Raw genomic sequence first — 263,135 nt, 5'->3', positions numbered from 1 at the left:
TGTTCACTTTTGCCGGAGGTGGAGCCTGTACTTTCTGCTCCGTTCTCTGATGGGAAAGAAGCTCGTTTGTGAGAAGCCGCTTTGTGCCAGGAAGCAACTGATCACTCATTTATTTTAATTTTGCGTGCTTTGTGCCTGAGGAAGACCGTAGCTGGTCGAAACACGCGACTGCACGCTTGGGAGAACTTTTTTGGGGGTGTCTTATTTTATTTCATTTGTTTTATTTCAGTTTATTGTTTTTCATACCTGTCTTTGCATATCCTCCACCGGACGGGTGTGAGAGATGTGGGAGGAAGAGGGGGATTGGACGGTAGTCCACCGTGGTTGGCGCAGCGGCCGTGTGCGCGACCAGGAAGCCCGGCAGGGGAGCAAACAAAACTTCCCGGGGCGCCGGGGAGATTTTGAGGGGGATCGCTGGAGGAGGCTGCATTAGGCTTATAATTAGGTTTGACATAATGACTGGCAAAATCCATGGAGCTGTCCATGGTGCTGAAACCTTAGTTGAATCCTTCTGACCGCGTGCACCTGCTTGCTGTGGTTGTGTCAGAGGGGTTGATCTGCGGCATTTTTTTTTAAGCGAATATGATTTAATGGGGATGTTTTGGCCACAAGGGCCCATGGAGAAATGCTTCGCCGCCCCCCGGGCTGGGACCCCTGCTCCGCCCCTGGTTCTCAGTCATTATGAGTTTGACCATTACTTTTTATTTACAATTGCTTAAACACGATTTTGAAAACAGGGCTCGGAATTTCAAAACACTACACACAATTAGCCACACACACAATATGGAAAACACTTAAGATCCTGTGCAAAAGGAAACACTATTGTAAAAACTATATACACATTGATACTGTAAAAGCCATACTATGTTACCATATGAAACACATACATTTCATAAGGATTAGCTCTGTTTGAACCAGTTACACACTGCTGTGTTTAACTTAAAACACCTTTGGCAATTGTGTCTCTGGACTTCTCAGTGAATTGATTACTGTAAGTGAAGTACACAGAGAAAGTGCAAATATACAACACAGTAAATTCAAACACATCACAAGATCAATGCTGCAGAATTTTGAAAATGTGATTTAATTTTTTTCATGTAACCACGTTTAGTCAACATAGACAATCACAAGAAAACATATCCCGACACTGTAAACCCACAAAATAGACAAATAGAAATACTGTGCTACCAGTACAGGTTAAAAATATGGAAAGAAAATTAAGAAAACAAAAAGAAATCTGAGTAAAATAAATCAAATACTAAACATCTCTTTGCCTAGTTGGATCTGACCAGAGAATTTCACCTACATCACAGACAATATCTTCGTTGGCAAGACAACGTGGGAAGAACCGTCTTGAATGACGGATCCATCCTCGCACAGCTGCAGTGTCAATTTGGTGACAAGCCTCTTCCGTGGCCTGAATGAGTTGCATCTGAGTCTGGGGCCGGAGATCATAAACTCTCCACCGCCATGCCGAGAAAAATTCTTGGATGGGGTTTAGAAATGGAGAGTCTGGCGGAAGGTACAGGACTGTAAACAGTGGAAGGTGCTGAAACCAGTTCTGGACCAGAGCAGAGAGGTGGAATGACACATTGTCCCAGATGAATATGCAGTGGATCTGGTGCATTTGGTTATTTCCTGGGAGGAGGCTGTGCTGTCTGTCCAAACATCTGATCATTTGATCTGGGCTGTTCGGGCCCATATTGGCTTGACGGTGGAGGACCCCATTCAGGGAAATGGCTGTGCAAAGTGTGATGTTACCCCCACGCTGCCCTGGGACATTAATTATAGCCCTGTGGCCAATGATGTTTCTCACCTGCTGCATTTTTATAGTGCTGTATGTGTGTTGAGTGTAAGGCATTGATAGATATGGGATTCTTTTGTTTTTAGTGTTTTTGAGAGACTGAAAGTGGAACCAATGCTTTTCTCTGTCAGGGGCTTACTGGCAAGTCTGCTTATTTTTTTCCCCCTGGTGGCTGGATGGTGAAGTTCTATTGTGCAAATCCAGCTGGGACAGAACTGGAGTCCAGGGCCTGTTGGAGAGATTAGATCTCTTCATTGATCTGGAGCGGTTCCTAAAGGGCCTATCTGACTGACCTGGTTGCAGGGACGTCTCCGAGACGTCTCCTGGAGATTAGCCAGGTCTCCAGAGAGTCACGGAAAATTTAGATTTTCTTGGAGACCTTTTTCCAGCCTCCAGTTGGTCTTGGAATCATCTCCTCCACGTCTCCATCAGTTACAGTAACATCATGAAGACTAATTTGATCCACAACTGGGGAGCCTAGGAGACATTTCCGGCAATCTCCAGGACCTGCTGGAGAACAAACACGTTGGGCCAATGTTAGGATGCTGCGATGTCTCCACGACGCTGACTGACACTGCTTGACCCACTCAGTGAGCGCTCAAGACATTTTTTGTCTTCTGAGTCTCAGCGATGTCTCCACCAGAGAGGAGCCTCATTTCTCTTCCTCAGGCTGATTCTCTCGATTAATTTCACTCAAGACACACGGAGCGTCTTCCAAGACAACAGACCAATTCCAGTTGACCTGATTCAACTCGTGTTTACAAAACTTCAAAACCTCCTACAAAACCTCCTGTGTTCCTGACTGAACCATTAAAGACCTCCTGATGGTGGATCGGGTATCGAATGACTCCTCTGACAGATCGACCTGAGTAGGAACCTTCGGGCTCTGAGAGACTCGTCGAAACTCGTCCAGACATTTGTTTCCTGGACTGCTGAAATCTGACGCTCACCTGTCACTTCATGAGGTAAACGTGTAAGCTTCAGTCTGATCCACTACTGATAACGAGGTCAAAATATAGCAAAGATATATATCTACTCAACATCCTGTGAAAGACATGCTGAGCAGCCTTTGACAAACACTCGTGTTCATGCCATTATTTTACATTGAAGCTTGGCTTCGCTATGAGAGCAGTATTTTACATTTTACATTTGGTCACATTCAAGGTAAAAATAATGAACTATTTCAAAAAAATCTGTCAAATTGTTAGAAACCTGGACACAGAGGAGCCTCGCGGAGGTCTGGGTTTCTTTATTCTGTGCAATAATAAAAAGCTACAGATGAATCCGGGAGGTTTGAGGTGATTAATGGGATTTGAAAAAGAAAGAAGAGTCACGCTGTCTCCACCTCCGACAGCTTTGACGGCAGCAGGCTGCTCCGGCACACATGATTCACCGTTAATAACCTCATCAGGAATCATTTATAATTATAGATCAGTCATAACTGAATTACTTTCAGCAGAGCTTTGACTGTTTTCACTTCACTGCACAGGATTTTCATACTTTCTGATTTTCAAAGAATTACAAATGTAATATTGTAAAACTTTTTTTTCTTATGTCTAAAAAATTATGTAAAACAGAAGAGACTCTTTCAGGGTATTAGCTTAAAAACTTTAAAGCTTAAAACTGCACCTGTACCTGTCTTTTAGCCCCGCCCCCACCCCCAACCCCAACCCCCACCCCCGCCCATATGGCCTAGTCACTGTAAATTAGTATTAATTCTTTATGATTTACCTGTTTTAAAGAAAGGTTTGGGGGAAAAAATACCTTTTCAGTCAAGAAATCTGATTGAAGGAAATGGCCTGATTGATCACTGTATTATGACTTGTTTATTAAGATATAAGATATATTCAGGTGTTAATAAGCCAAACTTCAGACATATAAGTGTGGATTAAGTGTGATTATGTTCATATGCAACTGTCTTTTTTTAATTTGTTTGTGGAAGTTTAAATAAAAAAAAAAAAACAGCATTCTATTTCATTCTCTCCTCATATACAGAGACAAGTCTGCTTTAAAAAATAAAGCCTACCATTCATCCTCTGATGTTTTTTTCCCAATAAGGCTAGATGACTCTGAGTTGTATTTTTCCACTCTGGAACTGGATTCTCCTCTTGGAACGTGTGAATTGAGCCTTCCGTTGCATTTTTTGTTTTGTAGTTTATTTACACTAGATGGCAGCTTCACACAGTTCATGGCCTGTGATGAGGCTTCATTAGGCATCCAGCCTCTTTTCTTCTGCTTTTGTCTTTTTCCAGCGAAGGTGGCTGATGTTAGATTTCTATGATGTTTAATTATTTGAAATGTCGTTTTATGGCAGAAAAGGGGGAAAAAAATAGAAAAAATTAAATTCTAACATGTCATGCTGTTCCTAATGACTGTATAATAAATGAAAAGAGTCGTATTTTATTGGATTATTGTTCTAATTGAAAATAATTGAAATGGCTTCCACAGCAGGGGGCTTTTCGAGTTCAGTGAGGAGGATTAATCAGATGTCAAATTCCACTGATGAAAAGCCAAAAGCTTCAGTTGGGGATCAGCTCGGAGCACAGCAGCCGCTCTGTGTCTGTACGGAGGGCCGGGGGAGCGTCAGCAACTCTCTCCGCTCACGGTGTCGACCTTCGAGGAGCCTTCCTCCTCCAGCCGCCTTCATCAGTCACATCTCTGGGATTTTGACCGATGGTCTTCGGAGTCCGTCATGGGGAACGTTTCAGCAGTGTCGACGCTGCAGAGAGGACAGCAGCACGGCTTCCACAGGCTCAGGAACTCACACAAAGGTCAGTGACAGAGGAGAGCCTCAGGAGGAGGCTGCACACTGCCTTCATTCCTCCTTTTCCTTTTCATTTCCCTCCTCCCTCCCCTCTTTCCTTCCTCCTCCTCCTCTCCTTCCTCTTCATTTCCTCCTCTCCCTCCTCCTCCTTCTGTGCCGCTGCCGGTGGTGCTGAAGAACAGCTCCCGACCTGCTTCACTCTGAGCTGGAAGTTGTTCACGCTGCGCTGCTCGTCCATATCAGGAGAATTCAACAGGATGCCAGTTGACCGATTTTTAACAGACACGTCCAAATGCAAACATGACTCCTGTGCTGTCGTCACTGGCTTCCAGTTTGCTTTAGAATTGATGTTAAACTCCTGTTGTTTGTGTTTAATGCCATTAACAGCCTGACTAAGAGTTTTACTGCCCATGAGCAAGGCAGGGCCCTGTGTTCTTCAGGTCAGCTTCTGTTGGAAGTCCTTAGGTCGGGACTCAAACAGCGGGGTGACCAGTCTGTAGCTGCTTCCAGATTGTGGAACAAACAGCCTCCCAACGTTTTTAGATCGAAACTGAAGACTCACCTTTATAGATTGGCTTTTAATTCCTACCTGCTCTGTTTTATGGCTCTGTTTTAAAGCACTTTAGGTTTTTGTAAAGGCCTCTTTGAATAAATTGATTTAATTTGATGTCTTGAATGAATCTGCACAAGTTGTAAAGACCTATGATCCAAAAGGAGGCATCAGCGGCGTTACTGGAAAGCATCATTTGATTACAGTTACCTCTTGAAAATGTTTCATGGTAACTTCACTAGATCCTGAAAATAAAAAGTAACTAGTTACCTGATGAAGCTAGTTAGTTAGATAGTGGGAGGAAAATGCTCTATAATCATCAGTTACAATACAATAGTGCTAAAAGTTACAGTAATGAGTTACTTTTCAACTTACTCTGACAGAACTCTGAGTTTTTACCTTTGAACTGAACTCTTTATCATAAAAGAGCAAACTTCTTCTCCGGGCTACTCTATATTTAAAACTTCCTTTACTGCCTTTAAAGTGTCGAACTTTTTGTTGAAAGGTCCCTGCAGGTATTCTTCCTTCACTACATCATTATTCTCTGGTTATAGTCGGTTGAACTGAAGCTTCTGCATATTTCATGTTGAATATATTTTTCAGGGACCGCTTAGCGTTAAAAATAAAATGGACTCTTTTTTTTCCCATTTCTCTTTTCATTTACAACAGAGCTGGACAGCTTTTTGATGTCATGTTCAGTGTGAAGCAGGTCAGAGGGTTTGGAGACAGTTTGATCTGTGGTTTAAGACGATGGTCCAGATGGTCTTTGCTTCAAAACGCCACATATGTTAAGATCCACTGCATGAAGTCACAGTCAGAGGAGAGGTGAAAATGTTGTGGTGCTCAGGTAATCTTACTGTAACTGTTTATCTTCCCGTTACTGAAAACATTAATAAAACTGCCTCTGTGTTGATTTCAGTGTTTCACAGTGATTCGTGAAACGTGTGTGTCTTGAGATGATACCAAGGGAACAATCAGGGACTTTCCACTGTTGAGAGACAAATTACAGAGAAGCTGGGCTGCGACCAAACACTGAGAAAGGGGGAAAAAAAAAATTTCCAGGCTTTTCTGGAGCTTTCCAACACATGCAGTGGTCCTTGGCAGAAGCTCATTGCTCATGTTTCAGACCGCTTCAAGGCCTTTCAGTACATGTGGAGCTCTGAGCTCTCTGACTGGGAAACAGCTGACATTTACCTGAAGTGCAGAACATCTCTGTCTTTGAACTTAATGTCTCTGTGCATTGTCCCTTCAAATAAAGACTAAACTAAACTAAACTAAGTTCCATCGAATCCTGAAGAGCCGGAAACAGTGAGGATACCAGAATCTGAGAGAAACAAATGTGTGTGTGAGGTGAAGCTGAGCTGCTCCATCTGCCAGAAAAAATACACCGTTCATCTCTGATTTGACTCTGATTTGATGATGCTGAGAGACGGATTCCTGAGTTTATGCTTAACAAAACACATTAAAAGGTGGGTCAAACTTTTAGTTGTTTGTACAGCAATTAAATGAGTTTTTCATTGGTTTTTCTTCGAAATTGTGGACCAAATATTGACCAGACAAATAATCATAATAGTATAGTACAGATATTAGTCATCATCTCTACAATAAACTTATTGGTAACACTTCACTGGAAGCACCCCTGTATAACACATTATAAGTACATTATAGCACTATAGTTAGAAACACTCATAAATGATCACAATGCTTTTTAATATTAGGACCTAACCCTAACCCTAATCCTATGCTGTATAGTGGGTTATAAAGCATTTTGATCATTTTTGAGTGTTTATAACTACTTATAATGTGTTATACTGGGTACTTCAATTAAAGTGTTACCAAATTATTCATTTATATCAAATTGTAGACATTGATTGGGAATAAATGAATAGAAAATAAAAAGATTTGATGCTTGCACACTGTTTACATTGAGTTTTTAATTTAGGTTTTACTTAAACTTTTATTTTGTCTTATGTTTTCCTATTGACTATTTTAAATTTTACTTCTATTCATTTCATTCTATTTCATTTAAAGGTGCATTAAGGAGTTTGCACGTTTTATGCGAAACAGCGCCCCCTGCAGGCCTTGGGCGTAATGCAGCTTAGTGAAAAACTCGTGCCTGTGGCTCGTGTGCATGGAAGAGGGGAACTCCTTCCTCGCTCTTTTAGTAGCGCTTGAGTAAGATTTACATTTCTTTTCCCTGGTGGAGTCTGTGCTGGAGCTGTGGCAGTGCTAGAAGCCAGTCTTTTCTTACTTTCTGGAAGATCCTGCTCAGTTGTTGCTCACTAAGCATCTGGCGGAGTAATGGCGGACAAAACGAAACCTAACTAATCAGGCCAGCCGGAGCGCGCATTACGTCATTCCTTTCAAATTCTCCCAAAAAAAATTCTGGTGCCTGACCGGCACTGCAACTTTCAAGTGACAATTTAGCGCTGTTAGAGGTACTTGCAATGATGTCAGGGCACATTGTACACATCATTAAAAATGTCTAACATATTTATGGTGGAAAATAAATATTTTTAAAGTTGAAAAACTCCTTAATGCACCTTTAAGTTCTTTTTAAATTCTGCTAATTTTAAATATTTTATTTTTTAAAGAAATACTGAACACAAAGATGAAATCATCTAATGTGCTTTTTTGTTTATTTATGTACTTGTTTAATTGTGCAAGATGAGGAAATGTGTGTTCATGAAGCTCAGCTGAGATTATTTTCAATTCTTAAAAAAATCTGCACTAAAAATTCAATAATCCAAACTTCCAGCTCTTATTTATTTATTTGCTTTTTTCCCCCCCTCTTCACTTCACTGATTGCCTCCTTTGAACTCTCTGCTGCATGCTGTTGCTGTTTCCTGTGCAGATGTTGATTGTGGGCACCGTGCATGTTTTCTACACAGAGGAGGGACGGTAATGGAGAGCGACAGGTATTTAAAAGTACAAAGCCTCGGCGCAGAAACAAAATCCATCAGAGTGCTTTCATCAGATGTGGTTGAAAATGTGTTCTCTGCAGCCGGACTTATTAAAGCCACTCAGAAGCTCTCTGGGTTCAGCGCAATGAGAAATGTAATCATGTAAAGTACAGAAAAAAAAAAAGAAAAACCCCCCAGTCCACCTCCACTTTCCTCCATCCTGATCCCACTGTTACATCTGGATTACAGAGGGCGGGGTACAACGGAGCTGTCATGGGGATAATCAGCATAAGCACACAATTTGGCCTCCCTCTCTCTCTCTCTCTCTCCCTCTCTCTCTCTCTCTCTCTCTCTCAGCACACATGGCTATTTTCACATCGCAGGAACACGGCGCGAAAACAAGTGAGTCAGAGAGGCGAGAGAGGGAAAGAGGGAGCGTTATTCAGCCAGGTTGCCGTGACGACCACTCATAACGCGGGCGCCGGTTCCCATGGCAATTGTCTCCAGAGCCCCTTATCGGCCGGGACGAGGGCCCGACCGCGTCGCCACTGAAAGGACGGCGGCGTGTCTGTGTGCCGACCGGCGGCGTCCTCCATCAGGCCGCCGCTCTGATGCTGGGGAGCGATATCTGGAGGTCAGCGCTCAGTCACACAAGCAGCACCGCGTCAGCATCAGCGCCGCTCATCAAGCCAACTGTAGTTTGATTTTTTTCTTTTTTTTTTTTTAGGCACTGACATATTTCAGATGCTTTTCCATACTGATCAGAAATATTTCATGTTATTAGTTCATAAATCTGTTTATTTAAAAATAACCAAACATCCAGATTATTCAGAAAATCTTCCTCCCACTATGCTGTCACTATGAAAGTAGCACATTTTCAATAACTTCTACAACAATCCAGTGAGACAGAAAGAGGTGGAACGTGTTGAATGGCACCTGCTCCCCGGAAAGGTCACAGTCGTCACGTTGTTCCGTCTACAGGAGACGTGGCGTGTTTTAGCAGAAAGCGTTTCTGGGTTCACTGCAGCGAGGAGCCTGTCTGCGACCGACGTCGTCGCTTTCTCATTAGGAACGTTGACTCAGCAGATCCTGCTACATGATATTATGCACACACACACACACACACACACACACACACACACATACACACAAGATGACGGGTTTTCATGCTGTACAGAGGCTAATATCTGAGTGAAAAGATCCAGACAGTATAAGCCCTAACACAGCGTCAACATATTCAAACAGACAGGACACACATTTTAAACACTGACAACTCCAAACTGGGTGACATTGTTAAAGCAAAAATATTCATGTAGATGCTGAGAATGCTCATATTTCACACACTTGTCACAAAATTTCGAACGGGAAGGACAGTTTTCATCATGCTTTCTCAAACTCAGTCTCACACTGTGGTTCAGACGTTAACGCCGCCGTGCTGATCGGACTTCACGGCCTTGTGTTGCCGGCAGGATGAAGCAGTGGAGCGAGGGAGGGGCAGCTTTCCCGATGCGACCCCGAGAGGACAGATCAGCATCAACAGTTACTTTCCTGAAAAAAAAAAAAAAAAAACTGCAATAAAGAGTATTTTTGTGATTTTGACTCAGATCGATTGGGACTCTTTTTGAGGCAGCGTTTTGGTCCACATGCCTTATATTTGACAAACTGTGTAAAACAGTAGCTATGTGCATCTCATGTTTGTTTGTTTAAAATTTTTATGTAAAAGTAGAAGAAACGTCAAGACAAATCTCACATTTCAGACCAGAAATCACAGTTACAGAGAATCCATCACTCAGTTTGTGCTCAGTTCCATCATTAAAGTGGTGTAAACAGTAACGTTGAGCTCGCCTGGATCAAATAACACTTCTATCCACAACAAGAAGTTTGTGTGTGTGAGTCTTTCAGAACTCCCGATACATTTTAATTTGCCTCTGAGGTTCTTTTAAATCTGATAAACGGTCCACGCCGCCTGTCGTCAGATCCTCAGTCTGCACACACAGCCTCTGATCAGTCAGACTGGAGACAGATTTAAACTCCCCCGTCTGTAGAATGTGAGCGACAAACTGTCACATGTGCCGCCTACAGACGGCTTCAACTCAGAACACCACTTTCCACATATAGTCCGGTCACCATAGTAACAGAGCAAAGAGGGGATTGTGACTGAATATTTAAACTGGTGATTTGAAGACTTTATCATGTGTTCATATGTTGTTGTTTTTTTTTTTCATTTTGGCTCTTTTTAGCTGCTTTTTTTGTCACATTTTCTCCAGCAAAGATGATTTTACTGACTTTGATTTATATTTGGGTTTTTTTAAACTATTCCTTCAAATGCATCTTCATATTTACAATACAAAATAGAATTACTTTCAACATGATGTACTGTATAAGATTTTTTTTTGTATAAGAAGACTGTATAAGAAGATTTTTTTGGCTACTTATTTAAAGGTACTTTTTTTTTTTTAATTGCAAATTATTTTCAAGTTTCCTTCTAACAACCAATACTGTGATAAAATATTCCTGCAGGCAGGTGTAATCAGGTGAATAGTTAAAATACATGCAACCGCACACTCAAACAAATGGAATTTGAGCAAAAAAATCCAATATGGGCGTCAGGATATGTGAGTGTAAATGTGGCCAGAGAGACAGCGACTGTGAAAATGACTCACTGCACCCTCTTGTGGTGCAAAGTGATATTGCAGGACTAGTCAAGCGCATCACTAGATTTTGTTTTTGCAACATCTGAGCGATTATATTCATGAGTGTTTATCACTGAAAATATCACAGACTGCACTTGTAAATCAGATTTGTGCTCTAATATACCATTCCTCTGCCTCTTTCTGAATCCATGAATTTGCAAAAACAAAAACAAAATTTCATGACAAAATGATCCAAATCGCCGCAGCCATCCGCTTGCATAACGCAGCAGGAGCACCTGCCTAAACACGAAGCACGGAAACAGAAGCGATGCAGGCACACTGTCGCTCCTCGGGCGCTGTGATACAAGCATTCACGCTTTGTAAACATAAAGTAAAAAAACAAGACGAAGACAGCCCGGGACGTTGGCTGAGCACAATGAGCTCATCAGGTTAGACGATGTGTCACACTTACATAAGACAAGGCGAAGGCAGGCAGCTATCGCAGGATTGTTATTAATGCGTTCGGTATCGCTTTAAGAGCGTCTCCTATAATGATGATGCATCGTTCTGCTCTTGAAAATACACCAACCTGTTATATTGCACCACGTGCGCGTTGTGTATTGTCAGATATACCAGATAAAATGATGCATTCATACACCTCGGGCGCTGAACAGTGATAAATGTATTCACTTAATAGCTTTATGGCAGCTTTAGCTTCGGTAATATTTGTCTCCTTCCTCTCGTGCGATTGTAAGCAGCGCTGAATGGGGAGCCTTTGTTAATCACGGCCGTTGTAACTGTCACACGAGCATGCAAATGCATTGACTTCCTCCTCCATAAAGACGGGAGCGCGCACGCTGACAGATGTATGCTTTAATGGCACTCCTCGGTGAGAGCCGGCAGCTTGGCTCAGCGGCTCCACAGATTGGAGACGCAATAATTACGTCTGCTCCGATCGTTTTCATGTGCTTTTTATGTTCACTGTAAAAAGACGCGGTGAATCATGGGGACCTCAGAATGGAGTGTTTGGGAAACAGTGTGTTACATTTAGGTCAGTGATTCATTCCTTCAGGGCCGTGTGTGTATTAAGCATGCTTTATTGATGTCCTTGGGGAAGTTATTTCACTTTTCTCTCATTTAACCTCACGAAACATGTTAACGGCAGTGGGTGGGGGGTCCCGTTCTGCTTATGAATGGAGGTCAGTGCAACGGTAAGAGAACACTATCTGAGTGTGGATGCCTCTGCCACAGTTTTGTGCCCTGAAATCGGATCGCTATGGGTGAGATTGTTCCAATATTTGGTGAAAGATAAGCTGAAGGCCTTAAGGAGCTTTACATCTGTAGAAAATGTGAGAACGATGAAGATTTATGATGGGAAAGCATTTTGTTCAAGGTACAATTGAGCAAGTAGCTTTAATTGATTGAGTTTAGAGTCAATTTGTGGAAAAAAAATATGTTAAATTAAAACATTTTACAACTCATGCTTATTTAAAAGCAGAGAAAAGGATTTCAGTTTGGGCATGTCTCGGGTGATGTTGCTGTAAATCTACAGGAAATGAATGAGAGTTGATGTAATTTAATATGAGTGAGCGAGTGAGTCCAAGGACACGTTTCTATATCGCTGCTTTCAGGTGCAGCGGGCAGGTTTTGTGGGAACGGAGCCATAAATATCTGACTCACACAGCTGGATAATTTATGACCTCTATTGAGCCGTGGAGTACTTTCATTAATGAGCTGGAGTTTGGTGCTGCCAGCTTTTGTTCAGGCACGTTGCAACCAGAAACCTGCTCAGTGGGCCAATGGGAGACACCCCGGAGGCCAAAGAGGCTTATGGGATATCATATAGCCTGGATGTGCTTCTGTTTGATATACAGCGTTTATTCTTTCACTGTTGGTTCGTGTCTGTGTACTGGTTTTCTCTTTAATGTTCTAGTGCATTTTTGATGACACAAATCTAATTTAGCTGTTTTACTGGGGGAAAGTCTGGTTACTGGTTTAAAGTGATTGTTTTTAAATTCATCAGTGTCATTCTTGACTTGTCTTGGAATGTGAGAATGTAGCAGTATACATCAAAACAAAGTGCCAAAACAAAGTCAACAAAGTCAAAAGTGCCTTTAAGAAAGTAGAAATGTGTAAACTTGAAATACCACAGTTTTTATAACACATCATTATCAACGCAGACTGTTGTTGTGTGGTTGAATTTCGTTCCTCTACCTCATTGGTGAAGTCCCCTTCCTAGAGCCATGAACCAGAGCAGCCACATTTTCAAAGTATTAGTCTTGACTGGGTCTCAGCTCCGTAAAGTCTTGATCTTGTCTTGTTCTTGGGAAGCCCTGGTTTTGTTCTTGTCTAAGTCTTGGGATGCTCTGGTCTTGGTCTTGACTTGATCTTGGCATTTCCTGGTCTTGATCTTGACTTGGTCTTGTGATGCTCTAGTTTTAGTCTTGACTTGGTCTTGGCCCGTTCAAGTCTTGATCTTGTCTTGTTCTTGTGATGCTCTGGTCTTGGTCTGGACTCGGTTTTGGGACAGACTGGTCTTGGTCTTGATTGAGCGTCAGGTTAGGTGGTCTGGACTACAACACTTCCATTTACACACCAGCGATTAACTGAAAACAGCATTGCATTTGTGTTTAAGAGTTTGAAACTGATGTGTGCTTATTGGACCACTTGCGTAACAGACTACTGGGTGTAATACAGCTACATATGTAAGTCTTCCTTCCTCATGTAGGCCCCTTCAAGATCCGCTCGACATCAAGAATGAGTCTTTCGTTTTTCCTTCATTAAAGTATATTCAGTTCATTTGTCCTCTTTGTATTATTTTGCAGTTTTCCTTCATATCATTCTGAAAGATTTCATCCACACGCCTTTCAGTGGAGGACGTATCTTTGTGTTTCCTTCTGCCTCCTGTTACACTCTGATGAGCGCACGAAGCAGTTGGATCCACACATGGACAGACTGAACCAAAGACCAGACAGCAACATGTTGAACTGCACTCTCAAGTTTGTTTCTGTCAGAGTGAGAGGCAAAGAAACAAAGCGAAATGTTGGCATAAATTCAATAAAATAATATCCCGACGGTCCGGTCAATTTTAAAATTCCTCTGTGTTCTCGAAAAGAGCAAAAAATTATTGTTTTTCATCAACATTGGCATTTAATGTGGAGATACTTGATGACTGTGGCTCAATTCTTAGAGCAGGTTAACTTCTGATTGCATGTTGATGCTGCTGAATATGTAAAATGTACGATATATGTCTATTTATGGCTTGTTTTTTGTTGCTAATAGAACAGCTTCTTCCTGAAGTGTATCTACATCTCTGTTTAGTCTCGTTCATCTTTAATTAAAAACATCTATGACTGAGTCATCGACAAACATCATCACCAATTTCCGTGATTCTTTCAGGCCTCTTTCTTTATTTCCTGCAGTGGTGAAATGTAACTTGTGTCCCCATCTATAGGTCACAGTCACACTGCACGTTACTGAGAGAAACCCTTTGACCCACGGAGCCACATTATAACAACCCTAATGAAAACCACAATTAACCTTTACATTTAATTACAGGAAGTGCGATTTAAAAATACTCCCAGACTTTCGGCTTTAAACTAAATTGCTCCTGTATCTTTAACCAAACCACACACAGACTGTACGTTCATTCTACACGTCTGACCTCAAACCCAGAGATTACCTTCTGTGTATCCAGAAAACCAGGAAAATAACACATAAATCAAGGGAATGAGGGTTAAAAGCTTTCAGTCGTTCCTCCTGGGCTTCCCTGTTATCCTCCGTATTTCACATTTACACTTGTGATATTTCTTCTTTCTGTGTATTCTAGGCAGTTGTAGATGGCGCTTCGTTCAGGAGTAACCATACTAACACACTTCTAATGCCAGCGCGACAGTAATAATGCAGCAGCTGCGATCATCCCGTCTGATGGAGTCCCGTGATTCAGGTTGGATTAGCGAAAAACAGAACACAAAGGAATGTGGCGGCGTGGGGCAGGACGAAGCCGCCGCGGTCGGAAAACGAAGGCCGACCCCGTCCCGTCGTGACCTGATGTGAGGAGTCAAAGGGAGGGGTCGGGGGGAGGAACAGATGTGCTGCTTCTGCCCGCGACCACCGAGCAAAACGGCTTCACATGGAGGCAGCGGATCAAAGGAGGAATTCTCCTGATTACAGTTTATAACACAGGCTGCAGTTCAGGCTGTAAACTCGGGAATAAACGAGTCCGACACAAACTCTGCGAGGGAGGTGATTACTTTGACATTAAAAAAGGGTGAAAACTCTTCATTTAAACCTCATTAAGTGCGTAAGAATATTGTGATTATTGTAACGAGGAAAGCATGAGTCCAAGAGAGAAAAACCAAAGTTTGAAGCTTTTATTCACGTTGTGCTATTTTTTAAAATGGAACTTCTTAAGTTGTTTTTTTTTTATGTTTTGCAGTGGTAAACACTGATCCACTGTGGCGCTTTTCTGACTCATTTGCTTGTTTTTTTTTATAATGCTTCTTTAGTCATTCCCTTGTCATTTTTTAGGTCCTGTTTACATGATGTTTTCAAGTTAAAAAATGCAACAATGATGTTTTTTCACTTCATGGAAAAGGAAGAAAAGCTAATTTCTTTTCTTGTTGTTGTAGTTAATGCATTTTTGTCATTGTTTCTTTCCTCATGAGGCAGCCAACTCTCCACCTCCTCTGCTTCACATTCAAACATGTTCATTTGACTTCTGTGAGGGACAAAGAGGTAAAAACTCTTTATAACCAGCTGGACGGTTTCATGCTTAAAATGACAAGAAATTGCAAACAGCTGCCTTACATACAAACAAATATTGTATCCATTCATTTCTATTTATTAATAATTTTTAGAATGATTTCTTGATAAAGTGAAAGAAAAGAAGGCTTCCAGGAAATACAGACTCTCTTTGATTTCTTCACCTATGTGTATATGGAAATTGTGCATATTTTTTATCCATGTGGTTTCATCAGTTGAGGAATCACACGAATGGATGAAAACTCAGAATTTCCTCCATGAGGTTTGTCCGGTGTTATTATGAACGGTGGAGCTGCGCAGTTCAGCAACATCTTGTTAGTTTCTGCTGTCAAACTGCATCTGCCACTGTGTGTAAAATCGGGTAATTTTCATTTTTATGGCAGGAGAGTCAAGAAGTTTCTGAGCCCGGACGGACAATAAAACTGATTGTGTCCCGAGCGCAGAAAATCCCCTGAAAAGCAGAGAGGAGAGCGGTGATGTGTATGGAGCACTTGGTTGGAGCTCACTCTCTCTGCTGATTGGAAATCAGGGCTGGTGTGGCATGTGAACGAGCCTCAATCACATGTGAAGTGCAGCACATGACCTGATGGGTCTGAAACACACACACACACACACACACACACACACACACACACACACACACACACACACACAAACAAATACACTTTCAGATCAGTGGATGAGAAGCGCCGCAGAGAGGGATCTCCCCTCGGCCGGGCATCCGAGCGGATAATCTGCGCACTGTGCTGCGGCCGTCCATGTGAGGAGGGGATTACATATTTATTTGGGGAGTTTTCATCCCGCCTCCGCCATCTGTCGCCGGCGGTGTGGCCGTGGGACGTTTACAGTGGCCTGATGAGGGTGGGAAACACAGGAGAGAGGAACAGAGCAGTAGAGTGTGTGTGAGAAACAGTCCCAGAGTCCAGCTGTAAAACTCAGAAGCAGAAAAAGTTTCACAAACTGGGGAAAATAAAATAAATCTCTGTACCTACTGAGGATGAGACTGGGGAAAGATCAGGAGGGAGAGACATGCATATGATTATTAGTTATAGCTGTTTTAAACTAAATCAAATCTCAACAAGTTGCATGAGAAAATAATCCACGCATCAATCGAAAAGTTGCGTTTTCAGTTCCTCCGAGTACCGTTGTCCCGTTAACAGGGCCTAATGAACCTCTCCTTAGCCAGTCACTGGTCTTCCAGTCTGCCTTTCCAGAGTTGGAGCTTGCATTGACCCTCCCTCCATCACTTCCTCCACGTGTCCCTGCTGCTGTTTGTTCCCACGCTCTCCACCTGTCCTCCCCTGAGCTCAGGTGGCTGTAAACCTGGATTCACTGCGCAATAAAACTTTCATTTTTAAAGAGTTTGAGTAAATAACTTTTACTTCATCTCTTTAATTAGAGTGCTTGTTGTGAATCGGGCTGGCGAGCTCAGCCCTCCCTCTGGACTCTCTCTGCCAAACTTTCATCCAATTTAGCTCCTGTAACACCCGGCCACGCTCTGGGATTATCTCACATTTCTGCAGATTGTTTTAACCGCTGCCAGTTACTTCACTCTGAGAGGTGCGACGGCTTGGCCCGTCCTGTGCAGTGGTTGGTGCCGCGGCGTTGCCCGCAGGCACAGTTAATTTTAACAGGGACTCTATTCACGGCCCCCTCTGCTCTCCTTCCATTTGGATGTCAGTTCAGTTGTCGGCTCTTCAAACAGGAGCTCTCTCACCGCACGTCTCCAGGTACCGACCGATCAGTTCTGCCACAATAACAGAACAACCAGACAGAGAAGACGGAGAACTTTAGGAAGATATCTTCAGCTTCAGACAGCTTACCCAGAAGCCCGCCAATATCGGAAATAAATTTGCCTTGTGCTCCTTTACTTAAAGCATCTCAGAAACTTTCTCTTGGGAGCAAAGTATACTTGGGAAGACAACCACGGGACGCTTTTTGCTTGTGTCCATGGTTCCATCATGACGTTTGGTGAACTGACGTCACAGACATACACACAAAGCTCCAGCTATAGGAAATAACCCCTCCGGTCCATCGAAATTTCAATCACATGGTGTAAATATGATCAGATTGAAGTGTTTATAAGGTGTAAATTTAATCGGTGTTGTTTTGGTCCATATAACCACAGCTAATAGCAAAAAAAAAAAATGACCGATATGACCAATCTCTTTCCTTACTTTTCTTATTTATTATTTTTTTATGCAATTTTTTATTATTTGTTAAAGCGATACTTCAACATTTTGGCAAATTGGCCCATGTAGGGCAATTCCCTAGTCATTTAGAACAGCCTACTTACTTTTTTTGTGAGGGCGAGCTGTTGTTTATTCAGCGGTGGGTCTGAGAAGAGCTTCACGGCGGACATAATGGAAGTGGATGGTACATTTGCTTCCCTCATCAAACTCATCAAATACACAATCCAACAATCCCAAAACACTCGGGTGGACACGTTATAATCCGCACATTCACTACGCTGTGAAACACCTACAAATAATATTGTAGCGTTACGACATTGAAGCAAATACTGGGAACTACTTTTTCTTTTGAAATCACTACGCCCAGACGCCATGTTTAGTAAGTAGTTCCGTCTTAGCAATCTTCACATAAACAACTCAATCTGGTAATTTTGCATTAATATTTCACAGCGTAGTGAATGTGCGGATTATAACGTGTCCACCAAACTGTTTTGGGGTTGTTGGACTGTGTATTTGATGAGTTTGACGAGGGAAGCAACTGTACCATCCACTTCCATTGTGTCCGCCGGGAAACTCTCCTCAGACCCACCGCTAAATAAACAACAGCTCGCCCTCACAAAAAAAGTAAGTAGGCGGTTCTAAATGACTAGGGTATTGCCCTAAATGGGCCAATTTGCCAAAATGTTGAAGTATCGCTTTAAGTGTTTTTACTCTTTTTCATCCTTTTTAATTGGCTTTCCACAAAAATAAATCCATTTTATTTTTCCAAGGGCTTTCAAACCATTGTGCGGTAATAACCCCTGTCACCAAGCAACTGTTACTTCAATAAGCCAATTTCCTCCTTATTTCAATGAGGCTGTTCCCTCTGTAATGAACTGAACTGTCTTTGGTTCTGAGCAGAGTTAATAGCTCCTCATGACTCCTCGCGCTGCTTCAACACTTCCAGCTCAGTGTCTTCAGAGGAAGAGCAGTGTGGAGACATCTGGAGGGACAATTCGAAGAGCAGACCGTCCCTCAGATAACTCCAGGGTGTGATTGCACGTCGCGTCACACTCTGCATTTGAATGTACTATTCTTCCATGCTTCCAGACTCCCTTGGTGGGTGCCTCGTTCAAACTAGTTTTGAATCTTAGCTGTATTTGTCACTAGGCAAGGCATTGATGCGTTTGTTGGTGGTTTTCAAAATATCTGACAAATGATAGTGGGAACTGGGAAACTTACAACCTCAAATTGTGAAATCATACATCTAAACATCCTTCAAACTGTAAGTGCTTCCATGCTTCTTCTTCTTCTTTTAGAGGCGTGAAATGATTGACTGCAGCTCATGGAGTCGCCCAATCACATCTGGATTGAATTTCCAGCAGCAGACCGACAGCGAGAGGCGATTTAGTGCTGTTTGTGGTGTTTTAAATCAGGTCAGACGTGCATCAGACTGTATGTTCTGGTCTCAGAAACACAGCAGCACTGACGGTCCTGTGGATGGGTCAGATCACAGCCAACATTCAAACACATTGTTAAAATGTCCCAGTGTTTGTTTACAAAGGAAACGTCTGACTTCTTCACGCCTCGTGAAGAAACCAACCATGACAATGACTATTTTAGCTCGTAAACATGCTCTATAATCAAGATGTTAGCTGAAGTGACATAAATGAGTCAGAGGAAGATGCTCTATAGTCCAAAGTGACTTCAGTTAGAGAGAGGAAGATATCGGTGCATTACAAACTAGACTGATAGATGAAGGCTCTCAGAATTTCCAGCCATTAGTTAATGATCTCATGGATTTCGGGCCTCCATGTTTCAGGTCATGAAGTTTTGGCTGATCGGTTTTTCTTTGCGTCCGGTCATTGTTTACCCTCTCTAATGGAGCTGATGCTCATGATCTCTGTGCTCCAGTGTTTGTTTGGAAAACGTGGAGCATTCTGACGCTGCAGCACATGGAGTACCGAGCGCCTCATGACTCTGATTCCTCTGTACCCTGAAAGCGCAGATCTCAGCTGACTCCTGTGACTCCTCGTCCCTCCCGGTGCCTCCGATCGAAGTGTGAGATGCCTTCATGTCTTTTTTTGTCTCTCCCTGTGAAGAAACTCAGGTCTGAGCTGTGGGGAACAATGAGGAATCACGTCTCAATCTGCTCCTCTCCTCTGTTATGCTCCCAGAAGACAAGAGGAAGAGATTAGCCGCGGGTAATGTCTTTGGTGGCCTCTCCTGTGTCTAATTAAAAGGCGATCGCTTTAGTGAGTACATAGAAAGTGGTGTTTCCTTCGGTGTCGTGCCAGCTCTGTGGGACAGTCGCAACACCTTCAACGACTCCACTTTCTTTTTGATCACATTTCAGCTCCTGGAGGACGAAAACACAAGCACGAAAAAAAAAAAAACCAGAGAGAAGCAAGGTTGTAGATTTGGTGAAGGATAAAGTGAGAGCCTGTAAACTGATTTTTTTTTTTTAAAATGGCGGTCATGGCAATCGAGAAGTCACCTTTCTGCCAAATGTGACATGAGCAGCGCCGATTCACAGAGGCCACGCTTTGGAAACCACCAAACCAGCAGGGACTGCTGATTGATGGGGCTAAAAACCCAAGCAAACAGATTCATATGTCAACCCCCCCTTCACACACCCCCACCCCGCAGCAGCTGTCCCTTATTAATCTGATGTAATGAACAATAAACACCCCATCATGATCGGAATCGCAATTTAAAAGTCTGGCCGATCTGTTGTGGGAGGAATTACAACCACATGCGGTCTTGCCCGTAAGAGAGGGGAGAGCTACAGGAAACAATGAGTTTCCTCATAAAGTCTTCTCTCTCACATGTTTTCAACCACTGTGTCTGTCTGCTGAGGAGCAACACGTTCTTGCATTTCAGACATTTGTGTTACAGTAAAGACCAAATCTAACTCACTCGCCTCCACCCTTCAGAGTGGACCCCCACCTCAGAGTCCAACAATTCATCAGCCACCAACCACAATATTAAAGGGCTATTTCAACATTTTGGCAAATTGGCCCATTTAGCGCAATTCCTTAGTCATTACAAACAGCATACTTACTTTTTTGTGAGGGCGAGCTCTTGTTTATCCAGAGGTGAGTCGGGGAAGGTTTTCGGAACGGACAGAATGGAAGTGAATGGTATTTTTGTTCCCCCTCGTCAAACTCATCAAATACAAAATCCAACAACCCCAAAACACTTTGGTGGGCACATTATAATCCGCACATTCACTACGCTGTGAAATATTAATGCAAAATTACCAGATTGAGTTGTTTATACGAAGATTGCTAAGACGGAACTGCTTACTAAACATGGCGTCTGGGCGTAGTGATTTCAAAAGAAAAAGTAGTTCCCAGTATTTGCTTCAGTGTCGTAACGCTACAATATTATTTGTTGGTGTTCCACAGCGTAGTGAATGTGCAGATTATAACGTGTCCACCCGAGTGTTTTGGGGTTGTTGGATTGTGTATTTGATGAGTTTAATGAGGGGAACCAAAAATACCATTCACTTCCATTGTGTCCGTCCCGAAAACCTTCCCCGACTCACTTCTGAATAAACAACAGCTCGCCCTCACAAAAAAGTAAGTATGCTGTTCGAAATGACTAAGGAATTGCGCTAAATGGGCCAATTTGCCAAAATGTTGAAGTATCCCTTTAAGAACATTCAGGATGCAACATATACCTTCCTCTAGTCGATAGCCTCTCTTTTGTTAAAGCACTTCTGTTCTTCCTGGGAGAACATGAGTCTTCCTCTGAGAAAACAGATTTACTTCATCAGAAAATTGAACCAATCAGTTCATTTAATTTAAAATTTCATAACTGAAAGTTGAACTTCTTGTATTTTCAGAAGAAATGGGAGTTGGCTGAAGTTGTTGGGAGGAAGATGCTCTATAATCTGGATGCTAACTCTTTTAGAAAGAAACCGATTTATGAACTAATGACAAGAAGAAGAAGCAGCTGAGATAAACTACCAACAACTCGGGGAGCTAGCTGCTCTTCAACCATGCTAATCCCAGCTGGTACACACTGTTGAGTTTATCAATAGTTGACACTGTTCATATTGCTGTCAGGCAGACTGAGATAGTCAGGGTTCATAAGAACATCTCTCCTGATAAACACAACATTGGTTTTAGTTCAGTTTTGAACATCTCCACAAGACAATTTTAAAGGAGAGTATTATTATCTCTTAGCATGCTAATGCCCTAAAAGAAAATCACTGACTGAATTCATACACACATACACCAATGATTTGATACATTTACTTTTATGACTATGAAACATTGAGAATATCGTCCAGTTTTCTATTCATTGTGTTATTCCTAGTTGATGATCCTCAAATTAGCAGCTTTAGTCCCAATAAATCAGGCCTGTAGTCTGTTGTCACAGCAAAATGAGAATCCGGCATCCATCAAGTCAGCCTGCAGATGTTATCCTTTAGCTTACTGTGCCTTGTGTTGCTGTAATAATGCCAATGCCTTGAAAGCACCATATAAACGCTGAGATGACTCAAATTCTTTAATAGCACCAGCGAAGCCCCTCCGAAATCCATCACTCCTCACCAGCACATTTTGGAGCAGCGTATCAGGATGAAACAGTATTTTCAGCTGCTCGGCAGCGGAGACAATAAGGCGTTTCTTCGCAGCGTTCCAGCTCGAGGCCGAGCAGCTCTGAGACATATTAAAGCAGAGTGACAGATCTAATTATCACCTCCCCACTTCTTCAGCTTCAAACTCTGATGAAAAGTACTACATTACACCAGACATCCCATGCCCTCAAACTAACTTTCACCTCAGCTAATAACTAAGAGTGTGGTTATCTGGAATACCTGCTGAGGGCATGTCTCAGAATAGACAGAAAGAGATTTGCAATAAGGCTGGATTTATTAAAGGAGGAGGCCATTATTATTGCAATGCTCGCTACAGTGACAGTGTGAATGCCCCCTACCTGCTATCGCTCACCTTTCCTCCTCTTATAGCGCAAACTTCATTTCCTCTCACATAGCCATTTAAAGTGACTTTACATGGACATGCAGTGTGTGACAGTTTCCAAAAGTTCGCTTCTCTACTCCCTTGTTCTCAGAGCGACCTTGTGATGGGCTCCAGCAGCTTTGGCTGAATGGGAGGTTTTGTTTGCATACACATGTTGAGCAGTTTTGCCCACCTCCTGCTTGAAGGTCCCCAACTCTGACCACCTCCTGCCTGGAGGACTTTAGCTCTGCCCACCTTCTGTCTGAAGGACCCTTCTGCCCACCTTCTAAGTAAGTAAGAAAACTTTACTTGCATAGTACTTTTTACAGAACAGCCGTCACAAAGTGTTTGATAGTAGTAAACAATCATATACAGATCAGAAATACAAAGATACATTCAGAGATCATATAAACGGTACATGATACATAATATATGAGATCAGAGATGGGGCCTGGGGTGGGTAGCTGCCCGTGTGGGCCGGTTCTCGTGGGTATGGCCGCTGGTACTCTAGGCCAGAAGCAGGCCTCTCTGGCCTGCTTCTGGCCTTCTCAGGGGGCTGAGGTCATATATGCATGATCACTGTCAAATTTGCATGATCACAGTGAGCCTTAATCACTCTTCATATTCTGCATGTGGACTCGGTCACCTTGTTTTCTTGTGGTGGGTTAGACTAATGGTTATCTTTAATAGGTCTCTCCTGATGCTTATGTGTATTTTCATACCTGGATCCTCAGTTTGCACACCGCAGTTCACTACCAGCTGTGTTCTCCAACAAAAGTCCGTAAGATGCCCTCTGTCGTATCTTTATGCAGGTGCAGCAGCCAGTCGTCTGGAGTGTTGATATTAATTAAAGATCGTCATATCTTTGCACTTTCTTCCTTCTCTTCACTCTTCAGTCAGTTGGGTCAGTTTGGACCAGAATGCTTTTTGAAACAAATTTGTTTTTAAAAGCTTTTTGAAAGCATCCACTGAGTCCAGAGAGTGCTGGCTGAAAGGAAGTTTGTTTCAAAACAGCAGCAAAGTGGATTTGAATGAGCTGTCACCCCCAGTTTTAAAACGAGCTCGAGGAACTATCAGCAGGCTCTGCTCAGATGATTTCAGGCTTCAAGTCAAGCTGTATAGCTTAATTAAGTCAACCTGGCCATGTAGAACTCAAAAGGTCAGCACCAAGATTTTAAACAGGACATGGTACAAAAGGGGGAGGCAGTGGAGAGATTTTAAAACAGGTGTAATGTGGGACCTCCTTTTGGTGCTGGTCAGCAGCCTTGCAGTTGAGTTTTGGACATACTGGAGATGAGCCACATCTTTCTTTTTGAGGCTGTTGCAGTAGTCTAGCCGCAAGGATACAAATACATCGATGATCATTTCAAGATTGTTCTTAGACACCATGGGTCTGAGCTTAGCGATAAGCACAGCTGGGAGATATAGCTTTAAATCAGCTGCCTTGAATGGTGGTCTGGTGACATGGTGCTACGACCAGCTCATTGGGGAAAAGGAATGACATAAAGACCACGGTGTTTAATGGCAAATGAAGGTATTTATTGGTAAAAGTCAAAACAGTAAGTAACAGACTCTAACCTAGAGCTGTCACAACACAGAACAAAAAAGCCAAAAGGAACCTGAGACTGAGGGGAATGCAACAAAGGTTCCTGACATCAAAACTAAACAACAAAGAACTGAGAGCCTCACTACCTAAAGGGCTTTTCCTAACTACGACAGGCATATGAGCATCACTAGTTGCAGCTCGCTGCTGGTTGGTGATCTGCCAGCTGCTTTTATTCCCTCAGGTGGTTTCATGGAATTGGCTGAGCTTGGACTGTTGAGCTGCTTTCCAGTCGGGCTCCACAGGTGCAGGGGATGAAGCAATGCTCAGCTCCTGCTGTAGCACTAACCTGAGAACTGCACTCAGACAGACACTAGGGGTGAGGATCTCCATTACTGTGGCGATTAGATATGCATCTCGATGCCCTGCCAACAATACGATATAATTTGCGATACACTGAATCCCTGCCGATATGATACTTATGATTAATCCCTGTTTTCGATACAAAATGATATGATTCACCCTCCATCCCAATTCGATACGATACGATTCTCCCCTCATCCGGATACGATGCGATAGGATTCACCCCTCATCCTGATACGATGCGATACGATTCACCCCTCATCCTGATACGATGTATGATTCACCCTGTTCCTGATACGATGCGATACACCTGTTTGCGATGCGATTTAATAAATTAGTTCAATCAAATGCAGTTCAATGTGAAGCAAAAAAAAAATATATCACATGTTATCTATTAAGCAAACAAAAAAATAAGAAGATGGCAATTCATTCAGTATGTTAAAATAGGCTGGGTTTATTCCTTAGAAGTAGAAAATGGAACAAAAAAGTGCTTATTGTCTGAACAAATATTCCTTGTAATCTCTCTACCAGTACTAAGTATTACTTACTATGTATTACTGCCCTGTAACAATAAAAGAGTAAAACAAAAACAAATAAAAGATTTCTATAAGATGCTGTAAGTGTAAACGGTACAGTAACAGTCATACCACGTAACTCTCAATGAGTGACTTCAAGTGACGCTTTGCAATGTCCATATCCCTGTCTCCCAGACAGTTTAGAAGTACGGCATTCTTTACAAATAACGTTCATCTTGTCAAGTTTGCCATCTTTCTTGTAAAATCCATCGTACTTCCAAACGATGGATTTGAACTTTGAGGGTGCGTTAAAGGACAAAGGATTCTCCACCGCATGCGCGGCTCCCTCTGCATGAGGACTGTCGGTAGCGCGCACGTCAGCCGCATGTCAGTTTGTTTACATCCGCGCAGCTGGAGCATCGTCTTTTCGCATAGGATTAAAACACATTTGTCATCATGTCGGACTCTTCATCAGTAAGTAATAACCCTTTGGGAATTACGTATGAGCGTAAGAGCGCGCACAGAGGCGGCGACTCGACATGATATGTCATCACGCAAACGCATTCCCAGATCGATTGGCATTGTGACTGCCCAATTACGAGTTGGGAACCATACAACGCCGATTGGTTCGCAGGATCCTCCAGTATGTCTTTAAAAATCTGATTCTCTTGTAACTTAGCGCTGCCGCTGCTGCACTCCGCCATGTTGTTGTAACTTGTATCACAGTGTGTGTGTGCGCATGCGCATACAGCTTCCGTCCGTCTTTGGGAGTGATGGTGCATTCAAGACGCCTCGGAAACACAAGACAGAATGCAGTACAACGTGTAAAAACGGATGCAACTTTGAAGATTACCGATTAGGCACACAGCGAACAATGCATCATGATTATAAGCCGTCATTGCATCGATACTCACAGAATGAATCGATACACTTGTATCTCGCACGTATGTATCTCGATCACGATCGATATCGATTAATCTCCACATCCCTAACAGACACACACGAATCAAAACACTCTCACACACTTAATATGGCAACGGCTTTAAAACATGGCGTCATCAAAGATCACCCCAAGATGATCTTGGGAAAATTAAGTTTGATTTTAGCCTTCTGCCTGAAGAACCCTTTGCTTTGCCCACCTTCTACCTAAAGAACCCTAGATCTGTCAATCTTCGGCCTGAAGAACCCTGGCTCTGCTCACCTTGCACCTCATCTCACAACCCAGTTTTGTCCTGGTCTGTTTTTGAAGGAGTCTTTGGCACGACAAGACTCCTTCAGACACCCAGGAACTACAGTTTTTCCTTAAGGTGTACATATGGATGAGTCCCCAGTGGATGGACTGAGTGCCTTGAATGGCTGGTGCCTCCATTGGTGTGTGTGTGTATGTTTGCAACAAAAGGTTAAATGTGACTGGAATTATAAAACACCTTTGGGGAATGTTAAATCAGTGTGTAAAAGCACTATATGAGTGTACTCCATTTACCATTAAGCTCAGCTGTACAAAAACAATGGAAAAGGTATCATTGAACTACCCTCCAACTAACCACAAACACAGGTTTTTATATTGTTTCTGACACATCAACAGAAACAAATATATTGATGGTACATTTTCTGTCAGGGTGTGTAATAAATCCTTCTCTGTGTGTCATAACTTTGAATAGCGGTGATTCAAAATGCCATGATTAAGAGCAGAGCGCAATAAATATAACATGCCATTCTCTGTTTTGCTCCTGTTGCTAAGAAGATAATAATAGATCATAATGTCATACATTTCAGGTACGTGGTGCCAGACAGTCTGCTTCATCCTGATTCCTAGTCTCAGTTTCTTCCGGTTTTTTTTTTCTAAATTGATCTCATCTAAATTCTAAATTTTACTGTGTATTTTTAGCAAGAATCATAATAGGAGTCTCTCCTGTCACACACAACACGCAAATGAGACTATCACAGTTACTTCACAGAGCGGTGAGGTCGCTTCACAGAAAGACAGATGGACAGGACGGATGGGCGGGTGGATGGATGGACGAATGGACGGAGGGATGGCTGATGAATGGGTGGACAGATAAACGAATGGACAGACGGACAGACGGCTGGTTGAAGGATTAATGGATCGATGGATGGATGCACGGGTGGATGGACGGACTGGTGAATGGATGGGCGGGCGGATGGACGAATGGGTGGACAGATAGATTTTCTTTTAGAATTAAGTACAAAAAAATTAAAAGCGCTCTTTAGCCAGCACATCATCCAAACAGTAAATTTAATATTTTTTAAGTCAAAACTTAAAAACTGCCAAAAGTTAAAGATTGGGTCAAGAGCAGGACGACGAGACAGCAGCTCAGCAACAGTCGGGTCGCTGAAATGTTTTTAACCACACCACTAATCTCTTTAAAATGATCAGTTACTGTGTTCCTTCTATCTTATGAGACTTTATAAAATCCAGTTCCAAACACAGTTTACAAACCAGACCTGAAAACACCAGTAGTGATGATGATGGGTGAGGATTTATCCAAAGCAAACACGTCTGCAGTTAGCAGCACATACAAAGCATGAAAAGCATGTGAGTCGACAGAAGAAAGGATCGTATATCTGAAGCTGCGAGTCCTTCTAAGAATACCAGCTGAACCGTGAGCTGCCACCGGTTACTCAACCGAGTTATGTAACGCAGTTTTATGTACAGACGGGGAGATGTTCACGGAGAGGCCTGCAGGCCACGCTCCGGTTCAGAGGTTAAGGCTGACGGAGCCGCGGCTGCTTTTTTAAAACAGGAAGCCGAAGGTAGCGTACAGAGGAAGGATGTCTTCCCGGTGCCTTGGCCGGCAGCTCCCGAGGTTTCCTCCGCTGCAGAGCTGCAGACTTACAGGAGGTGGAAGTTGTGATGTTTCTTCCTGTTCGTCCTTGGCTCTTGTGTCCATCGCGTGACTAACTACAGTAATACCTGATTTCATCCCTGGGGAGACACTTTAAATAGCCAGCTGATTTGTTGGTGTTATTTTTATTGCTAGTTTCTCCTAATATCAGATAACCGGAGGCTAGATGTTATCTGCTGACCTGAAGAGATGAAACGGAAAAGATTTCTGTGCCAGTAATACATCTTTCATTGTGAAAAATGAATTATTTATTTAAATAAATACAGCTCTGTAAAAATGGAATATTTCCAAGAAAACCAAACTCACTTTGACTATATGAAATACTGCCCAAATGAGTTTGTTTCCTTGTAACATCAGTAGACATTCAAACAAGGTAAAGCTACTAAAACCTCATTACAAACTGTTCAGCCATGTAAAGGAAAGATCGTTTGTTTTATATACAGTATGCTTATACTTTTACTTACAGAAACAACTAACAGCAGCCACTAGTGGCCTGGAAGGCTAACCACAATAATTTCAGCATTTCTGTGTTTTCAAAATATTGTGTAAACTTGGTCTTATTTCAGACCTTTTATTTTTCAGAGTGACTGAAGATCTCAAGCAGGCGTTTACTGACCTCTGCTCCAACAGCACGCTTCCTTTGAACTGTTGTCACTGATATTCTACAGTTTTCGGACCACAGTTATCTGTTTTTCAACTTGTTTTTGCATATTCGCTTCAGAAAAGTCTCACATTGAGACTGGTCACGGCAGTCTGCTTCACTTTGAGCCAAGATCGCACAAAGCAGTGTGTGCGCTCTCTTTCTGTGGCTTCCTTCACACTTCAGCCGTGCGCCACAAAACCACTGAGCATCCTGGAGATCTGAAGTTTCTCTGAATCAGGAAGGGATTCTCTCTGCCTTGAAAGACGTCCTGTTTGTGAAATATTAAACAAAGCGTGGTCAGCCTCTGTCTCCAGCCACTGCCTGTGCATGTGTGTGGGTGTGTGTGTTCAGATCTGCTGTGGTTACATGGTGGTAATCACTGAAACCGATGGGAAATGAGGACATGTAAATATCATTACCTACAAGCTTTGGTGTATAATCCGTTAAAAATGAGCACAAGCGTTCTGCATCATGCAGACGGTGGTTTCACAGCGACTCAGCAGGAAGACAAGCGTGTCCGCTCTTTTTCAAATCGAAAAGCATGTTTTAGTTCACTGATGTTTCTGTAAACACTTGAATGGCGTTCAGGGCGTGTGTGTGTGTTGTAGAGGCCACAAGAAAAAATGTCAAGGTTTTTTTTTCCACAGTTAAGCATTAGAAGTGAAACTTTGGAACTTTTCACTGAAATGACTGTGCAGCTTTGAAATGAATCAAATATTCCATCAATTTAGATCCTTTTTTTTTTTTTATCTCACCTTCAGAACAGTCATAGCAGTGACCTGAGAACCTTCCAGCACTTCATTAGGATCTTTTGTTTCTTTCTATATCAGGATTTCATTCCAAAAGTTAAAAGGATTAAAAAAAAAAAATGCTCAGAAACTGTGTCCCTAATATTTCATCATTTCATCCATCTTATTGTCCTCCCTGATTTCCTCGCGGTGGTTTTATCTGAGCGCAGAGCAAACAGGTCACCCTGGAGATGTGATGACAGCTCCAGTCAGGGGCCTGACTCCTGAGAGGGGCCCCCGGGGGGGGGGTGGGGGGGTGGTGGACCCGCTCCGTCCGTCTGCCAGGGACCTGAGGCGCGTAAGGAAGCATGAGAGGAAGGTGAAGCAGTGAGTGCTGAGAGTGAAGAATGTGGCCACTTGCTCCCTGCAGCTCTGGATCCATACTTAGCCTGCGACTCACACACAGAGATGGGAGAGAGACTCACTCCATCCATCATGGCAGCAGGATACAGTAGAAACAGAAAATGATAAGGTGGATTTTTTTTTTTTTTTTTATCGTGAGAGGACGTGTTTTAAATTTACAGAAGCAGTGGATCTGAACCACATGCCTGCCGTTTGTAATAAACCAAACCATGAGGAACATATGTTGAGAATAGTTGGCTATGTAGTGCTGCGGTCAAGACCACCTAGCAGGACTGAGTCCAGATCAAGACATTACATGACCCAGGTCAACACAAGACCAGAACCAGAGCATCCCAACACAAGACCACTTTAAAGGCCCGTCCATGCTTCACATGTCCGCGTGGGTGCGCGTTGCGCATTGGTCCGCGTGACGTAAAAATCGTCATGAATTCCTGTCCGCTAGGGTCCGCGCGGACCGATCCGCGGACGTCCGCGCAGCAGCCAGAATTTGAGACCGCGTTGCGCATTGCGCGCAGGTCGCGGAAGAGTGCGCCTGTGCCAGAGCGCCATAGCAAACAAAACATGACGGTAAACGTGAAAGTAGACGGAGCTCCAGCCTGATGGCTCCACTTAAAGACACCGAAAGAGTGAAAAACTCGTGGAAAGAGAGAGAGACTGTCTGGAGGGAGGAGAAGGTTTGCAGACGGAAGTGAAAAAGTAACTAATCGCTCCGGCGCCGCTCCGCGATTCAGAAACAGAAAAAAAAAAGGCTAAATAAACTTTAATACTTAATGATAATGTACTGACAATGTATGTGCTTAATTTTCTCTAAATAATCCGTAATAAGGAGCAGATGAACAGTCTGTAGAGCCGGAAAAGCTTCTCGAGGCTGCGTGGATCACCGCGCCTGCATGAGACGCGCACAGCTGAGCTCAAAATGTAGCATGGGAGAAAGCGCGTCCGCATCGGTGGTGCGCGCACCTTCCAAAGCGGACGCGGAAACGCGTACATGTGAAGCATGGACGGGCCTTAAGAAGCCCATATGCATATTAGACTAGTCTCGAATACTAGAACAGTGGAGGTCTGTTTATTTTAGATGTGCAAAACGGAGACTGGAGAATCAGCAGGATCTCATCCAAGATGGCAGCCAGTCAGTTATTAGATACATCAAGTCTCACTGCCGTGAACGTGAGGAAACTTTCAGGTGGCTCTGCAGGTTTGGGCCCCTCTGTTCCCCCTTCCCGGAGATTCCCTGGATCCGCCCCTTCACGGTCTCCGCACGGTGCGGCGCTGGGGGCGTGAAACGCGCTCCTGCCCGCACGCAGTCCCGCCCCCTATGTAAATACAGGTCCGGGGGCGGGGAGAGCGGCTCGTGAATGAGGCGGCCTGTGGGGGGAGTTTCCTTCACGGATGTGTGTGTGTGTGAGAGAGAGCGAGATAGAGAGAGAGAGTGTGTGTGTATGTGCGTCTTTCCAGTGTTTGCATGTATGTGGAGGAGAGCGGCGATAGGCTGCGGTCATGTCACGAGCGCCGGGCTGTGGCACGAGCGCATCCGAGTAATCCCACTGAGGCGATAACAGAGCGGACACGGAGACAGGGGGCTGAAACACAGCGATGGGAGGGCAAATCACGCGGAATGCATTTTACGGTAAGAAAGACGCGTTTCTCTGTGTCCGCGCGCTTGCTCGCGTGTCACCTGCATCACTTTCCGTTGTGCATTGTGTTGAAGCTCGTGCTTCAGGTGCCCTCGTCGCCTCTGTTTATCCTCTGGCTGTGACGTCACTCCGCTCATTAGAATAAAGCCTCTCCCGGCGCGCGGCTTTTTATTCCCTTAATATTAAACGCACGAGCAGGATGTGGCCGCCTCCGCGCGCACGAACCAGGACCTGTTCCTTGCGCGCGTGCGGTAAAGTTGAAACGCGCACGGCGCGTGCGGCTTGGCTTTGGGGGAAATCAATAAATTGATCGTCCATTGTGTTGGGCCGAGGCACTCAGAGGAGCCTGTGCTGTGGGCCGAGGGTTCGAGTCCCGAACGAGTGAAAATTACTGGACTCAGATGGAACGAAATGAAATTTACAGCGAGCGTGCAAGGAATGAGAAGTAAATTTGTCGTTTTCTCGAAGAAAATCATTAAACAATCACCCTCTTGAAAACTACTCCAAGTATTAATCCCTTTGTGTGTGATGGAGGTTTTATTGGCTCGTTAAAAGCGTCCAAAATAAAGGAAGGTAGTTTACTGGCAGTATGTGAGGATTGAAAGTAAAAGTAAAAGTACTGTTCTTTCAAGGGAATCTGACAAAATGACTGAGCCTGTTGATTTCTTTTCCAAAGTTGTTTTGTTTTTATTGCAGGTTTTGATAATCAGGTGGATAAAGTGCAGTAAAGTTGCATCCCAGTACAGCTACAGTTACACTACTTAACTTGGACACAGACAACACAAAATCATTTTATTGAGAAAGGAAAGAATTACAAGTAAAACACTATTTAAAAAATACTCAATATAAGTTACTGGGTGTTACAGTAAATATTTTTCCATGAACAACTACTGTTAAAGTGCTTTAGGTATACTCACATATCTATCTGGTTTATTGTATAAATGTGTTTAAAACACATTTATACAATAAACCAGATAGATATGTGAGTTGTTACAATTGTTACAATGCTTTAATCGCTGTCACAATGAAGCAATGTACTTAATTGTAAGTCAGGATGAAAAAGTAAAAGTACTGTTTTTACAAAGGGATCTGAAAGACTATTGATAATTAGTTACTGTTTATCCATATGGATGGCTGTTGTTTGGCTTGTCAACATTGTTGCTTATTCAATGGAAAAAATTCCGTTAATTATGAATAAATAACTATGAATAAAGAGTACTATTTTTTAAGTATAGGGGACTCTTCAAAAATACTCAGACTATTAGTTACTATTAATTATTACTGTTACAATGCTGAAATCACTCCAATATAATAAAGGAGCGTATTTCCTGTGAGTAATTGAGTAAGTTAGTACTGTCTTTACAAAAGGAGAAGAAGAAAACGCCTCCAAATATTCTGTACATTTCAGGTGTTGGGTGTCAGAACTCAAACTATTTGTATTTAGTTGCCTTCAGCTTTTATGATTATACAAACAGCAAAAGCAGATTAAATGACATAGATTAATTTGGTTGTGGACAATAAAAAAGGTGTTAAAGTGCACATGCTCAATAGAACTTTATTACAGTAATGTATGTGTTTGTAATGGCTTCCTTGCTTCCTCTGTTGTGTTTACCGTCACACCCAGACAGTTTCCCCTCGAGCCCATTTCTTATCAAACAGCTCAAAGTAAGTAAGCTCAAGTAGCCAAGGTAGCTACTTCCTGTGTGAGGCGGCGTCTCAGCTCCTGATGGTCCCAAAAGGTTCTAATTAAAGAACCCGCATTGATCCTCCCGGCTTACGCAGGGACAGACTGAGACAGCAGGAGAGCTTCTTTTCTCTGGGATCAAGGTCAAACACCTCGGTCTGACGGTCCCTGAACGCCTCGCAGAGCAATATCCGCTCTGGTTTATCACAACAGAGTGAAATTAGTCATTTATTCACACACCACATCAAACTCAGTGATACAATAAATCAGTTTTTATATTAAAAACACTTCAAAAATAACCTGTTGAATCCAGAACATTTAGCATTGTCTTCAAATTATTTGCATTACTACAATTTTTAACTGCAGATCATTTCATATATTTGCATATTGCATTGCATATTATAATCCTACAATTAGAATTGTTACTTAAACATAAATCAGAATACTTCAATACTGAATTATTTGGTTCTGAATAATTAATTCCAAATTGAAGAACATCATATAAGTGTGTCCAGTAACTTGCAAAGTGAGAAAATGAGGATCAATTTACCAAATATCTGGATATTTGTTCATACTACTAACAGATAGTAACTAGAAAACTCACTATCCTTTAAAAAGTAAGAAGTAACTGTACTCGGTCACACATTTCCAGTCATATCAACAATGGTTCAACAAAGACCAAAGACAATTAGTTTGCTCTCTAGGAATCAATATTCTAAACCTTTGTCTGAAACAAACATGCACGAGGTGGTGAACACGTGTTGATTTTTTGCCCTTTTTCTTCTTTGCGTTTACATTCTGTTGGCTTTTACTGGCTTTTCTCCTTTTAATTTTTGCTCAGTTTTTATCAGTCTTTTTGCCTTGTTCAGTTCCTCACTCTGTTTAGCTTGTGTTTATGCGTTGCACGTTGTTTTCTCATCATGACTGTTTCTGCATTGAGTTTCTCTTGATTCCATCGTGCACTCATGCTGACAATAAAGAGCCTCATTCTTGGATCTAATCAAGCTCAAAGGAGATAAATGCCGCCTTATTCTTGTTAGATTTAGATATCTGAAGTGTTTCTCCCACATGATGAAGAGGAGGAGGAGGAGGAGGAGGAGGTTGAACTAGATTCAATATAAAAGTCTACTGTTGCTTTGACGACCTGCATCCATTGATATAAAGTCTCTGATTTTCTCTGGATTTGAAAAGCTACTCCTGTAATCTCACGTGAACCCTCTCCAGTGATGTTTTCTTCTATAGCTGCTCTTTTCAGTGCAGCTTTCAGTGGAAATGAGCCGTACCAAACTGAAAACTGTCACCCAGAACTCTGTGACTGCTCTCCGTGCGTTCTCCGTGTTTTCACGCTGGCATGAGGACAGCGCGCGCTGCGAGGGAAAACGGGGATTATGCTTTCTAAAAGTGCTGTTGTTCTCAGGTGTTGGAGCACCACAGCTCATCCCAACGCTCCTCGCTCGGGCGGTTGCATAATTGAGTGTGTGGAGTGTGTGGGAGCTCCACTTCTCTGCTCCCGATTGACTGAAAGTGGGCCAGAGTCTGCTGTGTCTGATTCCACCCAGTGTCTGGCTCCTTTCTCTCTCAATTGGATTCAGCTTCCCGATGCAGAGTTAATGCCGAGCGAGGCTGGCGCCATAAAGCAAAGTAAAGATTCCTCAAGTTCTCAGAATCAGATTGGGTCGGGTAACGTCATGGGATCTGCCTCAGGTTATTTATTGCTAAATAGAGGCTGTGGGTGGTTTAATATAGCATGTGAGGAGGCAGCAGCCAACACTGGAAATACTTCTTCCTTCTTCCTCACCAGTTGTTTGCCTCTCTGGAACTGTTGCTGGTCTGTCTCAGTCTCAGAGTGGGTTTTAGCTCTTCTTTACTGGTCTGTGTTGACCATACTGGCGATCACTTGTGCTCATCTAAAACCCGTTGAAGCTTGAACATATTATTGTAATGCTGATCTATTGTCGCCATGTGACTACGTCTCACTGGTCGATGACGGTCTCTTCTTCCCTACAGTGGTCTAATCCTGTTCATTGCTGGTCTGATGCTGCAGTGGTTGATGGTCGATGGTGATCCAGTGCTGATCTATGAGAAATCTTTGCTGGCTTACGCCAGCCGATTGTGGTCTGTGTTGGAGGGATGCAAGTCTACGCTCGTCTACGGTGGGCTGATGTTCTAAAAGTAGTTTATTCTGATCCATACTGGTCTGATGCTGGTGTATGCTGAATAATGATAATCATTCTATGATACTCTTTGGTGGTCAACTCTGATCCATGATGATCTGTCTTGGTCTCGTGCTGCTCTGTCAGCTGTTTCCTCGTCTTTGTTGCACTATTATGGCTGGTCAAATGCAAGTTTATGTCGGGTCATGCCAGACTAATCCTGGTCTCTGCAGGATTAATGTTGTCCACTGACAGTGTTTGTTGTTTTGATGCCGGGCTGTGATGGTCTGTATTGGTCCATGCTGGTCAAATGTTCGTAGCAGCTCGCAGTACAATGCAAGTCACCATTAACTTATATAACTAAAACAAAACCTGTGCTGTTTTTCCCAGCATGCATTAGTCTAGTTCTTCTAGAAATACCAGTATATTCATCCAACACTGAAAACTTCCTTTTTCTTCTTCCTCTAGACGTTGGAGTTTACTTCTGTGTTTCTAGGAGCGAGAGCCTGTCGGGCTGTTGCTCCGAGGTGACAGGAACATGTGTCAGGGTCAGGTGGCTGTTAAGACTGTCTGTCATCCAACTGATACCTCTTCTGTCTGGAGGCAGCCTGCAGCGGTCTGTAACCTGCAGTGATGTCCAATGTGACGCTCCTTCGGTCAGCGGGAGGAAGATGCTCTATTGCTGCGTGGTAATGGTGAATTCCCATAAGTGGTTGTGTGTGAATCCATTGCCTCACCCTCCTGGCAGTTGACCTTTAAGGCTCCACCCCCATAATGGCTTCCAGTCGTGGTGAATAGCATCTCTCCAGATTTCAGTCTATATCTTCTGCACATCATTCTGGCTCTCCATCCATCTCTCCTCTCATTGTGCTCCTCGCTCATGTGTTATTATCAGTTCTTGATGAACGTTGTGCAATCCGTTCGTGAAGAGAGTGAGGTAACAGCGGGGAGAGAGGCGGGCCGGACGTCATCACATCATGCATCCCACCTTTTTCCGCTTGGTCGTCACAGCGTGAATTATTGAATTATTGATAGATAAGTGTGTGTGCGGTTCTTCTGTGATACCCTGAAACCTCCAGATAAACAAAGTGGAATCACTCACAGGCAGCCGACAGACTTCCTTTTACAGATGTCAAATCCCCCCCCCTCCCCTCCCCTCCCCCCACCCACCCTGTTTTCTGCTTTGTGTTTGAACCTCCCACTTCTCCAATTTCCCAGTATGACAATGTTTTCATGCTTTTTTTCTAATGATAAGTGGGACCTTTACCACCTCCCAGTCTCTCATCAACTCAACATGATAATTCTGTTTATAGACCTGTTCGCCTCTCTGAGACACTCTGGTGAATCATTTGGATTACAGGATTGACCGATAGCACCATGACCTCTATTAGCACCATTATCACCATTACCACTATTTGCACGATTTCACCATAATTAGCATCATTGGCACGATAACAATATTTACCACCATACAATTTCATCACTATTAGAACAGAATAGAATAGAATACAATAGAATAGAATGTGTTTTATTGTCATCATACATGAACGACGAAATTAAAAAACAACTCTTTGGTGCAAATAGAAAGATAAAATAGGAAAAGAAATAAAGAATACCAATAAATAATATAACTGTACACACAAAAACCAGCAAGAATACAGGGGTGTAGGAATATAAAAAGTTCAAATGTACAGATGTAACATCATAAGCACTGTTAACACCGTTACCACCATTTCACCACTATTAGTACCATTAGAACCATTGGCACCATTAGCACCTTTCCCACCAATACTATCATCACCATATCCCCACTGATTGCTGCACTAAGCTGAATCTACACATCACTCATGCACATCTTTTGTTGCCTCCAACATGATGAGTGGTGCCTATATTACCTGTCCTCAGGTGGAACAGGTGATCCAGTGACATTTACTTTAGTTACTTGGGTTTCACGCTGTCTGCCCATGCTTTCCAGCAGCTGTCACACATGTGCAGGCCTCCAGCGATGAGTAAGACGAAGAAACGTAACACCCTGTGAACTGTGTGGATGCTCAGTGACATGTGGCGAAGCTCTCCAGCTCGAGCTGGAGTTCAGGAGCCGAGATGATAACGCGTGCGTGATTAATCGAGGCTATTATCGCGTGATTCATTCCACAGTCACTGTTACATGAGTCAGCGGGACTGAATACATCATTCAGACACTGCTATGTAAACATCATTAGGACGTTGTCGTTGCCTTCCAGGCTGGTTGGCGGCATTGTAAACGAGACTGTCAATGGATCGACCGAAGAAAAGCACAAGAAGTGGAGCTGCAGCATTGTACACATTTTCTAAAAGATCAGATGACTAATGTATTTGTCTTTTTTGTCGGGGAACTGTTCTAAAGATACAAAATGATTGTTTATGTCAGCAGGTGCTCATTTTTCTCCTCCCTGGAATTCCCCCGGATTCACTCTTTAAATAATAAATAAAAAACTGAGGACCCTCCTTTTTTTTTTTCATTTTCCTAAACACTGGAGTGAAGACAAACTCATGAAGAAAAGCGTTTTCTTTCTAACATACAGAAGCAAGAGCCTCCTAAATGAAAGCACTGGTCAGCTTCACACTAAAATAATCTGACAAACTGCAACCAGGCAAGGAGTCAGACAGCCGTGTAATCTATGCCCCCATAGGGAGGTCCTGAACCCCGGGTTAGGAATATTCAAAATAAGCAATTATTTTTAGTAATAAACTGCAGAATGCAAAAGCAACCCAGTCGCTGAGATAAACTAAAATGCAGACCGATGCAGAAAGAAAGAGAAGCTAATTGCTACTCAAGTACGCTAATGCTCGTCACAGCTGCTGTGGTGACAGGCTAATGTTCTTTTACACTGCTGTCAGGAGGAGCGAGTTAGTTGAGGATTAATGAGGTGCTGCTCTTCCAGGGAACAGGCTCGCACTGGAAAAATCACCATCAAGACAACAGAGTTTGATTTATCCCCGCATGTTGCAAGGAGCAGCTCAATGAGGCCGCAGTTTGTGTATTTTCATGATTTTGTTCTTTTTGTATGTTTTCTCACAAACTTTAGCCATTTTTCATTCTTGAATTGTCTGCTGGTTGTTGAGGTCATATAATTAGGAATGTTTTTTAGTTTTTATTTGGCGAAATCTTATGTCCAGCCTAGCATATGCTTTTATTTGTGGAGATATAGCTTAAAAGCTCATTAAAGAAAGCTATTAAAATAAGCTCGCAGAACCAAATGTTTACGTAGCATGAACCACTGAGAATGATGCCGACTTTGGGGCTATTCCACAAAAACATCCTTGTGTCTCTCTCGGCAGGTGCGGCCATGAACACACACAGCTAGTGTCTGCGGGCATGTGTTTGTGTTTTGTCTTAAGTCTCCCAGGATGAGTGCTAAGCCGGGCTTTACTTAGCAACCGGTGCAGGGAGAGGGTTAGCATGTGGGCTACCTGTGTTTTCCTGAGCGCAGCTGAAGCTCAGCTTTGCTGTGGATTTAATGTGATTCCACGGTGTTAAAGTTAGGCGTCGCGATGGAGAAGTGGGTCAACCGTGTCTGCAAACACCAATCAGGGAGGGTTTGTTTGATGGTACCTGGGAGACACGTGGGTGAGGTCTGCCGCTGGGAGCAACAGACGGGCAACAAAAGCTGATAGATGGAACGTGATATGCTGCAGATATGTTGTACACGGTCTGATTCCATATGGTGGAGTACATCTTTACTGTTACCTTGTGTGGACATTTAATTAGAAGTGTGGCTTTTTGAGCTGCTCGCTGCACCCAGGAAGTGATTTACCTCCTGAGCAAATATTTGAATAGTTTTCTGCTACCCATAAAATCCTATTTGCACAGGAAACCACTTAGTTGATGCTTGAAGAGGAGTAACGACCACACAAGATAATAAAAAAAAAAGAAGAAGAAGAAAAGAAAAAAAAAAACATTAGTGGACACATTCAAACACACATTCATAGCTTTGTAGTGCTATCTTTGTGCGGCATTCCCCTTGACGTAATGCATTCCTGCCCCCTAACCATAGACATTAGTCACGGGAGGGACAAAAGGGTCTGGAGACCCTCTCCCTTTAAAAACAGATGAGTGTCCCCCTCAACGTATTCTTGTGGACCTCCTTGCACTTGAGATATTGACAAGGGGCTTATCCCTAATGTTACAACCATAAGTTACAACCTAGACAGTAATTTTTATCTTTAAAATAGCCTACATGTAATCTGGAGTGAGCCCCTGTACTGAGGGGTACCATATGATTGACTTAAGCAGTATGCATTTTGGTCAGACTAGATACACAAGTATCGTATTCTCCCCGTTTTTTGACTTTTTTAATTTACTTTGTTCATTTGGTCATACTGTTATCAATAAAACTAACCTTAACCTTAGCTCTAAAACTAAAAGAAAGATTGACCAGGCCCCACAGTGTCCTTTCAGTCTTTGGGCCCCACAACAAGATGCTGGTGCTATCTTTATGAGTACATTCCAAGTCACGTGGTGCATTTGCTGAAGTCTGACCTTGACTTAATTGTAAAGTTCGCTCCAAACCCACACCTTAACCTTGAAGTGTTCTGCCTTTTGGACCTCACAGGAAAAGCCATGTCCCGCAAGTTCTTTCAGTTTTTGTGCATTACAGTAACGAAAAACATGATTGTGGAGACTTTTCCTTGACATAGTCTCATTCCTTGTGTCTATCGGCCACTAAGACTTTGCTGAAAACTAAACCTACTGCCTTTAAGCTTACTGTACCCCAAACCCAAGAAATCACAGACTTTTTTTGTTGTTGTTGTTGTTGTTGTTTTTTATGTTTTTAGCATAATCCATTTATACAGTCCTTAACCATTGAAACTTGCACCCTGACCCAAACGTTTACCTTAGTTCAGTTGAAACCTTTTGCATCTAACCCTCATATACAGGTCAGTTTGAGTGGGCTCCTGTAATGTGGGCCTCAAAGGCTTACATGGACTCTTAAAAGATTATTTATTTCCAGTTTATAAACCATAGAAAGAGAGAAATGAAGAACATTGTTTGACCTTGTCATATTACATTTAACACAAACCTTAACCCTCTTAACTCAATGCCTAACTCTCAACCCCCAAACCTTACTACAGTGTAGTCCTGCATTTTTTACCCCCAATAGGTATATCTGTTTGACGAATGAGACCCAGAAGTGGCAAATAAACACAAACTACTGTAGATCTTAGTGGTTCCCTCCCATTGATGTAATGCAAACCTTCACCAGTCTACGGTTCTCCATTTTGGTCCCACAAGTATACTATGTTCTCAGTTTATTGACCTCACAACAAAATAAATTCAAGGTGTCAAACAAACCTACCCCTTCCCCACCAAGCTGGTTCCAGTGGTAGTTTGCAGGAAGAGCCTGACTGAGCACCAGTTCTTTGTGTTGCTTTTGTGTTTGGCTCCTTGGCAATGAAAAAGCAACCAGTCCTGAGGAAGTGCGGGATTGGAACCAAATAGGCACTGGCACGAACAGCTGCACCAAACTGGCAGCACCTTGTTTGTGGGGCTTTCCTGTAGGCCTGGGATGATCATCGATAAATCAATTAATTTCATGAGGGATGAAAATGAACTTGATAATTTTGATAGAATTCCATATTCATCTTCACTTAAAGCATCACCACCAGACCCAGTTTTCTCAGCTGAGGAAAAAATATAAATACAAAAATAGAACAGAACAATACAAACGCTCCCAGAAAGTGTAGTTAGCTCCATCACCGGCATTTCGAGACATGCTGCAAACATTTGGCACAGTATGAAGGTCCTGGGAGAAAATACATGTTTCAAACAGTAATACCAGAACTTTACAACAAAGTGAAAAATGGCATATTAAAGGAAATCAAATACATTGTATTTTACTCCTCTGTTGTTTTTTTGTTTGTTTTATTAAAGTTATTTAAAGTTTGCTATCGTCAGAGGTCTTCCTTCCTGTTGTGATGATGTACTGGTCCTCACATTGACCTCAGCCATCACAACTGAGTGACTAACCCTCACTTTGAATTTAGGGTAACCTGATCTCCTCCTAAACCACAACTCAACCCTTCAATTCATGTCATTGTGAATGGCCCCTGCATTCTTTGCCCCACCGCGGAGGTCGGCCCTCATAAGTGCAGTATCCTACCAGTCTCCAGACCCTACAAAGATAGAGTTTGGAGTCCTCACACACACACACTGCCCCACGCGCAGGCCGCCTCTTGCTCGGCACCATCAGCCAGATGAGACGGTGTGAGATTAGCTTACTGCTCCACAGAGATGTTCACTGGGGTATGACAGGTATTAGCCGCACACAAGCCGGCGTATTGTGATGAGGGATCGGGCGCTGCCGTGCGTGTGCGGGTTATTAGCGGGATAAAGACCTCTGTAGACGTTTCGCCCTGTTTGCTCATAATAAAACATCCCTGACCTTTGGCTTAGTGGATCCTGCAAGACTGTTAAAGCTTCCTTCACCCAGATAACGCATGCATAAACAGTGTGTGCTAAATGCAGACTTTACTGGAGGTTAACAGGAGCCGTGTACGTTGAGGGGTCACATCCAGGGACACGAGGATACTCCAGGATTTGTGTTTCTGGGGGGACCGAGACAAGTTAAGAGGCTCGAGGCAGCTTCAGTGTTTTTGATAACTTCGAACTGTAGGCCTGCGGGGGACGCGTCGAATCTTAAACAAGAACTGCTCAGAGACAATTTTCAGCCTAAATTTGTAGAAAGCCGGCGTTTTGCTGACACGGACTCAGAGGGCCATGTTCAGACAGACTTTAGCCGGGAGGCAAAACAACATATGGAGCCGTGTCGGTGCTGATGAGACGCTAAAGTGTATCTGAGCAAGGAAAGAGAAGAAACCAGGAGGTCTGCTTCGGAGGTGTCAGCGGCAGGAAGTTATCCCACAGCATTCTTTTTCTCACATTAGGAAGAGAACCAGCACGAGATGGTCTACCTGCTTCATGGGCCTGCAGGGCATCTCCGGCTTTTAGAGGAATTAACGGTGATGGAAACACGTTTAAACGTCCATCAACTCAAGAGGGAAATCGTTCACTGTTTTGTTGCTGGAAGCTAAATTTGCTGCCTGTCTGTGTGATGTGAAGGCAGGTAGTGAGCCTTTCTGCTGAAAACACCTTCCTGCTGCGACTGGAAATGAGTTTTAAAGTGCTGAAAGATGACAAATACAGGAAGTCCAGGACTGTATTTATTCCGTGTGGATGTAACATGTTATTTTCTTCTCATTTATATGAGGACAATTACAGTTTTCTCACTTGCTGACAAAATGACATCAGAAACTCTTCACCCTGAGCATATTTTGCAATAATGCAGTAACTATTTAAAAACTATTAATGATCAAAGTGTCCGAGGGATTATTACTTGTAGCCAAAAACATCTTTTTCACCGCCAACTGTTGGTTTCAGCATTAGCTGAAGCTTTTCCTCCAATGTGATTAGATTTATTATGTTTAAGAGCATGTCTGCATTTTTGTGCATGTTGGTATTTTATCTCACTTCTTTTTGTCAAAGAAGTGCTACCATCCAGATTATAGAGCCTTTTCCTCTTCTTCATCAAACTGCACACACAGCAGCATCTGTTCTGTGACTGTCACTAACTTCTCAGGGCGAGACGCGCATTTTACCAGAAATAGCCACGGTGCCAATAAAGGGTTAAATGTCAGCGAATCTCAGTAACTGAGCCGAATGAGTCACAGACCTGCAGACCTCATTAAAGATGTGGTGTTCGTGGATGGAGATGGTAAAATGAGCTATTTTCACCACAGCGGAGGGAAAGAATTGATTTTCTCTGCATAGTGATTAAAGCTCTGGATGAAATGAAACCACTGCAGTGTTTTTAGTGTAAAAACCAGATTACTGACAGCGACGCTCATTTTCACCTCCATCTTTCTGCCCCAACATCCCCCACCTTTCAAAAACAACCCCCTCCTCACAAAACCCACCCTGTGTAAATGGATCCTTCACATTTGCTTTGAATGGACTGAGTGAAATGCGCATGCACGCACGCACACACACACACACACACACACACACACACACGCACACACAAGTGGTCAAAAAGGTCCAATCTGAGGCTATAAATATCATTTTGTTGTGTCTGAATAAACAAAAGGCATCTGCTGTGTCCTCGCTGACGGCTGCACGCTGGAGCCGATCGGGACCTTTAGACACGACCAGGTTGCTAAGGAACGTGAATTCACACATAGTCCGTTTGCCTCCGCAGCAGCTGCGCCTCTTCAGCTCGATCTGCCCTCTGGACCACGTGCGCCACATTCAGCAACAGCCCTGCTAAGACAAAAGGCCCCTTCGAATGGGGCCCAGATTGAAGAGTAGACACGCGTACAGGGTGTGATACTGGAAACGCTTGGTTATTTGATCAACGCAGAGGGACACAAAGAGCGAGCCAACATAAAGCTTTGTATTTTCCAGGTCTTATCAGGTCTCCACAGGACATCTGCTGCCGCTCGCCTCCACCTCTTCAGGCTGTCTGTACGACAGCTGGCTCCAAACGAGTCCAAACCTCCTGAAACTGAATTTTAAACGTCGTCTCACTTTGTCATTTTCAACTACAGACATTTATTCTTTTCTTTTCTAAAAAACACCTGCCATAGAAATGAATGAAACTTTTCCCCTTCTGCTGGCAGATTTTACTTCACGTCTGTTGTGATTGTCCAGGTTTTATTGCTTCTGTTGATAAAAGGCAAAATATTTCCACCATAATGTCACTGTTACTAGCATTTGACACCATTAAGTCTAACTGCAAGATGCTCTTAACCTCTCACTCACCCTGATGGAATCGTTCTCTGACTGCTAGCATTAGCATTAGCCCGAGCTGTATTCCTAATGATTACTATTATTATTAATGATTACTGGACTCGTCCCCTAAGCCTATTATAAGCTTTAGCATTGGCAGTATTTGTAACTGTTGTGGGACTGGTCACTATCTCACCAAGCTCCGTTTTACTGGAGATATGTCTATCTCGGGAATCCAGTCCTCCAGAATGCAACACTCACTGTGTAACGTCAACTGAGATCCAAATCCAGAACTATTCCTAGTTTGTTTTTTGGTAGAAAAGCACCCGACAAAGAAAGAAATAAAACTATTTAGCTTCGTAAAGGAGGCAGGAACGTATCTCACTTTAATTCTCACTGATTGTTTTCGAGTGGCAGAGAAGCAAACATCTGGTGTTGAACCGTTTGTAACAGATATTTGAGCTACACATCGAAGTTTTGCTGATGTTTATGCTGGATTTGTTCAAGTTTTTTTTTATTGTTGCACTTTGAGATATTCATATGTAAAGTGCATTACAAATTAAAGGTATTATTATTATTATTATTATTAAGTGAAACACACAAGATCTCTCTCCAGCCATCAAGTCATTTGGGGTTTGAAAACCAACCGACCAGTGAGATGCACTAATTTCTTCTTTGACAGTAGCCCGAAGAGCACATAATCCACCACAGCTGTGACATATGCAGAAGTTTGAGTCAGGAAGTGTCAAGATTTCCAGGCATGTCTCATCCAGCAGTGACTGGTGATGTTACTTCTTTGAATCATTTTGTTCAGATTGAACAAGCCTGCCTCCACTGAATGTGATGTCAGGTGGCAAACTTCAGCAAAAATGCTAATAGCTAAATGATGTATGAGAAGAAATCAGACAGAGATTAAACTCCCATCACCGCAAAACGCTGGAATGCTCAAACACTTCTGGAAATCATTGAACATCCTGGAGCAGCAACACACTGAGTGTCAGATTGAGGAGTTTGTGGGGTTGGCTCATGAAGCCAAGGCTCTTCTCTCTCATTTTAATCTGGCTCTCTGCAACTGTTGGAAATCTGTGAAAATCTCTCCAGCGCACGTTGTTTTTAGTAGCAGCTGGAGTACCGCAGTGGTCCCCCACTCAGCAGCTCTCGGCCAGACCCCTTTCAGACTCTTCATCTTCAATTATATGGACAGTCAAGCCTTTTCAGACTTGGTGAACAGCCATGGATCACATCACAGAGAGAGAGAGAGAGAGAGCTATACAGCCACAACATTATGACCACTGATCCCCCTCATGGCCATGGAAGTGCTATGTTTTTGAGAAGAAAGCACATCACAGAGTCCAATTCATAAACACCCATCAGCCACAATATTATGACAACTGTTTATCCCCATGTGATGCTCCCTGCTAGTCTTTGGTATTCATCAGGCAGCAAGTGAACATTTTGTCCTAAAAGTTGATATTAGAAGCAGCGAAATGGAAAAGTGTCCAAACATACAGCTCTTGGGTGGTATTCCGAATCTGCACTGGTCTGGATCTGTCAGACGGGACCTGGTGAAAGGGTGCTGGATGGCCTCATTGAGGGAGGTGGGGAGATAAGTGTGGTCCATGTGATCTGGATGAGCTCCTGCAGCAGTCTGAGCTTCGGGAGCTCATCTGTTCTGAAAGGAAGCTGTCACAGTTCATAACACTGCAGCATACTGTCCACTACAAGGTGCACCAACAGTGGTCAGTGGGCATCAGAACTGGACTATGGATCAGTGACAGAATGTGGTCTGGTGTGATGGATCAGGTTTTCTTGGGCTTCCTTGGGGCAATCTAGGTTGGATTATGGGACAGTGTTCTGCTGGCAAACCCTTGGTCTTCCATCGCTTTGGATGCTACTGTGAAACGTTACAGAGAATGTAAACACTTTAATGGAAAAAATACTCTCGCTGGAGAAGTGACTGAGAATACTCTTGGAATTATTAGGGACTTCTTGTAAAAATGAGTTCAGGTTGGTTCGGGGTGTGTTTCTGACACAAAAAAAAGACTTCAGGTTTGGTTTGATGTTTTGAGTCTCCAAATATTAATGGAGTGACGGCAGGATGTTCAGGACAAACCAGTCCAATCAGCAGCGACTCTGCCTCCAGTGTCCAGGCTCAAAAGACTGTGCTGCTACCTTCTCAGTGCAGGTACCACAGCACATCAAGGTCCAGATGAGTCAGAAAGGAGGACATGCGTAATGTAATGCAGGTGGATCTAATGTCATGGCTGATCATTGTTTTGTTTAGCCATGTTAATAAGTTGCAATGGAATATCCTGGGTAGCCAGTATTCACAGGGATAGGAGGATGTCCATGTGGTATGTTGAGTTTACTGCCAGCCAACAGAAAGATGTCTCCGGAGAACTTGTGGTCACAGATGTCCAACAGAACAACTCACAGTAAACACAGCCCATCAAATTAAATCTGTTGGATCTCAAACTGTCTGGTTTGTCTGAGAACAGTTGATTTTGTGAGAGGCACAATTTCTGTCTTGGACATACGGTTTGTTGCAGTATTGCCCTGCACAGAGATTTAATTTTCACCCCTGGCGCCTCACATGATTATCTCTGATTAGTTTATTACTCTGGCATTCGCAAATAATCAACAAAGATCCACATGTGAGAGCTCAGTAATCCTCAACAGCACAGCCATATCTGATGTTATTTTCTGCCTGATATCTATTACATTGACGAAATCAACTCCTGCTCCTAATTATCAGTCTTATACCCATCCATCTTTCTTTTCCTCTGTCTTTTTTCCACACAGACTCTCTCGGTGGCCCGTTCCCGTCTACATCCCACCGATGTCACCACAAGCCCAAGAGGTGCCTGCCCATCCAGTGTGGCAGCCTGGGCGGGCCCCTCCCTGTCAGCCCCCTGCTTTTCCACCCCAACGCCAAGGGCTCGCAGATCGTCATGGACCAGGCCCAGAAGACCGTGAAGAGGCAGGCAAGCTTCTGCAACGCCATCACCTTCAGCAACAGGCCCATCGTGCTGTACGAGCAAGTCCGCCTCAAGGTATCACAGCTCCTGGAAATCTTTTAGCCTCAGTGGTAAAAACTGTGAGTCCATAGGTGTGAAAACTGCCTCAGCAGAACTTCCAGTCCAGCTTGTGTGATGGAAAAGTGTAAACATAAAGAAAAAATGACCTACTTTTCCAAACTGCCCACCAGATCTCTGATTTGTTGAACCATTGCAGTGAAGCCAAACACTGGTGGACACACTCTCTCTCACTACCATGCAAAAGCTGGAGGCGTCATTTAGGTGGAGTTTCCTTCTATAGATGTAAACGTGTCAAAGCTTTCAGAAAGATCATTTTCATCATGAGTCTCAAGGCAATTACACACTTCAAACAACACTCATCAACAAACGGAGAAAGAGCCTTAAAAAAAAAAAGCTCTGTAAAGTTTCTCAGGCCTGTTTTAGAATCTGTCCCATTCTGGTTTTCTTTGACATGTGCTAATCTTAGTTTTAACAACCTCAAGGCAGCTAAGAGGCTGAGACACCCTGTGATCACTGTAAGCAAGTATTTGCACAACAATGCTTTCAAGTAAAAATGGCAAACTTTCGATTTGTTTCAGCTGTTAGTTCACATGGCAAGTATACTGGAAAACGCTGAAATGAAACAGAGATAACCTTTCTGAAATGTGCATCCCCGCATATAAGCTACTACAGCCATATATCATAGTTTTTCTGCAAAGGTGTGAGTAGTGAACAATAATAGTGGAAGATTCATGCTGTCTGTGCAGCTCACTTTTCATTTCCTACCATTTATTACACAATCATCTGCATATATGGAGACATTACAGACACTGAGTGTATCTATACTCCGAAGAACAACAGAGCTGGCATTTTCACAACAGACTCTTCTCTGTGTGTCTGTGTGGTTGCATTTGAAAAAACAGTCCCAGGTATTGGCCTGATTTGCAAACTACCCAGTACACAGTGATGTGTTTCATAATGTTTCCATCAAAATGTGAAAATGTGCACTTTCCATTAGAGCGTTTTCATATTAACATGGCCTCTGATACAACTTTTTGTCAAATTCGTTTGTGAGCTCTGCCAATGGTGCTTTCTTACCTGACTGTTTCAGATGTGAAGAGTATTCAGCAGATATCTAAAACAGCTGAAATTGTAACTGAAAAATCAGTGGCTGGACAATAAAACTGTAAGCTATTTGGTGGGAGGAGAAAAAAAGTAGCTAGTTTTTTTTTCCAATGGCTGATGGTAAATATTGTCTGAGATCATCCTAATCAAACAACATTTTGCCTTCAATATCTGCAGATCACTAAGAAGCAGTGCTGCTGGAGCGGGGCTCTGCGTCTGGGCTTCACGTCCAAAGACCCCTCCAGGATAAACCCAGACAACCTGCCTAAGTACGCCTGCCCCGACCTGGTGTCCCAGAGCGGCTTCTGGGCCAAGGCGCTGCCCGAGGAGTTCGCCAACGAGGGCAACGTCATTGCCTTCTGGGTGGACAAGAAAGGCAGAGTCTTCTACCGCATCAACGAGTCCAGCCCCATGCTGTTCTTCAGCGGCGTGCGCACAGCTGAGCCCCTCTGGGCTCTCATTGATGTTTACGGTCTGACCCGCGGAGTGCAGCTGTTAGGTAAGAAAGCTGCAGAAGCACACGGGGCCAAGCAGAATTATCAACCGCCCTGGAGGGGTGGGTGGGGGGGGTGTCACAGAGACCATACAGATTAATAGGAAGCATTCATAGAAGTGGTGTATATCAGGATTATGTGCATCTCTTAAACGGACACTTGAAGTCTTTATCCAAAAATCATCACAAGTTGCGACGGAGGTTGGCTGTTGATGTACTTGTCCACTCGTTTTTTGTGAGCTCCATTAATTTCATGCAAATTGCCAGTGTTGCATGCACAGAAATGAGTTTTACCCAAGGACATGTTTTTAATGTGCTTTTGGAACAAGTTCTTCTTTGCAGCTGCTGGTTGTAAACCAAAACATGAATTATTTCTTTGTCCATCCTGAGGCCTTGCTGGTTATCGAGACAATTTGGTGTCCTGAACTCGTCATACTCGGTAAACATGGCGCATGAACCTGAATCAGCTGTCATGCCCTTTAGTAAACAGTGTATTTAAGTCGATGAAAGGTTGACATGAGGTCAGGAGCAGACTCCAGCTCCCCGTTTAGCAGGTTTGTCCACTTTCTTTAGCCAAGCTTGGCACTGTACTCGTCACTGAGCCACATTAGAAGTTGGTGTGCAAGCGACAACAAAAACTCAAAGAGAGATTTAGAAACACACATACACCCACACACACACACACACACACACACACACACACACACACAGCCAGGAACCTGTGAGAACATGCAAACTCCTTTTAAAAAAGACACCCGAGCCTGGAATCAAACCCAGTATTCCTCACCATGAGGCGGCCACCCATGGTCTTACATTTAAATGTCTGGTACCATTTTTACTAGAGTGGTTGAAAACATTAATTATTTATCCTCTTTCCTCTCTTTTGTCTTTAATGGGTCTTTTTAAAGTCATGAGGTCTTCAGGTGTTTTTAGATGACCTCTCTCTTTTTCTTTCACTTTCCACATTCCTGCTCGACAATGCATTTTTTTTTCCTCCCTTCTATGTAGTGAACAGATCCATTCCCAGTCTGCACAGTAAAGCCTTCCACGAAGCGGCAGTGGAACAATAAGTAGAGAAGCTCTATCTTTATCTGACCATTATTCGGCCTGCCGTGTTTACACGAAAGCAGCGGGAGGGGAAAAAACGTGGCGCATTACAGGAGGAATGCTCAGCTAGCTTAGCGTACATACCGCGCGGACATACTGCAGGATAGCGTAGCCGCGGCTTTCATGTGAGAGAATGCGTCCACATTCTTCTTTTCCCTGGAGATTCAGTGCTGTCATCTCCCTCGGCTGCTGTAAAAATAGAGTGGGAGGAAGGGTCACATGTCTGAAAGATCGCACATTTGATTGTAATCGTGCACCGTGTTGATTGACACTGGTATCTCTGGCTGCAGGGGGTGGATAGTTCGTGTCTTGGGCATGAGGAAATCCACACTCTTTGTAGTCTGTGTTTTAGTGCGTCTCAGCTGATGACGAGCGACATGCCGGGTTCATAACTCAAAAGTACTACTGCCTTCCTCAACGTCTGTCACTGTAAATCACGTTAGCAGATAAAGAAAAACTTTTTTTTCTGCAGAAAGTCACTCAAACATCCAGCAACAAAGCTGTACAGTGGTAGTAAAAAAACATACAACTCTATAAAAGAATCTTCATCTCAGTTTTTGAACCTTGAAAACATGTCATTTCAATTTATGTCATCTAAAAGTTTGATAACTCTTTTCTTCATAATACTCGTGTTCTTACGTCATAGCGAGAATGTAGCGAACTCAAATCTGAGATAGAATGTTTTTTGTGGGGGGTCTTGCATGTTTCCACAGGTACTTTGCTTTTTTTTTTTTTCCTAGAAATGAGAAAGTATGAGAAACGAGTCTTTGTGTCTCATGAATCTCGAGTGTTGCACTAAAATCTCCCACAAATGTGGCGTGATCCTGAGACGAATCTTAATCTTAAGATTCATGCAATCGTGACGCATCTTGAGTGACTGTTCTGAATACGGTGTCAATGAAGTGAGAGTCACTGAAAATATTTGGAAATTGTATAATAGAACATTCAAAAATGGATTTCTTGAATTTTTTGCATTGAGTTTTTATTCAAAAAGATCCAATAGACTACAAATAACTCAAATCGTTAGATGCAAATTCTTGAATTGTTTTCACCCAGTGTTTTTTTTTCCTTCTTTGATACAAGAAAATCATTTTACAAAACTCCTTCTTCTGCCGCGTGAGCTGAAGTGCCCCGAAGCTTCGAGTTGATAGAAGCGTCTCATGTTTTCTGACCTCTCTGAAACTGCCGCGAGCGTCGTTCTCGTCGAAGATGTGAGCTCCTCTTCGGTACAGTTTTGGTCGTTTTCACTCTTCTCCTCTCGGTCATGCTAAAAGCCGGGCTGTCTGTAGAAGGAGGGGGGGTGGGGGGCATCGAGTGACATCTGCCCCCCACAAACAGGGCCCTGTTCACAGGGGTGGAACGCGACCGAAGGTCTGCGTGGAAACGCATCGCTGGGCTCTTTTGTGTCACGTTTCTGCTTTGCCTCTCCTCAGATGCGCCCCTCGGCTTCCCCATCTGAGACCTCTCTCCTGGCTTTCACTTCCTATTTCATGTGGCATTTGAGGAGCACTTGATTTTCCTCCTCCTCTATCTCCTTTCCTCAACGCGGCCGATCTGCACGGAGGCAACACATCTAAGCAATAAAAGCTGCAAAAAGCACCATTTCATCCCTTCTAAATCTCCCACTGCTTGAATTCCTGCCTCAGAAGAAATTGTTAGAATTGCAGTCATTTTATCTTGAGGCCTCCTTTTTTTTTTTCTCGTCCCTCTAATTTAGATGCTTGATCACATTGTGACTGCTCCTCTGTTCCCCTCCAGGATCAATAACATTTATGCTCCCTCCATTCAAGTGTTTTCCAGCAGCCACTGACATTACTCATTGTGCCGCCGTGGAAATACTATAATCCTCGCTACATAAAGATTGAATTAAAATTCTATGGTGGATTAGCTTCGTGGCTCCGAGACATTTGCTGCTGTAGTCTTTTCATATTGTGAATTAGCATGGGGCCTCCGGTGGAGACTCCATTGAGCGGAGGACAGTGATTTCCGTCACCCGTTTAATTTAATAGCTCTGCCGTCTGTCACTGTGGATGAGTGTATTCATCCAACGCCACCGCCGCGCCGGATCAGGACGGATGCTGAGACAAGTGCGAGGCAGGTCTGTTCACAGGAGCTGACAGTCTTTCCACCTCAGAAACCTCATTTAATCCCTTTGTCTTTGTTAGCAGAATTAGAAATTAACGTGGAACTTGATTTATATTAAAAAATGTAAAGCCTGAAAGATGAACAGCGAATGGAGAAAAGTTGTTAAGAGAAAAAACTCAATTTGCTGATGTTTCTGACTCATATTTAAACATTTTTAACCTGTGAACCATGCAAACTGTGATTTATGATGAAAGCATCTAAGTATATAGTATCTGGCATTAAATTTTAATTTTAGCGTGGGTTATGGTTACAGGGTTGTCGGTGTGTAAATCAACTTAAGCTAAAAAATTCATCTGGTAGCGACAGCGCAGTCAGCACGCTAATACCAGTTTGTACCACCAGATGGTGCATTGAGCCACAACACATTTTCCTGTATTGAGTCCAGGAAAAGAAGAAGAGGCAGATCCAGAAACCAATTATCAATCAATTGTCTGATTTTCCTTGAGTCAGATGAAGTAAGGATTGTTTCACATTCACATCCTGCCGGTTGCAGTTCCTCTGAGCTGAACAGTCCCGTGCCGTCTTCTGATTCTGACGTGTAACCGGAGAACAGCTTTAAACAACGCTTAAGTCGGCACACATCATTGAGCCTTGGAGAAGCCCCACGTGTTCCGCTTTATCGCCCAGCAGATGTAGACTCAGATGACATATTGCTCCTGTAGCGACGGCACTGGATCACCAGAGAAAATCCTCCTTCGGCTCCCGACCACCCGAGCACAGCCGAGTAAATCTGCCGTCTCCCATCATGCATAGCTTGCTAGGAATGAGCTGCCAGGCATGCTGTACTTGTAATCTTTAGCCTTTCTTGACATGTTTAAAGATGTGTTGAAATCACTTTGTACAGAATAATGTCGGCGCTCCAGGCCTGTGCTCTTACCTCCAGAGTCACTTAAGTCTGATTCATGCCTGTGTTTGTCATATTTTGTTACATTTTTTTTTCGTGTTTTTACTATTTTGTTGACAACACATGCGTTTGAGGTAAAATATATCGCAAGGACCTTATGACGATTGAATCAGGGCTTCATGAGGACACAAGTAGCAGAATCTTTTTGTGCTCACTTACATAAAATCAAGATAACTCTTTTGTTTTGGTCACTGATCGCTGGCAGCTGATGGTTATTGTTGCACAAAGCCTTTTGACAAATTTCTCAGATGAAAACAGTTTTTTTGCAGTTTATTTTTGTCGGGTACCATCATCATTGAGAACTTAAACTATGTTGAGCATTCATGTTGGAGGAAAGTAGCAATACTTGTTTTTTTTACAAGACTCAGTGTAATTCTTCATATTTTTTGTTGTTATTCTTTGCTAGCTTAAATCTGATGTTTCACAAAGCCTTTCGACCAATTCCTCCTATAGATTATTGTCAGTTACAGTTTAATCTGTCAGATTGTAATGTTTTTTGTTTTTGACGTCAAAGTGTCATTGTTGTTTTCATCCACTGGTAATCCAAACTTATTGATCATGGCCTCTGGATTTTGCTCCTCCTGGTCACATGTCCTGCTCAGTCAATCGCATGTGCTGCAGCTTGTGATTGATCGCCTGTTCAGCGTCTTCGGGCTGTTCTGGGGTCAGGGGCGGCACGGTGGAGGGCTGCCTCGGGCCACATTTGAAGCTCCTTTGATGTCGAAAGTCAGAAACAGGAGTCGGAGCATCGCGCGACTGAAACCTCTCTGGGAGGAAACATCATCAGTGGCAGGAAAACGAGGGGGGCGGGGCTGATTTATTACTTTCACACATCTGTCAGTGCAATGGACGGTAATTCAGGGTTTTATCTCCTCCCTCCATCCCGCCCACCTGTCAAGCTGAGAGAACTCAACACTGATTCTTTGTATTCTATGAATAAATACATGAATAAAAGTTCTTATAGCGCTGGTGTCTACATTAAAATGTTATATCCCTCTTAGTGCGGCCAAAAAAATGAGACAGCTGTGGTGATTTATGTTGTAAATGATCAAAAATACGAGTTATCTCGTGAACCATAAAAAGGTATCACTTTTTTAAAATAACAGTCAATCTTAAATCTACATCTCTGTCCCACTTGTGCTTCACTCTTGCTGTATTTATGACCAAAACATCATCTGTTGTCGCTGTATCCTTATCTCTGTCCTGCCTGTTGACAGGAGCCAGCGGAGGCGGCTCAGGCGTCTGATCAGGACGCCTCCTCGTCTGGAGGTGCACCAGGTGTGAACCACAAGGTCGCAAAATCAATGGAGTGATTTTTATCTGTGAGCGTGGCCTGTAAACAGCTTCAGGTCACTCAATATGGGCTGGAAGACAGTTGAGAAGCACAGAAATCCCTTTGTAATCCTAACATGTGGCAGCTTTCAGGGAACGTCGAAAACTTCACAAGATAAGATCAGTCAGTGGAAAACAAGACCGCAAACACAAACTCCTTCAATAATAAGAGTCATTAAAGCTGCTGGTCAGCATTATTGATACACTTTGATTCGAAAAAAACAGACACACAAATCTCAGTTTCACTTCCTCCTCTCACAGCATGACCAAACCTTCCGTAAGCTTCACTTCCTCCCTGTTTTCACTGAACTGAACTAAAACTGACTTACACAACAAACCTTTACGAGGTTCATGCTAACTTTGGCTAGCATAGATTAGCTTTCAGCATGACTTCCTTCACTCTTCATTATGAATAAATTGTTCCACTAACCTTTAAAGTGGAACGTAGCGTCCGTCATTTGTGTCACATTGAGTACAGTGTACACACTGAAAGCTTAAAGCTTTCCATTTTGAAGTGAAACACAATGAAGCACGTAAGCTACCATCAACAGATTGTGTTTTTGAAGGTTGTGCTGCAGTCGAAGGTGTCAGATTGGGCAATTCCAGCTGCCTCAGACTGTAGGTGATTGACCGATAATACAGTGGAGGTTTACCAGAATGTTCTGTTCCCTACAGGCCCAAACCCGGCCTGCTCCAGAGGGTGTTTGATTTATTTGCACTCATGTCCTGGCCTCGGTGTGGTCCTGTCAGCCTCGTATGAACGCATGCATGCGGCAGGACTTCCTCTGCAGTAACTGTGACTGCTGTGAAGCTCAAACTGTACCAGTCAGTCACGGAGGCGCTTTAATGAAGAGGGGCCCTGCAGTGGAGGAATCGTCCCCAGGCGATGGATCGAGTTCCTCTGCAGGTCTCGACCGGAGGACGTGTCATTGAGCCGTCAGGAGAAAATGTCTGCTGTCAGTCTGAGGACAATTAAAGTGATGAAAAAAAACAGAAGTGACGACGTGATGGAGCTGGAGCTCCTACCTCCTGCCTCTGAAAATTAACCCTCCATTAGAGCTAGGAATGACCTTTTTAAAGAAACAGTGGATTGACATACACACACCACTCTTATCTGTCTCTCTGTCAGCATTTCTAGATTAATGGCGATAGTAACGTGGAAAAAAGTTATTGGAGAAAAGAACTTGTGCTTCTTCTCAAGTAAACAGAGGTGTATTGAAATAGTAACTGTTTAAACCCCTCTGGTTAAATGCTAACGTTCAGCTCAGAGAGACTGAAAGAGTGTGACAGCACTTTTGAGTCATCGTAGCTGGTTTCTGCCAAAAGCAGTGTGATTACGCTGACTCGGCGCCCCCTGTGCTTTGTTTATGTGTCAGAAACAATCAGCAGGTCTGAGAGGAGTGTGTGTTTTCTCTCTAAAGATGATAGGTGTAAGCGAGGTGAGAGGAAACCTGGTCCTGGAAACCGGAGAGCCTCACCGAGACTGAAACGATGTGTGATGGTTTGATGGATGAAGGTGTGACTCTTTGTTTACGTCTTGCCAGAGCAGCCGGTTTGTCTCCTGACAGCTCGCCGAGCGGGGTCGTCCTGTCTGAACCCTCCGCTACGTGTCGGCCACGCCGCGGCTGACGTGGAGGATGCCGGAAAGCTCAGGAGCTGGGCGGCCGGTTCCGAGCGAGTAGCTCCTGCAGCCCGGACGTTTCCCTCTGCTGGTTCTGCAGCTGCCGGAAGCAGGGATGTAATGCCATTTTTCAAGGTGTCAAAACAAAATGCGGGGTTCGTCTGGCAGCATAAAGCTGATTTCTGGAACTCGCTGTCACTTAAACAACGCTCCGTCCTAAGAGGAGGTGTAGGTAGAGAAGGACAGACACTTTAATGTTTTATACATACGCCCTCCAACAAGCACATTAAGCATTCCCTTTCCAAAACACTGGGACTGAAGCAGAAGCAGCTGTAGATTAACATACTAATGACCAAACCGCTGCGGTGCTGCTTGGCATGTCAATGTGGCATTAGCTGTTCCTGGAAAGCAAAGTTTTTTTCCAAAAAAAAACAACAACAAAAAACACGGTCTTGTTGAAGTGCTCAAATTTCTGTCCTGCGCTGCTGTGGTGTCTTTTTTTATTTGCAGACAGCCATTTACAACATAGTCATCTCATGGCAATGCAAACAATCCCCAAGAGGAAGAAGAGTCAACGGTTGAGAGGGAAGAAAAGAGAGCGGGAGAGGAGAGAGAGAGGGAGAGAGAGTAGCAAACGAGCATCAGATGGAAAGCTTCCAGCGAGCTAATCTGCTCACTACTGATGGAGGGAGGAAGTAAAGGTCAGGAACTTCCAGAGAACGAGACGGAAGGAGGGGGAGAGCACAGACTACAGGAGAGAAACAAAATGTTTGTGACACTTCATCATGAAACATCAGTGTATTAAAAGAGCACGGAAAGTGTTTGTAATTGTGGATTTGTTCCTTCCACTCTACAGAGTGAGGGGTGTCCTTCACCTCTGGTTCAAACCCTTTTCTTTCAAGTGATCATCATCGTTTCAACTGGATTCCTTCGACTTCCTGGCTCCGTTGTGTTTATTGGCAGAATTCAGCCTCTCAGTTATTAACAACACATAGATCCAGAAGCTTCACTCAGGCCGTCCAGTAACAACACAGGCAGCAGGACAGAGGCTGTAAAGACGCTTTTTCTACACTTCTCATCAGATTTAACCGGCTGCGTATGTCAAGCACAGCGGATTTGTCTGTGTTGTGTTCCTTGGCTGCTTCTCATTTGTGATGGCTGCTGCTGAGAGAGCTCAATGAACAAACCTCACTTGACTTATAGGATCGGTTTCAACTGTACCCTGCATGAGTTCACTCAAACTTAGAGGAATTCCACTGATAACCTTCACCGATGGGGAGCTAAAAGCTAACGTTAACACTACGCAGATTTATGGGCCGTTTCCTGTTTGTGCCTCGACTCGGGCTGTCTTTCCTGAGCTCAGATGACGAATCGTCACCCGCAGTGATGTACAACAAAACATCCGAACACAGACTGCTGCTCACAGTAGGATATACCATGAAGAAGGATGCAACTATTTACACCGACATGGAACACAGCATCCCTGAGTAAATGATGTCAAACTAACCTCAGAGACAAACTGCTCTGCCCTTTACCCACAAAGGCTTATTGTTCAGGCCTTCCACAGGCACTGTTTCATTTACTGTAGAATTTTGCGATTATCTAATTTAAAAGTTCTGGCTGATTGACTGACAGACTGAGTTTTTATTTAACAGTTCTTCTAGAATTGGGGCCATACATAGAGCGTTGCATGCTGGGAGACTGTGCGTGTTGTGAAGGTGTCAGTGAGCTCTCGGTAATAAATGATTAGTCTGCCTCCACGCTGGAGCGCAGACATAAAACAAGGGGGCTTTAATATAAGAACCTTATGATGGAGGTTATTAACGCCGAGGTCCCGGCGTGCTGATTGGCAGAGAGCGGGCGGCACATGCTGATTCCCGCCGATGACCTCAGGGACGGGGCTTTTTGTGACTTACCGGGCGTTGTGCCTGGCTCTTTGTTCAGGCCATGTGTCGCCCTGGGAGCATGCTGCTCTTTCCAAAAGCCCCGGGTTCAAAGCCGCCCCGCCCGGTCAGAGACGCAGGGATTGGGCCGGTGCCAGGAAATAAAGAACATCCCAAACATCTCACACAAAGACCCCCCTCTCGGAGTCCATCCCTCACCCCCACCGCCCCTCTCTGGCTCGCCGCCTCCTTCAGTTTGTTGTGTATCTGCTGGCTCGCTCGGCCGGCGGTTCTTAATCCCGGGTCAGTCACCGCTGAGCTACACACTGCTTCCATTTCTCCCTGAAAGACCCCGTGTAGTCCCCCCGACTTGCTGTTCTTATCTGTGCACAGCAAAAGCGAAAACCCTCGGATATCCATCTGCCTTTTCAGCTGATCCCAATTCCCACCACACAGGCAGACGCTCCTCTCTCCTCCTCTCTCCTCTTCCCCTCTTTCTAAGATCACCTCCGCTTCACTTTCTCCTTCCAGTTCTGGCTCTCTTCACCTTCGCTGACATCAGATGAAACCCTCCACAGACTTGTGGATAAAGATAAGCCCAGTGAGATAGATTGTGTGCGTGAGGGAGAGCAAATCCGCCACCTCCTCCCCTCCTCTCCCTCTCCCTCTCCAGCACCGGTTCAAACTCCTGGCACGTTTCTTCTGCTCGGGATAGCAAAGCCACTAAGCCAGCCTCCCCCCCACCCATGCATGGCATTAGCTAACCTGCTTTGCGGCTATTCCCCAATCAAAAACATTTACAGCGCGAGCCAAAGCCTGTGTGGGCCAAAATAGAGACACTGCTGTTCCTCCCCCGTCCTCACCCGTCTCTCTTGTCCATGTATTTGCGATGGATTAGCCCAACAGGTGCCTAATTATGTTAATCAAAAAACGCTCTGAGGAGGAACTGAAAGAAGGTGAGCCAAATGGGTTTGAGTTATAAAAAAAAAAAAAGATTGAAAAAGCCAAAAGAAAAGGTCCAACGGACAGATCTGACCCATAGAAATACTTAACGGTTCATCCGACAGGTGCTGCGTTTGGTTAGCAAATCAGTCCAAAGTGAAGAATCAGGTGATGCAGCCATTTTTCTGCAGTCAATGTCAGCAGCTGCCTCTTCCAATGGCCCATTAAAACACACACACACACACACACACACACACACACACACACACACACACACACACACAGTTTTCAAAGTGCTGAGTCCTGGCCTTGGCCAATGGGAAAGAACATCTGCCAGTAGAGGGTTTGAAAAAGACCTGAAGCGAGGTTCAGCCAAAAAAAAAAAAAAAGAAAAAATGACTTGACTCAGGATATCAGTCCACTGGAGAGGTGACAGGTGTGTTGGACCTTTATGGCGACATGTTGCTAATGTCAAGCTTTACATTTTTTCCTTCAGGGCAAGACGTGCGCAATATGAGTGACATTAATAATGCGATTGGCAATTAAACAAGTTTAACTTCCTTACCTGTTTATACTGTCTTAATCTAATATCTAATATCTAATATCTAATAATGTCTACTTAATCTTAAAGCACAGTGTCCTCATTTTCCAGATGACCACTGGATTTACAAGGGTAGAAATTGAAAATCGGCATGCTTTTTATCATCAGGAAAAGATGGAAAAAAACATGGAATGTGATCGTTATTTATTCTTCCTGTCAAAGATGTGATAATAAAGCTGTTTTTAAATACTAGAACCTTACTTTAATCCGATAACATTAAAACACACACAGACATGTTGAATTCTGGCCTTGGCCAATGGGAAAGAGCATCTGGCAGCGTTGGATTTGAAAAGGAACCAATAGGACAAAAGGCGGGCTAAAAAATCGCAGGTGCACCAAGATTAGCGAGCAGCAGCTGGCGAGGTCACAAACAGACGCTCGCTTTTTACGAACGCTCAGTAAACCTTTCCCTCCTCTTTCTGTTCTCACAAGCCAACGACGGGCGAACGCGCCGAGGTAAAACCTCCTTCTCAGCCGGCTTTGATGAACAAAAAGGAGACGAAGAAGAAAAAGTGGCACACGAGCCAGTTCGGGTTTGAAACGACAGCTCTTTGATAGGCGAGCGAGAGAAAGGAGGAACACAAACCGTCAGAGCAGAATTAAAGCTGATAAAAGACTTTTTTTTTTTTTCTTTTCAAGGAATCAGTTCAGAGTGTATTTGAGTAGCTGACACACAGAAAGACGGCGAGATGATTTACGGCTTCTCCGCCAGCTCCTTTCAACATGAATGGAAGCGTTGTCAGAGGAACAGACCCCGGGTCCCTCCCTCCCCTCGGAGGCTTCACCTCACCTCTCTCTTCTCCCTCGCTCTCCGCCGCGATCGTCCCGCGAGACGTGTCTTCATCCTGCGTCCCCGTCGGTCCGACCAGGACGTCTGGCTTGTGTCATAATCAAACTTGATGATGGAAGTGACAGGTGGGACAGGAACATCATTTCACTGTGGTGACGGTGTTTCGTGGCACGGTTGAGTAGTGTTTACTACAGTGTCCTGGCTGGGCCTTCCTGTTTGCATGTTCTCCCTGAGCATCAGTGAGTTTTCAAGTTTCCCGGAGAACTCCACTCGATTCGATTCGTAGTGTTTGTTAGCCACCCAAACTATTCAAGTCAGCAGCCAACTTTCAGGGCTGCCTTTTCGTTTTTTTAAGACGGAACATACTTGACCACAGGACTTACTGAAATCATATCATTATCATCATATTATTTAAATTACATTATCTGATTATAGTGTTCATGATACATAAAATTGCCACGTGATGCTTTAAAAAGAAACCAAAAGTGATTCAAACTGAAATAAATGATGCAAACTAAATTTAAAAAAAGACCCAATCAAACCTGCCAATGCCGCTGATGGTACGCTTTGTCAGCTAAACAGGAATACCTGTACCGCACACTTCACAGTGGAGAGTTGTCTAATGGTTGATCTGAAGGAGCTGAAGCTCGCCCTCCCGCCTCTCTCCTGCTCTGTCCGCTTCATTTAAAGCCTCTATGAGTAATCAATTAGCACAATTACAGGGCTTCGTTCCCCCGATGCATGAACCACCACTCTCCGGGTTAGCTGCTAACGCTAAGTGACGGCTTACAGAACCACCCATCGCGGCTGCGTGGTGAACAAGAACTCGTCAGACGGCGTTTCGATGATGATGATGCGGGAAATCAGACCCGTCACTCTCGGGAGAATCAGACAGATCGGAGCTGCTGTCGTCTTCGTTTCAGTCCTACGCGCCTGATATGTGATGACATCTGCTGTTCTTTGAAGGTGTTTGATGTGGACCCTCAGCTCCTAGACTCCAAAGTCAGTGTGTCCAGGGCTGTAGAGGTGTAGTGGTACTTTCTTCATCTTCATCTTATCAACGTCAGAAAACCCAGCTTGCTTTCTGGGCCCAGGGACTTTCTCTGTGCAGTTTGAATGTTCTCCCTGAGTTTTTCTCCTGGAATCCTAAATCATAAGGAGTTACCAAAGGGGGGAAGGAGCTGCTGTATCTGTTATAGAAAAGCTGAGTCTGTTCCTCTACCTACAGAATATCACCAGATTGGTCCATGGATCTCCTATTTGAAAGTCTATAAATCTCAAAAGTCATTACCGATAGTGTCTTGTAAGTTGAAATGAAGCTTGTTCTCATTTTTCTAACACTTCTTTTGGGTCATTGGGTTGGAACCTTCTTTCATCTTTGTGTAGTTGGTCCCATGACGCCTCGAGCAGGATATACACTGATCTGAGGCCCTTGCTGCTCCTGCACAGCTCAGCCGACACCGATCGCTTCAACAAGTCCAATCTCTGTTCATGTTAGCTTGAGCTAACCTTTCCTAGGCCCTAAGGCATAGACGATAGCTCCAGTTCATCTGTGAGGCCAAAAAGGGCCAAGAACAGGCCCTGTTGATAAGAACTTTACAAGTGAAAAACAAAATATATATTGTCTTTTGAATGTTTGTACACACAGCAGTGACTGGAGTCATTGAGAATGCATTTTTTTTTTGAAAATGGCTTCTCAGGTGGAACTTTTTTTAAATACTTAAACTCTGTTGTCACGTAAATGGGGAAAGCAACTTTTAGGAAATGCTGCTGTAGCATGAGCACCACAGTCGCAGTAAACTCTTCTTCTGTACATGTGGGAGGAGATGGACAAACGCGCCCTCCAGAGTGTCATGACTCTCAGTCCGTGTTTTCCTGGGACCTGGTTGATTTTCAGTTGATTGTTACCCGTAATAGCAATCCAATCTCATCGTCTGTCTATACAAATGTCCATGTTCTCATCATTGTCATTGAGTATAGTTTATTGTTATCTGTGCATGGTCAGTGTGGACTCATTACAGAAACATTTTCAAAATGTTGCCATGTAAACGCGAAACTTTTCTGAAATGAAAACGCAAAAACGGTGCGTCTTCACTTGAAATGGTATGTAAAGAATGTCACCTCATTCGTCTGATGCACTCAAGTCTCCTTGTAGTGTAACTTGAATCATCCATGAATGAAAGCAACAAGATGCTAATCTGTCTGTAGATGTCCTCAAACCACTGGGTGCGGCAATTCATCTTGCACAAAATCAACTTACGCCTCCATTAGGAGGTTCCTGTTGCAAGCCTGTCACCAATCTGCCTCCTCTCGAGTGCCTTTCAGCTGTGGGAGGGGTGGGGTGAGGGCGGGGTGGGCGTCGTAAGAGGCTTGGCTGCTGTGCTTTCACTGCCATAGTGTCCAGTTAGCAGGGCCTGTCCCGCAGCCCTGCTAATTGAGGCTAAGAGGTTTATCTGGAGCCGGGCCTCTCAGGTCCTGCTCCGATAGAGCAGCCTGCAGCTCACCGGGGCCGGAGAGACTCTCCAGAGCCAGAGACCGGCTGGTTTTTATCCTCCCCCACCTTCACCGCTCCATTCCCGAGCCCCTGTTCTCCTCTCTTACAGTACAGGGTCTCTCGGTGTCCTCATGACCTCGGTTGTACGGGAAACAAGGAGGACATTTTCATTTAGCTCTGTCGTGCGTCTGCTCTGTTTTTCATTCACTCAAACTGAAACTAATTATACCCCGGCCACCAGGCCAGGAGAGCGAAGAGAGGGCGAAGAGAGGCGGAGGGAGTTAGGACACATCACAGGGTGTTATTTTAAGCCTCTGTGTGGAGGCGTAGGACGAGACGTCAAGCAACCTGAGGATCTGTTTATCGCTAATCCTGATATTAGAAACACGCTGTGTGTAAACTAACACACAATACAGATTATTCTGTGAATGTTATTCACACAGTTACAGTTTTTGAAACACAGCGTTAGCTGAATTTTGCAGGATTAGTGCCTCACATGTCCTGAATTGACTGTGTTCTCTGACAAGATCGTCCAGCTGTTAGACATCTTTGGCTAATGCTAATGCTGTTGCTACAGTAACATGAAATATGTCCCACTAAAGCTAGCTTTCGCATTTGCCTGTGTCTTTATTAGATGTTAGCTTTAAGAGTGGCTGGCTTCTCTTTCTAAAACCGTCCAGATGTTGGTCATTATCTCAACTGTTTGGTTGCTGGTATAGAGCATCTTCCTCCCCTAGCAGATGTAACTTCAACTAATATTCAGAATACAGAGCATCTCGAGTGCCTCACTGGTTAGATTGGACTCATTGTGATCAATTGCTGAATTTCAGTTACTTGCACAGCACTTGGACTGTGATATTTCCAGATATTGGTTTTTTGCTGAGTGGTGGGATATTTCACAGTAAAGCAATCACCAAAACGAACTCAAACATGAGTTACGTGTAATTTTAGGGGATCATTTTCTTCTTGTTAACTGACACCAAACAGCATGATTCAGCTTGAAATCTGCTCTGATTGGTCTCAGCAGGAAGTCATTAGAGGAGTTGTATTTCTGTCTGAGCTCCTCTTAGATTTCATGTTTTTTTTTTGGTTATGTTTTGGGTTTTTTTTCCGGTGTTCCCTCTGCGTCTCACTCCCTCTGTGTTTCTGTCCTCAGACAGTGAGATCGTCCCTCCGGACTGCCTCCGCCCTCGCTCCTTCACCACGGTGCGCTCCTCCTCGCTGCGCCGAGAGGCCGACGACTCCCGCCTCTCCGTCAGCCTCTGCGACCTCAACCTGCAGCAGGAAGACGGCGGGCGCGGCCACGCCCACCGCCACACGCTGCACCTGGCCTCCGCCTCCTCGTCCTCCGCCTGCCCCATCCCGCAGAACTCCCTCAACTCGCAGCAGTCGTCCCTGCTCCCGTCGGCGCTGGAGAGCGACCTGCACTTCCACCAGCTGCGCGGCGCCCACATCAAGACGCTGGACGAGCACACGGTGGCGCGGTCCGAGCACGCGCGCGAGGAGCGCACGCTGGTCTTCACCAACCGGCCGCTGCGCACCGGAGAAACCGTCTTCATCAAAGTCACCAAGTCCAGCCCGGCGCGCTCGGGGTCTCTGTCGTACGGCGTGACCTCCTGTGACCCGGCAGTGCTGCGCCCCAGCGACTTGCCCTACAACCCCGAGGCGCTGGTGGACCGCAAAGAGTTCTGGGCGGTGTGCCGCGTGCCGACGCCCCTGCAGAGCAGCGACATCCTGGGCTTCCTGGTCAACCACGAGGGCGAGGTCATCCTGAGCCACAACGGCACCAACGTGGGCATGCAGGTGTGCGTGGACAACTCCCGTCCACTGTGGATGTTCTTCGGCCTGCACGGCGCCGTCACACAGCTGAAGATCCTGGGTAAGAGGGCAGCTTCTCATCCAAACATCCATGCAGCAAGTTCAAACTGCTAAAATTCACTATTTATGTCGTAACATTTCAAATTTGGTCTCAGAGATCATCCGTTGGCTTTTGTTTTGATGTTATCCGAATGTCATTTTGTACTGTTTTCATCCACACACATACGTATTTAGTCTTTTTGTGAATATTTCTGTCTTCTATGTTTCTTGTTTCTTTCTCTGGTCACACATGAGCTCAACACTCCCCCACTGGACATCAGCTGTGTAATAACGAATGCAGAAGATGGACACAGCATTTAGTGAAAAGCACATCATGGCCTTTCAGGGTAGAAATATTCAGTGGTCTACCATCTCTATAATTTTTCTGTTAAAGCTTGTTATTGGAACTCTGACCTCACAGATCTGCATCACAGATTTCCTGAGTCATTCACACTTTGCAGGATGTTTCTGCTTCAATGTGTGACTGAGATGTAGGACGCGGTCTCTTTGACACTACTTCCAGATCACACTGATTGGAGGTTTTTTGTGCTAATTTTGTAAGAATCATGAATTGCAGAGTAGAGATCTGCAAACATTGATTCAATAAACCAAAGATTTTTCATCATTTTGAGCTTTTTTTGATGATATTTAAGAAAACGCTGTAAGTCACTCTTGCAGTTCCCAAATAATTTTATATATATATATATATATATATATATATATATACATACATATATATATATATATATATATATATATATATATATATATATATATATATATATATATATATATATATATACAATGGGGGAAATAAGTATTGAACGCATTAACTGTTTTGTCATTACATTTATTTCCAAAGATGCAATTCATGTGACATTTCTTCCAGACACTGGTATTAACTCAAATAATCCACACATGAAAAGAAATCACAACATTCAAATCCATAAATAGTGATTATGTGGAATTAAGTGCAATAACACAGGAAAAAAGTATTGAACACACCATGGGAAAGCTGTATAGTTTGTCAAGGAAAGGCACCATACCATCTCACACCTGAAAGTAATTAGTCTTTGTACTTCCTATAAGTGCAAACCAACATCAGCTGGGTTAGTGCTAATTGATGGCCCTATAAACAGGTTGTTTTTTCACCAAGTAGTCAAACAAGACACATCTCATGATGGGTAAAAGCAAGAAGCTCTCTCAAGACCTTCGGAGCCTGATTGTTGCTCAGCATCAGAATGGAACTGGTTACAGACTTATCTCAAAGAATCTGAGTATTCCAGTAAGCACCGTTGGGGCCATTATCCGCAAGTGGAAGAAGCATCACCTTATCATCAACAGGCCGCGCACAGGAGCTCCTCGCAAGATTTCTGACCAGGGAGTCAGAAAGATGGTCAGAAGAGTTCTCAAAGAGCCAAGGACCACCCGGAAAGCACTCCAGCAAGACATGGAGGCAGCAGGTACAAGTGTTACAGAGAAAACGATAGGCAATGCACTCCACCGCCATGGCCTCTATGGACGCTCAGCCCGCAAGACTCCGTTCCTCAAAAAAAGGCATGTTGAAGCTCGTCTAAAGTTTGCTAAACAGCATCTGGATAAGCCTGTGGAATACTGGGAGAATGTTGTCTGGTCAGATGAGACCAAAATTGAACTTTTTGGCTGTCATACTACACACCATGTTTGGAGGAGAAATGGCACTGCACATCACCCAAATAACACTATACCAACAGTGAAGTTTGGTGGTGGAAACATCATGGCATGGGGTTGTTTCTCATCTCGTGGTACTGGCAGACTTCATATAATTGAAGGAGCAATGAATGGAAACATCTATCGGCAAATTCTTGAGATGAACCTCCTGCCATCCACCAGGATGATGAAGATGAGACGGGGCTGGACCTTTCAACAGGACAACGATCCGAAGCACACGGCAAAGTTGACTCTCGAATGGTTTAAAAAAAAGAAAATCAATGTGTTAGAATGGCCCAGTCAATCACCTGACTTAAATCCGATCAAACATTTGTGGAAAGAACTAAAGATAAGGGTTCACCAGAGGGCACCAAAGAATATTCAGGATTTGAAGACAATCTGTGCGGAGGAATGGGCAAAAATCACACCTGAGCAGTGTGGGCGATTCGTTCATACATACAACAAGTGTCTGGAAGCAGTCATTGCAAACAAAGGCTTCTCCACAAAGTATTAAACGAGTCTCAGATAGTGTGTTGAATACTTTTTTCCTGTGTTATTGCACTTAATTCCACATATTCACTATTTATGGATTTGAATGTTGTGATTTCTTTTCATGTGTGGATTATTTGAGTTAATACCAGTGTCTGGAAGAAATGTCACATGAATTGCATCTTTGGAAATAAATGTAATGACAAAACAGTTAATGCGTTCAATACTTATTTCCCCCATTGTATATATATATATATATATATATATTTTTTTTTTTTTTTTTTTTTCAGATTTATGCAAAGTTCATGCAAAGTTCACAACAAATGTCAAAAAAAAGTTACTGTAGTCACCTGTAAAAGACCCATCCCATCAATTTCATTTGACCTGTGTTTGGTTGCTGTTTCGTCAGTCACTCTTGTGCGTAGTTTGCATGTTCCATCTAGATTTGTGTTGGATAACGACGGCTTCTTTCTCCTCCACTCTGTGATTAACTCATCAGTCTGGAAAAAGTCACAAATATTTGCGCTACGAGATGTGGTCACCTCTGTCGGCAGGTGTCGATCGGCTCCTCACTGATTGTCCAGCTGCTGCTGTTAAATAGAAGCTTCGTTCCTCTCTGACCTGCTTCCCTTTTCCGCTGCTGTCTCTGTAAGAAAAAAAAAAAGAAACGGATGTATTTCTAGAAGTTTTTTTTCCTTCGCACGCAAACACTGGCAGCAAATCTGAGAGGCCGACACTGTTCGGGCCCGCGGTGCCTCGTAAACATGGCGTTAATGAAAGCCACTTTTACCGCCACTCGTGTCGACCCGCATTATGCAGCTGACAAAGACACCGTCAGCTCGTCTGTGCGGAGCCGTGAACGTGTGCAGAATCATCCTCCTGTGGTGAAGACCGCGGCGTCGGAGGCCCATGTGTCAATGCAGCACCGCTGTTGTTGTTGTCGATCTGAGCTGTCTCCTGCATTTCGTTCAGCCTGGATGGAACGTTTCCGCTCCGCCTGTCGTCCCGCAGCCTTAAAAAAAAAAAAAAGAGGGTAAACAGACCTGAGGGGTCTCAGCTCACCACCAGCAGGCCGAGTGTCATCCCTGTTGTGTGCCGCTTGCAGCCCCTTTCCACCTCTTCCTGTTTTTCATCTTCCCGGGTCGTGACTCTGCATCTACTTACTCCCGCGAATGTGTGGAGACGCTTCCTGCCTCAGGACATCGGCTGTAAATATTCCAACAAACAAGCTCGAGTGTTTCCCTGCCGACTGTCTGGCTTGATGCCGAAACTTCTCTCAGTGTGTTTTCTGTCACCGGCTTTAGCGTTGCTATTTCACTAAACTCCTGTTTCCACTTACTGAGGCTCCAGTAGGCTCATCACGTTGGAGGAGGATCTTGTTATTGATCCTGAACCTAATCGATCCTCCTGACAGTAGCATGAAAGATGTCCAGCTGTTAGTAGCATTAGCATTCAGTCGCTGTGTTTAGCACCTTGAGCTTCGAAGCACATCGAGGCAAACATGAGTCCACTTTTTACGGCAGATGTACCAAAAGAGCTGAAATCTTTTCTCCCACAGTATTTTGCCATTTAATATTGTTCACAAATACCCCCTCAAAGCAAGGCTTTTATTCTTATTTTTCTGTTAGAAAATAACGTTGTTGTTTTTTTTTGCTTTTTCCACTCTTGGTTGATTCCATGGGTGGGACTGTTTTGGCCCCCGGGCCATATGTTTGACACTCCTGATTCAGATAGCCATTGCAGGGAGATGTTTGCCCGGTAAACTCTGGGGTCTCTATGTTCACTCTGGAATTCATGCTGCCCTCTGTTCGCCTGACCCACTTTTAGCATCAGCTGACAACAAATTAACCACGACAGCTGGTGCAGATACGGAATCACAGCTAGCTGCAACAAAGCTCCAGATATCAGCTATCGACGCAACGGATGAGAAATAAACAGAAACTCTGACTTCATGGACTTTACGTGACTCTGCATAAACAGATCAAAATGTCTCACTGGCTCAGTTTTTGATGATAATTATAATAGATCATTTATTTGTGAGCTCCTCTCAGATTACACCACGAAAACAAACATGGAGAAATGAATAGCAACATGAAAGAAAACAGAATTTCTCCGGATGAGCATGCATGAGTGTGAAAGTTCTAAACTGTGACGGCAGGTTTTTTTGTTTCAGATATTCCTCGTTTCTCAACACATGTTTTTTGTTCCCTTTCGTTATTTTGTAACAGCTGTGATCTGATCTTGATGTAACTTCCTGTTTTGTTTAGATTGGCTGTTAGCAGCTGTGGTTCGTGTTAGCAGCATTCGCACTGCCATGGTGGTGGGATGGTGGCCATAAAATTTCTGACAGAGGATGTTTTCTGAGGCTTTTCTGTTGTATTGTAGCATCATTCTGTTGTCAGACAGAGACATCTAGTGGTCCCAGATGATATGAGCAAGTATATTTTGATATATAAGTGGCATGAAAAAATAAAAGCAAAAGAAACTGTCACTCTTTATGAAATTACAATTTAAATATCTAAAAGCTGCCACTTTTTATTTGGATTTTATGTCTGTATGATTGTGAAAAATGTCTGGCTTGTTTTATCAAGATAAACTCTCAGTGTCTCAAAGTCACCGTGACGACTGAACACAGCACTCCGTTCCTCTGCTGTGAGCCCGTTCTTGAACTTTCTCGGTATCCTAAACACTGTAGATCAGAAGCGGAGATTGGACGGGACTATGAGGGTCAGATCGTGGCGAGGGAACGTGTCCAACACGCCAACTGGCTCCCTCGTGTTCTGCCTCTCTAATAATCATTTACTGAAAGCTGAAGAATTGGCAGCACATCAGAACAGGAACCGCAGAACAATGAGAACCGGTCCGACACACGTCTTGCAGTCTTGGGATTTCCACCGAGGTGCGGGTCGTCTTCAGGAAGCCGCCCGTACAGCGGGAGCTGTTGTGTGGTGACTGGGGAGAGAGGCCGAATTCAGAGCTCCTGCTCGGAGTGACGGATGAGTCCCGGAGGACTCCTCCTGCTCCTCACGATGGAGAGATAAAGCTCTCATCAGTCCGCACAAAGCAGGAAGTAATGGACCTGTTCTGCCTTCGGTAACCACAGTGGAACAGATGCAGGGTTTATCTGAGGTCAGCGCTCTCGAGGGGTAACGACCCCGTGGATGAAATCCATACTGCATCACTTCTATTAGTAGTCTCGGTCCGGTACGCCGCGCCGTTTCAAATGTGTTCCGAACACCGCTCGATATATGTTAGAATATTTACACCTATCAGTCCGATCTTTACGATCGCTGCAGCTGCCTGCAGGAATTTCCTCATAAACAATGAGATGTTTACATTTAGTGCGGCGCTGATGCACATCCTTCAGGCAATGAATGCTTTTCCTTCCACGTGAACGAGATGTTTCAAATACAGTAAGCCATAATATTATGACCACCGCATCAGGATTGCTGTACGTAGGACATATCAAACAGTAAGTAAACATTTGATTTTGGAAGCGCACAAATGGACAGTCTTCAGCAGGTGGTTATAATGTTTTGGCTGGTCTCTGTCAGAGTGTGCTCTGGGGGCCTTGTTCCATTGTTAGACTGAATGATCGGTTGACCTCGCTTCATGTAGATGGTTCAGTCTGACAAACAGAAAGTAGATAGAATCAGTGTTTTCTCATACGAAGAAATGTCACTTTGGGTTTCATCTCCTGTGACTCGCTGGACTGCTCCAGGAGAGCTTCTACACAAACCTCTCCTATTAGTGAGATTGTGTCAGAGAAGCTGAACTCTGCTTCCTCTGACCCACTTCACATGTAATATAGATTCCATTAAAATGTCAGCGCGCTCACGCTGGAGCGTGCGTCGCGCCGCCCACATCCAGCTGCCTCCTCGTCGCTCCTCGTCTCCTCTTCTGTCGTCTCAGCTGCTCCTCTGTGGGATTTTCTTTTGGTTTCACTCTCCTTATTTATCCATTTTCATTTGGTGGAATATTACAGATATATAAACAACTTATAAGACTTCAATTTGAGATGATAATCAATGCGATTGAAAGCTTACTTCGCATTCAGACAATCAGACAGTGTGAGAATAGTGCTTTACCATGTGGCTCTGCTTTGGCAGCCAGTTAGTTGTTTTGAGGTTTGAGGGGATTCTTTCTGCTGGAGTTCGTCGTAGAGCTTCCGTCTCAGTCCTGATAAGTGAAATGCTTTTAGTTTAAGCACTGTAGCAGGGGATGTTGTTTTCCTGTACTACTCACCACACTGACAGTGAGCATTAGCATTAGCAAAGGGCCGAGTCTCTTTTGCCCAGTTCACTGACTTAGCATTAGCGTTAGCATAGCTGCTACTTCTATTTGTTTTGGTCAGTAATGTTTTAGCAGCAGCATCAGTGCTGGACGATATTTAAACCGGTTGATATTACCAGTAAAAATCAAACTCTGTCACCATTTCACCAAACTCCTGCTTACCTGAGACTTCATTCATTCACGCCACTAAGTTATTTCATTAGCGAATTAAAATAATTTGGGTTTTTTTTTTAGAAAAAAAATTTTTTTTAATTAGTTTTACCAAATGTGCGTAGCATATTAAAGGATTTCTTTTAAGTACAACCTCTTCATTTGTATCTGGAGAGACCATAAAAATCCCTGATGATCCTTTGAAACAGCACAGACGAACATTTCAGCTCATCTCTGGATTTTGACACCTGGACAGAACTACTAGATTCCAGTGAGGAGCTGGAAGCTTCAAAGTGAGAAAGATATGATTCATTTCACCGTCTTTCACACCTGAGCTGTTGATGATGACGCTGCTTTTATTTCATGTTGGTGTGAGAAGTCTGCAGAAACTCAGTCAAGTTCTGATGCATCCTTCTTTTTCATTTTAAAGCTACTTTGTGAATGCTCCTGGTCCTTATATACAATGGGGGAAATAAGTATTGAACGCATTAACTGTTTTGTCATTACATTTATTTCCAAAGATGCAATTCATGTGACATTTCTTCCAGACACTGGTATTAACTCAAATAATCCACACATGAAAAGAAATCACAACATTCAAATCCATAAATAGTGATTATGTGGAATTAGGTGCAATAACACAGGAAAAAAGTATTGAACACACCATGGGAAAGCTGTATAGTTTGTCAAGGAAAGGCACCATACCATCTCACACCTGAAAGTAACTAGTCTTTGTACTTCCTATAAGTGCAAACCAACATCAGCTGGGTTAGTGCTAATTGATGGCCCTATAAACAGGTTGTTTTTTCACCAAGTAGTCAAACAAGACACATCTCATGATGGGTAAAAGCAAGGAGCTCTCTCAAGACCTTCGCAGCCTGATTGTTGCTCAGCATCAGAATGGAACTGGTTACAGACTTATCTCAAAGAATCTGAGTATTCCAGTAAGCACCGTTGGGGCCATTATCCGCAAGTGGAAGAAGCATCACCTTATCATCAACAGGCTGCGCACAGGAGCTCCTCGCAAGATTTCTGACCAGGGAGTCAGAAAGATGGTCAGAAGAGTTCTCAAAGAGCCAAGGACCACCCGGAAAGCACTCCAGCAAGACATGGAGGCAGCAGGTACAAGTGTTACAGAGAAAACGATAGGCAATGCACTCCACCGCCATGGCCTCTATGGACGCTCAGCCCGCAAGACTCCGTTCCTCAAAAAAAGGCATGTTGAAGCTCGTCTAAAGTTTGCTAAACAGCATCTGGATAAGCCTGTGGAATACTGGGAGAATGTTGTCTGGTCAGATGAGACCAAAATTGAACTTTTTGCCTGTCATACTACACACCATGTTTGGAGGAGAAATGGCACTGCACATCACCCAAATAACACTATACCAACAGTGAAGTTTGGTGGTGGAAACATCATGGCATGGGGTTGTTTCTCATCTCGTGGTACTGGCAGACTTCATATAATTGAAGGAGCAATGAATGGAAACATCTATTGGCAAATTCTTGAGATGAACCTCCTGCCTTCCACCAGGATGATGAAGATGAGACGGGGCTGGACCTTTTAACAGGACAACGATCCGAAGCACACGGCAAAGTTGACTCTCGAATGGTTTAAAAAAAAGAAAATCAATGTGTTAGAATGGCCCAGTCAATCACCTGACTTAAATCCGATCGAACATTTGTGGAAAGAACTAAAGATAAGGGTTCACCAGAGGGCACCAAAGAATATTCAGGATTTGAAGACAATCTGTGAGGAGGAATGGGCAAAAATCACACCTGAGCAGTGTGGGCGATTAGTTCATACATACAACAAGCGTCTGGAAGCAGTCATTGCAAACAAAGGCTTCTCCACAAAGTATTAAACGAGTCTCAGATAGTGTGTTCAATACTTTTTTCCTGTGTTATTGCACTTAATTCCACATAATCACTATTTATGGATTTGAATGTTGTGATTTCTTTTTATGTGTGGATTATTTGAGTTAATACCAGTGTCTGGAAGAAATGTCACATGAATTGCATCTTTGGAAATAAATGTAATGACAAAACAGTTAATGCGTTCAATACTTATTTCCCCCATTGTATATGCATGCTGGCTCTCGGCTCCACACCTGATACTGAGATAAACAACTGTGGGATGTACGAGTGTGTCCTCCCTCCAAAACAGCTCCTTTGTCTCTTCAGATAATATCTCCAGCGCAGACAAAAAGAGACTATTAACATTTGATGCAGCGATGTAAGCCATGACCTTAAACTGCTATCTGCTGAGCTGCTTTCCTCTCATCCCATCCAAACACAGACAGTCTAAAAAAACCCAACAAAAACAGTGAAGCTTAAGTGCACATTTGTCCTGGTAGAACCTCAGAACAAGAGCTGCTCTGCAATTACACCGAGGGCCGTCCAGTTGAAGTGCCTCGTGTTTGAGGAAAGTGTTTCATCCAGGAAATGTTAATGGAAACTATATGCAGGGGCCTTCGTTTGTTTCTTCAAGTACAAGCAGACAGATTTTTCTTTTCATCTGACGACACAGGCGGACATTCGATACACTGTGACCGGCTTGGTTCACAGTCACACCTACTTTCTCTGCTGTGGTACACACACAGGAAGAAGTGCTTGAGCATCAGATTTTCATGGCGAAATGGGAAACGTCATGTTTCCATGACAGCATGAGGAGCGCTATGCCTTCCTGACCATACAGAGAGAGTCATGTTTCTATGACAACTGAGCATAACAAGGCCAGCGTCATGCTTCCATGATGTGGGGGATTTCATGTTTCCATGACGACATGATGACGTAGGAAGCATGATGTTTCTATGACAACATGAGGAGGGCTAAGTTTCCATGGTGACCTGACTACCGTCATGTTTCCACGACAACTGAGGCTAATGTGGGAAGCGTCATGTTTTAATGACAGCATGAGTAGCGTCATGTTTCCATGACGACATGAAGAGCACTATGTTTCCATGACAGCACAAGGACCATCATGCTTCTGTGTAGAGCGTCATGTTTCCATGACGATGCGAGGACTGCCGCGTTTCTGTGTGGAACATCATGTTTCCATGACGACACAAGGAGCATAATTTTTGTATGACGACCTGGACAGCAGCATCTTCACATGACAGCAAAGTGATGAGAATAAATGTATGACACTGTTTTGTTTAGGAATAAGACAGCTTTAGAACTGCATATTCAAATCACCGGTGCCTGTTTTCTTCATATAACACTTGCTGGAGGCTTGGGTGTGTGTTCGGTGTTCACGTCACTGGTTCCTCCGACTCCAGCCCCACCCAGCGCCCCGTCACATACCCCACATAGCTGGGAGTGTTTGGGGAAGGCGATCTCTGCGGAGCTGTGCAGGGACGGCAGCAGCGATGTGGCCACAAAGAGACACAGCTGTTCATAGTGGCTTTAATCCAGAGGAGCGTGGATCAGGACCGGGCACCACGAATCCTGCCCCAGCTGCCCCGCTGCCCCGAGGATTAACCGAGGGGGCCAGTGGCTCCACCGAGCGCTGTGTGATGGGATGAAGGATGAAACGTGACGAGGGTGGTGGCATCGATCAACCTTCAGGAGTATTCATGTCGGGAAACACAAAGTTCATGGAACTTTTAATGCAAAGACCTTTTTTTTTATCATTATTACTATTATTCATCAGCTGAAAATTGTCTTAAAAATTTTCCATTCCATTCCATGCACTTTTTACTTTAAATGTACTGTAAATGTAACTTCTTGCGTTGTGCAGCAAGCTTTTTGTAACAATCACGCCACTGTATGTTTTGCTGTGTCCATAAATATCCAGGAGCAGCCTTTCTACACCCCCCACCCACAATGCCTCCACCCTCCTGTTACATCACACTGCACATACAGTACAATATATGCTTGCATGCATTTGCACTTGTGGTGATCCCCCCCGGTATGTAAACAACAGAGATTCCTTCCCCCTCCGGAGTCACACTGAACAGATCCCGATATAGAGCCGCCAGGTCAGCATCTTTGAGGGAGTCTGTGGCTCAAGCCCCTCCCCTTTTTTGCCACATCAGCCAATGATGAGCACAACTGGTAACATTTCAGGTGCAGATCGATGGACAGGTTGTGAAGCGACATTACTGCACTGTCAACCATGCAGGATTAGAACAACCATCATCATCATCGTCTCTTCTGAAACTAAGAGCTTATGTGGGCTCCCATGTTCTCCATAATCTCCATATTCTCCTGGGATTTAGAAGTTTTATCGCTGAAAGTCGATGAGAGTTGAAACCTTTTGACCGGCATGTATTCAGCTGATATTTTGGCTACTCTTTCTGCCGGTCCTGTAACCTCCCGCGCTCTCCTGCAGGCTCCACCCATCTCGGGGACCCTCGGGCCACCTCCAGCCCCGGCTCGCCCTCCTCCTCCCCTCGCACCCCCAGCGCTCTGGGCAGCGGCAGCTCTGACCCGGTTCTGAATGGCGGCCTGTGCTCGGCGGCGTACTGCGGCTCGGCGGGAGGTGAGTGATGGGGGTGGGGTGGGGGGGGGCACTAACAGAGCACCTCCTGCAGCACTCAGGGACAATGGTGGCACTCTGCGGACCGTCGCCGCAGCTGCTCCAGACGTTATGTCACAACGAGGAGTTACGTAAAACCGTCCGTGGAGAAAATTGGACGACACAAAGAAACCGTCTCCAGACTGCGTGGTGGAGTTACAATGTCACTACTTCCTACCATTAGCAGCCTGGTCACTGTTACTTTGATGAAAGGGTTGAAGGGCTGCAGAGCTGCTGTCTCTCGCTTTCCACTTTACAGAACCCATGTTGAACATAGTCACAGAGCTGCCGTCTCTCACTGAGCCCACCGTCTTTAGCATTAGCCTAAGCTATTGCTAATATCCAGATTATACAGCATCTTCCTCCCTCTAGCATCCAGACGATGGAGCATCTTCCTTCACTAACTGATGTAACTTCAGCTAACATTTAGAAGTTTGCACTTTACAGAGAACTTGTTACTTGAGCCCCACTGTTTCCTGTTTCTTTTGTTCTGTCTTGATCTTCAGAAGACAACATCACCTGTCCATGAAACTGGAATTACTCTTTGAAGTCAGCTGATCCTGACCTTCAGGTACTTCATTTTATTTCCTCCCCATCAACACTTTCTTTTCTTGTTTGACTGCAGGAACGACTCCGAACTCCCCGATCAGCCTCCCAAAGTCGCCCACCTTTCCGTCGGGCCGCGGGCCGTGGTCGGACGAGTGCTCCATCTGCTACGAGAACGCGGTGGACACGGTGATCTACGCCTGCGGACACATGTGTCTGTGCTACACCTGCGGCGTCAAGCTCAAGAAGATGTCCAACGCCTGCTGTCCCATCTGCAGGAGGCAGATCAAAGACATTATCAAGACGTACCGCAGTACGTAAGGACGGAGACGGCGAAGCAGCTCTTTGACGGGTTGGAGCCGTGTCTTCGGATGGCGGACGCACCGTGAGTCCTGAATGTCTCAGATCATTTGCTCTCTTCAAAGAGGAGCCCGACGTCGACCTGAAGAAAGAGAAGCGCAGCGGGAAGTCAACTCAGAACGCCACAACTTGTGTCTGTGTGTTACTGAGAGCTGGAGACAGACACGCCAGGTTCTCCGTTATTGTCGTGGTGATTATCAGTGAGTGACGTGTTTAGAGACGCGAGGCGGTAGGATTGTAACACCTCTTGTACTCATGTAATCTTCTAATGTTCCTTTTCTGGTAGTTCTCTTGCGAAACGTTGGTGGTAGCTATGTTTTCGTGCTAGCTAGCTAGCTGCTTCGCCCTGCAGTGTGGTGTGTTGCACTGGAATCAGTAATCGTATTCTGAGAGACGCCCCTTCGCTGGAGAGCGAGACAGAGAGGAGCAAACCGTCCCTGTAACGCTTTTCTGTCCAGCTTAAAGCAGGTCAGAGACTTCAAAAGGAACATTTCAACAAAGCTTCGACACCAATAAAGGAAGTGGAGTGCGGACGGTGTATATGAACTTTGAGAAAACTTTAGAGGTTTATGGTATCACAGATTTTTTGTTTCCTTTGGTAATTTTTTTAGCAAGAACACATTAAAGATGCAGTATGTCAATTATAAGTAATGGAACTTCCGTGCAGTAGGTGGCAGTAGTGAGTCAGTGCAGTTTGTTTTCAGTAAAGTTGTGTTTTTTTCAGTCAGTATATGAGATTATTTTTCCCTTTCAAACTACAGGTCAGATGCAAATCTGGACCACTTGATGCTAGCTGTTAGCACGCTAACCTACAACAGGTTTTTTTTTTTCTTCATCTTTTCATTTGTGCTCTTTCTTTATTTTTTTTCTTCTTTATTTTAAATTCAAAATATTATGAACTGTAAATTTAAGATCTTGCATATTTAAACTGAAAAGTGTTACACAAACCAAAAAAATAAATAAATCAACACTCTTCGATGAAACAATCTCCAAAGCAGGTTCAGCAGCTCCGAAAGGAAACAGAAAGTCACAAATTCTTTAAAAAAAAAAAAAAAGAAAAAGAAAGAAAGTAATGTGGATACTCCTCAGGGCCGATTCTGTCTTTTTTTAGGAACTACACCCAAACTGGACCCACTGTGAGCCCTGAAAAACAGCTCCCAAACACACGGATTGTTGCCATTGTACCAGCCTTCTGCCTTAACACACACACGCACACACACACACACACACACACACACACACACACACACACACACACACGGATGTATCACTTCCTGTATTTTCTGATAAACCCATCACAAAATCACTCAGAGGAGAATAAAAAAAAAACAAGCACAAAAAGCTATTTTTGTACCAGAAAATCCAAATTTCGGGAATTTTTTCTCAGTGAAATTGTACAACAGTGTTTTTGTGGAAGGACTTTCACCAGCAGCGTCTTTTACACTGATCCGTTCAGGGGCAGAAGGTATTAAAAAAAAAAAAATCTATATAAAGGCTGACATTTCCAATCAGTTGTGTTCCTCCCACACCGTCATGAGTTCGAGATTTCAGTCCCTTCTCCATCCTGGACACAGAAGACGCCATAGCTGTGTCCTGAAGATGAACTGTCCTCCTCCTTTTTGTAGATAATCAACAAACGGGGCTCCACAACCTCTGCTGCTACGTCCACTCCTCCCACTCCGCTACTGCTTGAAGTGTTCGATCACATTTTGAATGTTAACTTATGTATTTAGAGAGAACAACAACAACAGTGAAAAAAAAAATCTTTATTTGTGTGCTTCACTGAGAAAAAAAAAAGTTTTTGTGTTTTTGAATTGATAATCATGCTTTTTTTTTCCTTTTTCTTTTTTTTGTGAAAAAAAATCCCTGAAAATACAAGTTTATGTTGTAGTTTTTGAATATTTGCAGTACACAATCAAATCAGGTGCAACTTTGAAAGTTTTTATTTACAATCCCTGAATGTCTTTTGTTTCTTTTGTAACTTGTGGTGTTAGGGAAACGTATTTATAGCTCTTCTCCTGATGTGGTCTGACAGCCGTCGCTGTACGGTGGAGAGAAATGTCACTTTATGAAGCTACTGATTGTAATCTAGTCAAAAATGTTCAGGCTGACGTTGCTCTCCGAGATCCACCAACGCCGTCTTTATATTGAGTTGACCAAATTCAAAAAATGTCATTTCTTTGTGTAAATGTTTAATTTTTATTATTATTATTTTTCCCAGAAATCACCTTTTTTTTTTTTTTTTTTTTGGACCACATCAGAAAACCTCCAGATTGTCTGAAGAGTTCGACTGTAAAATTGTTATATTTGTACATTTAAATGTTTTAAGTTTTTTTACATCTAGAATTCTCCTCAAATGTTACTGATCCTTCATCGTGGTGGTTTTCAAAGTGTGGGGCGAGACACCCTCTGTAAGTCAGAAAGCAACATGGCCGCTGCTCGCAAAGTTCAGACATTTCTTCATATTTTACATCATATTTAGAAAATACTGAGGCAGACCTGTTTGTAAAAGTTAATAATATAACACATTATTATATCATTAGTCTAGCATTATGATGCTATATGATGAGAACAACATGAAAACTGCTGTTTATACTAGCATGCTAACCTTCAGCAGCCATATTGAAAAACAAAAGTCACATTTCCCAACGTGAAGTAGGGCAGATTTTTAGTTTTTATCTCCAAAATTTGAAAAAAACTACTCAGAATCCTGAGTTCCCTGAACAACCAAGCTCAACATATTCCTTAGCTGGTTAGCTAACATAGCATTCCAGCTAGCACTCAAATATTAAAGGTACAACAAGTAAGAATTTTACTATAAAATTAGTTAAAATCATTCCCATTTTTTACCCGTCATTGAAGAAACATTCCCTTTAAACAATCTGGCGTCTCCATCAATAGAAGTCCTTTTAAAGTTTATTCTTTCAAAATGAGAGTTCCCAAATGGAACGTCTTCGGTGGGCGGGGCTAAACGTCCCTCTTCTGGGTTCCGGACCAATCAGATGTCAGTTCCCGAGGTTGTCAAAGAAGCAGCGCAGCAATCCGTATTTTCTGTCGGCCACCTGAACTGTCTGAACTGACTTAAAGTCTCCCAAAACTGGCGACCTGCTCGACGCTCTCCAGAGAGGAGGAGGGGAAGAACGTTATGTGACGTAATGTTAGTTATTGAAAGTTTAACGTATCATGACGTCATTATCTTCAACGCACCAAGTTGCGGTGTTCCCATTTGCTTGTTCAGAGTGTGAAGAAAAACATTCTCAAACTTCCAAAGCATTAAAAATGGAACCTCAAGTGACTATTCATGCTGCAACGTATGCTGGAAAATGTTGGCTTCCTCGAAGCTGTCCCAAGTTTGACACTGAAATTATGACCTCCTTTAAAACATTCAATCAACTATTCCAGAATCTATCTGTAATGCTCTACAACCATCATCGGTTAGCTAACACCAGACGTTTGAAAGCTCAGAATACTTCATATGGAACGACAACGCTGTGTTGGAAAATACAGGTTGGACTGTTCCAGCTACCACAGACTGGCTAATTCAGTAAGTTGTTCCTGCACTACAGAGTACAGACACAAAAGCTTTAAGCTTCAGTGTGTAATTCTAATCTTAAAGGAACAAGGCTTTGAGCTTTTCAGAATGTTCAAAAAAAAAAAAAAAAACCCTCAGAAATTCTGAGTAAAAGTTTCATGTTGAATCATAAAATTATCAAATGTTAATCTGATCTTGCGGAGCAGTCGTATCATAGCTCGGCATTCTGAGCATAGAATGACACAACATGGAAGCTAAAAGCTAACCACAATGGTCGCCTCCAGTAAAACCGTTCATGTTCCATGACAACAGTTCTGTCGTACGTCAGTGAAGTAGTCGAATAAATAAATAATTAAATCAACACGTTAATCACGTTGAAAAGTTACCCTCCCCAAGGATTTCCTGATCTGGGAATTCTTACTCAGCTTGGTGTTTTTGCTTACAAGCTAAAGCTCAGAGAAGCTAATTGCTCAGGCTTCCTGGGGTGTGTGTGGGTTGATAAAGTCTCCACGACGTCCTCCGACTCTTTGAAAACCTCCCAGCTAACAGCGCATCTGTCTGTCCTGATGTCTTTGCTCTGTTGGACCAGAAGCTCCTTCACACATCTCTCTTGTTTCTTTTATTTTCCTGGTTGTTCTTCAGTTGTCTGCTCGTGTCGGGACCAGCCTCGATAGGAGGCCGCAGGCTGTAGGAAAGACATTTAGACGAGTTCCGTTCCCCTAACTTCTTTCTCTTTCCTCTTTCTGTTTGTGAGTCGGATGATTGTGATTAATAAACTTTCCAGACGTGTTTGAACTGCTGTTGTCTGTTATATCCATAGTTTTAACAACAGATATCAACACTGAGTAGAAATTACAAACTCATCACATTGAAGCTGGAAATGTATTAGTGGAAATTTACACTAATATTCAGCAGTTTTATCTACCCACTCACGCTGAGCCTCAAAAATAAATTACTTTGATCTTATTCCTCATGTTTTATCAGTTCATAAATTGATATATAGACTTGTAATTCAATTGAATTGATGATTTTATCCATTTATTCATCAATTATATATTCTATACAATTATATTTCACTAGTATCTTTTAATTTGCTTACTTTTCACTAGTATAAAAATATGTATTTTGAATATGATGACTATATCACATAAAAATATAATTTTTCCAAAAAGATTTGATTAAATAATCATTTTCTTAGAAATATTTCTGATATTGAAGCAGATGAAAATGGATGGATGGATGGAAATATCACTTATTTATTTTATTACCACACTAAATCATCAAATCTTCATCATTGAAACTCTTTTATAAACTTTAAATTAAATAATAGTTTTACCATAATTTTTTTCCTTCTTTTGTTTTAAATACACACCTGCATTTCACATTCACACATCATTACAATTAGCATGTTGATACTATCTTCATTTATTATGGGCATTAGAAAAATTATGAAGACAATAATGATAATACATCATATATATATTCTCCATCAGGTCGTTTTAGTGGACGACTTCTTTTCTGAGCCCTCTCAGACAGATTCTGCTGCAGCAGTTCCATCTAGTGGAGACCTGTTGGTATTACAACTGCTTCACCATCAGGTGACACTGAGCAAGTTCAAATACATTGTGTTTCACCTTTAGGAGGATTTCACTCTCACACATATAATCACATCTACTCAAATTACTAATTAAATATGTATTTAATCTAGATCAGGGATGGGCAGCTGCCTCCGTTACAGCCCTCAAATTAATTTTTGAAAATGATTTAAAAAAAAAGATAGTGTCTTTTGCTGCACTGATTCAGTTGTAATGACATACTGTGGCCACGAGATGGCACCATGAAGGGAGACGCCCTTTTTTCCAGCAGCGTTCTCCACCAGTGAGGGAGAGAAAGACAGAGCCATGGAGAAGAACGAGGGAAATAAAAAGAAACTGACCGGGAAAACCGTCTTTCAGGTTAAATGGGAAGCAGAATATCTTTTTACAGAATTTAAAGGCAAACCTGTGTGCCTGGTCTGTTTAGAGACCGAATCTGCATTGAAAGATTTTAATTTCTGGAGAAAACAAAGCCTCCCTGCCATTCGCCTTTGAGATGGGTTGATTTGTATTGTAATATTGTATTGTATTGCAAAAGTGTAGTTTAAAAATTCACAGAATAAGTTCTGTAATTGCAATTAATATTATGTTTTTCTGTGCATTTCTCACCAAGTCATCTTAAAGACCCTCCAAAAAAAATTTCATTACTAAAAGCAATATCTTTGTGTTTTTTGTGTTATATGTGTATTTTTCTCAGATTGGTCATTCAATTCAAATTAGAATAGCTGGAGATAGAAATACAAATATATTTTAAATAAGTAACTATTTTAGGGTTTGTGAATGTACTCATAAATCTAACATCGTGGAATCTATTTTTGTTAATGGCATCTACTCCATTACTTTTACAGCCCTCAGGAATGAATGTGATTAAAAATAAATACTGAGATTTTAATTAAGTAGTAATTAACATGTAATGAGGAGGAAGAAGCGGTGGAGGAGGAAGATGAGGATGAGGAGTGTGTTGGTTCTGCATCTTCAACAAATGGAAGGAGAATCGGTTGTAAAACAACAAAGAGACATTTAATTTGTTTCTCTTGTGGGCAAAGTGAGATACAATGTAAACATGTACAAGATACAAAGAAAAGGCCTGAAAAGAAAAGAACTCAAGAGTTTTCAAGGGGAATGATGCACAAAACCCTCTTTCTCCACCGACCGGCTGACCGGCGGAGCAGCTTTCACCTCGAGGCCTGGTTCTGGTTCTGGTTCTGGTTCTATGGTTGATGTGCTGGTAACAGGTCGATCTGATCAGGTTCTACAGATCAAAAGCTCCATGGACTTGCTGCTTCTTGGAGGGGTGGGGGTGGGGGCAAACTCCACCTTTCCCCACCCAGCTGTCACTCCTGACCGCTTCATAAAGTCATTAAACAGAGAAACATGAGCGTGGAGGATGGAGGGCGGTGTTACCAAGAGTTCTGCATCACTGCGCAATAGACTGGAAAACATCACATTTTAATTATCATTACCGATCATTTACACCAATTTCCATTGATTTGGAAGTGTTTTGGGGAGCATTTCCGAAAAAAAAAAAAAAAAAATCTTTAATTATGTTGCACAAATGTTATTCAGCAAATTGTTGATTTCATTTCATCAAAGCAATGTTCATGCATGAACCAGAGGTGCACTATTTGGCAGTCTGCACCTTGTAAAAGATAAGAGATTTCACCGTGAACAAAGACGATTAAGACAGAATTTACTTCTGATGTGTGTCTTCAAGTTTAAAATATGTCAAAGAGAAAAGCACCTCATCTTTTAAAGTAGCTACGGAAACGTCACCATCTAATTATGCTGAACAAACTTTATTTCAATCATCTTCGTGAGCTGTTTAAAGAACATTTCAAGACAATTTTGCATAATCTTAAGCAAGGTTGAACACCTGCCAAATAATGCACCTCATCACTTTTAAAAAGCAAACAGCCTGAATGAACCTTAAAACTGGAAAAACATGAAATGTACACAGATTCCTTCCAGTGAAGCATGTGAGCAACATCATTTGACCCAAATGTGTCGAAAAGGGCATAAAATGAGAGGGTCCGTGATTTGACAGGAGTCTCAAAGATTTGCAAAACCTGCTCTTCGACCACCCGCCAGGAAACGCGTCCCTCTTTTAACTCACTGCAGAACATTAAAGAATTCACGCTTTTCATCCCAACGCAGTGAGGCTCATGAGGGTGCACTTTTTGGCAGCTGAGCAGAACTCTGCGTAACACCGGAGTCATGGTCGCAGCAGCAGCAGCTTCCTGATGCAGTCAGACTCAGCTGGGTCCATGAGGGGTCGCCAATCAAAGGGAGACTGAAAAGCGGCGCGGTGGTGCGGCGGGGCGCCCCGTTCCTCGACACAGCCGAGAGGTTCGACTCCCACCGGATCCTCAGACACTGACGAGGTTCCTCACTCTCCTCTCGCTCACATACAGATCCCTGAATCTCCTCTCTGAACGAGGCCTTCTCCAGTCAGGGGACAGCTCAGCTTTTTATTTATTTTAGAGAAAATACAGAATACAGCTGTAAAAACGTGTATTTTAGTTTAATAAATCCACCGGACCGGAGCTGTCTGGTGTCCCTCTGAGGGGCCTCGCCCCGCACTCTGAACCCCAAAGCTCTGAAAACATCCCGTCTGCTCTCACACACTTACACACTCAACCTTCTGATAGAAATTCTTCACCAAAACCAAACCTTTCCAATCCTTCCACAACTTCTCCAATCTCAAAGCACTAAAACACAAAACAAACTTTCTCATCTCATCGCTCTGCTTGTGGAGAATAAAGATCTCCTCCACTCACACAACCCAGTAGGCAGTTACTCTGAGTAACTAGGAATTAATAAACTCCTCCTCCAGGCCCCGCCCCCTCTGATAGGCCCCTCCCCCTCATCTGATCTCTCAGAATCCTTCAGTTGTTCAGTCTCCTCCCTGCATCCAGCTGTCACCTTCCTCCACCTGCAATAGCTCATCTCATGAACACACACACACACACACACACACACACACGCCATGTCGTCTGTATCGAGGAAGAGACGTTTCTTCACCCCGCCGCCACAGAAAGTTTATCTAATCTCCGCATAAAGATGTTTGTAACATTTTGCTTGTATTTTCAATCCGGATGAATTCTGAGGGGACATTTTGCATCCTGTCAAACTTCTCTTTTGCAGAATTGTTAGGAATCGGGCTCAAGTACTGAAGAGGGGAGTGAACGGTGAATCTTTAAACCTCCATGAGCGACTGCTGACAGCTGAGCTCAGACCGAACACAGGAAGCCAAAGGCCTCCACTCAATCTCCGGCCAAGTGGTCTCAGAGAGGAGAAAAGCAGCAAAAAATGAAGAAAAAAACACAAGAAATGATGAAAAACTTCCAATCAGGCACAAATGTGACAGCTCAGAGCGAGGACCCCCCCCCCCCTCCCCTCCTCCATGCCGCCCCCTGCGGGGGTCTCGGGTGGTCACATGGCTGCTTTGGTCCTCTGATTCCTGTTTCGTGGTGCATTCAGGGTCCATTTGAAACGTTGGCAGTTTTGTTTTTGACTGGTTACACCCCTCCTCCCCTCCCCCACCCCGCAGGCGTCAGGGCTTCTTCCTCTCGCTGATAAAAACCCATGAGTTGTTTTATTTTTTTTTTATTTTTCTCCGTATCTATTGCACAATTCCTCATAATCTGACAGGAAATAGAAAAGAAAGCATGAATAAAAAGATGCTACACAGATAAATGTTTCTGCTCTGAAGGTTCCCTTCAAACAACAAGCGATATGCAGCCATACAAATAATAATAATATTCATAATAATATGTGCTGGAGTCAAATGATAAAGTGATTCAACACATTTACATAATGCCATCGTCTTAAAAAAAAAATCAGGAATTATAGAAAAGTAAGTAAGATTTTTTTTTGGAGACATATTTTCAGGTATTAAAAAAAGAAGAAAATTAAAGAAGAATGCAAAAAAAGACTGCATTTGTAAAAGAAAAAAAAATCTCATTTGAATTTCATTCTCTAATTCATTTTTTTGCATAAATAAAATAGCTCAAAATTCTAATGTGGGGGGGATGGGGTCAATTTCTGTGATGTGATATGGCTTGAAAAAATGTTTAGAAATTACAAAATTAAAATGATTTAAATTAAAAAACATTTTTTTTATATTTTTCTTTCCGAGACAAGCCTTTAAAAAGCTTGAATCCTAAAAAAAAAAAAAGGAAGAGGAGCCTAATCAGTATATTGTCTTGAACTTCATGGAACATAGTTCCCCCCCATTGGAACTTTTTTTCTTGATAAATAAATTATGTTTTTTAACATTTCTGGAAGCTCTTTTGGATTCAGTTCAATTTATGCAGAAAACCTGTTGATTGTCAATTATATAAATAGTGACCTTCAATAAATAGGTGTTAATCAGGCATTATGTAAAGCACAATAAAGATGAAGGAAGTGTTGTGATTTGTTCAAGTTGCAGCACCCAGCATGGAGGAAAAATGTTTTGTTATTGCAAAAAAAATTGCCCAAAATTGTGCTACGGAAACAATTTTAGCTGCACTAAGATTGAGGAAAAAAAAAAGAAGAAGAAATGGAATCTGTACAGTTTGTAGAGCCTCACTGACCAGCAGTGCTTTTCCTATTGCACTGAGGTAAGAAGGAAGGTGGTGTAGTACCTCGAAGCCTCCACAAGAGGTCTCTGTTCGTCCAATTTTAACTACATAGAGTTTCTAAAAAGTAAAAAAATCCACTTCTCGTTTAAATTATTTAGAAATAAATAATGTGTGCTGAGTATTTACTGCATCTTTACATTAATGCACCATAAAAAAGACCATTTCAAAGTGCATTAATTCACAAAACAGAACCACTTCGTTCCTCATTATTGTCCATGTGTGATCACAAAGTAACAAAAACAAACCAAAAATAACACAAAATATGTCAGTTAAAATAGATAACTGCAATCAAGCAGGTACTGTACTTTGTTTAATACTATGATACTGTCCAGCAGAAACATAATGAACGCAGCTCATTAGAAAATGTATTTCAGCAGTCTTGAACATCAGCCGTTTGAATGTGAACAGTTTCAGCTCAGAGTTTCACATCTTGAAATTGAGAAAATCCCTTTTCTATTTCATTATTTATGGCTTAAATTCAGGTGGTTGCATTTGGATCGTTTTATCTAAACATTTTTGAAGAGGCTAAAGAAACTAAATTTTCTATTAACGCCCAAAACTGCATTGAAAAATCTAATATTATCATTCAACATAGATAAATTTGAGAAAAAGTGTCAAGTGCTTCCAGGACATGATAGAAAAAAATAATTTTAGGCATTTTGGTGAGAAAAAAAAAAGCACAACTGTCATAAATAAATTACAAAAAATGCCAATGATTTTTTTTCTCTCTTTGGTTTGATCACATTTTGGGCAAAAACTATACTATTCACCACATTTCCAGTAATCGCTGACGATGCAGCCGCTGTAGCGGTGTCATTATACGCATACAAAACAAAATATATACAAAATCAATTGTTCCTGGAGCTAAAAACACAGTAAACCTTTGTAAACTAATTCTTCTGAGGTGGTTTGGTGTTTGAGGAACTGGAATTGCTCCTCAGATTTTCCAAGAAACTAAAAATTTCTCTTCAATTCAAGTTTTACAGGTTGTTGTTTTTTTTTTAAATCGATTATAAAAATTCAAGCTCAGACAGTTACATCTGAGACTGAAGATGTGAACACTAACATATTGTTGGATCTAAGACAAAAGTGATGCGGGAGCTTCAACCTTCGCAATTTCTTGGCTGTTGGTGGAACTCAGACGTCACAAGAAAGCAGAAATAATTCTCTAAGAAGACTTGAACCAACACAAGAAGACGCTGCGACATGAACGATAAAGCGGTGAGACGGATTCAAACGTCCTCGGTCGGCTCGATCACTTGAAACTAAATGAACCTTGTGGTGACGAGAATCGGGGTTTCTTTGAGGGCGCTCGGCGGAGGAGCCCCCGGTGGTGGAGATGCTCTCGGTGGTGTTCGTAGGACTATGGCACTCTGAAGAGATTTGGTTGCTTTGATGTTTTTGCCATTCGCCGCTTCAGACCTCTGTTCAGGCGGTCGGATTCTAAAGGCACTTTGTCGGCCATCGTAGTCAGTGATGGGCAGGAATGAGCATCGCCGTTACCCTGCTCTGCTTCTGGATCACATAACGGAAACCTCTCTAAGAGGTCATATCGCTCCCATTCATATCGTCTCGTACCTAAAATACTCCGCAGAGTTTCTCGTGACCGATTCCACATTTCGGTCGCTCTTTCTCAGGCAAAATATTTCCAAATCTTTACACTGCTTTTTTTTTTTTTCGTATACATTTTAGTAAACCAGCACTAAAAGTGTCCCTCCTCCTCTGATTAAAACCTCTTTCTTTTTTACACACAGCCTTCTCATAATTGTACATTTTTCAAGGACATATTGCTTTCAGGAGATTGCAGGTAACATTCGTGAGGCGCGATGCCACTTAGGTCTTTGGACAAGTCGCCAAGAAAACGGGAGAAAAGGAAGGAGGAGGGAGCAGAGTTGGTTTCATTTTTTCCGCTCTAGGTAGTTGGATGGGACCCAGCCTTTGCGGGGTATCAGACTGTCCTGTACCTGGCAGTACCACCATCCGTTGGGGTTTCTCTCCAGCACCTCCAGACAGGTTCCCTCAGTGAAGCCCATCGTCTCCTCGTCGCCCCGGTAGTCGGCGATGGACACGTACACCTCCCGACCCAGGTTGTTGTGGATCAGTTGGTTCTTCTCGATGGGTTTGGGCCGGACCGTGGACACGGGGATGCCGTTGCGCTGGCCGACTCTGCTCAGGGCATCCTGGACGTTGCCCGTGCTGAAGGCGCTCCCCGAGGACCCCAGGCTGGAGCGCTCGGCGGGCCTCGTCTGACTCTCCACCACCACGTGAGGCCGCACGGTGCTGAAGGAGGCATTCCGGCGGACGCCCAGCGTAGCTGAACCAGAGCCGTAGTGGTCGCTCCTGCCAAGGGATTCGTTTCTCCTCAGGGATCCCGTCATGTAGTGCGTGTCCTTCGCTGGCTGTGTCGTGGTCACAAACACGGACTGAGGCCTCACTGCCACCTGGCGCACCCCGTTCCTCATCCGGACCCCTCCGTTAACTATCCCGGACGGTTTGGTGAAGCCACCGGGAGGCTTGGAGGGAATGGGTGGCGAGTTCCTCCTCAGACTCTGGTGCTGCTGGGACAGGCCCTGGATGTTGATGTTGTTCAGGGTCAACACGTGCTGCTCGTTCTTCTCCAGGCTGTTGGATTTACTCCCACCACTTCCATGTCCATCTGATTCCAACCCACCTATGTCAGCCACCTGCCGAACGGGTTCCAGATAGTATGACGGTGCCCAGCCTTCCTCTGAGCCGTATCGGATGTACCACCAACCACTTTCCTGTTTCTCAAGAACCTCCACCTCCACTCCAACTGGGAAACTGATCTCTGAGTCCTGGACCTTCTTATAGGTGTCCAGAGCACGGTAAAAAATTGGACCTTCCACGTCAGAGTCACCACGGCTTCCTTTCGAGTAGACAGAAGACAGATCTGAGGTACTGCGCGAGCACATGGAGTCTTCTGAGGAGATAATGGAGCCTGTTTCAGAGTCGTCACCACGAGACGGTTTCAAGCTGTGACGGTACTGACTAGTAGGCCTCAGCTGCCTTCTCAGAGAGGTGATGTCTGTCCTCTCTGGACTCTGTGGCTCTGATTTGGTCAGAAGTGGCTTGGGTCTGACAGAAGGCTTCGGCCTGGTGGAGGGACTCTGCCCAATTCTTTGCTCTACATCACGGTTGAAGGCATTGACTTTTTTGGGGCCCCTGGTCAGCTCGTCGGACGAGGAGTGGGGGCTGTTCTCCTGTGATCGGAGGCTGATATCTATATGGCGGCCCAGTGTCTGGCTTCTCCTGGTCATCTCCGGGGTCATGGTTTTCATGGGTCTACCAGGGAATGGTGAGGAACCGGAGGGTTTTCGTGGGACTGTAGAAGAGTGGTAACTCCTTGGAGAGTTGGGTTCACTGGAACCTTTAGCAAGGGCCGTTTCAAGGCCGCCGCTGGGCCTGAAACCGTCATTCTCGTAGATGCACTCCTCTTTGGTGATCTCCTCCACAGACCTGTAGGATGTCCGTCGATGTGCAAACACAGGAGAGGCCTTGCAGACTGGGGGGGACACCTTGCAGACCGGGGGGGACACCTTGCAGACCGGGGGGGACACTTTGCAGACCGGAGGGGACACCTTGCAGACCGGAGGAGGGGCCTTACAGACTGGAGGGGAGCCTTTGCTGGAAGGAGGAGAGCTGCGATACTTGTCCGCCACCACGCTGCTGTGCTTCACCTCCAGGGATCGCTCCTCCTTCAGGGAGTCAGTGTCAGACTCACCTTCGCACCCCACTGCCGGGACGTCATATTCGGGCTCCTCGTACACGGGCCTGCTGGGCGGCTCTGTAGGTTTGGAGGCAGAGTTGGCTTGAGGGGGGGCCTCCTCCGAGTCTTGCTTCTTGACAGGCGGTGCTGGGGGCGGAACTTTAGGGCGGGTCAGCGTGCTGCTCCGACGGCTGAGGTTGGGCTTTTTACGCTTGTCGATGTAAGAACAGGGGGCCCAGCCCTCCATCTCCCCGATCTGCACATACCACCACCCTCCAGGGTTCTTCTCGATCACCTACACAACAGGGAGAACATGTTTATCTTTTTTAGTTTTTTTTTTTTTTAACCATTCTTTACAGATATATTTTATTTCTGCCGTTAAACTTTGGCGCAAACTCTAAATTTCACTCTGAAATCAGCATCAGACATGCTGCATCAGGCACCAGTCTCATTTTACTATTTGGATGCTGCTTTGGTAGAATCAGATTTAAAGAAGTCAATGAGAACAAAGACATAAGGTTATGCAGTCTGAGCATTCGATTTAACATTATTGTACAACCAAGGTAACCCAAAACATACTGCAAAAACAAGCAACATACGGGAAAAAAAGATGAAAAAAACAGTCATTGATTTATTTTATATGTTTATTTTTTTATTTAAATTTAAAGCAACACTAAGGAACTTTCAGTTTTCGTTGATTTTGGCGGTGCCAGTGGACAAAAGCGGTAGTGTTTTGTCTGAAGGAATACTACAGTTCCCATGAGGCCTAGCGCGTGGCGTGGTAAAATGCTGCTCCCGGTGGGCATGCTGTCGGACTGAACTCGCCTACATTTGTTTCCAGTGGCTGTGTGAAGGATGGATAGCGACGAGGTAATGAATCTAATGGTGGCTAAACAATGTTATATCATGATGTGACGCATGCCATAAAGCAGTCCGCACATTTGGAGTTTTTTAGCGTGCAGGGTTCCTACCACCCTCCTCACAGCTGCTTAGTCCAAGTGAAAGCAATACTGACGCCCTCAGCCCGTGACAGAGGGGTCATTCAACTAGCTGTAAGTCGATGTGTCATCACAAAATATATTAAAATGTTTTATTAAGGTTGAAAAGTTCCTTAGTGTCGGTTTAAGGTTCAGAAAATATTTACAATGTCATTTAATCAGGTATTAGCATGGAGTATATTTTAAAATAATATGATAGATGATGAGATAATTTATATAATTATTTAGATGATTGAGAAATATTTAATGAAATGAAATATATGTATCTTTAATACGTTTTCTGTCTAGTTTTTATTTGTCTCATTTTCATATTTTGTCTCATTAAATATTCTTATTCCCTCTGATAACTACAATTTAATTCAGATTCCTGCTCCACTTTACTTTGATCAGTTCATTATTTCATCCTTTTTATTTTGTCGTTAATTTTTTTCTTTAAGTTTTTAATAGTCTCATCCTGTATTTCAAGATTTGTCTTTGTTTTATCTTTTAACTGAATCAAGCCTTCTGTAAGATTTTTGAATCTAGAAATAAAGTTTGAACATCTGAATATCTTACATTATATTAACCAGTTTTTGGGAGTTTGTTGTGAGAGAGCAGGACTGCACAGTCAACTATTATAGTGTAATATGCGACATGTGAGACAGAAAGAGGAATAACAAGGAGATAAAGTAAGAAATGGAGACAAAATATCTAGAAATCAGGTATAAAGCCGAAAGAAAGAGATTTTTAAAGGTGGTGTTGCATCTTTCAGCGGAGAAGAGAATGAACATTGTTTCCATTTGCAAACTCAGCAGAACCTGCGGTTATCTCCATCTCGTCACAGAGCCGCTGAAATCTGCCTACATCATCACATCGAGACACAAATCTCAAGGTCGCATCTACAACGCCTCACACTTCCCAGCGCGGCTCGCTCTCTTACATCAGCCTTTTGTCCTCCGCGAAAACTGATGCCGTCAGAGATGGAGGACTGGAAGTCTGCGATGGTGTAGTACTCTGCTTCCACAGCAGGGGGCTCCGGTGGTTTAGGTAACTGGAAACCCTGCAAACGGGGGAAAAAAAAGAGAGAGGAAGGAGGGGAGATGTGAGAGGCTGACACATCAGGAGCAGTCACACTGTCTGAATCATCAGAGAGGGAGGAGACGTTTCAGATGTGATGCATGTTAAATCACGCCGCTGGATAATTCATGTCATCATCTATAACACATTCTCTGAGTAAAAAAAACTGAATGAATGTTTACGCTGTTATCACATTTTGACAGTTTTATCTGTCTGAGCTTCAATCCTCCATCAGTCCGGTCACATCATTCAGAAACTCTTAGAGTTCCTCTGCTTTCTTCGAAACTGGTTTCACGAAAAAGAGAATTCAGGAGCAAAGGAATCCTGCCCTGGTTCTAGAATGTCTCAGAATTCCAGCATCTATCTGAACGTTACAATCTGCCATGGTGCTGGAATATGACAGAGTTTTGATTCTCATAACGTGTCCGAGTTCTAGAAGATATATCTAGAAGAGTTTGACAATGTTACCAACTGTTTAAACTTTGTCAAGTTCAACAACACATTAGATTCTGTCAGAATCACACAAACTTGTTAGAATGTGAGAGTCCTAGAATAGGTGAGTTCCAGAATGTGTGAGTTTTAGAATGTGTGAGAGTACTAGAATGTTTGAGTACTACAATGTGTGTGTGTGTGTTCTACAATCCATTATAGTTGCAAAATATTGAAGAGTTTTATAAGAAGTCAGAGTTGAAGAAAGTTCCAAAGCTGTAAAATGTGTCAGTTTTAGATTCGGTCATAATCACACAGCCTCTGACTCCTTCACGTCACATCTCAGCTCTGGAACATGCCAGTTTTCTAGAATGTGTCAGATTTTTAGAATGTCCCAGGACATGTTGTCCAACACGGAACAGCTTTAGAATGAATCATAGAATGAGAGGATTTCAGCTTACCAGGTTGGTGTCTCTTCTCGGAGGAGGTTTCTGCCGCAGGTTCGGAGATCCTGGCAAACAAAACAAAAGTTTCACTGACTGCAGGATTGACGTGGAAACAATAACAGCTTAAATTCATGATTAGTTTTTCAGAAAAAAAGCTTATGATGAATTAGAGTCAGAATACAAAGCTCCAAATGAAATATGATGCAGGTTTCAAGACAATCGAACAAATTAAATTTCATGATAGTCAACAAAAGCGATGAGAATCAAACACTGTGAGTGTCTGATTACAGTTAATTCTTTCAAACATAGTGGTTGGCTTCTTTACCAGTTAGTGTAGATAAAAAGTTATGAGTCACTCGGTGTATTATTGCGTTGTTAGCGTTAGCATTAGCTGGGTTGCCGACACTGTGATGGATATACTCATTTGGTCTGACGTTACATCAGATGATCTATAATCTGAATGTCAGCACATCTTGAAAGAAACTCATTTATGAACTAATGCTGCAACAACTAATGTTACTATATTGTAGATTACTTCAGGATGGAGAGGATTACTTATTTCAGTAAGCAGTAGGTTAGTGACAGATTAACTATTGAAACAACAGTTTTGGTTTATCTTAAAGCTCGCAGTCTAACTACTGACTGTGGATACATGCTAATGCTAATGCTAACCATAGTGACACATCTCATGCTGCTGTCAGATCATGCTAACGCTAAAGCTAACAGCAGAAGGTGGGGGGGGGGAATTAGATGTTTAGGATGACTTTTGTTCACTCAATCATTTTGAGGCACAACATGAGCAAAGCACCACCCGTGGGGTTAGTGCGACGTAGAATTAGCTAACAGATTCCAGTTACTCCGGGTGAAAGCTTACCGATCACATCAAAGCCTGAACAGAGGAAAGAAGAGAGCTGAGTGTGCCATCCAAACTGTCTGACTCTTTGAATCTTGGGAGGAGCGGACGCACTCACCCATCTCCACCCTGTGAGGAGCCACTCGGGCCACGGCGGGCGACCCCGGCTCGCCCCGGGCCTTGCTCTCGCTCAGCGCCGCGCTGGCCGCCGCGATGCCCGGACACGGGCTGTTGGTGTCCCGGCCCGCGCTGAGCCGCCGGCCCGTCTCGGCGTTGATCTCGGAGTTGTAGGGCATGGGCAGGCTGATCTCGCTCTTGGAGATGTGGCGCTCGGGCGTGCTGCCGCCGCCGCCGCTACCCCCGCCCTCGCCGTCCGTCTGGATGTCCTTTTCGCTCACGGACTTCTTCTGCAGCAGGTTGCTGATCTCCATGATGTTGCCGATGATCTCCACTGGGCCGGTCTTCTTCCGGGGGGAGAAGTCATCTTTGACCTTCTTCAGGTACGAGGCCGGAGCCCAGCCCTCTTTCCCCAGATACCTGAGGGTGCAACACACCGGCGACACGTCACCACGGTTTGTTACTGACCTAAACCTAGGGTTTGTTGAAGACTTAAACATTTTAACTGTGTTAATCTCAGCAGCCAAACGCAGGTAAACACATTACATAACAGAAGAGAAGCTGCTCCAACACGTGACGAGCTAAATGAGTCTTTTTTGTCCGACTCATCGCCCTCCAGATGTGGATTTTTGTGCCGGGAGGAGGAGCGACGGCTCCGTTTCATCTCCTCTCATGACTCCGACTGCGACCACAAGGAGTCCCAGTGACTGAGGAGCTCTTTGTGAGGCAGCGTGAATGAACAAAGACCCGCCTGCTGAGAGCAGTGTGACTCACACCGACATCTGGAGGATTATTTTCTGCTCCGAAATGACTCGCAGTGACTGTCAAGCAGGGAAGGAGAGAGATCTGGACTGATATCTGAGTGTGTGAGGCCCACCTGATGAACCACCAGCCCTCCAGGTTCTTCTGGATGACCTCCACGGTGACCCCCTTCTCGAAGCTCACCTCGTCTTTCCCCTGGCTGCTGTACGGCTGGATGGTCACGTACTTCTCCTCTGCAAAGAGCACAAACTCACAGAGTGAGCCAGACCTGAGCGGCGGACGGCCTCTCCGCCGCCGTGCGCTCTCCGTCTTCCCACCGGGGGTTTTCTGAGGGGAAAAAATGTCCAGCGTGACCTACTTAAAATGTGAACGCTCTATCCGAACCAACACAAACAAAGGGCTCCCTCTACCGGAGCGGCTCGGTCTCGTCCCTACAGGACCCCCAGTGGCCTCGTCGGGACCGCCGCCGCTCTCTCACGCTCTGCGAGCCTCACAGGACCCTGCGGGGAGGGAAGACGAGGACTGACTGAGGTCAGAGCAGGATTCAAACTGCGGCGGCGGACTGGAGGGAAACCCGGAGATTCAAGCGAACAAAGACAGATGCTCACTTTGATTCGTGTTCACACACATACACACATTATAATTTATAGTTTTTTTTTTTTTTTACTTTCATATGTAACTGGCAGGCTCACGTTAAAGGGATACTTCAACATTTTGAGAAATTGGCCCATTTAGCGCAATTCCTTAGTCGTTTCGAACAGCATACTTACTTTTTTTTGTGAGGGCGAGCTATTGTTTATTCAGAGGTGAGTCGGGGAAGGTTTTCGGGATGGACACAATGGAAGTGAATGGTATTTTTGTTCCCCCTCGTCAAACTCATCAAATGCACAATCCAACAACCCCAAAACACTTTGGTGGACACGTTATAATCTGCACATTCACGACGCTGTGGAACACCAACAAATAATATTGTAGCGTTACGACACTGAAGCAAATACTGGGAACTACTTTTTCTTTTGAAATCACTCCGTCCAGACGCCATGTTTAGTAAGTAGTTCCGTCTTAGCAATCTTCGCATAAACAACTCAATCTTGTAATTTTGCATTAATATTTCACAGCGTAGTGAATGTGTCGATTATAACGTGTCCACCAAAGTGTTTTGGGGTTGTTGGATTTTGTATTTGATGAGTTTGACGAGGGGGAACAAAAATACCGTTCACCTCCACTGTGTCCGTCCCGAAAACCTTCCCCGACTCACCTCTGAATAAACAACAGCTCGCCCTCACAAAAAAAGTAAGTATGCTGTTCGAAACGACTAAGGAATTGCGCTAAATGGGCCAATTTGCCAAAATGTTGAAGTATCCCTTTAATCATCCTGACAGTGATCTGTGGTTGTTTATTCCATATATACATCCATTTGTGTATCCATGCATCCACCTATCCATCTGTCCACCCATAATTAATCATTCATTATTATCCATCCATCCATCCAATATCCACCCATTCATCCATCTACCAAAAATCTAAACTGAATACTGAATGTTCCACAGTTTCACTCCCTGTAAGAGAATCTGTCCTCAGAAGACTAAAGGAAACCAGATTATTAAAGTAAATACCAGTGTGTGTGTGTGTGTGTGTGTGTGTGTGTGTGTGTGTGTGTGTGTGTGTGTGTGTGTGTGTGTGTGTGTGTGTGTGTGTGTGTGTGTGTGTGAGAGAGAGAGAGAGCTCATTTGCTTGCATGCCTTCAGTAGGTGTGGTTTTGCCCCCTCCAGCCCACACAGAGGAATGTGAGGAGCCTGCTGGGCGTGGAGATGTTTCTCGGAGCTTCAGGTGGACCAAAAGCAAACAGCTGACTGAAGGAGCCGAAACCTTTCACCCAAATCTCCTGACCTGTATTTCCATCCCAGTGTGGCTCAGCGTCGAGGAATCACAGGAAAATATCAACCATTCCAACTTTGATTCTTGACACCTGTGGTTTTCAGGGGCACAACAACGAAGCTCCTGGCAGCTCCTCTGCTGACAGGAACATGAAAGATATAAACCTTTAAGTAGCATTACCATTAGCCACAGTAGTTGTGATTAGCATTAGCATGCTTAAAGGGGTAAATATCTACTGTAATCAAGCTGTAATTTCTTTTTAAAAAAAAAATGAAGACTGAGTTAAAGCTCAGAATAAGACTCCAGCTACACCATCTGCAGCCAATCAGGAGCCTCAACAGGTCAGAGCATGCTGAGCGGGCGCTGTGTTGGAGCCCGGCTGAGTCACCCAGAAGAGACGAGTTATAATTGAATCTGAGTCCAGCTCTCTGACGCCATGTGTCACACAGAAGGAGGAGAAATGAGTGTCAGCTAATGGAGCCGGAGAGAACGCAGCGGCTTCATTCCATTAATCTGACATGATCGCTCTTTGTTCTCATCCTCTGCTGAATCAAGCTGCGTCTGCAGAGACGCAAAAACCCTCCCGAAACCAAGTCTGCACAGCTTTTATCAGGCAGGACACAGCAGGGGGGATGGATGGGTGGATGGATGATAGGTAGATGGATGGATGGGTGGATGGATGGATGGATGATGGCTAGGTAGATGGATGGAGGGATGGATGGATGGATGGATGGATGGATGGGTGGATGGATGGATAGGTAGATGGATGGATGGGTGGATGGATGGATAGGTAGATGGATGGATGAATAAAATTGATGATAGATGTATGTATGTATGTATGTATGTATGGATGGATGATGGATGAAGTGGTGGATGGATGGATGGATGAAGGGGTGGGTGGATGGATGGATGGATGGATGGAGGGGTGGATGGATGGATGGGTAGATGGATGGATGGGTAGATGGATGATGGATGGATACCTGGCTGGATGGATGGATGAATAACATTGATAGATGTATGTATGTATGGATGGATGATGGATGAAGTGGTGGATGGATGGATGGATGAAGTGGTGGGTGGATGGATGGATGGATGGATGGAGGGGTGGATGGATGGATGGGTAGATGGATGGATGGGTAGATGGATGATGGATGGATACCTGGCTGGATGGATGGATGAATAACATTGATAGATGTATGTATGTATGGATGGATGATGGATGAAGTGGTGGATGGATGGATGGATGAAGTGGTGGGTGGATGGATGGATGGATGGATGGAGGGGTGGATGGATGGATGGGTAGATGGATGGATGGGTAGATGGATGATGGATGGATACCTGGCTGGATGGATGGATGAATAACATTGATAGATGTATGTATGTATGGATGGATGATGGATGAAGTGGTGGATGGATGGATGGATGAAGTGGTGGGTGGATGGATGGATGGATGGATGAAGGGATGGATGGATGGATGGATGGATGAATAAAATTGATGATAGATGGATGGATGTATGTATGTACGGATGGATGGATGATGGATGAAGTGGTGGATGGATGGATGGATGGATGGATGGAGGGGTGGATGGATGGATGGGTAGATGGATGGATGGGTGGATGGATGATGGATGGATGGATGGATGGATGAATAAAATTGATGATAGATGGATGGATGTATGTATGTATGGATGGATGGATGATGGATGAAGTGGTGGATGGCTGGATGGATGAAGGAGTGGGTGGATGAATGGATGGATGGATGGTAAATGGATGGATGGATGGATGGATGATGGATGAAGTGGTGGATGGATGGATGGATGCGTTACTGCTTCCTGGACTGAGTCATTCATTCCATTAGTGCGGTACCATAGATTCGATCGTCCGCAGAAGGTCTGACATTATTTTCTGACAACCACTGGAGATGAAGCAGGAAGTGAAACCTCAATCGAAGACAAACTAAAGAAAATTTCCAAGAAAGTAAAGTGTTAACCAAACTCTGTCATTTCTAAACAGAAATTAATTTCTGCAGTGTGTTTGATTCACGTGTCAATCATCTAAAATGTACAAAGAAAAAAGTGATCTTGAAAAGAAAACAGAGGCCTTAAAACAGAGATGCTAAAGCTCTGTCTTTTCACGTGGAGGCTTCATTTGTCGTTCTCGGGCGGCGATGGCGAGCCGGTGACTCATCCGAGCTCTCCAGAGGTCTGTGTGATGAAAAGCAGGCAGCAGGTCGGACCGCCGCCTTACTTTCACACTTTCCATCGGCTCACTGGAGCCCTGCCCGGATCTTCTGGGAGAGGGAGCTCGTTAGCTAGTGCGCCTGCGAATCCGCTCCCCTGGCAGACGGACCGCCGCTGTAACACTCCGCGCACGCCACCAGCAAGGCCGTGATCCTCGTAACTCACACTGGAGCCACAAGGACCCACGACAGCACAGGTCTGCGGTTTGAATCCTTAATTCGAGGGAGAAAGTGAAGTGTGCCTCACTGCTGCCCGCAACAACAGACAGGATTAACAATGTGGGCATAACTTACTGTGAATCATCCGCCTGAGGCTGTTTACATGGAGCAATGTTTGTCTGTATGTCTGAGTGTGTTTTCGGAAGCTGCAGACATCTGTGTGTGTGTGTGTGTGTGTGTGTGTGTGTGTGTGTGTGTGCGCGCGTATTTGTATTCCTTCGCAGAACCTCAGATTCCCCCACAATCAGTTTCCTCTGATTAATCATACACTCATGCAAGGGAAAATTACAAAATAATGAATGAAGAATCGAGAAACGGTATCGTTCCTGTGTTTGTTCGCATTCTCTTCGCGTTCTCCAAGGAGTGTTTGAAGCTCTAAACCTCCTGGAACTACAGAGCTGAAGGTGTTTGTTTCGGAGGTTACCAAACATTATCAGAATGTGGCCAAAAATAAAAACCAACATCAACAAAACGGCAACATAACCACAGAAAACATGCTCTGCTGTCCGTGATCACATACATATTATTACAGGAACTTATCCAGGCTCAAACAAATCAAGCCTGCAAGTCCTCACAGAGGGCCACCAAAACTCACACTCACAGGCAGCTGGAAGTTTTACTCACACACCAATTTCTATACATAAAATAACCTTTTTCATGCACAAATTTACAAAATAACCTTTCCAAACAGACTTTTCATACATGTGGTTGGTGTATATATATGTACTTACTGATTATAAAATAATATGCATGTTAATGGCATTACGATATGATACGCAGTGCAATCAATTACAAAGGAAATAAATTAGTCAACTAAAAACTGAAGTAGTTAACTACTAAAAATAGAAACATATGCTGCTACTGAGAATATTACTGATATATTGTGAAAAGTTTTACATAAGACTCAGCTATCTGTCTAATACAGCAGCGAAATGACGTCTGCACTCCTGTGTGTGCGTGCTATCTGTATGTATACAGTTGAATTTGTTGGTGTGTACTTATTTAGCTAAATGTGCGTTTCATTAGTTTTCATTGTGTGTGTGTGTGTGTGTGTGTGTGTGTGTGTGTGTGTGTGTGTGTGTCTTCACCTCTGCTCTGCTGGCGGTTGACTATCCCGCCGAGGGTCCAGCGGCGGTCCAGCCTCTTCAGGTGGGCTTTACGCCTTTTAGTGACTGATGAGGATGGTAATGAGGAGAAGGATGAAAATGAAGATGAAGATGGAGAAAACAAAGAAAAAAAAAGGGAGTTAGCACAAAAAGCAAGAGTTATCTGTGGTTAGCAGCAACAAAAACTTAAATTTAACTTCGAGGTCAGTAAAAAGATGTGAAGTCGTGAAGTATCTTAATGTGTCACCCTTCAATGACAGTTAAATTATGAGACTTTCCTTTGATTTTTGTCCTTTCTTTTCTATGACCCTCTAAAATTGGGCCAGTAACCCATGTTTGGGCCACAAGCCACTAGTTGAGAACCAGTGGTGGGTCACTGCAGATGAGAAACTTTAAAAATGCAACATAAGATGGAGCTTTAGTTTATATTTGGAAACTACTGTGTATTTAGGAGCAGACTTCAAAGGTGAAACATGTTTTGTGGCTCCAGTCAAACCATATTTGTTGGAAAATGACAGAATCGTCTGCAGATTTCTGGATCAGCGGACTGATGGATGGAAACAACCGATTCATTTTTTTCTTTCCTTCCACGCCATCATCTCCACATTTGACCTTTCCTCCTTTCCTCTGTATTCCACCTCTCGCTCAGTATTCCACCTCTCCCTGCTCCATCCATCCGCGCCCGCCGCCGCTCTCTGGCTGCCGTTGACCTCCTAATTGAAATATCAGCTCGGCTCGGCTCAAAGGGAAATGTTATTCTGAGGTAATTTCAGCGGAGGCCTGTCAGTTCCTCTCCAGTGAGCTGAGATGTGGGATCAGATTACAGAGCATGAAGAGATAGTGAGACGTAGCAGACGAGGAGAGGGGGAATAGGAGGAGGAGGAAGAGGAGGAGGAAGCTCCAAATCACACCAAGCACTGGGAGGAGTTATCGCTCTTTGATTTATGCTCACCGAGCAATGGGATTTACCTGCTATTTACTTGACTGTTATTGTTTTCTTCAAATTTTGTCACAAATCGTACCAGGTTCTGGTCGTAGCCACGCTCAGGCTCACTGACTCCATGACGCAATATTACCAGAGATCTGTTTCCTCTTTCTCTCATTTACTGGAATATCAATCACTTCAGGGAGCGATCGGCTCAATCAACAACCTGTTTTCTGATTGTTTTAGCGTGTTAGCCCCGCTATCTGGTCTTAGTTGAAATTTTTTTGATGCCATGCTAATGTTAACACAAGACTAATGCTAGTTCCTTCTTTCCTCTGGAGAGTCTGAGCTGTTTTCTGAGTTCTGACTTGCCGGAGAATCACAGTGAAGACAAGCAGAGTGCACACATCCGGGCTGCCCTGAAAGGGGCCGCAGACCTCAGGTTGACCAGCAGCGCATTAGGCTGTTATTCCATCAGCAAGAATGCAGCTTGACAGGAGATTCGGCTGGTACTGCTGCTGCTGCTGCCCACGTCTATTAAAAGTGTGAGTGTGAGAAACTTCAGTAAACCAACCAGAGCAGTAAAAAGGAAAAAAAAAAAGAAAACAGCGACTGTGGCAGCTGTGCAGGAGCTGTCAACGTGTGTGTGTGTGTGTGTGTGTGTGTGTGTGTGTGTGTGCGTGTGTGTGTGTGTGTGTGTGTGTGTGTGTGTGTGTTTGTGTTCTGAAGCAGGATTTGCACGACAGACTGAAGATGTTTGATAATCCCGTTTTCCTCTTGCAGAAAGTCTTGCACAATCTCCACAGAGCAGTTTTTACTGGCATTTCTTTTGCAGGCGTGTGTGCATGTTTGTGTGTTTGCAAATAGAAAAAAAAAAAAAAAAGGAGGGGGGGTTATGACACAGTGATGAAACGCTCCATCCCTGCAGTCAGACTAAACATTCGGGAGGGAAAGAGGTCACAACACAACGAGCCTCCTGCAGCCTCTCGGGGGAGCTGAAAGGAATTTTCTGCGGTGCCAGAATATCGCGGCCCCTCTCGGCTGAGCTCTGGTACCGCTTCACCGCGGCGCTGTGGCCTCCCGGGCTCCCAACGTGTGGCTGGAAGTGTGTGTGCACGTGTAGTTATGCTTGTTTCAGTCTGAAGCCGAGCTGTAGGCGGAAGATGCTCTATAGTCTTGTTTGCAACGTGAGCTCTCACCTTCTCCGGTCCTCGAGGTTCCCAGATCCAGGTCGTCTCTGGTCCCGTTCTGGGAGTCCAGGTATGTTGCTGGGACCCAGCCCTGCTCCTCGGCTGTGCTGACGAACCACCAACCTGCAAACACACACAAACACACACACATTTAGCACAGAACTCCGAGCTGCAGAGCAGTGAAAGTAGCTGGATAAAGAAGTTGCATCACTCTTCGCTCATTGTGCAATACTGAATGTTGTTTCACCCACCCAAACATCCCACAAAGGAAAAAAAATCAGTCAAGTTTTCAGTTTTATGTTGAAGAAAATTAGGTTTGAATCACTTTTAGGATTGTAAAGAAGGTCCAGGAGAGGTTGGAACTCTGTGAGAGCATGAGAATACCCAGAAACCTCAGGCATGAAATGCAGCAGAACACTTAAATATGGGTCACTTGTGTGGAAGGTTAATGTGAGCAAGCAACAGAAAACATTGTGAAAATCTGCTGAAAGCTGTGGAAATCGAGCAGCCGAAGAAGCCAGACGCTTCAGTCAACATCGGTGTGGTTAGAAATAGAGACACATCTCAACAAACTTCAGGAAAACCTCGGTATTTTTAGGTGATTATGCATCCTTCCTCTGCTCCGAACCACCTGAGATCAAAATGCTGAACAGCTACTTCACTTGAATCCACAGCTGACAGCTTCACGGAAAAGACCGGCCGATCTGTGGAAGAACAAATATCTGTGGTGTTCAGTTGTGTGGTTGGAATTATTTCTGCCAACAAACACTGTCATTACTGGATCTTGTTGCTTTCAAATGAGACGACTCGGAGATGTTTGACCGATTCCTGACCCTTCTCAGCTTCCTGGAACCTAAAACAAAGTCTCAGTCAGGAATGACTCTCCTTGACGTAGCGTCACACTGTCGCTCTGCAGTTCAGGTTAAAGTGTTCCTGGTTTCACCCTGAAGCTGCATAAAGCCCTCAGAAAAAAGACAGAGGCTTCTCTTATAGCCTCCAGGCAGAAGAGAAGACCGAAAAACAGAAGCAGGCCAGCAGCCGTTGATCACTCTGACAGCAAGCCGGCAACACTGAAGCAAAGTGTGTTGGACTGGTTCATAGCAAAGAAAACTTCAGTTGACTATCCAACAAGTGTCAGAAAAGTAGCCCTAACTGTCTGCCCATCTTTCAGAGTTACTCATTCATGAACAGAGACAAGCAGCTGCTAACTTTTAAGCCAAAGTTTGAACCAGATCCAATGTTTTTAACAGCAAAGAAAGCAGAGGTAGAGGCGGAGTTATGGTGACCCCGAATCAGCTGATCTTGAGAAGAAAGACTTGAACTCCATTGATCCTTATGTTATCATTCATGAAAACAGAAACTTGATTGTGCCCAGATTAGATCCCAGTGGAACGCCACATATTACACTGACTGTACTTGAACCACTAAACCATTTAACGTTTAAAACGTAAAGCTTATTCATCCATTCACTACTGCAGCTCAGCGGTGATTGTCTGAAGTCACAGAGTGGTCTGAAGCATTGCCTGAAGACAAATTCTAGCAGAGAGTTCATAACTGTGTCAAAATGGAGAGAAAACCAAAGCAGCGGGGGACTGCGGAGGAAGAAAAATCAAACAAAGCCATAGGCGGCTGCACCTCCTGCGTGTTTCACTCGTATTTTGGTTTGAAGCGCTGGATGTCTTGACGTGAGCCGTGCGCGCAGCCTCCCGGACCTCAGACGCTCCTCCGGCCGTGGAAACTCTGTGTTTTCATTCTTAACGGTTTCTTTTTTTGTCCGGCTTTGCCAAAGCTCCGCCTCCACAGCGGCCAGAATAGCTCGGCCCATGTGAAACACATTACAAGCTTTCATATGCTGATTCACTGCAAACACTGAAAAAAGCTGCGGCGGAATTGGAGCCACCTGTACGGAGAGGGAGGAGGGTGCTGTTTTGTTTTGTCTCTTTTTGTCATCCCACCTGGCTCAAAAAACACAACCATCGCAATGCGAGGGGGCTGGGTACCTGGAACTGATGAGAGCGGGCGGAGGCGAGAGAGGAAAGGAAGCGAGGCGGCGTTAACGCTCAGAGAAAAACCAGCTAATTAGCGGAATAAAGAGACAACAGATTGAAAAGACACGACTGCGGCGTTTAAATTTAAATCGAAGCTTCCTGACAATGACTGACGCCAGAGCGGCTCCAAATGTGCAAAATTAAAAGCACGGACGGCGTCTTCAAGGATACACAAAAAAAAAAAAAGAACTGCTGCAGTTATGTTGGACTGAAAAAAGACAGATTACACAAATTCAAGTCAGAGCTGTCAGAGTTACGGTTTATTCATTTTAAGCATTTATAGTTACCGTAGAAAAAGAAGCAGAAGCTCTTATTGTGTTAATGGTGAAGTCAGTCAAACTGTAGGGAATCAAATCTTTGTGGGGTTTTTTTGGCTCAAACCTCCTCCACCAATTTTTAACCGATTTAAAAACACAGACACACACACACACACACACACACACACACACACACACACACACACACAGTGAACAGTATGAATATGTAAGACAGCAGAGGAGCTGTAATTGGCGTTCCTTCCAGCTCCGAGCTGTAATTGGACTTTCAAGCTAACTTCCATGTCAGCGGCTTTAATTGGCTGCTTTCTGTCGCGGAGGGAAAGTGGAGGTCAGGGTGAGCACGGCGGCGCAGAAACAGGCTCATCACGGACCGCCACGGGGCCCGCCGGACCCTCCGAGGACCCGGAGAGGAGGGGAAGACAACATGAGGTGATGAAAAGAAGCGAGGGGAGAAGAGGCTGGAAGACATTAGCAGAATAAACTGGGTGGGGGGGCAGCAGATGTTTGGCTGCTGCTTCAAAGCTAGCTGCAGTTTGATTCGCTAATCCCACATCAAGGACCACGCAGCGCGCGTTCTGTTCACGCCACGCTCAGATCGGTCAGCAGGTTCACCGCGGCAGATTTTTGGACACGTGACACACAGACGCTGCACGCAAGACGACCGTCGTCCCTGCTCCGTGTCGCCTCCTCGGTTTGTAACGAAGAACAGATCTGTGAGGGAGCGAACGCAGCGTCCAGAAGGAACCGCCGCTCTTTCTGCAGAGTCAGCGCTTTCAAAGAAGTGCCTGGACTCAAACGCAGCGCAGATGAGAAAAAAAAAAACATAGAGAGACAATTTCTTTCTTGGCAGAGTGATTTTTAAAGATTAAAAGCACTAAAAGATGAAAACACAAAGTCATCAGCAAAGAAAAACAGTTTTTTTTTTTTTAAGGTTTGGCACACTAGGCACTGCTGCTCATCCCACAAATGCATGGACAGGCAGAATTCATGTTTTTGAGTTTGTGCGGCGAAGCCCAGAGAAGCTTTAATGTCTCCAATCACTCAAAGTACAAGCATACAAACTACAAGGGGAAAAAAAATGTCTTCCTCCAATACAGAGTCAATAAAGAAGTCAAGTTGGAGAAGTTATTCCAGGCCTCCCGAGGTGAACGTCACGTTTATTTTCTGCACAGCCGGCGTTTGGAGAATCGCTGCCAGGAGTCGTTGGAGTCCTGCTGAGTCATCAGAACAAGAGCGGAGCAGCTCGGTGTGAAAGTACCTGCTGCTTTCTCTGAAAAAGCATCCAAATGCGTGCTGGGACACTTAAAGAGACAAGGCAGCCGACCAGCTCCGTCAAACTGCTGCCGAGCGGCTGCTGACAAAGCGATGCCGACACTGAACTTCATCAGGCTTTGATCAAACGACGCAGCTGCTTCTGGATTCCTGATCTCATTTGTACGACTGACTCGTGAAATTATTCAACGGCTTGGTGCTTTTTCAGCACAGCAATCATTGTCTTCATCTTAACAACCTGTTTAATATGATGTATCCGCTTCTTTCTAAGCCGTGTGAGGACTCCATGACTCTGATGGCTTCGGTCGTATCTGCACCAGGATTACAGCAGCAGATCCCTTAAGTCCTGGATGCTGTGAGGCGGCACGGTCACAGATCGGACTCGTTCGTCCAGCACGTCTCACAGATGCTTCATTGGATTTCCAAGTGAGGAATAAGGAGGCCAAGTCAACACCACAGAACTATTTCTGTCTAAACTTTGTGTAAAAGATGTCTAAAACGGTAGTGTTTGCTTATTTACCAGGCTTTTGCGCTTCATCAACTTTTGGGACAAGAAGCCCACTTCCTCCCCCATCTCCCACACAAGATCCATCACATGGAGACAATCACTCGATCACCTGCACCTGTCAGTGGCCATAATGTCACGGCTGATCGGTGTTTATGTATGAAGCTCAGAACTTAATGTGATCCTCATGTGTAAAGCGATTGTATGCGTTCGCGTTGCCTGGAGGTTGCTAGCTTGAAGCACCCTCGCCTGAAAGGGGATGTTTCTAATCAGAGTGACTCAGAAGACGTTAGATAAGAAACGTCTGTTTCACGGAGGATTCATGCGAAGGCTGCAGGCCGACGTGGGCTCAGACGGCCCGCATCGATCACGGTGGTCCCCCTCCGTCCAGGAGACGGCCCGTTATCATTCAGACTCCGCTTCTCAGCTAGCGTTAGCCAGATTCACCGCCAGGCAGTAAACAAGGTGCTAAACTGCAGCGCCGGGCTTTAATCTGACCGCAGACACACATGACGGCACGTATGGAGGTAGCCTGACCTCAGTGAGCATTTAATCAGCAGAGCTTCTCGAGGTCCCTCCTCAGTAACAGGACCCCTGAGTTTCATGAACGCCTTCGGTCGGGCAACACGAGCTTCGCACTGCGACGTAACGCTCCCACGTTAGTGTCAATAAAGAGCAGGGCCTGGAAACCTTCCCGGACTCTCCAGGAAAAAGAAAAAAAACAGCCTGAAGGAAGGTTAATGGTCCACTTGCGCACCATTTTACCTCAGATGTGAGCTTTGAAGTGTCTAAACCTGTTAATCCAACAGAACGTCAATCGGAATATGAAACCTGCAGGTAGTTTGCATGGTGAACATTTCTAATGTGATGTTGTACAATTATGAATTCAATTATTTATTGAAAAACAATCAGCGCGAGAGTCACAAATATCAAGATTATAACTACAGATTCTGTGTGATGGCTCCTGTTAGGAGGTGGAATATATCTTTCTTTATTCATATATTACCTGTATTTGTTGGGTTCTTTATGCTGTTTTTTCATTTACCGTCTCCATAAAAAGTGCTGAATATGTTTTTAAGACACTGTTATTGTCATTATTGTCTGAACTCTGAAAGCTGAAGCTTCCAGGCAGCTCAAGATTTTCTTTATTTCAGTCAAACTGAACTCGTGTTTCTCACTCAGAAGCTGTAATTATTTCATAGCCCGGAGCTTCGTATCCAGAGCTAACAGGAGCGGGGGGTGTGAACGCCCCGATGCTACTCAAAGATCTGCAGCCACTTTCCAAAGCGTGAAAAAGACAGACGGATGGAGAAGCATCCAGAGGACACCGAGGTGTCATCGTGGGCGATGCCGACTCGACTCCGTCCCCCTCCTGAAGCTCTGCCAGACCTCCTGGCACTGCCTCTTCTAACACCTCCACCAGCCGACAAGAAGTCACATCACTGAGAGACGTCTTCAGAAATCCAGGACTGAAAATAGGAGGTTTTCCAAAACAGAGGATTTTCTTCTCAAGAAGGTTGACCACGATGAAACCATCTCTACAAAGGGTTTTATTTAGCAGATTATCCAGAGAGAAAGGATGCAGTTAAAGTCAATAAACAGGATTCGGTAAGTCCCCAGAATCACACCTCACACACTGTTAGCACGGTTGCTAAGAAGATCCTGGTTTGATACTGGGCTTTACCTATGTAGTCTGCATGTTCTCCATGAGTCTGTGTAGGACATGACTCTTTTAGAAATCCCTGGAACGAGAGCAGGCAGTATTCCAGTACTACTTTCCAGTAACAAAAGCGGAAATAAACATGATGTATTTCAGTAAGATTGGGGGAAGCGAGGAGAGGTTCGCATGTTGACCTTTATGGACTCCTGGAAAGCTGCGATTCTCTATCAGCTGCTCTCAAACAGGGCTCTGACCTTTCCTCTGCATCTCCTTCACATCGCTTCGCTCCCACACACTATATTTCACACAGACTTATCCTCCCCAGCTGGGACCTGGTTCCCACGTTTGAGGAGTCCCGCCTCCGTTATCCTCGACCTCCACCCTCCTTCCCACCTCCATTAATCTCAACCCGGACCTTCCAGTTGCACGACGCTCGTGCAGAGATCCAGGGATGCTCCTCGCCCACTCGTGCATGCGGACGCTTCATCATGTGGGTCACACTTGCGGGGCGTAAAACTTCCGAATGCGGGCCTGAACTCGTACTGGTGTCAGGCTGGCCCTGAAGACGCCTCATAACCAGCAGAAAGAGTGTGTGTTGGAATTTATTAACACACCACACCATCTGCGTTCGATGTGCCAGAGAGGATCTGAAGAGGGGAATACAGAAAAATATGGATTCCAGCATTTCCCGGAGAGGATTAAGAGACATCACAGCTATCCGCTGACACGCAACGACGAAGGTTTTAGGGAAAAATAAGCTCTAATTAACAGCCGGGATGTCGGTGTCTCCGCTAAACGGGGAGCAGCGAAGCTTCGAGAGCTGCAGAAAAGAGGCTGTGCAGGATATTATACCAGCTCTCACGTGTTTGTCTTGGCATGACTTCCCACTGATGTCATCATCATCATCATCATCATCATCATCATGGCTGTTGCTCTACTTCTCTGGATGACGACAGCGTACATGCCCAACTACCTCGGCCAAGATTTCATATTTGACTCACATTTAACTACACACACAAAAAGCCTCAAATGCAAACTAGCACCCTTCAAATTTTCACAACCAAACAGTAATAACTTCAACACGTGCCAGCAAACTTGCTTCCATCTAGCTATGGTTTCTTGTTGTCCTTTTTCTAATGGAGAGCAGCTAAACTTTAAGTAAAACCACTTGAGTGAGTCACTGTCTCAATCAGATTCAACTTTAAGTGAAAGTAAGAGAAGTTTACTTTGTTTTTCCACAAATGTTGCAATCCAGGAAAAGAAGTAAGGAGTTATCTGTCACACCACTGACCAGATGTTGTTTTCTAATCAGGCTAATCACCTTTCAGTGGTGCCGTGGAGATCCACTGATACTAACAATATGATTTGTATGGGAGAAAAATGTCCCTTTGTGTCATGAAGTTTCCTGAACAATGTTAAAGAATGGTGGAAGATCTGTCCCAGATGGAGGCAGGTTGAGGTCAGAGACTGAAGGCTTCATCTGGACTAATGAGGTAAACATGCCTCCAAAAAACTTGCCTCTGAACCAACTTGGCCGTTGTTCTTCGGCCCAGAGGATGACGACAGTACATCTACTCACTCTTTGAATGAGACCTCCTCGGAGTGGAGGAGAAAACTGTCAAACAGTCAGAACAGAGTCTATTCTGTTCAGCAGATGTGGGGATTTAGAGGAACGGGGTCAACAAGCAGCTCAGTTGCACATACGAATAATAATTACACAAAACCATCAAGCAAAATCCAAAGAAAACTAAAGAAGTCAATGAGCGCTCAAAACATCACAGAGGAAATGAAGACATCCAGAACATATCTGGAAGGCGTTTCCCTCTTTGACCCAAAGCCACGTCAAAGAAGAACAGCGCTCATTCAGCAATTATCTCTTTCAAGCTAGCAAGGGTCAACCAAGAAACAAACGCGGCGTGGGTCCTTCACAGAAAAGCAGATCCAGCAATAAATCTGTCGCACAGCGGTGTGTAATCACTCAAAGATGCTGGGGCTGAGATAACTGGAAGAGAACAGGTTCCCATGCGTGATCAGCAGTGTGTAGATAAGACTGAAGCCAAACGCTTCGTGCTGAGCTCCTCCAACTTGTGCAAGATGCTGGCTGGAAAATCAGATCCAGATAAGAGATTTCTACACGGATTTCCAGCAGAGCTAACACTCTGCTGTTGTGTGAATATTCAGCTGGGTGTCTCTAGGTTTTACATACATTCGGTTGTTGCTCGGTTCACTGGGTTGTTTACGTTCAGGCTTTAGTCTGTTGGTTCTGTCGGGTTGTTTCTTGTTTCAGTCGGTTGTTTGTAGGGTCAGTCGGTTATTAATTTGTTCAGTCTTTTGTCTTTAGATTCAGTTCGTTGTCTCTAGGTTCTGTCATTTGATTTTAGGTTTAGTTGGTTGTTTGTTCAGTATTTTGGCTGCAGATCCTGTCAGCTCTTTCTAAGTTCAGTTAGCTCTTTGTAGATGTTGCCGGTTCTTTCCATTTAGTTTGCTGGACACCACAAAAACTTGCACTTCCTCGTTACAAATGTTTTCATTTTAACTTTTAAAGAAAAAAAAATCAATACTTTAAGTAAACATTAGTAATTTAAGACAGATCCACAACAAATGCTGACTTTGTCCAAACAAACAACCCCTACAGGTGGTGCCAAGCTCAGTCCTCAGAGGGGGAAAAGGAGGGAGGGACTGTGTGGGTAAACAAGAGGTAAAAAATGTGGAGAGTAAAGAGAGAGAGGGAGGAGAAACTGAGGAGAAGAGAGCAGCCGAAGCTCTGAATGTGTCCGGAGTGACAGTGGTGAAGGCTCTTAGCACATGCGTGAAGAAGCAGGTTTGTTTTGGTTTTCTGGAGCGACTCACCGCTCTCGCTCTTCTCGATCACGTCCACCGTCTCGCCGGCCTTGAGGCTGATCTCCGAGTTCTCCTGCCTCTCGTAGTTGGCCACGGCCACGTACTGCTCCAGCACCATGGGCTCTGAGCTGTCCATCCCTGAGCGGAAGAAACAGGCCGTCAGCCACCTGCCCGCGGTGACGCCCCGCGAACGCCCGCCACCCCTGACTACGCCGCCGCCGCCGTGCGCCCAGGGCGCCGCCATCGGCTGCCTCTACGCCTCCCCGACCAATCAAAACGCGACCTCGCGACTCGGCTGCATAGTCCCAAACGTGTGGCCATAAAGCTGGGACCACCTTCGACCTCAGACCAGGAGGAGGGGACGGCGGGAAGACGACGCTCGCGGGGGCCGCATCTCGCTCCGACGCGCTCCTACAGCGGCTCCATGACGGATCGGAACCCAAGAACGGGGAGCAGCTCACTGCGGCGGAGGGACGAGAGCAGAACCAGCGAGGGAAGAACGCTGGGGTTTCTGTGGAAAATCAACGGTGGCTGAGAGGAACGGCCTCCCCTCGGCAGCAGTGGGGGGGGCAACACACACACACACACACACACACACAAATCATGGCAGCCGGCTCTGCTGGCCTTAAATAGAAACATATGAGTGGAGCAGAGAGAGGGAAGGAGGCTGGGTCCATGTTTATGTGAAACAAAAGAAGTCGGCGTCGCTCTGTTTTCTCTCTCTCCTCCTTAACCCTTTACTCGCCGGCCGTGCTCCCATTCAGACTTCACTCGCTCAGAGAGATGGCCATTCTCAACAGGTTTTAAAATCAGCTCCGTTTTAAATACTTTAATGCGTTTGTCACAGTTTAAACACGTCAACGGGGCAGCCACATCTGCACTTAAAAGAAGAATTTCCTTCATGGCTCTTGGACGTTGTTCCAGGTAATGAAATACAGAACTTGACAACAGTTACTGGTTATTTTATGAATTCAAAATTAAAATACACTAGGCACGTGTGAAAGGAACTGTTGCAGTTCCTTTAATAAACTCCTGCTTACAAGAGGAAAAACGTCCATCGCTACTTGGACCAGTTTTGCTATAGTGGAGGGTCTGTGCTGAGGAGTTCCCCAAACAAGACGCCAGAGGTCGCAGAAAAAGTGCAACAGAGCCGCTGTCTCCCTCTGAGTCCACTGCTAGATTTCAGCATCAGCCAAAATTGTTTACTCAACAGTTGCTATTTTGCTAAACTCTTGGTTACTGCAGGAGGTAACACATTAACCCTGAACCGACTCCTGACAGCACCATGGAGGGTGTCCTGCCACATGGGACATTAGCATCAGCTACCACCAACAGTAGCTTTGATTAGCATTAACATGGCGCGTATTAGAATGTTATGTATTGATCATTAATCGGCAGAAGACTGATCAGTGTAGCAAGCAGACGGTGGAAGGTACAGCATGCAGCATGATGCTAATAGCATGCAAAACACAATGCAAAACATAAATGAATAAAGCAGCACAGATATCACCAACGCAGTTACGTTGATGTGTTGACAAACTGCTGAAAAAAACTCTGAAAGCTAAGCTAACTCTGCCGAAGTCCTGCATGTCGAACAGTAAGTCGTGCAACCAAGTTGGATTCGAGCAGCTTGAATAAAAACAAGACTCAGTCTGGAGCTTCCACACAGTGATTAAAACATAATTAAGTGTCACCGCATGTCGAGTAAACTGTCAGCGAGCGGTGGGAAAATGCTCGTGGCTCCACTTCCCAAGGCCGCTCTCCGTCACTCTGTGGCATCGATCTTCCAGCAGGAAACACAGAAACTGGGAACATATTGTGAAGGATGCGAGCGGCCGGCACTCAGGGAGCCATCAAAGCCATCCATCCATCCGTCCATTTTCAACCGCTTATCCGCGGGCTGTCAAAGCCAGGCCGAGGTAATAAAGCAGCTATTTAAAGACTTCAGTGATGGAGGCCACGCCTCAGAGAGACATCCCGTAGACCTGTTACTTACTGCTGGTTTCCTGACTGCAGGAGATCTGAAAGGCTTCTCTTTGAAGCATTCACGACCAATTTATCTTGTGCATGCACTAATTGTTTAGTGCACACCATGCTTCATTTCAAATGCTACTACTGAGCGTGTTTTCACAACCTGATATAGCCAGAGGAAAAAGAAAAACACTCAGTGCATATGAACTACATGTAAACTCAGAGTTGAACCGGGAGTTCATTTAATGTGAGGCAACAGTGCTAACCATTGTCAATTAGCTGCCGTTTCTAATTTGTCCACTGGAGGTCGCACTGTTTCAGTATCAGTAAAGGACAGAATACAACTGTGTGCTAAAGGCCATTTAGCTCGGTGTTAGCAAAGTAGCATTAGCATCGAAGCTGCAGTGCTAAAGTTCTGGTGATGGGACAGAAACCGTCTCACTCACCGAGCAGCGGTGCGAAGCCGACCACACAATTGCACAGTAATGATAGCATGCAGGAGTAAACCGTGACAACAAATTAGGAATTCAGGTGCAGGATGAAATTGAAATGACCAGGATGTTAGAACAGCAGCACGACAACAAGTCGATGGAAGATTTTTTTTTTTTTTTTTTTTTTCAGCAGCGACACCAAAGACTAAATGGACGGACGGGTGGATGGAGATGTGAGCAGGTTAGAGCTGAGTTTGCATGCAGAGCAGGCAGCTGCAGACAGAGCCAGACACAAAAACAGACCCAGAACCAGAGACAGAGACAGACTCAGCTACCTGAGGCCTCTTTCCTCGGACTGTCTGTAAAGCCGTACATCCACACTGCAGACAGAGAAGAAGAGGGAAGAAGCAGAAACATTATTCAGTTTGACAGCATGCAGAAGCAACAGAACCACAGCTCCACCCAAAACACACACAACTACACACACACACAACCCTGCTAATGCTAATGCGGCTAACACTTTAGAGATAATGCCCCTCGGACTCCTGACTGAGGCCACTAAAGTGCGTCTGAGGTCAGCCGGTCTTCATGACTCCAGCCTCCCTTCATCTCCTCACGTGTCCTTCAGTCTGGACCTCCAGGAGCGTCTAAGATGGTCTCTTCCAAAGCTCTCCTCCTCCTTCTCCCCCTCCCCAAAAACAAGCTCCGGACCAGGAAATGAGAGGCCGTGCATCAGAGCAGACAGCAGAGGAGCCGAGCCAGGAGCTTTTTCCTAGAAGACAAACTCATATTTCAGAGTAACTGGAGCAGCCCTGAACCAGGAGGACCAGGAACAACGGCACCGAAACCGACCCACTGAAGCAGCGTCGATAATATTGATCCTACAGGATGGATCCATTGGTTGAGTGGACCGCTGAGCCACCCTGTCACTGACAGATGTCACAGGGAGAACATGGAAACTGAGGAAGCGCTTCTGCTTCTGGTCCATGACTCTCCTCCACACTCACTCACGTGAGAGGCAATAAAAACCAAATACCGCAACGGTGTCCCCCTCAACCCACCAACCACCCAGCAGCTTTACCCTGGAGGGAGAGCGGGTGCTGGAGATGGTGGGGGTGTAAGCTCAGGAGGGCTGGGGGCAACCGGGGTCAAATCCTGCACGGATGATTACCCAACAAGGCGCTGTCAGAGGGGCAACATCTGAATGATATTAGCTCTCTCTCTCTCTCTCTCTCTCTCTCTCTCTCACACACACACACACACACACACACAAAAGATTCTTCTCCAACCTGAGGTTTGGGACATCCAGCGATAAAACAGGGAACTGGAGATTGGTCTACTCTGACGAGAATTCTTTCTATTACATTTGGAAATTTAAAATGAAAAATTCTACAAACTATGTAATAAAAAGTTTGAATATATTTACAAAAACTGTATGTTGCATTCAAGAAATGAAAAAAAAATGAAATTAATTACATCTAATTTGGGGATTTATCCTTTTCACCCATTATAGCTAAGTTAGCCACATTAGCTAATGTAGTTATTTAGCCAATCTCAGGGGGATGTAAAGAAAAAGAAAGGGAACCAGTGGGGATAATATGCAATAAAAGCAAATAGATTTTAAAATATAATTTTGACATGGTTCAACTGTTTGCTTCTGTCTTAAAAATACGTCAACCGCAGGTTTTAAAACGTACTTGCCTGACGAGATGAAAGCTGCAGACGTAAAAAACGACTCAGAATGCGTTTCCTTGAGGCTCTCTTGAATTATCTACCATCTCTACGTCTACGTGCGGCTGCAGCAGTGAAGCTCTCAGTCAGGACGCTCAATGATAGAGCCACACTGTCGGGATCGCGGCGACTGATAACAAATTACAGGTAAACCGCTATCGATTCCAGGCGGGAAGCAGCCGACGGCGACGCTAACAATGTCAGAGCTGCAGGCCCGTGCTAACTACCATCGACGCGCCGTTTAGCAAGAGGAGGAGGAGGAGGAGAGGACACCACAGACGGAGGAGTTTCTGTCTCAGCGGGACACTAACGGAGCGGAGATAAAATGATTTGTGTGCACGGGGACACGTTAGCATTGACGAGCAGCTTCGATCGTCCTCCCTGTGAAGGACGGTCACCTCCAACCGAACCCTCGACCCGCCGCTCAACGATGCTGATGCTAGCTGAAGTCAGAGGAAGACGCTGTCGTCAGAGGGACGCAGGACGGGGGAAAGACTGTAACAAGACGCTGAAGCGGTCATATCGCCAGCCTGGAGGATGCTAATTAGCGCCGACAGCTTTACACATACGTAAACACACAAGCTGCCTCCTTCGACTACAGCTACGCTTGTAAAAACACACACACACACACAGTCCAAAGTCCTGACCTCTGACCCCGTCAGGACCCGACTCCACTTTCAGATAAACAAAGCAAAACCATCGTGTTACATACTGCTACATCCCCTCACTGTCATTCTGTGACTTCTTTAAAGCCTTTTTGTTAAATGCCTCACAACTGTACTTCTTCCTACGTTTGACTGAAATATTAGAATAAAAATCCACTTTCTGACGGATCTGTAAGCAGCTCACTGTAGCTTTGACTGAATCAATGTCTTTTAGGTAGATTTTAGCTTTGATCCTATTTAAAAAAAAACCTCTTGGATGGAAGAGTTCTTTGGTAGTTTGTCAACTCAAATATGAATCAGATCCTGACAACAGCAAACAAAAATGATAATTTCAGAAAAATTAATAGAAAAAATAATTTTAGAGCTAAAATAAAAAGTCTTTGTGGGAAAACTTATGTGTTTTTATTTCACTGCACATCAGAGAAATGAGTTCGGAGGTTTGAATCCGAATGCCTGCTATGATTCTTATCAAAACTCTGACGTGAAGCACGTTACTGAGGAAACAGTAGAGTCTGAGTGGAAGTCCATCCCTGTGGAGGGTTTTAGCCTCTCTAGCCATCTTAGCGGCTTTCGGCTGCTTAGCTTCACGTGAGCCGCTCGTATAATGTACATTCTGTCATTTTAAGGTGGACTAAGGGAGAAGCCCTCAGTCCACCTTAAATCAGTGTAACTATGTTGAAAATTATAAAAACAACGAGGTGGAATTTTGATATTTTTTCGTGTTTCCCTTTGTTATTTTCATGACATTTTTCAATCCCATTCCTCTTAAAACATTGAATTTGTTTATTTAAATGTTATCATCCATCCATTCATCTGTCACTGATTTTTCTTGCCTGTTATTTGGAGCTCTATATCTATTTATTCGTATTTTTACAATCCAAATATTTCAGTATTTTGCACATTTTTTGAAAACTTCATTTTACCGCCACACAGTGTAATTCTAGTTCATTGAATTTTCTAATTAATAATTAAATGAAGACGAATTAACACATTTTTAAGTTAAAAAAATAATGTTTGTCTCTTGAGGGACCTTTAAAAATGCTTTTTCCACAGAATCTACAGTTTCTTGTTTCATAAAAGCTTTAAAGTCTTAAAATATATTTCAGCCAGGATTTAGTATTTAAAAATGTTCAACAATGGTTAAAAAATAGAATAAGTAACACACAGCAGGCAGAAAGTCCACAGGAGGTAACACACACACAAACACACACAGGTGGAGGAGACTCACCTGACTTGCGTTTGGATCCATAATCCCTGAAGGAAAAGCAGCAGAAGAGAGACATGTTAGTGACGGCCGCGGGAACGCTGCGTGTGCACGCAGACACTTCGCATGGCTCGGCTGCACCGACCGAGGATGGACGGAGAGGGAGGGAGGGGCAACGAGGGGGGGAAGAGTTGGAGGAGGAGGAGGAGGAGGAGGAGGAGGAAGAGGAGGTAGCTCTGGCTGTCTGAGGTCGCTGCAACAGGCACTGATGAGTCATGTGACCTAAGACGGAGTGCGCTCCTCCTCCTCCTCCTCCTCCTCCTCCTCCTCCTCCTCCGTCGTCCTGTCTGATGGAGTCTAATGGGATTAAAAGGCAGCAGCTGTAGATCAGATTGGGGGTCGATAATGACTCTGTAAGGAAGAAGCCACACAGACGGACGGCCTGTCTGCCCCCCGACCTCCCCCCCGACCAGCATATCCCTCTGACCATCCTGTTACAATCAGACTGTCACTTAACACACACACACACACACACACACACACACACACACACACACACACACACACACACACACACACAATTTTTCATCTTAAAATGTGATTTTTTTTTTGCAATTATTTTGATCTCACAGTTATTTTACTGTCACAGAATTTTTAAATTTAATAATTGACTTTTATTTTTACCAGTTTCATTTTTATTGCCATTTCAATGCTTCACCTTTGCACTTAATCTTTTCAAATATTCTGTGTTGAACAGTTACTTTTACTGTTAATCTTAACACAATATGTCTATTCTAAAACAATGGAGGGCCTTTAATTTTACACCATGTCAGGACACCTCCCTGATGGGGCCCCTAACTTGTTGCCTTCCAAATGGAGGGGGTCCGACACCCTGCAGGTCGCTCTCTCCAGACTAATCAATGAAAAAATTATAGAAACCTTGTAATTTAGACAATACTATCAGCATGTCAGTAAACCCCTAACAAGCCCCCTTCTGTCAAGAAGCCAGAAAGGGGCAGGAACTCAACAATGAAACCCCCTTAATGGGGCCCTCTACTTTTCTCTGTCATGAAGCTCGAAGGAGTCCAACAGACAAGCTGACATGGGTTCATATCAATGACAAACAGTGTGGCGCCCCCTGCAGGAGCTCCACTGAACCTGGTCCTGCCTCACACTGTGAATGCTGGCGAGCTAACGAAGAGACGCGGCCGCCTCGACTGCAGGGACTGCAGGTCCCATTGTTCAATTCTGAGTGTGAAAGAAGCCTTTGTACGAGCTGTCCACCACAGAGTGTGTGTGTATGTGAGAATACAGAATACATTTCATTGTCATCACAGAGGGATGGGAGGGGGTGGGGCTTCACTCGCAGGGTGGGGTGTATCATCAGACCACTGGCAGAGTGGATGTGTCTCAGTGGAAAGTATGCTGAGGAGAGTTAAAGCCCCAGGCAGACATGTGTGATGGTCCCGCCCAGATCTTCACAATGTTTCACACGGTTGGAGTTTGCATGTTCTCCCTGTGTGAGGCTCTACAGAAGTAACAGAAACACTCTATGAACGGGTTTCTTTCAGCATTTGTGTGACGTCAGACTGACACTTCCCGCCTACAGTGCAAGCGCTAGCTTTAGCATTAGCAGTGTTTAGAAGTAGCTCCATATCAACTTTCATTACATTTTGGCTACATCACTTATTTCAAAACCAGATTAACTGTTGTTACCGATATTAGCAAATTGTGCTAGCATGTAGATCAAGGAAGCAGTAGAAACAAGGAGCAAGTTGCAGCATGCAAGGCAAATCAAGGTAGCAAGCATTCATAATGCCCAGTAAATAGCAGACAATTGCAAAATACCTGTATAGCATGTAGCAAGTATGCACAGCATGTGACAAGTAGAACTGTCAATTAAGAACTAGCAAGTTGTAGTAGCATGTAGCGAGCAGTAGGAACAATTAGGAAAAGTGAGCAAATAGTAGCATATAGCAAGTAAAAGTGACAATAAGCAGGTCTCGGTAGCATGTAGCATTTAGCAGTTGTCAGTAGCATGCAGCAAGCAGTAGTAACGATTAGCAAGTTGAAGAAACAAGTTGCATTAAGGAGAAGCAAGAAGTATTATAGCATAAACCAACTACAAACTATTAGTATGTACTGTATGAGCAGTGTGTAGCAAGTATTAGTTTTAAGTAGAAGGTATGTGACCCGGTTTACATGGTCACATACACAAGACTAATGTGGTAATGGCACAAAGCCGATTATTTTCAGCTCACATGTAAACGGGTTCTCTGATGGAATGATGACCATACAGAACAATTCTAACACAAGCCATGAAAGGAAAGCACAGTCCAACCTCTCATTATCATCCATTCATGTGTTTGCAAGTTCAGACTCAAAGTGTTTAGGATTTAACAAGGATTTAGGCCATTTGTGGAAACACTTGTTTAGCTCCTCTGGTGAAAAAAGCCCGCCGACAGTTTTTAAGCCAGGATTTCTGCCTGGGGCAACAAACAGATGGGACCAAAAATTCATGAAGTCAGCACAGGTGGAAATGTGCAGAATCCTCTGTAAATGAAGGAGAAAGAAAGTGTTTGAAAGCAATGTTCCAGTCTTAAGCTCACCACAATTTGATATCGCTGGATATCCACTGTGTCAAGTGAAAAAGCTAAACGGCAAAAGGATGTACACAGAGTGCAGGACCCGGATGTGACGGTGGTGGACAGGGGTGAGCTCTGTCTGCTGGAGAACAGCATGAAAACTACTTCACTAAAAGGAAATGTGATGCTACTCCTGTAGAAAAGTACCAAGGGGTAGCAGTATGAAGAACTGGCAGCAAGTAGCAAGGTGCAACAAGAAGTAACAAGACGCACACACAATAAAAAAGACTAGCTGTAAAAAGGAAAAAGTATCAGAAAGTAGCAAGAACAAATAGCAAGAAGCAGTAGCAAGCAGCAACAGGAAATGGTAGTTGTAACTTGTAGTAGTAGAAAGTAGCTACCTCTAGTAAACAATTGTAGCAAGAAATTATAAACACAGTTGCAAAATGTAGCAAATAATAGCACACAACTGAGGCAGCTAATAAGTAATGGTGTAAGTAGTAATGGTATTAGTAACTGGAAGTTAGGTGTAATAGCTAATTAGAATATAAATTAACCAGGTCTGAGTAAAACATTACTTGAGTACACATTTATTATGTTAGCGAAGAAGCTAGTGCTAATCATGGAATGAGGACATCTCAGTGGGAGCCCACCAAGCTATTTTTATCTTTATTTTCAGAGTCCTGGGTTTGGAGGCATCTGTAAAGCATTAGGCTTATAAAGGAGGGGGGGGGGAGGAGAGAAGGGTGGGGGTGCAGAATCACAGGGTCCAGGGTGGAAATGGTGACCTGAAATCAAAAGTGTTCCCTGGAGGCTACAGCTCGGTTCCTCTGTCTCCTCACAGGAGGACGGCCATGTGTGGAGAACACAGAGAACACGGTGTTTAATGAACCTCCAGGCCTTGTGTTTTTAAAGAAACGCTCGGCTAGCTTTAGCGAGGGGAGTTTCCGACAAGTTGAAGAGGAAAAACATGAGACGTGGAGACAGATGTGGGCTACTTGTTTAAAGATGGATGCTCACGTTACGTTTGTGTGGGACGCTCCTCTGACTGAACTGGGATTATGTTGTTTCCTGAAGAGTGACCAAAATGAGGCTTGTTTTAAGCCTCTTAAAGAAAAGCACTCACTCTGATTAAAATGAAGATGCTGCTCGGTTTGTGTCCACAGGACAAAGACAAGCCTTCAGTTCTGTTCTCTGAAATGGCTTCAACTCATTCTTCTGTTGAATGCTAAATTCAGGATCATGCTCATGTTGTGTTGTGTTGCTGTAGGACTGAGTTAGCTCGGAAGGAATTATTTAGGGATTTAGTAACTGTGAAGACAAGAACTTAGGTAATGGTGTATTAGCAGGCAATCATAACGCAAGTAAACATAATATCCTGTAGCATTAGTGAATAGAAACAACATTTATTTGAAAGCAGGTGTGCTGATATTGTTATTGTAGAAACGTTTATGAGCATTATTATTTCCCTCGACTCGCAGTGCTGTAAAAGATGAACTCATTAGCATTATCCCACATCACAGCTAATCAATGTGTTTACAGGCATTAGCATAATGGAAGTAAGCTAATGACTCTCAGTGGCATCCTGCTGAGCAACCCTGAAACACCCGCATATAAACACATGCTCAGATCGTTCGCACACGCACACGCACACGCACACGCACACGCACACACACACTCACAGACATACTTCTGTTAGCTTTAGCATTAGACATAGCATCTTATAGGTACGCTAACCTCATTAATTCTAAGCAAACGTTGGCAGCTTAATGTGTTTCTCCATGTAGACATGGTGAAGACAGGCTAATGAAGATAAAGATGAGCATGAGAACGACGACGAAAACTGATTTTAGAGACTTTGAATGTGGATATTGGCCTGGGTTTCTGCTGGTGTTTTCACCCATAACCATCTCTGATGTTTACAGAGAAAAATGAAAGCTATCCAGCGAGCAGCAGGTCCGAAGGGAATGGGATTCAAACCTTCTCGCGTCTTGTTACAAGCTTTCTGGTCAAAAGACTGTGAAGCAGCTCGGCAGGTTTCACACTCTCTGTGTGTCAGGAAACATTCACCAGGATGCTGATAGAGCCACAGAGCTTTGATTTCTTTCTCTTTGCACCATGCACGCAAAGACTCTCTCCATCCTGTGGCTCAACAGTAGTAAAAAAAAAAAAAAAAAAAAACCTCCAATTCAGAGCAGCTGATTGCATCTGAGCTGAGGTTCCTCCACCAGCAGACAGGGGGCAGTAGAGCATTGATCCCTGCTGTGTGGCAGCATGAGGCTCCTTCACATCAGGGGACATTCAATGTTTTCATCACCACTGGCAGCCTGTTTCTGACCGCCGCCTTTTCTTCAAGGAAATGTTTCCCAAGTAATACGAGCACGACTTGCTAAACTACCTGCTGCAGGCTACGACCACTTGCTAAATGCTACTACTAATTGATAATTCTAAGTATGAATTGCTACATGCTATTACAACTAGTAGTAGTCATTATAAAAACTGTCAACACCCCCGCTGTAAACCTTTTCCACACACACACACACACACACACACACACACACACACACACACTCAATTTAAGACTTTAAATCAATGTCCAATCTCATTCCTGACTCCTTTTCCCCTCCCCCAACACCCTGATTCAGTTCCATTTGACTGATGCATTATGGGTAGCCCATCCAATCTCGCCTTGACACAAGAGCAGTCTTCGCTTGGGTCGTGAGATCTCACCCCCTCTCGTCAAAAGTGGACTATTCTCAGTTTCCTTGACATTTCAAATGAGCAAACATAACATCCTGTGAGAGTTTGAATAGGAATAAGACTGAGCTGAACTGCGGAGCTCTGCAGGGTTAGGTGTTAGGACCCCTGTTCTTCCTGATCACTAAAGTTACAGATGCTCCAATGACCTGAGCGTTCATTCAGTTTCTCAGTAATCATGCACGTATTCCATTTTTGGGGTTTCAAATGAAGACTTTCTCGGTTGGCTTCGGCGCCGTTCTGCGTCACACGTTACTGACGCCTCGCCACGTGCTCGGCTTCGTCTCCCGACAGCAAAATGAATGCCGTCTCTTTATGCACTCACATACTGGGAGCGGAGAGGAGGAGGGAGGGTGATGGAAGGGCGCAAGTCAACTGAGAAAAAGAGCGCAAACGAGAGGCGAGGACGCAGGTGAGACGGAGAGCGGGCGAAAGCCGTCTCATCAAAGAGCGACTGTGTCGGCGGCGCCGCTGGCAACCTTGAGCCATCTCGTCAATTAAACATATTCATGACAGAGAGTTTAGATACAAAGAATTAAAGGAGGGGGAGGAAGAGTGGAGCAGACAGAGGCCACTGAGAGAGGATAGAAAAACACAGACACAGAGACAAAAGAAGTGGTCTGCAGCTTCCTCCGTGCACACGCAAACATCACAGAGGATTCCAGAATAAAACGCTTTCTATTTGAGTCAAATTCATTTCAGAGTTCAGCTTATGATCCAGTCATGATATTAAAGTAAAATGTATTTTTCCTTAAACAATGTTATATTTTATTCATATTGATTTAAGGAATACATAGTAATAACTGGTTTATTATAAATGAATTATCACTTTTAACGTTACATTAAGTCAATTTATTCAGGGGCAAGTAAAAACCTCTTTCACATTTCATACCACGCTCAATCAGGACTGCACAGACAGAATGAAAGCATGTGTGTGTGACACTCACTCCACGGGGGGGTTGACGTCCTCCGCCTTCGTCTCGAAGAAGCGCAGCACCTCTTCGCTCTGAGAAATCTGAGGCGGGAGTCGCACCAACGCCTGCAGAGAGGGTGGGGGGGGGCATAGTAAGCGTAATCCCTTTAAATGCATATAGTTTGCTCAAAAGTTCAAAAGTATTGGCACAAATAGAGAATATATGAATGTTAAACTGAGAATTGCTCTTTTCATGAGATTTAAGCTCTTACACATAGCCTAGCATGCACGTTATCTCTAATTTACAGGAGCGGGCATGATTAGCAATGGAACCTGAAGACGGTGCTAAAATCCACCACAGCAAATCAGAAGTGGCTGATCTTTCAAAATAAAACTACAATCACACCTCCACCTAATAGTTACATTACATTACATCTGAAGAGGGCCGGTTTACATCACTACGATCTCAAGTGAAGACTAGGGATGCACGATATAGCAGCGATATCGTCCAATGGTAGTCATTTTTTTAAGCATATCAGTAGTCAATATTTATTTTCACCTCGTTACCACATTGTGTGCATCATAAATTATTGGATTTCAGTGAAAACTTTGGTGAAACTCCAAAACTTTTGCTGCTTTCTGGGTGTCCGGTCACACAAGTCACTGAAAACACAACCTTTCAAGGTGGAACTTTTTAAAAAGGCTGGGGCTCTGTTATTGTGGAAACTGGTGAAAACGAAAAGGAGCTACAAAAAAGGAGGGAAAAAAAGAGACAGATAACTTATGTGAAAAGAAAACAAGAAAAAGCTAAAACTACTCCAACAACAGGAAGCACGTGGCAGTTGTAAATAGCTACATGGCCAAAGTGGGAAAATCCAAGAAAAAAAAAAAAAAAAAAAAGGAAATATCTATCACTAAAGTTAAAAATGTAATATATCAAAATTATACTGGTGACACTTAATGAATGCAACCTCAGTTTTTGTACAGATTGCTATTTTTCAGTGTTTTTTTTCACTTAATTTTAGATAATTAACATGTTTTGCAGTCAAACAAAATTTTATTTGTGGAAAATCCTGAAAACGTCTGTTTTCGTCGTAAAGGTTGCAGACCCCTGCTCTATAACAGTGTCTCCAGCGAGCACTGAAACACTTTATGACTGAACTGAAGCACCTCCAGGTCTGAGTCTACGCTTGTCACATGGAAATACTGCAGGGTTGTGGTGAGGAAGGAGCCGAGGTGAAAGACAAATCTGTCTATTAACCGCCCGCTCGTTAACTTTGGCTCGTGACCCAATAAACGAGGCCGTGGATACAAACGGCTGGAATGATTTTCTCAGGGGGGCTTCAGCCCTCACCCTTCCTGAAAGAGTGACGAGCTTCATTATCCAGAGAGGATTCAAAGTCAAGCTGTGATTCCAGCTTCGGTTTCTGTCAGAGGTTTCCCAAGGACGACCAATGGGCCTTTGGCTAAAATCCACCACTCTCAGTTCGCGTTGCTAACTCCGACAACTCGGACAGCAACGTTTACGGTTTACCATTTAAGTTCCCCAGGCAGATGCTGGGTTTGGTTTTACATCGGTGAGCTCAGAGATGTCTCTAGAGCTGCTTCTGATGTTCAGGCTGTTTTTGCAAATGGCAGAGCGAAGAGAGAAGCCTCATCTTGACATCTATCATCGCTCCAAAATCAAAGTTCATAAGATAAGCTCGTCGGCCAGCTTCGGGAAGCTCAACGCTGCTAGCGTAATGTGACTGGTATTGCTAAGATGATACAAGACATTGCCTTGGAACAAGTGTAAGCCACACAGCTTAGTGCTTATCCTTTTGGGATACCTGGTATCATCACTGCATGCACCCCAGGCACAACGCTTGACCAGGCACGTCTGGGATCCTCCGAAAAAATAAAAGGACAGCAGGACGAAGAGAACGATAAATACCACGTCTGTATTCATGCCCACTTTTCTCCACATCCAGCCAGGAGCAGTAAAATCAAAGAGCAGGTCCGGCAGCTCGCTTCCTGCATGTTTATGGAGTGAAGCTGCGGCACAGCCAGAGAGACCATCTAATGTCTGTCTCGCCATCTATATTTAATGATCGCATCGGCTCCAACCAAAGGCGTAGCTCGTGCACAGCGCCGGGGTGCCGGCCCGTGAACACACACAACAACACACCTTCACCTTTCATTTAAGTGGCCGTGGTCTGAGCGGACACCGTATTTCATTCATCGGGTTCCTGTATTATTCAGAGCGGCTGAAATGTCGACTCGGCTCGCAAACGAGCCGCCACAGCTGGCCGCAATCTCCAGAGAGCCGGTCCAATGGTCGGAGCGGGTAATTGTTCTTCCTCTCTGCTGTTTGCCTCACAAACAGGATGCAGGAAGTAAACAACGAGTCAACTGTAAACATTACGGCACTTCGGGTCGTTTGGATAATGCAGAGGAAGATTCTGCAGACGGACGGATCGGGTTCATTTAGCTTCTCAAACTCTGAGCCGATGCCGAGGCTAGCGGCGCATCTCCATGAGTGTCTGAACAGAGACAAACATACGAATGTGCTGCAGGCCAAGAGGAAGGAAGGGAGGAAGGAAGGAGTGGAAGGGAGGGAGGGAGGAGGGCAAAGTCTACCAATCTGTGATGGAATTAAAAACACTAAAAAGAACAGGAACAGGAAGTGATAAAGCAAGTGCAGAGTTAACAAAAGCCAACATTTGTCTCCACCGAAATGAAGGGATGAGAAGACTGAAAAGATGGAGGTTGTATGTCATGTAGAGTTATATAACTTTGATGCTCTACTGGCTCAACCTCTAAACCGACTCTGGAAACAGAAGCATATTACAAATTCACACTCCAGCATTCACACTCCAGCCGATGCAGTACCAAATCTTCATCAGTACATTTCATTTGTAGGATAATAATCTCTGCTTCCTGAAGCAGATAAGGGGACTGAAACCTTTGAACAAACTGAAGCTGCTCCAAACAAACTGAAGGGGCTTGAGACCAGACAGATGCTGCTGTGGGGAAACGCCATGTCTTATTTTTCAAGCATTCTCTAAAATGAGCCTTTTTTTTATGTTAGTGTGTCTAAATAGTTCTTAGTAGAGCATCTTCCTCCCACTAATGAGCGCTGCTAACACGAACAAATACACAGCTATACAATCATTATTAATACCACAAGGACTTCCACTTAAATGGACTCAGAACTCTCCATCTCATGTGAAAAGACAGCAGGGATCATGACCTCCGACCCCCGACAGGCCCTAGTGGGCTCCCCAGGGGGGAACAGAAGGATGTTTACAGTCAGGCCGCTTGATTACCCTGCAGTAGTCATCGATGAAACGCAGGCGCTTCATGGCCACGTCTCGCACATGACTTCTCCGGAACAGGATTTTGCCTGGAGGGGGAGGAGAGGGAAAAGAAACAAAAAAATCAAAATGGAGGGAAGAGGTGAGGGAGAACAGATGACTGACAGAATGAAAGAGGAGAGAACAGCCGGGGATATAAGCATGCTTACAGCTACACGTGCCAACAATGCCACAGAGACTCACTTGATAACCCCACCATGTAACACTAATGGCGTGTTTCCACTGGCCTTACTCTGCGCGGCTCGACTCCACCCCACTTTACTCAACTCGACTCTACTCGGTCTGGTTCTGTCTCCACCGGCCTTGTTTGGAAACCCATCAGTGGGCGGGGAAATCAGACGGTAAACACTCCGCCCCTCAGTGGATGTAAACAAGCGAAATGGAGGACACAGGCCGTCATGTTTGTTTTTGCTGTTTTGCAGTTTTTCGTTGTAAGAAGAGAGTCATAAAATGTTACAAACAGCGAAAAATAAAGTGAAAGAAAAGTAGGGAAGAGTCTGGGAGGCCCTGCAGCAGAATCAAGCCCAAGATGAGACGTGAAGAGCTGTGAGGAGACGACAGCTCCGAAGTTTGTGCTTTAAATCATTTTATTTGCGTTATTCTAATGATTAGGTTGCGATGTGCGAAGAGTCCTTCAAGCAGTACAGTCAGTGCATTAGCTTATTAGCAATTAGCATTAGCTTCAGTAGTTAAACAGCATTTCTGTTTTGTCCTGTTGTCAGCGACTCAGAGGAGTTTTAAATGCTGAGAGCAAATTTCAGATCCACGGTTGAACATCCATTCAGTGCACACAAACCCAGGAAAAGTAACAAGAATTTAACCATTAAATTAATAGCCCCTCTTCACTGATTAGCATTTCTGTTCCATTAGAAGGATCCAGGTTCTCAACAGCATTCCCTACATCAACTAGTCATTAAACTATAAGCAGGCTGGAACAAACAAAGGGAACTATTAATATTTTAAACCAAATGAGAAACATTAACTATTGGGGGACTGTTTGGGGGACTGGTGACATTTTAAGGTGTTAAGGAGATTACAATTTTAAATTTCATTATTTTAGATAATATTTGCGGACGTTAGTACTTTGTGCCTGCCTTTGGCAAGGCGCAAAGATTACTATCCTAGGCAGCCACATTGCAGGTTTACATTTTATTAATACTGCTTATTCTTCTGACGCAAAAACTTTGCCGCGTAAACGTGTGTAAATTCCGGGAATGGTGTGCTATGACTTTTGTTGGCGTTACGGTGAAAAATTGCCGAGAAAATTGCCAAAAACCTTCAATTTTTTCCTATTCATTTCCCATAGACTTTTTCCGAAAATCACAAAAAATTAATCCTCGAACAACTACACGGGGATTTGCCACACTTTCACGTAAAAATGTCATTTTTGTACCAAAACGTAGGCATTTTTGTCCTCTACGCAGATGTGAAAACCTCATTCGAATATCTTTTACCAAATTTAAATGGTCAGCCTTTAAGTACAGAGAGTGCATCAGCCGTTTTTGGGAGTTTACAATGGGTGTGTATGGTAGAAGCTAGAGCGTGCATATTTAATTTAGAGTGCGGGAGGCTTTGGATTTCAACCAAAAAATAAATTCTATTCTCGTCCCTCCGGCCACATTTCTAGCTCAATCTGGACAATTACCCCTCAAAATGTAGGGACTTTTCTTGTGACACATACAATTGAGTCACTTTGTCTCTATCTCAAACGGTTCTCTCTCCAGCTGCATTTGTTTAAGGAGAGTGCAGGATTTTCTCCCATCCGCTCCAATGCATTTTGGAGACGCCTGAATCCAAACGTCACTCATGTTCCCACACTCGGTGTGGCTGAATGGAAGATCCTACAGACATGACATTTTCACCATAAATCCACGAAAGGCTTGTCGCTCACACTGTAAAAATTTTTTTTTTCAATTTCGCCTCTCGGCCCCCGAGAAACGACATTTCTTCAACCATGCGCACTGCATGAAAAAAGTGCTGATTCACTGTCATGGCTGGTGACTGCGGCTCGTTTACATGGCAACAGCTGCGCAGCTGGCTGCTCTCAGCTCAGAGCAGGAATATGGAGTAGCTATACGAACACACACACACACACACACACACACACACACACACACACACACACACACAGACACGGCAGAGGTTGCAGGCACAAAGCCACAATTTCCGTGGGAATTGTCTAGTTGTATTAATAATAGTGCCAGTAGTAGTCATGATAACTCATTAATATCTATTGAAAAGTCCAAATGACATCTTTATTTTTATGTAATTTCATTGCATATACTCTGTTTCTTTCAGAGATTCTGTACTATCAGGAGTGGCTGGATGCAGGCCTGTTGTCTGGACCCACATCTGAGCTGCAGTGGAGGATGCACTGGAGGAAAATAATGATTGCTGATTTAAGTTCACTCAATTTTGCCCTTTGTGTTTTTTCAACCTGTCATTCAATAAATTTGTTGTGCTTCTGTAGATCTGTTGTTTCCATACATGATCCACAATGTTTTACGTAACAATTTGGTCATATTGTTTAAAACAGCAGAGAGTAAACCAAGCTTAAATAAAAACTTTATTGATAGTTAATATCAACTACAACTCCACAACAAAAACAAATCCAGTTATGTTAATGCTTCTCATGGTTCCCAGCCTCCTCCGTGTTGAGCAGGTCCTGTTGGAACCCAGAATGGCCTGAATGAAAGCAGCATGGCGTCACTCTCTTCCTTCCTGCTCCCTGGATTCTCCAGCATCACCGAGGAGCAGTTCAGATGTTCGTCTCGCTGGATCCGGTTCTGCCTCTGATGCTCAAGATCCTCAGAAAGGATTTCTGGCAGGAGAGCAGAGACGTCTGGTTGGAACACGGTCCTGTTTCTCTGGCCTAAACAAACAGAGTGATGGGAACTGATATTAAATGTTGTTCAATCCCTCATCATCTTCTAGTTGTGATGGTTTTGTGTAACTACTTAAAATTGCACACTCAACATATCCCATTACTGCATTTATACAGGTGTGTGACTTAAAAAATATATAAATATGCAGAGAGACTCAGATGAGCCTTCACATTTTGATTGAGAGATTTGTCTTGATATCAGTGTTTGTTACTGAATAGCAACTGCATTTCCCCCTGTGCAATTTAGAAAATATATGTCCATGCATTTATAAAGCTGTATGTAGAAACAGTCGGAAGGAAACCTACGGTACTGAGCAACGCGTGAAAACCTACCCGGGTTGCTGTAAAGCAGGCTGATGGAAACGCCCACAAGCGGGGTCGAGCGGAGTCGAGCCGAGTAGAGTACGGGAGGTGGAAACACGCCATTAGTGTTGCCAGCAGATGTCGCTGAAAAAGAGATGTCATAACAGGGCAGAGCCTACAGAAAAGAGGCCCCAGCTGACCTTCTAACACACACACAAACCTTTGGTTGCCATGGTTACGGTTGCTATGCTGCAGATTCCACGGCAGCTTTGATGTGGACATGAAAGGTGTTCATGTCACTAGCAAGCCAGTTAAAACAGTCCGTAGAGTGAGTTTGAGTGGCTTTTAAGCCCGTCTGAGCGTGTGAACAGATGTTAAATTTCAAGATGAGTACAGTGCCCAAAACAAGCGTTTTCCCATCTACTTCAGTTCCGAAACGACAGGGAATGTATCAGCCACTCAGGACTATGAAATACTGGAATCGGGAGCAAACGGCTGAAGATAAACGTGCATACGGAATCCACCAACAAAAGGTTATGAACACTAAAAGTGTGGTGGACACGTCGGAACCCAAGACGTTCCATCTGAGGGACCAGAATGCACGTTACCCACGAGAAGAGTCTAACAAGCAGCTGGGGAAGGGAAAAGTGAGTGCCAGACCCAAGAAGGACTTCGTTAATTATCATCCGATTCGGCCTGTCATGACCCATGTGGTGGAGAGGCCCATGTACGAGATGAAGAATCAAAAACAGCAGAAGAAATTGGCTTCAGTCAAGACGACAATCGACAACATGCCACCTGCGTTCTACCCGAAGAGCTCTCAGAAGGACTTCTTAAATGAAAATCTAACTGGTCCCGTCGTGAGTAATGTGGTGGAGAAACACATGCAAGTTGCTAAGGATCAAATACGCCTGAAGAGGCTGGCTTCAGTTAAGGCGACAGGAGACAGCAAACCACCTGCATACTTCCCGAAGAGGTCCAAGAATGCCCGCCTCTCCAGTCAGGAAGCACGCACAACGCAGAACAAACCCTGAAAAGGCCTAGGGGTTTTCTACGATGGAGAACAGGGGCAAAATGCATCACAGCTAGAAAAAAACAGGTTCAAGTATACAAACAATGCATATAGCTCAAACCCAAATCTAAATTAGGTAAAAAAAAGATCAGGGGTCTCGAACTCCAAGTCCTCGAGGGCCGCACACCTGCATGTTCTCCATGTCTCCCTGCTTCAACACAGCTGATTGCAATGAGGCTCGCTATCAGGCTTCCTGCTGAACTTGGTGACGAACCTTCATGAGATTCAGGTGTGTTGAAGCAGGGAGACATGGAAAACATGCAGGTTTGCGGCCCACCAGGACTGGAGTTTGAGACACCTGATGTAGGTGATGCAAATTAGAAAAAAAAAAAACAAAAAAAAAACAGACAGTGCCTCTGAAATGGCAGACTGGGGTCATAACCGTGACCCGGTTATGGATAAGCGGTTGAAAATGGATGAATAGATGGAAACAGAAAAACCAGAACCAAAGAAAAAAAAAAAGGGGGGGGGGGGGGGGGGGGGGGGGGGGGCAGACGGGACGGGATGGGAAAGAAACCAGACTCAGACAGGGATGGACTGACAGGACGGACCTGCACCTAGCAGAAACAGGAACGGGACAGGACAGAACTGCACGCCGGCAGCAAACAGGAACTGGGATGGGTGATGCAAATTAAAAAAAAAAAACAGACAGTGCTTCTGGAAGGGCACACCGGGGTGGTGACCGTGACCCGGTTCTGGATAAGTGGTTGAAAATGGATGGATAGATGGAAACAGAAAACAAAGCAAAACCAAAAAAAAAAAAAAGAAAGGAGGGGGCAGACGGGACAGGAAAGAAACCAGACTCAGACGGGGATGGAATGACGGGACGGACCTGCACCTCGCAGAAACAGGAACGGGACAGGGCAGACCTGCACGCCAGCAGCAAACAGGAACTGGGACGGGTGATGCAAATTAAACAAAAAAACAGACAGTGCTTCTGGAAGGGCACACCGGGGTGGTGACCGTGACCCGGTTCTGGATAAGTGGTTGAAAATGGATGGATAGATGGAAACAGAAAACAAAGCAAAACCAAAAAAAGAAGGGGAGACACCTGACGGGACAGAAACCAGACTCAGACGGGGATGGAAGGACGGGACGGACCTGCACCTAGCAGAAACAGGAAAGGGATAGGACAGAACTGCACGCCGGCAGCAAACAGGAACTGGATCGGAACTCCTCCCTCCCCAAAGGCCATCCAGGCGAAATACAAAAAGTCATTTATTACCTCCGCCAGGAGGTTATGTAATCATGTCGGTTTGTTGGTTGGTTGGTTGGTTGGTTTGTTAGCAAGATCTCGGAAAAAGTAATGCACAGATTGCAATGAAACTTTGTGGAAAGGTGGGTCTTGGGCTAACTTAGAATTGATTACATTTTGGTGATGAGCCGGATCACTGTCTGGATCCAGGAATTTTTTAAAGATTCTTTATCATTGAGAGATAGGGAGTCTTTCACATGGTTGGGCAGGCCCACCGACAGGGGGCGACAAACGCCTGGTTCACACAGGACGCGCCACTTCTGATGCAGAAGTGGGAAGCGCTGCGCACCGACTGTCACATCAGCGCCCATGTTAACGTTTCTGACGGTTCATACAGGAGACGCGGGGACCGCTGCGTGCGTAGCGGCTCGCGCCGTGGAGCGCAGCCGCCCCGCTCCTCTCTATTTTCTCCGCGAGCTGCGCGCCGTGCACCGCCAGTTGTAAAGTTATACACAGCAGATCGCACCACACAGGAAGTCGGGAACGGAAAATACGAGAGAATCCGGTCAATTTTCAAATTACAGAATAACAAATTATGTTGCTTTTTGGTTTTCCTTTTCAGATAAACACACACACAGGGAGAGAGCGCGACAGGGCAACAGAGGCACCGCACGCTACAGCGCTCCGCTCCGATCACACCCCCGATCACAATGTTTGATTATATATGGTTGTTGCTGACTGATTTGAGCTGTGGCGGAGATCTGCGCTCTCTGAGTGCCAATTTCTAGTTTCCATAAGAACTCAGGAACACAGCTGGTGCAGGCCAGGACACACAGACAGACAAGGAACCAACACGACACACCAGGAGAGCCAGGCTTAAATAGGGGAGAACACAGGTGCCACACATTAGGGCGGTGACGAGGCAGGAGAACATGAGGGCAGGTGACTAGACAGGAGAACAAGAGGGCAGACAAACACCAAACCGGACCCAAGCGCCCCCACGTGGCCGCAGGGGCACAGGGTGTGACACCCAAATTAATATCCATCCATCCATCCATCCATCCATTTTCTACCACTTATCCAAATTAATGAAAAAATTATAGCAAAATAACAAATTAACAAAATAACAAAATAACAAAATTATGAAAAAACAAAATTCTAACAAAACAAAATTCTAAAAAAACTTGTCTGACGAGTCATGAATAGACACACAAAACATCTCTAGGTCAAGACAAAACTGTATGTCTTCTCAAAAGAAGAACAAAGGAAAACCATTTGATGTTTCCACAGATGTCAGACGTGGGCCGTCTCCACAGGGAACACCGAGGAGAGCTACAACAGGGTCGGGATCCAGGGTTTGGTTTAAAATTTTTGACAGTCTGGAAGACATCCTTCCAGAATCTTTGGAGTTGAGAACATAGCTAGTACAAATGAATCTGAGTGGCATCTTCACTTTTGCATGTGTGACAGGTAGGACTTATACTTTGGTAGCATTTAGATAGTTTAGCCTTTGACGTGAGTCCTGTGGACCAGCTTAAATTGCAGAAGACAGTGTTTTGCACGCACTGAAGATTTATGTATTGACATGAGAGCAGACTCACAGATTTCATTCGATATCAGTCCTAAGTCCCCCCCCCCCCAAGCAGTCTAAAAGTCTAATTTTGTCCAGAGCTGTCCAATTTTGTACAACATTGACATGTTACTGTATAATTTAGAAAAAGCACCTGTGGACAAAGGGTTAGAGGACAGAAAGGTGTCAAACTAGTTGGTGGCAGGTTTTAGAGAAAAGCAGCATAAGACTGATTTGATATTTTGCCTGACCTAAAGGTGTTAAAAAAAAGTGTGATTTCGGAAGGCCATATCACCCAGATACTGTAGTTTATCAAAAGAGTCAAAGCAGTTATCAATAAACAGGTCTCATTTAATGTCTTTCTCATGCCATGTCTGAAATTTGAGTCAATTAGTGAGAGGGTAAACAGATGGTTAAAAGCCACTTTGGCTTAGAAGTGAGAAGTATGTGTGGCCCCAGGCCTTACTAAACTGGATCCGCACCTTAACAGAATGGTGTACAACCAGATTACACAATAGCTTAGGTGGGGGACAGCTCAGTGGTGAGACCAGGAGTGCTGGGAGAGAGACGCTATGCATGATTTGAGCTGCATCAATGTCCAGTCTGGGCAGTTACGCTGAAAGTAGAATTGGGTCCAAAAGGCAATAAATACACTGAATATTAGCAGTCCAATAATAATGACACAAGTTGGTTAACCCCATGAGTCCATTTTGTCAGAGTCTTTGGAGTAAAGCCTTATTTATTCTAGGTCTCCTGCCCTGCCATACACATGAAGACACCACTGAATCTAAAGAGTCAAAAAAAAGGTTTTCGGAATTAGTAGCAGGACACATTGAAATAAATATGTAAATTTGGGCAACATATTCATTTTTATGGAGTTTATTCTACCAGCAAGGGGACAACATGAGAGATGATATTTTGATCTGATTCAGTGAAGCAACAAAATTCTCTTTGAAAAGGTTTTTGACGTGCCATGTGATTACCACTCCCAGGGAGGGGAATTGTCTCTCCTCAACCTGAAGCTGCATGTCACAGTACAAACCAAATGCTGGTTTATTAACTGAAAACAATTCACTTTCATGCATAGTAATTTTGTACGTTGGTGAGTACCAATAAAGTTGGTCTAAAGTAGGCCCCCACTGATCTTGGGCCTAGGACCATCTCTTTGGTTTTGTGAGCATTCAGGGTGAGATGGTGAGCATCACACCATTGTGCTCTATTTCAGAAAAACAGGCTGATATGTTTGAATCTTTGTGCAGAAGGCCGACACAACCCTGCGGAGCACCTGTGCCGATTGGTTTACTCAATCACACGCTTCAGTTTTACAGATGTAAACTAACACAATGTCAGTGTAGCGTGTCAGCCTTCCTATGACGAAAGGCATTTATCATAATTAACATCAGTCTGTAATTCAGGCATTTTATTTCGGCCAGCAGAGAAGGCCTTGCAGGCCCTGACGGCCCACCACTGATAAAAGCATGTGCTCGAGATGAACAGAACACACTGAAATGAGTTGATGCTAATAGGCTGAGGTAGATCATGGAACGTGTTTTACAACGTCGAAAAACATTTGTGTTGTTTATGATTGTATCTCAGTCTTCAGCAGTGATGCTGCTGTTGTTGTGGTCAGAGACATTTCCTCAGCTAAACCCTCACAGCTTCAGTGTGGGACATTTCTGCATCTCTTCTGTTGCTTACGGAGCCCCGGACATGACATGGTAAAAAAAAAAATTTAATTGTGGCCACGAATTACTAATTCGTTCCCTCGAAATAATTAAATTGTGCGCACGAATTACTAATTCGTTCCCACAAATTAGTTATATCATTCATATACTGAACAGTTCAGTAAAGTTGGCAGCATATTGACAGATACGGACTTTCAGTCTCAATAACTCTTTAACAAAATGTCAGTAAAATACAAAGGGCGCTGCATCCCATCGTTGTGACGTGGACGATATGCTACAAGTTCATTTTTATTAAAAATATCTGTCTATCAAGCAGCAGAAACAATATTGATTTCAATCAGCACCCAGCAGTGCTGCAGGCTTCAGGGACCGTCTACAATTTACAAGACGCAGCAACAGTGAAGACAAATAGCTCAAAAAAAAAAAAAACAAAAAAAAAAAACCAACAACTAAAACAACAACAACAAAAAAACGTAATACCACCACTGGGATTTACTACAGTGTCACCATAATCGCTACAACCTTCATTTGTCTCCTATCAAATTTATTGGATATGGTATTTGTCTTCACTGTTGCAGCGTCTTGTAAATTGTAGACGGTCCCTTAACCCCGCAGCACTTTCTGCTGCTTGATAGACAGATACTTTTAATAAAAATGAGCTTGCAGCATATCGTCCACCTCACAACGATGGGATGCAGGCGCCCTTTGTATGTTACTGACATTTTGTTAAAGAGTTATTGAGACTGAAAGTCCGTATCTGTCAATATGCTGCCAACTTTACTGAACTGTTCAGTATATGAATGATATAACTAATTCGTGGGAACGAATTAGTAATTCGTGGCCACAATTTAATTTTTTTTTTTTTTCTTTTACCATGTCATGTCCGGGGCTCCGTAGTTGCTCTTTAAAACTTTACTGCTGAAAATCACTTCTGTTGAGTTTTAGTAATCAGTGTGTGAGTCATATATCAGGTTGTTGACCTACTGGGATAAGAAAACAAGTATACACGAGTGTGCGCGCACACACACACACACACACACACACACACACACACACACACACACACACACACACAAACACTGTCTGTGATTAGTAGAATCACTGTCAGCCTTTTTGCCGCGGACATCTAGCTGCCAAAAACATGGCCATCAATCACGGCCTCCACTGTGTGTGTGTGTGTGTGTGTGTGTGTGTGTGTGTGTGTGTGTGTGTGTGTGTGTGTGTGTGTTAGCATAACCAAATGAGCAAATTCATGCATAATCATCACCTGAGTCAGATTCAAGAAACAAACAGTGCACAGACGCACAGGCATGAAAACACAGCTGAGATCTGAAAGTCACACATAGTGCTTCATCAGCAGCAGCAGCACACACACACACACACACACACACACACACACACACACACACACACACACACACACACACACACAGCTGGAGTTGAGTGCACCCATGCATCATTAATGTGTGAGGCCGTTGCGGCGGGGCAGCAGACGGTTACCTGGGAGAAAGGGGATGATCCTCTTCTTGGGGTCTTTCTGCCCTCCCTCGATGGGGAACTTGTCGAGAATCTGCATCTGTGGAAACACAACGTACACCAGAAAGGCTCAGCTTCAAGGTTCCGTCATCCTTTTCAATGGAAAATGCAAAACTCTGGTTGCATTTTGGTGTGCATTTAAGTGACAGTGTTCAGAGACGGTGAAAACGAAACTTTTTTGGAAACAGCTCTGTATACTACCGTATTGGCCCGAATACAGTACGACTCTGATTATAAGACGAGCCCTATTTTTTAAATATCATTTTGTGAAAATAAAAATATGTTGAAGACAATAAGGTTACTCATAAAATAACTTTTTATTGTACATTATTCTAAACCCAAAAACTCACAACAGAGATAACGTTTCACGTGATTTAAAGGTGCTGTAGGCAGGATTTTGCTCGTCAATGCTAATTATTCTGCGTTTTCTTTGGATTAAATGTTAGAGTACCCATTGATAATCCTTTAGGAGTGTAGCATAAGTGCACTACCGCGAGGGCGCAGCGTTTCCATCTGTCTCTGTTCTGAGCTGAAAAGGAATCTCGACAGCTCCAGGTATGTTTGACCAATCAGAAGAGCCCCTGAGGCTCTAACCGTGATTGGTCGAGGGGCGTTCGTCGCACGTTCTTGTGGGAGGGGCTTAACTTGCGTAAGGGCATGATGTCAGAGAAAACAGGACAGGATTGGTTTTGCTGGGTTTCAAATCGCCATCTTAGATGGGTCAAATCGCCATCTTACTTAGGTAACCCTAAGCAAGATGGCGGAGATGCGGAATCCTGCCTACAGCACCTTTAAGATTAAAAAAGAATATTGCAGTATTAAATAAAAAATATATTCTCTTTCTCAAAATAAGAAACAATAAGCAACAATTAAGTACCTTTATAACCATCAAATTCAAGTTCGATTCAACTTCATGAACATTAATAATTCAGCCCTCCGTGAATGTTGGATTCAGTTTGGCATGTAGAGTACAGTTCTTCAGAAAGAAAGCAGGAGATTTCAGCTGGTCTGAGCGTTTATTACTTTCTCCTGAAGGCACTGTAAAACTGAAACAAACCAGATATACATATAAGTGAAAATATACACAAGATGTATCACAGCATACATCACTGTCTAAAATAGGGTTGCCAACTCCCAGAGACTGAAATAAGGGACGCCTCTCGGGGGCAGATGAAAAAAACTGGGTTTTTGGGGGGGGTCAAAACGCATATATAACAGCATTTTGCCACAGTTATACCTAATACAGACTATTAAAACACATTAGGCTACTGCATTACACTTACAGTAACAAGATGATAACTCATGATCAGCTTGATCAGTTTGTATTTGAGGCACACAGTGAGACAGTTATCATTCAAGTATCATCCATCATCATGGACAACAGCTCTCAGCCACTGCACCGGACGGTAGAGGAGCTCAGCAGCTCCTTCAGTGGCCGATTGAGACGCCCTCAGTGCAGGAAGGAGCTACCACAGGTCTTTCATCCCCACCGCTGTCAGACTGTACAATTCTACTGTGTAGAATATGTGCAATAATCCTGGACATTATAATATCCTGCACCCCCCCCCTTAAGAAATTCAGTGACACTTTATCATCCATTCACTCTGCTGTATCCATTTATTCCGTTAAAACATATTGTACATATTATATATCATACTGTATAGTTATATATCACATCATATATTGCATACTGCATTGTATATATCGTATATATTAATTTCCTGTTATATTTTTAAGATTCATGTTGTACATACAGTTAGATCTTCATTGTCTTGAGCTTCTATTATCAATCCTACTATGATTTGCACTATTACTTGTCAGTTATTGCACCATTCATTACTTTTGTGGCCGCTGTGTGTTCTATGTGCCTATACACCTGTAAATTTCTCCACTGTGAGAATAATAAAGTCTTCTATTCTATATTTACTGCTAAATGTGCAAAATAACATTAAACAGCTGCTGTCTCCTCTGGATTTCAACATGTTATTTTTTTTTCAACTGTAAAAGTGCAAAATCAAAACTGAAAACCCTTCTGAACAAAAAAACTAACAAGGTGCAGAATCTAAACTGAAAACACACCACAGTCTGCAGCAGCAGACACAAATCAATGATATAAACAAAACATACCCGATATGGAAACGGCACAAACTTACATGTCTATGGACGCACAAGCGGCAGATCAAGAGATAAAAATAGAAACTTGAACGAACAGACAGAGACACCGGATCAAACTCCACATAGCTTTACACGTCAGTATTCTTCTTCTTCTGACCCAAACACAACAGCTCTACAGTTACTTCTTCACTCCGCTCGAATTACATGCCATGTATACAGCCTTGTGAACAACAGCGGTCGCGCCATCCGCAGTTCTCTGAGAGCTGGTCGCGCTATCTGCACTTAAAAATCTGCTGCACTTTTGTACTGAGCCCTACCGGAACTTTTGGATGGAGCGTTCAAGTGAGTTCGGAAATTGCAATTGTGGTCTCTATTGTAAAATATCGGTGTGATCATTTCCAAGTTGTTTAACTGTATTCAATCATGTTATTAAAGGTGCTGTAGGCAGGATTCGGCATCTCCGCCATCTTGCTTAGGTTTACCTAAGCAAGATGGCGATTTGACCCATCTAAGATGGCGATTTGAAACCCAGCACAGTCAATCCTGTCCTGTTTTCTCTGACATCACGCCCTTACGCAAGTGAAGCCCCTCCCACAAGAACGTGAGACGAACGCCCCTCGACCAATCACGGTTAGAGCCTCAGGGGCTCTTCTGATTGGTCAAAGATACCTGGAGCTGTCCAGATTCCTTTTCAGCTCAGAACAGAGACAGATGGAAACGCTGTGCCCTCGCGGTAGTGCAATTATGCTACACTCCTAAAGGATTATCAATGGATACTCTAACATTTAATTCAAAGAAAACACAGAAAAATTAGCATTGACTAGCAAAATCCTGCCTACAGCACCTTTAAACAACAGACATAATTGAAATACTACAGACTCGTTTGTTCGTTTACACTCAAAAATGTAAACAAAACCCAATATCCAATAAAAATTGTTGCACATATTACATAATCTCCATTCACTTTAATATTAATATGGAAAATATTTATTTAAAAAAATTCAAATTGTTTTTACAAACCACCTAAATGGAAATATTCTTCATAAGCCCTCTACCTTCATCAATATTCCCAAGAGATTTTACTGTACCAATATTTAATAAAAATTCATGGAAATATCACATCATCTCTATTCACTATAATATTAAAGGTGCTGTAGGCAGGATTTTGCTCGTCAATGCTAATTTTTCTGTGTTTTCTTTGGATTAAATGTTAGAGTATCCATTGATAATCCTTTAGGAGTGTAGTATAATTGCACTACCGCGAAGGCGCAACGTTTCCATCTGTCTCTGTTCTGAGCTGAAAAGGAATCTCGACAGCTCCAGGTATCTTTGACCAATCAGAAGAACCCATGAGGCTCTAACCGTGATTGGTCGAGGGGCGTCCGTCGCACGTTCTTGTGGGAGGGGCTTAACTTGCCTAAGGGCGTAATGTCAGAGAAAACAGGACAGGATTGGCTGTGCTGGGTTTCAAATCGCCATCTTAGATGGGTCAAATCGCCGACGGAGATGCGGAATCCTGCCTACAGCACCTTTAATAAGGAAAAATCAATTTCTAAAAAAAATCAAATTGTTTTCACAAACCACCTAAATAGAAATAGTCCTCATATGCTCCTCTACCTTCATCAATATTTCCAAGAAATTTTACTGTACAAATATTTAATAAAAATTCATGGAAATATTGTATTATATATATTATAGTAATATATATTATAGTGAATTGAGATAATGTAATATTTCCATGAATTTTTATTAAATATTGTTACAGTAAAAGCTCTTGGAAATATTGATGAAGGTAGAGGGCCTTGTGAGGAATATTTCTATTTAGGTGGTTTGTGAAAACAATTTGACTTTTTTTAAAAATTGATTTTTCCATATTAATATTATAGTGAATGGAGATTATGTAATATTTCCATGAATTTTTATTAAACATTGGTACAGTACAAACTGACAAAAACTCACAAGTATCAACTTCATCTCTATCCTGAACATCAACTAAGTATATTCGAGTACTTACAGGCATATATTTTCAATGCGCTGTTTGAAATGAACCTTAGAAAAACAATCACCAGCCACACTTGCTCAGTCTTCTTCTCACACTGCTGTAGGCTTACACTCTGTCCAACTCACTACCTCCCCCTAACGGGGCGGCTGAGCCACTGCATGCATGCAGAGGCAGTACAGGTCACCGGTACTTTGGTTCCATCTAGTCCTCGATGATAGCACGACCCCATTTTGGAGAATACCATTTCTGGAAAAAAATATTGTCTTATTTTCGGGTCAATACGGTATATGTAGTTCTTTGTAAGCATGTGTGTGTGAGAGTTCGTTACAAAAACATCCAATAGCACCAGCTCATGGCCCAGCATGCTAACTACATCGTTTTCAGTGTTTCTGCCACAGTCGTGTAAATGGACGTCATTTTCAGAACCGTGTAAACGCAGACAGTTCTGAAACTAAAATGCAAAACCTGACTGCACGCGAACGTTCTGTCCTCCAAAACAAAACACGAGCGTGAGTCCAGGTGGTGAATTTCTCTCCACACAGAGAAAAAAAGGCAGCCAAAATAAATAATAAAAGAAACACACACACACACACACACACACACACACACACACACACACTGGTGCCAGTGCTTTGCTCCACTTCTCAGACTTCACTGTCTCCTTGGTAACCAGCACGGAGAGACGGCCGAGACGAGTTGTTGAAGAGATGTGATTGGACGACGGCGCTCAGCTTTGGACCATTGCTGCAAATGTTGGCATCAGGTTAAAAAAAAAAAAAAGAAAAGATTTGGTTCTTCTACGAGCTGTCGGAGCGAGAACGGGTTCCAGTGACATCACGTTGACAGTCCGTCTCAGAGCTCACACACACACACACACACACACACACACACACACACACACACACACACACGCACACACTCATCCTGAGGAGGACGTTAAGCTTCAGTCCTTCACTGACATTATTTAATTTTCATATTTAAGACTACTTTAGGACATATTTCTGAACAATTTTTGGACATAATTTTGTCTAATTTCAAAACATTTTTTGGATTGTGTAGTATTAGTAGTAGTAAAGTAGTAGTAGTAAAGTATTTTTGAATTACCTAATGGATATTTTGGATTAATTTAAGTTTATTTACAGGCATGTTATCAAGTAGATTTGTAAAAGTTTGAGCATATTTTTGACAAGCTTTGGAAATTATTTAGACTAGCTGTTAACAAATTTTGGATAAATTTCCAACAATTTCTTCATATACTTTGGACTAATTCTGAATATCATTTTTTAGACCCGATTTTGGGTGAAATGGGAAATATTATCGAAATTTTTTAGACTAATTATAAATCTATTGAACTAAGTTTGGCTTAAAAATAGACATTGTTTGGACTAGTTTTGGAAAAGATCTGTAAAAACATTTGAGTAAATTTGAAGTTTTAAAAAAAAGGGATTTTTTTATCCGTGTAACGTTGATATCATATCAGTTTGGTATGAGGAAGGTATCTGTATCACGTGAGACGTTTGAGAGCTGGTGGAGCTGCTGCCACCGGCAGAGGTCTCACGTCTCACGTCTGTGCTTCACGAAGCAGCCAAACAAGGAATCTGTTATTATCCATGTGAAAGAAGCTCAGGAACCATCCGAGGAGCTATTTCTGTCACCACACTGACACACATACCACATCACAGCCTTTATCTCAACCCCCAGTACGTCTGATGATTTGAAACACATACACACACACACACACACACACACACACACACACACACACACACACACACACTCCTCAGAATAGAGCCTCTAAATAAGGAGCTCGGACAGTCGGGACAGTTTCTGTGAACGACTCATGTCTCACTTCCTGTCTGTGGTCATGTGACTTTGAGGGTTCACCCAGGATCTCCAACCACACACACACATAAGTCAACGTGTGGAACATCTCATGACCGGCGTGACGGAGCAGCCATGTGATAGCAGCGGCGTTGCCATGGCCACTTGCCGCGGTGAAGAGTTTAGTGACCTCGTGTTTTTTTTTTGTGGAAAGCAAACATGCTGTCATTTACCAGGACACCTTCTTATCCACAATGCAACACAAGTTCACTCCTTCACATCAACACTAGTAAAGTGCAAGAAACTGAAGACCGAATAAAGAAACTTCTATGATCTGGATGTTAGCTGAAGTTCCATCAGCAGGAGGAAGATGCTCTCTAATCTGGATGTAGCTAACCATTTTTTTTTTTTTGCATGCAAATGCAAATCTGGGCTACTGTGGCTAATGTAAAGCTCTGCAATATGGGTTCAAATCAGAATCACAACATAATGAGCAGCTCACCTCAATAACCATGAATGGACGATAACTACTGGTTGACACAACACGAATGAGCTCATCGTGGAAGAGTGGCGTTGTGTATATGTCATACTTTCCACTGAAATTATGAATGTAGCGCAAATATTTAATGAAAGAAATGAATATTTAATCACAACTTTTTATTGTGCCGAAGTAAGCTACAATACTGACAGTTTAATTTATCAAGATTAGATTACACAACATCTCTATGTATCCTAGCTTTCACAGCAACAGACGTCCAAATCCAACACAACTGTGCTGCTAATGGAAATGTCTTCTCTGTGGGAGATAAGGCAGGAAAGTTCAACTGACTACAATTTAGTGGTAGACGACAAGAAACTCTCTCTGTCTACCTGTCTACTGTCCCTGAGCTACAAATGAGCCTAACTTGTTTACATCTCCTCCTCCTAGACTCTGTCGATATGAGACTAAACCGTCTGTTTTCTCCCCGCTGTTCTTAAAAAAGTTTCCCATCAACACAGCATCGCTGCAGGAAAGATCTGCATCCACACAACATGACAAGGACTCAAAACTGTGTAGTTCACCTGCCGGGCCTTTAGATGGCGCTGTCACACTGCCACAGAAACACCAAAACAGAGAAGAAGAAAGCTGCACATGCAGCGTGCGCGATGTAAACAAACACAACATAAGAAGACATGGCCTTATACTGAGTATACCAACATCGGCAAAATGGCGTTGGTTATCATAGTAAATTTCGGTTTTTCGTCCATTCCTAGTCTACGGGCTAATGCTACTTCCAGTTCGACATGTTTCATGACGCTGTCAGGAGAACTGAGTTCATTCAGGATAAATGAGGCTCCTCCTTCAGTAAGCAGGAGTTTGGTGAAAAAAAGAACTGTGAAGACAACCAAGCCTCGGCTATCGCAAAAGCTAACAGTTGCAACTGTGAAACTATTTTGGTTTTCAGTGAGACGCTGAAATCAAACAAAAATGTAAAAGAATAAACAGTGAATACAGTTTGGTGGATAATTTCATCATGCTTTGCTCTTCCAAAAAACAGTGCTCTTTCTCTTGACACTAATTTATACCAGAAGTGAAGTGGTTAGCTGTAAACAGTGTAGTTTATTTTAGTTTATTGATTTATGATTACGAGGACAGTCCCCTTTAATTTACGATAAAGTAAAAAGGGCAGCTTTAGCCTTCCAGCTATAGTCCCTGGCCAGTTTACAATAGGCAACCTAAAAAACAGCTGTTAAAATCTAAATTTTAGGGTTAAAAAAAAAACATTACAATTGTAATTACAGCAGGCCGAGGCACAAGAAAAAGAGACATACGGCACGTAATCTGAGCCTGTCAGTGTAGATCATACATTAGAGGCAATATGGGAAAAGACAGAGGACAGGAAGAAGAATCACAGAGGTCACAATTAAGGTCCATGCCATGACCATGTCACATGAAATACACATATAGTGACAAGTGTCAATGTGTACAGTTGTAGTTGTCTATAAGCAATTTTTTCAGTTGTGTTGCTCAGACAGAGTATTTGTGTGTGTTTTTGACAGTGAATTCCAATTTCGTATTGCTTTTACTGAGAAGGCTCCCTGACCAAAAGTGCTCTTCCTAAACAGAATTCGAAGATCCGCTCGTAAGCTGCTTCTGGTGATCCGATTTTTGGTAGAAATTCTGCAGTAGTTTGCGTCCTGACATTGACAGTGCTCCTCCTCGTGGTGTTAGACTCTGATGGAGTTCCGGTTGGAGAACTGGAATGGGACTTTCCCCGGCTCGTCCCCAGAGTCTCGTCTGGGGCCCTGAGCGGTCCGGCCGGCTGTTCCCACCCTGCAGCTGCCGTCCCACTGACAGCCACATGAGGCCGTGTTGACACATCCAAAGACACAGCTCTGCATCTCTGGACAAACCCTCCTAATTCCTCCCGGGAACCCCACCACGCCTCCGACGAGCACGCAGGCTCTCAGCTTTCACCCTGGTGTGAGGATCCAGACCTGCTGCCATCACTTTATATTTAGAGGCGACTGTGAGCGGCTGTCTGGGAAACCTGGAGCTAACAGTCCTGCATGCTGAACTACTGACAGCTGAGGACTTCTGTTATTATTATCCAAAAGAATATAGAAGAGTTAAATCAGAGACCGCAATGAACACTTTCGAATATGAACTGCCGAGAGAGAGAGGTGGGAACCCGTATGCTATGAATAAAATGTGGATGACGCATATGAGGAGCAGATTTTAGATTTTAAAAAAGTCGGAGTGTCTAACCAGGAGCAATGTCAACACACACACACACACACACACACACACGCCTCATGAAGCAGATATTTCTGGGGAGAGTCGATGGGAATAAGTCAGGTGTCAGTAAAATCTCTGTTTGTCCAGTCATTGCTCATTAACCGGAACGCAACAGAACCGGCTTCTCTGATTGGCTGAGTGGGGAATCGATACTGCAGATAAGAAGTTCAGTATCAAACTCAGTAAAGGCCCAGTTTCTGTTTGCAGAACACTAAAAGAGACAGGCTAACAGGACTATGCTAAGAGAAATATGCACAAAGTAGCTAAGGAAAACGCTAACAGAATTAACAAAACATTGCTTTAAAAAAATTAATGACATTTTCCAACATAACATGCTAGAACATGTACACTAGATTAACAGACACACAATAACTGATGCTATTGTATTGATGCTGGATTCTGCTAATGTAGTCAAGTAATTCAGTAAGCTTTAACCGTATGTTATCAGAAATATGCTAGCAAGCATATTAATATATTATTGGACGTATATAAGGATCTCATCAGTTTTCAGTTCCTGGTTTGTTTTCTTGGAAATAACGAAGCTTTTCTCCGATCTCCACTACCGTTTTCAGCTCTTTCTTTTTTTTTTCTCCAGACGTCCCACAAACAGCTCCACTGTGCTCGGTCGGCCTAAATTTAGCCCACCCTGCTGATCCAGTCCACCCGGCTGTGGGAAACACTAACATTCCCCCCCCCCTCCACCCCCCTCGCTCGGCCCCTGAGTGAAGCGAGGACCTTGGTCGAGGCCGCCCTGTCAGAGTGCCTGATTGTAACTCAGTAGAAGAGGTCCAGTGTTCGCTGTCCTTCCTCCTCCTTCACTGCCGTAAATAAAAACAGAGCGGCCTTCATTCTGCCCCGCCAACAAAGCACCCCTCATCAGGGTGAGTTACAGCGCGTCCACTGAGCGCCTCAAGGACAGACGGGCCGCACAAGAGGTTCGAAACATCCTTCAGAGCCAACATCACTAATGTTGTAACCAGTAGGCTGACAATAATGCTAATGCTAACAGAGTGTCGGAGCGCTAATCATTGTTTTCAGTGACGAAAAAGTAGCAGGTTAATGCTAATTTTTTGTTGTGTTGTTGAGTGACTCAGGTGGTCGGCTAACGTCACACCATTCTGTGTGTGTTTTATTTCTGCTGACTCATCGCAGTGGTTTGGACGCGGCCCAGTCTTAAACCGAGCTGTTCCTGTAAAACGCTTCAGCTTTATGGGACAATTAGGCCACAACCCAAAGCGGATTTGAAGGTTCTCACGCTACTTTTTACATGCTTTATTCCTCCACTGAGTAAAGACGACATCTACCGAAGAAGTAGAACACGTTAGCGTCGCCGCTGCTACCTCGCTATCATAACACGTTTTCACGTTAGCATTGAAGCCGCAAGCTCACCGTTATAAACTGTTCACTACCTTGATGCCATTTTCTGTTTTTCAATGTTACATTTTCACTTTTAGCTTCAGTTTTAGCGTGAAAGAAAAATCTAAGCTAAAGGTAAAACAATAAAGTTGTGATTTTAATGGTTGATGACCTGATTGTGAAGCCTAACTTCTATTTTTAATCCCTGAAATGTGAGTTAGGGAAGAATAAGGCATTTCTCTGTGAAGTGACAAACTGAGAACATAAGATGTATTTCTGAATATAACTGTCGCAGTGTTCCAGGTTCATTGTGCTGCCGTTTAAAAACACATATTAAATAATTTTACCCGTGCGGGGGCCGCAGTGGGAGGTCAGTTAGATCCCGGCGGGATTTCAATATGCTCCACGAAACCCTGAAATTAATCGAAGGACAATGGTGAAAGACGGCAGAGGGAAGAGGAAGGTAGTTTTCTCTCAGCAGTGATGTGGGACCAGCCCATTTTTACCAAAGTAAATGACTCCCCGCAGTGCCATTCTGGCAACATTTCACATTAATATATTCCCTCTATTATCTGTAAATGGGCTCTTTTTTTTTTTCACTAAGTAGCACTAACATGGCCGCTGTTATATTTTACTCTGGGTACAGCGGATGTTAGCTGAGCTGTCAGGCCTTCCGTTCGTCAAGAAATCAAACAAATGGGCAAGAGTCTCACATCAAAGCCCGCAGGCTTTGGGGACAGAAGTCGGTCAGAACAACATCTGTGGCTGCTCCGGGTTGAACGGACGCCTGTGGCCAAAGCCAGCATGTTTCCAGGAAACCGGACGACTCTGGGTACTACCAGAAAAAAAAAACTGCCCAGGAATCCAAAGTTTGGAGGAGCCTTTGCATGATCTGTTGGGTGAAAACTGCACATTCTCTGCAGCACAGAGAACAGCGTTATATCTATTTGCTATATTTTAGCAGTATGTTATATAATATGATAAGAGTATGTAATAATATCAATAAAATAACTACCTTGACTTTCTGCTGATTCCTTTTGACCAAGATTTCTTTTTCACATGCTGGGAAAACCTGCCCCCCGCCCCCTGTTGTCCTCCTTGGATCCACTCTGAGTGAGTCTCATAAATCTAAAATAAAGCTGAGGACTTTAACACCAAAGCGGATTTAAAAAGCAGCCAAACTTTCAATCAATGAAGAAACTTTGACCCACAAGCCCAACAAACTCCATCCTTCTACGAATCATTCGGGTTCATTCCCTCCCTCTCGGACGCCGTCTGTTTATTATTTCACTTAGTCTTTGTCTCCACCGTGGGACCAATCAGCTGCAGTCGGGAAGGGGGGGGCATATTTCATGTCATCAATAGGACCTTTCAAAGAGGAACCTTCCCTCTGCTGATTGGAACATCATTTCCTGCTGCACCGGCACAGTGCTGCCATTGACTTATGCTCGCTGGAAAGCTCTTATACTTTCACTAGTGACCTGCAGACCTCAGGAGCTACAGACATACATACATATGGTCTCAGCTTGCCGTGGGCTGAAGGTGTGTGTGTGTGTGTGTGTGTGTGTGTGTGTGTGTGTGTGCATATTGGGGGGCTAAACAAACAACAGTCAATCTGAGAGACAAAGAAGGTTTTCACTGCAAACTCTTTCGTTCCAGGAGGGAAGCGTCCAAAAGACAGAATTAGATTCATGCAATGTCTCTTTCGTCCAGCAGGTGGCACCACTGAGTCGCAATGATTAGGCCAAGTGATATTATAGCTACATTATAGAAGCTCATTACACCACAGGTGCCATAACGTGGAATCACAACCAGTATTACCCAATATTAATTTAAAGAGCCAGCGCTACAGTTCACAGATTTTGACTATCGTTGCATCACAGTTGACCCAAAAATGAGTGAATTCCGTTGAGTGAGTCGGTTCCTCAAATGGTAAGTGAAATAAAGTGAACATGGAGCACCTATAAAAACCCACCAAACAGATGAGGGGTGTCAGCAGCGCCCCCCCTGCAGACCCCCTGCACAGTGCACTACATTTACCTGAGGAACATTTCTTGCTTGCACGATGAAAAAAAGTACAAATCTGTCAGCCCGCTGACGTTTTGAGGGCAAAGCGAGACAGGAAAAGAAGACAGCAGGAGGGAAAAGAGACGATCTGTAACACGAGACCCGCTCAGCCTCAACAGTTTCACAGAGTCCACCAGGTGAGGAGGCCTACCTGAAGGTCGAAGAACTTGCTGTATCTCCTGTAGATGATGTGGGACGTGTTGTCAGAGTACGTCACATTGATGAGATACACCTGCAGCAACAAGAAAACACATTCAGAATGACTTTCCACACATCCAATCTGTCCGAAACGCAAAAACAAAGTGACGGCTCTTCCATATTCATTCGTCAATGGATTTCATGGCCTCCAGTTGGGGGAAGTTCTCATTGTTAACAGTAAATGCTAATTTTATCCAGGCTGTTTCTGTGTGCTTGGACTCACTTCAAAAGTGTGTCAGGCATGCACTGAAATCTAGCATGACGCCACCGTGAGAAAGGAAGTCGCTGACTTTCCCTCATGTGAAAGTGACATAAGAAGGACAAACTGAATAGAATCGGTGACGGAGCTCCAGGTTCAAAGGTTTGAAGGAGCTGATCTGCTGCTGGCGGTGTGTACCCCCCCCCCCCCCATGTTCACACATCCCCCCGTCACACTGCAGCCACTGATTTGTTCTGAGCAGGGCGATTAGCTGCGATGGAAATGTGCTCTGCAGGCAGAAGGTTTTCCTCCAGCTGCAGTCTGCCATGTTTCTGTGAGTGTGTGTGACTTGTGCAGCATTATGAGGACTCCAGGGGATCAGCAAAGAGCCTGTTTCTACTCATCAGCAGAGTGAGCGGAGAGCTAACTACCAGTGCTCTTGACGAACTGAAGCGTCGTCGGCAACAGCAAATCATACACTTCGAAAAACACATCTTTTCAATCACACATCGCCGAGACGTTACAGTTTGTTTTGACTGAAAGCTAACAGCTGCGCCGCTTCAATGAGCCCTTCGGCGCGATCGTACCGCTTTCACGGGCTGAGATACATCCCCTGGAACAGAGGTGTCTTTTGTGCACCTGTGTCCAATTGGTCCAGGATTATAGGTCCCAAAATGAGATCTTCTGATATGATTTATATTCATTGTCCATTTAAAAAAAAAAAAAAAAAAAACGTCAGCATACCGATCACAGCCATCTTGTAAACACCTGGATGCAGTTCATCTGCTGTTTCCTGTGTGTTTTTACAAAAATAAACACAAAACCACTTTATGTGCGTTTGGGTTTGGGTTGTGCTCCATTGTTTTACTTTTTTTTTTTTTTTTTATTTGTAAATTGTTTGTAAATAGTTACATGGGTGTGTCTTAGAGTTCATTTCTTTGTTCCACCTTGTAAAGAACAGTTGAGAGAACATTTTTCTGCTGTAAAAAGTCTCATTCCCTGCTCTGCTGGGTTTTTATGGGATGAATCCTGTCTGATCCCATTTCCAAATGATTTTTTTGTTTTCTCTGAAATTTACTGTTTAAACATTCAAGTGACACTCCTGCAGCCGACATATTCAGATAGCTCAACTTGTCCCGAAAAAAAAAACAAAAAACAGTCTGATCCATGATTCTGTATCACAGGGTTAAGGTTTTACAGGCATTTTTTTTCCTAAAAGAAGAATTTCAGGTCTTCAAAAAACAGAAAAACATGGCTTAGACCTGACAAAGGTTGAAGAGCCAATTAACAGAGAGCAAACTACCAGTGAGCTAACTACTAGCTGTTGTCCACACAACACATTTCTCATCTCGTCTTTTGATTCTGTGGCAGTTTCCCAAAATCCCTTCACGCTGTTTGGGAACTTTCGTAAAACAATGATGTTATCAGAGCAGGAAGACGTGACTGCTGAGGGGACAGAGGATCTGAGAACTACAAACCGACAGACCAACGTTTCCCTTAAAGAAACACAACTGAAGAAAGTATTTTACAGTTACTGGTGTTGTTTTGTATGGAGTTATCGCAACTACAAAGTAACTAGTTCAAGTAATGGTGACATAGCTGTAGGGAAATAGAGCTTTTGTAATGTCATCTGGAAGTCCAGCTTATGGCCCACGGGCCCCATTTTGGAACCCTCCTGCTAACACAAGGAGAATGTGGACTTGTTATTTAAGGGTTTGTCACGCTCTGATTTGACTGGTCCGGCCCACTTTGAGTGTAAATTTAACTGTATGCGGCCTGTGAAGTGAACCAGTCTGACCCCTCTGATGGAGATCAAACCTGAAAACATCCCAAACCCTCAGAGGCAGGCGGAAAGAAAAACACCACCAACAACCATCCACCCAAAAATATCAGCCTGCTGCTGAAGGCCCGGCCAACCCCGAAATAAACTCACATCTGCTGCTGCCTCCTCTCAGGATGAAACATCTCTCGCTAAAGCTCCATTTTTCACCTCCTGGCTGTGTTTTCCTCACCTTTCACACTAAAGTGAAATAACCTGACATGAGTCGGAGTACGTCGATTCGTGAGGGCCCACAATGACCCGGATACTCAGAAATGTCAGCTAATGAAATAATTCCAAGGAGGAAAGGGAGTCGTTTTCACAGACGATCCGGGAATCGCTCTTGTGACAGCTTGCAGGGCTTCGCGGCGTGTCCAGACCGATGGAACATTCCTGAATCGGGCTGAGATGTGGGCGAGATGGGCCACGCTCCAACCTCGACGTCTCTTTTCTTTTTCATGTTTTTTACACGTAGAAACAGAAAGATCGAGGAGACGGAGGAGAGCAACTCTGAGAAAGTGACTTTCTTTGCCTCTGAACTCATAATCCATCCAGCTTGTTTTACCCAGAATGCATTAGGAGTCATTACCGCTGACCTAATTGCTAATTAGCACCTTTTAAGCAAACATTCTTCTACATCAATACCTGAATTTCCACTAAAAGTACCCAGAGCCTTTCATTCCAGCAGATTTACGCTAATCAGCTTTTTTTAAGAGAAAAATAACGAATGGAAACGCAGTACACCTCCGATCCAGAAAAAGCTTCAAGATGTAAGATGTTAGTTTTTGTGGCTATTTTGGGGGAATTTTTCATATTTTTTTTAAAGGATTTTGACACTTTATTCATTTAGTTGCTCACAGTCACAGTGTGTTTCCAACTGTCAGACCAGGTGAAACAGACGAGCCATATTTTTTCTTTTTTAATTATTTTTTCTGTTTTCTTTTTCAGTTGTTTCCATTTCCATCCTTCTTTACTTTTTTAAACCATTTTTCTGTTTTCTTTTTTCCATTTTTTTATTTTGGATCATTTCTGTTTGGTTTTTTCTTTCATTTTCCGTTTTCATTTTTCTCTTTTTTTAATTTTACTTTTCTCAGTTTAGTTCTTTTCCTTTTTATATAATTTCCCAATTTTCTTCTTCCCTCCATTCCCCAATTCTTTCTTATTTCCGTTCCACCATTCTTCCTGTGTCATTTTTTTGAGGAACAGTTTCACCTCTTCTTTTTTTTTTTTTTTTTTTTATACATTTTCAGAAAATCCATCTCTTCTGGCTGTTTGAGCTTTTTTACCTTATTCAGCTCTTTGTACCCTGGAGATGAGAGCAGTTTTAAAAATCACTGTTGAATGCAAATGAATGAAAAATTAAAAGAGAACGCATATGTACTACTAATATTCTGAAATCTTCATGGATATTGAGTACAGTTTTTCCGAATGAGAAGAAAATACTCAAAAACGTATCGGGAATTCAAAGTTTTTCATACATTTATGTTTGTATTAAAGCAAAGTTTTTCAGTGGAAAGAAATTATAATTTTTTTTTTGGAGAAGTGTTTTTAAAGCATTTTTTGATGTGTGACACATTCTATTAGATGAGTCTAAAACGTCATTCAGAAGGCGAAAAAAAAGACAAACAAGAAGGAAAACAAGGATGAAAGAGGATAAAGAGGAGAGGCTTGAGGGGCTCGGATGTCCCAGATAGGAAGAGAAGACGTTTGTTATTCCCACAAAGAGAAAAGTCTCGCTCCCACTCGGATTCAAAGACGGAGAACAACAATCCTCCAGAATGAACAAATTGGACATCTGATTATTCCACTGTGTTCATCTCCGATATTAAAGTTACCATAACTTTGTCTGACATGCGGGAGATGAAATGAGGACTAAAAGAGTTCAGAAATGCTCCGAAAAACTCACAGTTATGGAGGGAAATCTGCTCCATGTGTCGCCGTCTTGAGAAGAGAAGGAGGAAAAGACGAAGGCGGGGAACCGCCTAGACGACTAAATTTAAAGTCTCCCGTAAAACAGACGCCGTGCGCAGTTTCAGACCATCAAAGCACGAATGGGCCAAACTACAAAGAGGAAGGTTGGAAAAATCCTCGGCGTTAGAGTCACGTCTCTCCGCGAGAGGCTGCGGCCGGGCCGAAAATACCCAGCGTCTGGTTTAACCACAGCAAAACGACAATGAAAGCTGTGAAAACTAAGTGCTGAGTGAAAAAAAAGGCCAGATGGGGATCATTACTACGACATACATGACAGTCTGAATTCCCCTTGAATTCAGAATAAAAATAAATCCAGTTGAAACAGATTAAAAATGGCCATGTAAACCCCCCTAATGCCACATGAAAATGACCATTCCCAATTGAATTTCATTCCAAAGTAAGTGTCTGGTTTATTGTGATTTTAAAGAACAATTGAATAATTCCTCAATCATGTCCTGTCGCAATGACTGACATATTCCAATATGGCTGCCTGGAGCAAGCATCAGTCTGGAGCAGAGACGATGTATTTGATGAGAGCCTTTAAAGAAATAGATGTAATGAGTTGGATAAAGAGTGGATGGATGGAAGCATAAAAATGCAGACTGTTTTTAAACGCCGTAGTATCAAAGTTAATCAAGCAAGAAAGGAAAGAAGCATAAAGTGGAGCTTGTTTACTACCTGTAGACATAGATATGTTTACCGTCCAAAAAGAACCTTTGTCAAGATGTTCTACAGCCAGTAAAATGTTTCTGTGAATGAGTTAAAAACTGCTGTTATTCACCCAAAATAACACATCTGAAGGAGTCCAAATCTCATTTAAAAACAAACTAATAAGCTGTTGTGAACAGCAAGATTAATGGAGGCGGCCATTTTGAATGATGTCATGAATCTCCCATGATTCTCAGTTCAGTTTGGTTATTAGTTTGGGGTTTCAGGGTGCATATTTATGACTGTGATGCACTTATTTTTAAAAACTTATGTGAAAAAAATTCTCTTTTGATCTGAAACAACATAAAAGGTCGAACTGCCTTTTTATTAATCCAGTTTAAAAGTTTAACAAAAAAAAATCTTATTGTAAGCGGTTACATTTGTATGACTGGAGTTTACTTCTTTGGACTGATAAAACTTCTTGTTTACTCACCCAAACATTCTGACTTGGTCAAGTTGTTATTGCTAATGAACCGATATGCACTTCCAGACAGCTCCCACTATTGAAGCGTGCTACTGCTGACCGTGGATGCATTATAATGCTAATAACAATGACATTTTCCTTTCCACCATATGCATTGACCCTGTTTGGCTCAATTAGCAGACTGCAAAGCTGATTTCCAGAACAACGTGTGAGGAGACCTCCTTAGAAAAAACAAAAACCAAAGGCCCAAGGCAGGAACAGAAGTTCCAGATAAGCCACCAAACTGAGCTCATTGTAAGATAATTACAGGCTGGCAGTGTCATTTTTAACACAAGAAAGCAAAGAAGCCATTAAACTGTGGTGAGAAATGAAGACAAAGAATGAAAAGACAGTTCCATCTGCCATGAGAGACGATGAAAAGCTGCTGAATGAGCGTCTGTGTTCAGTCCGTCAGAGTCAGACACGCTAAAGACCATCATGGGAAGAAAGGTTCCAGGTGTGTGGAAAGCACCTTGCTTGACATAATGCAAATTTATGAGCCTGAATTATGTTGAAACACTTTATTTATGGATCACAGAGTCTAAAACTAAGTTGGAGGAGCTGACGCTGCTTCAGTTTGGGAAGCTGCTAGTATTAGCATTAGCATTAGCAGTGAATGACTTTATACCTAAATTGTTTTAACTGTCAGTATGTCTGTGTTTGTCTACTATCTTTTGTATATAGCCTTTGTACATATTGTCTTTGTTTATGTTTTATTTTGGTTATTCTTTCTTTATGTATAACACCAACCTGCCAAGGGGTCTGCAGATGGAAATTAGCCTAAGGCTATAATCTGGAATATTTACATTTGTTTAAATGTTCATGAATATGCATTGTTCCCCATTTTCTCTTGAACAATAAATAAATAAATAAATAAATAAATAAATAAATAAATAAAATACCTTGTTGAAGAAGTTACATGGTAGCATCACATGGCTAGCTCACTGTTGTAACATATTTACACATTAGCATGAGTTTTTTTTTTTTTTGTTTTTTAAGAAATGAACTCCTTTTCAGGAGAACACACTAAACTTTTGTTCAGTTCAGCAGCATTCTTTTCTTGACTCCTGATTATAAACTGCAACATCCACTAAAGCCAGATAATCCCACCACAATCCTCAGGATTGCATAGAAGTTTATACAACTTATTTTTGGATTCATGCTGGATACTAAGAAACTTATTATCAAAAAACTCCAGATGATATTCCAGATCAAATCAGACTGTGAGGTCCTTAGTCTGATTTATATATATATAGACTACATGAACCTGAGCTATCTACATTTGTATAAAATTTTGTTTAAAATATAAAGTTGATGAACACATTCAGAGTAAATAAAGAATACTTTATTAATCATATTTTACAATGCCTCTGCCATCCAATATAGTGTATTTTATCTCAATTAAATTGATGAATGCAAAATGTTGAACCTGTTTAACATTTATTTATTTCATTTTTAAGGAAACTGATCAACTTAATAGGCACAGTGGAGGAAAATCTGTATACCACTGAAGACCAGATCAGACAGGGATGTCCACCTCAGTCTGGATTTGTCCCAGCAGTGACTTCCTGAACCTGAAGTGTTTTCAGCTTTGGTCTGATTTGTTTTCTGTTTGCTGATTTTTAATGAAATGATTAATGAAACATGTTGGCGTGCTCGCAGCCCCCTCCTCCCTCTGCGGTGCCTGGCTGCACGTTGCGGGGCTAAATGGTGCGTTTAGGCGTCAAGCAGAGAGCGTGAACAGGCCGGAGACACATCTGAACGGAACCGGCTGCGTGCGTGCGTGCGTGTGTGAAGACAACAGCGGTAAAACTCACGTAGTGCTTGGACGGATTGCGCCTCTTCTCAACGTCCACGACTTTGACGTCCAGCACCGTCCGGAACTGCATCTTGACCCTGCAAAGGCTCTGCATGGAGAGGCGTGCGTGCGGCTCGCGCGCGCGCTGCGGGCCGGCGTGCGTGAGGTGCTTACGATGAGGATCTCACGGCGGAGGGATCACCGCAACCATCGCTGCTGTGTCACCGGGCAAAAACCGGAGAGGAGCCCGATGCGGAAGCTCTGACGCAACCGAGCATCGATCCGATCGGAAACTTACCGATAGTCCGCGCGTGTGTCGCGACGCGCCGCGCGCACACGGGGGGGCAAATAATAATAATATAATAATAAATAATGAGGATATAAGGCTGCAGGATGGAGGCGATCTCCTGAGAAAGGAGTCAGTGGAGGAGTCTTTGTGTCTGAGCAGATCCTGGAGATCCTTCCAGAGGAGCCGGAGGTCCGCGCGCCGAGCGGCTCCTGCGCACGGATCCTTCTTTCTTTTTTTTTCTTTTTTTTTTTTTTTTTTTTTTGGGGGGGGGGGTGTAGTGGGATGGGCTTCAATCACGTCCTCAGGGCTTCTCAGAATAAATCTCACGACCTAAAAAAAAAAAAAGAAAGAAATATAATCCACTGTATCCTCGCCGCTCGCAGATCATTCATTCAACTTTTCCTCCCCCAGCTTGAAAAGGTAGAATCGCAGGAGACGAGGAGGAGGAGGAGGAGACATGTGGCTGGTTTGGAAACATCTCTGGATGACAGATGACGGTGATTAAGAAGAAGGATCCTGCTCGGTGGCTGAGGAAGGCAGCGTGGTGAGAACTGTCCTGTGTGTGTGTGTTTTTTTTTTCTTCAGCTTTCCAGGCAACTATGGATACAGATGTTAGAGAGGCGACCAATCAGAGCAGAGCTGCTCTGCATGAGAGGCCAATTAACGGCCAAACACTGCCCCCCTGCGCACGCACACGGACACACACACACACACACACACACACACACACACACACACACACAAACACACATCATGACGACTGTGTATAAGTTTGTGTAGTTGGACCTGTAAATGTCCTCACTCCACCTCTTTCCCACCACTCAGATCTTCTATATGAGAAGTTTACTGCTTTTGTATCTTTACTGATGTTTATTCGAGACCTTTTTTTTAATCATTTTTTTATTTTGCTTTTTACCATAATATGTGATCTTTATGGACAGCAACATTATTCACGTTACATTGTGTAAAATGACAATAAAGGAGATCTGACTTCCCTTCAAGGATTTGTGAATGTGTCAGTGATCACTCTTTTGTTTCCCTGAGTGTTAAAATGACCAGCAGGGACTCTTTGGCGTTTTAAGTCATTTTATATAAAATACAAAACTTTCTTTAATAACATTAATGTCACATTTTTCATTGCAGCAACAGACTTGTTTTTCTATAACTGTACACATACTTTCATAGAGGAATGATTTAACATGTTGTCATTGTGTTGAGGATATGTTAGGCACATGCTGAGGATGTGTCAGTCCTGCTCATGATGGGGACAGGTTTAGTTAAACGGCGATGTAATGCTGGTCACTGGGGCTGATAATGTCACTGCTGCATTCCAGCGAGGAGAGGACGAGCTCCAGAGCGGCTCTGCTCACGTTCAGACTGAACCGCTGACGCACCGCAGACAGGATGTGCAGGACGTGACAGCCTTTCTCCGCATCTGTACACACACACACACACACACACACACACACACACACACACACACACACACACACACACACACTCGGTCTTTAATGATGCAGTAAAATATTCCACCTCAGTCTTCATGTGATGCTACGTGTGCTCTGGAGAAACACCAGGTTTCACTCACACTTCTCTCTTTTGGAATCCTCTCTGATGACATCCTGCACAGCCATCAGAAGATCTTTGTCCCGAGTCGTCACCTGAAGACGAGCGACAGCGTCAGAGCGAACAGCGACGAGCGGCCGAGGCTGGACAACGGCGCGTTCCTACCAGAAAGACCTCGTCCTGGGACTTGACCCTGCGGTACACGAAGCCATCGTCTTGGAGAACCTGCAGCGCCTCTTTGAGGAGCTGTCGGAGCTGCTGACCTGCAGACGGACCTGCAGACGGGCCTGCAGACGGACCTGCAGACGGGCCTGCAGACGGGCCTGCAGACGGGCCTGCAGACGGGCCTGCAGACGGGCCTGCAACCTCCTGGAGAACAACAGCTCGTGTTCCCATGTGTACAATAATCATGATGAACTGTCACATAATTCCCAAACAGAGGTAGAGTTACCTGGTCTGCAGGACTGCTGTGAGGCTGAGCAGAGATCAGCGGCAGCAGGACATCCTGTACATCATGCGGTCTGAACCTAGACACCGATTTCTTTTCCAGGAAGTCCTTGATCATGTTTTTGGCTCTGTGCAGCGAGTTACTGAGCAGTGGAAAAAAAAAAGTTACATTTATCTTCCAAAAGCGAGAGAACCAGAGATGTTTCCGACTTTTAGTTTACGGTAGACACTCTTCACAAAGCTAAAAATACTCAACCGTTACTGAACCAGCAACCATATTTGGCAACTTCCACATTTCTTCCAACAGACTTTATGACTCAACAAGAATATTTTCCTCCCGGTTAATCCAGAGGTGACTGGTCGTTCAGTCACGCATGCATAGCGCTAACATATTAGCATGTCTGTACCCCACTGCGTCAGGCTCCAGCTGCAGACGCTTGTCGTAAAACTCCCTGTAGAGCTGAGGAAGCTCCATCATCCAGGAGATCTGCTCCGACATCACCGGATCGTTCACTTTGTCTGGACACAAACGCACAGAGAGGGGAAGATGCTCTATAACCTGGAGACTCGATTGACAGATGAGATAAACCTCCGCCAGCTTTCAGAGAGAGAAGCTAACTGCTATTTGAGCTTCTCACAGTAGATGGAGGCTGTGATTTCTCTCTGGTGCCTGGACGTTTTCACCTTCCCTCGGACTCGAACCAGCTCTCCGATCTCCAGGCGGTGGTGCTCCTGCTGAGTTCGTCTGAGCTCCTTCAGCTCCTTCAGGAGGTTGAAGCCCCCGGGAGCCCCCCGGCTGGAGTCCGCCACTGCATGACACACAGAGACAGAGAGTAACTTACTGCTGTAACCGAAAAAGGAAAAACGCCATGCCGACGTGTGGACCGCTCCATACCGGGGGGATCCTCGGTTTTTAGCTCGTCACTCTTCCAGCAGAGGCAGTTGATCACGGCCGTCCCGTCGTCCACTGCGAACAGATCACGCACATGCAGCTGGTCAGCACAACGCACGCAGCTAGCAGCAAACGATAAGCGTCAGCACACACCTCCGTAGCAGAAGAAGTCGTCTCGCTCTCTCTTATAGACCACCGTCCCCAAGACGTCCACCTTGTACACAGGGTGCAGGTTGTAGAAGTAAATTCCTTCAAAACACAGTGGAAACACGGTGAGATTAATGACTCTCGATGGCAAAGGGGTCTTTGAATTGCCACTTTTGGACTTCAGAGACCAGACCATCAGCAATGCTCTGCCTCCGTCTGGCTACATCATCCCTGAGACACAGCGACATTGTCGGACATGTCCAACATGGACAAGGAGGTTTTGGCCTCAGCATGTAAGGGCCGTGGATGTAGGACACTGTGCTACACAGAAATGGCAGCTGACGCTCAACAAAGAGGGTGGAAGATAAATTATATCCAGTTTAAGTGGAATTCAGAGGTTTTGTGGCTTCTTCTACCATCAGATTGCTGAAAGAGCTTGGAATACATTGACAGGTGCAAAGGCAGACATTCAGAGGCAAAAGAAGCAGCCAGTAGTAATGGATCAAGCGGAAGACCTGGCTGGCCGAACAGATCAACAACATGACAGACTCATTATCAAAGAAAACACCAACAAAGAAAGGCATCAAGTGTGCAATTTTATTCATACTTAACTGTAAGTAATTCATTTCATAACGTTTAAAATAACCAAGGACTCAAAGTAATCTGTAACAGCAGTAATATTTCATCATTAGCACTTTTATGGATATATTTTTCAAGTATTTTCTCAAGAGCTCTATTAGATTACATGAAAACACTGACAGACATGTGACTTTAAGTAGTTTCTGGGGGCAGTAGTTTGCACTTTCACCTGTAACTGAGTACATAGAGAGTATTCCTGAGCGTGTGCCTGCGTGCGCATGTTCCACCTTAGGTGGGTGTGCGCGTGCACGTGTGGCCCTCACCTGGTACCTGAGTGGACTCCGCCATCTGCAGGATGTCTCGGACATAAAGCCGAACGAAGGCGGAGAACAGCGGGTCCAGTCCCCACAGGATGGACGGAGGCTCCTCAGCTGGATCCATCGCAGCTGCCTGCATTTCATTATTTACACCATCAGTCAGTTTATTTTTCCTTTTTCCCCGCTCACTTTTTAGTCCTTTCACTTCTCAAACTGCTTCGCAAGCTAGCAGCTCCCACCGGTCACGTGACTATTTCATGTAACTTTTTATTTTAATTATCGCTTCCTATAAAGTATTTTTTTAGGTGTATATGCTTATATATAAAAGAAGGAACCTTTTAATTGTTGTTTAAAAATTATGGAAGCAGAAACGAATGTAAAGGAAACGAGTGTCCTTTTTCGCAATGACTCATGGGATGTGTAGTTCGACATACACAAAAGACGTCTCCGCTTCGCCACCATATTGGATGGGTCCCACTTCTCCTGAGAAGAAAGTTATTACGCAATAAAGACACATAAACAATCGGAATTTATTTGTTTCTAAATAAATTAACAACATGGTCAATAAGAGATATTTGGTAGGTACAAATTGAAGATAAAAAGACAGCATTAAAGATAAAAAATAAATCTGATATCTTGATTGAAAATACAGACGCTTAAGTACACACCTATTGTTACTCCTTTAAAACTTTTAAAAACCAGACATTCTATTACATTTAAGAGTTGTATATACATGTTGTACACGTATGTATATTACTATATTTACACATACACGCACGCACACACACACACACACACACACACACACACACACACACACACACACAGTCTCGTATTTCTATCCTTGTGGGGACCTTCCATTGACTCCCATTCATGTCTAGCCCCTAACCCTGACCCTTACCCTAACCCTAACCCACACCACAATAAAGCCTAACCCTAAAGAAATGTTTTTGCACTTTTACTTTTTTCAGTAACAACAACATGGTCAAGAAAACACTGTTTCTCCTACTTAGGACCAGAAAAAGGTCCCCACAAGGCACGTCGTTTCATGTTTTGCTATCCTTGTGGGGACATTTGGCCCCAACAAGGATAGAAATACGAGAACACACACACACACACACACACACACACACACACACACATTTTATTGCAATCTACCTAGCGGTGTTTTTGTATTTGAATCACTTTCTTTACTTATGTATGGATTAATAATGTCTTTTTGTCATGCAATTAATTTTTTACTCCTTTCCACCTGTTGCATAATGCTTGGAGACGATATCTAATGTTACTGAATGCTGTAAACTGCTGTTTTTATGTAACGTGCCCATGATAAAAAAAAAAGCATCCTAACCCTATTGACCCATAAAGATAACAGTATACTTTCACTATCTATGCAATGCTTCATTCTAATTGTTTGGGTTTTTTAAGCACGTTGGATCGTGACGACAGCTCTCCTACTGGTCACAAACCAAGCCATGTGACAAGTAAATTCAGTGAGTTGCGTTAATTTATTTCTTTAATTTTATTTCAAGTGAGCGCACTGAAATAGAAGCGCGTCCTCATCCAATATGGCGACCAAGTTGCTACGTCAGTGCGGGTCCACAAAGCGCGCTAAACTGTGTCTACATCGGAGAGCTTTATTTAAATTATCTAGCGGCGCATTTCGAACTGGTTGTTTTTGTGTACATAGAAGTGATAAACGTCAGACAAATGCCGCAGTTTCACTGGTTTACTCTGCATCCGATCTAACACTGTCACCACCACGAGGAAAGAAAGAACCCGCGGGCACGCGCGCGTCGTGAACGCGCGGTGACACTAAATCCGCTAGATCGCTAAATCCGTCCGACACACCGAGGGGAGAAAGATGACTGTTTTTACCGTTTTACCGACTGTAAATACTCGGATATATTCCTACCGGGAGGTAAACTGAAGTCGGGCCGTGTGTCGGAGTGGTCACTCAGGAGCGGGGACGCGGTTTTCTCCTCTTTTCTCTCCTGTTTTGGTTGAAGAAAGAAGCCCCTCGGGGCTGTCGGGCCAGGAGTTGGAACAACGAGCCTCCACCAGCATTTCCCCACTTCACATTTCCACCACGAACGCTCCCCTTGAGTGGATTAAAAATGCTCGGACACGCTTAAAGCGACGTTTCGTGTGAAGTTTGAGGGGTCAACAATGAGCCGTGATGTGTTGAGCCGCTCCTCGGTGGACTGGTCCAAACCGTGTCAAAGGCGACGCTAATTTTTTTGTTTTTCCAAAACTTCAATTTAATTAAAAATAATAATAATAATAATAACGTGTATTTCTCATAGCTTCCGTTTAAAAACAGCCGGACACACATGTGAGGACCAGCGGCTTTCCTTTGTGTGCTTCAGACCGGGAGAAGTGTTGGAAAAGTTGAGTTCGCTTGTGGAGGTTCGAGGGGATTCAGGATGTCGTTCTTTAATTTTCGAAAGATCTTCAAACTGGGATCAGAAAAGAAGAAGAAACAGTACGAAAACGTGAGGAGGGACGAAAATCCGGAGGAGATCTGGGACATCATTGGAGAGCTGGGAGATGGAGCATTTGGAAAAGTCTTCAAGGTAATCACACTCAGCCTCTGGTTGTCAGGATATCGCGATATCAACACGCACATTGTTTTCATCCTTTGCAACAACCCAGAAAGACAGAATTTGAAATTAAATGGAAATGGATGATACTATATTTTGGAGACCCTGTCCTTCATGCACACATGGATTTATATCTACCCAAAATCAAGGAATTATAACACTAACACAATATGTCCCTTAACACTGAAATAGATTTTTAAAAAATGAATCACGTTTCCAGGGTGTACTACTTCAAATATGAAATCTTGGGTGATTTATCTTAAAGATGTTATTGATGTTCAAATTTCTGGGTAAATCCCTTTCATAACACTAGAGGGTGTCAAATTTATGAAACCTATTGTAAAACCACATGAATCTGGTTGTTATTGTTTACTTCCCATCACCTGATGTTGTGTCGTGGCATACCTGATTATTGACTGAAGCTTTTTCGATTCTATTTAAATATGATGCTGAACAAAAAGAGTTTGATTTCTCATTCATACTGTGCAAATCTGAACAATGTAGAAGAGCAGACCAACTTTCAATATGTAGCTAGAATTTATTTGGCCTTACAACCACGCACACAAAAAAAAACATTTCTATTTATCACAGTTATGCAATTGCATCATTCACATCAACACAAAACCACAGAAAAACACTGAAGTTGCATTTATGTTTATGTCTGCCTACAGTGACATTGTGAAACATCTCAGAAATGCGCTATAAACAGAGAAGACGTGAACCATGCATGTGAAACTTTACACATTCAAAGACAATTCTGGATAAGAGGCACGGTGATGGTGGATAAAAGCCTCTGCAGATTCACCTGGTCCTGTCTCCCTGCAGACACCATCTGACTCACAGGAACAATGGGATTAACAAAATCATTTGATTCAACAGACAGAGTACAAAATGACATCGCTGTCTACCTCATTGTCCGTATTCCTACAGTTATGAATGCATTTAAATATATAGTAACTGGCTATTTTATTGAGTACACTCTACTAATACAAGGTTGAACATTATTTTACCTTAAAAACTGAATTTGATTACATTTTTTAAACATCCGTGAAGTGAAGGTCCTTCATGGTCCAAAGACTGAGATCTGTGACTGTGGAGGTAACTGTCGTCTGGTGGTCTCTTCGTCAAGTTAAAACAAAATGTTGAGGTGGTTTCAACCTCGTGAGCTGCTGTGTTGCCCTACTGGAAGTCTCCATCATGATATGGTTCATTGTGAGTGTGGAAGCAATCACAGAGGACAGTGTGGAGCTATGTGGAACTCTGGAAATGCATGGAACTCCACTGAGAAGCTAGACTGAAACTACAGGAACTACATTGGACTAGTAAACACCAGGACCTACAGTGGACTAGCAGTCAATCAATAAGTCAGTCTTTAATTACAAAACAACTTTCATACCCAAAAAAAAGGAGCACAAAGTGCTTTACAGTAGTTAAACACATTACAAGATACAAACGATAAAACAAGCAAGGCCGACCCTCCCAACCTCTGTATATACATATATACACAGGCAATACCTGCAGATACACACACACACACACACACACACACACACACACACACACACACACACACACACACTTAACGCTACAGTCCGGAGACACGATACAGCATTGTAGTTTGTGGAAAACGCCACCATTGGAATTGCCCATTCTGTAGCGGTGTTGCAGACCAAGGCTGGCGACATCACCAGTACCTGAACCCCACCCCTCAACCCCCCCACCCCAACAGAGAGCGGGAACTCAACACCAAGGTGGGGAGCCCCCTAACCAGCCAGGCTGAGGGGACCATGACACCTCTCAACGGAAACACTGGGGTTAAAACAAAAATGTTGAAAAACCGGAGAAGAATTTAAAAGGTCAAATAAAAGCCTGATTAAATATGTGTGTTTTTAACGTTCTTTTAAAAATATCAACAGTCTCTGGAGCCTGAGGTTCTCCTACTGGCTTTTCCCTAGGCGGGGGCCGTAGTAGCTGAAGACCGCCTCGCCGTGGGTCTTGAGTCTGGTTTTTGGGATGGATAAGAAGCCACTGCGATAGGACCTCAGGGTCTGCAAAGGCCGATCTGGTAAAAGCAGATCTGAGAAATAAGAAGGCACAAGGCCATTAAGACATTTTAAAACGAGTAAAAGAAGCTTATAATCGATCCCGAAGCGGACAGGGAGCCAATACAGTGACTTTAAAACTGGTGTAACGTGGGCCCGCCCCCCTGGTCCTCATTAGCACACGTTCTGCAGAATTTTGTAACACTTGCAGATTTGAAATGCTCTTTTTGGAAAGACGAGAGCAAGGCATTACGGCAGTCTAACTGACAAGAGAGAAAAGCTGCTAAAAGCTGGCCTGAGAGAGAAACGGGTGGACTCTGGCTATAGTCTTCAGATGATAAAAACCAATCTTCGTTATATTTGTTAATATGAGGGATAGAATTCAGCTCAAAGTCAAAAATCAGAGGTGGTCTCCACACTGACTCTGGATCTTTGTATCATCAGGAGCATATTTATCTGCTGTCCATGCTGCTGGTTGATGTTTTAAGGCCTCATAGCATCAGAAGATCCAGCATCACGTCTCCTCAAAACTTGACCCCGGGTCATCTGAACAGCCACGACACAGATCCGTGGCCGAAACCGGAGCTTCGTTAGCATGAGTGACAGTAAATGTTATCACACAGGAGGCCTGTTCCTCAGTCCGAGCGCTCCCAAGCCCTCATAATCTGCCCCCACCCCTGTGGCCAAAGGCTATTTTCAGACCCTTTTCAAATAGTTACCTAAGATTTCATGGCCAGTGTTCAACGCTTGATTGAAGTTTTAATCTGACTGCACGTGTTCTCAACTGCAACAAGAGAGAAGGGACCAAAACAAACACTGACAAACCTCGACTTCCCACTGTTTGTGCTCTCACGTAAACACATTCAGTCACAATGCTGCTTTTAGCCGTAACGCAATACTATTACAGAAATAGTAGCTTAGAAACGGGTTGGAGAGCTGCTGTCTCTGACCCAGTCGGCTAATGCTAAAGCTAATGCTAACAGTACAATAACAGCTATGTGACCATTATTAACAGAAGCTTTACCGATAACTGGTTGCTTTTTTTCACTAACAGTAATGTGACTTGTGTTTCATGAAGTAACGACCTATTTAAATCTAGCTTTCATTTACAGTGACTTGCACAACACTGCATTGCTCTAAACTGTTATTCCTGGACAAGCTACTTTAACTTCAGCTGGTAGAAAACTCTGCATGCTTTTTTTTGTGCGTTTTTAAGTAGTAACTGTTGAGAAGTCCAATTTCACACCTCTAAGTTCTGCAGTGGTTGTTTTTAGCGCAGACTGGAGCTGAAAAAGATCCGCAAATCTCCAGAAATTGTCAGAAGTGTTGGCTGCTTTGTGTTTCTTTGCTGTAGCAGACCGGGGGGGGGGGGGGGGAGGGGGGAAGGGGGGGTCACCAGGAAGGGGCCGCATCCCATATCGCCACGGCGACCTCATCGAGCACTTCCTGTCTGCAGGAGACCAAAACAAAGCGGAGGAATTTCCACATGAGCGGCTCCGGACACGTGCCTGGATCCACTTTGATCCGTGAAGGACGACATGATTGAGAAAATCCATGTGGTGGTAACCGGGCGTTTCTCCTCCTGCAGGCTCAGAACAAGCAGACGGGCGTCCTGGCTGCAGCCAAAGTCATCGACACCAAGACGGAGGAGGAGCTGGAGGACTACATGGTGGAGATCGACATCCTGGCCTCCTGCGACCACCCCAACATCGTCCAGCTGCTCGACGCCTTCTACTACGAGAGCAAGCTGTGGGTGAGTGCAGTCTGAGTTTCTGTTTGTTGGGGTTAACCAGATGTAAAAGCACTGTAGCAGTTCTCACGTGTGCACTCAGTCTTAATCTTTTGCTTCCGATATCTCTGAGAATTGTTCTCACTTTCTCTCTGAGTCAGTGTACCGGTGATGAAACTCCTTCCTCTTGCAAGTGTTGAAAACTGTGGGCAAAGTTCACCCGAGCAGCAGAAAAGCGGCAGAAAAACATGAGCTTTGCCGGCGGTTAATCATCATACAGTTTATAATCCCTCCGCTTCTGATATGAGCTCATTTTTTGAAAGACCTTTGTTTTCCAGACGCGGTCACGTATTTCACAACCACAAGCGGTGATTGTCGCTTTTGAAGGCTAATCACAGCCTCTGTGGACACATGCTAACGGTAATTTGAGTGACGGTCACCACTGAAACAAACGGTTTTGCCAACAACGGGCTCATTGTGCAGGGAGAAAGAGAGACAGCAGCTCTGCAACTCAGCACAATGAAACGTCCCGACTTTTCAGAACTTCAGTAAGTGCGATGAGGGTTGAGGTGTTGGACAACACCGTCCCAAATGAAAACAGAAGCGTCAGGATCAGCCGAATGTTTGATTCCAGCTCCGCTCTACCTCGTTCCCTGCATTGTCCTCCGGACAAAGAGCCGATGTTTATCTGCACAACCTGTCAGTGCAGAGACGAAGCGGGCTCAGCTGGACGTTCTGCCCCCTAACATGACAGGATTCCTCTCCTGGGAGCCGCTGTCAGTTTCTCCGACCGTGGTCGTGTAACCAGACTCCCAAAACGCTGCTTAAGTTTTTAGTTTTCACTTGAAATCCTTTCCGTCTAATCAAGCCCCGAGCCGTTTCAGACTCCTGAGCCGAAGCTACATGGAAGCTTAGTGGGATAAAGTGCGAGCTCAGGTGATGGGTCCGTGCTGCGTTCACACGCCCACCAGAGTTCGTCAATAAGCGGTCTGAGCGCTCGCCTGGTGCCGCCAGAGACGGTCGATCCCCCACAAAACCACCATATAGAGGCCGACCGAACATGACAAGTGTGACCATACTGTAAACCACCTTCAGTTTTCTGCTCTGTGTGTGTGTGTGTGTGTGGGAGGGGTCTTTGTACAGGCTAAAACAACAGCCGCCTGCAGACTGGGTGGAAGCGTGCTGGGTCTGAATGAACGGTTGTTCTTGACAGCGCAGGCTTTGTGTGTCTTGTCGGGGTTTTGTTCCTGGAAGTGGAGCAACAGCTGAGACTTGGAAAAACACTGCTGTTTCTTTCTTTCTTTCTTTCTTTTCCTTTAAATCTGTAGGATTTCATAAAGCTCGTTCGAAAGTGGGATGACCCTGAATCTAGACCGGCGTGTTAGCCACCACGGGTTTCTCAACAGGCGCAGAAAGCAGAAGTGCGGTTTGAGTTCCTGGTGTCGGAGCGAGAGCCTGACTTAGCACCGCTTGTTAGCATTCCCAGCTCCTGGTTTTCTAAAGTGGCACTTAGCGAGCACCGACTCCCTGCTGCACCGATACGTCTCGCGTTTCATGGTTTGACTCCTTCTCAGTGGAGAAACAACCGGTTCTTACGAGGCGCCAGATTGGAACCAACTAACCAGCAGCTGGTTGTTCTTGGTGGAAACGGGGTAACAGATGTTCCCCACATGTCCCGAGATGATCCGCAGCTTTTTAAAGACACTTCCAGATGCTGCACGTCAATGAAACAGCCGCCGCCTCCACACTCACTCTAATCCTATTTTCAGGATCTGGTCCCGGTCTGCTAACGTACAGCAGCTCAGGAGCGAGCAGCTGGGTGGAAACCACCTCCACAACGTGGCCCCAACTGGGCCAATCCTCTTACGTCAGCGGCCATATTGAAAGCTCCTAAACATCTTTGAGGGTTCACAGTGTTTCATTCATGCGGGCTGTGCAGTTCATTTAAATAATCCTCGCACGTACACCGCTTTTAAAATGCTTGTTCATTCTCTTGGATTATTTGCATGTGGAACTTCAGAAAAAACAACTCCAGGAAGCGTGCGTTGCCTCATGTGCAAATTTCTCTGGTACAGGAACCAGGGACCGGATATCCAGCCCACTGCTCCTCTAACTGCTCAGATATTTGGAATAAAGTTAATAATCTGTGCACGGCAGTTGTGCCTCTGTTGAGTGGATTAGATAAGACTAGATATGCCTTTTACAAAGAAAAGTAAATCTTCCTCACAGTTACTGTACCTCAAGAATAAAAAGAAGTTTAGTTTAATACAGTATTGAAACAAAGACGAGAAAACAAAGCTTTAACAGAAAGAAAAAAAAATCAAAAATTTTCAGTTACAATTTGGAATATTATTTTGTTTAAAATAAATCATGCAGACATAGAATCATGTTTCATGAATAAGAATAGTACACAAAAGTCTAAATAATTCCAAGAAATATAAGTATGAACACATTGGAAGAAAGTAAATATGTAAAAAAAGTAAAAAGTATACAATATTGTTCAAAGAATGTAAATATAGATACTAAATGTAAGATATAATGATTTAAATAACCAAATAAACACAGTTGAGGATATTAGATGTTAATACTCTATTGAATGTTTGTATATAGAATATAAACTAATGTCTATAGGCCAGGTGGGATGATTGTATTAACAATATTATAATTATATTCAATATTAATATTGTATAAAAAGTGTGTTCCAGCATATATAATCCTGATTTCCTCAGAGCACAGCAGGACAACTGAAGCATAAGAAGGATCTTTTACATAAAGGTCTGGTTTCTCCCTCAGATCCTCATCGAGTTCTGTGCGGGCGGAGCCGTGGACGCCGTCATGCTCGGTGAGTCAGCGTTACCGCATCTCATCAGAGCAGAGCTCAGACCGAACCAGCAAATGTCTGGAAAACACTGGCTCTCCAGTGACGTGCTGGACGTGTGTGTGTGTGTGTGTGTGTGTGTGTGTGTGTGTGTGTGTGTGTGTGTGTGTGTGTGTGTGTGTGTGTGTGTGACCCAATGCAGAGCTGGAGAGACCCCTGACGGAGCCCCAGATCCGCTCGGTGTGCCGCCAGACCCTCCAGGCGCTCGTCTACCTCCACGAGAACAAGATCATCCACCGAGACCTGAAGGCCGGGAACATCCTGCTCACGCTGGACGGCGACGTCAAGCTGGGTGAGAAGCCGCGGAAACACGTCTGACTCACACCGCAAAGTGCGGCCGCCGTCAAACGAGCGCAGACGTTATCTAACAGTACACACACACACACACACACACACACTCAGGAAAAGTGGAGCTGAAGCATCATGTGAGAATGTATAAGATGAGAAAAGCAGCTTTGGCACTTTGAAGCTGTTTAATACAAGAAGCTTAAACGTTCACATGATTCTCCCTCGTAATGTCACACAAAACATCCTCAGACCGTTTATGAAATAGTCAGACGACGCAGCAGCGGTCCGAGGCTCCCCGAAAGGAGAACCAACATCGTGTGGACCAGCCAGCCAGCTTACCTGATGAACACTGATGTATCGAGGCGGCGAAGCGCTGTCTGTTGCGTTATGGATTCAAGCATTGCAGCTGCCGTGTAAACGTGGTCGTCTGCAACGGCTGGTCTGAGTTAGCACTGCAAAGTTTGTCTTTGTTTTGGTCCAGAATGTTCTCGGAAATATCTTTATTGTCACAAAAATCAAACAGTTACTGCTGAACATGACGACAATCTCAACATAAAGACAGTTTTAATGAAACCCTCTAATTTGTGGATTTGCTTGAATCTTCCAGCTGACTTCGGTGTTTCTGCCAAAAACACTAAAACCCTGCAGAGGAGAGACTCCTTCATCGGAACGCCTTACTGGTGAGTTCAACGCGCAGCGTTCATCCAGACGTCCACGTCTGTCGTCGTCGTCGTCGTCGTCGTCGTCGTCGTCGTCGTCGTCGTCATCACGGTTTCTCCCCCGTCCGCTCCCAGGATGGCCCCCGAGGTGGTGATGTGCGAGACGTCCAAGGACCGCCCCTACGACTACAAGGCCGACATCTGGTCCCTGGGGGTCACCCTCATCGAGCTGGCTCAGATCGAGCCGCCCAACCACGAGATGAACCCCATGAGGGTGCTGCTGAAAATCGCCAAGGCGGACCCGCCGACGCTGATGCAGCCGTCACGCTGGTGAGAGCCGCCAGGAAAAAGGAACTAGTTACCGAGTAAAGTTCCTGTTAATATCGGTCATAAAGCTGTATGATTGGAGTATCAGCTGAGCTGGACTCGTTAGTTCAGTGGAAGTTACTGGGAGGAAGATGCTCTATGATCTGGATGCTAGTTCTTCTTAAAAGAACAGATTTTTAAACATAATGAGACGAGATGAAGCTCCAACAAGCCACCGGAGAGAAACTCCAAGCAAGCAGATGGCTCTCATCAAGGGAAGCTAACTGCTGCATAAGCATGCTAATGCTAATCCGTTTCCACCTGAGAGAGGAGTCGGTCCAGGATCGGCTGCTCCTTCTCAAAGAAAATAGCCACCATTTAGACCAATGCTAAAGGTAACAGTTGAAAAGTGAGACAGCAGCTCTGCAGCTACAAAAGTATCTGAGTAACTGTAACTGCGTCAGTAACTCCCAGCTGCTGCTCCTCTCAGGTCTCCGGAGTTCAGCGACTTCCTGAAGCGCTGTCTGGACAAGAACGTGGACAACAGATGGGGGGCGGCGCAGCTGCTGCAGGTAAGACATGTTTTCCTCCACGCGTTAATTCCCCCCTCCCCCGCCCCGTCGCCACCTGCCGCCGGCGTCAGCAGCAGATCTGCAGACGACACCTGTTCCCCCGCTGAGTCCGCCCCCGGCTCACGTCAGCGCAGCACACGGCGCTCGGAGCCGTCCGGGGACGCTCACACACACTCACACACACTCAGAGAGAACACACGGCCGCTCCGGCTCCGGGCACGGGACGAGCTCATGGGCTTGAAAGTAGAAAACTGCGATCTGCCGCCGGCCAAGGTTCTGATATGGAGGAAGCTGCCGCTGCTCAGGCCGGCTCTAGAATACGTGCAGCAGATCTCCAGGAAGGTGAGGCTGGATTTGGTTGTTGACTCGCCGTCGGAGGGAAGATTCCCTTCACATTCAGACATTTTAACGGAGCGTCTTCACGCCGGTCCATGGAGCCTTTACAGCTCCACTGCTCGGTTCTCCTGTGTCGTGTTCGGGCCGCTGCTCGTAAGAGGAGATTACGAGGAGCTTTACAGTCTGTTCTAAGTGTTGTCATTCTCCCTGCAGCACTCCTTCGTGTCCAGCCTGAGCGACAGCAGGCCTCTGCGGGAGCTGATCGCCGAGGCGAAGGCGGAGGTGACGGAGGAGATCGAGGAGGAAGAGGAGGAGGCCGAGGCACATCTGGTGAGCTGCTCCATCTGCCACAGCATTACAGCCGCCCCCGTTCTAATGCTTCGCTGCATTCTGTCCTCCACCAATGACAACCCTGCAGATCTGACAAAGATCAGACCAGTTCCGAAGCGTCTCTGTTCTGTCCTTGGCCTCCTCAGTGCCTCCTCCTCTCATTGGCTCCTTCTCCTCCCTGCAGGGTCACAAGCGAGCGGCCTCGGACGTCAGCGTGGCCAGCTCGGAGGATGAGAAGATCCCGCTCTCCCCCTCCATCCTGGAGTCCGTCCCCGAGAAGGCCGAGCCGTCCCTGCCCGTCCCCCCTGAGACCCCCGCGGTCAACCACGTGGTGGACACCAGCTTCACCGAGGAGGCAGCAGCCCAGGAGGAGCAGCAGGAGGAGCAGCAGGAGGAGAAAGCTCCTGCTGCCGTGGAAGACGTGTCCTCCCCTGGGGCTGAGCCTGAAGCTCCCGTGAAGGAGCTGCAGCAGCTGGAGATCTCTGTGGAGGACGAGAAGGAGGTGGACACTGCAGAGCAGGAGACGCAGGAGACGCAGGAGGAGCAGGAGACGCAGGAGGAGCAGGAGACGCAGGAGGAGCAGGAGACGCAGGAGGAGCAGGAGATGCAGGCCGACACTCCTCAGGAGGAGAAGACTCCTGTTGTGGAGGACGTCGGCACTCCACAGGAGCAGGAGGAAGAGGATGAGGAGGAGCGATACCGACACCTGAAGGTGACCCTGACTCTGCCGGAGCAGGAGAAGGTGGGCCTGAAGGAGGAGAACGAGGAGGAGAAGAAACCCGAGGAGGAGAAGAAGGTTCCAGACCGAGCCAAAGACGACAAGGAGAGAGACTCCGACTCAGGGAGCAGCAGTCTGGACCTCAACCTGTCCATCTCCAGCTTCCTGTCCAAGGCCAAGGAGCCCGCAGCAGCAAACACACAGGTAACACACACACACACACCCTCACACCCCCTCACTCACACACACACTCACCTCCTCCTCTGTGCGTCTGTCAGGAAGCCAAGCGACAAAAGAAAACTCTGAAGAAGACTCGGAAGTTCATGGTGGACGGAGTGGAAGTCAGCGTGACCACGTCCAAGATCGTCACCGACAACGACACCAAGAACGAGGAGATGAGGTTCCTCAGGTACTCCCTCTCTCTCTCACACACACACACGCAGCGTTGAACATTGTGGTCCAGTCACCTCATTCCAACCTCTCAGACGCAGACAGATCTGTTTTAAAGTGGATTTCAGAGTGACGTTTCATCTGTCCTCACTTTAAACCTGACAAGGAACCTCCAGCAAGGATCAAACTGATTGTTTGCATGTCAACAACAAACAACTTGCCCCCCCCCCCCCCCCCCCCCCCACCTTCCCCCTCCCCCCTCCTCCAGGCGTCAGGAGCTGAGGGAGCTGCGTCTCCTCCAGAAGGAGGAGCAGAGAGCTCAGCAGCAGCTCAGCAACAAGCTGCAGCAGCAGAAGGAGCAGATCTTCCGGCGCTTCGAGCAGGAGACCACGGTGAGTCTGCCACGAATCCACAGTTACCAAGAATGACAGCCGGAACGCCCCGTAACTCTCCGACCGCCCGTCCTCCAGAGCAAGAAGCGCCAGTACGACCAGGAGGTGGAGAACCTGGAGCGGCAGCAGAAGCAGACCATCGAGCGTCTGGAGCAGGAACACACCAACCGGCTGAGAGACGAGGCCAAACGTATCAAAGGAGAGCAGGACAAGGAGCTGTCCAAGTACCAGAACGTCCTGAAGAACCGCAAGAAGGAGGTCAGACACACACACAGACTCTGCCCTCCACCTTGCACGTTGGTGAGATTTCATTCAGCTTGTGCAGCGGTCCAGTTTCTCTGATGGAACAGACTTCAATTAAAGAAAGAGTAGAAGGAGATTTCAGTTCTACGTGGAGTCAGATGGAGCCAAAGGGGAGGATTAATGAGTTTTATCGGCTCAGAGAACTGTCTGAATACACACACACACACACACACACACACACACACACACACACACACGCGCAGTCTTGTATTTCTATCCTTGTGGGGACCGTCCATTGACTCCCATTCATGTCTAGCCCCTAACCCTGACCCTTACCCTAACCCTAACCCACACCACAACAAAGCCTAACCCTAAAGAAATGTTTTTGCACTTTTACTTTTTTCAGTAACAACAACATGGTCAAGAAAACACTGTTTCTCCTACTTAGGACCGGAAAAAGGTCCCCACAAGGCACGTCGTTCCAAGTTTTGCTATCCTTGTGGGGACATTTGGCCCCGACAAGGATAGAAATACAAGAACACACACACACACACACACACACACACACACACACACACACAAAGCTCCTCGTGTCTTTTCTTCCTGTTCTCCTCGTTCTCACTGTGTCCTCACTTCCGGTTCTCCGGTATTTTTTGTTCTTCTTTTAATTATCTATTAATAAGCTGTGACTTTACCATTTAGTCTTTGCTCACTCCCTGTTCTCCTTATCGGTTCAGGAGCAGGAGTTTGTGCAGAAGCAGCAGCAGGAGCTGGACGGCGCTCTGAAGAAGATCATCCAGCAGCACAAACACGAGCTGGCCACCATCGAGAGGGACTGTCTCAACCACAAGCAGCAGCTCCTCCGAGGTAGCACCGCCGCTTCAATATTGATTTTCTTTTTCCCCCCATATTTCTTTATATTTTCATGTGTCTGTTTATTGTTACGTATCTGTAACAGTAACTTTATTCATGAATAGATGTGAAAATAGATCTGATATAGAGATGAATGTTGCATAATTGCAGAGACTGGTACAGAAATGTAAATGCATGTCCAGAGTGTGACTGTGTTTCTGAAGAGTGGGAGGCTGAGCTGTGTAATTTGCTCCGCAGCTCGGGAGGCGGCCATGTGGGAGCTGGAGGAGCGCCACCTGCAGGAGAAGCATCAGCTGTTCAAGCAGCAGCTGAAAGACCAGTACTTCATGCAGAGACACCAGCTGCTGAAGAGACACGAGAAGGTACGAGACGGCGTCTCCAGAGAAGGAGTCGCTGACGAGTTTGCTCTTTTCTAACATGCTGCCTCCTCCACCCTCCTCCTCCTCCTCCTCCTCCTCCTCCTCCTCCTCCTCCTCCTCCTCCTCCTCCCGCCTCCTCAGGAGATGGAGCAGATGCAGCGCTACAACCAGCGGCTCATCGAGGAGATGAAGAACAAGCAGACGCAGGAGAGAGCGCGGCTGCCCAAGATCCAGCGCAGCGAGGCCAAAACACGTATGGCCATGTTCAAGAAGAGCCTCCGCATCACCGTGGCAACCATCACCCCCGAGCAGGAGAGGGAGAAGGTCAAACAGGTGAGGAGGAGGGGACCAACCCCCTGAGGTCAGGGGTCAGCGGTTCTTCTTCTGCATCTTTGTCTTAACGTGTGTTTATTACATGTTCAGGTGTGTGTATTTACCATGTGCATGCGTTCGTTCATTTATTGTGTATGTGTTTGTTTGTGTGTGTAGTTCGCAGCCCAGGAGGAGAAGCGTCAAAAGAACGAGCGTCTCCACCAGCAGCAGAAACACGAGAACCAGATGAGAGACCTCCAGCTGCAGTGTGACGCCAACGTCAGAGAGCTGCAGCAGCTGCAGGTGGAGCACACACACGCACACACGCACACATAATTACACACACGCACACATTGAGCTCTAACACTGTGTAAATGTTCCAGAACGAGAAGTGCCACCTCCTGATCGAACACGAGACCCAGAAGCTGAAGGAGCTGGACGAGGAGCACAGCGTGGAGCTGAAGGAGTGGAGGGAGAAGCTCCGGCCCAGGAAGAAGGTCAGCCAGCCTCCGTTCATCACTCCAACACTTCCACTGCCTCGTTTTCAGACTCACTTTTTAGTCTCCCATCACTCAGAGGCTGCTGGAACTACAGTTAAGCTACAAAGTATCAATTTCTTACAGTTATTGGTAGTTTTCCATCCTTTGCTCGATACTGTGTTGCTGCATCTTTGGCAGCAGTTACAGTCTCAGGTCTTGAAGACCGTGATGCCAAAAGCGAAGCACACAGTGCACAGCGTTGACAGACGTGTTAGATTCAGCTTCCACATAAGAGAAGCTGAACCCTCTGAAAGTGTTGAGCAGTGTTAAATAAGACAGATCAGTTGTGAGTGATCTTCCGATCTGAAGTTTACATGTGAAGATCTGCTTGTTGGTTTGATGTGGAGGCGACTGATGTTTCTCTGCTGCTGCAGGCGCTGGAGGAAGAGTTCACTCGCAAACAGCAGGAGCAGGAAGTCTTCTTCAAGATGAGCGGAGAGTCCGAGTGCCTTAACCCGTCCACCCAGAGCCGCATCTCCAAGTTCTACCCCATCCCCAGCGTGCACTCCACCGGATTCTAGTCCCGCCCTGGATTCTACCCCCGCCCTGTCACTCCACCGGATTCTACCCCCACCATCTCACTCCACCGGATTCTCGGCCTGCCCTGGATTCCAGCCCCGCCTTGTCACTCCACCGGATTCTATCCCCACCATCTCACTCCTCCGGAGTCTAGCCCCGCCCCTCTCCTCCAATGATATCTCGCCCTTATTCTTCCATGGCTTGTTACTCCGCCCCTTCCAACGTATTCCAACCCAGCAACCTCAAATGGATTCTAGCCCCTCCCCCTCCACTGACCGCCCTAACGGTAAAGAGACTGGAGCTTCTTCCTCCCTTCCTCTCCTCTTTCACCTCTGACCTTTGACCTCTGCTTGAGGCCTCTTTCATGTTTCTGAAGACGTTTTCCTCCTTGAATCCAGTGCCTGTAGAGTCCGAATCCAGGATCTTCTGATGATTTGCTGCTCGTTTGGACTTTTGCACTAAAGAAGCGACAGAAGTTTTCTACCACTCAACTCGTTTGATCATGATGGATCAAGATCGAATGTGCTCCTGATGGAGGTTTTTATTGCCACTCCCCATGATACGCTATTTTTATGGAATCACACCGATTTCTTAGATTTTTAAATGCAACTATTGAAGAAACGAGTTTCTGCTGCAGGTTTCTCTTCCCTCCAGCTTTGAGGACATGACTGTTACTACGTGCATCAACCACTACAGCTAGCTTTATCTGTTTAAAGGTACAGTACGTCAGATTGAAGTAAAACCCACATCTGTCCACTGGGTGGCAGCAGTGAGTCCAAGCTTCTTCTTCTTCTTCTTGTATTGTTGTTGGACTGTATTCAGGACTCACTGCGCCATCCAGCTGGTACACAGTGGTATTGCAGTACTGTGGTCGCTGAAGCCAGCTGGTTAGCATGTTAACTTCAGGAACTAAAGCAAATGGAAACCATGACTTGTTTTCTTGTATTAGTTGATGTTCAGACTGTAGAATGAAGGATCTTTCTTACTGTACCTTTTGAAGTTTGATACTCTACAAAATGAAAAGCTCCAAAAGTTCTGCTAGCATGTTTTTAGCTTTTTATTTCAGTTCGTAGCCTTAAGGAAATCAGTGTTTTTATTTTAATGATTTGAAGGGTTTTTTTAAGAGAATCAAACAGTTAAAAAAAAAAGACAAACGGCCATGTTTCTTTTATTTAATCAGATTTATTATGAACGATACGAAAAAAAATCAATCAAAAAAGTGGACCTGACTGGTTTAGGCCATAGAGACCTCTGATTGGTCCATTTGATCTCCTTTCTAATTGGCTGCTGTGAGGTTGTTATGTACAATATGAAGGAGTGCTGTGCACCCAATTTACTACAAAGCAGAAACATGGACACATATCAAATCTTCAGAATGTCTCTCATGTGGCTGTAAATAAAGTTTCTCTTCTTGAATCCAGCAGTTTGCTTCTTGAACTGATCCCCCCTGACAGGAAACATTCCAAAATAAAGCTCACAACTAAAGAAAACCCCTCACAATGTCCCCCATGTCCTTATAAGTGACACAAAATACAACGTAAACATCTAACTTCAGATTTCAAACGTTCCTCCTTCTCCTCTTTGTCGCCAGCGAGAACTCTCCTGAAAGATAAAAACATTTTATTTTGTTAAACTGAGCTGGATGAGTTGTAGTATTGTTGTAAGCTAACCAGCATGATAGCAAGGGAACAATCTCGCTAAAGCCAAAGCTAAGCTATGCTAACTCTCACAGTAAGCAAATTTCGTTTGCTGTAAAAATGCTCGACTTTTGGTTAATTAGATTGTTAACAAGGCAAATGAAGCTTCTGTGAAATAAACTGAGGCTTTTGAATGTTCTAGATTCTTCACCATCTGACTTCATGTTTTAGGACAAAAAGTCTGAAATTCAGCAGCACGTTCTGCATGATGAATATGAAACACACTCTGAGGACAACCTCGGTGCCGCAAGATGAAGACTGACCTTTGTCCCCCTTTGGTCCTGGACGTCCTTCAGGTCCAGGAAGACCTCGATCACCTGAATGGCATGAAATACAAATGTAAGGGGGCTATTAACAGCACCATGTGGAACTCCACAGACGAGTTTGTTGAAGATTTCAGGAGATTCCAAGCAGAACTTTTCAAGTCTTCAAACACAGAGAGGATAAAATGTGGTGCACACCTCTTTCTCCTCGTGGTCCCATGTCCCCCTTCTGTCCCGGCAGTCCCATGATGGCTCCGTGTTCTGTGGAGAATCGACCAGTCTTTAAGACACAACCTCTCACCAGTTGCAAGATACCTTGGTCAGATCTGCTCACTTCGGATGAATTCCACTAAATCCGTGACATTGGCGTCTGACCCGAACAGGTGGCTGTACCCTGGTGGTCCTGGGGGGCCGGGGGGGCCGCGTAGAAGGCCTTGAGCTTCAGAACAAAGAGAAATGGTTCAGGTTCCTTTGCGATTACTTCCACAACAGTGGAGGAATGATTAAGATCCAAGTTTGGTTCTAGATTGAGGTTCTAAATTCCAGATGTTCTCCCTGAGCCTCCAAAAGGTTCTGAGACCATTTCCAGAGTCTACATGTTCTCCCTGAGCCTTCAGCTGGTTCTGAGTGTCGACTCCTGCTGGATTCCACAGAATCTTGAATGATCAAAGGAATCCAGCTACTCACATTTGATGTACTCCACTAGATCAGTGGCGTTTCCATGGGAACCGAGCCAGTGGCTGTACCCAGGGGGTCCCGCAGGTCCGGGGGGTCCCGGAGGTCCCTGGAAGACCCGGCTGTTGTAGTCTTTCACAACGTCATGCAGGACACCTCGAGCTGGGCAAGAAGAAGAGTGACAGAAACATTGATTCCAGGAAGTATGTACGTACGTCTTGAAAACAGAGTTCTGAGTGATTGACTCACATTTGATGTAGTCCACAACTTCAGCCAGGCTTTCTGTATAGGGGGGTCCAGGTGGTCCGGGTGGTCCGGGAGGGCCCCGAGCTGAGTCTGTGACCACGTCATGGAGGAGACCTTGAGCTGAGGGGGGTAAACGGAGGTGAGTAGTCGACTCACTCCACCTTCAATGTGACCTTCAAGAAGTTGGGGCGTCACCTACTTTTGATGTAATCAGTCACTCTGATCGCCATACTAGAGTAATCTCCAGCCACACCTGGATCTCCTTTGTTTCCTGGAGGTCCTGGGGGACCAGGAGGACCCGGAAGTCCGAACATGGAGCCGCTCAAACTGTCAGCTGAAGGGGATGTGGCACAGGTCAAAGGTTAGAGATTTTTATTATTATTAATAAAAAATGTATATTTTTTTCAAACTTACACAGTAAACAAAGAAATACTGTATATTTAGTCAAAAATGATATATTTCTTAATTATAAAATCGTTTTATTAATGAATACATCACAGATAAATATGTTTGAACAATATATTAAAAATAAATGTAAATGAATCAATAAATGTACTGAGGACTATCTGCATAAACAATAAATGTTTTAAAAATTCAAAAATGTTTAATAAAAACTTTAGCTAATGAATAAAAACACATAACTGAAAAATAAATATATTCATGTTTTTAAAAAAGACATTGCATAACATAAAAGAATTAATATAAATGAGTAAATATAATGAAATATATCAGGAATAAAAACAAATCAATCTGTAACGGATCTATAACCCCAGCCTCCACTTACTCTTGACGTACTCCTGTCTCTGGGCTCTGGCTCTCTCTTGGCCGAAGTGCTCGGTGAAGGAAACCAGACTGTGAATGGGACCCGGAGGCCCTGAAGGACCTGGGGGTCCGGGGGGTCCTGGAGGGCCTCTGAAAGCAACACCTGGGGAGACAAAGGAACTTTAGATGGAATCATCATCGATGTGATGGACTGAACGCTCCTCCGCAGGACTCACTCTGCAGGTAGTCTCTGATATCTGAGCCAACGTGGTTGGTGAACCCTGGTGGTCCGGGTGGTCCCACCGGTCCTGGTGGTCCAGGAAGACCTGGCACTCCAGGAGGCCCTTGAGGGCCTACGCCATTTCCATGGTGACCTGAGAGTCCGATGGGAACAGCCTCATGAGTTCAGCTGAGAGTTTCACCCTTTCACCTAAACTGATGCAGCTCGCTAAAGTTAATGCTAATGCTAATCACTAGTGCTAACAGTATTAGCATTACTCACTGCCCATGAGGCTCAGGACTCGTTCAGCCACCTCCTGTGTATTAATAGAGTAACTGCCGTATCCCGACCCTCCAGGAGGTCCAGCTGGTCCCGGTGGTCCCGCCAGTCCCGGTGGTCCCGCCGGTCCCTGGGGTCCGGAGATGTACCTTCTCACATCGTCTCCTGGGACACAAAAAGGAGGTGGAGGTGGAATTCTGCAACACCTCCCTGTAGGCATAAGAAGCCACCACGGACTCAAACCGACACTTACGCTGTAAAAGGTTGATGATGTCACTGACCGAGGAGGCACTGGGTGGTCCAGGAGGACCGGGAGGACCAGGAGGACCAGCCTGACCAGGCAGACCAGAGCCTGCAGAGGGAATGTTAAGAATCTGGCAGATTTCTAGAATAAATGCTGGATTCTTGCATACTCACTTTGGATGTATGCAAGAACTCGGTTTGCGATGTCGTCCACCTGCCCACCAAACTCAGCAATACCCGGAGAACCAGGAGGTCCAGGTGGTCCCGGAGGACCAGCCAGGTACTCTCTTATGCTTCCACCTGTGGATCCCAGTGAGTCAACTCAGATGTTTGGAACTAATCTCTTACGTCCAAGAACCAGAGGAGAGTTCAGCTTACTCTGTAGGTACTCTGCAACATACTGGCCCACATCAGGTCCAGATCCAGTTCCAGATCCATCTCTGCCGGGAGCTCCAGGTGTACCCGGGGCTCCAGGTGGTCCAGGTAGGCCAGGAGGGCCGGGACTGTAGGAGCCCCCTCCTGGAAAAAGTTTTCATTTAGAATCGATCTAATAGTGGACTTCATGAGTCACACGTTAAAAGGTTGTGTTTTTACCTGAGGAGAATCCCGGAGCTCCTGGTGAACCTGGAAGTCCTGGATCCCCTGCAAATGAGACAAAAACACTGTCACAATAAAACTGACCGTCAGTCTGTAGAAGGTCTCCAAAGTTCTTTTTGGACTCACCTTTAGGTCCTGGAGCCCCATCTGGTCCTGGTGGACCCTGAGCCCCTCTGGATCCAGGCTGACCTGGGAATCCTGAAGACAAACAAATTGTGATGAGACATTCAAACTCGGACCGTTAACTTCGTTTACTGGTTTCACATACCGACACCGGGTTCTCCTGGACTCCCCGGAAGACCAGGTTGTCCTGGTTCACCTGAAACATGATAAATGACATGGTCACATTCTGGTTCTGGAGCCAGTAAATGACCTCAGGGCCATGTGGCCGTCTCACCTTGGTATCCTTGTGGCCCCTCGTCACCTGAGAAGAAAGAAGGAGAATTTAGGTTTTATGTGTTTAAGTCCCCCCCCTGACCTGCCACCTTAAAGTGGTGGGGGAGTTTGAGTGCCCGCGTGATCCCAGGAGCTATGATGTCTGGGGCTTTATGCCCCTGGCAGGGTCTCCCATGGCAAACAGGTCCTGGGGGATGGGCCAGACTAAGGGCAGGTCAAAAGCTCCTATGATGAATTTACAATTGAGGTCCATGACGTCGCCCAGTATGGCACAGCCGGGGCCCCACTCTGGAGCCAGGCCTGGGGTTGGGGCTCTTAAGCGAGCGCCTGGTAGCCGGGCCTTTGCCCACGGGGCCCGGCCAGGCTCAGCCAAAAGGGCGACGTGGGCCAGCCCTCTGGTGGATCCACCACCCGCCGAGGAAACCGTAGGGGGTGGGTACAGTGTGGATTGGGTGTCAGCCAACGGCAGGGTGCCTGGCGACCCAATCCTCAGACACAGAGACTAGCTCTAGGGACACGGAATGTTACCTCGTTGGGGGGGAAGGAGCCCAAGCTTGTGGGAGAGGTTGAGAGGTACCGGCTAGATATAGTCGGGCTCACCTCCACGCATAGCCGGGGCTCTGGAACCCAATCTCTCGAGAAGGGCTGGACTCTCCACTTCTCTGGCGTTGCCCGCGGTGAGAGGCGGCGGGCTGGTGTGGGTTTGCTTATAGTCCCACAGCTCAGCCGCCATGTGTTGGAGTTCACCCCAGTGAACGAGAGGGTCGTATCTCTGCGCCTTCGGGTCAGGGATAGGTGCCTCTCTGTTGTCTCGGCTTACGAGCCAAACAGCAGTGCAGAGTACACAGCCTTTTTGGAGTCCCTGGGAGGGGTGCTGGACAGCGCTCCGACTGGTGACTCCATTGTTCTGCTGGAGGACTTCAACACTCACGTGGGCAGTGACAGTGAAACCTGGAAGGCGGTGATTGGATCACATGGCCTCTCTGATCTGAACCCGAGTGGTGTTCTGTTATTGGACTTCTGTGCTAGCCACAGTTTGTCCATAACAAACACCATGTTCGAGCACAGGGGTGTCCATAAGTGCACTTGGCACCAGGACACCCTAGGTCGGAGGTTGATGATCGACTTTGTTGTTGTGTTATTTGACCTCCGGCCACGTGTTTTCGACAATCGGGTGAAGAGAGGGGCAGAGCTGTCGACCGATCACCACCTGGTGGTAAGTTGGATTCGCTGGCGGAGGAGGAAACCGGACACACTTGGCAGACCCAAGCGTATTGTGAGGGTCTGCTGGGAACCTCTGGCAGAACCCTCTGTCAGAATGGTTTTCAACTCCAACCTCCAGGAGAGCTTCTCTCATATACCGAGGGAGGCTGGGGACATTGAGTCCGAGTGGACCATGTTCTCCACCTCCATTGTCGAAGCAGCTGCTCGGAGCTGTGGTCGTAAGGTCTCCGGTGCCTGTCGTGGCGGCAACCCCCAAACCCGGTGGTGGACAGCAGAAGTAAGGGCAGTCGTTAAGCTGAAGAAGGAGTCCTATCGAGCCTTGTTGGCTTATGGGACTCCAGAAGCAGCTGACGGGTACCGGCAGGCCAAGCAAACCGCAGCCCGAGCAGTTGTGGAGGCAAAAACTCGGGTCTGGGAGGAATTCGGGGAGGCCATGGAGGAGGACTACCAGTCAGCCTCGAAGAAATTCTGGCAAACCGTCCAGCAGCTCAGGAGGGGAAAGCAGGTCTCCACTAACACTGTTTATAGTGGAGGTGGGGAGTTGCTGACCTCAACTGGGGATATTGTTGGACGGTGGAAGGAATACTTCGAGGACCTCCTCAATCCTATCGCCACATTTTCCGTGGAGGAAGCAGGGGCTGAGGTCTCAGAGGTGGACTCGTCCATCACCCAAGCTGAAGTCACCGAGGTGGTTGGAAAGCTCCTCGGTGGCAAGGCACCAGGGGTGGATAAGATTTGCCATGAGTACCTTAAGTCTCTGGATGTGCAGGGACTGTCTTGGTTGACACATCTCTGCAACATTGCGTGGCGGTCGGGGACAGTGCCTCTGGATTGGCAGACTGGGGTGGTGGTTCCCCTTTTTAAAAAGGGGGACCGGAGGGTGTGCTCCAACTATAGGGGGATCACACTCTCCGCCTCCCTGGGAAAGTCTATTCCAGGGTATTGGAGAGGAGGATCCGACCGATAGTCGAACCTCGTATCCAGGAGGAACAATGTGGTTTTCGTCCTGGTCGCGGAACAGTGGACCAGCTCTATACCCTCCATAGGGTGCTCGAGGGTTCGTGGGAGTTCGCCCAACCAGTTCACATGTGGACTTGGAGAAGGCGCTCGACCGCGTCCCTCGTGGTGCCTTGTGGGGGGTGCTTGGAGAGTACGGGGTCCAGAGCCCCTTGTTAATGGCTGTCCGGTCTTTGTATGACCGGAGTAAGAGTCTGGTCCGCATTGCCGGCAGTAAGTCGGACCTGTTCCCGGTGCATGTTGGACTCCGGCAGGGCTGCGCTTTGTCACCGGTTCTGTTCATAATCTTTATGGACAGAATTTCTAGGTGCAGCCAGGGGCCGGAGGGGGTCCAGTTTTGGAGCACAGGATTTCATCTTTGCTTTTTGCAGATGATGTTGTCCTGTTAGCTCCATCAAACCTGGACCTACAGCATGCACTGTGGCGATTCACAGCCGAGTGTGAAGCAACAGGGATGAGGATCAGCACCTCCAAATCCGAGGCCATGGTCCTCAACCAGAAGAGGGTGGCCTGCCCCCTCCAGGTCGACGGAGAGACTCTGGCCCAAGTGGAGGAGTTTAAGTATCTTGGGGTCTTGTTCACAAGTGGGGGACGGATGGAATGTGAGATTGACAGACGGATCAGTGCAGCGGCTGCAGTGATGCGGTCGTTGTATCGGTCTGTTATGGGGAAGAAGGAGCTGAGCCAAAAGGCGAAGCTCTCGATTTACCGGTCAGTCTACGTTCCCACCCTCATCTATGTTCATGAACTTTGGGTCATGACTGAAAGGACAAGATCCCAGATACAAGCGGCTGAAATGAGCTTCCTCCGCAGGGTGACTGAGCTCTCCCTTAGAGATAGGGTGAGGAGCTCGGTCACCAGGGAGGAGCTCAGAGTAGATCCGCTACTCCTCCACATCGAGAGGAGTCAGCTGAGGTGGCTTGGGCACCTCTTTAGGATGCCTCCTGGACTCCTCCCTGGGGAGGTGTTCTGGGCATGTCCCACCAGGAGGAGACCCCGGGGAAGACCTAGGACCCGCTGGAGAGACGATGTCTCTCGGCTGGCCTGGGAACGCCTTGGGATCCTCCCAGAAGAGTTGGAGGAAGTGTCTGGGGACAGGGAAGTCTGGGCATCTCTGCTTAGACTGCTGCCTCCGCGACCCGGTCCCAGATAAGCGGTGGAAAATGGATGGATGGATGGATGGATGTGTTTAAGTTTTCTAAAATATTCAAATCTACTGTTTAAAAGTTACGGTAACTGTTGAGTCTACCTGCTATACCCTGAGGGCCCTCAGGTCCAGGTGGTCCAGGGGGTCCTGGTGGTCCAGCAAAGAAGGTCTCTGTGATTGGAAGACGCATTAAAATATGGCACAAAGTCAGACCTTTTGTCTACTCACAGTGTAGAACTGAGGTCAACCACAAGTACCTGAGTTAGGAACAAAGCTGCCGGGCTCTCCTTTCTCTCCTGGGGGCCCTGGTACACCTTTACCTGGAAAAAAGAAACATCTCAATTAAAAACAACAGAATAGAAATCTTACCAACCCTCTATGCTGATGATGTGATTCTCTCTCTCTCTCTGTCACCTGGCTCTCCAGCAGGACCTTTGCGCCCCTGGGGTCCAGGTGGTCCGGGGGGTCCTTGAGGTCCCTCTCTGGTCTCCCCTGAGCAACAGTGACAGTGTTTTCCTCACTGTTTGCTTTGATTGTATACATTTTGTGGCCTTATATGTAGTCATGACCGTACCAGGTGGACCTTCAAGTCCAGGTGCTCCAGGGGGTCCTGGTGGTCCCGGTGGTCCAGGAGGTCCAGACACTGAGGAGAGATCGGCAGGTAAGTATTACTGTGTAACTGAGAACCAGTATTTAATGACGGCGGTCCTCACAGGTGACTTGACTGGTGCTGAATGTGTCTGACGAGACCCCTTCTCCAGGCTCGCCTGGTTTCCCTGGCTCCCCCTTCTCTCCCCTCTCCCCTTGCTCCCCCTGGTCTCCTTGGTCTCCCTTTGGACCTGATTCAGGAAGAAAGTCGGCGTTCAGTCTAGAGGGCGTCAAAGCACCTCAGAAGGCCAAACATGCTGTTCAGGAGATCATGTTTACCAGGTTGCCCAGGATTCCCAGCAGGACCGATGGGACCAGACAGACCAGGAGGTCCTGCAGGACCCGGCGCTCCAGCAGGTCCAGGAGGTCCAGGTATGGCCACGGTGTCAGAACCCGCTGGAAACAAAACAGGGGACAAAAACCAAGGTGATGTCACCGGAAGGAATAGTCCAATAGCTTAGCTCTGAAATATAAAGGAGTCGTTCAGTTTGTGATACAAGCATGAAATTCGGTACACGTATAGCCAAAGGCATTCCAAAAAGATTTAGATATGGAGGCATCATGAATTTTCAGCATGACGCCCATGGCAGCTGTTTTTCAAAATGGCCGCCAGCAACAACTGTTTTCTAGAGTGATGGGTACAAAATGTTATTGCAGACAAGATTTGTTGAATTTATTTAGTATATTTACTTAGTGGTACATTGGTGGTGGGTGCCTGTGGATTATTGGGAAGCGCAGTCGTCTTACAATCGAGAGGTTGTTGGTTTGATTCCTGTCTCCCCCTGTCTGCATTACCCAGCTATGGGTAAAATAGCACCACTGCCTTGTGGCTTGTGGTCGTCACGGGAGTGACAAAGGCTAAGAGAGACCCCCCCCCCTACAGAAAAAATCTGGAGTGGAGCCCCGAAGGCGGTTGTTCCTCGTATTGCGGCACCTTCCGGCAACTCCTGTAGCCAAGTTGGTACCAACCGTATGGGCCTGTCCCTTCCGTTGGACACTACCAGCGAGGCTGAGAAGGGGGATCTGTCGACTGGGCATCTCAGTTCCTCCATAACTTCGCTCTGGCTTGTCCATGAACTCTCGAGATTGACGGAGCCAACAATTTACTTGGTGTGCTTAATGTGTGCTAATTTTCTTGATGTGTTTTTCTGACAGTTGAACATTTCATTGAAAATTCAAAATGGCCACCATTTCTTCAGACTGGTTACATACGGATGATCTCTTTGTCAAATTATACTTTTTTTATGCAGATTTTTTCAATTGTTTCTTTGTTTTAAGGTTTTTTTTAGATTTTGTGTATTTTTTTTTTTTTTTTTTTTTTTTTTTTTTTTACTTCGAGCGACGTCATTACATTCAAAGTGAATTCAAAGAAGAGACGACACACGACTGAGCGCAGCACAAACGGGGGCGGTGTAAACGATCTGAAAGGGGTTCGGCGTGGCCAATTGAGGTGAACTCCGACCAAGGTGTCCTGACAGCCAATCAGCATTGATGTTGTCTGGAGACACAGATAGGATTTTGGTGTTTGGAGTTGGAACTGCCTATTTTCTGGGTGTTTCGCCTTGAATCCAATGGGACATGATTCTTTTACCAACGCAGACCGGCGCGACCAAAGTGAAGCAATAGAAGCCACTAGAATAGAAGAGAATAGAGGTTTGAACCCAGCTTTAGGTCTGTCACAAAGAAGACTCTTCACACTCGCCTTCACAGAAACAGAGAGCAGTGCACTGTAACTGAGATTTTTTTTGCACCTGCACTGCCCAACACAGCTCTTCTTACATTTGCAGGTGATGAGTTCATAACTGGACGGGCCTGCATCTGGTAGGCAAGCCCAGAAGGGTTCATAGTCTCCTTCCAATGTCTTTGACCAGCCCCATTTGCACGGTGAAGGTAGTTCTGGTGTTGACACCAGCACTTGACCCCACACGTGGCCTCCTTGATATACAGCTCTCTTCACATGCTCTTCCAGGGCAGCCTTGGATTTGATTCTGCATTGTGCCTCTTTGCAAATAACTTCCTCCTTGGGTTATCTATTTCTGTGCATGTGCTGGTTCGGTTATAGAATAAGATAATAAACCTCTCAATTGTGGTCATGATCTCCTGTGGTATGTCATTTGGGGCTGAAGACAATTTCAACAGGGCATGTGTAAGCTCAGGAAACACAGCCCATACAGCCCACGCAGTCTTTTTCCCGTGGTCAAAAAAGCTTGACACAGTGTCACAACCCGTCAATGCATGGAACACTGGTAGAGCGCGTGCCTTCTCACGCCCTAGCCCTGCTGCAGATGTATGTGTATTTAGTGTATTTAGCTGGCACTGTACTCCATGCCGAGTTTCACCACAGTGGTGTTGCCAGTGTGCCCTGGCTGTGCTTGAACATCCACTCTATTACATGTCCATTCATCGAATGGTTCAGTTGTTGCTGATATAGGAATTGTTACGTTTATTAGATCACATTTTAACAAAATAGATAACTCTATTTTCTTGCAATTATAATTTAGATTTTGGCCATATGGCTGTCATCTTAAAAGAAACAGTGATACTATACTGTACATAATGTATAGAGTGAGATAAAAGGAAGCTTCTGCTCAATTCCAAAGTTCCAAATTTGAATTCTGCATCATAAAAAATAACTGATTTGACACCGATATCACCTATATCAGACAATCATACAAGTGACAGCTGCCATCTTGAAAATGGCAGCCATCTTGAATATTCATGAGTTTTCAATTATCCAGAAGACATTTACCAAGTACTATGAATGGTAAATATGTCTTAAATATCATATTATATCCATTACTCATAAGAAAACTGTTGTTGCTGAAGGCCATTTTGAAAAATGGCTGCCATGGGCACCATGTTGAAAATTTATCCAGTTCTTTTTCGAATGCCTTTGGCTATATGTGTACAAATTTTCATGCTTGTATCACAAACTGAACGACTGTTTTGGTTAACCGCTGCGCTAGAATTTTCTCCAGACACGAAACCAAGAAAAATGTTCGACTCACCTGGAGAGATGATTTTACCAGGAGATCCTGGTTCACCTGGAACACAAGAAGTAGAGCTGATCCACTGTAATAACAGCTTTATACATGTTAGCATTACAGATGCTAACTTACTGTACTGACAAGTTTAGAAATGTTAGTGAAGTGTGTTACCTCTCTCTCCGGGTATTCCTGGTTTTCCAGCGATGCCTGAGATAATAAAGATTAAATTAAAGCTCATTTTGAATCACATGACTTAAGACCTTATAGAGCCTGTCTCACCAGGGGGTCCCTGCAGTCCAGGTTGGCCTGAAGACAAAAGCATAATTAACAATGGGGGTTTTTTTGTTTTGTTTTTGTTGTTTTTTTTTAATGTTGATGTGGAGAGATGGAGAAGGTCCTGGTACCTGGAGGTCCCACGTCTCCAGGAAGTCCAGGTTGTCCTCTGGCTCCTGGAGGTCCCGTGGCTCCGGCTTCACCTGAGTTGAACCGCCGTTACTGAGCTGTGAGTATCTCCAATGATCAGGTGTTTACAAAGCGTCCCCTCACCTGCGGCTCCGTTAGTCCCCTTAGGTCCGGGTGGTCCCGGAGCTCCATTCTGTCCCGGTTCACCTTCAGAGGGAACGTCTCTTAGTTTCACGTCAGAAAGTTTAATTCAGCAAAAATCACTTCAGACTCACCTGCTGGGCCTCGCGAGCCTCTCTCTCCAGGGTCTCCTTTTGATCCTGGGAGCCCCACAGCCCCTCGGTCACCTGCTCACAAACAATCAATGAGCAACAAGAACAGGAAGTGAAGCGGAAATTAACAGGAAGCCAACAGGAAGTGAAGAAGAAGTGAGCAGGAAGTGATCAAAAAGCTGATGAATAAGTTAAAGCGATACTTTAACATTTTGGCAAATTGGCCCATTTAGGGCAATTCCCTAGTCATTTAGAACAGCCTACTTACTTTTTTTGTGAGGGCGAGCTGTTGTTTATTCAGCAGTGGGTCTGAGGAGAGCTTCACGGCGGACATAATGGAAGTGGACGGTACATTTGCTTCCCTCGTCAAACTCATCAAATACACAATCCAACAACCCCAAAACAGTTTGGTGGACACGTTATAATCCGCACATTCACTACGCTGTGAAATATTAATGCAAAATTACCAGATTGAGTGTTTTTTGCGAAGATTGCTGAGACGGAACTACTTACTAAACATGGCGTCTGGGCGTAGTGATCTCAAAAGAAAAAGTAGTTCCCAGTATTTGCTTCAGTGTCGTAACGCTACAATATTATTTGGGTTGTTGGATTGTGTATTTGATGAGTTTGACGAGGGAAGCAAATGTACCGTCCACTTCCATTATGTCCGCCGTGAAGCTCTCCTCACACCCACCGCTGAATGAACAACAGATCGCCCTCACAAAAAAAGTAAGCAGGCTGTTCTAAATGACTAGGGAATTGCCCTAAATTGGCCAATTTGCCAAAATGTTGAAGTATCGCTTTAAGAGATAGAATGTGTGTCGTCTATACTGTATGTGTGTGTGTGTGTGTGTGTGTGTGTGTGTGTGTGTGTGTGTGTGTGTGTGTGCGTGTATACCTTTCTCTCCTGGTGCACCAGGCTCTCCATTGAATCCCTTGACTCCTGGAGCGCCTGCACACAGATCCGTTGCTTTAAAGACTCTGAATGTTTAAATGAAAATAACTCGTACATTCTCCATGATTACCTGGACTACCAGGGGGTCCATGGTCTCCCATCGCACCTGTGAGCACACACACACACACACACACACACACACACACGTTATTGATGACAAACTGATTTTGAAAGCTCAGGTTAAATTCCTCTGAGCCAGCCTCTGACCTTTGGCCCCTGAGGGTCCCGGGGGCCCGGCCGGTCCGGCTCGTCCCGGCTCACCAGCAGCTCCTGGAGAGGAAACACAGTCAGAGCCGCTCTGCTCCGCTTCACCTCCTCTCACAAACCTGAACGTCTCCAACCTTTCTCTCCTTTCTCCCCGAAACCTGGCGCTCCGGGTTCTCCTCGGGGGCCCGCCGGCCCCTCCCGGCCCCTCTGGCCCTGTGGACCCTCGGCCCCGGTTTCACCTGGACCAGACTCAGAGTCAAACTCTGTCCTCACTGCAGAGCCAAAGCCCCACAAAGTCCAGCTTACCCACACTCCCCTTTGGTCCTCGAGGTCCGTCCAGCCCAGGGTGTCCCATCTGACCAGGGGGGCCTTTAACGGTAAAAGTTAAGAAAAATGGACACAAAGTGAGTGAAAATAGATAGACAGATAATGGGTGAAGATAAAGAAAAAAATGCAAACTGAGTAAAAATAAAAAACAAACACAAAATGTACACATAAAGACAAAACAGACATATGATGTTTAAATAAAAGACGATGAGTTATTGATGAATTGATAGGGGATGTGTTCGGATGCATCGGGACATCACAGCGCTCACCTGGAAGTCCAGGAAATCCCCCGTCACCTTTATGTCCCATAGCTCCCGGATCACCTGAGTGGGGATGACCACAGCGTGAACAAGACACACACACACACACACACACACACACACACACACACACACACACACACAACTCAGCAGTTATTGAAAGAGGGCACTGACTCACCTTTAGGTCCTGGATCCCCTCGTTCTCCTTTCAGAGAGTACACCAGACTGTCTGCACACACACACACACACACACACACACACACAAATACTTATTATCCAAGTCATTCTAATTGGTTCTTGATTACAATTACAAGCTGCTTCTCTAAAAAGTTGCTCCAGGTACTGCTGATAAAAAGTAACTTGTTACTTGTTAGTAACAGTCACATGTCATGTTAGCATTAGCAGCTAACATCCAGATTATAGAGCATCTGATTGACTTGTCAAGACTGCCTAAACTGAGACCAAGACTATACCAAGACCAAGACCGGCCAAGACCAGAGAGCAGAGGCAGCGCGTGGGTCTCAGTACAGAGGGGGCGGAGCATTCTCTACAGGCCCTTATGATAGTAATTTTACCATTCAAACAATACCTCATGCTACCATCAAACAACTCACTAATGCTCACTTTTATTGAGCCAAGCAAACCTATATGCCTCAGAAAGCAGAATAAAGTCACAAACCAGTTCACAAACTTGTTCTGAAGAACAAATATGCATACGCACGCGCACGCACACACATCCAATTGCAGCCTGACAGGTGTCAATCTCAGAGCGTCCGCTGTCCATGGTGCTGAAAACTCAGATAAAAACTCACTGGCTAAATCTGTACCATCTTTGATACAGCTTAAATATAAAATGAACACAGCTGGTCTAAAATTACACAATCTATTCAGATAGATATAGACACAGCTATCTATATCTTTCAGAATTCAGGTATATTAGAAAAAAAATAGACTCGGCGTTCTCTTGTAGTTGAGAGCAACACAAGGCACATTCAAAGAGGCAGGTGTTTAAGACCACAGCATTCTGATAAAGATATTTTTGAAGGTTTCACTGACTCACCAGTGGCTCCGATGTTAGGTTTTGGGTAGCTAGCGGCTAGCATAGTGTTTAGCATAGTGTTTAACTTACCTCCAAAGAGTTCAGATCAAGTGCAAAAGAAAAAACTCGTTCATGCTGTACAGTCAATCAGCGCTGGCTTACAGCTCTGATGCATTCATGGACAGTCGTAATGTAAGAATTGGCAAATTGGAGCCCACAATCATATGGTATACCTTCTCGCACACACTGCACATTTTATTATAATAATTTATTTATGAATAAATGTGAACACATCACATGAAATGGGGCCCTATGGCCTTGTGGGCCCTGGGGTGACCGCCCCCTTGCCCCCACTCTGGCTCCGCTACAGCCAGAGAGTCTCAAGACCAAGACCAAGGACTCATGTCTTCTGCGTGAACTCACTTTAAATGTTGAGATTAAATGTGTGTGCCAATTGCATGACTGCTATTTCTACACTATTTAAGAATTGACTTCTGAGCGCTGTTCAGGACTAACATGACTATTAACCGCCATACTATGTCGATAGATGTAGAAACGCTATCTCCAGTTAGAAATGAAATTTGATTGGTGTCTTATATATGGTGTCTCATATTTTGCACAGCAAAGTTTGAATAATTTAGATTAATGCAGTATTTCCTGTTTGTAATTTATTCTGTCAAGTGTTCAATTGACAGAATAATATAATCATATATTCATATATTCACTTTTACAATCAATAATTGAACATGATCCTAAAGTTCCATCCATTAAAAGAGAATCGAAATTCTTTGACATATTTGAACACGTTTTTTTCTAAAGTAATGCAATAGTTTCTTTGCCTAGTAATTACTTACTTTTAAAATATCATAACTCAGTTACTTTTTTGAATAAGTAACTAGTAACTTTCACTAATTATTTTCAAAAGTAACTTGCCCTACACTGGAGATAAATACACATGATTTAAGTGTCATCCACATATCTTATACTACATAACTTTTTTGTTGCCAATTAAAGGAAGAACAGCATGGTTCAAATATATTTTATGTTGTATAAGACTCACAGATACTCCTTGTCACAGATACGTTTTGTCTGTCATTTCTTAATTTCTGTAAACATTGCGAATTTCCAATTGTTTTGAACGCCTCACTAAGCTGCTGTAAACGTTACTGGAGATCGGCAGTGCAGCAGAGGCATGGTTAATGAGGGGCCGCCAGTGAACACTGAAACTGAAGAATGATGAAGCTCTCCACCTTAGAAATGTACCACCATCGGTGAGCATCACGAACAGGAACTAGTGACTTTTTATCTGCAGTAACTTTTAGAGTAACTCCAGTACTTTTCCAGTGTTGTTCGGTACTTTGAGGTTTGTACCTCGAACGGGTCCCGAGCGGAGTTCAGCTCGGACCAGCTGTTGAACGGCTCTCTGCAGGGAGGCGCCGTCCATCCCTGGCCCGGCGCTGGCTCCTCCCCCCGCTCCTCCTGCTGCTCCCACTCCTCCTCCGGGCACCGCAGCTCCCAGGTTGATGGTGTTGTCGGAGCGGGTGAGGCCGGAGGAGGAGCTCTGGTCAACGTAGTGAGAGTCCAGTGGGTCGATGATGTTGATGCCGGAGGAGGCGGAGAACCGGCTGGTTCGGGCCGAGGTGGCGGCGCCGGCACCAGTGCCAACGGCGGCCTCCAGCGAGTCCACACGGTTCCTAAGACGCTTCACTTCCTCCCCTGGAAGACAAAGGGCTCTGTGAAAAGGTCCAGTCACACTGATCCACAGTACAAAACGAGAGAACCCGTTCACTCTGTAAGAAAGCTCAGGTTCCTGATACAGAGAATCTGAGGCTGAGCTCACCGTCCCGCCTCCCATCACTTCTGAATAAGACCCTGAGATAACTGCTCACCGAGAGCGATGAGGCCGAAGAGGAGTCCGAGGAGGAGCAGCAGGGTGAGCAGGAGGCCCAACAGCCACTTCCACCAACTGCAGCATGAACAAAAAGACAGACCGGAGTCGTCCCTCTGGATCTCTGCGGGAAGCACACACCAGAGGTCACATTTAAACAGAAAGTATAAAACAAACCAGAAGCCTTGTTGTCAATGTAGAGAGAAAAAAAAACTACTGTATGGACATCGTATGGGTCTGGAGTGAGTGATGTACCAACATGGACAGAGGAATATACAAATGCCAACACAAGAGAGTTGAGTTTTGAGAAACTATGCAAAGAAATCTCATTCTGTTACAACAAATAGAAACTGTACCTGCATATGTAGCTTTATCCTTTGTAGATGCTTTGACAGTGGAAGCTGTAAAACAGTGACAAACATGAGCATGAACTGGATTAACTCTATATGCGAACCGGTGAGTGTTAGTGAACTTTTACCCTCAGTTCCTTCTTCCACCGTGCTGGATAACTGTTTCTGTTTTTCTCTCTTCAGCGAGTCGTCAGAGTACGAAGCTGCAAAACAACAATCACATTTTATAGTCCAACACCTTCAAATCTATATTAATTACATCAAATAAGGATTCAAATGACTAAAAGTCATACTAGAGAAGGGAGCCGGGGCAGCGGACATAAACGTCTTCCCAGTGTCTTTGGCCATCACCAGCCGCTCCGTCTCCTTCTTCACCGGAGCGTTCTCCTTCTCCATCAGCACAAACTTGGAGTCTTTCATCAGTGGCTCCTCACTAGCTGGACCGCTCAGTCTCGCTGCTGGACGACGACAACCGGAAGCAGAAATACAGGTAGATATCAAACAAGTGAAAGGTTAAAGTGGAGCTGATCTACTGAGTCTATTTCTATGATAAATCACCTGAAGTCACACTTGTTCCACCAACGTTCTTCTGAACTCCGTAAACTGTTAGGAGATAAAGTCAGGCTGTCAGTGTATGTGTGGGGCGGGGGTTGGGGGAGTGTGTGTGTGTGTGTGTGTGTGTGTGTGTGTGTGTGTGTGAGTGAATGTGTGTGTGTGTGTGTGTGTGTACACGTTTTTCTATACTTGTGGGGACCAAATGTCCCCACAAGGAAAGGAAAGCCTGGCACGATGTGCCTTGTGGGGACCTTTTTCCAGTCCTAATGAGGGGAAACAGTGTTTTCTTGACCATGTTGTTGTTACTGAAAAAAGTAAAAGTGCAAAAACATTTCTTTAGGGTTAGGCTTTGTTGTGGTTTGGGTTAGGGTTAGGGTTAGGGTCAGGGTTAGGGGCTAGTAAATGCATTATGTCAATGAGTGCCCTCACAAGGATAGAAATACAAACCTGTGTGTGTGTGTGTGTGTGTGTGTGTGTGTGTGTGTGTGTGTGTGTGTGTGTGTGTGTGTGTGTGTGTGTGTGTGTGTGTGCGCGTGAGCGTGTGCGCGTGTGTGTGTGTGTGTTTTCCACCTGTCGAGGATGACACGGCTGCAGAAGGAGATAGGAGAGTCGGAGAAGTGCTGCCTAGGTTATTCTGAACCCCGAAAACTGGAAACAACAGAAAGACAACCTGTCAATGTGTGTGTGTGTGTGTGTGTGTGTGTGTGTGTGTGTGTGTGTGTGTGTGTGTGTGTGTGTCTCACTTGAGCTGCCGGCTGTCAGTCCGGGAGATCCCATCGTCAGGTTGTTCTGCACTCCTACATTAAGAAACCGTTAGGTTAGCTGTTTATGCTAATGCTAACAGCTAGCACAGTGAAATAGGAAATTCAAATATCTGTTTTCTTCACAACTGAAACCTAAACCTCAGATTATTACTCAGTGTCCTAAAATGCTGTGGAGATTTACTTGAACCAACATAGAAACGCTGAGGTTTTAAGTGGTTGTGTTTCCACTTTCAGCTGGCGTGTTTCCCGCCACTTGTGGGCGGTACCTGTGTGGTAGAGGGCGGAGCCTGACGACAGGTTATTGGGGTTGCTGTTGTAGGCGTAGCTGCTGCTCACTCCTCCAGACCAGACGCTGCCGTACTGCTCTGAGGGGGGTGGAGAACAGGGTAAGGTGGAGGAACCAGAGCCGTTTCGGAGGTCGGAGAGCGCCGAGGATTCCAAACCTGCGGTCGAGCTCTCGGAGAAGGTCCTGCTCTCCGCCTTCTTGGGGATGGGCAGGGTGTTGTTAGGGGATGTGGAGGGGCTGGTGCTGACCGAGCCCTTCCCCCTCAGCAGACGCTTCACATCGTCCAGCTCCGTCCCTGTGGAGGAGTAGACCGTGAGACGGCCTTCGAATGTCTAGACGCTCCTACTCGGGAAGTGGTACTCACAGCTGGCTGGAGGTGAAGCGCTCTGAAGTCTGGTCCTGATCTCACTCTCTGAAAACAAACATCAGCTCTGTACCTTTGCTTCTGCTAATTGTGTAAAATCTCCCAAACCTAAGCGTTAGCTTGAGACATCGCCAGTGTACCTCTGCTCTGAGTTCTCCCTCTGGTGGCAGCAGTGGAGGTTGTGCTTGAAGTGACTGGAAAAAACAAAATCAAGAGTTAAAGTTTGTTTTCACACCATAGTCTCGGTCAAGGTTTATGAAGGGCTTTAGGAGGGGAAACCAATCCTAATCAGAACAGCACAAATTTCAAGTTGGCTTGCTGTGCCTGCTCCCTGTGAGACTCACCGTACTCCTTCCTGCTGTACTCTGGAGATGAGTTTGGACTGGAGCTCTCTGAAACGTGGAGATAAACATCTCATGGCATCTGGCTTCCCTTTTGAAGTGCACACAGTTTGCCATTTGACACCTGACTCACCGTCGAAGACCTCCGCCAGGGCGGTAGACATGGTGGTCTTCCTCTCCTTAGAGGTGGCTGAGTGAGTGAGTGCAGATGATGAAGACCCCCTCCTGGCCTCCCCGGACCCCCCAGAGCTGTAGCTGGTCTTGCTGACTGAGGACACGGTCACAGCACCGAGGCCCCCCTCTCTTCTGCCCCCACTTGAATAACTGTAGGACATGCTGGAAGAACCCCCTGAAGAGGCCATGAACCCATCCCCTGCCCCTGCTCCTGCCCCTGCCCCTGCCCCTGCTCCTGCCCCAGACCCGGACCCCTCTGCCGAGCCCCCTCCACCAGAAGCTGAGGAGGCTCCTAATGTGGTGACGATGATACCCCCGGAGGTCTTGGTGGCTCCGGACCCCCCATAGGAGCTACTGAAGCCCCCTCCACCAGACCCTCCTTCAGTCTGTTCACCTGCAGGAGAAGAAGCTTGGTCATTTCCTTTCCAACCCCCCACAGGACAGATAATCCAACATCTGAGCTACAAGACAACTGGCAGTGTTGATATGTCAGATATAACCAACATTTCAGCTCAAAATAGCTTTCCCCAGGAATCGATTTCTCACGAGCTTCGTCCTAACATGTCGACATGTTTCTTCTGCACCACCGCCAATACCCCCCCCCCCCCCACCCCCCCTAATTTATAGCAGCCTCTGGTGCTGCCAATGCTCATAATCCTTCCAATCTAATAAAGCTGATGAGCTGTCAGCTGGGCGCCCTCAGTCACTGCCTCCTTCATTAACTCCTCACACGGAATCTAACCCTGATCCTCACTGAGCTCCTGTCAGCTCCTTGTCTCGGTCCCATCAAAACACTCAAGTCGTTACAACTGTCCTGATCTGCATTTATCATTTCACTTCTGTAGAAATGTTTGGAGTTGTCTGTGATTTTGACGCTAGATCTCAAGAATCTCGTAAGACCACAGTCAAACGAGTTTACTCTTTATCAGCAAACATCTGAACCCTGATTGAAAGTATTCGAGAACCGAGAGAAAAGAAGCGCTTACTTTGTGATATCAGTCGAGTTGTTGTCGTCACCGATTTTGTGACCACTGTGAAGAACAACATGTCCATAAGTTTAAGATCCATTAAAGCGGAAGTATTTTTTTTAACTGCTTTTTGAATAGATTGTTTTTGATATGGATCTTAGTATGGGAGCTAATCAGTTCCACAGCGTAGAGCCTCTACGGGACACATTGGACAGATTAAGAGAAGTGCCGGTAAAAGGGAAATGAAGATTATTATTTGTGTCTGGTTTGAAATGAATGACTCACATTTGAGAAAGTAAATAATGTAACTTCAGCTATCATCCAGATTCTAATATAGATTCATATTAATGCAAGCACTACAATATTATTACTTTCACAAATAGAAACACAAAAACGTTTAAAGAACTGTAATCCAGGAGTATTTGTGGATACCTTTGGTGCTCTCGCCTGCTCCTCCTCCTCCTGAACTCAACGTCTTGACAGAAGTTAAATTATCCATCCAACGTTAGCTGGAAGAAACAGAACCCCTCAGTGAGGAGGATAAAAACAGACTTTCATGCAGCTGTACAGGGTGGTGTTTCTGCCCTGGGGGTAGAATATTTACACACAGTTCATATTTCTTCTCGTGGAGAAGCCGCTTTGATTTAAAGCTCTTTGTTCACCTGACAAATGTGCCTTTATTTCACTAACAAAGATGGATCTTCAGTGTAAAAGCGCTGAGAAACCACACAGAAACTGAAGCTCCGAGGTTTCATCCCACGTCCGGAGAAAACAACACGAAACCTGACGACAGGAGGAGAGAAAAGCTCCCCTTCGCTGGAGGCCATGCAGAGTTACAGGTGCGAGCGTGGGTGAGGCATCTTGGCTAACATATGATCACAAACAGCCTCTGTGACGATAACACAGCACTGACATGACGCTCTGTTATCATGAAGTGTTTCAATGTACATGTGATGTCCCATCACAGTTACACGGTGACTTTCAAGTGATTAAATGTGAGATTTATAGATTAAAAACCACCTAAAAACACAGAAAACAAACCATCGTCATTTAGCAGAGAAAGCTAACAAACTAATCAGTCCAATCAGACCGGTAATACCACTGTGAACCAGCAGGTGGTGCAGCGAGTCACTCTGTTTTACACTGTATGAGGAAATAATCACAAATACTAATCAATATTAATGTAAGAAGTAACAGTTTTAAGCATCTGTACATTTCAGTAGTTTTAAGTCTACTTTCTTTTATTGCTTTTACTCAAATGGTTTACATCATGGAATTTACTTCACTGCTTTGAAAATCACATTGAAGAATCATTTATTAATATTAGTTTCATGAGGAATGACGGTAACATGTTTCATCAAATCACATTAAAACTATCCACGTCACAAAACACAAATCTAAACTATTAATTATTCCCCATCTAGACACTCAACAAAGATATTGTTTCGAATGGGACAAAAAAAAATACAAGTATTTTGGAATAATAAAAAAAAAATCGGATTTATTTGAAACAAATTACAAGCCTTTAAACCAGAGCATGTATAAGGTTGGGAACTTTTGACTTTACATTTTAGCTCAAGAGTAGAAATCATCAAGACTGACGTTTTGCCAAAATTTCAATATTTTTTCCAATCAGTGCCAGTCCACCCGTCACAATTTATGGAGAGGATTAATAAAATTTCAAGGCGTTCTTTGGAAAGGGTGCAAACCAAGAATTAAATATACAATGCTTCAAATACCTGAAGAAGGAGGAGGCCTGGCGTTGCCAAACATGAAAGAATATTACTATGCTGCACAACTCCAACCATTGATATGCAGGAATGATGCGCTGCAAGATGGAAGGAATGATTGCCAACAGAAATATGTTCCAAGAAAACAAAGAAAAGAAAAGTTGGATCCGATAACTGGATTCACTTTGGAGATCTGGTTCAAAGTAATTTAAAAAAATAAAATAAAATTAGAGGATGAGAGGACATAAAAAAAGACTTCGGTTGGATGGCACCTGACAACCCAGAATGAAAAATTCAAACGATGGGCAAAAAGACGCCTAACTACAATAAATAGAATAACTGTTAAAGCAGAAATTCAAAGCGCTATTACTGTAAATTAAGGAAAGAATATGGATGAGAACAACAACATTTTTACAGGTACCAATAAATCAGAGAGTATTTTAATAAAGAAATAAAGCCAGAATAGAATAGAATAATGTATTTATTGTCACTGGGACAAGAACAATGAAAATCCAGACCTCCCAGATGATCTAAATAAAGTGACTGTAGCTTTATATAATGCATGCAAGAGGAAATCAGGAGGAGAAATATCTGCATTATACCCAGGTAAGCACCAACTTTCCAGGGATAAGTGGCAAAAAGAACTCAAAGAAGTAATAGCTGAAGAAAAGCGGTATAATATCTTTACAGTACAAAAAACAAAAATTATTGTAATATTCTTCATTACACCAAAAATGAGAAAAGGACGAGCACCAGCTCAACAGCTCTGTGAGAGAAGATGTGGGACACAGATATTTGTGAGCATATTTTGGCAGATTTTACAGGCAGTTTCAAAAAAAAGATATCACAAAGAAACTTCACTATGAACACCCCGTCTCAGAGGAACTGGCTGGAAGTCATTGACGCGATCTACGCAGTAGAGCGGCCAATTTTATTCTGAAACTACAACAAACAATATAGGAAAACAGATGAGAAAATGAACTAACTACAAACAACATCATAAAGATTTTAAGCACTTCTGACACTATGTTCTATGTGTATTTGTATTGTTTTGTAGTGTTTGAATGAAGACAGAAAAATACATTTAGAAAATCAGTTTAAAAAACCTACCCACATTCATTGCTGTTGATTAAATGAAGTTTAAAAGTTACACAAGCTAGTTGTTGAATATAGTTTTTGTTTTTGTCTTGATATTCTGTAGCATTAACTGAACTCCAGAGGCATTTATTTCAGTCATGTTTCCATCTATGAAAAAACGCGAGGAAGGATTAAGTTGTTCACAGTTATTTACAAGCATTTACAAGCATTGAATACAGGTGATTTCTGTTATTTATAAGTTGATTAAAGTTAATTACTGTAATTTACAATCAAATTGCAGCTTTTTGATGAAGGCAGTCTGAAAAATGACTCAATATGTAATTCACTACCTTTAGGGGCAAGGCACTAAAAACAGCCTTACAGACACTCACGGTGGACTTTTTTGTTAATTGTACTTTTATGAGAATATTGTGTAAAATTACTTATATACATCCGTCAATACTTTTGACGGTGAAAGAAAATTCTCTCAAATACTTATTATATTGAATAGTAATTAAATGAATACTATGTAATTTTCTTTACTGGACTCATAAGGAGTGTAACTACCTGTAAATACTTTCATTACTGTAACTCCACATTATTCCAGGTAATTGTTTTTTTTTTAATATATAATGTTTATCGTCAATGCACAATGTAATGTACCTCTGGTATTATAAAGGGAGCAAATAACTAATCACAAATGCACACACAAAGTAATTGAACAGTATGCATTTTAGTTTATTTAGAGTTTATTTCAAAGTAAGTAATTTTATTTTTCTACTGAATTTTATTTCACATCATGCAGTCTGTTGAAAATAACTCCAAATTTTTTGCAGTGTTTTTGGATGACCAGTCTTAAAAGTGACGAAAGCCAAAGGTAAAATCAATCCATTTATTCCAAAAATAGTAGAAATAGCTGTATTTTCTTGTTAATTGTTCACGAATGTGCTCAATTATATCAAATATTCCTGAATTACATGTGACATCTATTGTAATTTTGCAGTTATTACTGTAATTAACGATTTTTTTTGTCTGAAAAGTGTGATAAAAAATACAAGCTATATACAACCTATGTTAACCTGTTCCAGAAATAGAACATTCTTTGTTGATGATTCACTTTAAATTCACATTCATGCCCACGAGATTTCAGCTGTGATTTTTGTAGCTTTACAGTAATGTACTCTTTTTTTTTTCCCCAGATTGTTTTTTTTAAGAAGCCTGACAAAATAAACCAAAGAACCCTTCATCAGTGTCTCCTGCACGGATTCCCACGCAACGCCCGCTGTAGAGTTTTACCTTTTAGACCAGGTGTGTGAAAATATTCCCTCTCATTTCAGAAGCGAGGAGGCGAATCCGTCCAGGTGCAGGGGGAATAACGTGTATGCACCTTGTGCACCAGTCGGGGCAGTTTATGTATTGGCTTTGTCTGACTCACTGCTTCAGTCGACAAGTCCCAACACAGAGAAAGAAGTGGTGGTGGAGGGGGGGTTTTACTTCAGGTGCCCCGTTGAACTGTATTCAGGAGAAAAATAACCTCGGGCTCAGAAAATGAAAAGGCCATGAAGAAAGAAAAAGTTTTGCACGATGGTATTAAAGTGTGTGTGTGTGAGGTGCAGAGGCTTTGAAAGGACCATGGCATTTAGTATATAGTATATAGTATATATAAAGAAAAACTAACTGAAAAATGCCATAATCTGGTGCCTCTGTCTGAGACTTGGCTTGACATTGTTGACGTGTCTGAACTCCCACATTCAATGAAGCTTGACCGAATCAGCAAACACTCCCACTCGTGTGCCATGAGGAACGTTTAAGCGGGGTTTTTTAGGCCTTCGCTGCGTGTGGCCGCAATTCCTCCACAGCTCAGATTACCAGTGGCGTTCCACAGGGTTCTTTTCTTGGCCCCCTTTCACTTTCAGCTTATGTGCCGCTAAGCCTCGTTTTGGAGAATCAAGGTGGAATCATGGCCATTAGGGTCCGAGGGATTTGTAGAAGGCAGATTCTCTCCTAGTCAGCATTAGCATCATTTAGCTACAGCATGCTAACATTCAATATAAAGAGGTGGGTTAATAGGTTCATTTGGTCATGTTTAGTGTTTTAGTTGAAGAAACATTTTAAATCCCAATAAATTTCTCTTTGGAAAAACTGTTTTTTGAAGCCAGAGAAAAGTGAGAAAAGTATTTAGTATTTTTTAACAAATGTTTTTGACTTCAGTTCAAGAGGTGTTTGTGTAAAGTTACAAACTTGAATTTTTATGTGTTTCTCCTGAGCTACTCCTCCACTTGTTTTAATAAGTAAAATGTTCCACTGGATGAGCTAGACGAGCAGTGTCTAATAGTGCGTTCACACCGGACGCGAATAGCGCGGCGAGAGCGGCCGATTTACATAGAAAATATATGGTTTTCGCGCGGTAACGCGGCGCAAATTCAGCGAATTACTCGCGCGAACCGCGCGGCGGCCGCGAGAATCGCTCTACTCGCGCCGCTCAAAGTTGGGAATGTTGAACTTTCGAGCGAATTCGCGAGCGGCGAACCAATCACAGAGCCGCTCTATATGACGTCATTTATGACGTACCGGAGCCCCCGGGAAACACCAGAAATGGAGGAGAAACTGAACACAGCGGTCTGCGCTCGCCCTGAGCTCCCTTCGTCGTATTTTTATAGGGACAGGAATAAAAAGGAGCTTGCTTGGAGGAAGATTAGTGAGGAGGTCGGGTCCCCGGGTAAACTGAGTAAAGAGATTGTGGTGAAACAGTGTTTACTGTTAGTTAAACAGTGAGTTTACTGAGAGGTCGGGTCCCCGGTGGAATGCGAGCGCCGATGCGGGACAGCAGCTCGTCAAACTGGGCCCGGGAGACACGGAAGTACCGCTGAAAGCGTCCTTCATCCTGGCGCAGCTCCTGGAGTAAATGGTGAAATTCACCATACTCTGAACGCCCCTGCAAAATATTATGAATCCAGACACGTCGCCTGGACTCGCGACGACGACGTTGTCGGGCTTTATCAAGCAATTAAGCAGACCGCCGGCAGCAGAGATGCGAATTCAGCGGCAGCCGCTGTTGGGTCACAAAATGCACACACGGCCAACCATCGGCGAATCGCGAATCGCGAATCGCGACGCGCTACTCATGTGAAATCACTGAGGTGAAATGGCAGCAATTTTAAATGACGCCCTGAATCTCCCTCTGGTGTCATGCAGTGACATGTATGTATGGATGGATGGTGTATTTTCACATACACATTCTTCTTAATACAAGTCATATAACCAGACAAACAACTGAAAACAAAGCAACTGGAAAACACTGTGTAACAATACCACTGGGTTGCAGTAGTGACTCCTTGTTTCAGAATCTGCTTCTTCTTCTCTTCTCAGGCTGAATGTAGGAAAAGAAATGGACTCACTTGCTGCGCTGTCTGCTGGTACAAAGCGGTATTACCAAAAGAAGCTGGCTCTCGCTACTCGGCTAGCCTGAAAACTTTTTCCATATGATTATTTTAGCCATGGATGAGTGAGATTATGAGCTTAAGTGTTCCAGAGAGGCCTGCAGAGCTGAAACATCAGAATAAATCCAGACTATGTGACGGAACGCAGGATCATTTTGTTGTTCTTACGTCTGCTGTTTGAACACGTCTGAAGCCTTTATGAATGAAAGGTGAATTTTTCCCTGACAGGACGTTGTTAATGCAGCAGATGTCGGTAGATTTAACGAATCGAATAAACTTGTTTGTTTTCCTCAAAGTTCTCCATTGACCTTTAACCTTTCCGAGCCACAGTTAAGATGTCACGCCAGCAGCCTCTGATACGACGTATTTAAGAGTGTCAGGACCCGCTGGAGGTGCAGTAAAAAACATTCAGTTCAGAGGGAAAATGATTGAGTGGTATTTAAAAGTTCACAGCCAGCAGCTAAATGTCATTAGTCAGGAATGTTTAAGAGCAGACATGCACAGATTCTGACCGACCAGAATGTGTGAAAACCTGGAGACGGGCGAGCGTTGTGCAAAGAGGGCAACTCTAGAAAGTTTACCTGATCTCTAATGTGTCAGAATTCTCTAAGGTGGGAGTTCGAGAATGTGTCAAAGTTCCAGAATGTTTTATAGTTCAGATTGTGTCAAAGTTGTAGGATTCATCAAAGTTCTGGAATTGGTGGAATTGAAATCTGTCGAGGATTGGTGAGTGTCGAAGCCACCGTCCAGGAGGAAACATCATCCCTTCAAGAATGCATCCAGAAAATGACCCCAGTGACAACCTGCTGAGTGAAAGCCTCAGACAAGTGAAACCCCGTGAGAACGAGGAGCCAGAGGTGGGATCACGGAAAGACAAACCTCTGCACGACATGAAGTGGCTCACATAGCGAGAGCATACCAGCGGCGAGAAGAGGACTGAAAGAGCACAAAGGCTCTGATCATGGCTGCACAAGAACAGGCCCTAAAACACAAGATCAACAGAGGCCGGGCTGGACCAAACTAGACAAGACCCCAGGTCTGGACGCTCACAGTGTGATAGGCGTCTGCCCTGTGCTCACGAGGCAGCTTTTCTCTTAAACAAGAAATATTTTCACGATTTATAGTTCTTTCTTTCCAGGAAAACATCTGTCCACATGTGGGGGTTGTAAAATGTGTGAGCGGTTCAGAACATGACGGTATTTTAGAACGAGGAAAAGTCAGGGAAAACAGGATAAAGCATGTGAGATCCTCCTCTTCCTCCTCCTCCTCTTCCTCCTCCTGCACAGCTGAGCTCCACTTGAAGCTCTTTGTGAGATCAGTTTGAGATAAACTTCTCTCCTGAGACTCACGATCGAGGTGACAGTGAGGAACGACTTCTCCCTTCTGAATCTGAATGATGAGCTGTTGTTGGACTTCGGTGACGGTCATAGACTGGCCATAATAAACACCATGTTCAAGCTCAAGGATGCTCATAAGTGGGCAATGGACCAGGGCTTCTTCGGTCTGAAAAGAATGATCCACTCCGTTTCATCTGACCTGAGACTGTATAATCAGGGCACTCACATGAGATGTAATATCTGATCCAGGTCAAACACCGAAAGTGCCGTAAAAATCTGAACGCAGGTACAGACAGTGAAAGTGTTTGTGCCTGAGGGCTTTCCAAGTATATCTCCAAGATCAGAAGCCATCGTAAATAAGAGGAATCACTGTGACTCAGCACCGAAGCACGAAGTGCTGATGAGTGACTAATTCCGCTGGCAGATTTCTCTGAAAGCTGACCTTTCCATCAGATACACCTGCTCAACTGCCCGTCAGCAGAAAATCAGCCTCCAGTGAGGGAATCATCTTTAAAACGACATGGAATCTTGTAGTTTGAATTAATACACTCCACACGTAAAAACAGCAGAGAAAGTAGAACATTAATAAATTCTATTTCTTAACCACATATTTAAAAATAATTTGCTATGTGTACATATCATGTGGTTATTTAAACAAAAAAAAAAAAGAGCAGATTTTGACAAAATAATCCCATAATGCCAGCAAAACACTAAATTCTTGGGAACTTATTGATTCATGAAGGTAAAATATAAACTTTTACACCATTTTTAGTTGCTTTAACTCTGTTTGGAATTTATTCCGTAAAATAACACCAAAACTAATTTTAATGTCAGTCTTAATTTTTTTTTATTTCTATTGAGAGGTGCTTGTAATATTTCAGATTCCAGGAAACACTATCAGACAAACAATTCCTAAACCACATTTCTGCAGCCGCGCTTCATGCAATGTCGCCTCTATTTTCAACAAATTAAATTATTAGATTTAAGATAAGTTTGTAAAGAAAATATTAGATTAAAAAAAAACTCAAAAAACAAAATATGACAGGGAAGTGTAAGTAATAACAGAATGATGTTGAAATAAATTAATAATGTTCAGATTAAATGTGGAATTTTGTGAACAAAGTTGATCTTTGATTTCAAGAAAAATGCTTCTGAATGGAACTAAAAAACTTTATAGGACAAAACATGTTCTTTTTGACTAAAAACATCCTAAAAAAATTAGAAGGTGAAGAAAGAAGTGAAAATGTTTCAAATGCAAAACAAAAATCAATATCTGGTAAAGATGGGACCAAGGTCAGATGGAATACTGTTTCAAGAGTAAAACCAAAATCTTTACTAATGTTAAAATATTTAAGAAACCTCCCGATCAAAAAATTGAATCGATAAAAAATTGAATTTGTGTCAAGATGAGTAACCGTGTTTTTTTCAAGATTTTGTTCAGCGTGTTACAAATAAAATAAAGAAATGTAAAATAACAGTATTTATTGTGCAGAGGACAGCTAAATAAACAAAAAAAACCCATTGAGCTCAAAATTCAAACAAAATAAATAAAACTTCTTGAAGTCCTATTTAATTTTTTTTTTATGGTGGAAAAAATTAGGAAATAAATATTTTTTAATGAAAACGGAAGTGATGTGACGTCTTTATTGTGTACTTCCGGGTTGACTGTCATGGCGCTGTCCTGAAGCCTATGTCGAGACGAGTGAAAGACTTTTTAAACGTTTAAAGACCCCGGTCCTTTCTGTGCGGGTTGAAGGCGTTTCTAAAAGCCGCGATGCAGATTAAAGACGCCTTGAAGTGGAACAACCGAGTGTCCTTGGTTTACGCTCTCGGAGTTTGGACCATGATCTGCTCGTTTGGTTTCCTGAAGTACACAGGAAAACTCGACCAGGGTCTCCGTGAGTACACACACACACACACACACACACACACACACACACACACACACACACACACACACACACACACACACACACACACACACACACACACACGTCTTGCAGCTTTCTCTAAATTCACTTCAAATAATAATCTTCGTCTCATTTTGAGTTGATCAAGCACTGTTTCATGGACACTCGTATCTCGCAGCTCCATGTGAGAAAGTTCAGTAGTTTGTAAATAAACTCTACGTCACCAGTAATGTCGAGTTTCCAAATGCATCTTTCAGCAAGCTCACCCTGAATAAACAGACCTCAGAATGACAAAGGCTTCCATTCATTCTTTCTGCTCAACAGCAGGCTTTTCTAAAAAAAGAAATCGTCTGAATGTCTAAAATCATATTTTGATAAATACATAAACTGTCTTGAAAATGTGAGATAAAACCTCAGAAATGGTGTAATATGATGAAATCAGTTAAAATGCCTCAAATAGACTAAAAGATTTAAAGTTTCTTAGATCTCTACACGTATATAAATTTCAAATTAACTTATTTAATAACGTTTAAATAACCCATATGTTCTTTCTGCTGCTTTTTGGAGTCCATTTATTTGGTGTTTATACTTGGTTGTAATTATATGTGTAATTTTTTCTTGATGATTGTTGATGTGACATTTTCTGTATTCCATTCTGACTTACAGCCTCCCACAGTGTAGACATTCATCATGCAGCAAACAAAACACAGAAAATTGACACAATATTCAACTAGCAATAGAGAAAAATGAGAATATAGGCAAGAAAAATAGAGTAAAAACATTTAAAATAGAAATTTCAAAAACATGACTGCACAGTGAATATTTTTTTCAGACTTTATTCAACCAGGTCAGCCCCGTAGAGAGACGAATTCCTTCAGGAGTAAAGTTTTTTGTAGTGAATTCCAGGCAGCGGGTGCAGAATCCATAAAGGAGTTAATGCAATAGAAGCCTCTGCAGAGCTAAACGTCCTTTTATTCTCTCGGTTTCTCCTCAGAGAAAGCAAAAGAGGAAGAAGTTGAGGAGAACGAGAACGCAGTGGTTTACAAGACCGCTCACACAAAAAGCATCATCGTCTACAAGAAGGACTTCGTCCCCTATTCCACGCGGATCTACAACTTCCTGCGGCCTTCCAGCACCGAGCCTCCGAAGACGGAGAGCGACGCGGCGCAGCCGGAGGAGGACAAGGCCACTAACGCCTCCAGCAGATTTTAAAGTATGAGGACTGAATTCTGATCTGTAAAGGAAGCCCAGCGAGGCGTGTTCGGACTCCTGCAGACTGCAGACAGTGTGACACGAGACCAAGAGCTCGTCCTGTCAAAATGTTGTTTCTCTCTGTTGTGATGTTTCAATAAATTCATGCACTTTGTGTTTTTCAAATGTTTTTATTTGAGTTTTATCTATTCTGATGGTGATAAATGATGAGACTGGTTCAGCGTAAACTGATAGAAATTTTCAATGACAAAACAGAATCAACCATAAAAAAGAAATATAACAAAAACATTGAATGGATACAAACACGGAGGGATGGAGCACAAAAAGGAAAAACCATCAAATGAAAACTAAAGAGAACAGGCAGAAAAGACACAAAGACTTGTAGGGACCCCAAAAGGACCAGAAGCAGGAAAGAAGAAACCAATTTAAACTAAGAAGGAGCTATAAATATCTTTTAATTAAAACAAAGCAACAAGAAAAGACCAAAAACATTTGACTAAAGTTGCATGCAGTGAAAAGACAAAACTAATTGAGAACGATGAGACACCAGCATAGATTGTTTTTTTTAAATGTGCCTCAATATATGTATTTAAAATAACTGCCCAAGATGCATAAATAACAGAATGAACACAAATTGGCTAAAACACATTACAATAGAGACATAAATTGATGAACAAAGGATAAACTACAATGAAAAGACAAGAAAATGATCACAAGAAATAAAAACTACATATAAAACATATAACCACAACAATATGAAAAGAAATAAAATGAAAACAATTTTAATGGAAAAATAACCACAGACAGATATAATATGAATACTTTTTATAACATAAAGGAGTGGAAGTAATTAATTAATTACCAATACTCACATTAGAGCAACTAAACAGCATTCACCAATACTTTGTTTTCAAAATGTGCAATTTTGCCCCCTTTCAAGTTCAATTTCCATCAAGCAATCTACAATTTACAGTGCAAAGATACTGGAGGAATGTTATATCTACCTCTATCTATCCATTCACCACGGAGAAACCTTTAGTTAATTCAAGCTTTTCATGAAGATCCGATGCGGTTTAAAACTATAACTTTGAGAAAAATATGCATTTGGATGTACAATAAGTAGCAAGAAACTGAACTTCAGCCTTCGGCCGCTGGAGGGCGACGTCATAACGTCGGATGACTGACGCCTGGAGAACTGCGTCATGACGTTAGTTGACCCCGGAAGTGGAGAAGCAGCGTGGTCCTGCTGCTCTGACACCAAAACAACAGCAACCATGAGAGCCATCGTCCAGAGGGTCACCAAGGCCAGCGTGACAGGTGAGGGTTAACCGGAGAGGAGCCTTAAAACCGCACAAAACACACCGGGAACTGCTGACGTCCCTCACCCCACCGGTTAGCCGCGTTAGCATTAGCATCTCCGGCTGGATTGAATGAAACTCCGGGGCAGAGGCGCTACTGGAGGCGACTGAAGCTCCAAGGAGAGTCGGGACTGAGACCCCAAACTCCGGCTGCAGTTTCCCACACTCTCGGGAGAGGTGTCAGGCTGGAAGCTGCTAGTTTCTGCAACTTGAACGTAGAATTTAGCCCCAGATCTACAGTACAATGTCTCTCTAATATGACATGTGTCACAAAACTGCATTTATCCTGTGAAATTAAATTTAATTTAAATGTACCAAAAATGGCAGATAAATTCGTTTCTAGTACAAACATCTGTAATCTAAGACTTTTACAAAATTTCATCCAAATGAATATTTTTTTTAAAGTCAAGTTTTTCATAAGTCGTGAGGTTCATCATTTTTCTTCTCCTCAACACTTAGACGTTCATCCAACTCTCCAATCTCTGAATAGATAAAATCACTTCAGTGGCACGTTGTCATTCAACATTTATAATTCAAACCAACAAGTATTCCTTTTTAAAATAATGTTTTTACTAATACTGTGTATATTGAACAAGTTATTATTTAGGGCTCATGTTGAGTGTTTGTCGTCATGTCTTTGGAGAAACCTTCCTCTGGAGCTGTTATCCAGTTTGTGTGAGGAGATGAAAGTCTTTATAAATGTGTGAGAGCAGATGACTATGCTCCAGACAAACAGTTTGTCTAGAAATAGCTCAAAGTGTGACACCGGAGCGTTCACGGGTCCTGGGAAAAAAGACACACTGAAGTGGTGCATTTGTGGTCCTCTGTGTGCAGTGGGAGACGAGACGATCAGCTCCATTGGCCGAGGTCTGTGTGTGCTGCTTGGAATATCAACAGAGGACACGCAGAGGGACGCAGACTACATGTGAGTGTGCGTGTGTGTGTGCGTGTGTGTGTGTGTGTGTGTGTGTGTGTGTGTGTGTGTGTTAAATGCTAGCTGTGTTGTGTATAAATAAATGGAGGTCAGGGCTCTGTGAGAGGGGTGCAGCCTGCTCACCGTTTCCTCCTCTACGTTTTCCAGAGTGCGCAAGATCCTGAACCTGCGCCTGTTCGAGGACGACAATGGGAAAGCGTGGAGTAAGAGTGTGATGGAGCGGGAGCTGGAGGTGCTGTGCGTGAGCCAGTTCACCCTGCAGTGCATCCTGAAGGGGAACAAGCCCGACTTCCACGCTGCCATGCCTGCAGAGAGCGCCGAACCCTTCTACAGCAGCATCCTGGAGAGCATGAGGAGCTGCTACAAACCTGAGCTCATCAAAGGTGGGATTAATGTCCCGCTTGAAAGACACAGATTTGAATGATCCCGGTTTAGTTGAGTTTGGACACAGACGCGAGTTTGGCTGTGTTCCTGTCCTGGAAGCTGTTGGAGGTCAGTTTGAGTTGAATCCCTGAACGTAGCAGTTTGTTGTTTGTGAGCTAATTAAAGACTAAAGCGTCGTCCCACTCGCTGCTGCGGCCACACTGCGGTGTAATTGGGCTGGGGTTATCACGGGGGTGGACTATCGACGTGGTGACGGTGGCAGTGAACTGGGTCGGCCCGCCGGGGAGCAGGTGAGGAGAACACCTCGTCCCAGAGAGGGAGGCGCGAGGCCTCCTAATTAGTGCCCTCCTCCAGAGAGAAGTGATGAGGCAGCACTTCTTCCTGAAGCTTCGTCCTGCACACACTCTTATTACCCTCACAGAGGACAGGGATGATGGCTCAGATCAAACTTCCTGTCAAAATCACATTTCCTGTGCTGATAACACTTCCTGTCCCAATCAGACTTCCTATCGATGTCACACTTCCTGTCTCTGTAACACTTCCTGTCCCAGTCTAATTATCTATACCAATCAAACTTCCTGTCCTAATCAGACTTCCTGTCAGTCTGAAACTTCCTTTACCAATCACACTTCCTGTCACTGTTGGGCACCACACTTCCTGTCTTTATCAAACTTCCTGTCCCGGTGGGACTTCCTGTCTTCATTTAGAAGTGATTTTCTTAAATCCAAGGTGAACTGTAATAAACATGCATTTGTGGGTAAAATTAAGCTCATCAGTTTTAAATTTACACCTGATTGCAATGAGAGCTAATTACTGGGCTGCTTGTAACAAAGCCCAGTACTTAACTCTCATTGCAATCAGGTGTGTTCCAACTGGGAGAGAGGTAAAACATGCAGGACACTGGGCCTCGAGGACCAGGGTTAAGAAACCCTGCTCTAGACTTCTTCTGGAAATGTCTCAGAAAAAGGCATGCTGGGAAAATTTTTCATTCATCAAACAGCTAAATACTGCCGATGAAGTGCAAAAAGCAGCTCGTAGGGATATTTGATGATCGGTTTGTCTCAAACTGAATGTGATTCCAACCTTCAGTTTGCTGTTGTGTTTCCAGACGGGAAGTTTGGAGCCTACATGCAGGTCCACATTCAGAACGACGGACCCGTCACCATCGAGCTGACGTCACCCACTGGACCCGTGGACCCCAAACAGGTAGAGCACCTCTCAAGAACTCACAGCAACCCAAAAAATGTTTGGTCTCTTTGATGTTGTTTGTATGCTTCAGCTCTCAAAGCTGGTGTTCCACTGGGTTCTGTGTCTGGTCCCCTAATATTTTCAACTCATAAATTGCCGCTGAGTAGGAGGACAGTGTGTTTACTATTTCAGTAGGAATTCCGATACTTGTGTCAAAAGGCTTTGGTAAACGTGATCAAATTCTGTAATTGATGAACAACATGATGATGATTTAAGTGTTTGTATTTCTTTAATGAAATAAAATATCTAATCAGTTGATCTTGTAAATGGAGGAAGTAGATCAGTATTTATTTATATCAATATATGAGGAGTTTGAAGTGTCACTTTTGATTATAATGTACACATATTCTTCAAATGCCACATTAATGATTGTTATAAGCCCTTTGTTAATTTGAAATGAGATCAGGTCCTGATAGAAATAGTCTTTTTTAACATGTGAACCAGGAGGTGGCGCTTTTCTCACTTCCTGATGCAGACAGACCTGCTAATGGTGTAGGGAGAGGAAGCTGTTTTAGAAAGTGCAGTGTGGTTTCCTATATGTCACCAAAACCTGTCTATTGTCACTTAAAATCTGATTTAATTTGAATATAGAATTCACTGCTGCACAAAATTCTTTAGATCTCCTGAAATCCCTGAAATTGTCAAATCTATTTTAAGATTGTGTCTTTTTTCTCTTGTCTAAACTCTTTAATGTAATGTGTGAGTTTTTGCTCATAGGAGTTCTTTCTCCTCTTCCTTGCCTTTTTCCTCTTTCTCATCTTCCTTTTTTCTTCTTTTTCCTCATGTTCCACATGTCCTCATGTTCCTCATGTTCCTCCTTCTTCCTCCTCTTCTTCCTCATCTTCCTCCTCCTCTTCCAGTTGTCTTTAAGAGCTTTAACGGGACTTCCTGCTCACTTCTGTCGCTAGCCCCCGCAGTGCCTGCCCCCACCCCCCACCCCCCACCTCCACCCCCAGCCTCCAGAGGAGGTGAAACAGTCCTCAGAATGTTAATCTGTGTTGTGGATGTTTTTCCATGGGGGGGCGAGGAGCCGCAGCCAGAGCTGAACATGAGGGATAAAGGGAGAGCCAATAGGCTCAGCTTGGCACGGGGTGGTGGTGGAGGGTGGTGGGGGGGGGTGGAGGTGGATGAAGCCACGGCTCGCAGACAGTGCTCCTTTCTTTCCCTGAAGTCGCACCGAGCGTCTGCAGGCTCCAGCTGAAACTGAGTGTTTCCTCTTGATAACCAATCAAATGACTTCGAAACATGATGGCGTCACAGGCGAGTTCGATCCTCCGGTTGGTTTAGAGGAGTTCTCGACTGATTCACAATCGTTTCATACGTTTAGCTAGTGAATATTTCCTCGGATGACATCGGCGTGTATTTATGAGCTGCTTTCTGATGATGATGATGATGATGAAGGGGGGGTTATTGTGTGATGAGACAATAGACTGATTGAGGGATCATGTGGAGCTGAGACAATCTGCAGATGCAGACTGAATAAAGGCTCCTCAGAAGTGGAATCTCGCTCTGCGTCTCAACGTCACCTCTGTTTGATCACACTGTGTGTGTGTGTGTGAGACGACTTTCTTACAGAAGGAAACCAACACAACTTGAGGTGTTTTAACTGGATTGAAGAAGTTTGATTGATGTTTAGACTAGGGTCGTCCAGATTGACACATTAACTCAGATGAATCCATCATTAGCAATGCAGAATGACTCAAAATCCCCCAAACATCTCTGGTGACGCATTTCAGTCAGTTTACCGCCACGCAGGAACAAATGGACATGAACTAAGGTTGATCTGGTTGTGACAGAACTCGATATGGGAGACGCTAAACAAGACATTGGCCATGGGAGATTTTAACACAGTAAAGCCCAAGACGGAGCAGTCGACCGACGTAACATATCAAGCACACTCTGCAAGAAGGACTTATCTCAAGATAGCTCATATTCCCAGAAACTACTTACAAAGCCGCTCTCGTGTTTCCTCAGCTGTCAAAGCAGGAGAAGCAGCAGCAGAGGAAAGAGAAGACCAGGTCCAAAGGACCCTCAGAGTCGGGCAGGGAGAAGGGCGCCTCGCGCTCCCGACAGGATCCCAACGCCAGCAGCGGGGCGGAGGGCGACGTGTCCTCGGAGAGGGAGCCGTAAACCAGGTGAGCAGCCTGTGTCCCTCTTGACACTTTTGATTTATTTCTGATTTTGAGGGGGGGTTTTTTTGTTTTGTTTTGTTTTTTATTTTATTGTTAGTTTTTCGCAGTGAACGTGTTTTTCTGTTTGCTTTTGTACTTTTGGCTCAAGAGTGCTCTCCACAGAATCATCTTTTTTTTTACCGTTTTGTCCTGCGCACAGAGTTCAGCAACTTTGAGGAAAAAGCATGGCGTTCCCTGTTCATCATAACTCTGCTTTGACTTGGCTTGTCAAGAAAATTAAAAAAAAAACTGTTTAGCAGTTTCAGATCCGCATCTTCCACACAAGTTGAAATGGAGACTCAACACGACCGTCTCTTGCCACAACGTCAGCTCAACTCCTCAAGGTCGAAGGCATGTAGGGGTTTAAAACCTGCAGTCCCTACTCTGTCCTGTTGGGCGCAGGAGTGAGCTTTCATTGTTGACATTAGTGTGTGAATGTTTGTATATCTTTTTTTTCTTTGGCCACTTGGGGGCAGTGCAGCTATCTTAAAGCATGAATGGAGCAGTAAAGTTGTTGACATGGTTACAGAGTGGTTAGTACCACTTCATTAAAGAAACATATCTCCTGAATGGACTCAGATAGTCACCTTTTTTTTTTTTATGAAAAGCCATGTGTGATCCATCCATCCACCCCTTGCTCCTCCTCCTCCTCCTCCTCAGAGTTCACTCCTTCCTCATCACTGATGTTTGTAACTGAGGCCATCACACTGTTTACATGTTGCAGGATGTGGATAAAGTCCTGTTGACTGTGTCTGGAAGACATTCCCCTCATGAAATTACTGGCTCTGACCAATCAGAGATCAAACCGGGGGTCCGCAGGGGTGAAACGAGGATAAAATGTGGGGAAAGGCTCTCCGACTCCATCTGTGTCGTGCTCACGGTCTGTTTTTAGTTGGTGTCGTTTTCTTAACTGTGATTTTAACTGTTTAAAGTGACCAAGCATTGATTTACAGCTCTGCATTTGTAGCACAGGTTTGCTATTTTTCAGTAGTTGGTACTCTCCTGAATATTCCACCCACCCAGCATTACACTGCACCACCGTGTCGCCTTTTTATATGTTGCTTTAAAACAGTTTTCCTTCTGTGTCTTTGTTTTTGTTGACATCTCAGCGAAACTCGGCAACGCTCGTGGGAGACAGACCTGTTTGTTTCCCCTCCTGTGGTTCATGTCGCGGGGCTGTGGGTGGAGGGGGTGGGGCCGGAGGGTTCCTATTTGCCTGCAGTATTTGTTTACTCCTATATAAAGAAGAGGAGTTCTGAAAGGAACAGAAGTGTTGTAGATCGGTCTCAGCTTGAGGAATGAAGGTGTAAACCAGGGTTCTGTAACCTGCAGCTGTGGACCACTTCGCCACCGTGCCGCCGCTCTCATTGACGATGACAGTGACGACTCCAGCCGACTGACCTCCCGCCGCTGTTTTTGTCCCCCGCAGGCAGGCGTCGCTTCGGGACGCGACGGTGACGTCGGAGCGTCCCACTTCCTGTTTCCTTCGTCCACTCGCCTGGCTGAGCGCAGCCCGAGCTGAGTCCACAGCGGAGTCGAACACGGTGTCTGAGGCGGTGTTACGGGACGGAGCGGGACGTCTGTGGCTCGGCAGCTCCCTGCACACTGTCCCCTCCTTCACGTCCATGTTGGTCCCCGCCTCAGCTCTGCTCAGAGACTCTGGACTTACAGAGCAGAAACAGACTGAATGTAACGACGTCTGCTGACCCGGCTCGCCACTCACCAACCAAAACACAAACAATACGTAAAACAACATTTATTTCCCAGGCTCATTTTTTCTTGTTTTGCTGCATTCATTCACACATCTTCTGCTGCTCTTGAAGATGATGTCCATAATGTCACTTTTGGACGCCGGATGGCAGCAGAGAGTCACTCCTCCTGAAAGCTTCCTCCTCCTGCTGTGTAGAGAGACTCACTGCACCATCTGCTGGTACACTCTGGTATTACAGGGCTGCGGGTAGCTGTTAGCTTGTTAGCACACCTTCACTGCTTCTGTCCGATTTTTCTCAACACACGTTTGACAAAACACTGAGCATGCTATCATTTTCATAAAATCTGTCTTTTGAATGTTAATGTTAAAACACAAAGCAATTAAAAATCAATATTTATTCAGTTGTTGAATCTGTTTCCTTTTTTTAATTGCGATTCCAGTTGATGGAGGCCCCGGTGGATAATTGTAAGTTTTAAACATTTTCTGCTTCGATGTTGCTCGGCCATTGTTTGACCGACCTGAAAGTTTTATTCAACGACGACTTCTTCTGTCCTTATTTCTCCTTTCGCCACCTGGAACATCTTTAGTGTCCCAACTTTAGCTTCTTTTTACATTTTTTTTTTTTTTTTTTTTTTAGTTCATGGATACTATTCCTGGCCATGCGTACCCCCCCACCCCGAGCTGAGGCTTCTCCAGCAGAGAGGAGTTGGACCTGACCCAGATCTGTCTGCTCCTCTGCTGCAGTGCTCTCAAGCTACTGAACATGGCCGCCGCCGCTACTTTCCTGTTACTTTAAAGTGTATTTATTCTAAAAAGTAGCTGCTTACCAAGTAATGTAACAGATATTTAAAATAGAAGCATATTTTTAACTTTTTGAAAAGAGAACGTCCTCTCACAGCGGTTCGGTTCCGTTCTGACTGTGGATCAGTGGAAGTGTGTCCGAGCGAAGCCGGCTGATCTGCAGTGAGCGGCGCTGCTCGAAGCCAGCACTCCATTACAGTTACTTCCATAGTTACTGCAAATAAAAAGTAACTAGTTACTTGATGTAGTTCCTGTGTTAATTGTGTGTATATATACACACTGAGTGACGCGGTGGCACAGTGGAGTGGGCTCTGTGTCACTCACACAGGGGAAAGTGGGTTAAATTCCAGACATTCTCTTACATCTGAGGCCTGTTTCTGCTTCGTCTTCAACTTGTGTGTGTGTGTGTGTGTGTGTGTGTGTGTGTGTGTGCACTTTGCCAAGCCCACTGGCTATGGAAAAACAATTTAACTGGATTTAATTTGTAGCCCTCCTCCTCCCCCTCCTCCTCCTCTTCCTCCTCCTCCTCTTTTTCGTGAGGTTGGGAATTTGTGTTCAGTAACTTTGTGGCCAGTTCCAGCTCCACTCTGCAGCTTTGACGGTCTGTAGCTCTGAAGAGTTGCATCTTTGAAGCTCTGCAGCTTTCTAGTTCTGCCTGAAGGCTCGTGTCAGGTTTCCTCTTGCAGCTTTGCAGCTCTTATGCTGTGCAGCAGGACTCATTTAGGAGAAACTTTTCTCAGAGTTTCACTTCCTGTGTGCTCCTCTGTCGTCGCGTCATGGTGGTCGACTTTAGCTCAAGGTGAATCTATATCTGAAAAGAAATCTTCCATTTCTTCGGTCTTCATTTAATCAAAGTGGTTGCCTTTAGATGGAGTCAGTCCTGAGGCGCTGGCGTCTTGTCCACGTTTCCTCCCGAGAACATGTGGAGTTCTCCAAGTACCAACCAAATGACCCATTTGATTATCTGCAGACAGCTGACGACAAAGATCAGAACAAACATCATCACGACGCCTCTTTATCTCTCACCAACACGACAAGAGGACACGAGGAGCGGCAGCTGATTTTTAATTTACTCACACAATCACACAGCAGGCTGGAAGAGGAGAAACTTCCTCTCAGTCAGCTCATCTGAATCTTGAAGACACAAAGCATCAAAAACCCCATCGGAACATCCATTTCAATTTTCAATTTGTTTTTTTTTTTTTATTTTAACGTTTCAAAAGCCGCACATTGTCACCATAATTCATCATTTCTTCATGATAAAATCTGAGGAGAAAGTTAACCTGACATTTCCTGCGATTTTCAGCTGTTAAAAAAGTGTTTCAACGGTGTAATCTGGCTCAGTTCTGCTGTCTCACAGTGTAATCTGTGACTGAGAACAGAGATTACTGAGCCGGCGCTCCATGTTGGTTCATTGTCTCTTATTTTATGGACTCTATGATTAGATATGGTAACACTTTTTTCCATTTTGTGACTTCTTACATGGCCAAGAGGCAAAAAGGAAAAACTGCTGCATTCTGTCATTATGGTCATATTGTAATGCTTCATTACACAGTTTAGGTGGTGCATGGTTCACTATACACAGACACAAATTAATGATAGTTACTATGCACTATACAGCAAGATAACTATTTAACAGGACTTACTTTAAACTTTTGTGTGAATGAAAACGTGGAAGATGGTTTTGGTCATTTTTGGATTTTTTGTCTCGTCTTTCTTTTCCGGGCCTGTTTACGCCGTCACTGCAGTCTGGGGAGGAATTTTTAATTTCCAGGTGTCATGAGGAGCTTCCCATGAAGGGTTAATAAAGCACAATCAAACAGTGACCCTGAGCCTTCACCACTTTTTCCACTCTTGCTGGAAACTTTCCAGAGCTATTTATACGAGTGCTTGGGCCCGGCGGTCCACGAACCCCCTCTGGACTGTGGTTTCCTACAAGATGGTGACCGGATGGACATATCTGCTGCTGTGTGGGGCTCAGGTCTGGACGACATGTACGAGCTCCGCTCTGCCCCGGACTCAGACACTGATACCCCAACAGCATCTGAACACACACTGACTTATCTATTTGAAAGCATCACTACTGGTAACAATGGAAGGTATTATTATTATTACTACCTTTATAGAATAATGATAGTATCAATAACAACAAAATATTAGCCAAAATCTGAAACTCTGTTATGCATTTTGTATTTTATTAATGCTGCATATTAGTTTCTTTATGAATTATACTGAAAGTATGTTTGACTCTAAAATGCCACTTAATTACAGTACTTGTAATTTGTTGCTTCAGTTCCTCTTAATAAAGAAAAAACTAGATTCATGATATGAATTATAAGTAACCTTTGGTAATGTTACATCTTATTTACACATCACAACTTTTGAAGAAAATACTCATGAAAGTGTAAATAATGATACAGAATATTCATCTGAGCATTTGTAACTTGTTACTTTCACTTAATGTGAAGAAAATAAAATGGGAACAAACGTTTAGAAAAATGAAATTTACAAGTAACTGGAAGTAACTAATATACTGATAAAAAATAATAATAGTGCATGCTACTATAGTATTGTACTTGTGAATATAATTTACTCCATTTCTTTTAAAACATAGATTCCATAGTGTAAGTTAGACTTTAAAAGAATTGTAAAACTATGCTCCGTAATAGTTGCAGTGATGTCTTTGGTTTAAAAAACGGTCATCCTGTCAGAGCCTTAACTGTGATGCTGGTATATGATGGTACTCAGTTACTTGAGAGTATTGCGTTACTTTAATTCGCGTTACTGAAGGAGTGTAGGTGCGGTCACCCCCCCCCCCCCACCCCCCACCACGTTGACTCCGTGCCCCCCTCCTCCGGATCATGGACGCGTTCGTGGAGCTCTCGCGCCGCTGCTGCCGCCGCCGCCGCCGCGCGCTTCCTCTCTTCCACTTCTTCCACGAGCCACTTTGATCATGACATAAGAGGAGCCGCCGCTCCTCAGCATCAAAGCCCCGCGCGCCGCTCACCGCGCAGCATCACAACTTTTTTTTTTTTTTTTTTTTTTTTTCAAGATTAATTCTTTTTCTTTTCGCCCCCGCACCCCGTCTCACTGCGGGGCACTTTCTCTCAGCCCTGCCCGGGACAGAGGTCCGCTCCGCGGGGTCTCCAGGAGGGGCGGCTCGCGTCGCAGCTCTCTTCTCTTCGGAACATGGGCGCGGAGGCGGCGGAGGACTGGAGCTCTCTGCCCGGGAACCGGCTCCCGAGCCGGGCTGCGAGACTGATGGCGAGCCGGGGGAAGGTGAAGGCGAGGCGGGGACGGAGGAAGGAGCTGCTCCTCCTCCAGATCTGCGTGTTCGGGGGTCTGCTGCTGGTGGTCCGGGGCTTCTCCTCCATGACGGGACACTCAGGTGAGGAGGAGGAGGAGGAGGAAGGCTTCTCCTCACTATAACATTCCCTTATGTTAGTAACTTCCAGGAACTAAAGTAACGCGTTACTCCAGTGATGGACGAGCTTTAGTCATTTATTACAAGTAAACTACATTCTGGAAAAAAAAAAAGAACTGTCATTTTAACAGAGAGAAAGCAACGAGTCATAACTTTGCAGTACCTTCATGAATATTTTGGTCAAATATGTAATTTCACTGACACTTTAGTTCAGTTTACTCACATCAATCTTCTCAGCTTGGAGGTGGAAGCAACTGATTAAAAATAAACTGCAATTCTGCTATCTTTCAAATCTTTTTTTTTTAATTCAAGTAAGTGATTTTATCGTCTGTTTATAAATCCATCATATAATCTACTGAACTGAAGGTTATGTGTGGAGAAACGAACTCATTACAAATACATTTATGTCAAGCTGTGTCATTTATTACTTCAAGCATGTAATTTTACTCATATTTAAACTGTGTAAAACTTTTAAAATCCCAGTTGAGTGGAAGTAAAAGAACACAAATCTTCACATTACTGTAATTACTTTTTTTTTTTTAGCATACTTTTCCTTTAAATATAATAGAGCATCTTCCTCTCATTAACAGACGTCCCTTCAGATTACAGGGTATCTTCCTCCCTCAGGTAACTAGTTACCTGCTGGCAGACGTTGGTCCGACCGAGGTCTGCTGCTCATCCTACAAATGCATGATCCATGAGGCATCATTTAAAAGATTCTTCCTGAGGTCATCCGATTTATCCCCATGGTTTGCTGCAACATAAAGACACATTCATCCCCTTTATTGTGCTAAAATAGACATTTTGAGCTGCGTGCGGCGCAGCATGTTCTTCCTCCTCATCTCATCTTCATCCCCTCGACAGTCAGCCTGATCCCTGAGTCAGCTGCAGTGAGACCGGCTTCTCACTTTCCACGGACAGAAGCTCTGCATGAATATTCAAACACTCATGATGTGTGCATCATCAGAGAGACTATACACACACACACACACACACACACACACACACACACACACACACACACACTCAGTCACATGGAGGCGGCGCTGCTCTCCGCACGCCTCACGTTTGATGCACTTCCCTGGCTGTGTTCTTGTTAACTCTTAATCAGTCTGCTGGAAGATCAATTAAAGTTGATTATTTATGATGCGCTTTAATGAAGTTCCGCTAAATCGGGCCTGATGTTGCTGTGGACCCGAGAGCCGGCGCTCTCCGCCTCCTCACAGTGGCACATTAATCATTCCCACACTCCTCTTCCTCGCTCCGGGAGGGCGGGAGGAAGGAGGAGGAGGAGGAGGAGGAGGAGGAGGAGGAGGAAGAGCGGGATGGACCGGGGTGGGATGGGTGGACTGGGGTGGGATGCACCCTGCTCCTCCCGCTGCGCTCTTTTGAAGTATGAAATGAATTCAGGACTGTTGCTGCTTTCTGGAAGAATGTGCAGATGTAGCCACAGTGGGAGGAAGATTTTTGTTTTGGAAAATGATGAAATTCCCCCCTTTTAACGAGATGACACACGATACGCACACATCTGTGCATCCAGCCGCCCGCGCCGGGGATCAAACACTTCTAAGACGTTAAAAAGACAATTAAGAAGACAAGAACGACAGCAGGTTCAACCCAGGGTGATGAAAAAACACTTGAATGTCTTCAGAAATCTGACATCTCACTGCCGAGTCCAATACCTGTGACCAGTCGGTGTCAGGGACTCATTTTCCTCCAAACCAGTTTAAAAAGAAATTTTAAAGTTTTTAGAAAACTTAATGAGATTCTTTCAGTTTTAACGATTAACCATTGAACAGTTTGTCTAACTTTGGAAAACCCAAACAAGCTGCACCCCTTGCTTAGCTTTGATGCTAACGCTACGTTAAGCTAGCCGTCGGCTCTAGTTTCAGTCTGTTGGCGCCACTTATTCTGAGTCAGAGACAGCGACTGCTTTTCTGTCTCGTTTTCGTTTTATATCCTGGGACGGGCCCTCTGAGGGGCCGGCTTCGGTCCACGGACCCTATGCTTGCATTCGATTCCAGAATTTCTGCGTAGAGTTTGCATGTTTTATCTGAGATGTTGAAAATGTGATTTATATCAGGAAACTGAAGGGTTTCGCACTCATTACAGATAAGTAGAGTTGGACTTTCAACTGTTTTTCGACTCATTTCGGACTCGGACAGAACTGGTTCCAGACTGCTTTCTTCCCAGTTTTGAACTAGTTCTTCACAAATTTAATAGTTTCACAACAGTTTCAATGCAATTTTGGGCATATGTTCCACTATTTTGACTCCTTGTAGGACAATTTCAGCCTACTCCTCAACTTTAAGAGTATTTCAACACTACTGGTTTTGGATTAATTTGAAAGTAGTTGTGGCATGAGGCGTATTTTACTGTGAGTTAAGACCAGAATCAGAGCGTTTGGAGTGGATTCAGACTGGGTTTAGACTGGTCTGAGGCCAGTTGACAACCCATTTCACACTAACTTCATTCATACTGGTTTGAGATGAATGTGAGAGTGGTTTTGGAATAGTTTAAGACTTGTAAACACTGGTAGTTTGGGACTTGGTTTAAACTCATTTATGATAGGTATCAGTCCAGCTTTGGACTAGCTTTGGATGCGTTTGGGAGTAACTGTAGTTTAATTTCAGTCTAGTTCTTGAACTGGGTTCAGATTGTTTTTGAGACTAGCTTTCAAAATGGTTTTGGACTTTATTTTCTGATCATTTAAGATTAGTTTTAGACTGATTTGGGGCATATTTTCAACAGTTTAACTAGTTTCATATCAGACTGATTACAGACTAGTTTCACACTAACTTTGGATGAGTTTAGTAGTTTTGAAACTAGTTTACGAGGAGTAGTTTTGAGCTGATGGGGTTAGTTTAGGGCCGATTTGGACCACGTTCTCAGTCATGCGTCTCTCGGTGCGTCCTTTAGGTGTGGAGGTGCCAGGCGGCGGTGGCGGTGCGGACCCCCGGCCGCCGGGGGGGAGGAGGCTGCTGCAGGAGACGCACAACAGCAGCAGCCTGGAGGAGGCTGAGGAGGAAGCGGCCAGGAACTGCACCATTCCAGGTAGGAGGGACGGAGACGGGATGAAAGAAGGAGGACACCGCACCCCCCCAAATAAAACAGGGCAGAAACAAATCACTCCACATATAACATCTCTCTCCACCCTCTGCGTCTCCTCACGCTAACCCAGATTGTGAGGTCAGATGATTTCCCATGAGCACTCGCTGCAGCCGGCGGTGAGATTCCAGCTGCCTCAGCGGTTCTCTCTTTCTCTCTCTCTCTCACACCACTGAGTTTCCCCCTCATGTCCCACAAACAGGCCACGTCCATAGAAACAGCTCTCATCTCGAAAACCTCCACAATACCTGTAACCTTTTGGTTCCTGTAAGCCAGAAGGCCGGCGGGGATTAAAACACTTACTTATATCTGTTGTTAGAGCTGGATGTTTGAATTAATAAGTCATTTCTGGAGATGCTCTCAGAGATGGAGGATAATTGCTAATTCAGTATGCTAATACTAAACATAGGCTAATGCCATTAAAAACTCTCGAAGGACATGAAAAGCCTCTTTAGGTAATGCTAAAGCGAACAGAGGGCTCAGTCAGCAGGACAGAAACAGATGCTAATTGTGGACTTTGCTCTCAGCAGCTCCTGTTTTTCTGCAAACGTCTTTTACATCCGACAAAATGAGCTCAGCAGCAGTGGCGGAAGGCCGAGGCAGGGCGCTCGAACTCCTCGCAGGTGACACCGGCCCTCCGGCGGGCTCATTAGAGAAAACACCATCAATCTCTGCACGCCGTCCCGAGGTCGCCTAAAAACAGGAGCCGGGGTCAGAGGTCGGCCTATTCTCTCCTCCCGCTGATTAGATGCTGACTGCTCTTCTCGCCTCTGGCTGCTAAATTTAGTGCAGGCGCCCCCTGGTGGCCCCCCCCCCCCAGAGGACCCGATCACCTGGAGTCGCCGGCTCCGGTGACGTCTAGAAGCGTCCTTTATCCGACCTTCAACAGGAAGCCAGCGCAGTTTACGTCCACAGAACGTTATGGGAGATCTGCTCGCCGGACGCAGTGGTTAACACTGACGGTTATCCATGATGGATTAATATCAGCCAGATTGTCAGATGGATTTTTTCAGATTGTATTCGGACCGAGTTTAGATTTATTTGGGAATACTTAAGATTTAAGAGTTAAGAGTAGTTCCAGACTAGTGTTTAATCTGTTTTTCAACTGGTTTTAGTCCACTTTGAGACGAGTTCATACTTATTTTACTCCAGCCTGTTTTGAGACTAGTTTATGAGAAGTTTTGGACTAGTTCTAGAACAGTTTAGGAGTCATTTTAGACCCGTTTTGGTCATATTTTCAACTAGTTTTTGACTAGGCTAAGACTGATTACAAATTAGTTACATATGAGTATTGGACTAGTTTAGGAGTAGTTTTAGAACTAATTTTGGAAATAGTTTTGACAGTTTTTTGTAGGTAGGTTTTACAACAATTTAAACTAGTGTGAGTATAGGTTGAAAATTGTTTGAGACCAGTTTGGTACTGGTTTTGAATGACTTAAAAACAGTTTTGGCCTGGTTTTGCAGCATATTTTGGAATAATTTTAGACTAGTTACTGACTTGTTCCTCATTTGTTACTGACCAGTTTTGGACATAATTTTGACAAGTTCAGTAGTTGGTGTGAACTAGTTTTGGACAGATTTCTCTTTCCACTGGCTGTGGATGTATCTGAGAGTAGTTACACAGCTAATACTGATCGGGAAAAGTTTGAGAAACAACAACAACAACCGGTTTGAGGTGTGCAGGACGGACCAGTGGGATTCAGTGCGGAGCCACCTCACAACGTGAAGGACCGAGAGGGTCATAATGTTGTGGCTGACCGCTGAAATCCTCCAGCATCGAGTTATTTTAAACCCGTGTGGCTGCAAAGAGGGAAAAAAGCACCGAACACAGTTACAATCACAGTTTACAGCCCGGTGTAATCAAGCCAGCGCTCGGCTATCAGTGTAATCATGTCACAGCTTCACGTGTGTGTGTGTGTGTGTGTGTGTGTGTGTGTGTGTGTGTGTGTGTGTGTGTGTGTGTGATGAGGAAGTTTCCCACCATGAGCTGGGAGACTCGTGGAGGATGCAGCACGACTCCGCCGGCTGATTGTGGGCTGAAATTAGTGAGCTGCTGCTGGATTAGGGAACTGGAGAGGGGAGCTCCTCCCGTGTCGTGCTCGTGTCCCCCCCCACCCCCCCCACCACCACAACACCCACATTAATTCCCCCTCCGCTGTTTTAATTGTCAGGATCCTGCTGCTTCTGCTGATTTCACAGCACCTGCCCTCTTCCATCGCTCATTTATCAGTTGGAGGAGAGAAGAGAGAAAACTGGAGGGGAGCGACTCACAAAGCTCTCGCTCATTATTCCTCCACTCTGTGCCAACTTGTTTGCCTCTGTCAAATTCAACATCTGATAAATCAGTTTTAGAATATTAGTAAATCAATGTATTATGGCTCCAATTGACGCAAAACATGGTGCCCCAGCTTTTTTGGAATTGTGGTTGTAAAGGTTAGATATGCATATGTAAAGTTAAGTCATTCCTGTCATGCACGAATGTCTGTGGTGTTCAGTTTTAGCCGTTTATCGCTGGCTACGAGCTCGTTAGCATGCTTTTCACCAGGTGCTCATACGACTGACATTATTCAGTTCAATTCAGCTTTTATTATATAGCACCAAACACAATAGTCATTTCCAGGCACTTTCACAGAGAAAACCCAACAGTTCCGCATGAGCAAGTAAAAAGGACTGGAAAGAAAAAAAACTCCCTTTTTGAAGGAAGAAATCTTTGCAGAGCCAGACTCAGAGGTGGCGGGTTTCTGCTATTCTGTTTGGGGTGAGGGGAGAGGAAGAGAGAAAAGGAGAGGACAGACAGATTCAGATTCAGTGTTGCTCCGCTCGCAGCAGGTGGATCAGGGCAAGAGGCTTCAGATCATGAACCTCGGGGGTCCCGGGGGGAGGTAGAGGTGAAAAGAGAGAGAGAGAGAGAGAGAGAGACTGCAGGATGGAGAGAGTTCATAGACTAGAAGAGAGTCATAAGTTGTGAAACACGTCGCGTCTTAACCTAAAGCAGCTTCACTAAGAAAACGGTCCGGCGAGGCCTAAACCAGCCCGAACTGTAACTTTTATTAAATAGAAAGATCTTAAGCTGAGCTTTTAAACTAGAGACTGTGTCAGCCTCCCTAACAGAAACTGCGAGCTGGTTCCACGTAAGGAGCCTGATAACTCAAAGCTCTGCCTCCCGTTCTACTTTTAGAGAACCTAGGAACCTCCAGCAATGCTTTTTGTTCTCCTGTTGAACTGGCAGATACTGAAGTGTGTTTTTACGCCATCTAGTGGTTGAGAGTGATCAGACCAGACTGGGGCTAGCTGGCTGATTTCAACAGATGAACCTTCTGCGTGATATTGTAAGCTTATTTCAGTTTATGTTTGAGCTTAAAGTGTTGCAAACAGCTATTTAAGCACATTAATCCCAGCTGCTGTGACTACAGATGCTACTTACAGCGGGGCCTTTTTAATGTTGCTTTTAGCTGAGGATTAATGAGATGCTCTAATAAACAGCAGCTTAGATAAATAACAACAATTTTGGAAACTTTCAGCTAAGAATTAGCGCAGTCAGTCCGACTCGCAGCCTTCGGCTGAATTCTCTATGAAAACCTGATGGATTGTTTCCAAGTAGCTAATTTTGCAATAGTAATCAGTTATGAATGGCTTTGGAGGACTTTTTCTGTTTCCATGGCAACAGAAATGGATCGTGAGATAAATGGATACTTTTGGTGATAGATCAGATTTTACAATGGATGACGTTCTTTTGTTCTTATGGTTTCATTCAGACGTGGACGCGGTGTTGCTGTCACTCTGAACACACAGGTGGATAATGCAGAAGCCCCCCCCCCCCCCCACACACACACACACACACACACACACACACACACACACACACACACACCACCACCCACCCTCCCTCCACCTCTCTGTGTGCTTCAGTCAGGGTACCCCATGCACGTGACCGCTGCCTTCCAGGGGTCTTTCCCCAGAGGCTGCCCCCCCCTCCGCCGTTGTTGAGGATCCTCTCCTCTGCTCCTCTGCTCTCGCTCATTCCGGGAAAGGAGACTTCCATGACTTAATCAGGGCTTCCCTGTGAAGAATGTGCTGCGCTCGGCCCGACTGTATTGATTAATGCACCAGTGCAGCCCTGCTTTCTGTGTAATTTCTAACGAGATGAGATGAGACGGCGCTCCTCTGGGAGTTTTCTTTCACTTCAGTGCTGCTCGCAAAGAAAAATCACACGGAAATACATATCTCCACACAGATGTCACCTTTGTGGAGCTTTTTTGGGTAAAACTTGGGATGCCTGGACTGCTGAATTTGCACTGAGCTTGGCTTCTGTGGCTCAGGCCCCGCCCCCTTCTCCTCCATCCACCAATCAATATAAAAAAGCTCAGCTGGTACCTGAGAAATGAAAAGTTGCCTTTATTTCTAATCCTAATTACAGTTGGACATGCAGTATGTCATGCTGCTGCCAGAAGGAATGAGGAGCTCCTCATGTAGTAAGCAGGAGTTTAGGGAAATAGTAACTGTTCGAACAACAGCTGTGGTTGAAGCTAACATCGCTCACAAGGAGCAGAATAGAGAGAGACAGCAGCTCTGCGACGCTAACCTTCATGGAATGACTTATCTCCTGACTTCCCCCCGTTTTCTCCTGACCTCCGATCCCCCTCGCGTTCCCCCTTCCTTGGCAGCAGAGGAAAACTGTCCCGAATCCTCCTGCTGAATTATGGAGGTTGTTTTCTGGCAGCGGCGTCAGTCGCTCCACACGGCGTGAAAGATTCATCCCGCTCGTGCGACTGCGAACTACGTGGAGAGAGACGGACGTCCGCAAATATTCGCAAAACGCTTCTGCGCTCGGAGCCGCAGTCGTCTCATCACAGGCCCTGTTCAGACAGCCATGGGTTGAAGTGAAAACGCAAAACGCTCACTGCGTTTCGGGTGTCTGTTTCAATGACATTGGTGCTCTGAGCCACTGGAAGCTCAGTGAGATCTTCAAAACAGACTTTTGACTTTTCGACGGCGTTCTTCCGTCTCTTTTCTGATGAAAGTGGAAGGACGCCGTCGAGATTGCAGGATCTTCGGCGGTGGATGAAAGCACCTAAACAAATGCATCTCTGTGTTGCTCTGACTCTGTGTGGCTTCCTCCTGTGCTTTTTCTTCCCCTGGAAACGTTCCTTTCTCTGCCTCTACAGTTTGTTCTCACTGTTTGCTGAACTCCTTGTGGTTTTTGGACCCGGGCCCGTTGGCACGACGTCGTCTCTGTTCGCCGCTTTGTGCGACTCGGCTTCCCTTCTTGTTTATTGGAACCCGCTGCCTCAGTGGTCGTACAGCTGTGTCCTCCGCCTCCTTTAAACCTGACAACCTCGCACGTTATATAAGATCCCACTGCGATTTCCGATGTGCCACAATGGGGTATTATAGTAGGTAATATATTACAGAAATAGATCCAGGAGATGTTGGAGTAGGAGGGGGGAGTTATACTTGGACTCCCCTCAAGCTGCCAGTCAAGTGAAGTCTAACACAAGAGGACACGCCCACAAAACCAGGAGCCTGTACAATGAGCGCTGGACAGTTTCCCAGGTGTCCTCTATTAACCTCAGAGCAGACAAAGACTGGACCCCTGTGGTGCCCAAACTGGTTTTGTGATAGTTAAAGTTTTCCACGGTCGCAAATGTGTCTGAAAGTACAAGAAAACTACTTAAAATTATGTCCAAAATCATCAAATCTGGTTTGAAACCAGTCTACATTTGATAAGTCGAAATCCCAGCTCAAGACAAATGTAAAACTAGTCTGAAGGAAGTGAAAAAGCAATTTTCAATGAGCCTCAGTTATGTCTAAAAAGTCCTCAACTAATCTAAACCTCATCTAAATTATATCCTCCAGAAAGTCTAAATCTAGTTGGAATTATGGTCTAAAATGAGTTTTAAAGAATTGAAAATATTTTGAAAACATGTCCCAAAAATAGTTAGAACCATGTCTAAATAATATCTAAAACTATTCAGAATGATGTTTGATCCTGTGTAACGAGGCCGTCGACTGACCAAGGCGTCACACTGCTTTCTTCCCATAATGCATCCTGGTGCCGCTTGGACTGGGTTCTCCTCACTGGAACTGCAGGTCTGGAGACGTTCTGACACAGTCGTTATCAAACAGGCTCCAATCCATACGTTTGTCAATTTTTCTGGTAGGAACTTTGAGGACTCAGCAGCCACTTGAAGAGCGATGGATCCCAGACGGTCACCTGTCAGTGGTCATAATGTTCTGGCTGACTGCTGTAAAACCGCTTCTCCGTCTGAAGGCAGCAGTTATGTAGTTTTTCCACCGCACTGAGTCACACACATACACACATACACACACACACACTAAACCTCAGCAGAGCGGGAAGCTGTGCGTTGCCATGGTAACACACGCTGTTTACCGGTGAGTCATGGCGTCCCGCCGACCCGGCGGCGGCGCTGATCCGCTGTTTGCAGCTCTGATTGATCCCGTTGATGAGCAGAAGCGTGAGACTTCACCTCTTTCACACTTTCATTTACTTTTCAGCGCCGGCTTCTATCATCGCACCACCCAGCATCACATTCCATTTTCATTACGAAAGCAAACAACAGCGCCCACTATTGGCCCAACATGAAATTAATTACATTGTTTTGCCGTTTCTGTATAAATGCAAGTCTTTTCTGAGACGAGAACACAAAAGAATTGATGCATTTTCACTTGAAATGTTGTGTGAAAGGGGCTTGAGTTGCAGAAGTTCTTATAGGGATTATAGGACGGCCGGACTACGTAGTGTCCTGGAGGCTGCAGTAGGAATGATTTGGGAGGATATTGATCTGGACGACAGCAGAACCAGTAGCGGTTCAGTCCCGATTAGAAGGTCCCAGCTCCGCTGTGCACCTCAGCCGAGCGATCGGTGCACAGACGGAGGTGACTAAAGCTTAGATCTGAATTTCTTTGAGCTTTAGCACATTTGAGGCTCAGAGTTATGATGCATGTAAATCAAAAACCATCTGTTCCGTCCTTTACTAGTGTCATTTAGCCTCCTAATGCAGAGTGCCTGCATTTTTATTTGATTTATTCCAGCTCCACCAACTGTTTATCTTCTCTTATTACAGATTATTTAGAGAAAAAGAAGCATATACATTGTTGGTTTATTATCATTTTGTATCAAGAGTGCCCTTTCTGTCGAAGGTTTTAGAAAAAGCTGTACTTTCTCAGCTGCAGTGTCACTTGAATTTAAACAAAATTGCAGAATAATTTCAATCTGGTTTTAAATCATGCCACAGCACAGAAACGGCATTGATAAAAAATTTTTAATGATCTGCTTTTAACCATGGACTCTGGTCAGCCAGCTGTCCTGGTGCTTTTAGATCTCACTGCAACCTTTGATACCGTGGACCATGAGATTTTATTATCGCGGCTGGAATCATGTGTTGGAATAAAAGGCACTGCTTTAGAATGGTTCAGGTCATATCTTACTGGGAGACAGTTTTGTGTGAACGTCGGCCCTTTTTCATCAGCCAAAGCTAGGTTTACGTGTGGAGTTCCCCAGGGCTCTATACTGGGTCCGATTTTGTTTTCTTTACATTTGTTGCCACTTGGCTCAATTTTTAGAAAACATCAAATTTCCTTTCATTGTTTCGCTGATGATATACAGATCTACATGCCGCTCACATCTGAAAGTAGTTCATCCCAGTCTCTTCAAAATTGCCTGAAGGAAGTGAAAGATTGGCTGAAATTAAATTTTCTGAACCTAAATGAGAACAAAACTGAAGTAATTGTGTTTGGTGAACCTGTTCCTGCCGTTGACCTTGGAGTTCCTCACAGTTCTTGTGTAAAGAACCTCGGCGTCATCATCGACAGTTCTTTTAAACTAGAGAAGCAAATCAGTGCTGTGGTGAAAGCCAGCTTCTTCCAGCTGCGACTGATCGCCAAAGTGAAATCCTGCTTGCCCCCCTGACCAGTTGGAAAAACTAATTCATACATTCATTACTGCACGTCTGGATTATTGTAATTCCCTGTATTATGGTCTGGATGCTTCATCCATTCGTCGCCTACAACTGGTACAGAATGCCGCTGCTCGCCTCCTCACAGGGAGAAGGCGCTTCGATCATGTTACTCCTGCGCTGCAGTCACTTCATTGGCTCCCTGTGTCTTTTAGAATTCAATTTAAAATTTTACTGCTTGTATTTAAATCTTTGAATGGTCTGGCCCCTGAATATTTGTCTGAAATGTTGTGTTTGTACGCTCCTGTAAGAGCCCTGCGGTCATGTGACCAGCTGCTCTTAACCTGTCCCCGATCGAGACTGAAAACCAGAGGTGACAGGGCGTTTGCGGTCGCTGGACCTAAACTTTGGAATGAGCTCCCTCTGAACATTCGTTCTGCTTCATCTGTCGAGTGTTTTAAGTCTTTGTTAAAAACACATTTATTTGCTCTGGTGTTCAACACAAGCTGAGCTGGACATTTTTGCAAGTTATTGTTTTTAAACTTTTATATTTTTCTATTGTTTTTTTATGGTGTTATCAACATGTGCAGCACTTTGGGCAGAGTTTTCTGTATTTTAAATGTGCTATAGAAATAAACCTTGACCTTGACCTTGACAGATTATTTAGAGAAAAAGAAGCATATACATTGTTGGTTTATTATCATTTTGTATCAAGAGCTTTTTTCTTGTGTCTGAGTTGGGGGGCCCCATCATATTTAATCAAATTGTAATCTCTACACACACACATGCATACAATCGAGTCACCAGTGAGTGTTCTTCCAAGGTACAAGACAGTCTTTTCTGTCTAAACCACAAACGAGCAGCAGCACATGGAGAAAACAGTATCTAATCATGTCTGTATAATAAAAATTGTAATACACTAATATTTTGACCAGAATTTGTCAGAATTTGCATCTTTTAGAAATGGATCCATCCGAGATGAATGCACAAGTCACTCGTGATCATGACAAAAATGAGGAAAAATATGAAGTATTTTTAGTGCTTCCATGGTAATGGGCCTAAAGATCAAACAATTCTGCATAATACAAATATAATAAAACAATATTTTAACCAGAAAGGACACATCCATCGGGGATCTTGTCTGGCTGTAATGTCTGTAAATTCCAGTAAAACTCAGCGTTCTCTTGTCCCGTTCGAATGCAACGAAAGAAACATAGACATGAGGATAATTCACAAATTACCAGAGGTCCACAGGTCATTCTAGCCCTGTGCGAATAGTACATTAGTGTGTTGGTCAGTCAAGAATGGATGTCCGGCCACTGAAATGTGTGCCAATTTCTTCTTGTCCTTCATCCACTCGGCTGCATCAAACACATATGGGTCTTTCTTATGGTCTATCTTACCACCATCAAGTATGGAATAAATGAATAATGTCATTGCAGAGCGACCTTGAGTTCACTGAAAAAAGGAGTTATGTAAAACCAAAGCATTATTATTATTATCATTATTTAAAGTAACACAAACAATTGATTACTTCCACTTTGATGAGTTTCATGCTGATCTGACTTGCACGCTGTCCCCCTGAGGTCTCCGGCAATAAAACAAATATCACCGAGCAGAAATAGCTCATTTCCCTAGCAAATGGAAGCACGCTATAAAAAGATCAAATCAGTTTTTAAATAGACGCTCAGATCAACGTTTTGACAGTAGGAAAGGCAGACAGGCTCTGTAGGATCGGTTTAGCTGCTCGCTCAGCATCTTGGAAGAGGCAGGAGAAGTGTGGGACTCCTTAAATGTCTCTTATTACTCAGCAGAGTAACTTCTCTCCGGACCCGCGATGTGTCAGCTCACATCAGCGTCGCGCATGGAGCATGTGCACAGCTCAACACCCCCCCCCCCCCCCCCCCCCCCCCCCCCCCCCCCCCCCCCCCGCAGCCCTCCACGTGCGCTCTGAAAACAGACGGAGATGAGCGTGCACACATCCTCTGGAGGGGGGAAATGGACCTTTAATCTTTTATCTGAGTGCAGAGTGCCAACGTCTCTGGATGTTTCTGTTTGTTGATGCCTTCGATTAACAGCTTTGACCGTGTGTGTGTGTGTGTGTGTGTGTGTGTGTGTCACACATAACCAGAGGACACGTCCCTGATTCTGCTCAGTCATCTTATTCGTGTTCGAATGTATCTTGGATTTTTGGGTTGACGGTGGCGTCCCCTCACTGACCTGGCGTGAGACTTCATTTTATCTTGCACCTATTGATATTTATCACGATCGGTTTTGCCACACTTTGGTGACTACTGAACAAACGTCCATAAAAAGCTTCTCTGATCCAAAGTGTTTCCACATCTCCGAGCCTCCAGACGGCTTCACGACTGAGCAGCTTCACGTCACCGCTTTAAATAAGTCAATAATTTTACTAAATCAGGAGGGAAGTGTCTTTGTTTCCTGTGTTCAGGACGACGGCTTCACGCCTCGCTGAGCTTATTCCCTCTAAAACAACTTTACACGCCAGCTGTGGCGTTTTTCTTATTATCTGGAGATCAGAAGAAAAAAAAATGTAAATGTGTCTGTGAAGATCCGGACGCTCTAAAGAGCTGCGAGGATGAGAGAAAGAAAAAGAAAAAACACTGATGAGACAAAACTACAGACGCAGTGACAGAAGTAAAAATAAACCCAGTATAACTGCGTCAGATCTCTGCACTGAGATAAGAGCCATTCATTAAAAATGAAGTTTTGCACTGAATATCACCCCCTTCTTTGTAAAAATTAATTTTATTTGTGGCTCAGGAGGAGCTCAGGTGGGACAATCTGTGAAACATGGTGGCTTTTCTTCAGGAGGAACTGGGAGGACGGGAAGATGGAAGGAGACAAATACAGGGAGCTCTTGGAGGAAAACCTGTCAGAGTCTGCAAAAGCCTTGAGCCTGGGGCAGAGGCTCACCGCCCAATTAAAAACCTCTGACATAACTTGAAAATATCTGGACACACACACTTCAGTCCAATCTGACTGAGTTTGAGCAGATCTGAAAAGAGCAACCAAAAGTTTTGTGTTTCTCGATTTGCAAATCTGGTAGAAACAGACTCCACAAGACTTGTAGCTCTGTAAAGTCCCGACTCAGGGTATGAATACTTTTGCATGCCAAACTTTTCAGTTTTATATTTGTAAAAAAAAGAAAACTATTTGTCTTTTGTGGACAGGTTCTGTAGGTATTAATACTTTCACAAGCCACTGCTGGGATGGCACTTTACCTGCTGCTCTGCGAAATCGATGAATCAGTTAATGAAGGAGCTGCACTAAGCTAAATATTCTACTGCACTAAACCGCACTGTTTTGTTTCATTTCCTAACTCTCAAGATGCTACAATGTTACACTGAGTTGATTTAAAGAAGAACACAAGCTGCCAGTGTTCACAGCTGTTCTACAGATATGAAGAGCAGAATACAGGATGGAACTAGAGAGTGTGTAGAGTGCTGGTCAGCAAACAGTTTTCCTTCTTTAGTGTATTTATTGAACAAGAAGCACTTTAAATGAGGAGAAGAAGCATTCCCCTCTGTGCATAATTAGCCGGGCGCGTGGGGAAGAGGAATGATAGCGGTGGCGATGTCCTGGACGTCCTCCAGCCGGCGGCGGTGTGATGTTCGCAGAGGGAGACGTGGCGTCCGTCCTCAGAGCGGAGCTGTTAGCCCTGAATTCATTAATGACACACTCAGCTGTTATTTATCACCACTGCAGCAGCGCAGACCTGCTAATGGAGATCAAGCGTGGCACACACAGTGGCCCCAGCTCCTCGCATTTCAACGTTTCTTACTGTATCTGTGAGTGAAGAGTGAATAACTCACCGGGATTCATCACGACAAACCGTCACGTCTGCTCCAGATGTTCAGCTGTCACTCAGAATGAATCTGACTGCTTTGGAGACATATAAAGGAACCAAAAGCAGCTCGGTGGAGCACTGAAGCCTCAATCAGTCAGGAAGCTACTGGGTTAGCCTCCAAGCTAGTACCATCTGCTGACACGCTCCATCTCTCAGCTCTTTACCGGCCAGTTCGAGTAAATTTCAGACTCTGTGTGTGTGTGTGTGTGTGTGTGTGCGCGTGTGTGTGTGTGAAATCCTTAAATCCTCTCTTCATCTCTTCAGCCTTTTACTCCAGAGGTCGGATCTGGCCTGCACCAAAACTGTAACATAATATGCTTAGTCATCAGGAGACAGCAAAACAGCAGCGTAAACACACACACACGCACAGTCCCAAATCCAGCCGGCGGTTCCGGCCCGTTTCCATAGCAACAGCCTGAAAGTATTATATCATCAGTAAGGAGGGAGCATGGCAGAAATTTAGCGCACACACGCACACATTTCCCCAAACTGCCCCCCCTCCGTGGGGCACGGGGAGCGCCTCTTACCCTCCGTTATGTAAGAGCAACCAGAGGTAGCATCAGTGAGACCAGCGCCGAGGAGCGCTGCGATGCTGAGCTGCTTCATTCATTAGAACTTCAAGATGGCACTTTTCCAATAGTTTGAAATGTCGGACGAGGCGACTCTCGCTTGGTCCTAGAAGATGCTCTTTAATCTGGATGTTAGCTGAACTTACTTCCGCACGTTGCCATGTTCTGACAGATGAAGTGGACATCTGCCTAGTACACTGCAAGAAGCAGATGATGGTGGAGCGGAGGCTGTAACTGGGGCTGGAGGGAGGGCGGAGGGGGTGGGAGGGGAGTCCTGGCTCTATTTTTTTAATATTTAAACAGGAGAGATTGCAGGAATTCCCCCAAGATTCTCAAGCGTTGCTCCACCTTTTCGACCCCATCTCCATGACGGATATAAATAGCTCTGAAAGACGCTGCGAGCGTCCGCCGGGATTCAAAATGTGGATGTAAAGAGGCCGAGACGCCGGCAATCGGCATGAACATGGTCCTCCTCTCCACAACGATGTTCTTCAATATATCAATTCTGTTTTGGAAAAAGTTTATTTTAGCATTGTGACTGGTCTCCATTGCTCAAAAATTCAATGGAAAAAATACAGATTTTCACCAAACAATTCATGATTCTACCAGAATTTGCCAGCGTTATTAGGAGTTCTTTTCTAGAATGATAGGAACTGAGGAAAAGGCTGACCCCTGATTCTCAGATTTTTCTTGTTGCTGCGTGAATTATAAACTTCCCATATGAGAGAATCAAACCCAGCTCTGTTTACTAAAACAGTTTTAAGAACCACTGCGACAAATCCTCAGACCCCCCCCTGTGATGTTTGATGTGTCCTGAATGGGGTCTCAGACTGCAGGTTGAGAACCGTCTTGCAACTGTTACTGTCTGACCTTCGACCCTAATGCCTTGAAGCTGCGCGTCTCTCTCTGAAATATCTTCAGATTTCACATTAACTTCGACTCGTTCAGCAGCTTCAGTGCCACAGGAAGCGAAGCAGCCCTGCAGCATGATGGTGCCTCCACCGTGCTTTAAAGATACTGTAAGCCAGTGATTGGGGAAGCAGGTGGCGTGCAGAAGGCACGCAGGACACTCAGAGCATGGAGCAGAAACTCCAAACGTTCCTTTTTCTGTCATTTATGTGAATAAATCATAGGAAAAACAGTTTGAAACTGTTATTTATTTGATTAAAGTCAGCATTTTAGAGCTGAACATATTCAAAATGTAATAGAATCAAATTGAATTGATAGAATAACCTTTGTGGTGTAGTGGTTGGCTCAGGACTGCCTCTGGTTTGAATCCCCAGCTCTCTGAGCAGGATAAAGAGGTGTGGAGGAGGGATGGATGGTTTCTTCATTGTGTCTTTGTGGCTGGGTTGAGTTATCTGCAGCTAACCGCGTCTTGTAACAGTAAATATTAAACACAGGCAGCTCCCTGCGGCTTTTTAAAGCTGCTCTGCTTTGTGTCAGCCTCAGAAAAGTTCCAGCGGAGGAGAACTGAGGCCACTCAGCCACACACACCACGCTGAAATAGGTCATCAGAGGAGGGAAGAGGGGAAAGCGAGCTCTGACTTCCTCTGCAGCGTGCTGCGGAGGAGTGGGAGGAGATGTGCTGCATTCTGTCACCTCCTCCGAAGGTCTGACAATCAGGCAGGAAGCGTCCGACTCCACGGAACAGAAGAGAAGAGAATGGATGAGTCGTGGATGAAGATGTCCTGGGACGGATCCGTGATCTGATCGCCTACCTGCACACCTTCAACGGTGCCAGTGTGGGAATCTCCGCACGCTTCACCTCAAGACTCCTTGGTTCTTCCCTCAGACATACTCACCGGCACGAGTTATCTCGATATGCAACCCAGGAGATTCTAGATCATTCTGCAGGATCTTCTGGGTTTCATTGTTTTTCCTCCATACTGTGTCGACAGGACGCATATAGAGGCGGCGTGAAGAAGTTCACCGCCATGATGCTGTGGGTCTAGAAGGATCAGACACAAAAAAATAGCTATCTGTGCAGACAACAGCAGGAGCTGCCCCAAAGCATTCAGTCCATCCATAGTTACCTCCGCTGAGTTCTTCCATCTCTTTCTGTGTGGAGAAACTGCCCCTGACCTTCCTCTGCTTTTTGCCTCTTCCCTCCCCGAAATACCCCCCAAATCTATTTTTACACAGCTCTCTCCCGTTTGCCCTCTCCTCGTCCTCCCTCTGCTCTTCATCTCTGTTCTCTGCTGCTCTCTGAGGAGGACACACACACACGCGCACACACACACACACACACACACACACACACACACACACACACACACACACACACACACAATGTTCCCTCTGCACCAATTCAAGCTTATTTTAATATAATTTTAATAACTGTTCTGCTCCTGCTCTCTAAATCCAGGTGGTCTGATGCCCCACAATGTCTTATCGTCAATTTCATAACTAAAATGATCAATCCCGATTGGATTTTAATCATTAATTCTGAAATGTGTGTTTCAGCGCTGCACGAGTTCCCCACAGACGTTTTCACCCACAAAGAGAGAACCGAGGGAGCCGTGGCCCTGCACGTCCTCTGTGTGAGTTCACTCCACCCATCACACTCCTCTGGCCTCCTTCGTCACAGGGGGACGTTACGGGGGGACGGGGATGGTTTGGCATCCGGGCGGGGGGGGGGGGGGGGGGGGGGGGGGGGGGGATCGGACACAGTATGAAGTGTGCCTCATGGCCAGAGGTTCGGCTGGATGTGTTACCTTTGAAATAATGAACACCGTGTTATTTCTGAGCCGCTGTTGTTACTTTTCTCTGCATTTGGCATTTCCTAAGAACACCCTGAGCTGAAAACTGCAGAAAAGGGAATAAATTGTGGAAAACAGATGCGTCTCATACATTGCAAACCACATGATGTTTTTTAGCTTTACTTTTAATCCAATAAAGCACAGAACCAAGAAAATGAGTGTGAACAGGAATGAAGAAAAACCTGTTCATTTACCTTATAAATGGAGTTCTGTTTGTAAGGAAATGTGTTGAAACAGTGGTGAGCCATGCAGATGGTAATATATAACAGCCACAAACACAAAAAAAAAACGTAATTTTCAGATCCACTCCTGATTGCAGAAATTGTTTTAATCTGGTTTTCTTTGCACACAGATACCCTCATAGCTTGTTTCTGCTATAAACCAGCCTCGGGAGCTTCATAAATAAAACAAACAATTCCTTTTTATATCAAATCTAACCTTTAAAACACGCTGAAAGTATTAAAATCATAACATACCCGGAGCTTCTTCTGAGGAATGAGCATAAAGAATGAATTATAGAGTTAAAAGGTGGATTTTCCTCAGGATGCACGTGAGCAGTCATCTCAGAGGAATACGAGTCGGCCAGGTTTCCTGCAGCTGCCTACCGCTAGGTGGAGCTACAGAGTCATCTACTGGGGTTTTAAAAAACTATTTTTGTGCAGAAAATCATAATAAGGTAGCACGTAATTACTCCGCTGAAGCGATACACAACCACACAAGCATTTATAAACACTCAGGCTCGCTTGACATCGTTTAGCCTGAGCCGCTGGGATCTGGTCCGAGAAGGTAACCGAAAAGCGAGGAGCTCAAAGATCTACTCCGCTTTACTTAGAGAAGCTTTAAAGCAGGGGTGTCAAACACATTTTAATTCAGGGATTTAATTCAAGCATTTTCATCTTGACTGGTAAAGTAACCCGTGAAAACATTTCACAGTTATCACCGAAGATTACTGCAGTCTCAACATAAAACCAGTTTCAATGATACATTTATGTGTACAATATAGTAAAATGTCCAAAAACAGTGCAGTTTGCTGACTTTTACATGCATTTTTTAAAAACTCACACCAACAGCATGTCTCAGCTTGACTGCCAAGTCGGTGTTATGTCTGATACTTCTAAGAAATCTTCATGGGAAAGTCAATGGTTTTCCATCTGTGTGTCCATTTCCCGGACCCGATCGACACCTGGTACGGGCTGGCTTCGGTCCATGAGCCTTATGTTTGGCACCTCTGCTTTAAAGCGACACTAAGGAACTTTTCAACCTTAATAAAACATTTTAATATCTTTTGTGATGATACATCGACTTACAACTAGTTGAATGACCCTCTGTCACGGGCTGAGGGCGTCAGTATTGCTTTCACTTGGACTGAGCAGCTGTGAGGAGGGTGGTAGGAACCCTGCACACTAAAAAACTCCAAATGTGCGGACTGCTTTATGGCATGCGTCACATCATGATATAACATTGTTCAGCCACCATTAGATTCATTACCTCGTCGCTATCCGTCCTTCACACAGCCACTGGAAACAAATGAAGGCGAGCTCAGTCCGACAGCATGCCACCGGGAGCAGCATTTTATGACGCCACGCGCTAGTCCTCATGGGAACTGTAGTATTCGGTCAAGCAAAACACTACCGCTTTTGTCCACTGGCGCCGCCAAAATCAACGAAAACTGAAAGTTCCTTAGTGTTGCTTTAAAAGCTTCAGGAAGTGACTGGAAGACTCTGAACACGTGGCGCAGAGACGCTAAAAGCTGAATGCAGGCCAGCCTCCGGAGCACTGCACGGATCAGAGCCTCAGACTTCAGCAGCTATTAAAATTAGAATCTTGCAAATATAGGCTTCAAATAGATCTAAATAGAGAGAAGCAGCAGCACCTCTACTGTGCTTGTGTGTGTGCTCTTTTCTTTAGTTCGTGCTAAGTGACGTTCAAGTCGACTGCTGTGTGAATCCCCCATCCCCCTCCTGGGCTTTTTTAATGCCAATATGTTTTAAAAGCGAAGACTAACGTCCCTATTTAAAAATGTAAATCGCCCCGCGTTACGTTCCTCGTGAATGTTTCATGGTTCCCGCTCGATGTTCCCGGGATCAGATCTGTGACTCCGAGCTCGCTCTTTCATTTTTCATGCTAATTTACATTTAATTTTCATGCGGCGCTGCGGCCCGGAGGTGTTCTCCGCCGGGCTGCTCGGGGACTCGCTTAGAAATAGAACGAGGAGACACGGAGCGGGGTAAACACGGCCGCAGCTGGACGGCGTCCACATGTGGAGGCTTCGCACACGCCACCGTGTCGTCTGGATCAGCTCAGGAAACACGCCGCTGACGCTCTCTCTCCTTCACAGACCATCTACATGTTCTGCGCTCTGGCCGTCGTCTGCGACGACTACTTCGTCCCGTCCCTGGAGAAGATCTGCGAGGTATCTGGCACTGTGCTTTCAGACGCTTTCGGGAAATGACAGTTCGCTGAAGTCTCAGCTAAGTTGCTGTTGAGGCTGTTGTCTCCATTAAAGCCCAGCTTTGTTACTGTTTCACTGAACTCCTGTTTAACGGCGGAGGATACATTTTGCACACACATACACACAGACAGACTGAGAACCAGTTCCTGAACAGGCTTGATGTCTGTCCTGAGGTTGTCCTCTCTTTGTCTTCCTGTCGTCAGCGTCTGAACCTGAGCGAGGACGTAGCCGGAGCCACTTTCATGGCCGCCGGCAGCTCAGCTCCGGAGCTCTTCACCTCCATCATCGGTACGATACTCCGTCCTCACAAACACACGCACAGCTTTAAACACACTCAGTGTGTGTGTGTGTGTGTGTGTGTGTGTGTCCTCCTCAGGTGTGTTCGTCACTAAAGGGGACGTGGGGGTGGGCACCATCGTGGGCTCGGCTGTCTTCAACATCCTCTGCATCATCGGCGTGTGCGGCTTCTTCGCCGGGCAGGTATGATGTCATCACCGCTCGCCGCTGACCCCATGACCTTTCCACCCAACCTGCGAAATAACCCCAGCAGAGGAGGGTCAAGTAACCAAAACAATTCAAAGTAGCTGAAGTTTTACTCAAATATAGAGTAAGGAAGTACAGGAATTACAAAATTGTACATTAAAGCAGCTTCAGACTTTAATAATCTATCATTTTGATCCTTTTTCTTGTTTTTTCACCAACGCAAGCTTTGAGTGATGAATAATCTTCCTGGATGATCTGTCGATAATCGTCTCTTTATGAATAAGCAATAACATCACGAAGCAAATTAAATCAACAACATGAATAAACAAAAAGAAGGAGCAACGTAGATCATCAACAGCGGGAACAAACAATAACAGTAAAAAAGAGAAACAACATGAATAATCAATGACAGGCAAAAAAAACACAACATAAATAAACAATGCCATGAATAAATAATAAGATAAATAACATGAGTGGTATGGAAAATAGATGGAAATAACTGTAATGAGCAATAACATGAAAGATGCCAAAAAAAAAACCAGATTGACACACGAGTGACACAGAATATGAATTAAAAAAGCATCTTAGGTTAATATGCAACTATTTTTTAATTAAAGTGTTTTATTATGGGCCCCTTTGAAAAAAGTGTTGTTAAAGTAAATATTTTATTTCTACATTAAACCTTTAAATAGTCAAAATGCAAACAAAGATCATCCTCTTTAAAAAGAAAAAAAAAAGTTCTGTGTTTTGTTTTTCTTTTCATGGATGTTTTTTGTTCTTTTGATCGTTTTCTCCCTCAACCACACGCAGCCTGATTACAGGGGATCGTGTGTGTGTGTGTGTGTGTGTGTGTGTGTGTGTGTGTGTTCTCTCTCTGATGCTTCCTGACATGCGGGGACATGGAAATGAGCGGAGCTACAAGGATAAGCTCTTTGCTCTGAAAAATAGATGTGCTGGAGTCCAAACACTGATGCAATCCCAGATTGCGCGTTATGTAAGCGCGCTGAGACGTTCAGGCGGAGGGACGGACGTGGCGGCGGGACCCTGAACGCAGCACGAGAGCAGAGTCGAGGAGCTCTGTGCTGCTGTGACTCGGCCCTCGCCGGAAGCGCCCGGTTGAAGATGTTGCCTCCAGCTCACGCCGAGTCGTGTCTGGCGCTGTTTATTCACAGAGACGTGTGATTCCACGAACACAGCAGTGCCTGCCGCACGTGGGCCAACTCCTTTCACCTCCGGCCGTCGACTCGGACTCTTTATTGTTCCATTGCTTGTAGGGAGGGGTTCGGTCGACATGGCGAGGAAGGGTGGCGGTCTGTTTATGATGGTCCACCCTCACCACCTGCTGCAGGTCCTTCATGTTCTCCACTGTACAGCTGGACAAACACAGGAGTTCATGAGTCCCTCTCTCTGAATCGACTGCAGATCAGCTCTCGGCAGCCTAAACCTACAGCAGCTTCACTACAAACTCCTCCAGTGTGCTCTGAAGCAGCCCTCGGCTTTATTGAATAGAAAAGTCTCACACCCTGATAGCTGAAAGTTCAAGTAGTTTGACTCAAAGCTTGAATCGTTCAGACCTCCGGACGTGTCGGAGGAGGTCAGGGTCACGGAGTAAGGTTCTACAGCCCAATGATGGAGACAGCCGCCTCGTTTCTGCTCCACTTACCTGTAGAACAACTGCGAACACCTCAAATAGACCTGTTTAGTTTCTGGAGTTTGAACACATTCGGTTATATTCGATCATGTCGGCACCGCATCCACTGTGAATAAGTGTTGCTGTTTTTGTGTTTCTCTTTTCCTGCAGGCAGTGAAGCTCTCACACTGGGCTCTGCTCCGAGACTCCATATTTTATACATTTTCAATCATTGCGCTTATAGCGGTAAGAGCCCGTACTCTGTGTGTGTGTGTGTGTGTGTGTGTGTGTGTGTGTGTGTGTGTGTTCACTGCTGATTCACTCCGATCAGACAACAGCAGATTCTTTATTCTCGTTATTAGAAAAGAATCGTTAAGTATCATTATTTCACACGTTTTGCCTAATTGTAATGAATATTCTGAACACTTTTCTGTTGCTTTGTCGGCTTTTGTTTGCTTTTATCAGTACAATTATCTTTATATTGCAGCTTCAGTTGGCTTCACAGTAGATTTATTCATAGTGCAGAACACACGATTAAGAAAATATGCAGTGCATGAGGTTAAAACTCAACTTTTAGGTTGTCTGTGTGATTTATTTTAGTGCTTATCCCAGCCACAAGAGGTTACAGTGTGGTGAATTTGTTCTTTTCTTTGTCCAGTATGTAGAATTCAGTCCAAATATTATCGATGGCCAAATACAGTATATGTGATGAATATGAAACATTTCATTTTCTGTTGAACACCCATGTAATTTTTTTATATGAGGTTTTTTATTTTATTTTAAGGAAAGTCATTCATCAAAATCAAAATTAAGAAACCAAAAAAAAAATTCTGTCTCTTGAGCAGTTCTGCCCCCTAGTGGCACAGATGCTGAAATGCTTCCAGATGAGATCAGTTCTTGTGTTTGACTTTCTTCCCACCTAAACTCCCTGTTGTTTGTGTTTCCTCTTCAGTTCATCTACGATGAGAAGGTTTGCTGGTGCGTACTGATATTTACTGACACGTAATCCCCGGGAGAATCCCTCATTTCCATGTTTAACGTCTTAAAACCTGTGTGCAGGTGGGAGTCTCTGGTCCTGATCCTCATGTACGCCGTCTACATCCTCATCATGAAGTGAGCGAAGTGATCCGACTCCGTTAGTCCTCAGGTGAACAATCTGCTGAGTCGTATTTACCGAGGGTCCGATCTTCCATCCCGGTCAGGTTTAACGGGCGGGCGCATCGCTACTTTGACCGTCGAAAGAAGACCTCGGTGAGTCTGTCCAACGGGCTGACGGGCAGCACGGACCTGGAGGACAACGTCACGTGTGACGCCACGGCGGTCCTGCTGAAGAAAGGTGGGTGTAGGAGGGATAGGCAGATGGATGGATGGATGGATGGATGGACGGATTGGCAGATGGATGAATGGAAGGATGGATGGAAGTATGGGCAGATGGATGGATAGTGTTACTATCTCCCCACTGACTAGAATCCATTGCATGTGACTAAATGAAATGTTCCATCTTTTTTGGTTGTTTTTCCATGTAATAAATCAAAAAGGACTTTTTCATCCATTCATCTCCTGGACTTGTTTAATCTGTTGAGTGTTTTATAAAGAGTTCACACCTGCAGAGGTTACCAGTCCAGTCACAGTTCTTCCTGGACAGATCACCAGGTCCAGGCAGCTTCTGCAGCCTCCAGTGATCTGAGGTGGTCGAACATTGATTTGACCTCAGGAAACCTCAAATAATTTGTTCAAAAAATGTAAAAATAATTAGCAATCATTGCTAGAACTTTAATTTTCTAATCGTTGCTGCATGTTTTAAGAAATCTGTGAACCACGGATGCCTTCGACTCGCCCGCCCTGCAGCCACGTTGTGCGTTGTGTGTCTGCAGCTAACTTCCACTGCAAGCCGTCGGTGCTGATGGTGGACGAGCTGCTGTCTGCGTACCCTCACCAGCTCTCCTTCTCCGAGGCCGGCATGAGGATCATGATCACCAGCCACTTCTCCCCGAGGACGCGCCTCACCATGGCCTCCCGCATGCTCATCAACGAGGTACCGTCGCATTTCGAAACACGACGGCAAAGTTCTGTCTGTCGGCTGAAGTATCTCCTTCCAGGATCCAGAACCTGAGCACAAACACAAACACGTCTGTCCGGGCTTAGCCGGAGGAGAAGTGTTCCTTTTTCCGGTGGATATCTCAAACACCTGCCGGCTGCAGTTTGCATTCAAATCCAATCCAAACAAAAGACATTTGGAGACCGAGAAAGATTTCAAACTTCTGCCTCACACACACATCAAGAACTTTTCTTGTTTGTCTTAAATAAAGAAATCACACAAACGATTCTCAGAGCAAAATGTTATAACTGACTCTCAAACGGGATGACCTCTGAGTTCTCCCTGTTCCGACCTGTTGTCGCTCCAGAGACAACGGCTCATCAACACCACGGAGACCCGGGTCAACCGAATCACCAACGGCGACTCGGATCCCGCCGCCCGGTCCCAGGGGAGGCGGGGCTTAGAGAACGGGATGGGCGGGGCCGAGCAGGGCCTGAACGGCAAGTGCAGACTCCAGCGACTCGAGTCCGAGAACGAGACGGAGAACGAGAACGAGGACAACGAGAACAACGAGAACGACGGCGAGGGAGAGGGGGAAGACAAGAACCAGGGCCCCATGGTTCCCTTCAGGGTGCCTGTGGGCGTCTGTCCCAAAGTGAAGTGGCTGGCCATGTGGCCTCTGTCCCTGCTGCTCTTCTTCACCGTGCCCAACTGTGCCCAGCGGCGCTGGGAGAGGTGGTTCATGGTCACGTTCTTCACCGCCACCATCTGGATCGCAGGCCTCTCCTACATCATGGTGTGGATGGTGAGTGGGCGCCACGTTCTGCCTGCAGGGGGGTGAAATACAGCCGAGCTCAGCAGCGACGAGAGTAAACCTGCAGGCGGACGGTCTTAAAGCTGTCCTCCGCGGTTCCAGGTGACTGTGATCGGCTTCACTCTCGGCATCCCGGACGTCATCATGGGCATCACCTTCCTGGCGGCGGGCACCAGCGTCCCGGACTGCATGGCCAGCGTAATCGTGGCACGGCAAGGTATAGCGCCCAGGCCCGAGTCCTCCAGCTGGCCGACCCTACTTCTTCACTGAGCCGCTCTCTTTTCCTCAGGTCTGGGAGACATGGCCATCTCCAACTCCATAGGCAGTAACGTGTTCGACATCCTGGTGGGTCTGGGCCTGCCCTGGGCCCTGCAGACCCTCTGCATCGACTACGGATCCAACGTGAGAGAGCCCCAACCCCTCCACTCAGGTCAGGACCCGTCCAGTGAGATCAGGTCTGATCTGTGTGTGTGTGTGTGTGTGTGTGTGTGTGTGTGTGTGTGTGTGTGTGTGTGTGTGTGTGTGTGTGTGTGTCCTCAGATCCATCTGAACAGCAAAGGCTTGATCTTCTCCGTGGGACTCCTGCTGGCCTCCGTCTTCTTCACAGTGAGTGTTTGGTTCCATGTCTGTGGCGCCCCCTGGTGGATGAAATGAACAGGAAATGGCTGAGGTGCGCCGCTCTCCTCTCCTCTTCCTCTCCTCTTCCTCTCTGCAGGTGCTCGGCGTCCATCTGAACAAATGGACCCTGGACTGGCGCCTGGGTCTGGCCTGCCTCGCCATGTACGCCATCTTCCTCTGCTTCTCCATCCTCATCGAGTTCAACGTCTTCATCTTCGTCAACCTCCCCATGTGCAGAGACATCCACTGACCTCCTCCTCTCCTCCTCCTTCTCCTCCTCTCCTCCTCCTCTGGCTGATGGAGGAAGGCCCACCTGGCTTCCAGTTTTCTTGGCGCCTCGAATCTCAATTTTTGTTGTTTTTTTTTAGAAGAATAGAGCTCTGTCATGAATAATGTTTGGTGCAATATATGGGAGGTTTTTCAGAGGTTTTCTGGAGGTATTTAGAAGTTATTCTGAGGTTTTCGGGGGTTGTGGCGCTCAGAGAAGGTCCCAGCAGCACTGATAGCTGTGTTGTGGTGGAAGCAGAAGGTTGTATGAACTGATCTGTATTCATGCCGACAGTCGGGCGACAGTCGGAGAAGAAGCTGCTACTGAAAGTGACGGACTGAGGTTAGAAACCTGAGGAACCAGAAGAACCAGCCCGTTCTCAGCTGGGTTGTTTGTTACTCCTGGCTATAAGCACACCATTAAGGTATTTTTACGAAAAACTCTGTATATATTTGAATATTATAGAAGTACTACTATCAGCTGCAGTTGTCTTCACGTGGACGGATGCTGCAGGGGACACCGGCCAACATGTCTCCCATCATGCTCGGCACCAGCATGCTGTCCTCGCCACAGCTCCGGCTTTGCACTGACTGAGAGCGTCTCCATATTTAACACCGGCCACACGGCGGCGCGCTTCCTGTTTCCTGCTTCTTTTTCCCTACTTCCTGTTCCCAACTGTCTGCCTCCTGATTCCTGCTTTCTGTTTTTTTTTTTCATTGACCACGGCGCACATTTACATTGAACAAAACGCAGCGTTACAGTTCCTGCTTACTGTTTCTTACGTCTTCACTACCTTCGTCTCACTCCATGGTTCCTGCTTCCAGTTTTCCTCTCTCTGTCTCTTGTTCCGCGCTTCATCTCTCCTATTCCTAGTTCGGTCCCTGCTTCCTGTTTTCTTCTTCCTGCTTCCTGTTTGCTGCCCCTGAGTAGAGACTGAACAGATGAGCTGGATCCACATTGAACATCCAGCACCTTCACTTTATGACTTGCTGATTTAAATCTTCTATCGATCTTTTGCAAGAAACTTTGACAGGCTCTCTCAATATGTAACTACTGATCTTTAGTTACCCTCTAGATCACTGGATCTCAACCTGAGGTCTGGGACCCTCTCGGTGGACCGCCACAGATCACAGGGAGGTTCAAGGGTCCGTCTGCTCTGCGATTGTTCAAACTGAACTCGCCGGGAAGCTGTCTGGTGTTTTTGTGATTCAGAGGAGATCCGTGACCTTCATCAGAGGTCATCTCCTGGAGCAGGGTAGGGAGCCATCGCTGTAGTGTGGTTCACAGGCTGAGACATGGGAACAGAAGGGTGGCAGACCCCAGGTTGAACCCACTGCTGTAGACTGTAGTCCTCTGGTACGATATTATTAAGAGTTAGTTTTTAGTCCAGTGTGTTGTTGTTACATCTTAAAGCCAAAAGTATTTTTTAGATAAGGAGATGTAGATTTTAAAGAGTGTATGTGTGTGTGCGTGCGTGCGTGTGTGTGTGAGAGAGAGAGGGTTGTCACTGTAACTGGAAAGACATAATCGTGATTTATTTATGAATTAATTTATTCAAAGATCATGTCTGAGCTCCGGTTTCAGCCCTTCGGACTGTGTGCAGAGTGACATGTGCTGTACTTAACATAATCCATGTAATCTGAGTACTGGAAACTGACTTGATGTTGTTTATATTTAAGAATAGAACTTTATAATTTATAAGTTTTGTATAGTTTGGAAGCGAGACATTTGTACATGTGCTGAGTGGGTTTTGAATGACGAGGGAATCAGTGTGCATGTTTAATTAGTGTAATCAGATTAAAGCACTGCGAACACTTAAAGGTTCAGAACATGATCTTTTTTTTTTCCTTGAAGGAATAATCTCATGAGGAACAAAGGTCTTGATTTCATTCGGTGTGTTTTGCAGTAGATTTCTGATGTTAGCATGCTGAGCTCACACTGCACTGACTCACTGCTGCCGCCCAGTGCTCAGAGCTGGAATTACTCCACCTCAACATGCTGCACCTTTAAACACAGCGCCTGAACTTTAGTCACATTCAATCACTCAGAGAAAGGTTTTAACTTCCTCGTGTGTGTGTGTGTGTGTGTGCGTGCGTGCGTGCGTGCGTGCGTGCGTGCGTGCGTGCGTGCGTGCGTGTGCCAGCAAGGATGAAAATGTCTTGTTGGATTAAGACACATATTTGTGTGTAAAGTCATGAAAACAGTGAGCCCTCGATGGCGGCTGCCACCAAGCTAAACATACTTTTAGTGGTACGTGGATGATACATGAAGTGTGGTGTTCTTAAATTGGAGGACAAATGCATTTTCAGACATTTAATAAGGTCAGAGACCTTCATAAGAAAAAGATTTCATGATTTTTCCACCTATTAAAATTAGTCTGGAGCCACGAAAAAATCCGTAATGAAGATCAGACATTAAGAAAATGTTTTGATATGCGTTGAAAAAAAGAAGTTGTATTCATGAAGCTACAATTTAGATTTTCATTAATTTATAATTTTAGCTTTTTCGGCCATTTTCAAATCAATATCTTCCTACCTTTTGTTTTTATCAGTTTTCCCATTTTTGTTTTGTTTTTTTTGTTTTTTTACATTTCCATTTTTTGCCATTCCAGCTATTTTTTTGGTATTTTATCTGTTTTACTTTCTTTGTTTTTACCCTGGAGATTAGACCATTTTTTTTTAAATCATTGTGGTATGCAAATCCAGTAATAATGTTTAATTTAAGGTATTTCCAGGTCCTTACAGGTTCACACAGATGTTATCAGCCTCATTTTCATGCCAGTATATTCTTAAAGGGGTGAGGGTGTCTGTAACATCGCGCTGCGTCACACAGCAGCAGAATTTGACTTCTGTGTCATTTGTTGTGCGCAGAGAAAGTCCGCATGCCTCTTTTAGAACTCTGATTCTGTCTTGTGTGACTTTGATTCTTTCCCCATGAGGAGCTGAGCAGCAGTTAAACCTCAGACATGTAGAATACGAACAAGGTAGAGCTACAGCGATAGATCTGTTCAACTGTGTGTAAAAGTAGCTGCTGTGCTCACACACACACACACACACACACACACCACACACATGAACACACACACACACACACACACACACACACACACACACACACACACGTATGTTCTTGGTCTTCTTCCAATAAACTGATTATCCGACACAGACTGAGTTTCCTGATGTCTGTACAAGCAGCCAATTATTCTACTCAAATGTACGGTGGCCCAGAAGGACCAGCGCCACGACGCAACAGCAAAAGAGCACAACAGTCTGCACGTGTGATTTGACCTTCAGTGTTTGATGTAGCAGCTGCTTGTTGTCACAATGGACCGCTTAGATTTTGTTATTCCTGGAGAAAAACAAGGAAGAGCGGATGGTGGCGGATGTGATGATGGAGGACAGCGTGATGACAACGCCAAATGTGGAGAATGAAGAGAAGGAAGAGGAGCTGAGTGGGTCTTCCAGCTTCATGGACCCTAATAGGTAATGGGGTTCAGTCATAATAATTCAAACAAAATAAAAAAGGAGCCAAAAACAAACATTTAAATTTAATGACCCAAGCTTCTTTCAATAATACAGAAGTCTGCCAAGAGGCCAGATACCCATGAGGAGTGAAACAGCTCATGATGACCACAAACTCCTCCTCTGATTCCACTTCTGCCTTTCAAAAGTATTATCCTTTGTGTCCAAGTAGGTGTTTACAGTAGGAGTCGTCAACCCTTTTGGGCAAACTCCTGTTGAGCAGCTGTTTCCTGGGAGACGCTGAACGTTGTGCAAAGATATTAAGGTTGACTGACTGAAGACTGATTGTGAAAAAAGGTATTTAACAGGTTCATTAATTTATTTGAAATGATCTAAAGATTGTTGCAGCATTTTATGATAAATGATCAAAATTTTAAAAGAACCAACTTTTAAAGGAATTAAAAAAAAAAAAACTTGAAGAAGGTGAAGAATAGCCACTCGCAGGAATAATCCAGAGTTGTGTGTCTCCTCTCCTGTTTTCCAGATCTCATCCAGATATCCTTTGACTTCCTGTACGACTGGAACCTGATCTCAGCGGATGAGCAGAGACCCTGTCGAGCAGCAGGGGAAGCTGTGGTCCTCACCTGGCTGTGGGTATTCAGAGGGGTGGGGGCTCGGAACTAGGGACGAGGGACTGGATGGATGAATAGAGACTGGGGAAAAGCCTGCTCAGTCCATGGTGGCCAGTTTATTCTGTCACAGTCGGGATGAAGGACTCAGTTCAAAATAAGTCTTCCTCTTGATCAGGGGAGTTGTGGATCGAAGAGAACTTTTTTCTCTCTCTCATTTAATGTGTGATTTCACTGCCTGACAGGGTGGGGAAAAAACTATGCATGTAACTAAATTTCAGAATCCGTGATTTATGATCCTTGTAGAATTTATGACTAAGGTATTTACAATCCAATGGAATGCAAAAAAAATGTCAGGAATGATCAGAATGATTGATGACTTCTGTGGAATGTGTCAAAAATATTTAGAATATATAGAATATTTATTTATGTATTTTATGATTTATTCATTTCCATGTCAAATACTTTATAAATACTTCAGTACAGGTTACATGATATAATCTGCTCTTTGAAGTGCTGAGTGACTTCTGAGTCCTCCCACAGTGTGATGGAGTATTGAAACTCCTTTGGTCTGCATGTTTTAACTCAATAAGTTGATTCGAATTTAAATATCAAGTAACTTTACATCACTTTATTGTTTGTGCCAGAAAGTTTCACTATGTTGATTTTTCCATATTGATGTAAAAAGACCAATATCAGCAGATTTCAAGCTTCCAGTTTGTGCTGAAGACTTAATATGTAATGAAATCATGAATTAAACTTTTCCTCTGCAACTTTATTCTTTCGTTTCACATTTAGTGAGAGCACAGAGTTGAGGTTTTCAGTGGAAACCGAAGGTTTGGCTGTTACAGAGGAAGTGGTGTGGTTTGTTTGGTCTTGAACAAAACAGAAACAAAGGAAACTACGCAGATAGCAGAAGACAATAGAAGATGAGGTCCAGATGGATTTTAATATCACTTTTTGGTGAGTTATAAATGTTTTCCAGCAGCAGATGAAACTATTCAGTCAGCTGAAACAGATGAAAAGATTTTGAACTGTAACTGTGTCGTACGATGGAGTTCTGTGAAGATCTCAGACTGAACTGCAGGCAATGAGGAAATAGACGAAATAACAAGACGTAAATCAGCCAGTGCAGATTAACATGAGCATAAAAACTCTTTAGACTGGACCTCATAAACATGACAAAGTTCAGATAACATGTCAGAATTCAGTGTCATCTGCATAACATCAGATTTTAAAGTAAAACATGTGAGTCTGAAGCCAAAACAAAAGGCCTATGTTTGATCCCTGAGGGATACCAGAGGAGGAAACTCCATCAAATAATATGAAAAATGTGCGCTCACTGTGCGCTCAGATTACCGGTATTCAATCAGTAAGAGAGTTTTAGATTCCAAAGAAGCTTTAGATGACCTTAAAATGCAGGAAGTGATATCAAATAGAAATGAAAGTCGGTTTCTCCAGTAAGATGTAGTTGTCTTTATTTTGGAGTTGTTATTTGAAGGTTAGTGCATTGGCGTTACTCTTCCATTGTGTTTAAATTTGACACTGCGGTTTGAGTTACAGAGAACAGAGAATCATTCGCAAAGTCTACCCGGTGATCTGATTAACGTACACAGATTGCGCCCGAGGTTTGTGGCCTGAGGGACACCACAGAAAACAAAACCTAATGAAGTGCTTCAGAAAATGTCCAATTGTGTAGTCTCAGATTATTCATTGTAGGAAACTAAGGTTTATGTTTCACCTAAAATTGTATTAATTCAGGAAGTAGTCACACAAAATCATTTTATAACACTGCAGACTTACAAGGCAGCTTTTTTTCCCCAAAGAAGATAAGATTCTTTCCCTTCTGCACCTTCCTCCTGATTTTTGTCTGTTTAAAATCCAAATGACATCTGATAGTCCTCTGCTGGTCATAAAGTCTGATTTCCCTGTGATCCACTTCAGGGTTCATCCTCAGATTCGAGGTGGGGATGCTGTCTGTGCCTGCCGTTGACGTCCAACATGTCCAGCTGGGTTCAAACATCAGTCTGAGCTGCAACCTCTCCTATGTACATCACACAACCTGGCTCAAGCACAACCCGGGTCTCCCACCCACTGTGATCATCTGTGCCAAAATGAGCGGAGGACAACCAGTCCAAGGTTCGAGACAGGTCACACCCATGGAAAACCAACACAAAGATCCAATATTAAAGTGACCGCCTCCATGTCTGGGAGGTGTCTGTTCAGTCGTGATCTCCTCTGGTTTGAAGATGAGAATAACTGAAGGTGTCTCATCAGTGTTTCAGCTCGGCCCTCGATACTCCGTCAGCATGATCGACCGTTCTCTGGGACTGAGCATCACAGACGTGGAGGACGACGACCTGGGACTCTACTACTGCACTGCCACCGAGAAAATATGCCCGGTGATTGGAGGAGGAGTCACTCTGCAAGGTGAGGGTCCATCGCTTGTTTTAATTGTCATGATTCAGGTAATCAAGCCTGGAATGTACAAAATAAGACATTTTAGACATTTTCTTCAAAACATTCCTGCTCATACTGACCTGAGTGAGCTGATATGAGAGTCCTGCTATATGCTAACTCATTTTTACCCTGAGAAGACATACATTTACGTCTTCTCAGCTTTTATGTTGACTGCTCATGTCAATTATAGTAACACATGATTTTTCTATATCAAACAAACTGGTACATACCATATATGGCCATTAGATGTCACTGTATGACAGCAGAATGCTGCTACAGTTGAATTCTAAGTAAAAATGACAGAATGTGCAACAGAAAACAGAGAGAGAGAGGACCAGAACAAGTTCAGAGTGCGTGAGAAACTTGTGAGGGACTGATGAAAAACAGAAAAACTGTTTCTATGATGAAAAAAATAAGATTCGTGGGCCAAAGGCACAACAACCGGAGCTGGGGAAGAAATTCGTTGAAGTTTCAGGGATTAAAGCTGCTGGACTTTGGATTATCAACACAGCAGTTACATCTGGACATGGACAAATAAATTTTATGACACACCAGGGAGACTGGGAACTTAGTACCTCTTTTGGAAGTCCACAATGTATGGTAGTGTGGCAGTCATGTCAGCCCTGAGCATTATCCAGGCTGTCATGCATGAGGTTTCCTGTCAGCTGGACGGACGTATTCTTTTAGAGCTAATGTTTCTTTGCTGTTAATCACAGAGGAATGTGAAAAAAATTAATACTAAACTCACGTTACAGATTGCTTTGACGTCACTACTTCTGACAGAATGCTGTTAAGATTAAGATTCAGGGAAAGTGTCTAGGTAGTCGGAGCTGATGGTTCATGTCTGAAGAGACGACTCGGTTCAGCTCCCACAGTTTCAGTTCTGTGTTCAGGTCTTTCAGTCGAGTCCGGGTTCCACTTCCATCACTGGCACTGTGTGACCGTCGGCTCGGGACTGTTCATCTTGGTGCTGACCGTCTGCTTCACCCACTATAAATACAAACCAAAGAGGAAAAAGACCCATTGCTGCTGCCTGCACTGATGTCAGGATCTCCAGAGGAGACAAGACTGCCGTTCACCCCTCATCTTCATGTCTTTTCTTTCTACCACAATCTGTATAATAAACTTCGCTCATCTGTCCACACTGAAGCTTCTGAGCTAATGGAAAGTCTTTTTTTGAAGATTCTAATCATACAGGTCCTACTGCAAGTTCAGGGTACTTTAGAGAAAAGATTTAGAGTGAAGCATTTGAGAAATTCAGATTGTAGAAAAGGTCAAATAAAAAAATTAACAAATCTGCTTCATCTTACAAAACATGCAGTTTAAAGATCACACTAAGATTTCCTCCCCAGTTTAGGAAATAAGTATTAAAATGCGCCACAATTTCAAACTCATAACTTAATGCATGCTTTATTTATTATCGCCATCTGGTACATTAACTCAGATACTTCAAAAATAAACGCAACAACCTAAACACCATCAGAATGCTACATATAAATAAAATCTGTTCTCTCTACATTTTAGAGAAGGTGCTGCACCTTCTCAAGAGTTTTGTCTCATCAGTTCCTCCTCGAGTTAGTATCACCAACAGAACCTCCATGGCAGTCAGTAAGCAGACCATTAACTATACATATTTATTGAACAGAATTAAAATCCATTTTACAAAAACCAGGTAGGACCAACATTACAAATATTTTGTATTTACAGGAGCGTGAAACCTAAAGGCCAGCTATCCGTGTCCGAACATTTCCTGAGAGGCGTAAGTCATGTAGAGGAAGCCGTCGTCGTCCTGGTGGTCGTTGTACACCTGAGCCATGGTCAGAGACATGCTGGCCAGCCCGCTGCTGTTGATGAGCAGGTAGAAAGCCTGACTGGGGAGCAACGCCATGCGGTTCCTGAGAAGACAGAGCAGCTACATGGTTCAAACACACCCACAGCCAAGGAAGGCTAGTGTCAAAGACCAAAACAGGAGTCTCTTCTTCAGATCCAGCTCTAACCACGTTTGACAAAGCTACAGGTGTACTAAAAAAGTAAATCAAAAATAAAACAAAAACATTCTAATGTTAGAACATTAGAATGTTCTTGTAGCCATCAAAAACAAACTGTTCATATCAGTTAGCACCACTGACGTTATTTAAAAAGACCCCATTTTAAGAGTGTAGAAACCTTTTCATTATTCTCAATAAATTCTTAGAATTCTTGAAATTCTTTAAAGATGGGAAGTGGGTCTGTACTGTGAACAATATGTGCAATATGACTTGAAAAGACAAATGAGAAGCACATTTTGTAGAACCAGAAAATCTTAAACCAATTTCTAACCTTACTCACCATTCACAGTCCACAGATCAGATGGCTCCAAATGTCACATTTCATTCTTATATTTGGTCATATGGCTCAGAATTAAAGAAGTTAACTTAGTTAGCGGATTTGTTTTATGTTGCTTGATCAGGATGAAGCTATAAACTATCACATCAATCCTGGAATGACACCAAAAAAACGCCTCAAAACAGATCAGAGCAGGAACTTCAGACTCAAGCAATCCTTACACTCAAATGAAACCCTCTACAGATGCATTGAAGGAATCAGTTTCCCATGACAGGAATGAGATCCTTGAGTGTGAAAATAAAGACTTTGACCTGCTGAAATTAAGACAGACAGATTCTTGAGAATCCCATACTGCTGAGCTCCTTTTACCTGATAATGGTGACAAACTGTGTCATGGTGAGTTCGTGTGGCACCAAGAACTTGGTTTTGTCCAGTGGAGGCAGGTACTTCTCCCTCTCATAGCGCTCGATGATGACCTGCAGACCATCAGCAGCTCAGGACCAGACCTCCACAGATGACAGCTTCCCTCCCCAAGCTTACCGGGACTTTGTTGGGGAACTTCGCACGGATTCCAGCCACCTCCTGCTTCCTGGTCACTGGAAGACAGAAAACAAATAAGAAAACAGGTGAGAATCAAAGTGTGTGTATTCCTCCTCCGGCTTGTTGACCCTAAAAGTTTACCAAAGCTCTTCCTCTGTTTGAAAGGTATGCTCTGCAGCTGACTCTTCTCAAACGGCGGCATGATGTTAGCATGTGTGTGTTTGTGTGTGAGGTGCAGGGAGTCCATTTAAGTAGAGTTCAGCAGCTGTGGATCATCAGCTGATGAGGTCAGAAACCCTGCAGAGAGTCAGAGAGCCGTGGAGGAGGGTGGAGATCCACTCTGATCCACTGACAGTCATGGTTGATGCTGTGTTGGGTGAATACCGTCTGATTTCCTCCTTTACTTAAGTTTTACTCAAGAGTTGTCCAGATATACATTGTAATGATATCTTCCTATAAACAGACACATATTCTCTCATATTCACTCATCTCAGTCCCTGTCCAGCATGATTTATTATGCCTAAAATAACCTTGATTCCACAATAAAATGACATGTTTGGAATCATTGTACTTCATTAGAAAACCCAGTTTTAACAAAACATCTTTTTTTTTCATTGTAATATCAGACAAAAAGGATAGTAGCATCACAAACATGCTAATTTAACAAACTAAAATATCTACACTTCATTTCCTGGAAGACAAATTTGATCTTCAGTTCTTCAACTTTTATGTTCAGTGTGTAGATTAAGAGCAATATTGCTGTGTTTGAATATGCCACACACAATAAATTACCGTGTGTGTGTGTGTGTGTGTGTGTGTGTGTGTGTGTGTGTGTGTGTGTGTGTGTGTGTGTGTGTGTGTGTGTGTGTGTGTGTGTGTGTGTTCAGGTTCATGTGAGAGATTGTGGCGCAAGTTGTTAAATTGTCCAGGGGCGGCGCTGTTTGATCTTCGATGTGTTGGATTTGAATCCAGTGAAGAAGACGTTGCTCGCTTGTGATTGGCTGTCGGACTGTTCACCGGAATCTGTGTGTAAACAAAGCTAAGCTAGCGAAGCTGCCGAACCTTTATGAACAAAATCACAAAAACACCAACAGTGGCTCCATGCGAAGGAATAAAAAGCGCTAAAGTATCCCAGAAAGCACAGCAGTAAGTACAAAACCGAGGAGTGACTTCAAGCGGTGGGATTAACTCTGAAACATCCGTGTGAGCATAACAAGTGGTTAGCACGGAAAAGCTAAAGTTAAACCCGTCGGAAGGCTGGTGGCATTTTTCTTTTATTCTTCTGTTTTAACTCTTCACATCTAGTGGATTTGGTGGATTCGGTTCGGCCCCCCGTCGCTGCCATGAACCGATCCGCGGTCTGACTGGACGATAATGGCAGCAGAGCTGTTCTTCACCAACAAGCTGGTTCCGTCCACTTCAACAAGCAGCAGCTCGTCCGTCCAGCAGTACCAGAACCTGACCAACAACAACAGCAGCAGCAGCACGTGCTGCAGCTGGCAGGGCCTGTACCCGACCATCCGAGAGAGGTGAGAGTCCACCCCAGCTGCACTGAGCCCTGGTCCCGCTGCCTCACACCGCCTCTCGTCCCCTTCCAGAAACTCAGTCATGTTCAACAATGAGATGATGGCAGATGTTCACTTTGTGGTTGGACCTCCAGGAGGAACACAGAGAGTCCCTGGACACAAGGTAACACACACACACACACACACACACACACACACACACACAAAACAAATATATAGAATAAATAACTTATACTCAGTGCAGGTACAGATAAAACCAACAGTAGCAGTGGGAATGTAGCACACAAAGGGAATGTCGAGACAGTTATTTGAGCTATGGTGTTTCGACTAATGAAACAATGCAGAGTCCAGTTTGCAGCTACTATAACAGTGAGTGTCTCTGGGTGGGGCAGAGAGAGGGGGGGGGCAACAGTTTAGGATCCAGACTGTGGGCCAGTCTGGTGTTTCAGGCTTTTATTATATCTTCTACCCAAAGTCAGCAAGTGGAACAGGTGATACACCGGGTGGTGCTGATCACACATGATGTTGTGCACTCTCCTCAGACAGTGGGTGGTGTACATGTTACTGATCTCTGGAAGAATAGTCTCAATGATTTTTCTTGCTGTTTTTACCACCTGCTGATCAGTTAAAGCACGGCTGGAAAACCACACTAAAAATCTATAAGTTCGTACATCACTGATGGCACAGTTGTTGCTTAGGATTTGACCAAGTTATTGTCATCAGACCACTATGCCAGATGTTGCACCTCAGTCCTGTGATGTTTTATAGTTGTTAATGATTTTTAACCTTTGCTATTTGCGTTTCTGAATGACAGTGTTCTTTCATTTGGCCCTAAAGTACAGCAGTGGGGACTGTGTGTCTTATTTCACACAGTCAACGATCCTCAGATTCTCCTCATTCTGTTAAAATTTTACATGAATTCAGTTTTCTTACGACGTACGTTGTTCTGACTGTGTCTGCAGTACGTTTTGGCCGTGGGCAGCTCTGTCTTCCATGCCATGTTCTACGGAGAACTGGCTGAGGACCAGGATGAGATCCGGATCCCCGACGTGGAGCCGCCGTCCTTTTTGGCCATGTTGAAGTAGGTGGAGCTCACTTAGTTTCTGAGCATTTTGCTTCCGGTGTTTACTGAGCTCTGACCTCAGCGTGCCTCCTCAGGTACATCTACTGCGACGAGATCGACCTTTGTGCCGACACCGTGCTCGCAACCCTTTATGCTGCAAAGAAGTACATCGTGCCTCACCTGGCTCGCGCCTGCGTCAACTTCTTGGAGACCAGCCTCAGCGCAAAGAACGCCTGCGTGCTGCTGTCTCAGAGTTGCCTGTTTGAGGAGCCCGACCTGACGCAGCGCTGCTGGGAGGTGATCGACGCGCAGGCGGAGCTGGCGCTGCGCTCCGAGGGCTTCTGTGACATCGACGCCCAGACGCTAGAGAGCATCCTGCGGCGGGAGACGCTCAACGCCAAAGAGATGGTGGTGTTCGAGGCTGCGCTGAGCTGGGCCGAGGCCGAATGCCAGAGGCAGGAGCTCCCGCCGACCATCGAGAACAAGCGGCTGGTGCTGGGGAAGGCCATCTACCTGATCCGCGTGCCGACCATGGCGCTGGAGGACTTCGCCAACGGGGCGGCGCAGTCCGGCGTCCTCACGCTCAACGAGACCAACGACATCTTCTTGTGGTACACCGCCGCCAAGAAGCCGGACCTCCTGTTCTGCACCAAACCGCGGAAAGGCCTGTCGTCGCAGCGCTGCCACCGCTTCCAGTCCTGCGCCTACCGGAGCAACCAGTGGCGCTACCGGGGCCGCTGCGACAGCATCCAGTTCGCCGTGGACAAGCGCGTCTTCATCGCCGGCTTCGGCCTGTACGGCTCCAGCTGCGGCTCGGCCGAGTACAGCGCCAAGATCGAGCTGAAGCGGCAGGGCGTGCCCATGGCGCAGCGCATCATAAAGTACTTCTCGGACGGTTCCAGCAACACCTTCCCGGTGTGGTTCGAGTACCCGGTGCAGATCGAGCCCGACACCTTCTACACCGCCAGCGTGGTGCTGGACGGCAACGAGCTCAGCTACTTCGGCCAGGAGGGCATGACCGAGGTGCAGTGTGGGAAAGTCACCTTCCAGTTCCAGTGCTCCTCCGACAGCACCAACGGCACCGGCGTGCAGGGCGGGCAGATCCCAGAACTCATCTTCTACGCCTGAGCCCGTCGACTCCACGCCAAGCTGGGACACTTTGAAAAGGAAGTCAAATGCACAAGAGGACATTTTCAACTACGTGCATTTATAAAACAAATAAAACTGGTTTTATAAAAGGTTAAAAAACATGTTTTGACTCAGTTTTCTTTCTTTCAATTAAAGTAACAGTGGACTGATGTCATGAATCTTTAAGCCACCTTTGGTGCATATTTTTGTATTTTTCAAGTACTTTTTAATGGTAGTGGGAAAAAAATTATGGTGCTGCAATACAGAAAAAGCCACATTCTAATATAAAGCAATGCACAGCTCAAGACCTGGATGTAGTATACAGAGTACTCCGGAACCAGACTGACACAGGACTCCTGTTCTCTGATTTTGACAAAAACTTGAGATGTTCCCAAAATGCGTTATTTGCCTAGAGATTGCTATAATGCAGTGAAGGACAAAAGGTATATATGTATTTATATTTATATACACTGTGCCTTTTAAGAAATGAGCACTTCTTCCTGAAAGTCTTGTTGCCGAACAACCAACCAGCAGATCACCTAAATCAGTGTTTTTGAACAAACTTTTCAGCGCCATCGAATGTGTGAAAATCAAGCAGATGGAAGAAGGCAGTTGCTATGGTGACTCCAGAATAATCGGGAGTGAACCAGATTGATGCATCAAGTGTAGGATTGTGATGTCCTTCAGTGTCTCCACTGTTTGCTACAGCAGACATGACAGCAGAGACTCCCCAAAGTAAAAAGATGAAAGACGACTTCATTTATTTTTTTCATGAGATTGTTTTTCCTGTAGTGAGTTAAAGTTACATGACATGAAGAAGAAACATTCATTTACATATAAACTTTAATCTCAAAGCCGTAGAAAACAAGTTTTATTTAAAAAAAGAAAAGAAAGAAAAACATTTATTTCTGAATATCAAAAATATCTGATTGCAGAAAAAGGCTCCACGCTTTCACATCGACCGGCACAGTTTCATCCAGCTGTGTGTCCGACGGGGTCCCTGAACGCATCAGTCCAAACCTTCATGTTTTCAATTTGTGTTGCCGTGACAACGACTTCACAGCGGCTCCGAGCCTCGAGGATCATCCGACCAGCGACAGGACCTCCTTCCATTCGACATGTTTGTGTTTCCTTCACTGTCACCACCGAAAACAATGTAAACAGGAAGCGTTGGGACGATCAGTCGTGCTTTGATTGGTGGACGTCCAGACTGACGACCTGGAGCTCCGTCAGGTTGCTGCTGCTGCTGCTGCTCTGCCCGCTGATCACCATCTAGACAACGGAGGCAAAAAGCAGGAAACAATAAATAACGCCGCCTCTTTCTCTGAACGGTTTTCTATGAACACCTATCCAGTAGCAGAACTCACTGGGTGAAGCTGGACTGCAGAAACGGGGATCTGACCGGCGACTTGAGGAAGCGATGTGAGGAAAACCTGCGAGACGGCAGCTGGAAAACATAATGTCAACAAAAATGTTACCACCACTACCAATATGGACAACTAGTCACTATTACCAACAGTTGAAGACCTAATATTGGTAAAAACTGACAAGCGATTAATGTCAACTAAACCCGGACTAATCATGGGTCTGAAAACTAGCTAATTAGATAACATGACAGCAACTGGTAATATTACCACTAGTCATAACCTGTTATCAACCTGACAGTTATTGTTACCATTAGTTTGTAGTAGGTATTGCATTAAACTTGCTTGTTAGAATGTTCTGATCAATACAGCACAAGGAATTATAGGGACTGGAACAGATTATCAGGTTTAAAGGTCAAAAAACTAAACTGGTTTCAATCATATTATACAGATCCCACTTCATTCATTCTAATGACTCTTCAGTTCAGACTAAAATTAAAGATGGAGTTCCACAGGGTTCTGTGTTCGGACCCATACTTTTCACATTATACATGCTTCCTGCAGGGAATACTATCAGGAACACTCCGTTAACTTCAACTGCTCTGCAGATGTTCTCTGATTGGGTTCTCCCTGCAGCTCCGAGAACCTCTAACCACCGAGGCTGAATCAGGAACTGCAGCTCAGAATGCCTCGTTTTAGTTTCTAAAGTAACTACAAGGAGATTTAATCTGCTTTCATTTGCCTCCTGCCTGGACTAAAGAGCAAAACAAACATTGTCACGGTGTGTATGTGCAAGAGCAGGGTCGTACTGGGGTCGTGTGTCTGGGTGTGGCCTGTCGGAGGGAAGGTGTTCAGGACCGTGAGGCTGCCGTCGCCCAGCGAGGGGGTCCGCGTGGCGTACATCACAGTATGAGCACCGGGGTACACCATGTGACTCGCCCCTGAGGCGGAGGAAGAGGAGGAGGAAGAGGAGGACACGATGGAGACAGGAAGTCCGGCTGCAGAGAGAGAGAAAGAGAGAGAGAGAGGCTTCCTGTGCCTTCAAAAATAGAAAAAAAACCACAACGTAATCCTGACAGCAGAAATCTGGGCCACAGTCTACCTGCAGAGGAAGTGGGGGGGTTGATGTCAGGGCTGGACGTCTGCTGGCTGCTGGCTTGGACCTGGATGGTCTGTAGCTGCTGAGAGACGGACTGGCCCGGTAACGACACGGTGGTGGGAAGGCGGAGCAGCGTGGTGGGCTGTGCGGTTGAAGTGTGCAAAATGTTGGCGGGGCCCGGGGCCACGGGGCCCTGGATGGCCAGAGGTTGGCCCTGCAGCTGGCTGAGGGGGATGGTGTGTGTGCCGGGGGGCAGCGGGGCGCCTGCTGACAGGTGGTAACAAAAACTCAAGCAGGTCAGAGTTTTCCACCAATCAACAGCCACACAGTTAACACGAAGTCCCGCCCACTTACCTGTCATCAAGGTGAAGCCTCCAGGAAGCACGACGCCCGCCGACGTCTTCAAAACTGTCCCATTGGTGCAGGAGGAGGAGGAGGAGGAGGAGGAGGAGGAGCAGGGGGGCTGCCAGGAGGGGGCGCTGCTCTGTACCTGCATAGACACTGAGGAGGAGGAGGAGGAGGGGGAAGAGGAGGGCTGGGCAGAGCCGGGCAGGCTGAAGGTCGGCTTCATTCCATCCTGCAGGAGAGAAAGTGAGCTCGTATTCAACAAACACATTCACTTCACTCAAAAGTCCTTTAATGCTCTGCGTTACCTTGGCACCTTCCACAGTGCCGTCACCCTCCGACACCTGGTAGGTGAGGTCG

General features: G+C 44.5%; 10 protein-coding genes, 1 long non-coding RNA gene and 1 gene segment (V, D, J or C); 6 read left to right on the top strand and 6 right to left on the bottom strand.

Annotated features, from left to right (window-relative positions):
* Window positions 1-31,037: 31,037 nt before the first annotated feature.
* On the top strand, window positions 31,038-79,946 carry neurl1aa (neuralized E3 ubiquitin protein ligase 1Aa). The gene is made up of 6 exons (XM_030095264.1): window positions 31,038-31,268; window positions 46,682-46,932; window positions 48,199-48,520; window positions 63,490-64,212; window positions 75,145-75,294; window positions 75,956-79,946. The coding sequence occupies exons 1-6, from the start codon at window positions 31,235-31,237 to the stop codon at window positions 76,195-76,197; spliced, it is 1,722 nt and encodes a 573-aa protein (XP_029951124.1). The 5' UTR covers window positions 31,038-31,234; the 3' UTR covers window positions 76,198-79,946.
* Window positions 79,947-86,253: 6,307 nt separating this feature from the next.
* Window positions 86,254-156,184, bottom strand: sh3pxd2aa (SH3 and PX domains 2Aa). Of its 9 annotated transcripts, XM_030095254.1 has the most exons (16): window positions 155,711-156,182; window positions 148,687-148,767; window positions 136,360-136,435; window positions 126,103-126,179; window positions 122,829-122,920; window positions 116,564-116,589; window positions 113,275-113,319; window positions 110,547-110,675; window positions 101,943-102,056; window positions 99,801-99,884; window positions 94,492-94,609; window positions 93,616-94,034; window positions 93,519-93,533; window positions 92,660-92,709; window positions 91,633-91,752; window positions 86,254-90,010 (listed from the first exon to the last, which is right to left on the bottom strand). In XM_030095254.1, the coding sequence occupies exons 1-16, from the start codon at window positions 155,804-155,806 to the stop codon at window positions 87,887-87,889; spliced, it is 3,666 nt and encodes a 1,221-aa protein (XP_029951114.1). In that variant the 5' UTR covers window positions 155,807-156,182; the 3' UTR covers window positions 86,254-87,886. The 9 variants fall into 9 exon arrangements, with proteins under 9 accessions (XP_029951114.1, XP_029951118.1, XP_029951116.1 ...); XM_030095258.1 differs by lacking the exon at window positions 99,801-99,884 and having other exon boundaries at window positions 155,711-156,183; XM_030095256.1 differs by lacking the exon at window positions 113,275-113,319 and having other exon boundaries at window positions 155,711-156,183.
* An 870-nt stretch (window positions 156,185-157,054) lies between these two features.
* stn1 (STN1 subunit of CST complex) lies at window positions 157,055-160,305 on the bottom strand. 2 transcript variants are annotated; one of them, XM_030095266.1, is made up of 10 exons: window positions 159,935-160,305; window positions 159,039-159,134; window positions 158,889-158,960; window positions 158,632-158,802; window positions 158,401-158,512; window positions 157,998-158,136; window positions 157,894-157,915; window positions 157,712-157,833; window positions 157,569-157,641; window positions 157,055-157,415 (listed from the first exon to the last, which is right to left on the bottom strand). In XM_030095266.1, exons 1-10 carry the CDS (start codon window positions 160,065-160,067, stop codon window positions 157,258-157,260), a joined length of 1,098 nt encoding a protein of 365 aa, XP_029951126.1. In that variant the 5' UTR covers window positions 160,068-160,305; the 3' UTR covers window positions 157,055-157,257. The 2 variants fall into 2 exon arrangements, with proteins under 2 accessions (XP_029951126.1, XP_029951125.1); XM_030095265.1 differs by having other exon boundaries at window positions 157,712-157,915.
* A 1,416-nt stretch (window positions 160,306-161,721) lies between these two features.
* Window positions 161,722-177,432, top strand: LOC115390150 (serine/threonine-protein kinase 10-like). Of its 2 annotated transcripts, XM_030093878.1 has the most exons (19): window positions 161,722-162,504; window positions 166,162-166,326; window positions 169,096-169,144; window positions 169,323-169,472; window positions 170,076-170,148; window positions 170,263-170,457; window positions 170,924-171,005; window positions 171,555-171,671; window positions 171,856-172,200; window positions 172,237-172,593; window positions 172,668-172,798; window positions 173,048-173,171; window positions 173,250-173,429; window positions 174,152-174,281; window positions 174,525-174,649; window positions 174,788-174,979; window positions 175,136-175,261; window positions 175,342-175,455; window positions 175,872-177,432. In XM_030093878.1, the coding sequence occupies exons 1-19, from the start codon at window positions 162,355-162,357 to the stop codon at window positions 176,016-176,018; spliced, it is 2,952 nt and encodes a 983-aa protein (XP_029949738.1). In that variant the 5' UTR covers window positions 161,722-162,354; the 3' UTR covers window positions 176,019-177,432. The 2 variants fall into 2 exon arrangements, with proteins under 2 accessions (XP_029949738.1, XP_029949737.1); XM_030093877.1 differs by having other exon boundaries at window positions 171,856-172,593.
* Window positions 177,433-177,463: 31 nt separating this feature from the next.
* Window positions 177,464-196,762, bottom strand: LOC115389826 (collagen alpha-1(XVII) chain-like). Its single transcript, XM_030093396.1, has 50 exons — window positions 196,561-196,762; window positions 196,431-196,478; window positions 196,227-196,280; window positions 196,087-196,134; window positions 195,880-196,017; window positions 195,703-195,801; window positions 195,416-195,469; window positions 195,243-195,320; window positions 194,676-194,720; window positions 194,411-194,572; window positions 194,246-194,320; window positions 194,124-194,168; window positions 193,769-193,891; window positions 193,251-193,595; window positions 191,019-191,069; window positions 190,850-190,903; window positions 190,560-190,622; window positions 190,388-190,492; window positions 190,254-190,316; window positions 190,117-190,152; window positions 189,990-190,043; window positions 189,095-189,166; window positions 188,964-189,026; window positions 188,822-188,893; window positions 188,697-188,723; window positions 188,589-188,624; window positions 188,439-188,474; window positions 185,710-185,826; window positions 185,496-185,621; window positions 185,357-185,425; window positions 185,197-185,274; window positions 185,040-185,102; window positions 184,885-184,953; window positions 181,396-181,422; window positions 181,267-181,317; window positions 181,125-181,196; window positions 180,996-181,043; window positions 180,780-180,920; window positions 180,576-180,701; window positions 180,412-180,510; window positions 180,162-180,323; window positions 179,896-180,033; window positions 179,682-179,822; window positions 179,097-179,231; window positions 178,901-179,017; window positions 178,664-178,813; window positions 178,311-178,415; window positions 178,175-178,237; window positions 177,977-178,030; window positions 177,464-177,618 (listed from the first exon to the last, which is right to left on the bottom strand). The coding sequence occupies exons 1-50, from the start codon at window positions 196,760-196,762 to the stop codon at window positions 177,575-177,577; spliced, it is 4,443 nt and encodes a 1,480-aa protein (XP_029949256.1). The 3' UTR covers window positions 177,464-177,574.
* Window positions 196,763-196,857: 95 nt separating this feature from the next.
* On the bottom strand, window positions 196,858-201,754 carry LOC115390151 (uncharacterized). The gene is made up of 4 exons (XR_003931649.1): window positions 201,673-201,754; window positions 198,002-198,078; window positions 197,588-197,632; window positions 196,858-196,995 (listed from the first exon to the last, which is right to left on the bottom strand). It is a non-coding gene; the product is annotated as an uncharacterized LOC115390151 (long non-coding RNA).
* A 7,740-nt stretch (window positions 201,755-209,494) lies between these two features.
* Window positions 209,495-216,478, top strand: dtd1 (D-aminoacyl-tRNA deacylase 1). Its single transcript, XM_030094152.1, has 6 exons — window positions 209,495-209,592; window positions 210,468-210,558; window positions 210,715-210,950; window positions 212,060-212,157; window positions 214,174-214,334; window positions 215,800-216,478. The coding sequence occupies exons 1-5, from the start codon at window positions 209,550-209,552 to the stop codon at window positions 214,327-214,329; spliced, it is 624 nt and encodes a 207-aa protein (XP_029950012.1). The 5' UTR covers window positions 209,495-209,549; the 3' UTR covers window positions 214,330-214,334; window positions 215,800-216,478.
* Window positions 216,479-223,305: 6,827 nt separating this feature from the next.
* LOC115390811 (sodium/potassium/calcium exchanger 3-like) lies at window positions 223,306-246,874 on the top strand. Its single transcript, XM_030094816.1, has 15 exons — window positions 223,306-223,360; window positions 238,237-238,313; window positions 240,871-240,945; window positions 241,188-241,272; window positions 241,361-241,464; window positions 243,269-243,343; window positions 244,050-244,075; window positions 244,157-244,210; window positions 244,300-244,433; window positions 244,972-245,132; window positions 245,503-245,940; window positions 246,052-246,166; window positions 246,239-246,351; window positions 246,490-246,555; window positions 246,665-246,874. Exons 3-15 carry the CDS (start codon window positions 240,880-240,882, stop codon window positions 246,815-246,817), a joined length of 1,590 nt encoding a protein of 529 aa, XP_029950676.1. The 5' UTR covers window positions 223,306-223,360; window positions 238,237-238,313; window positions 240,871-240,879; the 3' UTR covers window positions 246,818-246,874.
* A 4,883-nt stretch (window positions 246,875-251,757) lies between these two features.
* Window positions 251,758-256,959, top strand: LOC115390156 (Ig kappa chain V-II region 26-10-like). The segment is given in 4 exon segments: window positions 251,758-251,888; window positions 252,870-253,064; window positions 253,203-253,355; window positions 254,279-256,959. Coding segments are annotated over 4 exon segments (531 nt in total).
* LOC115390157 (microtubule-associated proteins 1A/1B light chain 3C-like) lies at window positions 254,982-256,508 on the bottom strand. Of its 2 annotated transcripts, none has more exons than XM_030093890.1 (4): window positions 256,392-256,508; window positions 256,251-256,306; window positions 256,080-256,186; window positions 254,982-255,280 (listed from the first exon to the last, which is right to left on the bottom strand). In XM_030093890.1, exons 1-4 carry the CDS (start codon window positions 256,495-256,497, stop codon window positions 255,115-255,117), a joined length of 435 nt encoding a protein of 144 aa, XP_029949750.1. In that variant the 5' UTR covers window positions 256,498-256,508; the 3' UTR covers window positions 254,982-255,114. The 2 variants fall into 2 exon arrangements, with proteins under 2 accessions (XP_029949750.1, XP_029949749.1); XM_030093889.1 differs by having other exon boundaries at window positions 255,060-255,280; window positions 256,251-256,325; window positions 256,392-256,474.
* Window positions 256,960-257,124: 165 nt separating the features above from the next.
* Window positions 257,125-260,138, top strand: LOC115390155 (BTB/POZ domain-containing protein 3-like). 2 transcript variants are annotated; one of them, XM_030093887.1, is made up of 5 exons: window positions 257,125-257,453; window positions 257,556-257,779; window positions 257,849-257,939; window positions 258,739-258,857; window positions 258,935-260,138. In XM_030093887.1, the coding sequence occupies exons 2-5, from the start codon at window positions 257,625-257,627 to the stop codon at window positions 259,965-259,967; spliced, it is 1,398 nt and encodes a 465-aa protein (XP_029949747.1). In that variant the 5' UTR covers window positions 257,125-257,453; window positions 257,556-257,624; the 3' UTR covers window positions 259,968-260,138. The 2 variants fall into 2 exon arrangements, with proteins under 2 accessions (XP_029949747.1, XP_029949746.1); XM_030093886.1 differs by having other exon boundaries at window positions 257,127-257,396.
* Window positions 260,139-260,703: 565 nt separating this feature from the next.
* The window catches only part of LOC115390154 (serum response factor-like), a 4,164-nt gene continuing 1,732 nt past the window's right edge, over window positions 260,704-263,135 (bottom strand). Inside the window, exons 2-7 of one of the 2 annotated variants that reach the window (XM_030093884.1) lie at window positions 263,084-263,135; window positions 262,785-263,007; window positions 262,434-262,697; window positions 262,141-262,329; window positions 261,335-261,414; window positions 260,704-261,239 (exon numbers count right to left, since the gene is read on the bottom strand). The exon at window positions 263,084-263,135 is cut by the window's right edge and continues 218 nt beyond it. In XM_030093884.1, coding sequence (XP_029949744.1) covers window positions 261,147-261,239; window positions 261,335-261,414; window positions 262,141-262,329; window positions 262,434-262,697; window positions 262,785-263,007; window positions 263,084-263,135 — 901 coding nt within the window. In that variant the 3' untranslated portion in view covers window positions 260,704-261,146. The remainder of the gene's footprint in view (window positions 261,240-261,334; window positions 261,415-262,140; window positions 262,330-262,433; window positions 262,698-262,784; window positions 263,008-263,083) is intronic. The other variant, XM_030093885.1, reaches the window with a different exon arrangement.

This window comes from Salarias fasciatus, chromosome 6, assembly GCF_902148845.1.
Source record: "Salarias fasciatus chromosome 6, fSalaFa1.1, whole genome shotgun sequence".
Lineage (NCBI taxonomy): Eukaryota > Metazoa > Chordata > Actinopteri > Blenniiformes > Blenniidae > Salarias > Salarias fasciatus.
The sequence above is the reverse complement of the archived record's forward strand: the minus strand, read 5'-3'. Positions and strand labels throughout refer to the sequence as shown.

Excerpts from the sequence above, each read along its gene's own strand:
- neurl1aa (XM_030095264.1), top strand. The coding sequence starts at position 31,235 with ATGGGAGGGCAAATCACGCGGAATGCATTTTACG. Across the intron at positions 46,933-48,198 it reads ACGAGCAAGTCCGCCTCAAG|ATCACTAAGAAGCAGTGCTG; the intron begins GTATCACAGCTC and ends CAATATCTGCAG. Across the intron at positions 75,295-75,955 it reads GTACTGCGGCTCGGCGGGAG|GAACGACTCCGAACTCCCCG; the intron begins GTGAGTGATGGG and ends GTTTGACTGCAG.
- sh3pxd2aa (XM_030095254.1), bottom strand. The coding sequence starts at position 155,806 with ATGCAGAGCCTTTGCAGGGTCAAGATGCAGTTCCGGACGGTGCTGGAC. Across the intron at positions 110,676-113,274 it reads TCCGAGGAAAGAGGCCTCAG|GGATGGACAGCTCAGAGCCC; the intron begins GTAGCTGAGTCT and ends TCTTCCGCTCAG. Across the intron at positions 99,885-101,942 it reads AACCTCGAGGACCGGAGAAG|TCACTAAAAGGCGTAAAGCC; the intron begins GTGAGAGCTCAC and ends CATCCTCATCAG.
- stn1 (XM_030095265.1), bottom strand. The coding sequence starts at position 160,067 with ATGCAGGCAGCTGCGATGGATCCAGCTGAGGAGCCTCCGTCCATCCTG. Across the intron at positions 158,513-158,631 it reads AATCACAGCCTCCATCTACT|ACAAAGTGAACGATCCGGTG; the intron begins GTGAGAAGCTCA and ends GTTTGTGTCCAG. Across the intron at positions 157,642-157,711 it reads CCCAGGACGAGGTCTTTCTG|GTGACGACTCGGGACAAAGA; the intron begins GTAGGAACGCGC and ends GCTCGTCTTCAG.
- LOC115390150 (XM_030093877.1), top strand. The coding sequence starts at position 162,355 with ATGTCGTTCTTTAATTTTCGAAAGATCTTCAAACTGGGATCAGAAAAG. Across the intron at positions 174,650-174,787 it reads TGCTGAAGAGACACGAGAAG|GAGATGGAGCAGATGCAGCG; the intron begins GTACGAGACGGC and ends CCGCCTCCTCAG. Across the intron at positions 175,456-175,871 it reads AGCTCCGGCCCAGGAAGAAG|GCGCTGGAGGAAGAGTTCAC; the intron begins GTCAGCCAGCCT and ends CTGCTGCTGCAG.
- LOC115389826 (XM_030093396.1), bottom strand. The coding sequence starts at position 196,762 with ATGTCCTACAGTTATTCAAGTGGGGGCAGAAGAGAGGGGGGCCTCGGT. Across the intron at positions 195,321-195,415 it reads ACTGACAGCCGGCAGCTCAA|TTTTCGGGGTTCAGAATAAC; the intron begins GTGAGACACACA and ends TGTTGTTTCCAG. Across the intron at positions 188,475-188,588 it reads AGGAATACCCGGAGAGAGAG|GTGAACCAGGATCTCCTGGT; the intron begins GTAACACACTTC and ends CTTGTGTTCCAG.
- dtd1 (XM_030094152.1), top strand. The coding sequence starts at position 209,550 with ATGAGAGCCATCGTCCAGAGGGTCACCAAGGCCAGCGTGACAG. Across the intron at positions 209,593-210,467 it reads CACCAAGGCCAGCGTGACAG|TGGGAGACGAGACGATCAGC; the intron begins GTGAGGGTTAAC and ends CTCTGTGTGCAG. Across the intron at positions 210,559-210,714 it reads CAGAGGGACGCAGACTACAT|AGTGCGCAAGATCCTGAACC; the intron begins GTGAGTGTGCGT and ends TACGTTTTCCAG.
- LOC115390811 (XM_030094816.1), top strand. The coding sequence starts at position 240,880 with ATGTTCTGCGCTCTGGCCGTCGTCTGCGACGACTACTTCGTCCCGTCC. Across the intron at positions 244,211-244,299 it reads GTCTACATCCTCATCATGAA|GTTTAACGGGCGGGCGCATC; the intron begins GTGAGCGAAGTG and ends CATCCCGGTCAG. Across the intron at positions 245,941-246,051 it reads CCTACATCATGGTGTGGATG|GTGACTGTGATCGGCTTCAC; the intron begins GTGAGTGGGCGC and ends CCGCGGTTCCAG.
- LOC115390157 (XM_030093890.1), bottom strand. The coding sequence starts at position 256,497 with ATGGACTCCCTGCACCTCACACACAAACACACACATGCTAACATCATG. Across the intron at positions 256,307-256,391 it reads CAAACAGAGGAAGAGCTTTG|TGACCAGGAAGCAGGAGGTG; the intron begins GTAAACTTTTAG and ends TCTGTCTTCCAG. Across the intron at positions 255,281-256,079 it reads CAGTTTGTCACCATTATCAG|GAACCGCATGGCGTTGCTCC; the intron begins GTAAAAGGAGCT and ends CTGTCTTCTCAG.
- LOC115390155 (XM_030093887.1), top strand. The coding sequence starts at position 257,625 with ATGGCAGCAGAGCTGTTCTTCACCAACAAGCTGGTTCCGTCCACTTCA. Across the intron at positions 257,780-257,848 it reads TACCCGACCATCCGAGAGAG|AAACTCAGTCATGTTCAACA; the intron begins GTGAGAGTCCAC and ends GTCCCCTTCCAG. Across the intron at positions 257,940-258,738 it reads AGAGAGTCCCTGGACACAAG|TACGTTTTGGCCGTGGGCAG; the intron begins GTAACACACACA and ends CTGTGTCTGCAG.